The sequence below is a fragment of the Loxodonta africana genome, chromosome 16 (genome assembly GCF_030014295.1).
Source record: "Loxodonta africana isolate mLoxAfr1 chromosome 16, mLoxAfr1.hap2, whole genome shotgun sequence".
In the NCBI taxonomy this organism is placed as follows: domain Eukaryota; kingdom Metazoa; phylum Chordata; class Mammalia; order Proboscidea; family Elephantidae; genus Loxodonta; species Loxodonta africana.
The window spans coordinates 37,865,723-38,110,631 of record NC_087357.1 but is presented as its reverse complement, the minus strand read 5'-3'; the positions used below and the strand labels follow the sequence as shown (position 1 = coordinate 38,110,631).

The window sequence follows — 244,909 nt, the reverse complement described above, 5'->3', positions numbered from 1 at the left end:
TCATTTTAATGTGTCAGTCAGGGTCCCTTTAAGAAGCAGATGGTACACTAAAACTGGGTGAGTTTAATAAAGTGACTAAACGTAAAATATTTCAGCATGTAATCAATATAAAAACCATTGAAATGTTTGTTTTTCATACTGCTTTGAAATCTTTTGAGTATATTACTCTTACAGCACACCTAATTGGGCCTAGCCACATTTCACGTGCTCAGTAGTCATATGTGGCCGATGGCTACATGCTGGCAGCACATGTCTGAGAAATACATTTAGGACTGAAAAAAAGACAGAGGGAATAATCCCCTCGTCTTTCCCACTGGAGTCCTGGTGGTGCAGTGGTTAAGAGATGTGGCTGCTAACCCTAACCGAAAGGTCAGCAGGTCTAACCCACCAGCCACTCCTTGGAAACCGTGTGGGGCAGTTCTACTCTGTCCTACAGGGTGCTTATGAGTTGGATTCCACTGATGGCAAGGGGCTTGGTTTTTTGGCTTTGTCTTTCCCAGGGGTAGGGAAGGGAGATTATTTTTTAAAAACAACTATAAATGCCATAACATTCTTATTACTATTATACGTGAAATTTAATATTATTCTTAAGCAAGCTTTTACGATCCCAGCTTAAAATTTCACTTTTTTCCTCAGGTTTTGTCTGTTAACAGAGATGCCTGTTATTCAGAAATGATGATCAGAGACCTTGGGAAAATTTAACTTAGTTTCAAAGATAATACAAGAGAATTCTTGATGCTTATGTTCCATAAAGTGTAAATTTGAATATTAAAATAAAGATTAGTCTTTTAATAGCTTACAGAGCAAGGTTTATAAAAATAAAATTACTATTAAAATATATTCCCATTTATTGTCAGTTTAAAAAACAAGTAGTACTTCACCCAAATTGGTCTGGTCCCTCTGATTCATATTCCAAAAGTTCCTTTGTTTCAGTTTGTATTAGGTTTTTTTGTTTATGCTGTTTTTTGGTAACAACCTCATAGTCTCAGTGGCTTATGATAAACATTTTCATGTTCATGAGTATGCAAGTTAGCTGGGCAGCTCTACTTCAAGAGGAATGTCTGATTCAGGCTTGTTCCACGTACCTCTCCTTTTCCTTGGACCAGTGGACATGTTCTGAAGACCAGTGGACATGATGAAGACCAGGGAGGCCCAAAAGACTAAGAGGAAGCATAGGATACCCCTAGGCTGTGGCTTCTTAGGCTGTGGCCTCTCAGGCCTTGTCATTTCCACCTATATTCCATCGAGCAAACCAAGCCCAACATCAGCAAATTGAAGAAACGTTGAGAGGAACAGCAAAATTTTATGGCAGAAGGCGTGGATGATTAATTTGAACATAGGGAAGGAGTAAAAAGAACAATGGTTCAATCTAACAGTGTCTCTTGAAACGTAAATGTGTTTTCTGTAAATGACAATCTACTTATCTTGCCAAGGAACACTCTCTTCAAAAATGTCCCAGAGCATTAATCATCATGCCCGGGCAGTTACCAAATTGCTGCACACCCTAAGAGGTCATGCATACATTTATTTTTCTTATTATATATATAGGACAATGTATAGTTCATTGCCTACCTTTTTATTTGCACATGAATCTAATACACCAATAGTTTTATCACAGGTATAATGCATTTTTCAATAATGAGGAGCGTCTCCAAGAGCCTTCTCTTTAGAAAAGTGGCATTTAAGACTTATATTTGATGAAGGCATTGCTATACCTTTTGCATTTCTCTGTTTTAAATAAATCTTTACATTGAGGATACAATGAGGGCATTGCCCACATTAGCATCTGAGTTGCCTTTTTTTTTTTTTTTTTAATATCCTTTTGCATGTATGTTGAATACCAAAGCTCACCACAGAATGACGAATGATATGTACTCACGTAAGAAATAACATCAGCCCTAACAATACAGTTATGAGATGGTAAGGGAAGAAAGCCTTATGATCTAGACAGGGAATAATGTGCATCTGAAATAAACTCTATCCTTTTAAACCTGATCCTCCTCTTGATTTTTGTTATGATTAACGAATGGGACTACTGCCTCAACCTAGATCAGAATCCACTCCATCAGTGGGACCTGTCCTGCCTTTGCAACATTTTCCATTTTGATTCCCACTTCCAATCTTACTGTTATTACCCCAGTGAATCCTGAATATCTTTATCATGGACTGATAACAGGAATGGTGCTTCTGCCTCCATCCATTGCTGCCAAATTAATCTTTATAAAAGCAGCCTTAATCACATTGTTCCCCTTCCAAAACCAATGGTGGCTTTCTATTGCCTACAAATTAAGGTTCAGATTCCCCAGCACAACATTCAAGGCTTTCCACGATGCATGCCTTGTAAGCTGTCCCTAGGCTTACACTCTGGTGTTTCCTACACTCCAGCCATGGCGGAATGAGTCTTCACCTGACGCTGTTCAGGCTGTTTGCTCAACCTGGAATACCCTGGCCCCACTCTACCTTCAAAGCTCAGCTCAAATGTCACTTCTTCCATGAAGGCTTCTAAATCTCCAAGTGAGAATAATTCTTCCTTGTGCAACCACAGCCTTTGCCTGGGCTTCTATTATAGCACTCAGACCACTCTGTTCAGTGTTTGAGCTAAGCTCCTTGGGGACAAATCTGTGGCTTATTTCTTTGTGAAAAGTTGCTGACTTCAAAGACCCTTGGGAAAGAGTTGGTAGGTGGGTGCAGACTTGCTCTGCGGCTGAAGCTCCTCAGGATTCTAATTTGCTATGCCACCCCACATTAAATCTTTAACAATTCTTTAAAAGTTCAACTGGTTTACTGCTCCTGTCTATGGTAGAGTTTTCCTTCTTTTCTCACTGTAACACAGATAAAAGAACTAGTCACTTTCAGGAATTTAGTTCAGATGAGTTCTAAAAAACTATGATTTTATAGTTTAACTGGGTGGAAACTACAGTTCATGCCATATACACACAATAATTATTTGAAGAATGGATAAATGAATGGTAAGGAAATTGTTTTTTTATTATAGGGTTTGCAACCAGAAATGCTATTCTTAGCATATACAACTACAAATAGAGCCTCAAGTCAAAACAGATATCCAGTTTTAAAAAAGCAACAACTACTTGTACCCTCAATGTCAATTTCCTTAGGCATATTTATAAATATTTTTACAAAAATTGAAAGAACACACAATGTGAATGGCTAAGTTTATAATAATGTGTTGTCTTTTGACATACGACTTTTTTTTTCTCACTTTGAAATGATTTCTGGCCCATCAACAATGAATAAGGGGGCAAACAGATAAAACGATTGGTAATTTTTAAAGTGAACTACTCGGCACCAGTTGTAGTTGTTTTCTGGATGGTAAAATCATAATGAATAATGATCTCTTTTTCTTCAGCTCTGTAATCTACAGGCATACCATAATTGTAACCAGTAGCTTAAAAATATGACCTTTTGTGCTACTCCATACGTCTCAGATTTTTATCTCTATAATAGTCAACTGAACCATCTTCTTGGAGTACATGTGAAGATGGAAGCAGGCGTGAATACAGTGTGAATCTGCTCTGTCTCCTTGGGTTAAATCTGTTTGAAGGATCTATTCTTTGACTATTTTCTGGACAGGCCAGTCTAATACAAAAGAAGAAAGTTATTTTTTTAACTTACTATTTGAATATTCAAACAAAAGCAGAATAATACACATACACGTGCCTATCACACAGATTCATCAATTATAATTTTGTCAATCATATAGAAACATTAATTACAATCACAGATGGAACAGGGTTAAAACTTCATAGAGAACATTGTGCTAAAGGAAGAAAGCAGTAAATGTATTCTCGTACCAACAGTCAAATGGTGAAGGTAGGGAGAATCATTACATGATACAATACAGTAAAAATAAATAGAAGGGTAAGATCCTTAATTGTTTAAAAGGATGCACCTTGCTGACTGATGAGAATTAAAGGAGGTAGTAGACATTTTGTTAGGAGAACCAGTACCACAGTAACTGTTTGCCTATTCCCTTTTTACATTATAGGCAATCTCTTCTAGAACATTTCTTTGACAGTAAAAAGCTGGAGAAGTTGAATAAATCACCTATTTTAGATTAAAATTTTTGCTTTTTACATATTCTTAAACCTAAAATCTCTATTAATAAGCCTCTACTAAAATTTTTACTAAAATATACTAGCAGGTTTTTAATGTAAATATTTGATAGACTCGATGGCACTGGGTTTATGGAGTACACCTATGAAAATATATATATATTTTCTTGCTATAGTCCCTTATCCAAATTGTTAACATGCTGTGTTACAAAAGCTTGTCAGTAGTGGGTAAATTAAAAGGAAGAGAACAAGGTAACTCTGTCTTGCCTATCACTTGCCTTATTTTTTTCTCAAACCAAGGTCTCTTTTGGTCTATCTTAATTTTTCCTTTTGGATCCTCCACTTGATCGGAATACCTTTTTTTTTTTTATAGTAGCTGAAGAAGTTAGGGCAGTAAGAAACTCAGTAATTTAAAACAAAAACTCTAACCTGATTCTATAAGATAGTTTAATACAATCTGATATGGAGTATCCTTTTATACTGAAACTTACATTCTTTCACATAGGATACTTGTAACCCTGAACTCACACTGGGTACTAACAGGAGGAGAAGGAGCCCTGGTGGTGCAGTGGTTAAGCACTCCGCTGCTAACTGAAAGGCTGGCGGTTCAAACCCACCAGCCACTCTGTGGGACAAAGATGGGGCACTGGGCTTGATTACAGCCTTGGAAACCCTATGGGGCAATTTTACCCTGTCTTACAGGATCTATGAGTCTGAATCAACTCAAAGGCAATGGGTTTGTTTTATCAGGAGGTTAAAAAAAAAAAAAAAGGCTAAGAAAATATTTTTTAAAAAATATTTTATTGTGCTTTAGGTGAAGGTTTACAGAATAGTTCCCCATTCAACAATTTGTGCACAGAATGTCCCAAGATATTGGTCACAGTCCCCTCAATGTTCAGCACTCTCCTTATTTTTGCCCTGGATCCCTGTAATATTTCATCCGGTTTTCGTACCCCTTCCTGCCTTCTCGTCTTCACTTTTGGGCAGATTTTACCCTTTTGGTCTCATATAATTAAGTGTTCTAAAGAGCTCGTTCCTCTCAGGTGTTGTTTATTTTGTGGAATCGACTTGACGGCAGCGGGGGTATGGTTTGGTGGAAACCCTGGTGGCATAGTGGTTAAGAGCTACAGCTGCTGACCAAAAGGTCAGCAGCTCGAATCCTCAGGCAATCCTTGGTTCTACTCTGTCCTTTACGGTTGCTATGAGTTGGAATCAACTCAATGGCAACGGCTTTGGTTTCTTATTGTTGGGCTGAAAGGTAGTCTCTAGGAATGGCTTCAGTTCCATGTTAGAAGGGTGTCTTAGGGGTTCCTCCAGTCTCTATCAGATCTGTAAGTCTGGTCTTTTTTATGGATTTGATTTTTGTTCTACATTTTTCTTCCGCTCTGCCAGGGACCCTCTATCATGATCCCAGTCAGAGTGGTTGGTAGTGGTAGCCAGGTACCATCTAGTAGTTCTGCTCTCAGGGTCACGTAGGCTGTGTTTCATGTGGCCCATTAGTCCTTTAGAATAATTGTTCCCCGAGTCTTGGTTTTCTCCATTCTCCTTTGCTCTGGCCAGGATGAGACCAACAGTTGTATAGTTGTATCTTAGATGGCTTCTTGAAAGCTTTTAAGGCCCCAGATGCTATTCACTGAAGTAGGATGTAGAATGTTGTCTTTGGAATTACGTTGTGCCAGCTGACACAGATATCCCCTAGTCTATCGTTCTTCCCCCTACGAGGTGTTCGGTTATGCCCAGGAAGTGTCTATGGCTATACCCCCGTGTGTTTTACTGTCTATATCAATAAACACGCACCATCAACATGTGTATGCAGTAGTGCCTGCAACCCAACCTCTATCTGCTGGTGGGTGTGCTCCCTTGCCCCCTCCCATTCCTCTTTAGCATACCTCTGTGCCTATATATCTGTAGATTATTTGTTAATACTATTGTTGTAGGGTTGTCTATGACTGCCCTTTATTCTTGAGTTCCTCTCAGTGCCTTCTTTGCCTTGGTCCTGTTGTGCCGACTTCTCCATTGTATAATGTTTTTCCCTTCACCAATATTAACACCTTCTTCTATCTAGTTGGTGATTTTTCCTCCCTTCCCCTCCCATCCGTGATAACCTTCAAAGAATTGTGTGTGTGTGTGTGTGTGTAACCCTTTTCTTGATTTTTTATACTAGTGGTCTCACACAGTATGTCTTTTTGTGATTGAGTTATTTCACTCAGCACAATATTCTCCAATTCATCCATGTTGTGAGACGCTTTGCAGATTCGTCGTTCTTTATCACTGCATAATATTCCATTGTGTGTACGTACCACTTTGTTCACTGATCCACTGATGGGCACTGAGGTTGTTTCCATCTTTTCGCTACTGTGAATAGTGCTGCAACGAACATGGGAGTGTGTGTGTCTATTCTTGTCACAGCTCTCATGGCTCTGGGGTACGTACCTAGAGTAGGATTGCTGGATCATCCTGTATTTCTATTTCTAGCTTTTAAAGGAAGCACTACACTCTTTTCCATAGCGGTTGTACCATTTAACATTCCCGCTAGCAGTGTGTAAGAGTTCCAATCTCCTCATAACCTTGCCAGCATTTGTTTTCTTTTTTTGGCTAGTGCATTTTTGTCAGGATGAGATGGTGTATCATTGTAGTTTTGATTTGCATCTCTCTGATGGCTAATGATTGCAAGCATTTTTTCATGTGTCTGCCACCTGAATATCTTCTCTGGTGAAGTGCCTATTCATATTTTTTGTTCATTTTTTAAATGAGTTGCTTTTTTGTTGAGGTGTTGAAATTTTCTATATATTTTAGACATTAGCTCCTTGTCGGACATGTTGTAGCTAAATTTTTTTTCCCAGTCTATAGAGTCTCTTTATACTCTTTTGGAGAAGTCTTTTGTTGAGAAGTGGTGTTTAACTTTCAGGAGGTCCTATTTATCTAATTTATCTTCTGCTATTTCTGCATTTTTAATTATGTTTGGTATGCTATTTATGCCATGTATTAGGGCTCCTGGCATTGTCCCTATTTTTTTCCATGATCTTTATAGTTCTAGGTTTTATATTTAGATCTTTATCCATTCTGAGTTGGTTTTTGTGTATGGGGTGAGGTATGGGTCTTACTTCATTTTTCTATAGATATCCAGTTTTGCCAGCACCATTTGTTAAAGAGACTGTCTCTTCCCCATCGAATGGACTTTGGCCCTTTATTGATGATCACCTGTCCATAGGTGGACGGATTTACTTCTGGGTTCTCAATTCGGCTCCATTGAACTATGTCTGTCATTGTACCACTACCAGACTGTTTTGACTATGGTGGCTGTATAGCAGATTCTGAGATCAGGAAGTGTGTGGCCTCCTACATTTTCTTCTTCTTTAATAATGCTTTACTTATTCAGTGCCCACATAAAGTTAGTGATTAGTTTGTCCATCTTGTTGAAGAATGTTCTTGGGATTTGGATCAGGATTGCATTGTATCTATAAATCGCTTTGGGTACTATTGACATTTTCACAATATTAAGTATTCCTGTCCAAGACCATGTTTTTCCATTTATATAGGTCTACTTTGGTTTCTTGCAGTAGTGGGTTGTAGTTTTCTTTGTATAATCCTTTTATGTCCATGGTTAGATTTATTCTTAACTATTTTATCTTTTTTTTTTATCTTTTGGGGGGCTATTATAAAGGGTATTGTTTTCCTGATTTCCTTTTCAATGTTCTTTATTGATGTAGAGGAATCCAACTGATTTTTGTATGGTGCTCTTGTATGCTGCCACTTTGTTGAATTCTTCTATTAGTTCCAGTAGCTTTCCTGTGGACTCTTTGGGATTTTCTATGTATAGGATCATATCATCTATGAATATGGATAGCTTTACTTCTTCCTTACCAATTTGAATGCCCTTTATTTCCTTTTCTTGCCTTATCACTCTATCTATGACTTCCAATACAATGTTGGATAGGAGTGGTGACAAAGGGCAAATTTGTCTGGTTTCCGTTCCCAAGGGGAATGCTTTCAGTATCTCTCCACTGAGGATAATGCTGACTGTTGGTTTTGTATATCAAAACCAAATCTGTTGCCATCGAGTAGATTTTGACTCACAGCTACCCTGAAGGACTGAGCAGAACTGCCCTACAGGATTTCCAAGGAGAAGCCGGTGGATTTGAACTGCCGACCTTTTGATTTGCAGCCAAGCTCTTACCCACTCTGCCACCAAGGGCTATTTGGTTTTGTATAAATGCCCCTCATTATGTTGAGAAATTGCCTATTTTATTGAGAGTTTTTATCAGGAATGGGTGTTGGACATTATCACATGCCTTTTCTCTGTCAATTGAGATTATCATGTGATTCTTTTCTTTTGTTTTATTTATGCCGTGGATTACACTGATTGATTTTCTAACGTTGAACCACCCTTGCATGTCTATTATGAATTCTACTTGGTCATCATGTACTGTTTTTTTTTTTTTTTTTTTTTGATATGCTGTTGAATTCTATTGGCTAGGACTTTGTTGAGGATTTTTATGTCTCTATTCATAAGGGCGACGGCACTGGGAACTGGGTTATTCATAAGGGGTGTTGGTCTGTAGTTTTCTTTTTGAAAACCAAGTAACAGGAATATATTTATTATAGCTATGTCCAATCAAGATTGGAAGAAGGCTCATTAACAATCTGCAATATGCAGATAATACCACCTTGTTTGCAGGAAGCAAAGAGCACTTGAAGCACTTACTGATAAAGATCAAAGCCTATAGCCTTCAGTATGGATTATATCTCCACATGAAGACAACAAAAATCCTCACAACTGGACCAATTAAGTAACATCACAATAAATGGAGAAAAAACTGAAGTTGTCAAGGATTTCATTTTAATTGGATTCAAAGTCAATGCCCATGGAAGCAGCAGTTAAGAAATCAAATGATGTATTGCATTGGGCAAATGTGCAGCAAGAGACTTCTTTAAAGTGTTAAAAAGCAAAGATGGCACTTTGAGGTTGGGTGGGGTAGGGGTAAGGCGAGAGGCTCATGTTGTGGTCCTTCAGTCAGGGGAGGCAGTCAGGGTATGGGACCTTCCACTGCCTCTAACCAGGAGGATGGGGTGAGGGAAAGTGTCCCTTCTGCTAGAACACACTGATGCCAGGGCACCTTGCATCCACTGCTGCCAGTGAGTGGGACCTGTCCCTGCTTGAGTGCGAGGAGGGGGAGCTGTCCGGCGTCCTGTTGGGTGGGAGACCTCCCACATGATACTCCGTGGATCCATCACCTCATGCGGACCACTCACCCGAGGTCAGGGATGCATCTCCTGAGTATCTCTAGTTCTGGATCCTGACTACCTCCTTGCTTTTGCTTCTCCCTGGGTGTGTCTATAGAGTTTCTCTGTTCCTTCTGGGAAAGCCTTGAAGTTGCTTTCCTGTGTTCTTCACCCAGGGTCACTGCTGACTTTGACTTAAGATGGCCATGCTAGGCCAGGACAGCTGGCTGAGCTCCTTTGTTCTGTGCTACTCCTCGTTCGATGTGTTTGTTCACTTTTTCCTTCCAGCTGGTGTTTGGTTCAGTTCTTAAGACCTTCTTTTTTGATATTCAGGGTTCCCAGATTGTTATCTGCTTCTGTTTTGCTTGTTTTTTTGGGTCTTTGGTGCAGGGGGACATTATGATGCATGTAACTAAGCCACTGTCTTGACTCTTCCAAAGTCTTTTACATGTCCTCTTTTGAATACTATAATGCTCCTAACCCAGCTCACAATCAGTGATAGGTTTTCCCAAGGGATGTGAGGGATTTTTTTTATTGACTGACCTTGTCCAATGGAAGACAGAGGGCTGGGACTGTGGTGCAGACTTGTAATAATGGGATAAAGCTAAGTTATCAAAAGGGAAATGAAATTTAAACTTCTGGATTAACTGGTACCAACTTCTACCCACTGGAAAACCGGGTACAGAAGAACTGGTTAATCAGTTTTGCAACCCCAAGCCATAAGGAATAAGTTCCAGTCATTCCAAGAGGCCATGACCATGCAGGCGTTATAATTCTGAATACATGTGAATTCATTAAATACTTGTTTTCCTATATGTTTACATGTAAATGGTAGGGATTAGGAATAGGCTTGAAAAAGATGGTCATAAAGCTAAATCACTACCTCTGACACCTGCCTCTGCAATTACCAGTTCCAAAATTCCTGTGAAGTGACGAAGGTGAGGGAGAAAGATTAGATTGGTAGATAAGTTCTGACAGAGAAAAAAACAGTTTCTAAAGAAAACCATGATGACCCATACTAGGTTCAGGCAAGAGTTCACATCTATCCAGGCATAAGTAGAATAATGTATAACTGGAGAAAACATTCTAAATCAGAAGGAAAAGCACATAATAACTTTCTCTCCCTACATCTCTTCATTTCCCTTCTCAAACCTCTGTCTCTTCTATGGCTTCATTTTCTATCTTAGTACATCTCTTTTCCTGGTTTCTCTTTTTATTTCTATTTCTTTTTTTATATCCTTTCTTCCTTAGCTTGTTCTTTCCCCTTAGTCTGTCTTGCTTCATCTTTCTCCTCCTTTGTCTTGCCCTTCAATTTGTGAGTCAATCCTCTCCTGATACTTCTACTTGCATGCTGCAGATAAAAAATTACTAGGTGGCAAAAAAGAGGATTCCTGGGTTATAGAGGTTAAAAATGATTTCTGTGACACATCTGTAAGGAATATTAAAAGAACCCTTGTCTAAAAAATTTTGGCATTTCCTTGAGACTCCCATTTTTAATAATCTTTACTCCTAACTTATGGTCAAGAATTAAACCATTTAAGTCTAATTTAAGTTATATTTACTTGCAATCTTGGAATTAAGAGTAAAGCTCCAATTCATAGCAATCAGAAATAAACCTTGGTTGTAAACTTAATCTACAGAATGACAAACCTTACTTTTAGCTTTGGGTGATAATTTATAGTACTTTTGAATGTTTATCCAAATAGCCTAATCTGAAAGAAGTCTGAGTGTTTTGCTGAAATCAAGTACTTTTCTTTACTGTTCCAAACAAAATGACTCACCTGACTGAATACCAATCAGGACATATGTTATCTGGAAGTAAGTGTTCTTGAAAGGATCTTGATCTTTGTAAGGACGTTTCATGCTCAAAGTGCAGGTCTTCCAATGGTATCTGCTCTTGTGGATCACAAGACAGGTGATCACAGTAAGATACATGCCTTGGTCCAGTTTCATTGCTGAAATCAAAATTTCTTAATTGCATTTGCTTCAGAAACTTTTGAAAAGATGGTCTCTGTCCATAATTTTCTCTGAGAAATCATTATTGGAATGGTCATGAAAAGGTCCTAGTGTGTGCTCTAACACTTCATCAGTATATTCTAAATCTGCCAAGTTCATTCCATCATGAGAATAGTGCTTGTGGAGAGGTTTTTGCCTTTGAAAACCACCTCTGTTGAGGTGATTAAATCCTTGTATAGGTACCTGGCCCAGAAGATCACCATGAAGTGAGTACTCACAGTGGTTATGGAAAGGTTGTCGTTTTTGTCCCTGACCTTTGTTAACAAAACCAAAATCTTTCCTTGGAAATGTTTTCTGAAAGTTACTATAGGCCTGACAACTATGAACGGAATGTGTCTTTTGCCCACAAGCTTTGCTAACCAAATCAAAATCATCTCCACGGTCTGATTCATGAGAGCTACTATGAAGCTGGTGATCATGAAATGGTCCTGGTCTTGTTCCATGTATTTTGTTACTGAAATCCATCTCTTCTTGGGAGATACCATAATATCAGTGTTTAGCAAAAACTGAACATCTTGGTCCAGATCCCTTGTTACCCAAATCCCAATCACTCAGGTATCTTTCTTTTGGCATGCTGTCACTACAGTGGTGTTCATAAAAATCCTCATGCTTCTGGGTGGGTCTGTTGTTGACATAATCATAATCCTTTATCTGTACATCATTTAGAGGGTACTGATTATTAAGAAGCCTTGACTTTTTCCCAGATCTGTGAGGAAAAAATACATTGTAAATCCTTTTTATTTTAACAATAAAGAATAAATGCCATGCAGTTAGCAAAATACCCAATTCAACAGGACATAAGGTTACTTTGTTGTGATGTTCCCAAAATTGGGTTGTGCCTCATTTGTGCTTTTCTCGTCTATATTTGCTTAGGAGCCCAAAACCCTCTCCTGTAACTATCAGCTCGTAAATTTCCAAACAAAAGTGTGTCGATATTAAACAGAATACATTTTTTTTGGTAAAAACTGGTGATCAACACATTTCACGGTTTATCTGGTGGATTAAAGGAGTAAATCTTACAAATATGGCTGATGGCATGCTGGATTACGTAATGACTTTATGTCAGAAGAAACAAAATATATATTGATCTATTGCTCATTTACTCTTAATACGAATGGAGCTTAAAAAACATTTACAATCTAAGTAACACATCTGGGATGTTTCCAGTTTTGAGCTATTATGAATAAAGCTGTTCTGAACATTCACGTACAGGTTTGCTCCTCTGTGGGGACGTAAGTTTTCATTTATCTGGGATAAATGCCGAAGAGTGCAATAGCTGGGTCATATGGTAAGTCTATTTGTAGTTTTATAACAAAAAACATACCCACTTGAAATAGAGATAAAAAGAGGGCTACAAAGCATTTAGAATGAAAAAAAATACTACTGTTAAAAATCTAGGATGAGCTACTATAATTGACCATAAAGTTAGCATTGTGCTTCCCAGTAACAAGACCAAAAATGAAGTTTCATCCAAAACAAAAATAAAAGCCTCTAAACAAAAACAGACACCAACATCATCTGAAAAGAAACATACAGTTTCTGATGCCAACTTCTAAGATGGATTTTTCCCAAGGATTTATTCATAAGGACAGGAACATGATTCTTATTTTCAATTTGGAAGATAAACAAATGTTGCTTTAGAATGGAAGAGCAGAGATTATGTGAGGGAAAGAGACTGTCAAGACAGATATGAAGTGCCATGGTCAGCTGAAGAGCTCTGTATACCCTCTTAGACATTTTATGCCTATCTTATGATGCTACTGCCTAATACAGTGCCTTGTACTGCTCAAGCATTCCTTCTCCTAGGAAAAAGGAAATATCAGAACTGTTCAGGTGGAAAAATGCATCATGTTTTTTGGTGCAAATTAAGGCTTGATGAAAAGCAAAGTGAAAGAATAGCTCACTAATGTCCAATTTAATTTGTATTAGTTCACAGTAGAAAATCTCAATTTAATGGAAATAACAGCTACATAATATTTAGTTTAAAAACAAACCAAATACAAACACCAGCTATTCCTCCTCATTTAAAAGAGTACCATGTATTCTGAAATTTACTTATATAGGAAAATGCAAACTTTTTTAGTAAAAGTAGAGAAACAAGATTTCAAGATTTTTTTCCATTGATTTGGGGTTTTATATCAGTTTATTAAAATGTGTATCTATGTAAGTCATAGAGGAGATTTGAGTACCATTTGTTAGCCTTAATTCAGTTTAAGATACATTGGCAGAATAAATACAAATTATTACTTAGACTTATAGCATTTTGGATTTTGAAGGGTTCAGAGAGATTACCTAGTTCAATACTTCCCAAATAGTTTGGAGAACATTAGTGTCCCACATCATGACAATGCATGTTCTGTGGAAAAAAAAAAAAGAGTTCTGTGCTCATATAAGTTGGGGAAATGCTGAGTTAAATAAAATTTAATAAACGTCTTTACAGCAGGATTTCTAAGGGCTGTTAATATGTTAATGTTCATGGTGATAAGAGATTCTTTTTTTCTACATTTCCCAAATTTATTTGACTTAAAAAGAACCACAAAATCTTTTTTCCACTATAAAACTAATAATATCTCATGAAACACTAGTTTCATATGTCCTTAGAATACAGCTTAAGGAAAAGGAACTGGTTTGTTCCAACTGCTTTAGGTTATGAATTAAATAACTGTGGTCTGAAAGGGTTTTATTACTTGCTCTAGATCATGTACATTTAGTAAGTGGCAGAGCTAAGATATGAACCCAAATTTTCTGATTCCCAGTCCCATAGGTTTTTCCCCCTACTATACCAGTATCAGGAAACCCTGGTGGTATAGTGGGGCTGCTAACCAAGAGGTCAGCAGTTTGAATCTCCAGGCCCTCCTTGGAAACTCTATGAGGCACTTCTACTCTGGCCTATAGGGTTACTATGAGTGGGAACTGACTTGGCGGCAGTGGGTTTGGTTTGGTTTTTTGGTATAGCAGTATCAAAGAATATGTTTCATAATTTTCATTAAAAATTCATCTAAAAGCGCATTACTAATATTTACCCATGTAGGTCTTCATCTGGGGGCCAATCTCTGGATTTTTCCATAGAATTGGATGGGAGACCTGCATCTTCATCAGAATCCCAGACATCCATTCCAAGATTGCTAGAAGGAAAATATCAATACACAGAAACTTGAAATTCAATTTAGAAATTTAAGATGAACACAAAATAAGGGACAAAGGCAAAGCTGTGAACCATTTGTATCTTAGAAAAATCACATGGGTAGTATTGTTTAAATAAAATTTGAGTCTCTGAAGTACCTAAGCACAATATTTTAAATCTATATGGGACCTTGCTATCATCAAATCCAAATTCCTTATTTTACAGATAAGAAAAGTAAAGCCTAGAAAGAATAGGTCACTTGTGACTAGACAGTGGGAGAACTGGAGCCATTTCTGATTCCCAACATCAGTGTTACCTCCATTAAACAAACACTTAAATCCCACACTGTTTTCAATTCTATTCAATCTGACAAATATTTACCAAGAAGAAAAATACTATTTCATCTAAAAAAGCCAATTGAAGATGGTTTATATTTGATACATTCAGATATAATTTCTGAAACTGGCTGTGATAGAGCAATAATGGTCTACCAAGGATGTCCATGTCCTAATCCCCGGAATCTGTGAATATGTTACCTTATATGGAAAAAGGGACTTAGCAGATGTGATTAAGTTAAGGACCTTAAGATGGGGAGTTTATCCTGGATTATCCAGATGGGCCAAATAAACCACATGAGTCTTTAAAACTGAAGACTCTTTCCCAGCTGTAGTCAGAGGAAGACATGACTACGGAAGAAAGGCACAGAGAGACGCAATGTTGCTGGCTTTAAAGACGGAGAAAGGGGTCCAGTAGCCAAAGAATGTGTGTAGCTTTTAGAAGCTGAAAAAGGCAAAGAAAACAGATTCTCCCCAGAGACTCCAAAAAGCAATACAATTCTGCCAACACTTGATTTTAGCCCACTGAGACCCACACTGGAGTTCTAACCTTCAGAACTATAAAATAATAAACTTGTATTGTTTTAAGCCACTAAATTTGCACTAATTTGTTACAGTAACAACAGAGAACCAATATGTTGGCACTGATCACAGACTTAATTTCCAACTTCCTCTCTAGTTCAAGCTCAGCTAAAATGTAGGCATGTAAAACAGAACTCTGATTTACCAGCGCAGTGCATCCAGAGGGTTCTCAAACTTGGCTACACAAAATAACCACTTTTGATCTCGATTTGATTGCTCTGGGGTGAGGTCACACATCAGAGTTTGTTGTTTTTTTTTTAATCCCCTTGTGAATTCTAATGTATGATCAGGTTTGAAAATCTCCATTCAAGGGTAAAAGAAAATAAGCATATAAATTACCTATTGGGGGAATAATCTTATAGAAAAAGGTACTCTAATATGCAGCTGGGATTTCTCAGACAACAGATTAACACTCTTTCCTCACCCACAAGCTGGCATAGGTAGAAGTGATATTAACAGCAATTAGCACAGGGCTGCCAAGCTGAAAAAAGCTGTGCTTCACTGAAGTATTAAAGGGCTGTCCCTTAGATTTTAGCCAAGGGGCTACGTATACAACTGCTGTCACCTGTGTCCTGATGCTTTCAATGACTTTAGACAGCTGGTTAGGCTGACTTCCTCCTCTTTCCAAAACTAACTTGGGTGAATAGGACTAAGTCAAAGACCTGGAAATTGGCCCAGATTTTTTCCCCCTTAACCATCCATATCTTTTAATAAGTCTTTTAAAACTCAACTGGGAGGCAAAGCCAACATGGTATTATAGACATGTACCACACTGTCCCTCTATAGCAAAGACCCAAAAAACTAAGTTAAACAGATCTCCTGGAACCCTAAACATCAAATGAAGGAATAAATTACCAAGCCACCACGAACAGTGGACATGGAGTATGAAAAGACAACTTCACGGAGCTCCCAGCACTAGACAGAGCACCTGGTAACTAGGGATATACAGTTTCCCATCCCTCACCCTTCTTCCCTCTACGTGGGCTGTGGTCCCTCAGCTGGGGAGACGCTAGCTCTCTGCTGCTTGGATTCACCTCACGCCCCACTGGTCGGCCCCTTCAGTGCCATTTTTTTGTTGTTGTTTTTTGACATTTTTTTGTTTCTTCTCTCTCATCACCTTCCCTTCCTTTCTCCCAAACACCTGGTGCTGTGTGCCATTTCTGTTCCTCTTGACAGGCTGTACCATGCTGCCTGGCTAGGGAACCACTTCCCCAGTCAATGCTGCCACACTGTTGGGCTCCCTTGGGGCATTTATTTTTTCTCGGTTTCTTGTCTCTCTTGACCTTCCTTCCTTTCCTTTCTCCTGACCACCTAGCCATGTGTGCCATCTCCATCCCTTCTTGATGGGCTGTGCTGTGCTGCTCGGTTGAGGTGCTGTTTCCCTGGTCCATGCTGCTACACTGGTGGGTTCCCTTGGGGCATTTTTTAAATTTTCTTTTTTTTCTAGGTTTCTTGACTCTCTCTATCTTCATTACTTTCCTTTCTCCCTACCACCTGGCCACGTGTACCATCTCCACCACTTTTTGACAGGCTATGCCACACCACTTGGCTGGGGAGCCACCAGCACATGTCTTCCCCAGTCTGTGCTGCCACGCCAGTGGGTTCCCTCTGGGCATTTTTTTTCTCTGTTTCTTGTCTCTCTTTACTTTCCTTTCTCCTGCCCACCTAGCCACACATATCGTCTCCACTCCTTCTTGACAGGCTGTGCCACACCACCTGGCTAGAAAGCCACCGGCACACAGCTTCCCCTAGTCTGTGCTACTCCAACGGCAGTCTCCCTCAGCACTTTTTGTTTGTTTGGCTTTTGTTTCTCTCTTCTTTCCCATACCCACTTAGCTCCACACATCACATTCTCCCCCTACCCTCCTACCTATCTGCACCGTGCACTGAGCACTGCACCCCCAAGTGGCACAGGTGTGGACCACCAGACCCCACCCTGCACTGCCCTTGGCCTTGCCCTGTTGACCCCGGTATGTGATGCAAACAACCCATCCCTGCTCCTCCCCCTCCACTGGACTCGCCATGCTGCACCATTGCTAAGTGATTGACCTTCCCCACCTGGACAAGGTGGTGAGAAGTATCGTGCCCATAGATGAGCAAACACCAAAGAACACTCATCCCACTTGCCCAGACATAACTAAATAAAACAAAAAAGCAGGATGAAACAAACAAATCTACAATCAATAAATGAAGAAAATAATTCCTGAATGTCCCAAGGACAGCAGACAATATCAAAACATATAAAACAAATAGGACAGGATGGCTCCAGAAAGTATCCAAAATAAAATAACAGATAACCTTCCAGTGGAAGAAAAGGTATTGGAACTACCTGATCGGGAACTCAAAACTCTAATATTCAGGGTTCTTCAAGAGATGAAAGAAAATGCAGACAAAAATAAGGAAAAAATAGACAAAAGTATGAAAAAGACAGACAAAACAATGAATAATTCAGGAAAATAATACAGAAACAAAATGTCAAAATAAACAACTAGAAATCATGCAAAAACAGCAATCAGAAATCCAAAATATAAAGCAAGAAGATTTCAGAAATGGATGGTGTTACAGAAGGTTTTAGGAGCAAATTTGAAACAATGGAAAATAGGATCAATGAAATTGAAGACAAATCCTTGGATACCACTTGTATGTGGAAAAACCAGAGAAAACAACAACAACAACAACAAATGAAGAAACCCTGAGAACGGTGTGAGATACAATCGAAAGCAAAAATCTGTGAGAGATTGGAGTTCCAGAACAGGAGAAGAAAATGGAAAACACAGAGATGATCACTGAAGAATTGCTGACAGAAAACTTCCCTACTATCATGAAAGATGAAAAACTGACCATCCAAGAAGCTCAACAAACCCATATAAGATCTCAAAAGAAAATCGCCAAGACATATCATAATCACACTAAAACCAAAGAACCCTGAGAGCAGCTCAAGAAAAACAAAGAGTCACATACAGAGGGTAAGCAATAAGACTAAGTTCTGATTACTCAGAAGAAACCATGTAGGCAAGAAGGCAATGAGATGATATATAAAAAACCTTAAAAGAAAAAAACTGTTAACCGAGAATAATATATCCTGCAAAACCCTCACTCAAATAGGATGTCGAAATTAGGACATTTTCAGATAAAAAGAAGTTAAGGAAATACGTAAAAACCAAACCAAACTTACAAGAATTATTAAAGGGAGTCCTTCAGTTAGAGAACCAACAACATCAGACAACAGCATGAATCTAGGACACAAGACTGTATTAGCCAGGTAGCAACCTAGGTAATGAGCTCTTAAGGATAAGACAAAACTAAAAGACTTACAACAGGAAACCAGAGAGGTCAATCTGTAAATGACAACAACGTCAGAGCAATAAAAGAGGGAATAAATGGTGTAGGTATAGAACTTTCAAATGGAGAGGAAATCAAGGCGATATCAAGTTAATGTAAGACCGGTTCAAACTTAGGAAGATGGGGTAAATTTCAAGGTTACTGCAAAGAAAGTTAACAAACCAACTCATCAAAATAAAGAAAAAATAAAGTCTCAGTAAACACGAAATCTGTAAAAATGAAAGAAACAAACAAAAAATCCACAGACAAAAGGAATTCAGCACAAGAGAGTAAGAGGAACAAAGAAAACATCATTGCCACGAAAACAAAAAGGCACTACAAAATGACAATAATAAAACCACACCTATCAATAATCACACTGAACACAAATGGCTTAAATGCACCCATAAAAAGAGAGTGACAGAATGGATTGAAAAAACAGGACTCACCAATATGCCGTCAACAAAAGACACACCTCAGAAACAAAGACATAAATGTATTAAAAATCAAAGAATGGAAAAAATATATCAAGCAAACAGCTACCAAAAAAGAGCTGGAGTGGCAATACCAATCTCATAAAATAGACTTTAAAACAAAATTCACCATAAAAGAACAAGAAGGGCATTATATAATGATTAAAAGGAAGATATAACCATTTTTTTTTTTTTATAACCATAGTAAGTATGTACACACCCAGTGACAGGGCTCCAAAATACATAAAACAAACTCTAACAGCAGTGAAAAGAGAAATTGACAGTTCCACAATAGTAGGAGACTTCATCACACCACTCTCAGTAAAGGACAGAACATTTAGAAAGAAACTCAACAAAGATGCAGAAGATCTAAAGGTCACAAGTAACCAACTTGACCTTATAGACATATATAGAACACTATAGCCAACAACAGCAAAGTACACATTCTTCTCCAATGCACATAGAACATTTTTCAGAACAGACCACATCTTTGGCCACAAAACAACCCTCAAAAAAATCCCAAACACTGAGATAATACAAAGTATCTTCTCTGATCATAATGCCATAAAAGTAGAAATTAATAACAAGAAGACAAAGGAAAAAAATCAAATACATGGAAATGGAATAACACCTTGCTTAAAAACCACTGGGTAATAGAAAAATCAAAGATGGACTAAAAAAATTCCTAGAATCAAATGAGAAGGAAAACACATCATACCAAAACTTCAGGACACAGCAAAGGCAGTGATAAAAGGTCAATTTATAGTAATAGATGCCCCATCAAAAAAGAAGAAAGGAACAAAATCAAAACATTAGCTACACAACTTGGAGAAATAGAAAGCGAACAGTGAAAGAAGCCCACAGCCACCAGAAGAAAGGAAATAATAAAGACTTTTGGGTTAGAGAATAGAAAAACAATACAAAGAATTAACAAAACCAAAAGTTGGTTGTTTGAAAAGATCAACACAATCAACAAACCACTGGCCAAACTGACAAAAGAAAAAGAGGAGAGGACACAAATAACCCAAACAGGAAATGAAATGGGGGACATTACATTAGACCCAACTGAAATAAAAAGGATCATAACAGAGTACTATGAAAAACTATACTGTGACAAATTTGAAACCCTAGAGGAAATGGACAAATTTCTAGAAACACACTACCTACACAAACTGAAGTTGAAAATCTGAACAGACCCATAACAAGAGAAGAGATTGAAAAGGTAGTAAAATAGTTCTCGACAAAAAAAAAGTCCTGGCCCAGATGGTTTCACTGGAGAATTCTACCCAACATTCAGAGAAGGGCTCACCACAGTACTATTCAAACTATTTCAGGACATAGAATAGGAGGGGATACTTCCGAATTCATTCTATGAAGCCAGCATAACCCTGATACCAAACCCAGAGAAAAACACCACAAAAAGAGAGTATCATAGGCCAATATCTCTCATGAATATAGATGCAAAAATTCTCAACAAAATTCTAGACACTGGAATTCAAAATCATATCAAAAAAAAAAAAAAATACACCACGACCAAGTGGGATTCATCCAGGTATACAAGGATGGTTCAACATTAAAACAATCAACATAATCCACTACATAAATAAAAGAATCACATGATCATCTCAATTGATGCAGAAAAGGCATTCGACAAAGCCCAACACCCATTCCTAATAAAAACTCTCAATACAATAAGCATAGAAGGGAAATTCCTTAACATAATAAAGGGTATCTATACAAAACCAACATCATTCTTAATGGAGAGAGGCTGAAAACATTCCCTTTGAGAACAGGAACACAACAAGGATGCCCTTTATCACCACTCCTATTTAACATTGTGCTAGAAGTCCTAGCTAGAGCAATAAAGCAAGAAAAAGAAATAAAGGTCATCCAAATTGGTAAGGAAGAAGTAAAACTATCCCTATTTGTGGATGATATGATAACGTACATAGAAAACCCAAAATACTCCACGAGAAAACTACTGGAACTGATAGAAAGATTCAGCAGAGTAGCCCGATACAAGATAAACATACAAAAATCAGTTGGCTTCCTATACAACAACAGAAAGAACTTTGAAAAGAAAATCAGGAAAACAATACCTTTTATAATCCCCTAAAAAAATGACATACTTAGGAATAAATCTAATCAGGGAAGTAAAAAATCTATACAAAGAAAACTATAAAATACTACTGCAAGAAACCAAAAGAGACCTACGTAAATGGAAAAAAAATACCATGATCATGGATAGGTAGACTCAGCATTGTGGAAATGTCAGTTCTACTCAAAGCAATCTACAAATACAATGCAATCCTGATCCACATACCAACAGCATTCTTCTGTGTGTATGCGTGCGTTTTAAGTGAAATTTACAATTCCGGTTTCTCATACAAAAACTTATGCACACATTGTTATGTGACCCTAGTTGTTCTCCCTACATGTGACAGCACACTCCTTCTCTCTACCCTGTATTTCCCGCGTCCATTCAACCAGCTCCTGTCCCCCTCTACCATCTCATCGTGCCTCCAGATAGGAACTGTCCATAAAGTCACATGTGTCTACTTGAGCTAAGGAGCACACTCCTTACCAGTATCATTTTATGTCTTATAGTCCAGTCTAATCTTTGTCTGAAGAGTTGGCTTCAAGAATGGTTTTAGTTTTGGGCTAACAGAGTCCAGGGGTCATGACCTCTGGGGTCCCTCCAGTCTCAGTCAGACCATTAAGTCTGGTCTTTTTACTAGAATTTAAGTTCTGCATCCCATTTTTCTCCGGCTCCATCAGGGGTTCTCTCTCGTGTTCCCTGTCAGGGCAGTCATTGGTGGTAGCCAGGCACCATCTAGTTCTTCTGGTCTCAGGCTGATGGAGTCTCTGGTTTACTTAGCCCTTTCTTTCTCTTGGGCTCATATTTTCCTGGTGTCTTTGGTGTTCTTCATTCTCCTTTGCTCCAGGTGGGTTGAGACCAGTTGATGTGTCTTAGATGGCCACTTGCCAGACTTTAAAACCCCAGGCGACACTCGCCAAAGTGGGATGCAGAACGTTTTCTTAATATATTTTGTTATGCCAGTTGAGCTAGATGTCCCCTGAAACCATGGTCCCCAGACTCCTGCCCCTGCTACTCTGTCCCTCAAAGTGTTTGGTTGTATTCAGGAAACTTCTTAGCTTTTGGATTAGTCCAGTTGTGCTGACTTCCCCTGTATTGTGTGCTGTCCTTCTGCTCACCTAAAATAATTCTTGTCTACTATCTAATTAGTGAATACCCCTCTTTCTCCCTTCCTCCCCACCCTCTTAACCATCAAAGAATATTTTCTTCTGTGTTTAGGCCTTTTCTTGAGTTCTTATAATAGTAGTCTCATACAATATTTGTCCTTTTGTGTCCAACTAATTTCACTCACCATAATGCCTTCCAGATTCATCCATGTTATGAGATGTTTCACAGATTCATCATTGTTCTTCATTGTTGCATAGTATTCCACTGTGTGAATATACCATAACTTGTTTGTCCATTCACCCGCAGATGGGCACCTTGGTTGTTTCTATCTTTTTGCTACTGTAAACAGTGCTGCAATAAACATGGGTGGGCATATATCTATTCGTGTGAAGGCTCTTATTTCTCTAGGACATATTCTAAGGAGTGGGACTGCTGGATCATATGGTAGTTCTATTTTAACAGCATTCTTTAAAGAGATGGAAAAACTAATTATTAACTTTATACAGAAAGGGAAGAGGCTCTGGATGAGTAAAGCACTATTGAAGAAGAATAAAGTAGGAGGACTCACTCTGCCTGACCTCAGAAACTACTATACAGCTACGGTAGTCAAAACAGCCTGGTACTGGTATGACAGACACATTGACCAGTGGAATGGAACTGAGAACCCAGATGTAAATCTATCCACCTAAAGTCACCTGATCTTCGACAAAGACTCAAAGTTTATCAAACAGGAAAAGACAGTCTTTTTAACAAATGGTGCTAGCAAAACTGGATGTCCATCTACAAAAAAATTAAACAGAACCCATACCTCACACCATACATAAAAATTAATTTAAAATTATCAAAGACCTAAATCCAAAATGTATAAAGATCATAGAAAAAAATAGGGTCAATGTTAGAGGCCCTAATACATGACATTAACAGGGTACAAATCATAACTAACAATACACAAGCACCAGAAGATAAGCTAGATAACTGGGATCTTCTAAAAATTAAACACTTATGCTCATCAGAAGACTTCACCAAAAGAGAACCTACAGACTGGGAAAACAAATTTTGCTATGACAGATCTGACAAAGGTTTAAATCTCTAAAATCTACAGGAAAATCCAACACCTCTACAACAAAAAGATAAATAATCCAATTAAAAAATGCGTACAATGGATATGAACACACACTTCACCAAATAAGACATTCAGGTGGCTAGAAGACACATGAGGAAATGCTCGCAATCACTAGTCATTAGAGAAATGCATATCAAAATCACAATGAGATACCATCTCACCCAATATTACCAGCACGAATCAAAAAAAAAAAAAAAACAAATAACAAATGTTGCAGAGGCTGCGGGGAGGTTGGAACTCTTATATAATGCTGGTGGGAATGCAAAATGGTACAACCATTTTGGAAAACGATATGACACTTCCTTAAAAAGCTAGAAATAGAAATACCATATGATCCAGCAATTCTACTCCTAGGAATATATCCTAGAGAAATAACAGCCATCACACGAGCAGACATATGCACACCCATGTTCACTGCAACATTATTCACAATAGCAAAAAGATGGAAACAACCTAAATGCCCATCAACAGATGAATGGATAAACTTTGGTGCATGTACAGAATGGAATACTACACAACGATGAATCTTAGAAACATCTCACAACATGGATGATCTGGAAAGCATTATGCTGACTGAAATAAGTCAATCACAAAAGGACAACTATTGTACGAGACCACTACTAGAGAAATTCATGAAAAGGTTGAAACACAAAAAGAAACAATTTTTGATGGTTATGGGGGGAGGGGAGCAGTAGGGAGGGAAAAATACTAACTAGACAACAGATAAGTGGTATCTTTGGGGAAGGGTAAGACAGTACACAATACAGAGGAAGCCAGCAAAACTTGTACAAGGCAAGGTCATGAAAGCTCCATAGACACATCCAAACTCCCTGAGGACCGAATTACCAGGTTGAGAGCTGGGGACCATGGTCTCAGGGAACATTTAGTTCAATTGGCATAACATAGTGTATAAAGAAAATGTTCTACATCCTACTTTCGTGAGTAGCGTCTGGGGTCTTAAAAGTTTATGAGTGGCCATCTAAAATACTCCACTGGTCTCACCCCAACTGCAGCAAGGGAGAATGAAGAAAACTAAAGACATAAGGGAAAGATTAGTCCATAGGACTAATGGATCACAAGTACCACAACCTCCACCAGACTGAGTCCGGCACAACTAGATAGTACCCAGCTACCACCACTGACTACTCTGACAGGGATCACAAAAGAGGGTCCCAGATAGAGCAGCAGAAAATGTAGAACAAAATTCTAACTCGCAAATAAATAAAAGGCCAGACTTACTGGTCTGACAGAGACTGGAGAAATCCTGAGAGTACGGCCCTTGGACTCTCTTTTAACTCAGTTCTGGAGTAACTCCTGAGGTTCATCCTTCAGCCAAAGATTAGACAGGGCCATAAAACAAAATGAGACTAAAAGGGCACACCAGCCCAGGGGCAGGGGTGACAAGGCAGGAAGGGACAGGAAAGCTGGTAATGGGGAACCCAAGGTCAAGAAGGGGAGCGTGTTGACATGTTGTGGGGTTGGCAACCAATATCACAAAACAATATGTGTATCAATTGTTTAACGATAAACTTATTTGTTCTGTAAACCTTCAACTAAAAAAAAGTACAATTAAAAAAAAAATTAACTCTCTTTTCTCCCCATTTCTTCTGCCACTGCCTTCAATTAAAGCCTGATTACCTTTTCCTTTAATTTCTGTAATTGCTTCCTAACTGGTCTCTGTGCTTCTAACCTGGTTCCATTCAAATCCATCTTCCTCTTTGGTGCCAGAGTGATGTAATATACATACCTGATTATAAGAGTTCTCCTATGTAAAATGTTCCAGTGACTTTGTTTCACCTCTAGACTAAGATCCAAATCTTAATAAAGCAAATCGGGCCCTTCATGCTCTGACCCTTGCTTGCCTGCCTGCCTGCCCACCTGCCCCTACATGGGCCTATATTCTAATTATTCTAACTACCTGTGAATCTCCTATGCACCATACTATAATGCCTCTGTCATCTAGCTTAAATTGTTTCCTTTGCCTCTTCAACTCCTTTTAGTTTCAGCTCAGACACCAGACTTCCCTTACTTAACTCCCCCATCTACCTTCTCTGAGTACCCATACTTTCAGTATCTGAAATTACCTTATTTATTACATGCCTTTCTCTAGCACCATCCATCCATTCAGCAAATGTTTGTGGAATGCCCAAAATGTGCTAGACACTGTTTAAACACTACAGATTCAGTAATTAACAAACCAGTTAAAGTCTCTGCTCTCAAAAGAGAGACAGATCCTCAACAAGTAAAATAAAAGATATCACTTCTGATAGTAATGAGTACTTTGAAGAAAATCAGACAAGATAATGTGATAGACAGTGACCGATAGACATTAAATAAGACAGCCGGGGAGGTGGCCCCTGGTGACAGCTGAGCTGAGACCTGGATGATGAGTAGGCTATGCAAGACAGAGAATTCTAGGCAGAGGAAGTCCACATAAAGCTTTACAAAGGAAGGGACCTGGCCTGTCTTGTTCATTGCTAATAACAAAATTCCTTTCCTCTTAATAGATTTGTTTTACTTTTATCTGTTCTCATAATTAGAAGCACAAGCAGACTCACTTAAACAATTGGTAAGAAATGCCTGGCAAAGTAAATGCTTATTTGAGTACTGGGACTACTATGCTCAATTTTACATACAAATCCTTTTATCACATTACCACACTTAGGAACTGTGGCACTAAGAACACCTAAATTGAAAATGGTCTCATCCTCTCTTAAAATTAATATTGTATAAATATTCAGTTTTATAAAACAAAGAAACTTCTTGCCCTTGGTCCTACTTTTAATCTCTGGAGCTACATCTATACTTGTAGAATCAAATACAAATACTTAGTGCTTACATCCCATTTAAGAATTTCCCCATTCCCTTTTTCCATATTGGGAATTTATTTCTATAAAATCAATACCCAGAGTCAATGAAGACTTTGTTCATTTTATTTTGGACCCAAACGGGGACCCAAGAAAATCATCTGTTTCTAATTGCTGTCTTTGTGGTGGTCAAAACCAAAGTCCTGGAAGGACTTAACTGTCCCACTGCCATATTACAGAAGAGATGAAATCCAGTCATCACCCAACTTGCCTTTCCAGTGATTTAAAATGTAATATATAAAATTGAACTCAATACTTGACATACAGCAGAACCACCTATGTGTGCAGTGCAAGGACTATATCCTTTGACTTACATGTGAAACTTTAAAACATCAACCTTTAAAGTACATTATCTTTTAAATCCTTTGTATTATACTGCATCAAATAGAATTCCTTGTTCTTTTTCATACGAACTGCTAAGACAGGTCTCTATATCTTGTCAAAGAAATTTTTAAAAAATGAACAATTATAAGATTACAATTGTATCTCTATAAATTTCATCTTGGTTTTAGCTCAGCATTTTGAAACCTAAGCTTGTTATCACAGTGATTTCCTAATGTGGCTTATTTGCAACAGAATCACCTTGAGTACTTAAAAAACATAAAATTCCTGGGTTGTCTTCAGATTCACCAGGTGTGGGGTGGAGCCTAGGGAGTGTATATTTAAGAAGCCCTCAAGTAATTCCCAAGACACACCAAGATTTGAGAATCACTGTTTTCTCATATTAGTTAATCTTCCTAGACTGTCACTTTTGGTATGCATGCATTTTATGTTGACAGCAAAAGTCACTAATAAAAAGTCTTATCAGCGAAAAAAGAAAAAAGTTCTCAAATCAATAACCTAATTTTACACCTGCAAGAACAAACTAAACCTAAAGCTAGCAGAAGGAAGGAAATATAAAAGATTAGAATAGAGATAAGGGGAATAGAGAATAGAAAAGCAATAGAAAGAATCAACAAAATAAAAAATTAGCTCTTTGAAAATATCAATAAAATTGACAAACTTTTAGCTGGATTGACTAAGAAAAAAGAGAGAAGGCACAAATAACTAAAATCAGAAATGAAAGTGACCCTACAAAAATAAAAAGGATTACAGTACTATAAAAAATTATACACCAAGAGGTGGGTCAAGATGGCGAAGTTAGTGGACGTTCTGATTTACTCCCCCAGCAACTCACTCACTGAACAACGAACGAATAAAAACAAGCACAGACTGACATCTCAGAACTCCGGACAGCAGCTGAGGTACTGGAGAGTAGGCATGAGTCTAGAAGCAGGGGAGAGGAGGAACAGAGTTGGCTCAGATGCCAGGAGATCCTACCCGCTAACATCAGGAGCTCTTGCTCATTGCAGCCATTTTGGGATGGGGTCCGGATAACACCCCACACACGGAACATAGAAAAGGAGCTAATATGAGGAAGCTCTACCCTTATTTTTTATTAAGGTGGTGCAAATTGGCTGTGGGAGTTCGTGGGCCATACAACTGGGAGGGGGCAAAGGGAGACCGTAATGCTGCGTGAGAGTGCTGTTCAATCTTGCTGAGGCCTGTGATGGACAGGTACTAACACTGGGAGAAACTCCAAGGGCAGCAGGATGAGGGGAATACTTCAGACTGACAAGGACTGTGGGAGTGTTTTTGCAGGGGTCCCAGTGAGGGAAACACATAGAGAGCCTCACACCATTGCCACAGGAAAGTCGAGCCCTACCGTTTACAATAGCATCTCTGACAACTAAATCCTCCCCTCCTGCACATGTGTATTGAATTCCAGAGACCAAGCATAAAGAACTCCTAGATCAGCACTGAAAAAAACCTAAGGGTAAGAGTGCCATCTAGTCGTTCTCAGGAAAAAATAACAAGACTACTGCCACTGGGTCATTCTGACTCACAGCAAACCTGTGAGGCTGAGGGGACCTGCCCCATTGGGTTCCTAGGGCTGTGAGTCTTTGCAGAGGTGGTCTGCCACATCTTTCTCCCATGGAGTGGCTAGTGGGTGCAAGCCCCACCCTTTTGGTTGGCAGCCAGGTGTTTGGACAGGCAGCACCAGGGTGCCCAATCAGAGAATTCCCTCACAACAAACAGAAGACAAAATTTGAAGCAAAAAAAAAAAAAAGGTAACAAAAGGCCCAAGTTCAGCAAAAATTATTAAAACACATGAAATCACAAGAGAAGCAGAAACAATCAAAAGCAAAACAAACCTACATCATCCTGAGACCAGAAGAACTAGTTGGTGCCCGGCCACAATCGATGACTACCCTGACAGGGAGCACAGCAGAGGACCCCTGAGGGAGCAGGAGATCAGTGGGATACAGACCCCAAATTCTCATAAAAAGACCAAACTTAATGGTCTGACTGAGACTAGAGGAATCCCGGCGGCCATGCTCCCCAGACCTTCTGTTGGCACAGGACAGGAACCATCCCCGAAGACAACTCATCAGACATGAAAGGGACTGGTCAGTGGGTGGGAGAGAGATGCTGATGAAGAGTGAGCTAATTATATCAGGTGGACACTTGAGATTGTGTTGGCAGCTCTTGTCTGGAGGGGGGATGGGAGGATAGAGAGAGAGAGAAGCCGGCAAAATTGTCACGAAAGGAGAGACTGAAAGGGCTGACTCAAGAAGGGGAGAGCAAGTGGGAGTAGGGAGTGAGATGTATGTGAACTTATATGTGACAGACTGATTGGATTTGTAAACGTTCACTTGAAGCTTAATAAAAGTTAATGAAAAAAAAAAAAGCAAAACAAGAAGAGGAGGCAATCTCTCCCATGGAAGCCAGAATAATGCAAAGACTTGATAATTTTCAGACTATGGTGCTAAATATGTTTAAAGAAAGCAACAAGCACACAGAAAACAAGCTAACAGAGTTCAGGAAACAAATGGAGAAAGAAAATGAGAGACCTAAAAAATTGAAAACATAAAAACAAACAACAACAACAACAAAAGAGAACTATTGGAACTGAAGAATAATTAACATGTGAATTAGAAAAAGCAAGACAAACACTCAACAATAGAGTTGAACAGACAGATGATAGAATATGTGAACTAGAAGACAAAATAACTGAACTTATCAAGTCTCAAGAGAAAAGAATAAAGAAAAACAAACAAACCCAAAAGGAAATGTGGGGTTCAATTAAGAAATCTAACAGAAATGTTGGAATCCTAGAGCACCATGAAAACAATAAAGCCACAGAAATGACTTTCCAAGAGAAAGTTGGAGCGAATTTCTCAGACCTGAAAAGAGAACCACTCCTGCAAATACAAGATGCTACACGAACCTTAATCAGAAGAGACACAAAAAAATCAACTCTGTGACATATCCTAATAAAATTCTTGAAAACTAAAGACAAGGAAAGAATTAGGAAAGCAGCCAGAGAAAAATGCAATATAACAAGGGTCTTCCATAAAAATCAGTGCAGGTTTCCCCCCAGAAACTCTACAGATCAGAAGACAATGCTGAACCTAAACAGTTCCCAACCAAGTATTCTTTACCTAGGAAAGCTGTCATTCAAAAACGAGGGGGAAATGAAAACATTCTGAAACAAACAGAAGCTCTGGGAATTTGCCACACCAAATCAGCTTTGCAAGTATTACTCAAAGGAGTACTCCAAATAGAAAGGCAAGAGCATTAAGATATAAATACAAAGTTAATTTATTGAATATAGGTTGTATATTGAGATGAATGGAGATACACCAACAAAAATGGGGGTGGGATGAGCGTATCAGGAATATATTATGTTAAGGTTGTATGTTAACTGTTGTTCATATGTAAAATGTTGTAAGTTGTGTAATGTAACATATGTGAGAACCACTAAGAAATCACCAAGAAGCATTCAGAAGACAAAAAGATAACAAAAAGGCTCATCACAAGAAATCATGCAAATACAAAAAACAAAAAAAGCATAATAAAAAAACAAGATATGAAACACTCAAAAAACAAATAGCAAAATGAGTGAGGTACACACTTTGTTTTCAGTAATAACCTTAAATGTAAATGGTCTAAATGCCCCATGCAAAAAGGCAGAGAGTGGCAGAATGCAGAATGATCCATTCTTTTGCTGTCTACAAGAAACACAACTTAGACATAAGGGCACAAACAGACTGAAAATAAAAGGATGGAGAAAAAATTTCCATTCAACAAGTAAACAAAAAAAGTGTAGGGGTAGCCATATTGATATAAGATAAAATAGACTTTAAACCAAAATTTATTATAAGATATAAAGAAGGATATTACGTAATAATAAAAGGGTCAATGCAGCAAGAAGACATAACAACTATAAATACATATGCACCTGACAACAATACACCAAAATATATGAAACAAACACTGACCAATACGAAAGCAGAAATAGACAATGCCACAATAAGTGTAGGGGATTTCAACACACCATGTTCCATTATAGACAGAACACCTAAAAAGATGATCACTAAGGACACTGAGAACTTAAACCACAAGCCAACTGGACCTAATGGACATATACAGAACACTCCACCCAGCATAAGAACACTACAATCCTTCTTTAGCACATAGGGATTATTTTCCAGAATAGACCATATACTAGGATACAAAACAAGTCTCAACAATTTGAAAAAGATTAAAATCGTAACAAAGCATCTTCTCTGACCATAATAGTATGAAGCTAGAAATCAACAACAGGATAAATAAGGAAAAAAGAATAAATGCTTGGAAACTAAACAACAATAATAATTTTAAAAAAAAGTTGCTGTCAAGTCGATTCTGACTCATAGCAACCCTATAGGACAGGGTAGAACTGCCCCATACAGTTTCCAAGGAGCACCTGGTGGATTCAAACTGTGGACCTTTTGGTTAGCATCCAATCTCTTAAACACTGCGCCACCAGGGAACCAACTACATAACACACTACTAATAAAAAATTGGGTCATAGAAGAAATCAGAAGTGAAGCCAAAAAATTCCTAGAATGAAACAAAAATGAAAACACAGCCTATCAAAACCTTTGGGACATAGTAACAACAGTACTCTGAGGGAAATTTACAGCAATGAATGCCTACATTAAAAAAAGAAGATACAAATCATTAACTTAAACCGACAACTTGAACAAATAGAAAAGGAAGAGCAAAAGAAGCCAAAGGCTACCAGGAAAATAAATAAATAAATAAATAAAGATCAGGGCAGAATTTAAAGAATTAAAACCAGAAGTTGGTTCTTTGAAAGGATCAATAAAAGACAAACCACTGGCTAGACTGACAAAAGAAAAAAGCCAGAAGAGGCAAATAACCAAATTAAGAAATGAAATTGATGACATTACTATGGATCCAACAGAGATAAAGATCAAAACTGAATACTATGAAAAACTGTACTCCAACAAATTTGAAAACCTGATGAAATGAACAAATTTCTAGAAACACACTACCTACCCAAACTAACACAAACAGAGGTAAAAAATTTAGAGTCCCATTACAAAAGAAGAGAAAGATATCATCAAAAAAATGCCAAAAACAAAAAGCAAAAAAACCAGGACCAGAGAGCTACACTGGAGAGTTCTACCAAGCATTCACAAAAGAGTTGACACCAATCCTACTCCATCTCTTCAAAAACACAGAAGAGGAAGGAACACTACTGAACTCTTTCTATGAAGCCAGCATAACCCTGATACCCAAACCAGGAAAATATACAACAAAAAAAGAAAATTACAGACCAATACCCTCTATGAACACAGCTGCAAAATTTTTCAACAAATTTCCAGCCAACGGACTTCAGCAACATATCAAAAAGATTATACATCATGATCAACTGGGATTCATACCAGGATTACAAGGGTGGTTCAAAATTAGAAAATCAATGTATAAAGGAAAAGGACCATATGATCATTATCAACTGATGCAGAAAAGGCATTCAATAAAATCTAACAGGCTTTCCTGTTAAAAAACTCTCAGCAAAATAGGAATAGAAGGGAAACTTCTCAACATAATTAAGGGCATACATGCAAAACCACAGCAAATTCATACTCAACGGAGAAAGGCTGAGACCATTTCCTTCGAGAATGGGAATGAGACAAGGATGCCCATTGTGGCCACTCTTACTCAACACTGTACTTGAAGTCCTAGATAGAGCAATAAGACAAGAAAGAGAAATAAAATGTATCTGAATTGGAAAGGAAGAAGTAAAACTATCTCTGTGAAAAAGAAGAAAAGGCCCTCAATCTGATGGACTGACGCAGAGGCTGCAGCAATGGGCTCAAACATAGCAACGGTTGTAAGGATAGCACAGGACCCAGCACTGTTTCGTTCTGTTGTACAAAGGGTCACTGAGTCAGAACTGACTCGATGGCACCTAACAATGGCATGAATATATTGAACATATAAATTATTTATGGCCACAACTTCGAGTGTCCTTATGACATACAAATCAGCTTTTTCTTTTGTTTCTACTTCTAACAATGAGGGCTGTAATAAAGGTTTTTATTTAAGAAAGCTACGAAGAAGAAGAGATAAATTTTACAAAAGTCGTAAGGTTCCTGGATAAGATGCGATTCACAACAAAATTTTTAAAAAATTACCTTCTCATGGGTTGAGTTTTGAGATCCTTTAAGTATACACAGCCAACTATTTGATGACCACGGGCCTCGCCAAAAGCTAAAAGTAATCAATGAAAAATTAATAATATAAATCAAATAAAATTAACAAGATAAATTATGTGACAAGATCCATGACTTGATTTCTTTAACCAATTAACAGGTTATGTAATAAAATGATCTTATGGCAGCGGAGATGAGACCCTAAAAATTTACAGAGAAATATTTAATATAAAAATTATTATTTTAATTTTTAAATTTTTTCTCTACTTAAATTTTTTTAATAAAATTTTTTCTATATTTAAAATATATTTCTCCATTTAAAAAAAGTATGAGTAATTGCTATATAAAGTCTAGTTAAGATGTGCTAAGTGGAAAAAGTGCTGATAAAAAAGCAAAATATCTTAGAATCAAAAAGAAAAAAGCAATATTGTCCATTCTGCTCCATATTAATTTAGCACTAGATAGTGTCATAATATTGGACTCTGATATTAGTTGAACTTTATAAAAAATACTATAGAAAATACCTTGAATTGCTGTATCTGGATCCCAGCCTTCAACGTCAATGAGGTACCTGAAGAAAAATGTCATTTTAATTTTACAGGATAGGTAAGAGGTAATTTTTTAATTTTCTTCTCAAGAAGGCAGACTTGAAAATACAGCACGCATGTCATTCTTACCTACATATAAGGTACCCTGTTCTGTTAATTCCATTAGTACAATGAACTCCGATGAGTTTATCTATAAAATGTAAAAAAAAATTAAAAAGTATGAAAAAAAATATGTCAATGAGAATAGTACAATAAAAGAACACATTTTATACACAATTTATAGCATAATAATTTAACAAAGCTACCACTGGTAGAACTGTTAGTCATAAATTTTAAATCTGCTATGTTAAAGGAGGAGCCCTGGTGGTGCAGTAGTTAAAAGCTCAGCTGCTAGCCAAAAGATCCACGGTTCAAATCCACCAGCTGCTTCTTAGAAATGCTACGGGGCAGTTCTACTCTGTTCTATAGGGTCGTTATTAGTCAGAATTCACAAGACGGCAAGGGGTTTGGTTTTTCTTTTGTTTTGGTTATGTTAAAGGGACACTATTAAAGAATCAGGAAAGACCCAGACTTTCCTTATTGATCTTGCAGTAGTAAAGGTGAATTTTTAAAGTGAGTCAAATGAAAGACAAAGTTGATATTATGTTCATGAACAACATGCCTCAAACATTATTCACATTTTATTATAACTGCATTTACATTCCATAAAATGTATTAATAATACTGGTTGCTAAGAATCTCAATGACACCGCTCCTCCTTTGAGACACATTATCTAATCTCACAATTAAAGAATTAAAAACATGAGCAATCTACTAACCTTTGTGATAGGCCAGAAGTGATCTGTCTTCAAGAGTTTCCCTATCCGTGAAGGTAAAATTTGAATACTTCCTAAGACAAGACTGGTTTGGAAAGAAAAACTTTTCTGAGAAAAGTTTTCAATAAGACTGATGCTCGAGACCTTTTTTCTTCACTTGTAGATAATGTACATTCACCTGTTCTGCCCTCCCAATCCCCTGAGCTCCTTCTCAAAATAATTTACTTGTTACCTCTCTATGAGAAATCACTTATGAAAATTTATAAAACACTTGCTTAGTGTCTGCTAGGAAGCTGTTTCCAACTGATAGCCAAAATAAAAAAAACCCACTGCCGTCGAGTCAATTCCAACTCATAGTGACCCTACAGGACAGAGTAGAGCTGCCCCATATGGTTTCCAAGGAGCACCTGGTGGATATGAACTGCTAATCTTTCAGTTAGCAGCCGTAGCTCTTAACCACTACACCACCAGGGTTTCAACTCATACGAAGTTAAAATCCACATTTTCAGGTTTTTTAATTACTTTCAAATACTATAAATGTTTATGTGAATACGTTTAGAATGGCTTTATAACAAGATATGTTAAACGCTTGTACTGATTTCCTGTTTTGTAGTTTGAATAGAATGGAATTTATTTTTGTAAACAGAACTAATGTGTGGTCTTTTTGTATGTAGAAGATTACTACCAGACTGAGAAACCTTTTTTTTCAAAAAAAAAAAAAAAAAATTTTTTTTTTATTCACATACTTTCCTACCAAATATCTATGATTTTATATATAGAAAAATGAGGGGAATATTTTTTTAAATAATTTTTATTGTGCTTTAAGTGAAAGTTTACAAATCAAGTCAGTCTGTCACATATAAACTTATACACACCTTACGCCATACTCCCACTTACTCTCCCCCTAATGAGTCAGCCCGCTTCCTCCTTCCAGTCTCTCCTTTCGTGACGATTTTGCCAGTTTCTAACCCTCTCTACCCTCCTATCTCCCCTCTAGACAGGAGATGCCAACACAGTCTCAAGTGTCCACCTGATACAAGTAGCTCACTCTTCGTCAGCATCTCTCTCCCACCCATTGTCCAGTCCCTTCCATGTCTGATGAGTTGTCTTCGGGAATGGTTCCTGTCCTGGGCCAACAGAAGATTTGGGGACCATGACCGCTGGGATTCCTCTAGTCTCAGTCAGACCATTAAGTCTGGTCTTTTTATGAGAATTTGGGTTCTGCATCCCACTGTTCTCCTGCTCCCTCAGGGGTTCTCTGTTGTGCTCCCTGTCAGGGCAGTCATGGGTTGTGGCCGGGCACCATCTAGTTCTTCTGGTCTCAGGATGATGTAAGTCTCTGGTTCATGTGGCCCTTTCTGTCTCTTGGGCTCATTGTTATCGTGTGACCTTAGTGTTCTTCATTCTCCTTTGATCCAGGTGGGCTGAGACCAATTGATGCATCTTAGATGGCCGCTTGTTAGCATTTAAGACCCCAGACGCTGCATTTCGAAGTGGGATGCAGAATGTTTTCATAATAGAATTATTTTGCCAATTGACTTAGAAGTCAAGGGGAATATTTTTATCTGAACGATAATATCTGAGATAATTCCATTTGAATCAAGTTGGTACCTCAAGTTCAGAGCTTAGTAGGGCAAGACAGACAAGAAAACAAAGCATTATTGTAAGTCTATATAATAAATGCACACAGAGGTGCGATGAGAGTATATAAAAGAGATCCCTTAATTTTAAACTGGAAGAGAAAAGATTTCAGAGGGAAGGTTTCTAAGAAATAACATTCAGATAATCTTGAAAAATGAGATGGAGTTCACCAGGTAAACAAGATGGGAAAAACATTTCAACAAGATAATGTTGTTGTTTGGTGCCATTGAGTTGGTTCTGACTCATACCAACCCTGTGTACAACAGAACGAAATACTACACGATCCTGCACCATCCTCACAATCGTTGCTAAGCAGATAATTTCAGTGTAAATTCAAAGACTATATCTAGCACATGCCTGGGAAACAGACAGGATACGAGGCTTTTAGAAAGGTTGTCAAGAGCCAGGTCACAAATAATCTTACATGTCACTCTAAGGAATTTGGCAATTATAGGATAGGATGCCATTGAAGGATTTTAAGCAAAGGAATAACTTGATCAGGTTTCTACTTCAGAAAGACAGTAGTATTGTGGTAGTATGGAGATGTGTGGGGAAGAGGGAGCCACCATAATCTATTTAGGAGGCTGGAGAGGATGAAAGCATCAGCTAAGGCAGTGGCTGCAGGAATGAAGAGGACAGGACAGACTGGATAAATAGTAAAAGAGAAAAGACTCAGTGACTATTTAGTAGGTAAAAGACAAAAGACTGAACTGATTATACATGGATGGTGATGGTGAATGAAACTGATGATGCTATTCAAGATTCTGGAAGAGGACAGTGATACCACTACGTGAAACATGAAATTGAAGACAAGCAGATTTGGGGAAGTAGAAGGCAAGAACGGGACTGGGAGAAGGCAAGAAAAGGAAGATTAAGAGTTCAGCTTTTGACAGGTTCAGTTTATCAATGCCAAACGAACCCCTCGATGGAAACACTAGGCAATGTCTAGAAACACTAACATGCAGCTCAAGAGAAAGGTTCTGGGCTAAAAGATACAAATTTGGGAGGCTAAAGGTGATTAGTTGAAGCCACAGGAAAAGATGAGACAAGTGTACAGAGTGAAAAGAGGACAGAATCTTAAGAAACAGCAACCATCAAAGCAAAATTGAACAGAAAAAAACAGTGAAGAAAAGTGAAAAACATTTAAACAGGTAGAAGAAAAATGAGGAAAATAATATAGAAGCCAAGAGAGGAAAATTTTAAGCAAGGAATGAACGAGAGCAGTCAAGCTTGCAGAGAAGTCAAGCAAGATAGGGATGGAAAACTGTCCTTAGAATTTGGCAATCAGAAGGTGATAGAAGTAAGATTATAAGTGATGAGTAAGAATCCTAATGGTGAATGCTGCTGTTGTTAAATGCTGTCGAGTTGGTTCTAAGCCACAGTGACCCTATGCACCATTCTCATAATCTTTGCTATGTTTGAGTTCATGGTTGCAGCCACTGTGTCAATTAATCTGTCTCTCTGAGAGAGTCTTCCTCTTTTTCACTGACCCTCTACTTTACCACCCCCACGTGTCTGTCAGTTTGTCGTACTGTGGGGGCTTGTGTGTTGCTGTGATGCTGGAAGCTATGTCACCAGTATTCAGATACCAGCAGGGTCACCCATGAAGGACAGGTTTCAGCTGAGTCTCCAGACTAAGACAGACTAGGAAGAAGGACCCGGCAGTCTACTTCTGAAAAGCATTAGCCAGTGGAAAACTTATGAATAGCAGTGGAACACTGTCTGATATAGTGCTGGAAGACGAGCCCCCCAGGTTGGAAGGCACTCAAAAGACAGCTGGGGAAGAGCTGCCTCCTCAAAGTAGAGTCGACCTTAATGACAAGGATGGAGTAGAGCTTTCGAGACCTTCATTTGCTGATGTGGCACGACTCAAAATGACAAGAAACAGCTGCAAACATCCATTAATAATCGGAGCCTGGAATGTACGAAGCATGAATCTAGGAAAATTGGAAATCGTGCAAAATGAAATGGAATGCATAAAAATCGATATCCTAGGCATTAGTGAGCTGAAACGGACTGGTATTGGCCATTTTGAATCGGACAATCATATAGTCTACTATGCTCGAAATGATAACTCGAAGAGGAATGATGTTGCATTCATGGTCGAAAAGAATGTTTCAAGATCTATCCTTAAGTACAACGCTGTCAGTAATAGGATAATATCCATATGCCTACAAAGAAGACCAGTTAATACGACTATTATTCAAGTTTATGAACCAACCGCTAGGGCCAAAGATGAAGAAATAGAAGATTTGTATCAGCTGCTGCAGTTTGAAATTGACCGAACATGCAATCAAGATGCATTGATAATTACTGGCGATTGGAATGCAAAAGTTGGAAACAAAGTAAAAGGATCAAGTAGTTGGAAAATATGGCCTTGGTGATAGAAACAATGCCGGAGATCGAATGATTGAATTTTGCAAGACCAAAGACTACTTCATTGCAAATATCTTCTTTCACCAGCATAAACGGCGACTATACACATGGACCTCGCCAGATGGAACACACAGAAATCAAATTGACTACATCTGTGCAAAGAGACGATGGAAAAGCTCAATATCATCAGTCAGAAAAAGGCCAGGGGCCGACTGTGGAAAAGACCATCCACCGCTCATATGCAAGTTCAAGCTGAAACTGAAGAACATCAGAGCAAGTCCACGAGAGCCAAAATAGGACCTTAAGTATATCCCACCTGAATTTAGAGACCATCTCAAGAATAGATTTGACGCATTGAACACTAGTGACCAAAGACCAGGCAAGTTGTGGAATGACATCAAGGACATCATCCATGAAGAAAGCAGGAGGTCACTGAAAAGACAGGAAAGAAAGAAAAGACCAAGGTGGATGTCAGAGGAGACTCTGAAACTTGCTCTTGAGCGTCGAGCAGCTAAAGCAAAAGGAAGAATTGATGAAGTAAAGGAACTGAACAGAAGATTTCAAAGGGCCTCTCGAGAAGACAAAATAAAGTATGATAATGACATGTGCAAAGAGCTGGAGATGGAAAACCAAAAGGGAAGAACACGCTCAGCGGTTCTCAAGCTGAAAGAACTGAAGAAAAAAATCAAGCCTTGAGTTGCAACAGCGAAGGATTCCGTGGGGGAAAATATTAAATGATGCAGGAAGCATCAAAAGAAGATGGAAGGAATACACAGAGTCATTATACCAAAAAGAATTAGTCGATATTCAACCATTTCAAGAGGTGGCATAGGATCAGGAACTGATGGTACTGAAGGAAGAAGTCCAAGCTGCTCTGAAGGCATTGGTGAAAAACAAGGCTCCAGGAATTGGTGGAATATCAATTGAGATGTTTCAACAAACAGATGCAGGGCTGGAGGTGCTCACTTGTCTATGCCAAGAAATACGGAAGACAGCTTCCTGACCAACTGATTGGAAGAGATCCATATTTATGCCTATTCCCAAGAAAGGTGATCCAACCGAATGTGGAAATTATAGAACAATATCATTAATATCACATGCAAACATAATTCTGCTGCAGATCATTCAAAAACAGCTGCAGCAGTATCCATCGACAGGGGACTGCCAGAAATTCAGGCCGCTTTCAGAAGAGGACGTGGAACCAGGGATATCATTGCTGATGTCAGATGGATCCTGGCTGAAAGCAGAGAATACCAGAAGGATGTTGACCTGTGTTTTACTGATTATTCAAAGGCATCTGACTCTGTGGATCATAACAAACTATGGATAACACTGTGAAGAATGGGAATTCCAGAGCACTTAATTGTGCTCATGAGGAACCTTTACATAGATCAAGAGGCAGCTGTTCGGACAGAACGAGGGGATACTGATTGGTTTAAAGTCAGGAAAGGTGTGCGTCAGGGTTGTATTCTTTCACCATACCTATTTAATTTGTATGCTGAACAAATAATATGAGAAGCTGGACTATATGAAGAAGAATGGGGCATCAGGATTGGAGGAAGACTCATTAACAACCTGCATTATGCAGATGACACAAGCTTGCTTCCTGGAACTGAAGAGGACTTGAAGCACTTACTAATGAAGATCAAAGACCACATCCTTCAGCATGGATTACACCTTAACATAAAGAAAACAAAAATCCTCACAACTGGACCAATGAGCGGCATCACGATAAATGGAGAAAAGATTGTAGTTGTCAAGGATTTCATTTTACTTGGACCCACAATCAACAGCCATGGAAGCAGCAGTCAAGAAATCAAAAGACGCATTGCATTGGGCAAATCTGCTGCAAAGGACCTCTTCAAAGTGTTGAAGAGCAAAGACGTCACGCTGAAGACTATGGTGCACCTGACCCAAGCCACGGTATTTTCAATCCCATCATACGCATGTGAAAGCGGACAATGAATAAGGAAGACCAAAGAAGAGTTGATGCCTTTGAATTGTGGTGTTGGCGAAGAATATTGAATATACCACGGACTGCCAAAACAATAAACAAATCTGTCTTAGAACAAGTACAACCAGAATGCTCCTTAGAGGCAAGGATGGCGAGACTGCGTCTTACATACTTTGGACATGTTGCCAGGAGGGATCAGTCCCTGGAGAAGGACATCATGCTTGGCCGAGTACAGGGTCAGTGGAAAAGAGGAAGACCCTCAACGAGGTGGATTGACACAGTGGCTGCAACAATGAGATCAAGCATGACAACGATTGTAAGGATCGCACAGGACCGGCAGTGCTTCGTTCTGTTGTGCATGGGGTCGCTATGTGTCAGAACCGACTCAACGGCATCTAACAACAACAACAACTACTTTACCAAACATGAAGTCCTTCTCCAGGGACTGATCCCTCCTGATAACATGTCCAAAGTACCTGAGATAGTCTCACCATCCTTGCTTTGAAGGAGCATTCTGGCTGTACTTCCAAGGCAGATTCATTCATTCTTTTGACAGTCCATAGTATATTCAATACTCTTCGCCAACAACATAATTCAAAGGTGTCAATTCTTTTTCGGCCTTCCTTATTCATTCTACAGCTTTCACAAGCATATGAGACGACTGAATATACCATGGTCAGGTGTACCTTAGTGCTTAAAGTGACATCTTTGCTTTTTAACACTTTAAAGAGGTCTTTTGCAGATTTTCCCCAAACAATGCATCCTTTGATTTCTTGACTGCTGCTTCCATGGGTGTTGACTGTGGATTACGTAAAATGAAATCCTTGACAATGTCAATCTTTTCTCTGTTTATCACAATTCAAAGGCGTCAATTCTTCTTCGGTCTTCCTTATCCCTTGTTCAGCTTTCACATGCATATGATGGGATTGAAAATACCATGGCTTGGGTCAGGTGCACCTTAGTCTTCAAGGTGACATCTTTGCTCTTCAACACTTTAAAGAGGTCCTTTGCAGCAGATTTACCCAATGCAATGCGTCTTTTGATTTCTTAACTGCTGCTTCCGTGGCTGTTGATTGTGGATCTAAGTAAAATGAAATTCTTGACAACTTCAGTCTTATCTCTGTTTATCACGATGTTGCTCACTGGTCCAGTTGTGAGGATTTTTGTTTTCTTTTTGTTGAGGTGTAATCCATACTGAAGGCTGTAATCTTTACTCTTCATCAGTAAGTGCTTCAAGTCCTCTTCATTTTCAGCAAGCAAGGTTGTGTCACCTGCATGACACAGGTTATGGTGAACAGGAACAGAGAAAATAGAAACAAAGCATGGAGACAACTCTTCTGAAAGCATGACCAGGAAAGGAAGGAAAAAGAGTCAAGGAAATAGACAGGGTTGCAAATAGAGAAGAGGATATTGTTTTAAGAGACAGGCGAGACCGTGTAAGTTTATATGTTTATGCTATAAAGAGGTAAGGAAAAATGAAAAACATCCTAGAGAAGGCAGAGGTAGAGTGTTGGTCTGCTTTTCTCAGGAAAATAGCGGGAAGGCAGAAGACATGAATACAGATAACAGTAAGTGAGACAGGGATCTCATACCTGATGTCTTCTATTTTCAGTGAAAACTAGGAAGTTATGTTACTGCTGAGAGAATGGGAGATCAGCCTGGTGTACCGGCTTCAGAATAGTGAAGATTTGAAATTGTCAGAGTTGGAAGCAAAAGAGTGAGCAGTGCAGGATTAGGATACAACTGCTAAGCAGCATTGAGAACTTTAAATCAGCAGCTCCAGTCCACACTGTGGTGGTATTTTCTCTTAGGGTAAAGTAAAGAGGCTGTTGGATTAAGCCAGAGTTGAGTATTTTCATTGGACCTTAGAGAGTATTTCTTAAAGATCTATTGATGACTAACTTTTGGAGTAGGGATAATAAAAGGGATTCATATTTTTTCAGCCTAAGTATGAATTTTTGTTCTCTTTGCAGATTTTTTTCCTCTCCTTTTTTTTAAAAAAAATAAGAACCTAAGGTTATATCAATGTTCTAAGTTTAGATTATTTTTTAATCCCCGAAGCATCACAAACTTTTTGTTATGACAAACCAAAAAGTAACTTTACACCCCTGAGCAGAACCCAGGTGGAACCATGTTGATTCATTAAACCTGTCTTGAAATAAGGACATGAGAAAACTGAGAGTATAGGCGGTGGTCAGAGAAATTTATACTAGAGCTACGCTGTCCTTAAGCAGCATCTATTAGTTCACTGAGATTAATCTTGGGTACATTCTAGTTTACTAGCTTTGAAGTTTAGTAGCTCTAATGACCCAGATAGAAGATGGAATTACCAAAGTGAAGACTCTGACATGGCCATATGACCTATAAGGCATTTTGGTTTATTATGAAGCCTCTACCAGAGATAAAAGTAAGTCACTGACCATTAAGTGCTGAGGATGCTGAATCTCACTTTATTGTTTTTGAAGCAACGTTTTAAAATTATGAAAGTTATTATATGTTCATTATAATAAAAAAAAACCTGAACCATAAATAAAACAAAAATCACAGATAATCAAATTCCTCTATTAACACTGTGATATACATTATTTTTGGGTATGTTTTGCAAGTGCTATTTCAAAACATAATTATGTGATGATGTTGTCACTTAAAAATATCTCATGAGCATTTTGCCAAGTTACTAAATATTCTTCTTTTGCCTGGTTTTGATGTCTGCCTAGTAGTTTATTATATGTATGTATACATCATTATTTAATTAGTTCCCTATTAATGATCATTTAGGTGCTTTCCAATTTTTTCATGCTACAAACACATCGGTGGTGGTGGTGTTAATAGTTGCTGTCAACTTAGCTCCTGACTTATGGCAACCCCATGTGTTATAGAGTAGAACTTCTCCATAAGGTTTTCTTGGCTGTAATCTTTATAGAAGCAGATCACCAGGCCTTTCTTCCATGGAGCTGCTGAATGAATTTGAACTGCCAACCTTTAGGTTAGCAGCAGCTGATCGAAAACCACTTGCACCACCAGATTCCTTACACAACAATGGACATCCTTGTAAATACATATTTACCTTTAACTCTCTTTATTTAGGAAAGATCCCCCAAAATAGATCCATGGGGTTAAAAGGTTTGTATAAGTTCTTAAACTTTTTAATTTATTTTCTATGTGAAGCTAACCACATGCCAAAAAGACTAAGCTGTACCTTACTTTATGCTACATATACTTTCAAGAAAATTTTATTTCTAAATCAATTTTAAAATACTGTTATATTTTTTATGTTTTGAGAGTTTCAGCATTTAAAGAATGCTGTAGAAAATTAATTTGTAGAGTAAGTAATCACCCCTCAATTTACCTTTTCTGTATGGTTTGTTTTCCCCAAATCAAGTTTTTTTAAACTGAGGGATATACTCATATTGAAATCTAAGAAGAAATCTTTGATAATGTCCTTTTAACTAGAAGCTTTCAAGCGTAGTATGTGTGTAACATCATGTTTAAGTGGCCTACAATGACTTCTACTAAAATAATCTTTATCAGTTAAGGAAAAAAGTTTGTTATGTTAAATATTAATTACCATTTTCTGCATTTTCCCAGAGGAACTTTCTAACCCACTTTTTGAACTGCAGAATAGTAGCATTATCAGGGACTTCAAGTCCAACAGTGTAAAGTTTTTTATAATGAATACTTTTAGGTAAATCCTAGAAACAAAGGAAAATACAATGCAACAATTTTAAGTTATTAAAAGGAAATTCTTCAACTCAATAATAAAATTCAGTATTTGAAAAACAGGATAAAATGATTATACTAAAGCCATATTTTAGATTAATTTATAGAACTCTTTTGCAGTCTACATAAACCAAAACAACCAAACCAAATCATTGCCGTCGAGTCAATTCCGACTCTTAGTGGCCCTACAGAACACAGTAGAACTACCCCATAGAGTTCCCAAGAAGCACCTGGTGGATCTGAACTGCCAACCTTCTGGTTAGCAGCTGTAGCATTTAACCACTACATCATCAGGGTTTCTGTCAGTCTACATAAAAGAGGCCATAAAATAAGCCCAATTCCTAGTGGGCAGTGACAGTCGTGAGTTAAGAATTCAAGTGATTAAGCAGACATAAGATCGACCTAATATACAGGCTTTTATATATATATATATAAAATTATAAATATATAATATATATATTTATATATATTACATATACAGCTCCACAGTTGCTGTTAGGATTCTGCATGTCAGCTTAGGCTAGTTTAGTAAGCCTGTTTTAAAGTGGTTACATGTTTCTCTGACTGTCCCTAAAGTTTGCAAGAGAGTCTAAAGTGGAAAATCTAAAATTAAAAATCAGACTGGACTAATGCTATCATTTCAGTAAAATAAATTAACATTCAATTAAAAAATGCTAAGGTTGGTGATGAGTGTAGATGCATGAGATTAGATCCACAGAGCATATAATTGTAAAAGTAAAGCTTCAGACCCTTTAGCAGTTAGATGCAGAATAAAACAATTGATTATATGTTCAATAGTTCAGTAATAGTTCAGTAGTAGCTGTAAATACCAGAGCTTGAAAGGCAGGCAGGTTTTTCAACACGATGGAGATAAAAAATGCCAACTTCATGAACAGTTTGATGCACAGAATCCAGAGTAAGCACTGCATGTTCATGGACACTGAAGAGATCTACCTGACTACAGGCGATGGTATACTGTACAGCAGAGAGTAGCTGGATAAGAAGGGGTCAGGTTAAACTGGGCCTTGAAAGACAAAGAGAGGAGTTCAGATGTGATACATTAAAAGGGGGATAGGACAGAGATAAAGGACAGGAACTGAAATTTGCATAAGATTATATTCAAGGACAACTAGTCAAAGAAGAAGGAAAAAGATCACTGCTGAATAACCAAGTGAAGGGCCTGAACAATTTGAGGCACGTTTCATAAACAAAAATGTATACACGTTAGTGCTTGCTTTGATGTAGGTGTCAGAAAGACTGAGGAATCAAGGGATTTGAACATGACTGACAGACTGAATGGGGGTGCTTTCAACAGAAACAAGGAAGTTGGAGAGACTGGTAATTATTTTGGGGAAGGAGTGGAGCAGAAGTAAAAAAAAAAAAAAAAAAAGGATGGTTTGTTTAGTTTTATGTATGTTGAAATATGAGATGGCATCTAGGCATCCAAGACAAAATGTCACCTAGTCAGAGCAGTGACACCAGATGACATCTTTGATGACACCAATCTAATCGAACAGCAAAGTCAAAGAGTTGTTTACCTCTTGAGCAAGGTTTTAAAACTCTTGCTCTGCAAAGTCCTACTGCCCCCAAGATTGGGGGTGCAGAGGAGAGGAAAGAAGAATGATGAAAAGCTGGGCCTGGATTCTCAATCCCCTGCTTCAAACATTACAACCCTCCATTAATCTGCTTTTTAAGCTAGGTTTCAGTGCAAGATTTAATGGAAAGGATTTTGCTGATAAAGAAAGCTCAAAACCACTATTCTACAGTAATACCAATCTCAAAACCTTTCTTCACCTTTTTCTCTTTTGCTTTCTTTTCCATCATACCGCTCTTTCCCTCCTTTTGTTTCCCTGCCCTCTTTTTGCTTTTTCTATTTCCATTTACATTTTTTCATTCTAATTGTTTTTCTCTCCTAAAAAAAAAAAACAAAACTGTTTTTTCTCCCTGCACAATCCATGATTTTTAGAAAATGACACTGTATGATTATGTGAAGGACTAAGAATATTGCCAAGAGAACAGGAGAACAGTGGGATGCAGACCCCAAATTCTCATAAAAAGACCCCAGTGGTCATGGTCCCCAGACCTTCTGTTGGCCTGGACAGGAACCATTCCTGAAGCCAACTCAGCAGACATGGATTGGACTGGACAATGGGTTGGAGAGAGATGCTGATGAGGAGTGAGCTTCTTGGATCAGGTGGACACTTGAGACTATGCTGGCATCTCCTGCCTGGAGGGCAAAATGGTCGTGAAAAGAGAGACTGGAAGGTGGGAGTGGGCTGACTCATTAGGGGGAGAGTAATTGGGAGTATACAGTGAGGTGTATGTAAGTTTACATGTGAGAGGCTGACTTGATTTGTAAACTTTCACTTAAAGCACAATAAAAATTATTAAAAAAAAAAAGAATACTCCCAAGAGAGTACACATGAGGAATTCTGAAATTTATATTAAAATAACCAAGAGAACACAATTGTCTTTTGGTATCGGGGGGAACTGGTTCCAGGACCGCTGCAGATACCAAAATCTGAGGATGCTCAAGTCCCTTATGTAAATGGCCTAGTATTTGTATATAATCTACACATATCCTCCCATATACTTTAAATCATCTCTAGAGTACCTATAATACCTAACACAATGTGAATGCTATGTAAATAGTTGTTACACTGTATTGTTTACAGAATAACGGCAAGAAAAAAGTCTGTATGTGTTCACTGCACACACCACCATCATAGGCCTAACTACACAGTACATGTTAGCTAACAACGTAACTTTTTTTTTTCCCGAATATTTTCGATCCGAGGTTGAATCCAAGGATGCAGAACCTGTGGATATAGAGGGCCAACTGTATCTCAATTAACTTTCCAAGTGATGTATTAAAAAATCTTTTCTATTTAAAGGCCTACAAATGATAACAAAACACATTTGCAATTTTACCTTAACTTTCTAATATCTTGTGGTGTATGTTAAATCAATAATTAATCCAAGTTCCACATTTTCTGCTTTTATTGCACTAATCAAGTCTTTTGGTGTAAATTTCTGGGTTGGAGTAAGTCTCTGATTAACAGCCTATAATGAAAAATGAATAAGAAGGTTACAAAATACAGATAAAATATAAACACTTAACATAAAATAAGAAAAAGTACCACAAGAAGGTAAGAAGAATCAGTGAAAAATTTCATAGTTGTACAAATACTGACACAGCTTTTCACTAATTAGAACTGTGTGAGGAGTCTAAACATATTTATATCCCTGGCCTCAGTAACTTTACATCTAGCAAATTGTCCTGAAGGGACTGATTATCAGCTATGTGGGGGCAAAAAGAATTTGAGCACAAGAATATTCATGCACCATTATTTTTAATAGTTGTTGTTCTTAGGTGCCATTGAGTCAATTCCAACTCACAGCAACCCCCTGCGACAGGGTACAACTGCCCTGTAGGGTTTTCTTGGCTGTAAAATTTATAGAAGCAGATCACCAGGTCTTTCTCCCGCAGAGCTGCTGGTTGGCTCCCACTGCCAACCTTTTGGTTAAAGGCTGGGTGCTTAACTGCTGTGCAAGCAGGGCTCCATTATTATAGTAAAAACATAAAAATGACATACAACCACTAAAAATCATGTTTTTAAAGACTAATCATACAAAAAATGTTTAAAATATAAAATTAAATGAAGATCAGGCTATAAAACTTTTAAATACAGTATGATCCCCCAAAAATGCTTTTGAGAAAATATACAACAATATTAACAGTGGAAGTTAAGTTGTATTTTCTTGTGTACTCTTACTTTTCTACAGTTGCCATTTTTCTCTAGAATAATCATTTACTATCGATTTTAAAATAATGAAGTTTGTCATTCCTGGGTGTTATGTGCTCTAAATTCAAATTCATCTAAAAAATTAATTTCAAAATTTGCCACCTGTAATATAGTAATAATATAATATGATAATACAGTAACATAATATAAAATAATAACATAATAATCATTAAGAGTCAGAATCGACTCGACAGGACTGGGTTTTTTTGTAAGCTACACTGATCACCACTTGTCTATTAGTTTGTCATACTATGGTGGCTTTCGTGTTGCTGTGATACTGGAAGCTATGCCACCAGTATTTCAAATATCAGCAGGGACACCCACAGTGGACAGGTTTCAGTAGAGCTCCTAGAGTAAGACAAACTAGGAAGAAGGTCAAAGGGCATCTAGAGAAGACAAAGTGAAGTATCATAATGAAATGTACAAAGACCTAAAGTTAGAATACCAAAACTGAAGAACATGCTCAGCATTTCTCAAGCTGAAAGAACTGAAGAAAATATTCAAGCCTCGAGTTGCAATATTGAGGGATTCTATGGGCAAAATACTGAACAATGCAGGAAGCATCAAAAGAAGACGTAAGGAATACGAAGAGTAACTGTACCAAAAAAGAACTGGTCGATGTTCAACCATTTCAGGAGGTAGCATGTGATCAAGAGCAAATGGTATTAAAAGAATAAGTCCATGCTGCACTGAAGCCTCCAGGAATTGACAGAATACCAACGGAGATGTTTCAACAAACACGTGCAGCGCTGGAAGCACTCACGTGTCTATGCCAAGGAATTTGGAAGACAGCTACTTAGGCAACCGACTGGAAGAGATCAATATTTGTGTCCATTCCAAAGAAGCGTAATGGGACAGAATGTAGAAATTACTGAACAATATCATTAATATCACACACAAGTAAAATTTTGCTGAAGATTATTCAAAACTGGTTGTAGCAGTACGTTGACAAGGAACTGTCAGAAATTCATGCTGGATTCAGAAGAATATGAAACGAGGGATATCATTGCTGATGTCAGATGGATTTTGGCTGGAAGTAGAGAATACTGTTTTTCTGACTGTGCAAAGGCATTTGACTGTGTGGATCATAACAAATTACGGATAACACTGCAAAAAACGGGAATTCCGGAATACTTAAAATGTGCTCATGGGGAACCTGTACATAGACCAAAAGGCAGTCATTCAAATAGAGCATGGTTGTATCCTTTTTACCATACTTATTCAATCTCTATGCTGAGCAAATAATATGCGAAGCTGAACTATATGAAGAAGAATGCAGCATCAGGATCAGAGTAAGACTCATTAACAACTTGGGATATGCAGATGACACAACCTTGCTTATGGAAAGCGAACTTGAAGCATTTACTGATAAAGATCAAACACCACAGCCTTCAGTATGGATTACACCTCAACATAACTAAAAAAAAAAAAATCCTCACGTGGACCAATAAGCAACATCATGATAAATATTTAATATTCTTCACCAACTCCATAATTCAAAGGCTTCAATTCTTCTTCAGTCTTCCTTACTAATTGTCCAGCTTTCACATGCATCTGAGAGGATTAAAAACACCATGGCTTCAGGCAGGCGCACCTTAGTCTTCAAAGTGACACCTTTGTATTTTAACACTTTAAAGAGGTCTTTTGCAGCAGATTTGCCCAACGCAATGTGCTGTCTGGTTTCTTGGCTGCTGCTTCCATGGGTATTGATTGCGGATCCAAGTAAAATGAAATCCTTGACAACCTCAGTCTTTTCTCCGTTTATCATGATGTTGCTTATTGGTCCAGCTGTGAGGATTTCTGTTTTCTTTATGTTGAGATGTAATCCATACTGAAGGCTGTAGGCTTTGATCTTCATCAGTAAGTGCTTCAAGTCTTCTTCACTTTCCATAACCAAGAACGACTTTTTCATTGCAAATACCTTTTTTCAACAACATAAACAGTGATTATACACACGGACCTCATCGGATGGAACACACAGGAATCAAACTGACTACATCTGTGGAAAAAGGTGGTGGAAAAGCTCAATACCATCAGTCAGAACAAGGCCAGGGGCCCACTGTGGAACAGACCATTGATTACTCATACTCAAGTTCAAGCTGAAGCTGAAGAAAATTAGAACAAGTCCCTGAGAGCCAAAGTATGACCTTGAGTGTATCTCACCTGAATTTAGAGACCATCTCAAGAATAGATTTGATGCATTTAACACTAATGACCAAAGAGAGATGAGTTGTGGAAGGACATCACACATGAAAAAAGGAAGAGGTTATTAAAAAAGACAAGAAATACAGAAAAGGCCAAAATGGATGTCTGAAACTTGCTCTTAAACATTGAATAGATACAGCAAACAGAAGAAATGATGAAGTAAAAGAGCTAAACAGAAGATTTCAAAGGCTGGCTCAAGAAGACAAAGGAAAGTATTATAATGACATGTGCAAAGACCTGGAGTTAGAAAACCAAAAGGGAAGAACACGCTTGGCATTTCTCAAACTGAAAGAACTGAAGAAAAAAAACATTCAAGCCTTGAGCTGCAATATTGAAGGATAAGCCACATAGGTAATTTATAAATTTTTCTAGTAGTTACATCAAAAAAGTAGAAATGAAACAGATGAAATTTTAATATTTTATTTAAATCAACACATCTAAAATATTACTTCAACACGAAATCAATAAAAATTGTTGAGAACTGTACATTCTTTTTTTGTTTTCCACTAAGTCTTCAACATATGGTGTGTATTTTACAAGTATCAAGGAAATACTACAAGGTTTAAAGTCAGCAAAGGTGTGCAATCAGGTTGTATCCTTTCACCATACCTATTCAATCTGTATGCTGAGTAAATAATCTGAAAAGCTGCACTATATGAAGAAGAATCAGCATCAGGATTGGAGGAAGACTCATTAACAACCTGCGTTATGCAGATGACACAACCTTGCTTGCTGAAAGTGAAGAGGAGTTGAAGCATCTACTGATGAAGATCGAAGATTATAACCTTCAGTATGGATTACATCGCAACATAAAGAAACAAAAATCCTCACAACTGGACCAATAAGCAACATCGTCATAAACAGAGAAGATACTAAAGTTGTCAAGGATTTCATTTTACTTGGATCCACAATCAACACCCATGGAAGCAGGAGTCAACAAATCAACAGACGCACTGCATTGAGCAAACCTGCTGCAAAAGACCTCTTTCAAGTATTGAGAAACAAAGATGTCAACTTGAAGACTAAGGTGCGTCTGACTGAAGCTGCCCTAGTGTTTTCAATTGCCTCATATGCACGTGAAAGCTGGACAATGAATAAGGAAGACTGAAGAATTGATGCCTTTGAATTGTGGCACTGGCGAAGAGTACTGAATGTACCACAGACTACCAAAAGAACGAACAAATCTGTCTTGGAAAAAATACCACCAGAAAGCTCCTTAGAAGGACAGTGAGATTACATTTCACATACTTTGGACATGTTATCAGGAGGGATCAGTCCCTTGAGAAAGATATCATGCTTGGTAAAGTAGAGCGTCAGTGAAAAACAGGAAGACCCTCAAAGAAACAGATTAACACAGTGACTGCCACAGTGGGCTCAAGCATAACAATGATTGTGAGGATAGCACAGGACCGGGCAGTGTTTCTTTCTGTTGTACATTGGGTCATTAGGAGTGGGAACTCGACAGCACCTAACAACAACAAATAACTAACATTTTACACTTACAACAATAAGGACTAGCCACAATTCAAGCATTCAATAGCCACAACTGGCTAGTGGGTACTATATTGACCACAGTGCAGTCTTAGAGGATTCCACATCTCTTCCAAACAGTCATATAGACTCTGGTTCTGAAACTACATCAAAGAGCTAATTAAATTATCTACATTAGCTACAGTTTGTTTTAGGATCTATGGGAAGACTTTCCCAAGGCTTTGTTGATCTTCAGAAAGTGCCTAGTTCAACTAATATTGATGAATTTTGTTCTTCCTGATTAGCAAAAATCAAACTTGTTCTAGTTACTTCCTTAACTTTCTATACTGGGACATTATTTCATTCTTAATTAAAAAAAAGTTTAAATATGTTTGATGTCTTGCAGCAGCTCTCCTTCCTCTCGTCTCCCTAAATTTCCAACAGGAGAGGCAGCTGTGATATTGTGGGAAGAACTCTGGACAGTTTTAAGAAGTTGGTACAAGTCTCAGTTCTGTTGCTACCTTGTTGTATGACCTTAGAGAAGTCAATAAATCCACATGGCCCCTGGCTTTATACAACTTCACAATAACGGGGACTTACTTGATCAGTGATTCTCAAACCCAGCTGTCCATCATAATCACCTGAAGAAATTAAGAAAAAACAAAAAGGATTCTAGACCTCACTCTGAGCTACTGAAACAGTTTGGGGGGTGGGAGGGGAGGAATGGAATAGAGAGGCAGGGTCTTGGAATCTTATTTTTAAACATACCTGGTGATTCAGAGGCAGTCAGAAAACGCAGTGTCAGACTAGCATTTGGAAACTCCAGTACTACACTAATTCACCCCTATATCCATTGTAGCTTTGAAAACATCTATATGTCCTAATCTGATGTTTTAAGGATGAATTAGCCAGAGATTATCGTATCCAACTTCTCATTGTTTGAGCCATTTAGAACAGGCATATAAATGAAGCTAGGTTTATTCTTACTCTCTCTGTATATTGGCCTCATTCTGCTTCCAAAGACTGCCTGATGATATGAAAATTAAATATAAGAAACTAGTGGCAAATAAATGTTGCTGCACATAAATGTATAAAGCAGATAATTCACTCAGGAATTATCAAGAGCTAAGTTTTTTTTTTTTTTTTTAAGTATGTACTACTTCAAAACATTCTCCAAGCCCTTCGTGCACCTTTCCTCTTTGTAATGTCTTCCTCCTTCCCAAATTAGCTGGAAATTTACTTTCCTCATAAAACAGAGTTAACCAAATCAGCTTATTTGCAATTTGAACTTCTTTATTCCAAAGAAAGAGAAAAAAGTCTATCTGCTCAAAGCTGATCAATCTCCCATTTCCCCCAAATGTCCACAGCTTACAGGGACATAGCAAAGTATAGTTCTATGACTATAAATCTGAATGTACATGAAGGTAGGTACCATTTATAAGAAGTTTAACAGTCTAATCCCAAAATAATCCCACAGTGATATAACCAGGATCACTAACCATGCTAAACAGGAATAGAAAAAAACTCAGAAATAAGTCAAAGTCTGGAATACTATTGCTATAGCTGACCCATCAGTGCCCTGCCCATTCCATTTTAGCACTCACTGTTGTAGGGCACTTTTCAGCATCCTCCTAAAAGCATCTGTGACTATCGAGGACTTCTGAACTATGTGCACAGGATAGGACGAAGGGATCTTAGTGTCCCCCCAAAAAGCCCTCAGTCAGACAGATGGGAGCCTGAGGATAAATATCCTAACTGCTTCACCCCTTGAGTGGGATAACTCTGAGGCATGTTCTACACTGTCTGAGTCCCCCTAGAGGGATTGTCCTTACCCAGTGATAACCTGAGATAACACATCCTTTATCAGTTTCCTTCCCTTTCCTGCTTCACTTCCCCATTCCCTCACTAGTGTCTCCTGAGATCACTTCCTTAATTAATAAACTACTTGAAATTAAGTCCTTCTTTCAGGGTCTGCTTCTGGGGGAACCCATATTAAGACCATTTATAAAAATCAGAGTCCAAAATCCAGGTAGTTTTATGACAGTTACAGGTAAAAAAAAACACACACTCTCCCGTAAGGAAAGTCATAGAATGCAAAATATTGGGATAACAACAAAGATCTTTGTGGTTAAGAGCAGAGGCTTAGAAGTCAGACCGACATGGGGTTGAGTCCCAGTTCTGTCATTATTAGCTATGTAATTTGGACCAATTACTTTCCTCTCTAAGCCTTAGCTTCATCATCTGTAAAACAGTATTTATGTTAAAGGACTGTTGTTAGGATTAAATGGGATAATACAAAAACTTTAACACAGGGCCCAGCACATATTAACCCAAGTTCATTATACTACTTCAGTACTACTGGTACTGAAGTTAGAGGTTCAAACCGTACTAAAGGCATTGGCGAAAAACAAGGCTCCAGGAACTGACAGAATACCAATTGAGATGTTTCAACAAATGGATGCAGCACTGGAAGGACTCACTCTACTAAACCAAGAAATTTGAAAGACAGCTATCTGGCCGACTGGCTGGAAGAGGTCCGTATTTGTACCCATTCCAAAGAAAGGAGATAAAACAGAATGTGGAGATTATCGAACAATGTCATTAATATCACATGCAAGTAAAACTTTGCTAAAGATCATTTAAAAGCTGTTATAGCAGTACATCGACAGGGAAACTACCAGAAAATTCAAGCTGGATTCAGAAGAGGATGTGGAATGAGAGACATCACTGCTGATGTCAGATGGATAATAGCTGAAAGTAGAGAACACCAGAAAGATGTTCATCTGTGTTTTACTGAGTATGGAAGGGCACTTGACTATGCGGATCATAACAAATTATGTATAACATTGCAAAGAATGGGAATTCCAGAACACTTAATTGTGCTCACGAGGAACCTGTACAGAGGCCAAGAGGCAGTCATTCGAACAGAACAAGGGGATACTGCATGGATTAAAATCAGGAAAGGTGTGCATTAAGGTTGTGGCCTTTCACCATACTTATTCAATCTGTATGCTGAGCAAATAATCCAAGAAACTGGACTGTATGAAGAAGAACAGGGCATCACGATTGGAGGAAGACTCATTAACAACCTGGGATATGCAGAAGACACAATCTTCTTGCTGAAAGCAGACGACTTGAAGCACTTATTGATGAGGATCAAAGACCACAACCTTCAGTATGGATTACACCTCAACAAAAACAAAACAAAAATCCTCACAATTGGACCAATAAGCAACATCATGATAAACAGAGAAAAGACTGAAGTTGTCAAGAATTTCATTTTACTTGGATTTACAATCAACATGAATGGAAGCAGCAGTGAAGAAATCAAATGACACATTGCATTGGGCAAATCTGCTGCAAATATCTCTTAAAAGTGTTAAAAAGCAAGGATGCCATCTTAAGGACTAAGGTGCACCTGACCCAAGCCATGGTATTTTCAGTTGCCTCATATGCTTGTAAAAGCTGGACAATGAATAAGACTGAAGAAGAATTGGTGCTTTTGAATTATGGTGTTGGCAAAGAATACTGAATATACTATGGACTGCCAGAAAAACAAACAAATCTGTCTTGGAAGAAGTACAGACAGAATGCTCCTTAGAAGCAAGAATGGTGAGACTTTGTCTCACATACTTTGGACATGTTATTAGGAGGGATCAGTTCCTGGAAAAGGACATCTGCCGGTAAAGTAATGGGTCAGTGGAAAAGAACAAGGCCCTCAACAAGATGGATGGACACAGTGGCTGCAACAATGGGCTCAAACATAGCAATGATTGTGAGGATGGTGCAGGACTGGGCAGTGTTTCGTTCTGTTGTACGTAGGGTCGGAACTGACTCGACAGCACCTAACGACGTTTTACTAAGTCAAAGAAGTGAGTCACAATAGATCACATATTTTTGTTTCCATTTACACGTACTCCTTATTTACTATCTTGTCACTGACATTTCGCATTTATGACTGTCTTAGGCTGAGTTCTCTAGATAAGCAAAATGTGTGTGTATATACATATATATATGATATAACGTACATTGAGAGAGACACATCTCAAGTAAACGTCTCACACTATTGTAGAGGCTGGCAAGTCCCAAGTCTGTGGGTCAGGTGTCAGGCTGGAGGCTTCTGATCACGTAACTGCAGGGGCTGATAAACCCAAAATCCACGGGTCAGACTGGCAGGCTGCTGGCTCATGGCTGCAAAGGCTGATGAATCCAAGATCAGCAGGTAAAATGGCAGGCTGCTGGCCCAAGTCTGAAGAACTGGAGGTCAAATGCTGAAGAGCCAAATGCAGGATCCAGCAAAAGCCAGCAAGCTTTGCCAAAAAGTCCACATATTCTGGATGCAGGCCACACTCTCAAGGAAATTCCCTTTCAACTGATAGCAGATCTCAACATGGAAGTGAGTACATCATTATAAAAAAAAAAAAAACCCAGTGCCACCGAGTCGATTCCGACTCATAGTGACGCTACAGAACAGAGTAGAACTGCCCCGTAGAGTTTCCAAGGAGTGCCTGGTGGATTCGAACTGCCAACCCTTTGGTTAGCAGCCCTAGGACTTAACCACTATGCCACCAGGGTTTCCTACATCATTATAAAAAAAAAAAAAATTTATGACTGCCAAATTACACTTAGCTGTCAAATGGCTGAGAATCACGACCAGCCAAGCTGACACAAACCTTAATAATCACGACAATAGTAAAAAAAAAAAAACTTACAATCCACCTACTTTGCTCATTGACGATGTACGTCTGGCAGTGAACATATGTCGAGGTGCAAGGCACGAGTAACGCTGGCTGTGACAGTTAAGGCTATGTGTTAACTTAGCTGGGCCATGATTCTCAGTTGTTTGGAAGTTATGTAATGACGTAATTTGGTAGTTATATAATGTAGTCATCCTCTATTTTGTGATCTGATGGAGTGATCTTCCATTTTCACATAAAATTGATTTTCACGTAAGAACCTGGTCTTTGGAACCTAACTAAGGCGATAAGTGAGGAGCAGGTATATATGAAATGCCCAGAAGAGGCACATCTATGAAGAAGAAAGAAGATTGGTAGTTACATAAGGGTGGAGAGTTAGACTGGGGGGAAAGGCAGGGTACTATCTACTGGGTATAGATTTTGTTTTTTTAATTGTGCTTCAAGTGAAAGTTTACAAATCAAGTCACGCTCACATCAAAATATATATATACCTTACTATATACTCCTAGTTGCTCTCTCCCTGATGAGTCAGCACACTCCTTCTCTCCACCCTGTATTCCCATGTTCATTCAGCCAGCTTCTGTCCCCCTCTGCCTTCTTGTTTTCCCTCCAGACAGAGGTACCCACATAGTCTCATGTGTCTACATGAGCCAAGGAGCTCACTCTTCACCAGTATCATTTTCTATCTTAAAGTCCAGTCCAATCCCAGGCTGAAGAGTTAGCTTTGGGAATGGTTCTAGTCTGGGACTAACATTAGGTCTGGGGACCATGACTTCTGGGGTCCTTGTAGTCTCAGTCAGACCATTAAGTCCGGTCTTTTTACGAGAATTTGAGGTTTGCATCCCACTGCTCTCCTGCTCCGTCAGGGATTCTCTGTTATATTCTCTGTCAGGGCAGTCATTGGTTGTAGCTGGGCACCATCTGGTTCTTCTGGTCTCAGACTGATGCAGTCTCTGATGTATGTGGCCCTTTCTGTCTCTTGGGCTCATAATTACTTTGTGTCTTTGGAATTCTTCACTGGGTATAGATTTTTTGAGGGTGGTGATAAAAAGGCTCTAAAATTGATTGTGGTAAAGGCTGCACACCTCTGTGAATACACCAATTTATAGAACTGTACTCTATAAATAGGTAAATTTTATGGTATAAAAATTACATCTCAATAGAGCTATTATAAAAAATTCATGCTACTACTCCCCTCCACTAGTATGAAAAATTAATTATTATTTGCATGAAAAAGTTTATAGTTAATAATGTCAAAAATTTGCTGGAGACTTACATATTTTCACAAAGAAAAGCATGACATTAATCAAACATGAATCATGTTAGCCTCTCCTTATGAGAGATATAAGAAAACCTACATACCCCCTTGAAAGGAACTTTAAAAGCAATAAATCGGGTTCCAGGTAGAGGATGTCCAATTGGTGTCACAGTCCTCCACCTGCAATGAAAATAAACAACTACAATTGTAACAAAAACATTTTAATGGCTTAAGATGGTAAACGAGCCATTTTTAAATAAAAGCCTAATGTTGCTCAGTTGCTTTTTTTTTGAAATTTTTTTTATTAACTTTTATTGAGCTTCAAGTGAACATTTACAAATCAAGTCAGTCTGTCACATATAAGTTTATATACATCTTACTCCATATTTCCACTTGTTCTCCCCCTAATGAGTCAGCCCTTCCAGCATCTCCTTTCATGACAATTTTGCCAGCTTCCCACTCTCTTTATCCTCCCATCCCCCCTCCAGACAGGAGATGCCAACACAGTCTCAAGTGTCCGCCTGATATAATTAGCTCACTCTTCATCAGCATCTCTCTCCTACCCACTGTCCAGTCCCTTCCATGTCTGATGAGTTGTCTTCGGGAATGGTTCCTGTCCTGTGCCAAGAGAAGGTTTGGGGACCATGACTGCCGGGATTCCTCTAGTCACAGTCAGACCATTAAGTATGGTCTTTTTATGAGAATTTGGGGTCTGCATCCCACTGATCTCCTGCTCCCTCAGGGGTTCTCTATTGTGCTCCCTGTCAGGGCAGTCATTGATTGTGGACGGGCACCAACTAGTTCTTCTGGTCTCAGGATGATGTAGGTCTCTGGTTCATGTGGCCCTTTCTGTCTCTTGGGCTCTTAGTTGTCGTGTGACCTTGGTGTTCTTCATTCTCCTTTGCTCCAGGTGGGTTGAGACCAATTGATGCATCTTAGATGGCCGCTTGTTAGCAATTAAGACCCCAGACGCCACATTTCGAAGTGGGATGCAGAATGTTTTCATAATAGAATTATTTTGCCAATTGACTTAGAAGTCCCCTTAAACCATGGTTCCCAAAACCCCCGCCCTTGCTCCGCTGACCTTTGAAGCATTCATTTTATCCTGGAAACCTCTTTGCTTTTGGTCCAGTCCAATTGAGCTGACCTTCCATGTATTGAGTGTTGTCCTTCCCTTCACCTAAAGCAGTTCTTATCTACTAATTAATCAGTAAAAAAGCCTCTCCCTCCCTCCCTCCCCTCCTCGTAACCACAAAAGTATGTGTTCTTCTCCATTTATACTACTTCTCAAGATCTTATAATAGTGGTCTAATACAATATTTGTCCTTTTGCCTCTGACTGATTTCGCTCAGCATAATGCCTTCCAGGTTCCTCCATGTTATGAAATGTTTCACAGATTCGTCACTGTTCTTTATCGATGCGTAGTATTCCATTGTGTGAATATACCACAATTTATTTAACCATTCATCCGTTGATGGACACCTTGGTTGCTTTCAGCTTTTTGCTATTGTAAACAGAGCTGCAATAAACATGGGTGTGCATATATCTGTTTGTGTGAAGGCTCTTGTTTCTCTAGGGTATATTCCGAGGAGTGGGATTTCTGGGTTGTATGGTAGTTCTATTTCTAACTGTTTAAGATAACGCCAGATAGATTTCCAAAGTGGTTGTACCATTTTACATTCCCACCAGCAGTGTATAAGAGTTCCAATCTCTCCGCAGCCTCTCCAACATTTATTATTTTGTGTTTTTTGGATTAATGCCAGCCATGTTGGAGTGAGATGGAATCTCGTCGTAGTTTTAATTTGCATTTCTCTAATGGCTAATGATCGAGAGCATTTTCTCATGTATCTGTTAGCTGCCTGAATATCTTCTTTAGTCAAGTGTGTGTTCATATCCTTTGCCCACTTCTTGATTGGGTTGTTTGTCTTTTTGTGGTTGAGTTTTGACAGAATCATATAGATTTTAGAGATCAGGCACTGGTCGGAGATGTCATAGCTGAAAATTCTTTCCCAGTCTGTAGGTGGTCTTTTTACACTTTTGGTGAAGTCTTTAGATGAGCATAGGTGTTTGATTTTTTAGGAGCTCCCAGTTATTTGGTTTCTCTTCGTCATTTTTGGTAATGTTTTGTATTCTGTTTATGCCTTGTATTAGGGCTCCTAAGGTTGTCCCTATTTTTTCTTCCATGATCTTTATCGTTTTAGTCTTTATGTTTAGGTCTTTGATCCACTTGGAGTTAGTTTCTGTGCTTGGTGTGAGGTATGGGTCCTGTTTTCATTTTTTTGCAAATGGACATCCAGTTATGCCAGCAACATTTGTCAAAAAGACTATCTTTTCCCCAAATTACTGACACTGGGCCTTTGTCAAATATCAGCTGCTCATATGTGGATGGATTTATATCTGGGTTCTCAATTCTGTTCCACTGCTCTATGTGCCTGTTGTTGTACCAATACCAGGCTGTTTTGACTACTGTGGCTGTATAATAAGTTCTGAAATGAGGTAGAGTGAGGCCTCTCACTTTCTTCTTCTTTTTCAGTAATGCTTTGCTTATCCAAGGCTTCTTCCCCTTCCATATGAAGTTGGTGATTTGTTTCTCTATCACCTTAAAAAATGACACTGGAATTTGGATCGGAAGTGCATTGTATGTATAGATGGCTTTTGGTAGAATAGACATTTTTACTATGTTAAGTCTTCCTATCCATGAGCAAGGTATGTTTTTCCACTTAAGTATGTCCTTTTGAATTTCTTGTAGTAGAGCTTTGTAGTCTTCTTTGTATAGGTCTTCTACATCCTTGGTAAGATTTATTCCTAAATATTTTATCTTATTGGGGGCTACTGTGAATGGTATTGATTTGGTTATTTCCTCTTCGATGTTCTTTTTGTTGATGTAGAGGAATCCAAGTGATTTTTGTATGTTTATCTTATAACCTGAGACTCTGCCAAACTCTTCTATTAGGTTCAGTAGTTTTCTGGAGGATTCCTTAGGGTTTTCTGTGTATAAGATCATGTCATCTGCAAATAGAGATAATTTTACCTCCTCCTTGCCAATCCGGATGCCCTTTATTTCTTTGTCTAGCCTAATTGCTCTGGCTAGGACTTCTAGCACAATGTTGAATAAGAGCGGTGAAAAAGGGCATCCTTGTCTGGTTCCCGTTCTCAAGGGAAATGCTTTCAGGTTCCCTCCATTTAGAGTGATGTTGGCTATTGGCTTTGCATAGATGCCCTTTATTATGTTGAGGAATTTTCATTCAATTCCTATTTTGGTGAGAGTTTTTATCATAAAAGGGTGTTGGACTTTGTCAAATGCCTTTTCTGCATCTATTGATAAAATCATGTGGTTTTTGTCTTTTATTTATGTGGTGGATTACATTAATGGTTTTTCTGATATTAAACCAGCCTTGCATACCTGGTATAAATCCCACTTGATCGTGGTCAATTATTTTTTTGATATGTTATTGAATTCTATTGGCTAGAATTTTGTTAAGGATGTTTGCATCTATGTTCATGAGGGATATAGGTCTGTAATTTTCTTTTTTTGTAATGTCTTTACCTGGTTTTGGTATCAGGGATATAGTGGCTTCATAGAATGAGTTTGGCAGTATTCCGTCCTTTTCTATGCTCTGAAATACCTTTATTAGTAGTGGTGTTAACTCTTCTCTGAAAATTTGGTAGAACTCTGCAGTGAAGCCGTCTCGGCCAGGGCTTTTTTTTGTTGGGAGTTTTTTGATTACCGTTTCAATCTCTTTTTTTGTTATGGGTCTATTTAGTTGTTCTACTTCTGAATGTGTTAGTTTAGGTAGGTAGTGTTTTTCCAGGAATTCATCCATTTCTTCTAGGTTTGCAAATTTGTTAGAGTACAATCTTTCATAATAATCTGATATGATTCTTTTAATTTCAGTTGGGTCTGTTGTGATGTGGCCCTTCTCGTTTCTTATTCGGGTTATTTGTTTCCTTTCCTGTATTTCTTCAGTCAGTCTAGCCAATGGTTTATCAATTTTGTTAATTTTTTCAAAGAACCAGCTTTTGGCTTTGTTAATTCTTTCAATTGTTTTTCTATTCTCTAATTCATTTTTAGTTCAGCTCTAATTTTTATTATTTGTTTTCTTCTGGTGCCTGATGGATTCTTTTGTTGCTCACTTTCTATTTGTTCAAGTTGTAGGGACAGTTCTCTGATTTTGGCTCTTTCTTCTTTTTGTATGTGTGCATTTATCGATATAAATTGGCCTCTGAGCACTGCTTTTGCTGTGTCCCAGAGGTTTCGATAAGAGGTATTTTCGTTCTCGTTGCATTCAATGAATTTCCTTATTCCCTCCTTGATATCTTCTATGACCCAGTCTTTTTTCAGGAGGGTACTGTTCATTTTCCAAGTATTTGATTTCTTTTCCCTAGTTTTTCTGTTATTGATTTCTAGTTTTATTGCCTTGTGGTCTGAGAAGATGCTTTGTAATATTTCGATGTTTTGGATTCTGCAAAGGTTTGTTTTATGACCTAATATGTGGTCTATTCTAGAGAATGTTCCATGTGCGCTAGAAAAAAAAGTATACTTTGCGGCAGTTGGGTGGAGAGTTCTGTATAACTCAATGAGGTCAAGTTGGTTAATTGTTGTAACTAGGTCTTCCGTGTCTCTATTGAGCTTCTTACTGGATGTCCTGTCCATCTCCAAAAGTGGTGTGTTGAAGTCTCCTACTATAATTGTGGAGGTGTCTATCTCACTTTTCAGTTCTGTTAAAATTTGATTTATGTATCTTGCAGCCCTGTTATTGGGTGCATAAATATTTAATATGGTTATGTCTTCCTGATCAGTTGTCCCTTTTATCATTATGTAGTGTCCTTCTTTATCCTTTGTGGTGGATTTAAGTCTAAAGTCTATTTTGTCAGAAATTAATATTGCTACTCCTCTTCTTTTTTGCTTATTGTTTGCTTGATATATTTTTTTCCATCCTTTGAGTTTTAGTTTGTTTGTGTCTCTAAGTCTAAGGTGTGTCTCTTGTAGGCAGCATATAGACGGATTGTGTTTCTTTATCCAGTCCGAGACTCTCTGTCTCTTTATTGGTGCATTTAGTCCATTTACATTCAGCGTAATTATAGATAAATATGTGTTTAGTGTCATTTTGATGCCTTTTTACGTGTATTGTTGACAATTTCATTTTTCCACATACTTTTTTGTGCTGAGACGTTTTTCTTAGTAAATTCTGAGATCCTCATTTTCGTAGTGTTTGACTTTATGTTTGTTGAGTCGTTACGTTTTTCTTGGCTTTTATGTTGAGTTATGGAGTTGTTATACCTCTTTGTGGTTACCTTAATATTTACCCCTATTTTTCTAAGTAAAAATCTAACTTGTATTGTTCTATATCGCCTTGTATCACTCTCCATATGGCAGTTCTATGCCACCTGTATTTAGTCCCTCTTTTTGATTATTGTGATCTTTTACATATTGACTTCAGTGATTCCCTGTTATGAGCATTTTTTTTTTTTAATTAATCTTAATTTGTTTTCGTGATTTCCCTATTTGAGTTGATATCAGGATGTTCTGTTTTGTGACCTTGTGTTGTGCTGGTATCTGATATTATTGGTTTTCTGACCAAACAATACTCTTTAGTATTTCTTGTAGCTTTGGTTTGGTTTTTGCAAATTCTCTAAACTTGTGTTTATCTGTAAATATCTTAATTTCGCCTTCATATTTCAGAGAGAGTTTTGCTGGATATATGATCTTTGGCTGGCCGTTTTTCTCCTTCAGTGCTCTGTATATGTCGTCCCATTCCCTTCTTGCCTGCATGGTTTCTGCTGAGTAGTCTGAACTTACTCTTATTGATTCTCCCTTGAAGGAGACCTTTCTTTTCTCCCTGGCTGCTTTTAAAATTTTCTCTTTATCTTTGGTTTTGGCAAGTTTGATGATAATATGTCTTGGTATTTTTCTTTTTGGATCAATCTTAAATGGGGTTCAATGACCATCTTGGATAGATATGCTTTCATCTTTCATGATGTCAGGGAAGTTTTCTGTCAGCAGATCTTCAACTATTTTCTCTGTGTTTTCTGTCCTCCCTCCCTGTTCTGGGACTCCAGTCACACGCAAGTTATCCTTCTTGATAGAGTCCCACATGATTCTTAGGGTTTCTTCATTTTTTTTAATTCTTTTATCTGATTTTTTTTTCAGCTATGTTGGTGTTAATTCCCTGGTCCTCCAGATTTCCCAATCTGCATTCTAATTGCTCGAGTCTGCTCCTCTGACTTCCTATTGCGTTGTCTAATTCTGTAATTTTACTGTTAATCTTTTGGATTTCTACATGCTGTCTCTCTATGGATTCTTGCAACTTATTAATTTTTCCACTATGTTCTTGAATAATCTTTTTGAGTTCTTCAACTGTTTTATCAGTGTGTTCCTTGGCTTTTTCTGCAGTTTGCCTTATTTCGTTTCTGATGTCTTGAAGCATTCTGTAAATTAGTTTTTTATATTCTGTATCTGATAATTCCAGGATTTTATCTTCATTTTGGAAAGATTTTGATTCTTTTGTTCAGGGGGTTGGAGAAGCTGTCATGGTCTGCTTCTTCATGTGGTTTGATATCAACTGCTGTCTCCGAGCCATCACTGGGAAACTTGTTTTTCCAGAAAATCTGACTGGGACGCTGGCTCCAGGCTCCGAAAACAGTCACTGCTTCCCCGTATTTGTTCGTTTTCCGTCTCTAAATCTGTGTTTGTTGTTCAGGTTCGTAGATTGTCATGTATGTGATCGATTCACTTGTTCTTCCGAGTCTTTGTTGCAAGAGGGATCCGAGGTAGCATCTACCTAGTCCGCCATCTTGGCCCCACCTCCTCAGTTGCTTTTTTAGTGCTATCATGCATGAAAATTTTAATTTACTGACTGCTTCTTTCCTCAAATACCAAAACAAAAACTCAAGATTTTAAATATAAATATATATATGTACATATATAGCACTTCTACAGTAAATAAGGTAGTGCCCACTCTTGATAAACACTTTCATTACGCAAAAGGGTATTTTTGGTGGTGTTTTATTGTGCAACAGTAAGAGGAAGAAAATAGTTTATGAATTTTAGATAATCTTCACTATTTAGATATTAAATACAGAGTGGCAATAGGCATTAAATGTGTGAATAATAAAAGCAAAATATGAAAACCTACAGTGTTTCAATAAATGGTTAGGAAACAAAATAATATTTTTCTTAAAGTGATTATTTTTAGAGATGTTTTAATTTCTGATTAATCTTGAATCAGTAACTGTAGGACATTAACTTCAAAAAATTTTTTTTCTTTACCAGTGATTACTTTTTGTAAATAACAGTGTCAAGAAATTTGGTATTAAAGATAATTCTTTTGTCATATGAATAATTATTCTCTAAGTTTTGCTTAGAGTAGAGAGTCAGAGAAAAAGCAGAAGACTCCCAACAAGATGGATTGACACATTGGCTGCAACAATGGGCTCAGGCCTAACAACGATTGTGAGGATGGTACAGGACTTGGTAGTGTTTCATTCCATTGTACACAGGGTTGCTGTGAGTTAGAACTGACTCAGTGGCTCTTAATAACAGCAACAAATTTTGCTTGATAAATTTCAATTATAAAACATAAAGATTTTAAAGAACAAGCATGTTTTAATTCCTGGCCTACTTCTCCAGCTTCGTATTTGCACTATGCTTCCCTTCTCTGGGCTCTGGCTACATTCTACTTTTCACTCAAGTTTTTTTCACGCTCTATGCTGCTCCCTCTGCCCAACTCTCCTCCTCTGTTGCGCCCTCAGATTTCATTTCAAACATTAGTTCTCAGGAAAGACTTGACATACACCCACCCACTCCAACTAGACATGGTACCTTTCGCCTTCCTTCATGGCACTTAACAGAGTATAATTACACCTATAATCATGTGGGTTTTTGTTTTTTTGTTTTTTTTTTTTAACAAATGGTGGCTTCTCTCTCTACCATAATCTCTACCAAAGTGACAATGTCTCTTTCCTCATAGTAGTGAATACTACACAATAAATGATCAACAAATAATGAATACATGTTGAATAAATACTTTATAAAATCACTAATGTACCAAAGTCCTTACTTCATATGAAAAAAAATGCCATTTATGTATCATTTATATATACGTATATAGGGTCGCTATGAGTCGGAATCGACTCCATGGCACTGGGTTTGATTTTTTTTTTTTTTGCTATATAGACATGTATATATTTTTCTTTTCAGGTAAATTATCTAAGCCAAGATTTAAGACTCTCAGAGTCCAATGTCACCTAGGTGCTGTCATTAAGCAAGGTCACTGATTCACTTTTTTTGTCCTCCTCTAAACTTTTATGAAACTTAGCTCTGCAAAAACGAGTTGGACTGACACAGTGGCTGCCAACAACGGGCTCAGGCATAGCAACGATTGTGAGGATGACACAGGCCCAGGCAGTGTTTCACTCGGTTGTATGTAGAGTTGCTATGAGTCAGAACTGACTCAATGGCACCTAACAACAAGTTCTATATCATTCATTTAACAATCAATCATTATGCTGGATTGGAATTTTATACTTAAATGTTATCACATCATTCCTCTGCTTAAAATCTTTCAATAGCTTTGCCTATGCAAGGTACCCAAGGCTTCCAACAATCGGGCTTTTCTGACTCACCTCAGGCCATTTCCCCACAATGAACAAGTTGTCCTATTCTAAATATGCCATATTTTTTTCTTGTTTCTGAACCACTGCATACATCCTTCCCCCAGAATACTGAATTAACCATCTCTGGAAATGTAGTACCCATTTATATTCCTGGGCTTTCTTTTTTTTTTCAGAAAATTTCATGAACATCGTCTCATCATTCCTCATATGATTCTATGAAATAGATATTTTTTAGGACAGGTATTATCTATCGCCATTTGACAGACGATAAAAACGAGGCCAAAAGTTGACTGGAGTTGCCCAATGTCACAGAGAGCCAATGGCGAAAGCAAGGTCTTGTAACTCCACCTCTAAAGCACATTCTGTATCTAGGGTAAAAGAGGCAGCAAAGAATAGGAAACTGCTTAGGAAGGAAAAGTGGGGGTTCACCCTTGAGTTTTTAGCTTCTGTAAGAGAAGATGTACTCATAGGCACTGAAAAGGTTCTAAAAAGGTTGAAGCCTTCACCCCGTGGTAGAAAATCAAGTTTAAGAATTTCTTTCTGATTCCTGTGCTCTTTTCTTAGGACAAGATGTCCTGGTGGCACAGTCATTAAAGTGCTCTGCTGCTAACTGAAAGCTCAATGGTTAGAATCCACCAGCTGCTCTGCAGGAGAAAGATAGGGCAGTCTGCTTCCGTAAAGATCACAGCCTTGGAAACCCTATGGTGCAGTTCTACTCTGTCCTATAGGGTCGTTATGAGTCGGAATTGACTCTACAGCAGTGGGTTTGGGTTTTTTAGGACACTGAGCTTGATTCTATTTTTAAAATGTCCCCCACACCACAACCTTATTTCAGACTACTTCTAGGAAAATGAAATTTGGTCACAATAACTTGCATTTATAAAGGGCATATATTTTAAATAAGCTTCTATCAACCTCACTTACCCAGTGCCGTCGAGTCAATTCCAACTCAACCTCACTAGCTCCTTATATATTCCTATCATTAAATAAGCACCTATTTGTTCCCATTCTCATTTCCCAAGCAAAGAAACTAAATTATTATGAAATTATTTGCCAAAGTTATACAGCTTAGTAACTGGAAGAGGCAGGGCTAGAATAGATTCCAAAATACTATCATTTCAATGGTTTCCAACCTTCTGAACCTTCTTAAATGCAAAAAAAAAAAAAAAAAAAAGACGTTATAGCCCTTTTATATGATCGAAGTAGCTACACTTTTACAAAAGGATTAGGACCACTAGGATTTTTTTTCTTTTGTATTTTATCCAAATTACTCACAATTTAGAGTATAAATAGACTAATTTACTATCTAAGCACAAACAGGGTAGCAAGAAATGTTTTCTAAGAAAGCAGATGATTATTAAGAAAATAAAAGCCAGTCTTAAAATAAAGACGTCACCTGCGAAGACAAAAACTGTAAAGTGTCTTAAATCCCCCTTTAAACCGTTTACATTTTTACTCTGTACTGCATCCATGGCTAAATTGTTCCATAAGCTATTTATGCAATTGTTAGACAGGCAGGTGGGACAAAGAGAAGGCTAACTCAAAGAACAAGAACGGTAGCTGCAATGATGAAAATTACCAAAGAGTTGGCACATTAGGGAAGGGAATGAATAGTGAAATTCAGCGTGACTGAAGCACAGGACAGTGGTTCAAGATTAAAAAAAAAAAAAAGGCACTTAGGACCCTTCACTTTTCTTAAATCCTCAGATCTCATTGCTAACCTTAGTTGTTGGAACAACTTTTTATTCATCTTTTCCTTTTTGCTTTTACCACTTTGCTCTGACCTCATCACCTCACCCCTGGATAACTGCAATGGTCTCTCATAATGAGTCTCCTTTGCCTTTCAGGTTCTCCCCCACTTATCCCATCCTATATTTCACTGTCATAAAAACTTTTCATAAGTATGCTATCATTATCAGAATAAAACTTCTTCAGACTGTTTCACAGCCCTATACCATACAGCTTGATCCCATAGATTGAATGTTACCTTTCACCACAGATCTCACCAGAAAATTGTCTCTACAGTCCAGCATGTACCCTACAATCCCACAAATGTATCATGCTCATTCCTCTTTCTGTGTCTTGTGCCTTTCTCTAGGCTCCTTGACCTTCTAAATCAGGGTTTCTAAACCCTGACACTACTAACATTTTGGACCAAGCAGTTCTTTGTTGTGGGGGTCTGTTCTGTGCGATAGTGTAGGATGTTAGCTGCAGTCCTGGCCTCTACCCACTAGATAGATGCCCGCAGTACCACCTCCTAAGTTGTAACAACCAAATATATCTCTAGATATTGTCAAATGTCTCCTGGGGGGCAAAACTGTCCCTAGTTGAGAACTGCTGATCTAAATTCTAGTCTTGCTTCAAGCCCTAACTCAAATCCTACAAGAAACCTCCAATCAACATAGCCCATAGCAATCTCTCCACTTTGTAAACCTATATAATTATTTGTATAACACTTAATTTTTTTCACTGTTTCTTGACTACAGGTTCCACTGAGACTAGACTGCATGTACATTATGTCTTTACAACTGAAATCATCTAGACCTGAAAATACATCATTCAGTAACAATTCGCAGTGGTATCATGTGATCAAATAGCCTCAGAATACAACAATGTGAATTTTTAAAGCTCCTATGAAAGATGAAAATCAACTCATTTGTTAATGTGGTAATTCACGTAACTATTCAAGTGAAAAATTAGACAGAGGCACCGAATATTACTGCATATATTTTTTAATTTGTTCAATGGCATTTCAAACAGAATTGTATTTGATTTTTTACCCCACTCCACAAATCCAGTTATTAAAAGTTTTGCTTAATGCTTCAGTAAACATTTTACATTGAACTGAAATGCCATGAGCATTTAACATAACTTAGTATGTTTTTACCTATTTCACAAAGAATTTTAAGCCACTTAAAATACAAAAAAAGTAGCAAATAAAGAACGTGTAGACATCACAAAATACAGATCATAAAGGCCAGTGTAGATGTTAACTAAATTTCACATTCAGCTCTCAGCTTCCAAGAAGCGAAAGTAAAAAAAGAAAAATCATTTATATAAATTATCAACTCAAAAAGAAGCATGCGATATTAAAAGAAAACGTTTTCTTGCACAGGATCCTAAAAGAAATCATTCATATTACTGGACATGACATTTAACATGATTGGACATGACTCAGTAAAAATAATTCTTGAAGGCATTAAGGTAATAAAGTCCAAGTACATAAGATTCAAGTGGTTCAGCTCCATCCATTGGGAGAAATGGATGGGTTGCACAACTTTCAAGTGAACTGCAATAATACTCCTTTCAGGCAAGCTTTTGAGAAAAAGTGAATAAAGGACACTTCCAGATCCTACTCTCTTCTAAGAATCTGATGTGCTGGTGTTTTATATTGTTTGTTAAGAAGGGATCCTTACATTCAGACGCAGATAAAAAGTGCCAAATCCCCAGTAGCTAGCACATGGTAAGTGCTCACTATTTTTCCTTACATTCAGACAAACAGGCAATGAGGGTGATCGCTTACGAGGTTGACAGCTTACTGTGAAAGTTAAGGAGCTAAAGCTCTTGCCTAGATAGAGGATAAACATACGCAATATAAATGTTTAAATAAGTATTTGACTGAATTCTGTCCCATAAAAGAATGGCTCTAAACCAAAGGTACAGACAAGAATTTCATTCCCAAGGTTAAAAAACAAAAAAAACTAGGTAACTCAGTCCTAATCTATGCATCTAAATCAGAATTTTCAAGGGTGAGGCCTGAACATGTGTATTCAGAAAAAGATTTTGATGGGCATTGCCACAGAACACAGTTAACAGTAGTTTGGGCCCAGAAAATTTTTAGTTTCTAGTCATTCTTTACAGCTATAAAAACTCTTCAATGTAAGAAGCTCAGTGAATTTTTTCAGGGAAAACTTAACTTCAAAATGTACTCCCAGAGTTACCAAACAAACAGACTTGGCTGTAAAAATTATTTGCTATGAAGGAAGTGAATTTGAAGAACATCTGATGATGTTTATTCAATTAATTTTAGAAGAGTTGACGCTAAAACTTTTTTCTGATATAGCTATCAAGCTGAATTGCCTCTTGAGGTTACCCCTAATTTGCAAAAGTAACAGTTAAGTATATCAGAGATAATTACTCAGGGTAATACATACCCAAAACCGTCGAGTCAAATCCGACTCGTAGTGACTACAGGGCAGATTAGAACTGCCCCATAAGGTTTCCAAGGAGCATCTGGTGGATTTGAACTGCCAACCTTTTGGTTAGCAGCCATAGCGCTTAACCACTGTGCCACCAGGGTTTCCAATATATACCCAGTTCATTTAAAAGTTTTACATGGTTAGATTCCCATTAAAAAGATTCAGCATATCATCTTATTTTTCACTTTCCAAAATATGCGTTTGATCTGCCAAGAAATTACTCCCATCAATTTTGATATATTTAGTGTTACTGAAATTCAGGTTTTGTAGGAACATCAATAATCTGACGTTTATATTAAGTTCATGTGACTTATAACCAATTCTGCCCAGTGAAACAAAGGTCAATGTAAACTGCATACAATAAAATGTTACACTTAACAGATCTTCCCACAAAATTAAATAGGTATAGGAATGATCATTGGCACAGCTACAATGAGAATCTCACATGATTCTCATTAAAACGAATTGAGAAGGAAGCTATCACGGAGTTTTACTGGGCAACAGTAATAAACGTTAGGGTCTAAAATTTAACATAAAAAATTCTCCACTGTAATATCTACTTCACAACACAAATATTCAAATTTATTCCAATTACAGATCAACTTAAGAAATTCATATAAAAATTCTATAATGCCACACACTTTAAAAAAATATCAGAAACAGGTATTACCAAGAATGTACAGTTGATAAAATTTGAAAAGGGAGTAAATAAATACTTTGTTCAATTTCAAAACATCAACTCCTTAGGGTACCTCCAATCCTAAGGAGAAATGTCAGCAAATATCTGGGCCTAGTTCTCTTTTAGGGCCTCAGAGTGGTCCCACCCTCAACCATTAAATGTAAAGAAGGTCTACTTATCTGTCCCTCTGAAAAGCATCAGCCTCTTTTGTCTCTTTCTCACAAACACATTTTCAGGAGTGAGGTCTTGCTAAAGAAGGAAGAATGGTAAGTCTAAACTCCAACTTTTTTTGTCCTGACTGCTATAGAATTTGGGGTCCGTTTGCTTTTAATTTTTAAGTAATAAAGATGAAAATAACAAAAGATTTTTTGAAAGCTGTTGATGGTGGCAGTACACTAAAACCTAGATGCAAATATAATTCCTCTCTCATTTGGAATGAGTATTTTTTTTATTCTCTTTCTCTCTGTCTGTTTTACAAGGTGATAGGGAAGGAATTAGAGACAGGTTTCTTAAATTAATAAAGTGAAACTTCAGTTAAATGGTTTTATTAGGTTCCTTTCCAGAGACTGATTTATAAACTCTGTGATGAAGTTCAGGAATCTCTGTTTTAAATAATCACTCTCAGTAATTCTAATGCTGGGGGTCCAAGGACAACACTGAAAAACAAGGCCCAAGGACGAGTAGCACACTGCCAGGTGGAACAGTCCAATTTAGGCCTAGGGATGAACAGAAGCAAAGACATCAACGTCTCTGGTGTGCCAGAGGAAAAGGTACAGGCAGTCCCCGACTTATGGCGTGTTAGAGTTACCATGAACCACGCTTGTGACTGTTTTTTTTTTTTTTTTAATGTACACCTTATCATTATTAATGCGTACTACATTAATGCTGCAGTGTGTTAATTTGCTGATGTTATCATTCTCAGATGTTCACCTGCAGATGTTCAAGATCAGATTTATAAAGAAACTGATAATATGAAAACAAGAAAAAAAAAAAGAGATACTTGACTTCAAGTCAGAATCAACTTCGACTTCGGAGTGGAACCCCGTCCTAAGTTCGGGACTACCTGTACTTAAGTCTCTTAGCCTTACTGGTGATCAGTTTCTGCTTCTGATAAAGAGTTGGACCACACTGTCTCTGAGGTTCTGCCCAAAGTTCACATTTGGTCATCACCCAAAGTATCCGGGAATCATGGTTCACTGTTCCCTGAAGATGCTGTGAAAATTGCTAAACACTTATTCATTCAACACTTACTAAGGACTAATGAATGAAAGGCAGTTTTTAGTCTGTTGGACAGAGAGACAGACAAGTAACTGCCATACAGTACCATAAGAGAGGGGATTATGGATGGCTTCACAGGAAAGTAATACTTGAACAGAAATTTTATAATGCAGAGGGGGTGGCATTCCACCAAGGAATGGCACATGCAAAGACATGCAGTTGTGACAACACATACTATGCCCAGGATACAGTGAACAGTTTGGAATGGTTTTAGCATAGAGTGCATGCTGGAGAGTGGTAGAAAGTTGAAGTTTAGGAAGATAAGAGACAGTTAATATATGCCATGCAAAGAGCTCAGGTTTTATCATATGGAAGAGCTGAAGGTGATCAGGCCAGGAAGACTGTCCTGGTGATAGTATAAAGAATGAATAAGACGGGGCAACCTAGAGACAAGGAAACCAATTAGGAGGCTACTGCCCAGCGATTATGGCTGCTAACGCAGAGCAATGAGGACAAAGGCAGGCTCCAAAGAAAACTGTCTAGAAGGCAGACTCAAATAACTTGCTGACTGTATGTAGAATGTTTAAAAATAAATGGAATTTCCAGAACTGACCCTAGTTTTAACCTGGGTGACTGTAAAGACTCTGACCTCATTATAAAATAGAAAATAAAGAGAATAAGTTTTGTGAGGAGAGGTTGGTTTTGAACTGCATGCATTCTGGGATAAGGGTGCTACAGACAGTCTGGAGCTTAGATAAGAAGTCTGGGTTAAAGATACATTTGGGAGTCATTATCCTTCAGATGGTGGCTGAAGCTATGAGACTACTCACAGAGAACACAGAATAAAAAGAGAAAAGGTTCAAGGGCAAAACCTTAAGAGCAACAGTTAAGGGTGGCCAGAGGAAATTTTATTTCCATTTCTTGCTTTTATTAATATAAACTCAAACATGTTCATAGCCAAAAAGAAGACAGTGACTGAAATCTTAGAGAAAGAGATTAAAGCAAGTTTCCAGAGGAACTGACACAGAAAATTAAGAGACCTAAGAAGATTCCCTGGATTTGGCAATTAGATGGTACTGGTGGCATGACAGGGGAAGAAACCAGGACACTGGGTTGAGAAGTAAACAGGTAAGGAAAAAAAAAAAAAAAGAAAGATTATGCTTTCTAGAAGTTTGGCTGTGAAGGAGAGGACAGAGAAAGAGCAGAGATTAGGGAATAATTCAGATGGAGGGTTTTTGTTTTTCTGTTTTTAGAGGAAAGAAGAGATGAAGCCTACACAGGAAGGTGGGGAAAGAGTATACTGAAAATAACAGATAGGGTTAAATGATGGACTAAGGCCCCAGAAGAGACAATGAGTGGGATCTACGACCACATACAGAAACTGTTGTGGATTTAAAAAAGCATACCTCTTCATCTGATACAGGAGACAAGGAAATCTGCTGATGAAGTTAAGTTGGCCTGGCAGTAGGTGATGCTGTGTTCATGTCTGAGTGCTGCTATTTCCTCTGAAACAGCAAAGTCAGCTGCTGAAAGTACAAGGTCAAAACTGGGGTAGAAGGTTTAAAGAGTGATAAAAGTTACGATAGTAGCTGTGGGAGGGAAGGAAAAAGAATGGTTGAGGCAATTATGGATCATATATTCCCTGCAGCAATAATCTGGTTATGTGATTTTCACTAATAGAATTTTGCTGTTGTTAGCTGCCACGGAGTGTGTCATAGCGAACCCATGCACAACGGAACAAAATGCTGCCTGATCCTGCACAACCCCTATGATTGATTATGGATTGGACTGCTGTGATCCACAGGGTTTCCACTGGCTGATATTCAGAAGCAGATTTCCAGGCCTTTCTTCTTCTTAATCTGGAAGCGCCACTGAAACCTGTTTTAGCATCAAAACAAGCCTCTACTGACAGGCAGGTGGTATCTGCACGTGAGGTGCACTCGCAGGGAATCAAACCCAGGTCTCCCCCACAGAAGGTAAGAATTCTACCACTGAACAACCAATGCCCCTTTAAAACCAGGTACCATTGAGTTAATTCTGATTCACCGCCACCCCATATGTGTCAGAGTAGAACTGCGATCCACAGGGTTTTCAACGGCTGGTTTTTTGGAAGTAGATCACTAGGCATTTCTCCTGAGGTGCTACCTTTATAAATGAGCTTAAAAAGCAAATGCCTGGACTAAACCAGAGATTTTGTTGGACAAAAGTGGAAGGAAGACAAAAAGGAAGGAAATTTTAGATACTGGTGTGAGTAATTGATGAACCAAGTAGTGTGGCTAGGCAAGGAAGAATGTCAACCTAGGTAGAGACTGACAAACTTAAAAAAAAGAAAATGGTAGTCAAGTATAAGGTGTCTTCATGAGGTCAGGAATTTGGTATAGAAAAATAAGGGAAAGAGAGAAATGAAAGAAACAGAAGGATGAGAGGAGAATGCTAGAGTTTAGGATTTTTGAAAGGAAGAGTCTGAGAGGTTAGGCTGAGAAAGGAACAGTCAGTCAGTCATGGCAGTAAGTTACAGGAATTCGGGGTGTTGGACCTATGATGCACAGGACAGCTTTAGTTCCCCCAGGATCTTGTAGGAAAGACTGAGTTGGGTGCTAAATTTCTTAATGAATGTGAGGGAGTGACCAGGAGGCTGCTAAATGACAATGAAGAGGGAAGGTAAAAGGAATAATTGATGAGTGTTTCTGTTATGTTTTACAAAGGTGGAATAGAATGGCCTAGCAATGGCCATGAGGAGATGGAAGAATACAAATGCCATCTCCAGCCTTCACTGAAGTGAGCTGCTAGGAAAGCAGTGTCTTTAGGTTATAGCCAGGTTTCCAATGTCAGGAGAAATCTTCTGTAGACAGGATGAGGGTATAGAGGAACTTACTTATGCCACAAATGCGGAGTCTTGGGAAGGCTGACATCAGGATGATGAACAGATGGAGAAAGTATGGGGATGATGTTATGAAAGAGGCTTAATTATCTTAATTATCTGGGTGGTTATAAAATATGACAGTAACTAGAGGTAGGGTGGGGTTTACTGACTCCAGATCTTACATGAATCTTATAATACCCCTTCAGTGCCAAGCTGCCAGAGACACTGGGACTTTTTCTTGGTTACTAGGGTCAAACAGCAGTATGAGTATTAGTTTTGGTCACTATACTAATAAATTACAAAAACAACTCTAAGAAATTCAGGCAGCTAATGAGTCTCAGAATAAAAACATTAATAATGGTTAATATGTACATTCAGAAAATAAAATGAAGCTTAAAAGCTCAAGAAAGGTTCACAGAAGATGAGTTTAAATTCCAAAAGAGAACTAGGAGGTAACCCCTGAAATACGAAAGAGACAGTTTTAGAACATAAGGCAGCATTCTCTAGATACTATGTTTACAGACTACTCCTTGAAAATATAAACAACTTCCTGATGTTTACATTAGAGAGTGAGGCCCCAGTTTACATTCACCCCATGTTTAGCAAGAATCATATATAATAGTATAGCTGCTCTTCTTATGAAAGACCCTCTGGTTTTGTGACAGAAAAGCTCTGGACACTGGGAAAAAGAGTAGAGTAGAAGAAGGACATAGGAGCATTATGGGATTGAGGGTCCTGATTGTATTGGAATAACTGTAACGAAACGAGGGGAGAAAAACCTCAGTGTGGTTACTTTGTCACACCATATATAACATATACTAAAACATATATATATAACAATGAACAGAATTTTACTTGGAAAAGAGACTGGATCCAAAGTGTAACCACTAGGCATTGTTCTAGGAGGTTAAGAAAATTTTCTCAAAGAAAAAAATATGGTAGAGAACTAAACAAAAGAGTCTACCAAAAGATCAGATAAACTAATGACATCTCTTCAGTACGTTTCTAAAAACTTTAGAAATCCACTGAGAAAATAATTTTTACTTCAAAAGACAAAAGGAAACCATCTGGCTCTGTAAGTCAGGTGACTAGAACATATTTGATGTGTTAAATCTCTTTGTTAACAGCAGGATTTAGCAAAAGTCATCTCACCTTCCCTCTTATACCTCTTCTCCTTCACTACCATCACCTACTTCTCTCCCCCCACCCCCGCCAAAATAATAACTCCAAAAAAACTCATGTCAAAATACTCTGTAACTTTAAAGGAAAATCTGTACATTACACATTCTCTTCTAAACCTACCTCAAACCCTTTTGTCCGTGGGTAAATATATAAATATATATATATTTAACTTTGGGGAGAGGGGACATGGGTAGGAAAAAGTAAATCTATACCTCCAGATAAGAAATTGCTGTTGTAACAACTTGTATAAGGCAAGGATATGGAAGCTCCACAGGGACCAAATTGCTGGGCTGAGGGCTATGGGGACCATGGTCTCAGGAAACATCTAGCTCAATTGGCATAACACAGTTTATAAAGAAAAGGTTTTACATTCCACTTCAGTGAGTAGCATCTGGGGTCTTAAAAGCCTGTGAGCAGCCATCTAAGATATTCCACCAGTCTCACCCCTCCAGGAGCAAGGGGGAATGAAGAAAACTAAAGATACAAGTGAAAGATTAATCTAAAGGACTAATGGACCACATCTACCACAGCCTCCACCAGACTGAGTCCAGTACAACAAGATGGTGCCTGGCTACCACCACTGACTGCTCTGACAGGGATCACAATAGACAGTCCCAGATGGAGCTGAAGAAAAATGTAGAAAAAAATTCTAACTCACAAAAAAGACCAAGCTTACTGGCTGACAGAGACTGGAGAAACACTGAGAGTATGGCCCCTGGAGACCTTTTAAATCAGTAATGAAGTCATTCCCAAGGTTCACCCTTCAGCCAAAGATTAGACAGGCCTATAAAACAAAAGGAGACGAAATAGGCACACCAGCCCAGGGGCAAGGACTAAAAGGCAAGAAGGAACAGGCAAGTTAGTAACAGGGAACCCAAGGTTGAGAAGGGAGAGTACTGACAAGTCGTGGGGTTGCTAACCAACGTCATAAAACAATATGTGTACTGTTCAATGAGAAACTAGTTTGTTCTGTAAACCTTCATCTAAAGTACAATAAAAAATAAATAAAAAGAAATTGCTGCTGTAGAGTTATTAAAACTAATTCGTTTAGTGGTTTTATAGTTTACAAAGCACTTTCACATTTTACCCTAATGCCAGGAGGATTGGGCAGGGAATAATAAGATCATTCAGGCTGTTCAGATGACAAAACTTCAGCCCACCAAGTTTGCGGGGAGCCCTGGTGGTACAGGGGTTAAGTGCTTGGCTGCTAACTGAAAGGTCGGCAGTTTGAACCTACCAGCTGTTCCATGGGAGAAAGATATGGCAGTCTGTTTCTATAAAGATTTACAGCCTGGGAAACCCTATGGGGCAGTTCTTCTCTGTGCTACAGGGTCCCTGTGAGTTGGAATTTGACTTAATGGCAATGGCTGATAGGTTGGAGACGTCTGAGGTGAATTCATCTTCTGAGGCTAAAGTCATGGAAGGTAACCATTTTTTTTTTTTTTTTTAAACAGTCTTTCACAGCATTGTCCAGCTGAATTCAACATGGCATTTTATTCTGGAGTTGCAAACTCAAATGCCAGGCAGGTCAACATAACTAAGCAAAGCATGCCCAGTATAAGGAAAAAAATAAATATATTTTATACACACACACACATATATATGTATGCACATCCCTTAGAAGCAAGGATGGTGAGACTCTAGCTTACGTACTTTAGACATGTTATCGGGAGGTACCAGTCCCTAGAGAGGGACATCATGCTTGGTAAAGTAGAAGGCCAGCAAAAAAGAGGAAGACCCTCAATAAGATGTACTGACACAGTGGCTGCAACGATGGGCTCAAGCATAGCAACAATTGTGAGGACGGCACAGACCTGGGTAGTGTTTTATTCTGTTGTACACAGGGTGGCTATGAGTTGGAACCAACTCCACGGCACCTAACAATAAAAATATATATATATATACACATACATGTGTATATACGTGTGTGTGTGTGTGTGTGTATATATATATTCACATACACGCATGATGATAAAAGGTAACTGACACTAAGCCTCAGTGTTAGAGACACTGGAGGGGGGTAGTGAACTGGAGGGCTGGGGACGAGAAAGGTTTTCCTTATGTAGAGAAGACAGCTGCAAATAAATTACAACTGACTGCTGCCTTGTAAGGCTACCATTTGCAGACCTGGCTTTTGTAAATCTCATTTTTATGTGAAATCTGATCTTGAAATGGCAGCAATTTCTTAAATAAGTGAACTGAAAAACTTCTGCAAGTGAGATTTGGCCTACTAGTTTGAGATACCTGCTGGACTAATATCCCTTCCCTCTACTTTCCAAGAAAACACAAAATGCTCTTTAGAATTGGAAATACTTATGGTTGATTTTTTTTACCTATCTGAACCATAAACTAGTATTAGATGTCAAGTCCTACACAACCTCAATCTAGCCTGTTCATTATTTGGCCTATATACTTCATAACACTTAGGTGTAATTGTAGTAACATATCACAGTAAATATATCCTACATGTATTTTTTAAAAACACAAAGCACTAATTCTTTAAGTTACAGGTATTTAAGGAATACCACAGAATTCCATATTATTTGTACATTCATACATTTTCTATTTAGCCCATAATATTTCCATTTAAAGAAAGCATTTGTTGATTTTTTTTTCTTCTTTCTCTACTACCATTTTTCCTAATTTTCTATACCAGAATAGCCCTATAAAATCAAGGAAGCAATGTAGAATGATGGGACAGTCATTAAGGGTTTTATTCAGAATGACAATTTGGCCAAATGATTCTGATACTTAAAAACCCAAACCAAAGCCATTGGCGTCCAGTCAATTCCCACTCATTGCCACCTTTAGGGCAGAACAGAACTGCCCCATAAGGTTTCCCAGGAGCAGCTGGTGGATTCAAACTGCCGACTTTTCGTTAGCAGCGGGATGCTTAACCACTGCGCCACCAGGACTCCAAGCTTATAACTATTTCTTATAAAGTGAGCAAAACTTCTGAGTTCTGGTTCTACTTAAGCCATAATATGTCTTTAAAGCCTGGAAGATAATTTTTGCAGTTTTTCACTTCTACGCCTTCCCCTTCCCAGATGTACAAGGCTGTTAGAAGTTTAAACACCTTCTAAGTTTCTCTAGAATTCAGGAGTCAGGCGCCACACCTGACACAGAAAGCAGCTAATAATAAGCAGGAGTCGATGTTTGAAATGAATGAAGAAAGTATATATAATATTACTGTCCTGCTGCTTTCCACACTAAGGGGTGTCCTAACTTTATCCACGCCGGAGCTTCCCAAAACAAGTTTCAAATCACGTAACATTTTATTTAACTCGGGGTGAGGCAGTGGAAAAAGGAACAATGAACAAAGGTTAAGCTGTTCTGTTTATTAAGCAATGCTGACATCCTACGACTACGTCTAGCACGCCCTATATTAAGACTAAAAATATATATACGAAACTGGCTACACAGGATAGCGAGCTCTGGAAACGGAAAGCTCCGTTTGCGTATTCAGGGAGCTGTTCTGAATGCCACACCCAAAGCACCCGAAAGCAAAGAACCCCCTCCTGTCCCGGCTAAGGCAGCTGCAGCGGGAAAGCGGGGGCAGGTCCCGCGGGAGCCGTCCCGCGAGGGACTAATCCCGCCCTGCCAGCCCGGAGAGCACGGCCGGCGCCCCGGGGCCTGCGCGCCGCTCTGCGCCCGGGCTCATCGCGCACGCCCGCCAGAGGCCGCTCTTCGCACCCCGGGGCTCTAGAGCATCCTCCCCGAGGGGCGCCCGCTCACGGGCCGACGCGGTCACCGCCGCAGGCCAGCGCTGCCGGGGAGCTCGCCGCCAACACTCACCCACTGGGGATATGGTTTTTCTTCGCCATGACGGAGAGATGCGGTGCTCCCCACGACCCAGGCAACCCCGCTCGCAGGCCTCTTCCACAACACACGCCAGGGACAGCTGCGACCACTCTGGCACACACTCTAGCTGCGAGGGCTCAAATCTGCTGGCTCCCGCCAGGCGCTCCTGACAAAGACAAGGAGAGGAGTACTGACAGGCTCCGGCGCCTCAACTCGACCACAAGCTCAGGGAGCCAGCGACCAGACAGATCGCACAGAAGGTTCCCGAAGGCGCACACTCGGGGCCCAGCCGGCTGAGGAGCCGCATCGCGCATGCGCCTGGGTCGGCTTGCCGCACAGGAGTGAGCCCCAGGTGGGCGCGTTGCGTGTCACGTGCACGTCAGGAGCGATGCGAAGCCGTTGGTGACCTTTCCTAAGTCCGAGGTAAATTGTGCGTCTGCTGTCGCTGCTCAGACAAAAGTGCAGTGTCTATTTGGGGGAATGTTGTACTGTCCTATAAGGTCCCCAATCTTCCCTGTCACATGCCTCGGTACTCTGAAAGAGCCTACCCTGTGGAAAAAAACCAGCAATGAAAGCGGAATGGGCCGCAGGAACATGTAGTCCAACACGTTAGGCATCCCCTTTGGGAATTAATAGGGCTGAAAACCATTTCATTTTACGCCACTGAGAGCAGGGTTTGATTTTCATGATTTCCGGGTGGGCATATATAGGGTCGCTATGCGTCGGAATGGACTCCAGGGCACACACCACCACCACCACATCTATTGAGTGCTTATGTATGCACAAAACCTAAGACTGGTGGAGCACAGTGGAAGTTCATGCTCCAGCTCTTCACTACAGGGTAAGCAGAAAGATGACCGTGCAAGGTAGGATGTAATGAATAAAAATTACCATTCCGAAGTATAAAAGCTATGGGAGGCCGTAGAAGAGTCAGAGTCAGAAAAAGCTCCCTGGAAGATGTAGGGTTCGAATTGAGGCAGGCAGCCTCAGAGGCCAGCCCTTCTGAGAGATACCTGCTCTGGCTTATCCTCCTATGCCAAACAATAAGCAGCACATTCTTCTAGAATTGTCCTTGACAGGATAACCACAGAACAGGCCATAGATGGCCTCAACTCGCTTCTGGTCAGAGACTTAACCTCCCAATGAAAGAAAATCAACCTCTTCCTCCTTCCTGGGAGATCGAAGAACCCTAGTCTAAAGAAAATGCATAGTCATCCCTGAGCTCTGAGTGCCTGCGGAAAGGTCAATCCTGAATATTCATGGTGAATTTGCATTTCCTTGTCTGCTCTCTGTAAAAGCCCACCTCCGCAAGCAGCCTGTGAGCAGTCTTGGAGGCAGCAGCCCCAATTGCTGCTTTCCTTGTACAACAAAGTAAAGGCGTCTTTCTGATCTCCCACCCGGCAATTGAATCAGACGTTAAAACACAGGATGCTCTAGTTTAGGAGGAAGTTGCAAAAAGGAAAGGGTGGAAGTGGCAGGGAGTATAATAAAGAGTTTGATCTGGATCTAGTTCAACGTTCATGGTGAAGAGTGGTGAGCAGAGTTTAGGCAGGGAAGTGGGCATGAGTGACTTTTGCCTTGCCTTGAAATCAGGCCTTCATTTTTGCTTTCTCACCATTTGTGATTGTAAGGCAAAGAGGTAACATCTTCAGATTTGAATAAAAGACTACATAAGGAGACTGAATTTTGTTGAGTTTCTGGACCTCATGGCCTGTGTTATTCAATCAATTAATAAATTTTTATAAATCCTGTAGTTTACCTGTGAGTAGCACAATTACCTTACAGTGTGTGTGTTAAAAGCATTCTTTTGTTAGATGTAAACTTTCAAAATATACCACAATTTTTGTAACATGTTTTGGCATTTGTTCAATGTTTGTGTACAGAAGTCTTAAAAAAGGGAAGTGGCCCCAGATCTTTCTTCACTTCTAGGAGCACGTTATGATGATTTGAGAGTTAGTCCTGAGAGCTGTGAGTGATTTAGTTTTGATGCTTTCAAAGATTTATCATACGTATAAATTCTCAGATCAGAAAACCCCTTGTTGGACCACTTGTTCATAGTTTTTTATTTTGGAAAATAAGACCATAGTTAACTAAAAGGTAATTAATTTTCCAACTTGTCAGGCAATGGAGCACCTGAGAGTCACGATGCTTTTTGTGGAACACTGAAATATCGCCATATCACACTTAACTAAATGTAGATTTTTTGTTGTTGTTAAATTCCACCTTTTCCATGTACTAGTACCAGTTCCAAGAAATCTGGAAGAGCGTAATTTGGGAAACACTGCTATAAAGGAGCTCAGAAAGGGTTCATCGACCTATGTGGCAAAAGATGAACAGAGATTAGGATGAATAAAGTTACAGGAAATTGGGTTTTGGACTGAATTCACTTCTGCTAAGGGAGAAAGTGTTATTGTTGTTAGGTGCCATCAAGTCGGTTCAGACTATTAGCAACCCTGTGTACGACAGAATGAAACACTGCCCAGTCCTGCACCATCCTCACAATTGTTATGCTTGAGCCCATCATTGCAGCCACTGTGTCAATCCATCTTGTTGAGGGTCTTCCATGTTTTCGCTGACTCACTACTTTGCCAAGTATGATGTCTTTCTCTAGGAGCTAGTCCCTCCTGATAACATGTCCAAAGTATGTGAGACAATGTCTTGCCATCCTTGCTCCTAAGAAACATTCTGGCTGTTCTTCTTCCAAGATGGAGTTCTTCGTTCTTCTGGCAGTCTGTGGTGTATTCAGTATTCTTCACCAACACCATAATTCACAGGCATCAGTTCTGTTTTGGTCTTCTTTATTCCTCGTCCAGCTTTCACATGCATATGAGGCGATTGAAAACACCATGGCTTGAGTCAGATGCACCTTAGCCCTTAAAATAACATCTTTGCTCTTTTAACACTTTAACGAGGCCTTTTGCCACAGATTTGCACAATGCAATACGTCGTTTGATTTCTTGACTGCTGTTCCCAAGTAAAATGAAATCCTAGTCTTCAGTCATTTCTCCATTTATCATGATGTTGCCTATTGGTCCAGGTGTGAAGGTTTTTTGTTTTCTTTATGTTAAGGTGTAATCCATGCTGAAGGCAACATGCAATCCACCATAGTACAACTAATTGACAGACGTAGGGAAGGAAGAAAGTAGGCAAATACATTTTAGAAAGATTTCTAACAAGAGCTGGGGAGAAATTAAAGGAAAAACATTTCTAGTTAGCTGACAGCAGAAAAAAAAAATCACTGGATAGCAAAATATGTATTCTGTGACCATTTCAAGCAGTAGAGATTTTTATGTAATTTTATTCTACTAGTACGCATTTTGCTTGGATCCACAATCAACACCCATGGAAGCAGCAGTCAAGAAATCAGAAGACGCATCGCATTGGGCAAATCTGCTGGGAAAGACCTTTTTAAAGTGTTGAAGAGCAAAGATGTCACCTTGAAGACTAAGGTGCGCCTGACCTAAGCCACGGCATTTTCAATTGCATCATATGCATGCAAAAGCTGAGCAATGAATAAGGAAGACCGAAGAAACATTGATGCCTTTGAACTGTGGTGTTGGTGAAGAATATTGGACATACCATGGACTGCCAAAAAGAATAAACAATTTTGTCTTGGAAGAAGTACAACCAGAATGTTCCTTAGAAGCAAGGATGGCGAGACTACATCTTACATACGTTGAACATGTTATCAGCAGGGATCAGTCCCTGGAGAAGGACATCGTGCTTGGTAAGGTAGAGGGTCAGCAGAAAAGAGGAAGACCCTTAAAGACATGGATTGACACTGGCTGCAACAATGGGCTCAGGCATAGCAACGATTGTGGGCATGGCACAGGACTAAGGCAGTGTTTCTTTCTGTAGTACGTAGGGTCACGGTAAGTTGGAATGGACCCGATGGCACCTAACAACAACAATGACAGCACTCCTGGAGCTAAATGGCATGTAACAGAAGTAATTAAGATGATTGATAATTCTGCTGAAGTCTGTGCTGATTCCTTGACATTTCAATGCGATAGTTGGTACTTCACATTCTGTTCCAACTAAAGCAAGTATCAGGGGATCTTCATACTCTTGTACCCCCAGAATTAATTTAGAAACTGGCATGACAAGCTGGGTTCTAGGGAATGGCCTAGGTTTGCATTTAGCCTTTATGTTGAACAGCCTGTCTGTTGCGAGGGTATTTGTGGAGCCAAAAGTGAAAGTGGAAAGAGAAATGAATCTCTTTCCCTTGATCTTATTAACCTCCACTGACCAAAACTATCTGTATTAAATTTAATGTATCCTATAATTCGGAAGGATCCCTGGTGGTGAAACAGTTAAGCACTAAGCTGCTAACTGCAAGGTTGGCTATTTGAACCCACTCAGCAACTCCAAGGGAGAAGGACCTGGCAATCTGTTTCTGTAGGGATTATAGCCAAGAAAACCCTATGGGGAAGTTCTGCTCTGTCACATGGGGTCGCTATGAGTCAGAATTAACTCAGCAGCACCCAACAACAACAATAATTTGGAAATAACAAGCAAGAATTTGAAATTAAACCATCACTTCTTATTTTGTTGTTTTATATTTAACAAGTTGTTCTTTTTTATTTTTCTTATTAAATTGATGTTTTATCAGTTTTGTTGTGAAATTACAGTTGGTTTCCATTCCAAAGAGTCTATGTGTGAGATATTAGGAATTTTTGCCTTTAAAATTATTGTAAAGTAATGCTTTGGTTTCTTCTTTTACTTTAATTCCATTAATTGCAAATCAAGGAGCAATGGTGGCACAATGGTTGAGTGCTCAGCTGTTAACAGAAACTTCAGTGGTTCAAACCCACTAGAGGCTCTGTGGCAGAAAAGACCTGATGATTTGCTCCCTTAAAGATTATAGCCTAGGGAACATGGCCCAGTATGGCGGCTTAGTCACACACACCAAGCTGTTCTCCTACAGCAAGAACCAAGAAACCAACTGAAACAGATACAGATGACAATCTGGGAACCCAGAACAGCAAACAGAAGGATGAAGAATTAGATCAAACACTGAAAGAGAAGGAGAAACCGAATGAAAACAGTGAATGAGGAGACCTACAGACCATAGGCACCCTGCCAGCTGGCCCAGTGCAGCGAGGCAATCTTGAGACAAAGTGAGCAGCCTTCCTGAGTAAGGAGCAAAGGAGGGCAACTTCACGGAATCCCCAATAGGAGAGAGACAGAGATGCTGTGTAGACAAATCCGGAGCGAAACAAAGTGAGCAGAACATGAACTGGATCTAAGAAGGGAAAGCACAGGAAGGCTGGCAAGGGCCTTAGGGATCCAGAAGACCATAGAGCAGGGACAAAGCCAGAAAATATAGAACTACTCACAGCGGTGACACCTGATCATTTGGGCAGGTGGTACTCGCCAAGTGGAGGATCCTTGGAGTGGCAGCTAGAGATCCTCTACCTGACTGGACTCTGGATAGCTGTCCCGTCACATATCATCAGGCCAAGTCCTGATTGCCAGCTGCGCTCTGCAGGGAGTTCCACAGTGCCCACACCAGAGACTGGGGTGCATGTGTCCCTGTCCCTCCCCCACACCCTCCCAGTGACCAGCAGTGTGTGCTCCTACCCGACAGTCTGCAGCCCATGCTCCCACACTGTTGGATTGATGACTGGAAGCTCACATCCACCTTGCCCACTCCTGCACTGCCCCGCGATCAATGGCACACACTCCCACTACCAGACTGGCCCCCTCCCCCACCCCTGCCACTCCACCTACCCCGAGACCAGTGACTTGTGGACCCTGGCTCCAACCACCCAGCAAACAGTGGTGCACAAACACAGCACTCAACCCAGAGACCAGTGAGAACACTCCTTGCATCCATGCCCATTGACCAGCCAGACACATCACCTCATCAGCAATGCCAGTCACATCCTGACAGTTACCATCTGCACTTCTACCAGACAATGAGCAGGAGATTCTCACGACCTCATCCAACATATACTGGGCTGCATTGTCACACTCCCACACCCAAAGACTTCTTTCAGGCCATCTACACTTTCACTGAAACCCCTTATACCCCACCACCTACCGAGAGGCCCTTCGTGCACGCACAGTGGGCCTACCCCATCCATTTGTGTAGCACTCTCAGAGGCCAATTTATATCAATAAAGGCACACATACAAAAAAAAAAGAAAGGGCCAAAATCAAAGAATTATCCCTACAACTTGAACAGAAAGCGACAAAAGAAACCCTCAGGCACCAGAAGAAAACAAACAATAAAAATTAGAGCCGAACTAAATGAAATAGAAAACAGAAAAACAATTGAAAGAATTAGCAAGACCAAAAGTTGGTTCTTTGAAAAAATCAACAAAATTGATAAATCATTGGCCAAACTGACAAAAGTAAAACAGGAGAGTAAGCAAATAACCTGAATAAGAAATGAGATAGGCGATATTACAACAGACCCAACTGAAATTAAAAGAATCAGATTACTGTGAAAAACTATACTCAAACAAATTTGAAAACCTAGAGGAAATGGATGAATTCCTAGAAACACGCTACCTACCTAAACTAACACAAACAGAGGTAGAACAACTAAATAGACCCATAACAAAAAAAGAGATTGAAAAGGTAGTCAAAAAACTCCCAACAAAAAAATGCCCTGGCCTGGACAGCTTCACTGCAAAGTTCTACCAAACTTTCAGAGAAGAGTTAACACGATTACTACTAAAGGTATTTCAGAGCATAGAAAAGGACGGAATACTACCAAACTCCTTCTATGAAGCCACCATATCCCTGATACCAAAACGAGGTAAAGACACCACAAAAAAAGAAAATTACAGACCTATATCCCTCATGAACTTAGATGCAAAAATCCTCAACAAAATTCTAGCCAATAGAATTCAACAACATACCAAAAAAATAATTCACCATGACCAAGTGGGATTCATACCAGGTATGCAGGGAAGGTTCAACATTAGAAAAACAATTAATATAATCCATCACATAAATAAAACAAAAGAATCCCATGATTTTACCAATTGATGCACTTGACAAAGTTCAACACCTATTCATGATAAAAAAAAAAAAAAAAACTCAGCAAAATAGGAATAGAAGGAAAATTCCTCAGCGTAATAAAGGGCATTTGTACTAAGCCAACAGCCAACATCACCCTAAATGGAGAGAGCCTGAAAGCATTCCCCTTGAGATGGGGAACTAGACAAGGATGCCCTTTATCACCACTCTTATTCAACATTGTGCTGGAGGTCCTAGCCAGAGCAATTAGGCTAGATAAAGAAATAAAGAGCATCCAGATTGGTAAGGAAGAAGTAAAATTATCTCTATTTGCAGACGACGTGATCTTATACACAGAAAACCCTAAGGAATCCTCAAGAAAACTACTGAAACTAATGGAAGAGTTCAGCAGAGTATTGGGATACAAGATAAACATACAAAAATCAGTTGGATTCCTCTACACCAACAAAAAGAACATTGAAGAGGAAATCACCAAATCAATGCCATTTACAGTAGCCCCCAAGAAGATAAAATACTTAGGAATAAATCTTACCAGAGATGTAAAAGACTTATACAAACAAAACTACAATACGCTTTTGGAAGAAACCAAAAGGGACCTATATAAGTGGAAAAACATACCTTGCTCATGGACAGGAAGACTTAACATAAAAATGTCTGTTCTACCAAAAGCGATCTATACATTTAATGCAATTCTGATCTAAATTCCAATGACATTCTTTAATGAGATGGAGAAACAAATCGCCAACTTCATATGGAAGGTAAAGAGGCCCCAGATAAGTAAAGCATTACTCAAAAAGGAGAACAAAGTGGGTGGCCTTACTGTACCTGATTTTAGAACCTATTATACTGTCACAGAAGTCAAAACAGCCTGGTACTGCTACAACAACAGATACATAGACCAGTGGAACAGAATTGAGAATCCAGACATAAATCCACCCACACATGAGCAGTTGGTATTTGACAAAGGCCCCAAAACAGTTAGATGGGGAAAGATAGTCTTTTTAACAAATGGTACTGATATACCTGGATATCCGTCTGCAAAAAAAAATGAAAAAAGACCCAAACCTCACTCCATGCACAAAAAGGAGCTTAAAATGGATCAAAGACCTAAACATAAAATCTAAAATGATAAAGATCATGGAAGAAAAAATAGGGACAACATTAGGAGCCCTAATACATGGCATAAACAGTATACAAAACATTACTAACAATGCAGAAGAAAAACTAGATAACCGGGAGCTCCTAAAAATCAAACACCAATGCTCATCCAAAGACTTCACCAAAACAGTAAAAAGATTACCTACATACTGGGAAAATGTTTTTAGCTATGACACTTCCGATCAGTGCCTGATCTCTAAAATCTACATGATACTGCAAAAACTCAACTGAAAAAAGACAAATAACCCAATTAAAAAATAGGCAAAAGATATGAACAGACACTTCACTAAAGAAGACATTCAGGTAGCTAACAGATACATGAGGAAGTGCTCACAATCATTAGCCATTAGAGAAATGCAAATCAAAACTACAGTGAGATTCTATCTCACTCCCACAAGGCTGGCATTAATCCAAAAACAGAAAATAATAAATGTTGGAGAGGCTGTGGAGAGATTGGAACACTTACACACCGCTAGTGGGAATGTAAAATGGTACAACCACTTTAGAAATCGATTTGGCACTTCCTTAAAAAGCTAGAGATAGAACTACCATATGATCCAGCAATCCCACTCCTTGGAATATATCCTAGAGAAATAAGAGCCTTTACATGAACAGATATATGCACACCTATATTCATCACAGCACTGTTTACAATACCAAAAAGATGGAAGCAACCAAGGTGCCCATCAACGGAAGAATGGGTAAATGAATTATGGTACATTCACACAATGGAATACTATGCATTGGTAAAGAACAGTGATGAATCTGTGAAACATTTCATAACATGGAGAAATCTGGAAGGCATTATGCTGAGTGAAATCAGTCAGTTGCAAAAGAGCAAATATTGTATAAGACCACTGTTATAAGAACTCAAGAAATAGTTTAAAGAGAGAAGAAAATATTCTTTGATGGTTACGAGAAAGGGGGAGGAAGGGATGGTGGGAGAGGAGTATTCACTAATTAGATAGTAGATAAGTACTACTGTAGGTGACAAGAAAGACAACACACAATACAGGCGAGGTCAACACAAATGGACTAAACGAAAAGCAAAGTTTCCAGAATAAACTAAATGCTTCGAAGGCCAGTGTAGCAGGGGCGGGGATTTGGGGACCATGGTTTCAGGGAGCATCTAAGTCAACTGGCATAATAAAATCTATTAAGAAAACATTTTGCATCCCACCTTGGAGAGAGGCATCTGGGGTCTTAAACGCTAGCAAGCGGCCGTCTAAGATGATCCATCAATTCGTCTCAACCCACCTGGATCAAAGGAGAATGAAGAACACCAAGGACACAAGGTAATTACAAGCCCAAGAGACAGAAAGGACCACATAAACCAGAAACTACATCAGCCTGAGACCAGAAGAGCTAGATGGTTCCTGGCTACAACCGATGACTGCCCTGACAGGGAACACAACAGAGAACCCCTGAGGGAGTAGGAGAGCAGTGGGATGCAGACCCCCAATTCTCATAAAAAGACCAGACTTAATGGTCTGACTGAGACTAGAAGGACCCTGGTGGTCATAGCCCCCAAACCTTCTGTTGGCCCAGGACAGGAACCATTCCCAAAGCCAACTCTTCAGACAAGGATTGAACTGAACAATGTGTTGGAGAGGGATGCTGGTGAGGAGTGAGCTTCTTGGATCAGGTGGATACTTGAGACTATGTTGGCGTCTCCTCCCTGGACGGGAGATGAGAGGGCAGGGGGGTTAGAAGTTGGCGAAATGGACACAGAGAGAGAGTGGGGGAGGGAGCAGGTTGTCTCATTAGGGAGAGAGCAACTGGGAGTATGTAGCAAGGCGTATATAAGTTTTTGTGTGAGAGACTGGCTTGATTTGTAAACTTTCACTTAAAGCACATAAAAAATTTTAAAAAAAATCAAAGAATGCAACTATATATATCAAGCAAACAGTAACCAAAAGAGAGCAGGAGTGGCAATAATAATCTCTGATAAAATAGACCTTAAGGCAAAATCCATTTTGAGAGAGAAAGAAGGGCATTATGTAATGACTAAAAGGTCAATTCACCCGGAAGACATAACCATAATAAATATTTATGCACCCAATGACAGAGCTCGAAAATACATAAAACAAAGTCTAACAGAATTGAAAAGGGAAATAGTTCTACGATAATAGTTGGAGACTTTAACACACGACTTTCAACGATGGACAGAATAACTAGAAAGAAACCCAACAAAGATACAGAAGATCTGAATAACACAATCAACCTTATAGACATATACAGAACACACCACCCAACTTAACAGCACAGTACACATTCTTCTCCAGTGCACGTGGGCCATTCTCCAGAACAGACCATATTTTAGGCTAAAAATCAAACCCCAATAAATTAAAAAGCATCAAAATAATACAAAGCATCTTCTCTGATCATAACACTATAAAATTAGAAATAAAAAAGGATAAGGCAAAGAATTAAATACATGGAAACTGAATAACACCCTAAAAACTGTTGGGTAATAAAAGAAATTAAGAATGAAATTTAAAAAGTCTTCGAAACAAATAATAATATACAACAGCAAAGGCATTGCTCAGAGAAGAATTTATACCAATAAATGCACAGATCGAAAAAGAAGAAAGGGGAGGTGGGGCCAAGATAAAGGAATAGTTGGATGCTTCCTGTGGTCCCTCTTACTACAAAGACCTGAAAAAACAAGTGAATCAATTATACATGACAATCTAGGAGCCCTGAACATCAAAGACAAAGTTGAGGAGTCAGACTGAGCAGCAGGGAGAAGGAGAGACAGTTCAGAAGCAGCAAAGAAGTGCCATACCTGACCTCACCAGTGCCCTGCAGGTTGAATCTTTTGACACACATGAGCTGAGACAAGCAGTAGCACACGGGACGTGTTTTACCTCCTTGGGAGAAACCAAGTGGCAGAGAGTCTACACAAGTCTCCAGAGCCAGGGAGAAGCAGCACTGGATCTACAACAGTTAAATGCAAGCATCTAACCTTCCATGTGGGATCAAAATAACCCTTCCCCCTCTGGGAAGTGCCTCTCTTCCCCTCACCTGCCCCCTCCCCACTCTGCTCCAGTTCTGGTCCACCAGTATTCAGCACTTGCTGCATCGCCTAGGCCAGAGGAGGAACCCATCACGCCTGAGCCAATCTCCTGGCTATGGGGAGGGAAAAAATAAACAAACTGAACAAACAAAAAAACCCACCAGCTCTCCTAAGCTGAGAGCTCAAGGGTAACTGCACCCAAACCAGTCTTACAGCTTTAAAAAACCGCCCCCCACAACCAAGTCAGGAAGTCAGGGCAGACACTGCCCCATTGCCTAGGCACAGGCATAAGGGGTTCACAGACTTTGAATGCCTTTCACCCCTGCCTAGATCTGTGTGAGCCCCTTTAACAGCATAGGCCCGCATTAGCATAGTACAACAGGATATATACCTGAAGCCTATTTTCAACTACAACAGCTAAGGGGGAGTGGGAGATTCACGACATTTGACACCACCCTGCCCATTAAGCAGGGTCCTCATATCAGGGCCCTGAGGATTGGTGGCTCCATCCACTCCACCTAGCCACCCATGACAGGTGTCTGAGAATAAGTGGTGCATTCCAGTCCTTACAACCAACCCGATTGCAACAGCTGCAAAACCAGGGGACATGCCTTTCACCTAGACCCTCAGGGACAGTCATCAGCTGTAGAGGGCTACAGCACATAACCACCTACTGCACATAACTCCCTACTGCAGCCAGATACCTGTGCCTGCTCCAATCACCCTTTCATAGCCCTGCCCATCTAGCTTGTAGGTGAGAGCCTGCATCACACACTTGGTGATCAATGACCTGAACACCTGAGCTGAATCCACACAAGAAAAGTAAATGGATTCCTGGGCTCACATACCTAGTAGCAGCTCTAACCACCTGGTGACAGGATGTGAGAACTTTGAAGATACCAATAATCAAACTAGCTCACATGCCCGGCCTATTTGGGCATATCAAAACAAAACAAAATGAGAAGTTAGGACACAGTAAACAAACATACAGTAAATATAATAACTTACTGATGACTCAGAGACAACAGCCAATATCAAATCACATAAAGAGGCAGACCATGATGGCTGCAACAAGCAACCATAACAAAGAACCAGGAAACCTCTGGGAGGAGGATAAGGTATTTGAATTACCAGAGGTAGAATTCAAAAGATTAATATACAGAGCTCTTCAAGGGATCAAGCAAAACTCAACCAAGCCAAGGAACACACAGACAAAGCAATAGGGGAATTAGGAAAGCTATACAAGAGCAGAATAACAAATTTAATAGACTGCTAGAATCCAGAGAAAGACACCAAATAGAAATCCAAAAGATTAAAATTTCAGAATCAGACAACTCAATAGAAAGTCATAGGAGCAGAATTGAGGCAGTAGAAGTCAGAATTAGTGAGATTGGAGATAAAGCACTTGACACCAATTTATTTGAGGAAAAATCAGATAAAAGAATTTTAAAAAATGAGGAAACTGTAAGAATTGTGTGGGACTCTATCAAGAGGAATAATCTATGGGTGACTGGAGTGCCAGAACAGCAGAGGGTAACAGAAAATACAAAGAGTATTGTTGAAGATTTGCTGGCAGAAAACTTCCCAGATACCATGAAAGACGAGAATAGATCTATCCAAGAAACTTGTCAAACCCCACACAGGGTAGATCCCAAAAGGAAATCACCAAGACATATTATAAGCAAACTTGCCAAAACCGAAGATAAACAGAGAATTTTAAGAGCAGCTAGGTATAAACAAAAATTCACCTACAAAGGAGAATCAAGAAGATTAAGCTCTGACTATTCAGCAGAAACCTTGTAAGCAAGGAGGCAATGGGATGACATATAACGTCTTGAAAGGAAAAAATTTCCACCCAAGAATTATATATCCAGCTAATCTGTCAAATATGAAGGCAAAGTTAGGGCATTTTCAGATAAACAGAAGTTAAGGGAATTTGTAAAACCAAACCAAAATTACCAGGTATACTAAAGGAAGTCTGCTGGCTAAAGAATCAATAATATCAGATAATAACTCAAAACTAGAACATAGGACAGAACAACCAGATATCAACCCAGATAAATAAGTCAAAGCTAAAACACTGAAAGTAGGGAAACAGAGATGTCAATATGTAAAAAATGAAAACGTTAAAACAAAAAAGAGGGACTAAATAGTGTAGTCATAGAACTTTCATATGGAGAGGAAGTTAAGGTAATATCGAGAAATAAAAGATTGGTTTAAACTTAGAAAAATAGAGGTGAATTTTAAGGTAACCACAAAGAAAACTAACAAATCTACACATCAGAATAAAAATGAAGAAAAACAAAGACTCAGCAAAAACAAAATCAACAACAAATGAAAAGGATGAAAGAAAATACATAAAGAAAAATGATTCCGCACAGAAAATTAAGTGGAGCAAAGAAACTGTCAACACCACAAAAAAAATACATCAAAATGACAGCCTTAAACTCATAGCTATCAATAATTACCCTGAATGTAAATGGACTAAATGCACCAATAAAGAGACAGAGTGGCAGAATGGATGAAAAAAAAATACTATCCATCTATATGCTGCCTACAAGAGACACACCTTAGACCAAAAGACGCAAACAAACTAAAACTCAAAGGATGGATACAAACAAACAACAACCAAAAAAGAGTAGAAGTGACAATATTAATCTCTGACAGAATAGACTTTAAAGCAAAATCCACCACAAAGGACAAGGAAGGACACTATATAATGATTAAAGGGTCAATATACCAGGAGGACATAACTATAATAAATATTTATGCATCCAGCAACAGGGCTCCAAAATACATAACACAAACTCTTGAAAAGAAAGATAGACAGCTCCACAATAGTAGTAGGAAACGTCAACACACCACTTTCGGTGAAGGACAGAACATCTAGAAAGAAGCTCAATAAAGACAGAAGATCTAAATGCCACAGTCAACCAATTTGATCTCATAGACATATATAGGACACTTCACCCAACAGCGGCCAAGTATACTTTCTTTTCCAATGCATGTGAAACTTCTTCCAGAATAGACACCATCTAAAAAAAAAAAAAAGTTTTTTTTTTTTATTAGGCCACAAAGCAAGCCTAAACAGAATCCAAAACATCAAAACATTACAAAACATCTTTTCTGACCATAAATCCCTAAAAGTAGAAATCAATAACAGAAGAAGCAAGGAAAAAAATCAAACGTGGAAACTGAACACAACACCTTGCTCAAAAACTACTGGATTATAGAAGACATTAGGATGGCAGAAGAAATTCACAGAATCAAATGAGAACGAAGACACATCCTACCAGAACCCTTGGGACACAGCAAAAGCAGTGCTCACAGGTCAATTTGTAGCAGTAAATGCACATATCCAAAAAGAAGGGCCAAATTCAAAACATTAACCCTACAACTTGAACAAATAAAGAAAAATAATTTTTTTTTTTTTTTTTAGTAGAGAGCAGTAAAAGAACCCCTTGGGCACCAAAAGAAAGGAAATAATAAAAATTAGAGCAGAAATAAATGAAATAGAGAATAGAAAAAACAGTTGAAAGAGTCCACAAGACGAAATGCTGGCTCTTTAAAAAGATCAACAAAATCGGTAAACCACTGGCCAAAGTGACAAAAGAAAAACAGAAGAGGAAGCAAATAACCTGAATAAGAAATGAGATGGCAATATCACAACAGACCTACTGAAATTAAAACAAACATAACAGAGTACTATGAAAAATTGTACTCCAACAAATTTGAAAACCTAGAGGAAATGGACAAATTTCTGGAAACACACAATCTACCTAAACTAAAACAGAAGTAGAACAACTAAATAAACGTATATCAAAAGAAGAGATTGAAGAGTTAATTTAAAAACTCCCAACAAAAAAAAGCCCTGGCTCTAACAGCCTCACTGGAGAATTCTACCAAACTTTCAAAGAAGAGTTAACACCACTACTACTAAAGGTATTTCAGAGCATAGGAAAGGATGGAATACTCCGAAACTCATTCTATGAAGCCAGCATAACCCTGATACCAAAACCAGAGAAAGACACCACACAAAAAAGAAAATTACAGACAAATATCCTTCATGAACATAAATGCAAAAATCCTCAACAAAATTCTAACCAATAGAATTCAACCACATATCAAAAAAAATAATTCATCATTACCAAGTGAAATGCATACCAGACGTGCAGGGCTGGTTCAACGTTAGAAAAACAATTGATATAATCCATCACATAAATAAAGCAAGAGACAAGAACCACATGATCTTATCAATTGGTGCAGAAAAGGCATTTGACAAAGTTCAACATCCATTAATGACAAAAACTCTCAGCAAAATAGGGAAATTCCTCAACATAATAAAGGGCATTTATACAAAGCCAACAGCCAATGACATCCTAAACAGAGAAAATCTGAAAGCGTTCCCCTTGAGAACGGGAACCAGACAAGGATGCTCTTTATGACCACCCTTAATCCATGTCGTTGAGGGCCTTCCTATTTTTCACTGACCCTCTATTTTTTTTTTTAATTTTTATTGTGCTTTAAGTGAAAGTTTACAAATCAAGTCAGTCTTCCACACAAAAACTTATACACATCTTGCTACATACTCCCAATTGCTCTCCCCCTAATGAGGCAGCGTGCTCCCTGGTCCTGTCCAGGGCCAACAGAAGGTCTGGAGGCCATGACCACCAGGGTCCTTCTAGTCTCAGACCATTAAGTCTGGTCTTTTTATGAGAATTTGGGGTCTGCATCCCACTGCTGTCCTGCTCCCTCAGGGGTTCTCTGTTATGTTCCTTGTCAGGGCAGTCATCGGTTGTAGCGGGGCACCATCTAGCTCTTCTGGTTTCAGGCTGATGTAGTCTGTGGTTTATGTGGCCCTTTCTGTCTCTTGGGCTTGTAATTACATTGTGTCCTTGGTGTTCTTCATTCTCCTTTGGTCCAGGTGGGTTGAGACCAATTGATGGATCATCTTAGATTGCCGCTTGCTAGCATTTAAGACCCCAGATGCCTCTCTCCAAGGTGGGATGCAGAATGTTTTCTTAATAGATTATATCATGCCAATTGACTTAGATGTCCCATGAAACCATGGTCCCCAAACCCACACCCCTGCTACACTGGCCTTCGAAAGAGTTTATTCAGGAAACTTCTTTGCTTTTAGTTTAGTCCATTTGTGCTGACCTTGCCTGTATTGTGTGTTACCTTTCCCTTGACCTAAAGTAGTTCTTATTTACTATGTAATTACTCGCCTCCCTCCCTCCCTCCCCCCTGTCATAACCATCAAAGAATATTTTCTTCTCTGTTTAAACTATTTCTTGAGTTATTATAATAGTGGTCTTATACAATAATTGCCCTTTTGCAACTGAGTAATTTCACTCAACATAATGCCTTCCAGATTCCTCCATGTTATGAAATGTTTCACAGATTCATCACTGTTCTTTATCAATGCATAGTATTCCATTGTGTGAATATACCATAATTTATTTATCCATTCTTCCGTTGATGGGCACCTTGGTTGCTTCCATTTTTTGCTATGGTAAACAGTGCTGCGGTGAACATGTGTGTGCATATATCTGTTCGTGTAAAGACTCTTATTTCTCTAGGATATATTCCAAGGAGTGGGATTGCTGGATCGTATGGTAGTTCTATCTCTAGCTTTTTAAGGAAGCGCCAAATTGATTTCCAAAGTGGTTGTACCATTTTACATTCCCACCAGCAGTGCATAAGTGTTCTACTCTCTCCACAACCTCTCCAACATTTATTATTTTGTGTTTTTTGGATGAATGCCAGCCTTGTTGGAGTGAGATGGAATCTCTTTATGACCACTCTTATTCAATATTGTACTGGAGGTCCTAGTTAGAGCAGTAAGGCAAGAAAAGGAAATAAAGCTATCCGAATTGGAAAAGAAGAGGTAAAGCTATCCATATTTGCAGATGACGTAATTCTATACATCAAAAATCCCAAACACTCCATAAGAAAGTTATTGGAACTAATAGAATTCAGTAAAGATCAACACACAAAAATTAATTGGGTCCCTCTACACTAACAAGGAGGACTCAGAAGAGGATATCATTTACAGTAGCCCCAAAAAAGGATAAAATACCTAGGAATAAACCTAATCAGGGATGTAAAAGACTTATACAAGGAAAGCTGTAAAACACTACTGCGAGAAACTAAAAGAGTTCTTCGTAAATGGAAAAACATTTCATGATCATGGATTGGAAGACTTTTGTGAAAATGTCAGTACTACCCAAAGCGATCTACAGATACTATGCAATCCCAATCCAACCCCAACAACACTCATTAATGAAATGGAAAAACTAATCTCCAACTTTACATGGAAAGGAAGGAGGCCCTGAATAGCTAAAGTAATATTGAAGAAGAGCAAAGTAGTAGGCCTCATGCTTCCTGATCTCAAAACTTCCTATACAGCCACGGTAATCAAAACAGTCTGGTACTAGTTCAATGACAGGCGTGAAGACCAATGGGATAGAATTGAAAACCCAGATGTAAATCCATTCATCTATGGGCTACTGCCCATAGATGAAAGTCCATTCAATGGGGAAGAAACAGTCGCTTTAACAAACAGTGCCAGCAAAACTGGATATCCATATGTACAAAAATGAAACAGGATCTGTACTTCACACTTACACAAAAACTAACTCAAAATGGATCAAAAACCTAAATGCTACAGCTAAAACTATAAAGTTCCTGGAAGATAATATAGGGTCTGAGCTAGGGGACCTAATTTTCAGCATAAATAGCCTATCAAAACTAAAAATTCATTAAGGACAGAAGATAAATTTGATAACTGGTATCTCCTAAAAATTAAATACTTAGGTTCATCAAAAGACTTTACCAAAAAAGTAAAAAGAGAATCTATAGACTGGGAAAAAAAGTTTGGTAATGACATGCTTAAGCGTCTAATCTCTGGAATATATAGAAAACATCAACAGCTCAACAACAAAAACACAAACAATCCAATCAAAAAATGGGCAAAGGATATGTACAGATGCTTCATCAGAGAGGACATTCAGGCAGGCAGCAACTACATGAGAAGATGCAAATCAAAACTACAATGAGATACAATTTCACTCCTGCAAAAATGGCAATGATCTAAAAAACAGATAACAAATGCTGATGAGTTTGTCGGGGGATTGGAACTTTGCTCCAAAGTATGTGAGATGTAGTCTTGCCATCCTTGCTTCTAAGGACCATTCTTGTACTTCCTCCAAGACAGGTTTGTTTGTTCTTTTGGCAGTCAATGGTATATTCAATATTCTTCTCCAATACCACATTTCAAAGGCGTCAATTCTTCAGTCTTCCTTATTCATTGTCCAGCTGTTGCATGCATATGAAGTGATTGAAAACACCATGGCTTGGGTCAGGAGCCCCTTCATGCTCAAGGTGACATCTTTGCTTTTTAACACTTTTTAAAGAGATCTCTTGCGGCAGATTTGCCCAATGCAGTGCATCTTTTGATTTCTTGACTGCTGCTTCTGTGAGTGTTGATTGTGGATTCAAGTCAAATGAAATCCTTGACAACCTCAGTCTTTTCTCCATTTATCATGATGTTGCTTATTGGGCCAGTTGTGAGGATTTTTGTTTCCTTTATGTTGAGGTGCCATCCATACTGAAGGCTATGGATTTTAATCTATCTGTAGGCATATGTATGTACACGTTTGTGTGCTGCATATATATCCACATACACAACAAACCACATAGGCGGCACAGTCACGAAGGCTTCCTAAACATATCCAAACAACTGGTGGGATTGGTTGACAGGGCTAAAAGCCTTGGGACCATAGTCTTGGGAAACACATTACTCAGTTGGCATAACATAGTTCACAAAGGTAGTGTTCTACATCCTAGTCTGCACCTAAAACACAATAAAATATTATTTAAAAAAAAAATCACAGCCTAGGAAACACTATGGGGCAGTTCTGCTCTGTCACATAAGATTGCTATGACTTGGAATTGACTCAACAGCTCACAACAACAATAATTGCAAATATAAATTAAGAAAAAGTAAATTCTATGGTGCTGATATCCCTGTTCATAAGAAAGTAAAATTTTTTATGCATTATCACATCTATTCCCATGGAGACATCATCAATCAAAAGGCAAATGCTTAGAAAACTACAAATTGGACTTGTTTGCACATTTGCTCATATTAAGCCTCTCCAGGAACAGATCTGCTGCGCAACCATGTTTTTTGAACTTTCCAAAAGTCCAAGGTGTACATTCCTGTTTGAGTGTTAAATTTACACACGACATAAAGCAGTCCTTAGGAAACTTCATTTCAGGAAGCACTACAGTGATAGAGAGCCTGCTGGATAAATTTTCAGAGCCCAGAGATTTCTAAATGCTAAACAAAAGGCAAACTTTTATACACATAAAATTGCTTTCTGTTTGCTACAGATAAAAAAAAAAAATGAATAAACTGCTTAGCTCTAATTCTCAGACTTCAACTATGAATGTCAAGTCAAGGTCATTTGATACAAAAATAGTTAATCCTCAATTTCCTTTAACCTTTAGAAAAAGCTCTAACTGCAGGAATTGCGCGTTAGCAATATCTGAAGAGAGACAATTGTGTTTAATTATTAGCGTCAGTTTTCTGCAAACACAGAAAGTTGAATTGCTGTAAGAAGGTAAAAAAAGGCTGTGTCATAATTTTTCCTTATTACTTCATGGGATTTCAAAAGAGCAAATGTAATTTTCATTTAGATCTTTTTAAAAATTTTACCCAATATTTTGTCTATAATTATTCGTTTATTTTGCATCATTTGTGGAATGATAAATGAACAGGTTAGAAAAAATCTCCAGGTCTGCAAAAATAATATGACTAATCACTTCTTCTAAGGTAAGATTTTATTTGGTAACTTGATAATTTATTATAACTTCATTATCTGTAGGATGTGCCACTCTTAATGTTTTCCCTGTAAGTATTAACAGTAAGAACCCTGGGTGGCACCAACAGTTTGCTCTGGACCACTAATGGAAAGGTTGGTGGTTTGAACCCACCCACTAGCACCTCCAAAGAAAGGCCTGGAAATCTGCTCCCATAAATATTACAGCCAAGAAAACCCTATGGAGCTCAGTTCAACTGCGTAACACATGGGGTCACCATGAGTTGGAATCTACTTGATGACCATAGGTTTTATTTGTTTGTTTGTTTCATTAGCTTAGCAGACAAATTTTGCAGGCATAGGTATCAATAAGCTAGGTATTGGTTTGAAATTTATTTTACAAATTCTTGAACAATAGAAAGTAAATTCAAAATTCCCTTTTCTTGTCATCCTATTCCTATTGTGTCTAATTTTGGCATGTTGGTAGGAAGAACCTTGAAAGTGTTGATAATCTTTTAAAGAATCATCAAGTCAATCTCTTAAATGCCCTTTTTACTGATAAATAAAATAATTTAGCTAGCACAGACCTGATTCTCTTCTTGTCCAAGCCTATTCATTATTTTCAGCCACCTTCTGGAGCTCTCCACCTGAATGTCCCATCAAGACTATTTTAAGGGCCTCTTAACCAATCTCCCTTCCTACATGGGATGTATCTTTATTTAATCAAGTATATTTTTTTCTTTTGTTTTGCTCACTGTAATGTTTTATAGTTTGGGGAAAATTTCCACATATTTTAATAAAACTTATTCCTAGGTATTTTGAAATTGTTTTTGTAGCTGTTGTGAAAACTATCTTTTTCAATCAGCACATAAAGAAGCTATTGATTTTTACATATATTCTCTTTTACCATTTCACTAAACTTATGTCCAAACTTTCTTTATTGATTCTCTTGGGTCTTTAATTTATAAAAACCTATCACTTATAAACAATGATAACTGTGTCTTCTCCTTTTCAATAGTTATAGCTCTTCTTTTGCATGTCTGACTGCATTAACCAGAATTTCTAGAACAATATTTAAAACTAAAGGTGATGGTATATTTCCTTGTTTTGTTCTTAGTTAAATTTTTTGAATAATATACTTTTTATGTCAAGTATCTCAATAATTAGTTGTTTTAGTAACATGATGTATTATTCTTAAGAATATTTTTGTAATTATTTAGAAAGTGGAGGCAAAAGAAAGAACCATCGTGAAAAAGATCTCAAAGAGAAGATATTAAAAAAAAGGCTAGATACTAATGGAATTTATAAGAATTTAGATTATATTGAATATCGTAATTATAAATGTAGGGCAATCCTGATAAATTAGATATATTTGGTTCTATATGGAAATCATACAACTCATCTGTTAAAATAAATAATAATGGATCTTAGATGAGCTACACTTTTGTTTTGGTCTGTCAGTCATGGAATAAATAGCATTAGAGGTTATTTATTTTTTTGTTTATTATTTATTTTTTCTCTTCAATATCCATTTATTTACTTATTCTCTCAGCCAGCCAACAATCCATTCCCTGCTTTGCTTTAAAAAAAATTTTTTTTGCCATGAGCGAAACATACATAGGACCAATATCCATATATCTCTTAGAGTAACTTTAAGATTTCCATTTTATCTCTGCCTTTTTGGTGGAGATGGGGAAAGTGACAAGAATCTTGAGAATGGTGGGCAAGATTACTGGGAATGAAAGGGAGGCTTCTATCAGTTATTTGCCAGGGTTGATGTTCCATTATACCTTTGAGGGTTGCTGTTCCTTGGACAAGAGCAGAATTAGGTATTTTTAATTATGTTGAGAAAGACACTAAAGATTGAGTATGAAGTAAGGAACATCTTAATCCATGTTGACTTTAATCAGTAGTTCTTAAGTGTAGTATAGGAACCCCTGGTGGATTTTTGAAGTTCTTTCAGAAAGTCTGTAGAGAGGACTTTTATTATGATACTGCCTTTACTGTGATCATGAATAATCTCCTTTGGTTTTTGACACAAGTGCATGTTTTTGCTATGACTGGAAAGCCAGTGTGCTTGCTCTTTCTACTCCAACTGCACATTAATTTGATTAGCATATACAGTTATTATTTCAGGAGGCTTTTGGTATTCTACTTCTTAAACTTAAAATGAAAAACACACTCATAATGCATATTGCTCTAAGAAGGGATTTAACATTGCTAAAATAGTTTACTTTTAGATATATTGAGGTTTAAAAAAACTATAAAATAACTAAAAATGCTTATTTCAACATATTGAGATTTTGATGATGGTAGGACACCCAATTGAAAATATTAGCAGACAGCTAGAAATGTAGTTCTGATGCTCAGGAAGAGTTATCAAGGCTGGAGACAGATTTGGGAAGCCATGGAAATATACGTGCTTTCTAAAGCCTTGGAATATGCCCATTTTGGGGCTGTGAGAAGAAGTGTGACCACTAAAGGATTCAGGAAATAAGTGGCCAGAGAGGTAAAAGACATGCAAGGGCATAGGAAGTTTTTAGAAAGTAAGGTGCCCAACGTTGTCAGATGCTATAATCAGTCAAATAATAGTTAACACTGGCATAGAGTTGAATTTTCAAAGTATTTTCATGTGTCTGATGTCATTTGACCTTCCTAAAAGATATATATATATGAAGTAGGCAATGTATGAAGACTGAGAACTAATCATTGAATTTTATCATTAAAAGTCCTTTTTTTATATTAAAGAGAGCAGTTTCTTAATTTAAAAAAATCCACTATGTATAAAGAGCTCTTACAAACTGATAAAAAGGTGAAATTGAAGAAAACAGGCAAAGGACATGAATTGGCATTTTTAAAAAGATAACATTCCAAGGGCTGGTAAACATATGAAGAAGTTTAATGCCAAAACAAAGAGATACAAACTAACTCCCCCTCTCTTTTTGCAGATGTCAGAAGAGACAGATAACGTTGCAGTCGAAGAAGTTATAGATGAGCATCTGCAGAAAGGTTGTCAATAACCACAAATTCTCATATCCTTGGTTTTTGTTTTAAAAGTTGTAAATGTCTAATCCTATGCCAGAATTTCAGCTGGGAGTAGAAGTTTCTTAAGAGATGAGTTGGAGTAGACACTAAACTTCTGAAATAATATAAGATGAGCAGGAGGAAACACACAGTAAAATCGATGCATCTAGTAAAGCTAAGTTCCAGTCCCTTTCTCTGCAAATATGGAGAATCCCCTGGTGCTTGAGACTGTTAGACCGTAAAGATGTAAAGATAGAGAACCGGCTTCAGGACGCTTCAAATCTCTGGGGTAAAAATACGTAAATAACTGTTGGACCCTGATTGATTCATCTGGCAAATATTTACTGAGCATGTACTATGTGTCACGTGCCATTCTAAGTTCTGGGAATAGAGTAGCAAACAAACCAACTAGTAATTTTAAATTTTATCCAGGAATGCATTAAGAATGAAGGCTCCCATAATCTATAGTGAGTTAGCTTTAGACTTACTTCTTATTTTCATCATCCCCAATGCAGCTGTTAAGTACTCAACCAAAAAACACAAACCTGTTGCCGTCGAGTTGATTTCAACTCCTAGCAACCTATAGGACAGAGTAGAACTACCCCATAGGGTTTCCAAGGCTGCAGATCTTTATGGAAGTAGACTGCCGCATTTTTCTCCTACAGAGCAGCTGATGAATTCAAACCACCGACCTTCTGGTTCGCAGCCAGGTACTTAACCACTAAACAAAATGACCTATAGGTCTTCCATTTACTGCTGTACCTCATGGCTTGGAGTGTACACAACAGCCAGATCCTTCTTCATACCCTACAAGACTTTTTGATTTGCCCTAAGAGCTGAAAAGAATAGGGGTGGGTGATATTAGACTGATTTTACAGAACTGGCCTAAGTAATTAAAACGGGTACCTAGAGACTTACATGTCTTCCTTTCAGATACTTCTCTCTGCAATTTAATCAAAGTTAAAGTAACCTGATTTTGATATTTGTATATTCCACAGAGCAGTCTGTATATGACTGTTCTCGTGAATTTTTTTCCTAAAATGAATAAAAGTTTGCTTAAATGAGCTTTTTTTTTTTTAGCTGACTACAAAGGAGGACTCTGGCCAATAGCTAAAAAAAAGGTGACAGAGAGTAGGGGAAAAGTTACAAAAAGAAACACAATTCAAGTCTGGCCAAGCATGAAAGCCTTTACTCCAGATGAAGAAGGAGGGAAGGGGCACCCACTGGTCATAGGTTCTAAACTGTCATGGGGCAATGACACAATCTTTGTAATTGTCACAATGTTTAGAAATACATACAATTTACATATTTAATAAGCCTGTTTGCTGCTGTTGCTTTTTAATTATAAGAAAGTGTTGTGGACTCTCTATTATGTTGACTTCCCAATAGCTTTAGCTACAGAAGAAAATCAGAACATAATAGAAACATTGAGAGGCAAAGTAAGAGAAAAGCTGAAAAATGCTAAGGTAATGCTTTCTTTTATCTTTCCTGTTTTCAATTTACTGTTTAAATAAGATATGTAGCATAATAAATATGTCTTTGTTTAAAAAAGAAAAGAGCCAAGATTCAGTCTTAATATAGCTTCTTAATTCCAAAAAGCTTCAAGTTCTTTCCCATTTTTTTTTTTTCCTTTCCTATGATCCAAACTTAAAGCCAAGAAAAGTTAAGTGACTTGGTCACAGTAATTATGCATGTCCTCTGAAAAGTATATAATTATATATATTTACTTCTTAAAATAAAAATGTTCAGAAGTCTTAATTTTTATCCATTTTTTGAGAGAAGACTTATGAGAACAATTTTGTTATTTCTGTGGAGATTAAACTCTCCATACCATTTATTTATGTTGTATTTCAGGTTAATCAAGGTGAAAAGTCTTCAACTGGGCTGCTCATTGATACTAAGATACATCAGTGGTCTAAGGTAAATATCTTTTAAAGTTAACATGACAGCTAAATTATAGATACAAACAAAATATAAGATAAATTTTTATATCTTTGGCTCCTAGTCATGTATTTTTGACTCCAAGTAACTATGAATTCTATTTTTTATTGTAGAGTGGTTTCCTTACCCACATCTTCAAAACAGTTTAATATGTGTGTGAAAAGAAGTGATAAAGTGATTTATATTCTAAAGATTTAGACTTTACAGTATTAACAAATGAAAACTTGTTTATCAGCAGGTTTATGGCTAAAAGTATGCCACTTTTAAGACTCTAAATTACCTCTAACTCCACAAAAAATTATGAGGTGGAGTAGTGTGGTACTTGTGTGTGTGTGTGTGTGTATGTATATGTGTGTGTGCACATGTATGCATATGTGAGAGCATCAAAAAACAGGGAGAGAAATAGTTTGACCCGAGTTCACATTTCAGTCCAACTGAGAGGTAACGCTCTTAATACTCAGACTAGAGTGAGGAGCAAGCTCAGGGAGAGGGAGAAGATTTTGGTTCTACTTTATTCTGGTTTTTACTTCGGTTGCCAGAGCATTCAAACAAACAACAACAATAACAAATAACTGATGAACCAAACAGACTCAAAGTTAAATGTAACTTGATAATGTCTGTCCTGCTGCTCTTTATTCATTAATATAGATAACAGAGTTATTTTACTATATTATGGAAAAGTATTTCTTTAATTTATAAACAGGAAAAGTATAATACTGATTTACCACTGTTCAATCGACAGGCTGAAGTCTCAGTGGATGAAGGTCTTTCGTTTTTCCTTTTAAATGGTGAAGAAAGCTCAGACAGCCAAGCTTTGGAGCAGCCTTTGGAGCAGGTTGGATTTGTTCTTCTCACATCCTCACCCTCAGGAGAAATAACAGTTTAAGGGCAATGAATGAAATACTTGGATGGGAAATGAAGTTGTCATTATTGGGCCTTTTTCTTCTCTTTGAATTTGAGAAGCTGTTCATGAATAATAATAATAACTAACATTTAGTGAGTGCTTATGGATGCCCACCAATGTGTACAGCTTTTAATAGGGATTGAATCATTCAATCCTCCTAATAACTCCACGAGGCAGGTATTATTACCTCTATTTTCTATGTGAAGAAACTCAGGCATAGAGAGTTAAGCATTGATGAAGCAGGGAATTGAACATAGGCTGTTGGCTCCAAAGCCTGTGTATCCTTTTTCTTTTGTTGTTCCTGTCTTTCTCTGCGAGTACTCCACATTGTTCTCTATTATCTCTGTCACTCCCCAAAGATTACCCATTCTTTATCCCTCCTAGTCCAACCCCAGACTTTCTAATTTCTATCAGTTCTTCCCAGACCCCCTCAATCAGCCCCCTCATCTGCTCGTTACTCCCAGGTTGCCCTTTCCTCCAGTACTGGACAGTCTCACTAGTCTTTCCCCATCTCCTCCTGGCTTGTCAGTCTCACTAGTCTCCCCATCTGTTCCTGTTCCTCTACCTTCAGCAACTCTTCTGCACCTTCAAATCTCTCCACAGTTTCCGAGACCATCCTGCCCCCCTCATTCCTCCTATTCCCAGTTGCACTACCTAGTATCTTCTGAAACCTCCTTCCCCTTTCTTTGCATTTCTGCTCCAGTCCTTTCATTCCCTTATTGACACTGTTGTTTTTTCCACAATAAAAAGAACTTTGTTTTTAAATTTTAAACAAATAAAGCGTGCATGTTATACAAGTGTAATGCAAAAAAACATGAGGAAGAAAATAAAAATCACCTGAAATTCTACTGCCCTAAGATAACTACCATTATCATTCTTTTATACCTTTCTCTATGCTTATGCTTGTACACACACACACACACACACACACGCATGCACATGGTTTCATAAACCAAATCATAGTGGTAAGTGGCAACTCCGTTTTTCCAATTGCTCAGCCAATCCTTGGTGTCATCATCGACTCCTATTTTCTCTGATGCCACATATCCAATTCATCACAAATCCTGTTGGCTGTATCTTCAAAGTGCCCCAGAATCTGATCCATTTTTTACCACCTTCAATGGTATTACTGTAGTCTAAGCCACCATAACCTCTCATCTGGATCATTGCCATAGCCTCCCACTGTATCCACTGTTACCCCACTATAGTCAGTTTTCCACACCACACAGTAGTAACAGTGATATTGTTAAAGTCTATCACAGGTCATTCTTTTGCTTAATTCTAATGGTTTCCAAAAATGGTTTCCTGTCTCACTCAAAATGATTGCCTCCCTGAACAACTGCCTCCTTTGTCAGAAGACCAGAACTGGATGGTGCCTGGCTACCATTACTGAACATTTTGATCAAAGATTCTATAGAAGAATCTTTGATCAAAAGAGGGAAAATGCAGAAACAAAATTTTAAATTCTCCTGGACTGCACACTTTCTGGAGCCATGGAGGCTACATGAACCCCTGAAACTATTGCCCTGAGATAATCTTTAAACCTTAAACCAAAAATATTCTCTGAAATCTTCTCAAAACCAAACAGTAGTTTAACGTAACTTGTAAAAATGCCTGCCATGTGCATTATACTTTTTTAAGAACTATCTATATGGAATCAAATTGACAACAACAACTTGAAAGATTAGATAGGAGCCTTAGGGAGCAGTGGGTTTATATTAATGGGGGAAGAACAACTCAGAAAATGAGGGTGAGAATGTTGCACAACTTGAAGAATGTAATCAGTGTCACTGAATTGTACATGTAGAAACTGTTGAAATGGTGTATGTTTTGCTGTGTATATTTTCAACACTAACAACAAGAAAAAAAGCTAAAGTCCTTACAGGGACCTCCAAGGCCTGTATGACCTATTCCCCTTGTTACCTCTCTGACTTTATTTCATTTCTTCTTTTTCCCTCTCTCACCTAGCTGCAGCCACATTGGCCTCCTTTCTCTTCCTCTCAGCATGCTCCTGCCTCAAGGACTTTACGCCTGCTTCCCTGCCTAGAAAACTCTTTCCCTATGCTCGTGCTCTTTGCCTCACTACCTTTGGGTCTCTGTTCAAATGACACATCATTAAACATACTGTGCCCAGCCACCCTATCTAAAATAGTACCCCTCACCTTACCCAGCCCAGCATTTCTGTCTCCTTACCATGCTTTATTTTTCTTTGTAACACGTATTACCACTTAACATGTATTTGTATGTCTATTTGCTTATTTTCTCCTTGGAACATATTAGACAATAAGTATTTAAACAAATGTTGAATGATTATGCTCTTAACTGCCATGTCACCCAACCTCTGGCGTAACCCACGGTAATGGGTTAAGAAATAGATTTTGTTTGGATAACACAAGAAGGCTCTGTCTCTGCTCTTCTCACCTACCAGAGTACGCCAGGGCCAGGTGCTGAGGTTGTGGCTGCTCTTCCTTCTCATAGGGAAAGCATGAGAGTAGTTGGGTCAGCAAGGGATGGGGGAGGCAAATGGACTACTTGGGCATGAAGAAGTCTGAGTTTAGATTTCAGCTGTTTAGAGAGGTTGTTTGGGAAAGCCGTTTGCCCTGCACCTGTTGACCTTGGGGCCCGTAGGAAACTACAGTCTCCATTAGAGGGAGAAAGCCACTGGTCTTGTGGGAAGCTGAGTTTGAGGGTAGCTCCTTTGTACTGGAAGAAGGGGGTATCCTGATTCCAAATATCTCGCCTGGGAAACCCAAAGTGAGGTCAGAAGTCACTTTCAGACACTTCTGCTTGCCACACCACAGTTAACAGGGCACGTTTCTGTGACATGGTGGGAATATTTCTTTGTAGCACACTATACTCAGGTCTAGGTTTATGTCTGGAAAGTTAGATGAATGCCCTCTGACCTCATGACACCCTGTTATACAACACCTGCCAGCACAGATGCTGCTCTGCCATGAGTTGCATAGTGACAACCAAGAAGGCGATCTGGGATACCAGCTGGATTTAGACTAACTAAAAAAAAAAAAAATTTTTTTTTTTTTTAAGGAACACTTGGGCAGGTGGTGTTTATATTGGTCAAGGTCACGGATTGTCTCAGGCTAAAAATATAGGCAAATTAGATAGGACTCATAAAAGAAACCTACAGGGTCATAAATAAGAACCTGGGGTCCAAGATGAGAACCAGGCACACTCAGCCATCAGGGCAGACCTTCGCTCTGGAAGCAGGTTGAAAGCCCTGGCCCATACCAAGGGCTCTGTCAAAGGAAGCTTGGCCATGGGAGCTCCAGCTGCAGAAAAGAGCTCCTTTTTATTTACGATTAGAATCTTCAAAGGGACCCTCTAGATAAGGAGCTCCCAAATCTTACTCTTAGCTGTCAGTGTCATAAACCAAAAAAAAACACCAAACCCATTGCCATCGAGTCGATTCTGACTCATGGCAACCCTACAGGACAGAGTAGAACTGCTCCACAGAGTTTCCAAGGAGCATCTGGTGGATTTGAACTGCCAACTTTTTGGTTAGTAGCGGTAGCACATAACCACTACGCCACCAGGGTTTCCGTCAGTGTCATACCTTGTTTAAATTCTGAAAAAGATGCCACAAAGATTTCTGAACATAAATATTTTCTTGAGTTTATGACAGGGATAGGAGGGAGAGTATGATGGGATAATGATTTGACATAAACCTCGGTGGTCCGTAAACTACATTATTTTGTCAGAGTTAATCAAGGTCATGTCAAGTTCTCCATTCAACAGAACTCTGTGGTCAGTTCTTTTTGTTTTATTATTTACCTACCCCACCCCAACTGCATTTTTTTTTTCTGAAGGATTTTTATTTACATGACTCTCAAATTCTCTGTCTCTCTTTCTTTTAATATATGTAGATTTCAAATTAGGCAGGTAAAGTCATCCAGAATAAATTGATGATTTTATTTTTGTGAACAGACTCATAAAATTTCTGATCGTGATATAAAATATGCATTTTTATATTTAGTGATGTATATGTTTCCACACATATATTCAGATCCTTTGTAACCTGTGTATATCATAGTTCAAAATTTCACTGTAATCACTCTGCCATAAACTTCTGTTTAGTTCTTAGTTGTTTTTTTTTTTTTTTTTTTCCTATTTTATAATGACTCCTCCAGATCACTTTAGGTAATGATGCATTCTGAATGGTTAAAAAACACTGGGTTTAACACCACACGGCCTGATCTCCCTGGACTCTACCATTACACTGTAAATTTTCAGTAATTGAAATGTAATAGTCAAATATCTCAAAACATTTTTCATAGGTGAGGAAGGGCTTTAATTATAGTTCTATTTCAGCAGTCTTTCACTGGAGAATTGCAAAGGAGGGCTATAGCAAAATCATATAATATTAAGCCTTAAATGAACTCCTCTGTGTTCAGTGAAATTCAATTCTAATACAGTTTCAGCTAGAACTTCATCTGGGTGGCATGGATCAGGAAGACAGTTAACCGTAAGGTGCATGTTATTTATCTGCATATTAATCATTGGAGACAAGCATGTGGACTTATTTTTCTTTTTGACATGTAACAGAGATCGATAAATGAAAATTGCCAAAAACACATTTCACCTGGTAATAATTTACAAAATTTTGCTGAGAGCCAAGATGAAAATTTCATGGAAGAAGTCATTTATCCAGACTTACTTGAAATAAAAGCTGCTGAATATGAAGATGATCAAGAACACACGAAAAAGCAGGCAAACATTTTTATGCCAAGTAGTTCTCCAGGTAATGTTTTTTTTCAAACAAAGTATTCAAAGTCATTAATTAATCATATTATAGATTAATAGTTTATATGCTGGATAGATTAAAAAAGAAACTGTTCTAAAATTATAGAAAGTTCTATATTTGTTCTTCATGCTTTTTCTGAGTTAAGGGAATTAAGAGAATTCATTCGTTGTATATATATATTTAGACTTTCTGCTAGACTTTAGAGGTACATGATAGTTCATTTGTACTTCTTGTTTGGTCTATGCCCATTTAATATTTTGGACCTTAAAGTAATATCTAGATTTTGTTATTAAGTGGCCAACCAGTGTAAACTGCCAAAAGACAAGATGCCACGAATTTTAGAAGATGAAGGATTCTATGTTCAGAGAAAACCAAAAATATATATAAAGACCTGCAACAAAATGGAAAATCGTCTGCTTAAACTAGAAGAGGCAAGTGCACCAGATAACAAGAATACTCACAAAGTTAGTATGTGACATTGTTTATGGTAAGATATTTCTTAAGTATGGTAACTATATTTCTTAAGTATTTTTGACAGGGCAAGTGTTGGTTTGAAGAAAGTGGAGAAATAATGTCATTACCTTCACCAATTAGACAGTCATGGAATTTCAGACTGAACATAAGAAAGGAATCTTTAAATCCAGCACTAAAGACCATATACAGGAAGGTAACCAACATCAGTTTATTTGTAAAAATGGTTAGAATTCTTGTAACATTAATATGTTTTCTGGTATTAATTTACCCTTTAAAGATATTATCAAGTCTAGTAATATAATGGCTGAAGTATAATGAAATATTTAATGGAACCCTGGTGGTGCAGTGGTTAAGAGCTCGGTTGCTAGCCAAAAGGTCAGCAGTTTCAATCCACCAGCCACTCTTTGGAAACTCTGTGAGGCAGTAATAGCCAGCCATTAAAATTGTTTTCAAGGAATTCTTAACACTATGGGGAAAGGCTCAAAATAAAATGTGAAATGAAAAAGACAGAATGCACAATTTTATACATAATCATGATTTCAAGTTTATAAAAATATATGTGAATGAATGAATGAACACATACATTGTATATGTGTGTATAGATAAAAAGACTGGAAAATATATCAAAGTTGGTAATTATCTCTGGATAGTGGGACACAGGATAATTTTAATTTTCTTTGTACTTTTCTATATTTTCTAATTTTCAAAAATGAATATACATTATATCTATATCAAAGTAGTTGTTCATTAACTTAATAAAAAGAACTATTTAGGCAGAGAGAGTTATTTAAAAAAAAATTGGCTCAAAAAATTTTTTAATCAGAACTGTGTGCCAAAACTTAATTGCCCATTCACTTTTTTTTCACCTTAAGCAGTAAACATGGCTATAACTAGATGAAGTAAATATGGCTATAACTAGGTGAAAAGTGGACATACTGCCAAGATACTTACAGGACTTTATTCTTTACTCCCTCTACCACTTTAAATTTATGATTTACTTCTGCTCTTCTAGTGATTACATGCCTTCTGTAATTAACAATTTTTTTAAATTGACTTTCTGTGTTTCTTGCATATACCAGTAGGTGAAACATTTTAACAGCAAGGCCACTTAGGCCTTTATGACCCTGAATCTTCTACCCTACAGAGGAAATGAGGTCTCTCCCTACAACAAACAGATTTATAGTTTTGGGAGTTTTCTTTGTATTTCTTTAACATGTGAGGACCTTTTTTCTGTAGGATATGTGATCTCTTTTTCTTCCTTATGATTTCTATTTCTTTCTCAGAGAATCTAGGGAATAATAAAAAAAAATTCTTTCCTATGTCAAAGTATGTTTTTCATATTTTTATGTTGTTGTTGTTGTTAGGTGCCATCGAGGCAATTCCAACTCATAATGACTGTTATGTACAACTGAACCAAATGTTGCCTGGTCCTGCGCCATCCTCGCAATTGTTGCTATGCTTGAGCCCATCATTGCAGCCACTGTGTCAGTTCATCTCATTGAGGGTCTTCCTCTACTTTATCAGGCATGATGCCCTTCCCCAGGGACTGGTTCCTCCTGATAACTTGTCCAAGATATGTAAGGTGAAGTCTCGCCATCCTTGCTTCTAAGGAGCGTTCTAACCCTACTTCCTCCAAGACAGATTTGTTTGTTCTTCTGGCAGTCCATAGTGTATTCAATATTCTTTGCCAGCACCATAATTCAGAGACATCAATTCTTCTTCATTGTCCAGCTTTCACATCCATATGAGATGATTGAAAAAATCATGGCTTGGGTCAGGTGCAGTTAAGTCCTCAGAGTGACATCTTTGCTTTTTAACTTTAAAGAGGTCTTTTTTTTTTTTGGCAGTATCCCTTTGTTCTGTTCAAATGAGTGCCTCTTGGTCTTTGTACAGGTTCCTCATGAGCACAGTTCTGGAATTCCAATTCTTCACAATCTTATCCATAATTTGTTATGATTCACACAGTCAAATGCCTTTGCATAGCCAAGAAAACACAGGCAAACTTCTTTCTGGTATTCTCTGCTTTCAGCCAAGATCTATCTGACATCAGCAAAGATTATCCATCCTTCCACGTCCTCTTCTGAATCTGGCTTGAATTTTTTTGCAGTTTCCTGTCAATATCTTTATACCGCCTATAAATTTCTCCCAGGACCTTCTAAAAATATACCAAAACCTTTTGCCACAAAGAAAATCTTTAATTACTTTCCCATATGAAATGCATTTAAGCTATAATTAATTTTCCCATTTTTATTAAGACATGTACAATTGTCTATCAGAATTTCTGATTATTTGATGAACAGAATTCTACCACCAAAAAAAAAAAAGAAACTTGGAAACTTTAATGTCACTGTATAACTAGGTTCCTGGACTTTTTATTGCCTTTCTCCTCACACTTTTCACCTGTTAGCCACAGCTTCCATTGCTGCAGCTACCATGTGCTTCTGGTGACTTCCAGACATGTATCTCTCCTCGTTCTCTGTCCTGATCCTTAGTTGCATGTATAGAATTGCTTCTACAAAGCACAACCTGGGTGTCCATTAAAAACAGCATGATGGCAGTGTCAGACCTACTCTAACTTCACAAGGAGAACGAAGATCAACAGCCCAAGGCTGATTCCTATGAGGTGGTCAAACACACCTCCTCTCCCCACCATCTTTACCAATTCTGACACCAGCCATCCCTCTCACAGCACTCTGTACTGGGCTCAATAATTCATTGCAGTGGCCACACACAACTCACAGACCATACTCACAATTATGGGGTTTATTAGGGAAGTAATAGTTAGGATTCAGGCTCGGAAACACTCAGGATACAGTTCTTTCATCAGGATAGGCTCTTCCTAGCCGTACTCACAGGCACGCCTCTTCCTGGCTCTAGGCCTCTCCCCAGAGGCACCGAGCTTTCTCTCTCCATCCGTGGGCTGGGAAGCCCACCAAACAGCCTCCTGCTGCTGTGTCTCTGGTGCTGAGTCTCTCCTGCCACCACTTCTCACCATCTTTAGGGTTATATCTTGCTCTCTCTCTCTCTCTCCTGCTTCCAGGAGCTTCTCAGCACAGGGATCCTGAATCCAAAGGATGTGCTCTCTAATCTTGGCTATTCTTCCTTGGCCATGGTACAATCCTCCTCTCTACTCTGGAATTGGCTCTCTTTTAAGGTAAAACTGACCAATCCCCTTGGTAGGCCACAATTACCCTATCACACAGTCCCACCCAATCATTTAATTTTAGAAATTAAGACTAAATTGGAAGAAATACAAAAAAATACCATAAAAATCTGTTTTTAAGGTGAGAAGGGGGAAATCTTTAAATCAAAAGGAAGTGAAGAAAAAGAATTCATTGGCTGAATTTAACCGAAGATTACACCCAGCAGAAAATGAGAAAAGTGAACTGAAAGACAGGTCAAGAAACATAGTACAGACCAAAGCTCAGTGAGAAAAAGGGATGAGAAACAAAGCAAGATTAGAAGAGACACAAGGGACACATAGGTATTTTAAGTCCCAGAACAAAAGGAGAGAATGGGGTAGAAGGAACATTTGATAAGGCTGAGAATTTTCCAAAACTGATGGAAGACATTAAGCCATAGATTCAGGAAGCTCCAATAACCCAGTGAATAATAAATATAAAAAAAGTTACATCTTGGCATATTACGGTAGAATTGCTGGAAACCAGAGACAAAGAGAAAAACTGAAAAACCATAATAAGACTTTAAGCTGACTTTCCTATAAAAACAATGAAATTAAGAAGGCAGTGGAAAGTCATTTGTAAAGTGCTAAAGAAAAATGACTGCTCACCTAGAATTCTAAACCTAGCAAAAATATCCTTCAAAGATGCAGGTGATGAAAATATGTTCAGATAAACCTAACCTGAGATAATTTGTCACTAGTAGTCTTGCACTAAAAGTGATACTAAAAGGAGTTCTTCAAGTAAAAAAAAAAAAAAAAATCCTAGGAAGAAACGTGGAAATTTAGGAAGGAATAAAGAGCAATACATAGATATGGGCACATAAAAATGTATAAATATCAATGAAAATATGAATATATAAAACAGTGCTAATTTTTTCTGATATTAACATATGTAATGATTAAACAAGACAAGAGGACAAATGGAATTAAAGTGTTCTAAGTTCTTGGCATTGCCACGGAAGAGGTCAAAGTAATAAGTTATATTAGATTTTAATGAGTGAAGGTTGTATGTTGTAATCAGTAAAAGAATAACAAAAGAATATATAATTAACAAGCTAAATGAAAAAATAAAATTTTAAGGCAAGAAAGAAGAGGAAAAAAATAATATAGGTGGATCAAATAGTAAAGAAAAAAATAAAGCAGTATATAAATTCGAATATACCAGCATTTACATTAACTATAAAGGAACCAAATGTTATAATTAAAAGATCAAGATTATCAGAGTAAATTTTTAAAATCCCACAATATTCACCTAATTAGAGACTTGACTTAAAGAGAGAGTTTAAAAGTAGATGGAATGATGCAAACACTGACCAAATTTATTTTTTTAATTTTATTTTGTTATTGTTGAGAATATATATATAGCATTGTTTATACACCAATTCAATCATTTCAACATGTACAGTAGTGGCCAAATATTTTAAAAAGCTGATTTAGCACTATCAGACAAAATAAATGTTAAGCCAAAAAGAATTAATAGAGGTTAAAAAAGGGACATTTCATAACAATAAAGGAACATATCTCAGTTCTAAATTCATATGTACATAATAATATAGCTTCAAAAATACATAAAGCTCATGGAATAAGCAAAAAAAACTAGTAAGGCTATAGAAGACATGAGTAACACAATAAAATGAATTAACATATCTAGAATGCTGTCCCCAACAATGACAGAATATACATTCTTTTCTAGTACATATGAAACGTTTACCAAATTGACCATATGCTGGGGTATAAAACAAGGCCCAAAATTTTTAAAGGACTAAAGCCGTTCAGACTATGTCTTCTGACCGTGGTAGAAATAATTGGAAGACACCAGTTTGGAAATTTTCAATATATTCTAAATTATTCATGAAGCCAAAAAAAAAAACAAAAACCGGAAAGCATAGTAAAAAATTATAAAGTACTTAAGGATAATGAAGATATCACATATTAAAACTGGTGGCATGCAGCTAATGCAGTGATTAGAGGAAAATATATAGGCCTTAAGTGAATATATTAGAGAAGAAAAAAGTTGAAAATTAGTCACCTTAATACTCATTTTAATAAATTTTTTTAAAATGGCAAATGAAACCTAGAGAAAGCACAGGAAGGAAATAGAAATAAGAGCATAAATTAATGAAACAGAAACAAATGTACAATAAAAAAATAAAAGCAGAGGAAGGAAATAGAAATAAGAGCATAAATTAATGAAACAGAAACAAATGTACAATAAAAAAAATAAATAAATAAACAAAACCCAAAGTGAATACATTGCTAGAGCCCCTCTCAGAGCCTTGGAAGGGACCTGCGCAAGTTGGGGGCCCTAAAACTTAAATTTCGTTAGCTACACAGAAAAACTGCTTCTGACTAATGTAAAATGAGTTTTCTTTTAGCTTTATCTAGTAAGACACTGCGGCGGGATTAATTAATTTGTGTGTGGCCTTTCCATCCAAGGTCTTATAATTCCCACTCAGATGATTAGGCAGGACTGTGTGGTAGGGTAATTGTGGCCTACCAAGGAGGCTGGTCAGTTTTGTCTTAAAAGAGAGCCAATTCCAGAGTGAAGAGGAAGGTCCTACCACCACCAAGGAAGAGCAGCCAGGAGCAGAGGGTGCACCCTTTGGATCCAGGATCCCTGTGCTGAGAAGCTTCTGGAAGCAGGAGAGAGAGAGAGCAAACTGTAACCCTAAAGATGGTGAGAAGTGGTGGCAGGAGAGACCCGGTGCTAGAGACCCAGCAGCAGGAGACTGCTTGGTGGGCTTCCTTGCCTATGGATGGAGAGAGAAAGCTGAATGGTTCTGGGGAGAGGCCTAGGACCAGGGAGAGGCATGTCTGCAGCATGGCTGGAAAGAAGCTATCCTGATGGAAGAACTGTATCCTGAGTGTTCCTGAGCCTGCATCGTACCTCTTACTTCCCTAATAAACCCCATAATTGTGAGTATCATCTGTGAGTTGTGTGCGGTCATTGCAATGAATTATCAAACCCAGTAGAGAGTGCTGTGGGAGGGACAACTGGTGTCAGAATTGGTAAAGATGATGGAGAGAGGAGGCATTTCTGACCTTCACCTCATAGGAATCAGCCTCGGGCTGTTGATCTTGGCAATTGTACCTTGGGAGTTAACAAGACCATGGCTAGAAAGGCCATACACAAAAGTAGTTAATTCCACCGAAGTGTCTTAGAGATTCAGCACGCCTAAAAGAAAATTCTCATTTTATATCAGTCAGAGGTAGTTTTTCTGTGTAGCTAATGAAGTTTTTTTTTTTTTTTTAATGAAGTTTAAGTTTAAGGGCCCCTAATTTGCACAGCACTGGAAGCTCTCACTCGTCTATGCCAAGAAATTTGGAAGACAGCTACCCGGCCAACTGACTGGAAAAGATCCATATTTATGCCTATTCCCAAGAAAGGTGATCTAACCAAATGTGGAAATTATCAAACAATATCATTAATATCACTTGCAAGCAAAATTTTGCTGATTATAATTCAAAAGTGGCTGCAGCAGTATATCAACAGGGAATTGCCAGAAATTAGAAGAGGACTTTTTTTTTCTTTTAGAAGAGGACATGGAACAAAGGATATCATAGCTGATGTCAGATGGATCCTGGCTGAAAGCAGACAATGCCAGAAAGATGATTGCCTGTGTTTTATTGACTATGCTAAGGCATTCAACTGTGTGGATCATAACAAATTATGGATAACACTTCGGGGAATGGGAATTCCGGAACCCTTAATTGTGCTCATGAGGAATCTACATGGATCAAGAGGCAGTCATTCAAACAGAACAAGGGAATACTGCATGGTTTAAAGCCAGGAAAGGTGTGCGTCAGGGTTGTATCCTTTCACCATACCTATTTAATCTGTATGCTGAGCAGATAATCCAAGAAGTTGGAGTATGTGACAAAGAATGGGGCATCAGGATTGAAGGAAGACTCATTTAACAACCTGTGTCATACAGATGACACAACCTTGCTTGCTCAAAGTGAAGAGGACTTGAAGCACGTACTGAAGAAGAGCAAAAACCACAGCCTTCAGTGGGGATTTTACCTCAACATAGAGAAAACAAAACCCACATGACTGGACCAGTAAGCAACATCATGATAAATGGAGAAAAAATTGAGGTTGCCAAGGATTTCGTTTTACTTGAATCCACAATCAACACCTACAGAAGCAGCAGTCAAGAAATCAAAAGACCCATTGCATTGGGCAGATTGGCTGCAAAAGATCTCTTTAAAGTGTTAAAATGCAAAGATGTCACCCTGAGGACTAAGGTGGGCCTGACCCAAGCCCATGGTGTTTTCAATCACGTCATATGCCTGTGAATGCTCGACTGAATAAGGAAGAAGGAAGAAGAAATGACGCCTTAGAATTGTGGTGTTGGTGAAGAATGTTGAATATACCATGGACTGCCAAAGGAATGAGCAAATCTGTCTTGGAAGAAGTACAACCAGAATGCTTCTTGGAAGCAAGGATGGTGAGACTATGTCTCACATACCTTCGACATGTTATCAGGAGGGATCAGTCCCTGGAGAAGGACATCATGCTTGGTAAAGTAGAGGGTCAGTGAAAAAGAGGAAGACCCTCAACGAGATGGATTGGCACAGCAGCTGCAACAATGGGCTCAAGTGTAACAATGATTGTGAGGATGGCGCAGGCCCTGGGCAGTGTTTCGTTCTGTTGTGCATAGAGTCTCTGTGATTCAGAACCAACTGGCTGCACCTAACAACAACAACAACTTGCACAGGTCCCTTCCAAGGCTCTTAGAGGGGTTCCAGAAATGTATTTACTTAGTCATTTTTACATACAGATAGCTGAACTTTGGGCTTTTTATTATTATTGTCCATTTGTTTCTCTTTCACTCATTTATGCTGTTATTTCTATTTCCTTCCTCTGCTTTGTTTAGGTTTCATTTCTTTTTTATTTAAAATTTTCCCCCTTCTCACCTTAAAAAGGGGATTTTATGGTATTTATTTGTTTTTGTGTTCCTTCCAATTTAGTCTTAATTTCTAAATTATATGTATATATTTAATCCTTTCTGTTCAATTCTGTCACCTCATTTCTGAGTTTTTCTAATTCTGATTTACATTCCTTCATGTCTTACATACTTAATGTCTTTTAGCTAGTTTTGAAAACTACATTTCTACTTTTGTTTGTTTTTGAATGTCTTTCTGGAATGCTTTGATTATCGAAATATTATTTTGCTATTCATTTTTTTTCTTATAGTAACTTTGTATGGGATTTGATCTTGACTATTCTTTTACTGTTCATTTTTATATGTAACTAGTTTTCTGGAATTTTAGGAAAAAGCTTGGTTCAGATAACTTTTTTCACAGAACTGTGTTGTATTTGTGTAGTGTTAGTTTTCCTGCAATGGACACGTTACTTTCATAAGGGAAAGTTATTTGTAATTTCAAAAGAAATGGAATCAATTTAACATTGTGCACATTTTTTCTTTAAAAGGCAGTAAAATATGACCTAGAAAGCTCTATTAGGAACAAAATGGAAGGTCAAAGGGAAATGTACCAGTTAGATCTCAACATTGTGGGTTTGCAGTTCAGCCATCATCCACTCTTCAATCAAGAACAAGTATTATGTGCTAGGCTGCTCCAACTTTATGAGTGTTTTCAGAACAGGCAGCAACAGAATTTACCTCACCTACTTTATGAGAAGGTAAGAAGGGCTCTCATTATGTTTATAGAGCTGAATATTTAATATTAAAAGAGAAAACAAAATTGTTAGTACAAAGCCAGTTCTTGTAGACCATTTTCCGTTAGCGCATTAAGTAACCAAATAGAACAATGGTTCAATTTCAGTTTTTCTGAAAAGAAATTGTAGAAGTTGACTGACTGAGGAGGCAGCCTCAAATATGCCCTGCAGGATATTTAGCATTTATAAATGGTTTGCTAATCAGTGTTATTCTTGGTTCTATGACTCAAGAAAAATATTTAAAATCATTACTAATCTAAAGAGCCACGTGGCTGTTTCAAGTCTTGCAATGAAATATTTTGAAAAAAAATTAGAGATCTTGAATCTCAAATGTGAAAAGACTTGGTCTGTGGTTGACTAATGCAAATAAAAGTTATCCCTCAGTATCCATGGGGGATTGATTCCAGAACCCCCTGCAGATACCAAGATCCAAAGATGCTGAAGTCCCTTATATAATATGGCATAGTATTTGTACATAACCTACGCACATCCTCCTGTATACTTTAAATCATCTCTAGATTACTAATATTGCCTAATAAAATGTAAATGCTATATAAATAGTTGCTATATAGTACAAAAAAAATTTTTTTTTTATATAGTACAGTATTGTTTAGGGAATAATGACATGAAGTGAACAATGCCCAGTGAGTGCTGAAGAGAGACTGAGGATCTGTGAAATGGTGGTGGGAGGCTACATCAGGGTATGCCTACACATCACTTCATTCATGTGGATTCAGCATAGTGTTCAGCACCAGGCAAATTCAAGTTTTGTATTCTAGAACTTTCCCTCCCTATCCCGCCCCCAATATTTTCAAACCGTGGTTGGTAGAATCCGTGGATGCAAAACTGGCAGATAGAGAGGGCTCACCATAGTCATCTTATGACATCATAAGGGATAGGTAAAGTCAGAAGAGGAATCGGAGTACCTACTGGTTATTTTTTTATGCATTTATGCCCCTTATTTAAGCTCAGCTGTGTTTCTGATGAATGAGCATTTTGTTAACTAGTACTCTCTCTGAAAAGATATTTCGATGGGTCTCATTTAGCTAATGAGTACATTTTAAATTAAATACCTAGTGAGGTATTTAATTAAACATTCAAGCCTAATGGACATTCCAATAATAGATTAACTGACCTTACTATATCTGCTTTTTACGATACAAGTGCAAAAACCATAGGACTTAATCCATTTGATTGAATTTTCATGTAGGAGTTGTGTGGAAGAAGTGAATAGATAAAGATCATGCATTAATAAAGTCAGAATATTTCCTAAAATATTGAAAATTCTATTACTTTAGTGCAATTATGGCCACTGTTTTCCTTTAATGAGGGAGCCAACTCTGAAATTATGATTCAGATCATTAGATAGTTATTTTATTTACAGATACATATACTTTATAGATAACTTTCCAACAATACTGTATAACTTTAAAGTCTGATCTAACATTATCAATTTTATTTCATTAGAGTACTGTTAATGTACATGAACTCTAGGTTTGTTTTTCATGTAGGATAACTCTCTGCATAAAATAAAAACATTTTGGGATCAGTATTTACAAAATGCTTCAGTATTGTTACTATTGATTCTTAGGAGCCAAAAATAATTTTAATTGAGTTTTACTTTTTTTATGTGAATATAAACATTTCCTCCCGATAAACTGTTAAAAGAGAAATTTGCTAAACCATGTGCGTGTCCCTGTCTTCTAAAAGAGAAGAACAGAGGTGGGGAGAAAAAAAAAAGCCAGATGTTGCAGAATGTGTCCATTGGCCTTTTACCAAAATTTGGTTTGTTGAAAGAGATAATCTGTGTATCCTTTTAATCCCTTGGTGTGAAATGTGTGCCTCTGCTTGTTCTCAGTCTGTCCAAGCCAGTTTCAGAGTGGTAAAAGACTCACTGGCATTCAGGAATTCTTAAACTGGAATATGCTTCTTTTCAAAGAACAAGGAGGAATATTGCAGATAATATGAGAAAATAGGATGATCTGCTATGCAGAATTCTGTCATTTTTCCTTCTAGCATCTTTTTGTTAGGACTTTTTTTTATTTGTATTTTTTGGTACTTTAGATGAAGGTTTATAGAACAGTTTCTCATTAAACAATTAATACACATATTGTTTTATGACATTGGTTGCCAACCCCACAGCATGTCAACAGTTTCCCCTTCTTGACCTTGGATTCCGTGTTACCAGCTTTCCTGTCCCCTCCTGCCTCTATCCTTGTCCCTGGGCTGGTGTGCCCCTTTAGTCTCATTTTGTTGTATGGGTATGTCTAATCTTTGGCTGAAGGGTGAATCTCAGGAGTGAGTTCATTACCGAGCTATAAGGGTGTCCAGGGGCTACACTGTTATGGTTTCTCCAGTCTCTGTGAGGCCAGTAAGTCTGTTTTTCTTTTGAGTGTGTGTGAGTTAGAATTTTGTTCTACATTTGTCTCCAGCTCTGTCTGGGACCCTCCGTTGTGATCCCTGTAGGAGCAGTCGGTGGTGGTAGCTGTCATCATCTAGCTGTGCTGGACTCAGTCTCATGGAGGCTGTGGTAGTTGTGTCCCTATAGCTTTTAAAAAAAAAAAAGTTATAAAATTAATACATGAATACATGCTCGTTGGAAAGCATTTAATATAGAAGTATCAAAATGTGAAAGCCCCACATCGTTTTTTACCTTATGGTTTGGAGTACAACCTTAAAGTTCTTTTTTCCATGTAGTTCTATAAAAAAAAAAAAAAAATAGATAGGTATATTATGATTCTTTTAACATAAAATGGATTTTACCATATATATTATTTGGCAATGTTTTTCAAATTAATACTGTATCTTCCAGCCTTTGCATATCACTATATCTAGATCCATAATATAGCTGTGTTGTTGTTGTCAGGTGCTGTTGAGTTGGTTCCGATTCATAGTGACGCTGTACACAACAGAAAGAAACACTGCCTGGTCCAGTGCCACTCTTACAACCTTTGTTATGCTTCAGCCCATTGTTGCAGCCACTGTGTCAACCCATCTCATTGAGGGTCTTCCTATTTTTCACTGACCCTCTACTTTACCAGGAATGATGTCCTTCTCCAGGGAATGATCCCTCCGGATAACACATCCAAAGTATATGGGAACAAAGCCTCTCCAGTCTTGCTTCTAAGGAGCATTCTGGTTGTACTTCTTCCAAGACAGATTTGTTCATTCTTTTGGCAGTCCATGGTATATTCAATATTTTTTGCCAATACCGTAATTCAAAAGGCATTGATTCTTCTTTGGTCTTCCTTATTCATTATGGAGCTTTCACACGTGTATGAGGCAATTGAAAACGCCATGGCTTGAGCAGGCGCACTTTAGTCTTCAAAGTGACATCTTTGCTTTTTAACGCTTTAAAGAGATCTTTTGCAGCAGATATGCCCAATGCAGTGTGTCTTTTGATGTCTTGACTGTTGCTTCCATGGGTGTTGATTGTGGATTCAAATAAAGTGAAATCCTTGACAACTTCAATCATTTCTCTGTTTATCACGTTGTTGCTTATTGATCCATTTGTGAGGATTGTTGTTTTCTTTATGTTGAGGTGTAATCCATATTGAAGGCTATAGTCTTTGATCTTCATCAGTAAGTGCTTCAAGCCCTCTTCACTTTCAGCAAGCAAGAATGACTTCCTCATTGCAAATACTTTTTTTCAACAACATAAATCACGACTATACACAGACTCTGAAACTTGCTCTTAAATGTCGAGTAGCTAAAGCAAATGGAGAAAAATGATGAAGTAAAACAGCTGAATGGAGGATTTCACAGGGCAGCTTGAGAAGACAAAAGTAAAGTATTATGATGACATGTGCAATGACCTGGAGATAGAAAACCAAAAGGGAAGAACACACTTAGCGTTTCTCAAGCTGAAAGAACTGAAGAAAAAATTCAAGCCTTGAGTTGCAGTACTGAAGGATTCTATGGGGAAAATATTAAATGACACAGAAAGCATCAAAAGAAAATGGAAGGAATACACACAGTCACTATATCAAAAAGAATTGGTTGACTTTCAACCATTTCAGGAGGTAACATATGATCAGGAACCAATGGTACTGAAGGAAGAAGTCCAAGCTACACTGAAGGCATTGGCAAAAAACAAGGCTCCAGAAATTGACAGAATACCAAGTGATGCAGCGCTGGAAGTGCTCACTTGTCTATGCCAAGAAATTTGGAAGACAGGTACCTGGCCAGCCGACTGGAAGAGATCCATATTTATGCCTATTCCCAAGAAAGATGACCCAATCAAATGCAGAAATTATCAAACAATATCATTAATATCACATGCAAGCAAAATTTTGCTGAAGATCATTCAAAAGTGGCTGCAGCTGTATATCGACAGGGACCTGCCAGAAATTCAAGCTGAATTTAGAAGAGGACATGGTACTAAGGATATCATTGCTGATGTCAGATGGATCCTGGCTGAAAGCAGACAATACCAGAAAGATGTTTACCTGTGTTTTGTTGACTATGCTAAGGCATTTGACTGTGTGGACCATAACAAATTATGGATAACATTGAGGATAATGGGAATTCTGGAACACTTAATTGTGCTCATGAGGAATCAGTACATGGATCAAGAGACAGTCATTCGAACAGAACAAGGGGATACTGTATGGTTTAAAGTCAGGAAATGTATGCATCAGGGTTGTATCCTTTCACTGTACCTATTCAATCTGTATGCTGAGCAAATAATCTGAGAAGCTGGACTATATGGAGAAGACCGAGGCATCAGGATTGAAGGAAGACTTATTAACAGCCTTTGTTATGCAGATGACATAACCTTGCTTGCTGAAAGCGAAGACGACTTGAAGCACTTACTGATGAAGATCAAAGACCACAGCCTTCAGTATGGATTACACCTCAACATAAAGAAAACAAAATCCTCACAACTGGATCAATAAGCAACATCATGATAAATGGAAAAAAGATTGAGGTTGTCAAGGATTTCATTTTACTTGGATCCACAGTCAACAGCCATAGAAGCAGCAGTCAAGAAATCAAAAGTTGTATTGCATTGGGCAAATCTGCTGCAAAAGACCTCGTTAAAGTGTTAAAAAGCAAAGATGTCACCCTGAGGACTAAGGTGAGCCTGACCCAAGCCCTGGTGTTTTCAATCACCTCATATGCATGCGAAAGCTGGACAATGAATAAGGAAGACTGAAGAAGAATTGACACCTTTGACTGGTGGTGTTGGCAAGGAATATTGAATATACCATGGACTGCCAAAAGAACAAATCTGTCTTGGAAAAAGTACAACCAGAATGTTCCTTAGAAACAAGGATAATGAGTCTACTTTCACATACTTTGGACATATTATCAGGAGGGATCAGTCCCTGGAGAAGGACATCATGCTTGGTAAAGTGGAGGGTCAGTGAAAAATAGGAAGGCCCTCAACCAGATGGATTGACACAGCGGCTGCAACAATGGGCTCAAGCATAGCAACAATTGTGAGGATGGCACAGGGCTAAGCAGTGTTTTGTTCTGTTATGCATAGGGTCGTTATGAGTTGGAATTGACCGGACAGCACCTAACAACAACAACAGAGATTTTTGATCTTCCATATGAACCTTAGAATTAGCTTGTCAATTTATGTTTTAAAAATCCTATCATCATTTTGATTGTGATTGCATTAATTTTACGTTAATTTGAAAGATTTTTTTTTTTAATCTTTATAAAATCTGTTTCCTAATCCAGGAATGTAGTATGTCTTCCCATTTTTTCTTATGTCTTCCACTAAAAGTTTATGTCCATCCACTCTAGATTTGGAGTTACCACAAGCTGCTCCTACCTGTACAACAGATTTCTCCTGCACATGTTTTAGGGTATGGTTTCCTCCAGTTTTACTCCTCTACAGACATTACTCTGTTTTAGACCTTCTTTGGTATACTTTATTCTCTTGATTTTATTTTTTTCTTGTTGTCCTAAGTTGTTATGTGTTTATTCTTTTATGGAGAGATATAGATGCAGATATAGGTATAGAAAGGAGTCCCTGGGTGGCACAAACGGTTAAGCACTCCGCTACTAGCTGAAAGGTTGACAGTTTCAAACCCAACCAGAGATGCCTCAGAAGACAGGTTTGGAAGTCTGTTTCTGAAAGGTCATAGCTTTGAAAATCTTATGGAGCAGTTCTACTCTGCACACACAAGGGGTCTCCATGAGTTGGAATCAACTTGACAGCAACTGACAATAACAACTTACGTGTAGATAGGGTGTATAGATGTGATGATGGCTATGAATATGGATTAAAACAGATGGATAGCTATGGGATATTGAGTGGAAGATAAGATAGATGCCTGTGCTCAATCTGCCGCCTTGATCTATTGGCATTTCTTTTTATCAATTGATGAATAGATAGCCTAGTATTTTCAAGGTATGATGTTTATTGCTTAAACAGATATTGATGGCTTTTCTCAGTTCTACCCCAAGGTGCTTATAGGAAATATATTTTGGAAGACAAGGCAGCAATACACACAAAAAAGTTATACACTTGTGCTTCTACTGTATACGCCTATACCTATGGGTGAATTGGAGTGATAAAATAGGTGGATGAAATGGATCAAAAGAGCTCTTTTCTTTGTTATAGCTGAAAGCACTGACAGATGCTACCAAACTAGCAAATGAACATTCAGGTATAAATCAGCTGACCAGAAAATCTTTACAAGATTATTATTGGCAGATAAGGTAGGTTTTGGGACATTTGTGTATTCATTAACAATTTATTAAATAACTTCTTTAGACAGAGTAATACACTTGCTATGGAAGATATAAAATAAGAAAAGGATAAGATCCCTACTCATTAAGTGATTACAGAAATGATTCAAACCTTTCAAAATATTTAAGACCCATTTTGTATAAAAATATTTTACAGAAGTACACATGAAAATAGTTTTAATATCCATTGATTAAAAAAATGTGTTGATGAAAAACTGCTATGAAGTCACTAATAGTTTTAAATTGATTTGTTTTATCCTTGAGAGTTTATATATATTTGAGAATTAGTATACACATATACATACACATATATACAAGGTATATTATTAATTCAGTCTGAACACTTAATGAGCATATGGACTTAAGCACGTTTGTGAAAACCATGATCCTCAAATTGGAAGCCATTGGCTTATAGACTATTGGGAAGAGAAGTTAGAAAAGCATGAAATTACTGGAAAAATAATTCCAGGTCAAAACATAATCATGTGCCAAGGAATCTCCAAAAACAGGAAAGTTCACTGGGAAGTACTTATTGGGTAGAAAGTTCTACTGTGCACAAAGAGTTAGTAATCTATTTATGAGAGTGATTTGATAGGTATAGAAATTCCCTGACTCTCTATGCATTAATCCAACCTGTTTTTACCGACTATCACCACTAGAGCCAACAGTTTATTTAAATTATTGGTTCCCTAGAATAACCTAGTTAAATGCACATGTGTTATTTGAGAAGGTTGACATAGCATGTGTTACATAAGGCCTGGCACATAGTGAATAATGAATAAATATTATTTGAATGAATGAATAGAAGCTATCAGCATTTACCAAACAATAAACTAATGTTATTTATAAGATTGGCTAAAATTGAAGGCAAAGAACAGACATTTGGCATAATGAACACAGAACAAGTAAACTTTGATGTAGGAAAAAGAGAGATGGGGTCCAGTGGTAAGGATGAAGGTCCAGTTATGTGTGTACGTGTGTTGGAGGAGGGGAGGAGGGTATCACCAAAGAGGCAATCGCTTTTACTAAAGCAAAAAAAAAAAAATAGATTTCCATTCAGAAAAACCTTGGAGGTGGTGTTGAAATGCTGCAAAGGGTAGTTCGTGGACATTTGAAAAACAGTGTTTCTATTAAAAAAGATGAGCAGGTAAAGTACAATTAACCAATAACACATTTGCATTTAACCAGCCTTTAATGACTGTCTACTAGGTGCCTGATAGCCACAATCACCTAGTCACCAGGAAAGAAATCAGCGAGTCATTTGCGATCCTTCTCTTTCCATCTCCTCTCATCCTTCACATCCAGGCAGTAATCAAAGCCTTTTATTATTACTATTATTATTTTTAAGTTTTCTCCCATCCTTGCCCTCCCCTCCATTCCCACTGTAAAACTATTTCAAGTGCTTATCTCTTAGCCTGACTACTCAATTAGTCTCCTAAAATGCCTGTCTTTAAACCATGTTCCACACTGAAACCAGAGTGAGTTTTCTAAAATAAAAATTCTTCAGTGGCTCCCTGTTATCTTCAAGTTCAATACCTGTAGCATGATTTATAAGGCTGTGCATAATCTGATTCCTGCTTACGTCTCCAGTCTCATATCAGGGGTCTCTGTTTTTGAATTTTATAATCCAATTCCCTAAATGAGCTATGCCCTCTAACATCTCTATAGCTTTGTTTTAATGAGTTTTGTTTCTGGAATGTTTGTTCATCCATTTTCTGCCTAGCACTTGGTCACCACATAAATTTTATTTTGTGTCATTTCTTCAGGGAGGCTTTTATATACTCACATGACGCTTCATATTTTCCTCTTTGTAACACTCATCATATTCGTAATTAATGCTTCAGTGTTTTTCCCTGCTGGCATGTTAGTTCCTAGCATCTAAAATAGCGCCTGCCACATAATAAAACAAAACAAACCCGTTGCCGTGGAGTCAATTCTGACTCATGATGACCCCAAGTGTTAGAGAGTAGAACTGCTCCATAGGGTTTTCTTGGCTGTAATTTTAACAGAAGCATATCACTAGGCCTTTCCTCCATGATATTGCTGGGTGGGTTGGAACCACCAACCTTTAGATTCTAACCCAACCCACTGCTGTCAGGTCGATTCCAAATCATAGCAGCCCTGTAGGACTGAGTTGAACTGCCCCTACGGTTTCCAAGGCTGTAAATCTTTACAGAAGCAGATTGCCGCATCTTTCTCCAGCACAGGGCTGGTGGGTTCAAACCACCGATCTTTCGGTTAGCAGCCGAGTGCTTTTAACCACTGCACCACTAGGGCTACTTACCTTTAGGTTAGTAGTCTCTATTTGCAGCACCCAAGGACCTCTAAATTGTGTAGTCCTCTATTACAACATAATATCTATAACATTTGTATTGCATTGACTAATTTACATGCTTGTTAAAGAGACCAAATCATGAATTCATTTTATGAGATTATCATATCCTTGAAATTAAAACCCAACAAGAATATAAAAAAAACAATTATAACTCAATTTCATTCATGAGCATAGACACAGACCCACTAAACAGAATTTTATTAAATAACATTTTGTGACAATGTTGGCATCATACCAGGAATGCAAAGATGATTTAATATTAGAAAATCAGTGTAATATCTCATATTAATACAGAGTGTCCGTGCAGCCATGAAACATAGAATAAGCATCTTTTTAAACAGTGTATTATTTTGATTTTCAAATAATATGCTTATTATACCTTCTGGTAAAGTACCTCCAAATTTAAAGCAATAGTTCTAATTGTTCATCTTAAAAAAAGTATAATAAAAACAATAATGTCCAGAAAGTCTAGAAATACATCAAAAATAATGTGTTTATCATATTTTTTCCTAAGTAACAGACCCATTGCTGTAAGTATAAAGGTACTTTACTTAAAAACATGTTTAAAGGCTGAAGAAAAATTGAGCATACAGAGAATTGGGCATACAAAGACTCAGAACATTTAAGCAGTTTGCCTAACGTTACAAATAAGTGGGAGAACCATGATTAAAACCAGGTTTGTCTTTAAGTTTCTTGCTGTTCTTTCCACTGTAGCTCACTTCTAGTATCACTTATTCAAAATGGCTACACCTCTTTGAGTATTTTTGTTCTGAGCTTTAGCTACAAGAGTTATAAAGGGTTCGGACGTTATATAGGGTTACACAAAATCTTGGCAATATTTCCAGGACAAACCCTTTACCCTGCAGGACGCTGAACCTTGAAGTCTAATGGGGAAGCACACATTGAATGTGTTTTTACAAGTGTGATGAGTGTTAAAAGAGGAAACATAAAGGGCTATGGTAGGGATATTTAACTATGTGGTGCGAAGGTATTCAAAGAAGGCCACATTAAGGAAGTGATATAAACTGAGTTTCGAAAGGTATATTTTTTATCTTCATGCACTTTGACTTCATAAGAATCCTTCCCCAAAACTTCCTTAGAGTGATTCAAAAGTCTCAGGTGTGGGGCTGCCACCATCCTTTCCCATCAAGCTCTACTGAAATTTTGGCGTTCTAAATCTGAACCAGACCCAAACTAGTGGCTTTGAAGCTGCCAACTGGAACTTATTAGGTGGTAAAATAGAAGTTGTGGGAGAATCAAACTGCAACAAGGCAAATACAAAAGTATTGGGAGGGGTATGTACTGCCTGATTTGAACTTTTCTGTAAACAGTGAAATACCAACCAGAAATTAAATGCTGATAGATAGCAAGCAAAATATCAAAACGTATGTGTTTCCCCATCCCCTCTCCTTCATTGTTCTCTCCTATATCCCTCTTTCTCTGGTGTCTTTTTACCTCAGGATCTTACAGAGGTGGAGTTAGCATATTTCCTTTCCAGGAGTATTTGCATTTTAGCAGGGCATGTTTTAACAGTGAAAAACCTTTAAGTCAGGAGAGAACAGTCTCTAATGATGAAATTTCAGTCTTTGTGTCAAGATGTGGGTAAAATAGAAAAAATAAATAAGGTGTGGTTTCAGAAGGGTTAGTGTAATACGTTTTTCTGGGGACATTTTTTAATTATTCATTGTTCTAATCCACCAATGTATTTTTTCATTTACCATTATCGCCGTAAATGAAAAAATACATTGGTGGATTTTTTTTTTATTATTATCGCCGTAGTAATACAAAACAGCTGTATGACTTAGAAAGGGAAAAGGACCTCTCACTACTGCATAGTATGTTACGGACTTGGAAACAGATGAAATCCCTTCGAAAACGGCAAGGGTTTACAAGCACCCCAATAAAGTTACAGTTTCAGAGGTGAGTGGCTGCTTTATTTGCTCTTATGGTGTGGCAGGGACATTTGACCTCCCCTTAACTTCACAAAGAGGAGAATCAAGATCAACAGCCCAAGGCTGATTCCTATAAGGTGGAGGTCAGACATGCCTCTTCTCTCCTCCATCTTTACCAATTCTGACGTCAGCGATCCCTCTCACGACACTCTCTACTTCTCTGCCAGGTTCGATAATTCATTGTAATGGCCACACAGAACTCAGAGACCATACACACAGTTACAGAGTTTATTAGGGAAATAACAGGTTACAATTCAGGTTCAGAAACACTCAGGATACAGTGCTTCCGTAAGGACAGCTTCTTATTCATGCCCGCAGGCAAGCCTCTCTCTGGCTCTCGGCCTCTCCCCTGCTTGGGCAGGTGTTACAAAGCTCTTTAACTCTGCCCATAAGTGCCCAGAGGCACCCCACTCCCCCAGTAAGCCTCAGCCTGAAGGCGCTCGGCTCTAGTTCTATAAGTCAGCAAACCTAGTTCTACCAAGTGCCTAGAGGTACTCTACTCCTCCAGCAAGCCTCCTGTCCAAATGCTCTCAGCTTTCTCACTCCGTGGGCTGGGAAGCCCACTGCACTGTCTCCTGCCAGGAGCTTCTCAGTGCAGGGATCCCAGGTCCAAAGGACATGCTCCACTCCTGGCTCTTCTTCCTTGGTGGTAGTGAGATTCTCTCCTCCTGCCTCTGGGATGACTCATTTTAAGTCTAGCAGGATGGCAAAACTGACCAGTGCCTACTTTAGGGTTCCATAGACCTTATTTGCATGGTTCCACCTCCACATGAGTGTTGTGAACTATATTTGCACTGTTGTTGTTAGATGCCACCGTGTTAGTTCTGAGTCATAGCAACTGTAGGTACAACAGAACAGAACAATGCCCAGTCCTGTGACATCCTCACAATTGTTGCTATGTTTGAGCCCATTGTCGCACCCACTGTGTCAATCCATCTCATCAAGGGTCTTCCTCTTTTTCACTGAAAGTGTGCCTAGCATGATGTCCCTCTCCAGGGACTGTTCCATCCTGATAACATGTCAGAAGAATGTGAGGTGTGGTCCCCCCATCCTTGCTTCCAAAGAGCAATCTGGCTCTACTTCTTCCAAGACAGATTTGTTTGTTCTTCTGGCAGTCCATGGTATATTCAATATTCTTCACCATCACCATAATTCAAAGGCATCAGTTCTTCTTCAGTTTTCTTTATTCGTTGTCCAGCTTTCACATGCATATGAGACAATTGAAAATATCATGCCTTAGGTCAGGTGCACTTTAGTCCTCAAAGTGACATCTTTGCTTTTCAACATTTTAAAGAGGCCTTTTGCAGCAAATTTGCCATAATGCAATACATCTTTTGATTTCTTGACTGCTGCTTCTGTGGGCATTGATTGTGGATCCAAGTAAAATGAAATCCATGACTTCAACATTTTTTCCTTTATCATGCTGTTGCTTATTGGTCCAGTTGTGAGGATTTTTGTTTTCTTTATGTTGAGGTGTAATCCATACTGAAGGCTGTGATCTTCGTCGGTAAGTACTTCAAGTCCTCTTCACTTTTGGCAAACAAGGTTGTATCATGTGTATATCACAGGTTGTTAATGAATCTTCCTTCAGGCCTGATGTGGCAGTCTTCTTCATATAGTCCAGCTTCTCAGAATATTTGCTCAGCATAAATATTGAAAAAGTATGGTGAATGGTTACAACCCTGACACACACCTCTTCTGATTTTAAACCATGCAGGTTCCCCTTGTTCTGTTCCAACAACTGCCTCTTGGCCTATGTACAAGTTCCACATGAGTGCAATTAAGTGTTCTGGAATTCCCATTTTTTGCAATGCTATCCATAATTTGTCATGACCCATACAGTCAAATGCCTGTGCGTAGTCAATAAAACACAGGTAAAATCTTTCTGCTGTTATGGGCTTTCAGCTAAGATCCATCTGACGTCAGCAATGGTACCCTTCCTTCCACGTCCTCTTCTGAACCTGGCTTGAATTTCTGGCAGTTTTCTGCCAGTGTACTGCTGCAACTATTTTTGAATTATCTTCAGCAAAATTTTACTTGTGTGTGATTTTAATGATACTCTGATAATTTCTGCATTCTATTGGATTACCTTTCTTTGGAATGGGCATAAATATTGATCTCTTCCAGTCAGTTGGTCAGGTAGCTGTCTTCCAAATTTCTTGACATAGATGAATGAGCACCTCCAGCGCTGCAACCCTTTGCTGAAATATGTCAATTGGTAGTCCGTCAATTCTTGGGGCCTTGTTTTTTGCCAGCGCCTTCAGTGCAGCTTGGACTTCTTCCTTCAGTACCATTGGTTTTTGATTATATACTACCTCTTGAAATTATTTACATTATTAGCAAACTATCCAATCCCCTTGGTGAACCACAATTACCTTATTTGTATAGTCCCACCTAATCACTTGGGTGGGATTTATAAGACCATGGCAAGAAAGGCCATATAAAAGCAGTCCATCGCACCTCAGAGTTTCCTGAGGAGCTGTCTATGATAACCAAGAATTCACAATAACTGAAAGAAAATCCAGAAGCGACACTACTGTATTAGTTTCTTAGGGCTGCCGTAACAAATGACCACAAACTTGATGGCTTAAAATAACAGAAATTTGTTCTGTCGCACTTGTGGGTGCCAGATGTCCAAAATCAAGGTGTCCACGGGCCCACAGTCCCTCCAAAAGCTCTAGGGGAGACTCCTTCCTTGTATCTTCTAGCTTCTAGTAGCCCCATATGTTCCTTGTGGCTTATGGCTACATAACTCCAATCTTTGCTTTCATCTTCACATGGGCTTCTCTTCTTCGTGTATCTCTTATGACACTTGTCATTGGATTTGAGCCTCACTTGAATGATCCAGGATGATCTCATCTTGAGATCCTTAACTTAATTATATCTGCAAAGAACTTTTTTCCAGATAAGATCACATTCACAGGTTCAAGAGATTACAGTGTGAACATACCTTTTTGGGGCCACCATTTTACCTACCACACAATTATTCACGATAGTCAACAGAAGACTTGTATCTTAAATATATAAGCAATTCTTACAACTTAATAAGAAGACAATCCAATTAAAAAATGGGCAAAAGATTTGAATAGATATTTCACCAAAGAAGGTATACGGATGGCAAATGAACACATGAAAAGATGTTCAACATCATGTCATGGAAGTAAGAAAATGCAAATTTAAATCCCAATGAGATACAACTACACACGTATTCCAATGGCTAAAACCCCCCACTTAGAAAAATGAAAAAAATGATAAGAAATGCAAGCAAGGATGTGGAGCAAGAGCAACTCTCATTCTGTGCTCGTGGGAATACAAAATGGTACAGCCAGTTTGGAAACAGTTTGTCGCTTTCTTATAAAGTTAAACATAGACCCAGCAATCATGTTTCTAGGTGGAACATATTTTAAGTAGTTGGATAAAGGCATAAAATATGTCTAGTGAAGGAGATAATTATAATTCAAAATTGTACTTGTTAATCACTTAAGCTGTTTGTGATCCCACAGTGAAATAGCTGGTTTCCTCCCTCCAACCCATGGCCCTGGACCTTTTGTTTTTCAAAACTGTAAAGTTGAATGTAACTTCAGGAAACTTAACAAAAGTATTTACTTCCTTGATTCTTCCTGCTACAGTGGTTTTTAACAAAAATGCTGCTGACATTTTCTAACCCTAAATATAGCATGAAACCCTTTTTTATCCCAGACTCTCAAATCCAAATTTGCTGACTTGCATCTAATCTTTTAAGCCAACCTGATATACATGCAGCATGAACAACAAAGGGGAGCCACAGATGCTGTAAGGCTACTCAGAGCAGTGGTCCTGGACCCATATTACCTGCTCCCACTGGCTCTTTTACTCACTGCTCTCAACTCCAACCCTACCCGAGGCCCTTTGCTTTTGTTCTTGACATTTAATATTCAGCTCTCTCAGTGGACTTTGGCTTAAATTCATCTGCTCAGACTACATTGAGTAGGAGACCTCTGAACTGCATCCTATAGTATCAGAGACCAGGTTGGCACCTCAGCAGGGCTAGCCTCGGCTACCCTAAATTGTGGCATTTAGGTGTTAATGAGCTAAAGTATCAATTTGGTCCATTAGAAAAGCTATATGTTTGAAGATGCTTGTGAGAACCCTGTTTCCTGGCGAAGTTTACCATTAGTGACATCAGAGCAAACCAGATCCTTATGAAACCTAACTGAATAATCTTGTAGCTAGGCCTTCAGGAAGACAATACTTATGATAAGAACACCTAGGACCTAGACATTGGGCTCAGGTTATTCTTTCTTCATATATTTGGTTTCTAGAATATTGAATTTGAGATGCCTTTGAGATAACCTAAGTATTGAGTGGTCGGCTGGATATAGGGTCTGGGCTAGAAATAAAAATGTTGATTTCTTTGGCATAGTAATGGTGATTTGAAGGCCATGGGTGTGCATGAAACTAGGGAGAGTAGAGTGGGATGAGAAGAGGGTCAAGGACTGAGTCTTGAGAAAATACTTTAAGTTGGTTGGTAGAGGAAAAGAAACCAGAGTTAAGACAAACAAACATCACTTGAAGTGTTTCACCACGGAGGCAAAGAGAATATTTTAAATAGTAGGAAGTGGTTAACAGAGTTTAATGCCTCTAAAATACCAGCTAAGTTCAGGACTAAAAATGTTAATTGGATTTTCTGAGATGGAGGTTATTGGTGATCTTAGCCAGAGCAGGTTTCGTGGAGTGATGATAGCGCAAGTGAGCTAGTAAGAGGCTGAGGATATAGCCCTGTATTTTCATTCAGGCAACAAACTCTCCTTGTCAAATGTTAGCAACATTGCTTTAAGCTTAGAGAAGCTGGCTGAGCAGTAGCTACAGACCTTGTTTCCTGCCTGCTGAACCCAAACCATAGTACTGGTAGGTAGCACAGAGAACCCAGATTCTTCCATGCTGTCTTCACTGTGTTCTCTATTAGGCGCCTGCCTTCCTGGAAGGGATTCAGATCACTGTCAAATAGGCTTTTAAAAAGGGAAAGAAAAAAAGTGCAAGCTATACAAACAGTAAAAGCCACAACATTTGGTACAATAATATTAGGACCTTTGTCATTCCTCAGAGCCTTATCATTGGCCGAGAATAGAAAGAGAGAGCTATAGACCCAAGATCGCTGCCATGTCTAGATGAAATAAAAACAAATGCACACAAAATCTTGTACATGAATGTTTTTAGCAGTATTATTCATGATAGCTAATGTCCATCAACTAATGAATGGATAAACAAAACATGGTATATCCAAACAATGAAATATTATTTGGCCACTAAAAGGAATAAAGTTCTGATACATGCTACAACGTGAACGAGCCTTGAAAGCATTATGCTAAATGGAAGAAGCTAGTCACAAAATACATATTTTATGATTCCATTCATTTGAAAATACATTAGTGGTTGCTTAAGGCTGGGAATTGGAGAGATAGTTATAGGAGAGTGATAGCTAAAGAATAAGGAGTTTCTTTTTAAGGTGATGAAAATGTTCTAAGTTTGGCTGAATGATGGTTGCACACACCTATGAATATACTAAAAACCACTGAATTGTACACTTTAAGCGGTAACTTGCATGGTATGTAAATTATATCTCAATAAAGCTGTTAAAAGAAAAAAGAAACCATTAGCAGTTGCTTTGCATTTTCCTTGATGACCACTAATCTACTTTCTGTTTCTATGGACTTGTCTATTCTGGAAATTTCTAATAAATGGAATCATGTAATACATGGCCTTTTGTGTCCTTCTATTTTTTTTTTTATCACTTAGCATCATGCTTTCAAAGTTCATCCATGTTGTAGTATGAGTTAGATCTAACACATTCCATTCTTTGGGTATACCACATAAAGTAGAGGGTCAGAGAAAGAGAGGAAGGCCCTCAGTGAGATGGATTTGATAGTGGCTGCAACAGTGGACTCAAGCATAACAACAATTTTGAGGATGACACAGGACCAGACAGTATTTCATTCTGTTGTACATAGGATCAGTATGAATCAGAACAAATTCGACAGCACCTAACAACAACGACCACATTTTATTTATTCATTCATCAGTTGATGGACATATGGATTGTTTCCACTTTCGGCTGTCGTGAGTAAGTCTACTGTAAACATTCATGTAAAGTATTTTTGTAGACATATGTTTTCATTTCTCTTAGATATATAGCCAGGAGTGGAATTGCTAGGTCATATGGTAACTCTATGCTTAACATTTGGAGGAACTATCAGACTGTTTTCCAAAGCAGCTGCAGCATTTAACATTCCCACCAGAGCAAAAAATATCTTATCAAAGAATTCCTTCTTGAAGGATTAAATTTTAAAAAAGCAAAACAAACTTTGCACTGAAAATAATAAACCCTTAAGCTATGGGAAAACTCAGCACCCAGACCAATTATTTTCTGAAAGGGTTCCAGATAACTAGGTTTTGTTGTACTACTGATAGAAGAGGAATGATAATAGCACCGACTTCATAGCCTCATTGTGAATATTAAATAAGTTAATATGAGTAATCATGGCAACTCCATGTGTACACAGTAGAACTGCATTCCATATAGTCTTAAGGGTGTGACCTTTCAGGAAACAGATGGACAGGACAAGCCTTTCCTGCTAACCTTTCAGTTAGCAGTCAAGCACCACCCAGGGACATAAATTAGAATTGATTTGACTCCATCTGACTACTGGTTAAATATGTGTAAAGTACTTAGGGCATTGCCTGTCAGTGTACTTAGTAAGTACTTTACAAGAGTAGGATATCGTTATTAGCATAACTTATGTTGTGAACTGCTTATTAGGTGTACATAAATGCCAAGTAGTAAAACCAGCTTGCCACTTAACATCACCATGGTCACCTTCCGTTTTACATGATCATGTCCTCACAGCTTTAAAAGTATGAGGCAGAAAAATGACAGGAAACATGGTGTGTGTTTATATCTCCCTATCCCGGGTTTACCTCTTCTCACCAGAGAAAAGGTTTCTTGATGCCTGTAGACAGAGCTGTAAATCCTGGTGTTAAATTGCGAGGTAGAGAGAAATCTGCAAAAACTGAGAGTGAGCAAATAGTTTCCCTTTTTGTGTAAGTTTATCATATTGATCATTTCCTTAGGATATGAAATTGTTTTTGGTAAGAGATTGGTTGTGTTTATGTATGTGTGTGTGTTGGCAAGACCTCTAACACCTTTAAAGTACCTGCATTATTTCTGCTTTAAATAAGTCTGTTTATTATTAGGATTAAAATGAATAAGTATGATGAACAAAAGCAAGAAGAACTGTCAGAAATGTCTGAGACTGAGAGGAAAACTGAAGGCAAAGGATACAAGAATGGGGAAAAAGAGGAGGTATTTATATAGGAAAATAACATTCAACTTAACTAGTTATAATATTTCATTATCTGGTAGAATAGTCTTTTTTTTTTTTTTTTTTTGTACTTTAGATGAAGATTTACAGAACAGCCTAGCTTCTCATTAAACAGTTAGTACACATATTGTTTTATGATGTTGGTTAACAACCCCATGACTTGTCAACACTCTCCCTTCTTGACCTTGGGTTCCCTGTTACCAGCTTTCCTGTCCCCTTTTGCCTTCTAGTCTTTGCCCCTGGGCTGGTGTGCCCCTTTAGTCTCATTTTGTTTTATGGGCCTGTCTAATCTTTGAATGAAGGGTGAACTTCAGGAGTGACTTCATTACGGAGCTGAAAGGGTATCTGGGGGCCATACTCTCAGGGTTTAGAAAATAGGAAGTCTTGATATTTGTAAAAGTTATCAAAAAAATGACAAATACAAGAGATAAAAATTTAATTTTAATAATAATTGTCCTAATTAATAAATGCACATTTTAAATTATATTTACTTATTTGTTTCTAGAGCCTCTCATATTTAGCTTCAGAACTTGAAGAAACAGAAATTCAAGGGATAAAGCCAGTTACCTTGATGCCGCAACTTTCTTTCACTGCAGAATTAACAAACTTATACAAATGTTTACCGTAAGCATTTTTTAAGAATTATTGCTTCATTACATATTGTCCATTAATTTTATGGGACTACCTGGGTGGCACAAGTGGTTAAGCACTTGGCTACTAGCCAAAAGGTTGGTGGTTCAAACCCGTCCAGAAGCGTCTCAGAAGGTCACAGCCTTGAAAACCCTATGAAAGCCACCATAAAAAATGAGGTTATATGGCCGTTCTTGCTTGCTAAAAAACCTCTGACTCTCATAAAAAGTATTCCCTCTCAAGAGGGCCCTCTGGACAATTTACTTCTTTGACTGTACAAACTTTATTCTTTCCCAGTTGTGAATTACTCCTAGGACATTCATGTAAAAACAAGCATTACACATATCTCCATGTCTTCATCTACTAGGCCCATGGTCTCTATCTCCCTTATGATATGGCAACTGAGTGCACTGAATTAGGTCCAACTTTTCAACATCTCTATCCCGTTAGACACTTCGTACCAATCCATCTTTGAATATTTTGAATGTATATCATTTAGCATAGTGTTGGAACATAATGGATGCCCAATAAATAGTCGTTAAATAAATGAATGGGTGGTTACATTAAAAAATTAATACAAAAGTGTAGCAGACATAGAGACACAACCATCACCATCCTTTCTCTGACCAGAGAAGTACGGCAGTGGAGCAATCTTTTATTATTTGTTCCACACCTACTTCCAAAAAGAGCCTGAGGTAATTTATTATGTATTTCAAATGTCCACATCACTATGAGAAGATATTCAATAAATGTTGGTTGAGTGAATAAATGAATGAATGGAAGACTGTCTTTAGGAGATTCGTTATACTCAACAAATCAATTTATTTCCCAAAAAAATGGTTTCCATAGAAGTTCCAGGGAAGTAACCTGGCTTGCCTTTCTGATCTTTGGGTTCAGAGAAGGAAAGGATTCCCCACTCTCCTGGAGAAAGGAGGTGCACAGTACATAAGGGGATATACAAAGCATAAGGGGATATACAAAGACCTTTAAGAGGATACAGCAAGTCTATTGTCTTAGAACGACCCACTTGAGGAAAACCTGTGTGCGCATGCATGTGTGTGTGTCTGCAAATGATTTCTGACACCAACTACCCAGAGTTAGGCCAGACTTCAGATTAAGGACACAGTCCTCCAGATTGCCAAATCTGCCCAAGACTTCATACACCAACTGCAAGTTTGAGGTCACCAGGCCACTTTCACTTTGGACCAGCTATGTACAGATTTGGGGGTGTCCGCTACCCCCTCAGTCTTGATAATTTGCTGGAATGATTGTCAGAACTCACTGAAAGTGCTATTACAGTTAAAGTTTTGTTACAGTAAAGGTTACGAATCATAAGTCGCCAAAGAGAGATATTCATAAGGTGATGTCTGGGAAGGTCCCAGATGTGAAGCTTCCATTACCTTCTCCCCATGGAGTCAGGACACATCATTCTCCGGGCACATCAACATGTGGCCATACAGAATATGGCCAATCAGGGACGTTCCCCGGAGCTTCAGTGTCCAGAATTTTTACTGAAGCTTCATTACATAGGCATGATTGATTGAGTCATTGGCCATGTGCTTGAACTCAATCTCCAATCCTTCTCCTCACTCCTCTAGTCGTTGTGAATGGCCAGCCCCTATCCTAAGCTATCTCATTAGTATTAACTAGTAGGTTTGTGGTCCTGAGGAGCTCACCATTAATAATAAAGACATGCCAATCACATGGAAAATTTCAAGGACTTAGAGGCTGTCTCCCAGGAACGGGGGATAAAGGCCCTCCCTCTCTTTGGATTAAGTTAATTCTTCACTATGCAGTGTCTTTTAAAAGTTAGAAAAGGTTTGTAAACTTTCACTTAAAGCACAATAAAAATTATAGAAAAAAAGTTAGAAAACATTTTTTAATTCTTGATTCAAACTTCTGTACTCCCATTCTTAAGTCCCTCAATTCTCTCATTATGCATCTGGAGGGTAAATGCTATAATCTTTTAAAATTATAATTCAGTCAGATAAATGTCTGAATAATTCACTGTGCTCTAATTTTAATTCTTTTTGTATTTTTGAGTAAACGTCTTTTTTAAAAAACAGAGTAGGAGAAACTTTATCTACTAGGCAAGTGTTATTTGGTTTAAAGCTACCATTTTTGCCCTCTAAAGTGATCATCTTCATTTTTAATATGCTAAATTACATTTTGCAAAGAACAATTTTACTTTTCAAGGGTCACTTAAAGGTTTATTTAATTTTTAGGCATGAACAAAAGAGGAGAGCCAAAATTCAGAAGCTTAAATATTTTATTAAAATATTTTACAATGATAAACAGGTTTCCTGTACTTCCGTATCTCCCCTACAGCTTGATTTTAAAGTCATGTTTCAGCAAATTTTCAATATTCAACTAATCTACTGGCCTGAAACAATTTGCCTGGAGGTATGCCATTGTCATTTATTTTGTATCTTATTTTATATCATATGTGGTTTTAAATTTCTTTTTTAGCTACTGTTGTATAACTAATTTCTTTTATATTAAAAGGTTGGTAGGCGAGATATTTATAATTAATATATTTATAATTAATCAATAGTCTTTTATACTGTTAAGTACAAAATTATTTGATTTGCGGGTGTACCAAGCATTCTGTTCTCTACTACAATTTTAAAATTCCTGTGAACCCTGTATGTGCAGCCTTATGGTAACTAACCAGTGAGGCAAAAGTATGTTGTTTAAAGTATAGTGAGTAGCAGTTTTTGTAACTGTTGAATGCTTTCTCCAAGTTGCCCCCAGCCCTGACTTGCTGGTTAGAGTCTCCGCTGTATTTGTTTTTCACCTTTTCTTCTTCTTTTTTTTTTTTTTTTCATCACTTTAAGAATCTGATGAAGGGACATACTCACAAGAGACCCCCTAGTTCTTGTCCAAGGACCCTACAATAAGACCCCCGCACTCAAGGAAAAGGAAAATAGGATGATGGAGAAAATTAAAAAAAAAAAATCAAACCCATTGCCATCAAGTCAATTCTGACTCATAGTGACCCTGTAGGACAGAACTGCCTCATAGGGTTTCCAAGGCTGTAATCTTTACGGAAGCAGACTGCCATATCTTTCTCCCGCAGAGTGACTAGTGGGTTTGAACTGCCAACCTTTCATTAGCAGCCAAACACTTAACCATTGTGCCACCAGAGCTCCTAGAAAAAAGTGTTGAAACCTGTTGTCGTCCAGTCGATTCTGACTCATAGGGACCCTACAGGACACAGTAGAACTGCCCCATAGGGTTTCCAAGGAGAAGCTGATGAATTCAAACTGCGGACCTGTTGGTTAGCAGCCAAACGTTTAACCACTGCGAGAAGTATTAGTGGTTAATATAGGGGTTAAACTTGAAGCTAGACATGAAAGAAAAGTTAGAAAGGAATCAAGATTTGTAGAGTGGGGGATGGGCAGTGGTGAGAGGATTATCGTTACAAACCTTTAATCAAAATTACTTTTGTGATGCCTAAAATAATTTTGTTCTATCCCTAATCAGATGCTGTGTTCATTAATGCTATCAACTTACTATTATCTTAGAATATGCCTCTGTTGACATTCCTACTTTAAAAATATGCTGATAATACTTTCCTACTATTGTATCTAAAATAGCTTATGACATAATAGGCCGACCATTTAACATTTAAAATCTGCCCATCCCAAATATGTAAATGTGTATTTTGAGTCCTTCCTCATCCCATCACTTAGCAGGTGATCCTAACAAAGTAAAAGATGAAGAGGTGAAGCAATCTAGCTAAGGATATATTATACATTAGTAGCTGCAAAAAAAAAAAAAAAAAAGTGAAATAAATCTACATACACTAGCCTAACAGTGGTTAAGAGTTTGATTGCTAACCAAAAGGTCAGCAGTTCAAATCCTTAGAAACTCTAGGGGCAGCTCTGCTCTGTCCTATTGGGTTGCTTTGAGTTGGAATCAGAATCAACTGGACGGCAACAGGTTTGGTTTGGTTTTTGGAACAAACTCTTTATATTTCTAATTTATTTCTTATCACTCCTCTTCACTCATTCTTCCCGTCATACAAATAGAACTGCTAGTCTTTTTCCATATATCCTTGCAATTTCCAACCTTGAGCTTTTCTACATTCCAATTCCTCCACGTGTGACACCCACTTTCATTCTCCATCTCAGCTACCCAGTAGTGTTGATAGCTGCCATCAGAGCAGCGTCCTGGGACACTTCATCAGGTGTAATTTTCTGCCTCACTACATTTACCATTGTCAGGATCTTGCCCCCAGCCCTGCAGTCTCAGAAATTGGATTTGACAGGCCACTGAAGATTCATCTGTATACTCAAAGCAAACTCACAAGGCTGATATATAAAATCAGAATTCTAGTTTAACATTTGAATATATTCATCCATTTATTTTCTCTTTTTAGTTAGTCAGCTTACTGATTTATAATTAGAAATTTCTCCCACAAACCTGAGTACTTGAATTTGATTAGCCACAACCCCTACAAACATTTCCACGTTAGGAATCCCTTCGTCAATGGGACCTGTGTGTTAGCTTAAATTCACTCTGACCAAGAAAGTATTGAAATAGCCAGAAAAAGCATTTGCCTCTTTGACTTACCTTTTTTTTTTTTTTTTAAATACTTTCTTGACTACTTAACTATCCTTTTGGTTGGCACATTATTTCTTATCTTTCAGGGCAATTCCCTCCCCTCTTTATTTTCCTTGTTCTTAGAGTACATATCACTGTTTTTTCCAAGCATTGATGACACACTATAGGTCAAAATAAGACTTTTCTCTTGAAAAAAATTTAGGCTTGTAGTTATGGCAAGGAACTTACATGGAATTGCAGTGGAAAGCGCAGCATATAGAGTCAGAAGACTTGGGTTTAATACCTAGTGGACATCTACAATACTGTCTACCCAGTACCTCCCTTCCCCCTTCTCCTGGGAACTTTTTCTGCCTCCCCCTAAACCCACGGATTAGTTATTCAACTTGTCTTTGGATTCCGTGAGCCAAGGAATCCCCTTTTCCAAAGTTGTTAAACCTGGGTTTCATCACTTGTGATAAAAACTAATATAGTTTCTTAACGAGCCTCACTTCCTCATTTTTAAATGGGCAGAATAATATCTCCTTCCTATAAGTTTTATTAGGTCTAAATGAGATAAAGAACTTTAAAAGTGCTACATAAAAATTAAGTTATTAGGGCATTGTGTTATATGTACCTATATTCTCACAACTCCGTTTTTAATCCTTGTATTCATTTTCTTTGAAACCAGTGAAAGGCATTATACTTTTAAGGACATGTGATTATCTACGTTCCTCTTAAACGTGGTTGAAATGCTGTAGAGCAATATCTATTTCTATATTCTAGTATCTCAAAAATGAATAAAAATGTTATTGAGGGTCCTTATTTTGTCTTTTCTTATTTTGTATTTTTTTGTGTGTGAACTATTCACCATTTCTTTTATATTTAGGTTTACGAAATAAGTAAAAGGACAACCTTATTGGCAAAACTCTATTTACCTTTACCCAGCAACGCAGAGCTGAAAAGCAAAACTGTTTTGGAGTATGTAGAATTTAGCTGTGATAAGCTGGTCATACCTGCATATGGAGAAGTAGGAAGCAGTGAGTTTATTAAATATGTTTACTTCAGCCTATTGTCTTCCTGAGTACCATGTTCTAAATTACCCTGGATCATTTACATGAGTATGGAATCTTATATTTACACTACTAGGCTAAAAATGAACATAAATCTCCTTTCAGATTTTAAACCTATAGAGTTTAAAACTTTGTCTCAAACCAGATCTTTGGGAAGCTTAAAATTTGAAGTTGGCTCCTGTGCTTTCCTAGGTTGTCCAAGGTAAGAGCAGTGTGCTCTCTGGAACCTGTGCTTCACTCCTGAGAGGGGACTTGTCTGCCTCTGCCTCTGCCTCTCCTTTAGTGAAGCTTAAATGTGCTCCAAGAGGTGTTGACGTGTCTAAACTGGACAGGGAAGGGAAGAAGAAAGGAAGGGAGGGAAAGAGGAAAGAAGGGACATTTCTGTTGTTTCTCAGTTAATTTTACCCTTCTTATGCAGTTAAATTTAAGTTAGTACCTCTGTGAGAACACTATCTTTTCTCTCCTTCTCCCCTGGATTCCTTCCCTTTCACCTTCCTAGGGCTTTTGCATCTGCTTGTGCCCACTGGGTAAAAAGGAAGGGAGTATGAATGAGTGAGCAAGGAGGAGAGAAGAAAATAGCAGGCAAAAGAGTCTTGAAAGGACAATGAAGGAAAAGTGTAGTCTGCTTAGAGTCTAGGTGAAGCAGAAAAATAGGGTTGTGGAGACCTAGGGAAAAGACTAGGGGTTCAAAAAAATTTAGGGAGCATTAGGAACTGACAACAGGTTCAAGGGGTATTGTTAAGCTCTGTGGGGATTGAGAAAGAAAATGGGGAGAGGGAGAAGATGCAGAGGAATCTAGGGAAACCGGAGCATGAGTAGCTCGTCTGCGTTTTTTTCTGCTGCCAATGGTCCCCTTCTTGCTGGAAGCCACTCCCAGAAAGAATGATTAAGAAACTTTCAGACATAAAAAGAGGACAATAGAGGTGTACATCTCTATGCGTTTAGCTCAATATTTTCCTCTTCCTTTTGTAGTCTGTTTGAAGCAGACTGCCTTGAGGTGTCTTAGAGGGGAGACCAGGAAAGCTGTAGGATGAGAGCCTGGGATCTCAGGAACAGCTGTAATCCACAAGTAGAAGTCAGGGGAATATCTACAATGTGCTCAAACTGCACACTTTCTAAAAAGTTCATATGTTTTCAATCCTTTTATAAACAGATGTGCCCTTTCTTCTTGAGGGAAATGGAACTGAAGAACTTTGTCTGCTGACATCAGGAAAACTAAGCTATTCTCTGTCGTGGGCCTTAGATGAAAATGGTGTTCCTCTGACACCTATGTCACAGTCATTAAGATCTGCCTACTGCAGGTAGTAAACCTTTATGCTTGAAAAAGAGTGCCAGTCCTCAACATAACGTATCACAAAACCTGTGTCTGTGAAAGGGAAAACCCAGATAGCAGCAGGAAAGGTTTAGTTTATTGGGAAGTTGATTTCTTTTTCATTCAAATCACTCTACTAAAGCAATAAATGTATTTATGTATAAGAGAACATATCTCTTCAGTGCTTAGAATTATAGCCACACGGTTAATGAGAGAGGCATTTACTTGTAGGCAAAGACCAAGTGTCCTAAGGATTTTATTTCTGGAGCTTATTTATATCTCCCATCATAGAAGTGTGTAGACCCAGTGTCTCAATCTGGGATATCTCTCATAACATCCCATGACAAGTGTCCCCCAAAGACATTATAATGATCCCAAGAGATGCTGATGTTCACTTGGCAATTAGTTGTGGAGAGGGCGCAGATGACAGAGAGGCTGCCATAGTCCATAGCTGAACGCCTATAGAAGCAGCTAGAGGAATCATTGTAGCAAGGGCAAGTGGTGTTCTGGCATATTTGTTACTTTCCCTGAGATAGAATCATGGGGACTATGTCTTATGGCATAGCCATCAAGACAGTTCAAATATGAAGACAGAAATAGAAAGTAAAAGAAAGGAAGAATACTCAAACTTCACCTATTCTTAATCTTACCACGCGTTAGCTTTGTCAGCAATAGCTGTAGAAGACTTCACCATAGGAATAGGAGAAGATGCGATGGAAAGAAGACAATGTAAAATTTGTATCTACTTTTGGGCTAATAACGGTATTGAATTTGTGTCAGAACTGTATTCCTGGAATCACAATTTATGGACTGGAACTCTTCTTGAGTACTTTGTAGAAAGGATATTAGAAATCTAGTCCAAACTCTTCTAATTAGACATGAAGAGACAAATTCTCTGTGAAGAGAGAGATTAAATAACTTGGGTAATTGATGGCTCTAAAGAAGTCCTTACTCTTTAAGGTTGAATTCCTTCGGCACTTAGCCTACAGGTTAAGTCACTAAGGACACATTATCAGTCTAGCCCATCCTTTATAACTCTCCAGCTTCTGAGGACAGCCTCATATGATCAAAAAAAGATATTTCTCTGGCGTGTACTCCCCAGTTAATTGTATTAATCTGTATTATGTTTCAACTAAAAAGATAGAGCCTAAAAGGTTTTTTTTAATTATTGAGTAGTTTCTTAATTTTCCTTAAGAGAACATTTTGGTTAAATTACCAGTATTGCACATCTTACAAAAAAAAATATCTAATTTACTACGTTTAGTGTTTACAGAATACTTTAATCCAGTAAGCACTGTTAAGCACCTGCTACACTTTAGCTACTACGCAGAGTGGAGATGGCAAAGATACGTATTTACAGACTTGACCCTTATGAAGCTTATTGTCTCTTAAGGGAGGGTAGACATTTGTCAGAAAGCCACGATACAGGTTAGAATACAAAAAGAACCAAGAGAATAACACATCAGACCCTCTATTTTATCCTTAAATACTTTACCATCTAAGAAATGTATAACCTGCATGTTGCACGCAAACTCACAAAGCATTTTCTTTATGTTAGTGTCTTAAGAAATGTAGATGCTAGAGGTGTTCCTGGAATTCCATGGCTCATTAATACACAGAAGCTTTTTGAATGGGCAAATGAAGTCAGAATTGATCCAAATAATCCAGAATATTCGGATTTAATGGAGTTTATTATGGTAGGTTATAGCAAATATCAATATTGTAAATATATTTCATGAGCCCTATCCTCTCATACTCTACCATAGTTTGCTGTGTATTTTTTCTAGGCAGTAGGGGGAGTATAAAGGTAAATCTGAGGACAGAGAGTTTTCAGCATCCTTTTTTAAAGGCAATTATAAATTTAGCAGCGAAAATGCCTTCAAGTTAACATTTATTGTACATCTACTGAGTGCCAGCCATCGTCTGATCACTTCTCGTACTCTTCCGTATAGCCAACTGAATCGCTCTGCGTGCTCTGAATGTACTTCTTCATACCTTTATTCGCGTCATTCCCTCTGCCTATAGGTGCTCTCCTAGTGGCTGTCTTAGCTCATCCTGTATGACTGATAAATGCTTCCCTGGTAATTTTGGCTAGACAAAGGGTCTCAGTTCCTTGCCGTCCTGTCAATTTTGTTTGTTTGTTTGAATAAGCTCTTATGGCTGTAATCTCATTCTTCTATTTATTGTAGTTATTCATTTATGTGTTTTATCTTTCCTTGTTGGAGCTACAGCTAATAAATCCCTATTTCTCTGATGGTAACTAGCACTATTGCTTACACATAGCAAGCACTCACATTTGCATTTGTTGAATAAAGGCAATGCATAAATAGATTACTGGAATTACACTTTCCTATATAAAAAAAAAAATTTTTTTTTTTTATATCAGAGCTTCCCAACTGATACGTTGAATTGGTTCCAGGCGTGCAGAAATATTGGCCTTCTCTCAGCCATCAGGGCAACTAGCTAGGAACAGTTTCATCTTTTAATCCACTGTGCAATACAAATATTAGAATTTTTTTTTGTTTTTAATGTAAGCCTTGACTGGGAAAAGGTTGGGAAGCCATATAGGCTAGATCCTGTATTTTTTGCAGGTTCTATCTCTTGACTGATTCAGTTGCTCCATATCCTACTTGTAGCAGCTCTTACATCTCAAACTTGAGGGGAAAAAACAGTGCTTTGAAATAATTCTTGACTTAAAAAAAATAACATTTCAAGGAAAGACTTCACATTATTTATGTTTTACAGTACATGAAACATAAGGGCCAAGACATTCCAAAGTATTTCCGTCTTGAACAGTTGCAAGATGAATTTAATTTTGTTTCTGAGGAGGAAATGAAAAAGAGTAAACGTTTCCAGCTATTGCAACTTAGAAATGCCGGTCAATTAGATGTTTTCCTTCTTCAGCACATGCCCCTTTATGATCGAGAGATTCCAGATTTAGTCTTCCAGGTACTCGGCTTTTACTTTAATATGATTTATTGTGTGACAAAGTTAATATTTTGCTGCTTTAAACACATCTTCACTTAAACTTCTTTCCTCCTCTTTTTTTTTCGAACTAATAACCTGTAGACAGATTTTTTTCTTCCCTTCTCTTTAGGCATTAAAATGTTTAGATCTTCCAAATTTCAGAAAGTCTTTATCTTGACTTTCCAACTTAGGTTGTCCAGTCTCTTTCACGTCACAATCCTTTAGATATACTCCAAATTTATGTAAATACCGTATTTTTGCTATTGTAATGCATCACCAATTTAAAAGCAGCTTTTGAGGATAAGGGGCAGAAACACTACCACATTAAACTTACGTGTTGATTACAAGACATATCTCAATTTCAGAAACTTTAATATGTGAGGAAAAAAGAGTCAATCTTATTCAGTGGTGTGATGGAGTCGGCTGGCACCAGCTGGTGAGAATCTATTGTGGGCATCTCTTCTCAATACCACATTCAGTGATTTCACATTCTTTGCTTGAAATTGGTTGCTGGGGAGTATTTACACCACAAATCAGCAAATGCCATAGATCGGGGCTCCCCCTCTCACTCCCAGAGAACCAGTTGTTAAATGTTTATCAGCAAATCAACGTACCACACTAACCAGTGTGGCAGTCTTAGCCCTAGAGTTGTTAAAGATAGCGCAAGAAAGGAATTATTTTTCCGTCTCTGAAGAAAATGCATATGCCGTAAAATTAACACTTCAGGGTGATGCCAGCCAACTTAGAAAAGATACCAGATTCTGCTGGAAAATCTTGTGGTTTATACATCTTACAAGTCAGAAAGAGTAAATGCCTTCTGCTAAAATCAGTTTAAATTGCTTTATTAATTTAACTTTGGTTAGTTATTATTAATTGATAAGGAAAAAAGTGATAAACTCTTTGATTTTTTTTCCGAGTGAAGGGAGATTGCAATAAGCTACTTCCAAAAACCAAAAAAAAAACCCACTGCCATCAAGTTGATTCCGACTCATAGCGACCCCCTAGAGTTTTTGCAGCTGGAAATCTCTACAGAAGCAGACTGCCACATCTTTCACTCATGGAGCCACTGGTGGTTTTGAACCACTGACCTTTCAGTTAGCAGTCAGTCACTTTAACCACTTTGCCACCAGGGCTCCTTAATAAGCCACTTAATATTTTAAAATAGTAAAGACTGTTTTTTTCCAAAGTGAAAGAGAATAACGTGTGTTTATTTTTGTTGCTACTCAGCCATCCCTTAGCTTTCATACCCAATTCAGAGGATACACAATCAAAACTGTATACAGAACTCATAACACGTAAAATTCAAGTTGTAGTGGGAGGACACTCATGATCTGCATCACATAGGATTGTCTGAGAAACTCCTTTGGTGTAGTTCAGAGGCAAAAGGGGAAATGCAAATAAACAGTTTTTCTGTAATAATGTCATTGCACTACCAGTAAGTGCATGTAACTATTACGTCTATAAGGATTTACAGATAATTCATCATTATTTTCACTAACATAAGTGAATAGGAATATGTGTATTCACAGATAGGTATTAACAGACCAAGATTTTCCACTTTTAATAACTGTGATTAATCTCCTTTTTGGGGACCTCAAAAACTTCAGCTAGTAAGCTGCGTTGTGAAGGCCTGACTTAGAATAGCTGGAAAGCTATCTCGTTTCCTCTTGCTGCTTCTCTCAAGGATTGAATTCAATTCTACAGTTCCATAAGCTACTGCAGGCAAAGCGTAATGCTCAGTGTAATTGAGGATATGACATCATAGAAAAGGAACGGCCCCTGCCTTTCCAAACCAGGGGCTCTGCTAACCTTCTTTATTATATACAAACCGTCCAGAGGACAGAAAAGGAGAGAAAGCAACCCAACTCATTTTCTGAGGCAGACATGACCTATGTACCAAAATTGGGCAAGGAATTTAAAAAAAGTTAACTTTAAATCAATTTCACTTATAATCATAGGTATAAAAATATTAATAAAATGTTAACAAATTGAATAGCAATGTATTATATGTACATCATAATTCAGTAGGGTTTATTTCCAGACCACAGAGCTGATTTCATTAGAAAATCTATTAACATAATTTACAAAATTAACAGAAGATTAAGAAAGGAAAAAAATATGATTGCTTAATAAATGCCAAAAAGGCATTTAATAAAATTCAGTGCTCATTCATGATGGAAACTTTTATCCTATTAGAATCAGGAGGGAACTCCTATAACTTGATAAACAGTGTTTCAACATTTTGGATTTTCTGCTAATGCAAACTGCACTGAACAGGTTTGTTTCAGGTGAATTGTAGAATTGAGAGTGGGGAAGGGGGGACGAGAAGGCACCACCTGTATAGTCACTGGATGATTAGATTTCACATTTAATTAGCCAGGGATATAGAAACATACAGAAGGACATACAGGACAACTGCAACAAATTTCTATGTGCCTTCTTTCTGGGCCCAGATACCCTGGTGGGGAGTAAGCTTCTAGTGACAGTGTCCACACAGAGTAGGACAAAAAACAGCCTGATTCTTCCTATACCAACCCAGAAGAACTTATATTGTAAATACACTTCCATTTAAGGGAATGTTTACGAATATTGGACAATTCTGGCTCTTGAACCCAAGTCAGGGTCACCAAGATCATGTCATGCTCCAAGAGAAGAAATAGACCCAGTGTCCTTGAGCAAATTCTCTGTGTCCTGCTTTTCAGTGTTCTGGAAAACCTGTTTCATTATAATCTATCCCTTAACTGTGATTCAGTACCTTATTAGCTGTGTGACTGTGAAAATGAGTATAGTATAAGGATCAGGAGTACAAATTCATTGTCTCATAAACTCCTACACAAATGTTATACGTAATGGTTAAATATTAAAAGGCTTCCCAGTAATGCCAACAACGTAAGGATGTCCACTAAACAAAAACCAGGACCGAGTGCCGACTCTAGCGACCCTATAGGACAGAGCAGAACTGCCCCACAGAGTTTCCAAGGAGTGCCTGGCGGATTCGAACTGCCGACCCTTTGGTTAGCAGCCGTAGCACTTAACCACTATGCCACCAGGGTTTCCGGATGTCCACTATCTACTGTTTATCAGTAAGAACTAATTAAATGGAAGGGAGGAAAGAAGGAAGTTAGAATTGGGAACGAGATAAAACTGTCCCTGTTTGCAGAAAATGTTAGTCTATGGGAAGAAAAAACACGACAGTCTATGCAAACTAGTAAATTTGTTGAATATAATACCCATATTTAAAAACAAATAACTGCAAAAGAAAGAACTGTACCCTTGCAATGGAGACATCTGGTTGTTGCTGTCTTGATCCAGTGATCAAACTTAATCTCATTAATTGTGGTAGACAGAATAATGGCTTCTAAAAGATGTTCACATCCTAATCCCCAGAATCTGTGAATAATATTTCTTTACATCCCTTAAAATAGAGAGATTATCCTGGATTATCTGAATGAGCCCAATCTAATCACATAAGCCTTTAAAAGCAGAGAACTTTCTCCAGCTGGGAGCAGAAAAAAGATGCAGCAGGAGGGGAGGTCAGAGAAATTCCAACCTAGACAAGGATTTAGGATGCCTTCATTGGCTCTGAGATTTGGAGACCCGCATACAAAGACTGGAGAGAGGCCTCTAGGAACTAAAGGTGGCCCCAGCTGACAGCCAATAAGGAAGTAGATTCTGCCAACAACCTGAATGAGCTTGGAAACAGATTCTTCCCAGATCCTCTCCATGAGAGCCCAGCTGACCAGTGCCTTGCTTCAATCCTGTGAAACCTGAAGGAGAGAAACCGGCTGAGCCAGCCTGGACTTCTGACCTTCAGAGCTGTGAGATAATAAATTGGTGGTGTTTTAAACTGTTAAATTTGTGGTAATTTGTTATGGCAGCAAAAGAAAACTAATACACTAATAAGGCACAGCCAGACCTTATTGCCCCCTAATAAAGATGCAATATGAAATCCACAGCATTATCTATGAAGAAGTATCCTTGCCAAAAATGTGTAACCTGAATCTAATTAAGACTTTTAGATTGATTTCTAGTTTACAAGAAATGCAAGGGATAGAGAAACAACTTAAATGGCACCATAAGGAAACAATTTGGAACGTGGGACAACTGACTTGTAAGAACAACTGTTTTGATTGCTTCAAAAAGTCATTTTTTTTTTTTTAAAGGTGGCAGATTATTCCAGATTAAAGGAGACTAAAGGCAACATGTGATTCTTCATTAGATTCTGGTTTGGAAAAAAAAACTATAAAAGATATTATTGAGATAATTGGAGAAATTTGGACGTGGATTAAATATTAGATAATATTGGGAAATTGCTAACTGTGATCTGTGACTGTGGCATTGTGATTGTGTAGAAGCATGTTCTTAGCTTTCAGAGTTCTGCGTAAGCATTTATGTAGAGATGAAGTGTCATGTCTATAATTTACTTTGAAATGTTGAGCCAAAAAGAAAAAAGAGATGGACAGATGAAGCATCCTCTATGCCAGTAAAAACCCACTCAAAAATGTAGGTTAAAAAATATACCATTTACAATAACAATAAAAGCTGTAAGATCTATAGGATGTATTTTGTAAAAAGTTGTGCAAAAACTTAATGGAGAAGATTATAAAACATGCTTCAAATTATGTAAAAAAAAAAAAAACCTGAGTAAATTTTCACTGATAGGAAGACTGAACATTGTAAAATGCTAATTTTCCCCAAATTAATCTATAAGTATAGTAATGCAGCTCCAAACGAATGAAATAGAATAGAGGGTCTCAAAGCAGACTTATGCATATGTGGAAGTTTTAGATTTGACAGAGATGTCATTATAAATCAGTGAGAAAAGAATGGACAATCCATTAAATGGTTCTGGCAGAATTGATCATCTATGTGAAAAGAAATAAAATTAGATTCACATCTCACAAAAGAAAGAAATACCATGTGTGACGAAGATAACATGTTAAAAACAAAGAATAAAATTAATCAGATACCTTAATCTCGGAGTAGGAAAGTTATTTCTTAAACAAGACACAAAGTATAGACTATAAAGATTAATAAATTTGATAACATTAAAACTAAAAACCCATGAACTAGGAAAAGATATTTACAATACATAAAATAAGTATATTAATATCCAGAATATTTAACTAACTCCTACAAATTAATATTTTAGAAAGTAAATGAAGTGATATAAAATATCGATGTCATATGTCCTTAAGTAAAAGTTGTTACTTGTCAACAGAATTAATACCAAGATTGCTCTTGGATAATTAGAAGAACAAATAATTGACCCTCAGATTAAAGAGCAGTCAATGTAACATGGCTAGAGATTCTAAAGTATCCACTTCATAATTATTGTGTATTCTCGAGTGATATCTGTAATATAAAAGGATTTTCGTGTCTTGAGGATATATTCCAAAGTGCATACATGACAGATGCAAACTTATTCTAAACTATATAGATGAAGAATCCTAACAAATAATCTTATGCCAACAATTTTACATGTAAAGTTAAAGTTATTAATCACCAGGAAAAAAACAAAACAAAACTAACCCGCTGCAGTTGAGCCGATTCTGACTCATAGCGACACATTGACTTATTTAGTGTGTGCCAGGCATTTTGCAGATATTGCGTCAGCTAAGTCTCACCACAACCCTGTGATGTAGTTACTATTATTGTTATTACTGCAGAAGAGGAAACCAAGGTCTGGCGTAGTTGATCAACTTTTCTCAAAACACACAGGAAATGTCAGGGCCAACTTGACTCCAGGATTGCCTGCCTCAAAAAGGCATGCTTTTAACCAAGATACTAAACTACTTCCCATTTATTTTGTATTTTAGTGATTGCTAGGTAAAACTATACATGAAGAACTTTTTCTCATTTTCTCATCGTTTACTCAATCACGGTTTTCTTTTTTTCTTAATCATTACACTATTTTAAAAGATGAATGGACCTCAGTCTAGAAGCAAACAGAATATAGTGATAAACTGTTTTTAGCTAATTCTCAGTGGAAGAATCTGTAAGGAATGTTTTTGTCCCTCAGTGCCAGAGTGCTGCCAATGCCCTCCTACACATGAGCTGAAATGAACAGTTAATATTTTATTGTAGTATGTGGTATCTGAAGTCTTTGCTACACTCAGGAAGTGAAAACTAACTTAATTCTCTGTTTAGGAATATGAAAGTCAGATAGAGAAGGATGTATCCATTTCAGATGTGAATTCTATTACTGCACAAAGGATTCATTCTGCCAATTTTCTGAAAAAGGTAACGACAAAGCAGCATCAGTATGTTTTTATTTACTTTTGCAAAAACCGGTCTGCTGGATGCGTGAATTTCTACTCTTCCCAGAGAGTCAGATGGGCAAATCCACTTACTCATCACCTCTTTCTGATAACCAAGAGTTTTTCTAGTCTCCTTGGACTTCCTTTTCAGAGTTAGTTACTTAACTTCTATAAATGTTGATGTACGTTGTTGATTCAAAGATATTTCAATTGTCAGCAAACTCATTAAAGCACGTGCCAGCTTTTTTTTTTTTTTTACAACATGACTTTGAACATTAAAGAGTTCCCGTCTCTCCTTCGACCTTAAAAGTTCACTTTGAGGTATATACCAGTATTTTTCCAGAATCCTTACTTTTACTACCAGTTGAACCAATTGCCATAGAGTGAACTCTGATTCATGGCCATCCTGTGCGTGTCAGAGTAGAACTGTGTGCCAGAGTTTTCAGTAGGAACTTTTTGGGAAGTAGATTGTTAGGCCTTTTTTCCAAGGCGCCTCTGGGTGGATTCAAATCTCCAGCCTTTTGTTTAGCAGCCACGCACATTAACCATTTGTACCACCCAGAGACTTCCTACTTTTACTGGTCTCATAAAAAAAAAAGTACCATAAAAAAAAAAAATAGACCACAGCAATTCCAGGGCTGAAGGATCTACCAGAAGTAGACAGAAATGATTAGAGAGATAGATATGCTTCAATATAAAGTCAAATATTAAACATTTACAGAACACTCTAGCAAAGCCTCATCCAAATTCAAAGTGGAATCCCTCACTGAATTTCATTCCTGATTTCTTTCCACCAACCCCTCATAGCTCCACTTTAAACTTCAGGAGTTCAGGGACTTTATCTTGTAGATCTGCAGTGCCCAGAACAGTGGTCTTCACTCAGAAAATGCTGATAAATGTTTGAGAAATTAATGAAGTGAGGGATAGAAACACAAGGTTGAGGTGGTTTCCAAGACTCCTGAAAAAGTAGAATCTCACACAAGAGCATAGCTTTTGCTATAGACGACCAGAGAAGCCTTCTAAGGTAATTTGAAAAGAAGCAAGGAGAGACATGGAAAGATCTAAAGGCGCATTCTAGACTTTCATGGGGACAGATGAAAAGCAATCATTTTGTAGCTAAAAGAGCCCCAAGAAGGTGTCCAAAGACCTGTTCTGACTATGCTGTGTATCATGGGGCAAGTACACTATTCTCTGAGTCCTACTTTCTTCCTTTGTAAAACAGACAATAGTAATGCCTGCTTTGCTTTACTTCAGATATGAGTGGCAAATGATACAAAGCCTCAAGTCCTGTGCTAGTTCTTTCTCCGTTACTGTAAGATGGTGGTGGGAATGCCGACCACTGTAGATGTCCTGGGTGTGAAAAGGCCCCCTTTATCACTGACAGGTGTTTTTCCCCCACTCACTCCTGCCCTTCCTCCCCTTCTTTACTAGCTTTTGGGAAATAAAGAGCTGTCCTTGCCCATAAGAAAAGAAAACACGTCCTTCTTAACCCTGTTCTTCTATTTTATGTATGGGGGAGCCCAAAAGGCAGGGTAGCAGAGGATCAGGAAGGGGGTCTGAGGATGCTGTGAACTTTAAGAAAGGAGCTTTAAGAAAATTGCATGGTTATATTTCAACTCCTTGCGAAGACTTCTTTGCTTTCTGAGGATAGTTTAAAACTACAAGTTTTCACTGAATTACAGATGTAGAAATTTGGGGGAGGAAAAAAAATTCTACAGTTTGGTAGGTTCAAAGGAGAATTACTGTAATTACAGACACTGGGAAGGTTTGACCCTGGAGGCCTATCAGGGCCATAGGTGCTGAAATCCTTCTGTGGGAGAACCCCTGGGACAGTGAGTGATATGCATTGAACTTTCTGCTGTGCTGTTGGACTCAGTGGCTGAGGCCAAGGTTGCAGCAGTAAAGATTGGAGTCCCTGCCGTCTCAAGGATTGCTAAACAAAGTTTACTGAAATGTTTGGATCTAAGAGGCTCGTGTATCTATCTATTTATTTCATTTATCTATTCAACAAATAGTTATTGAGCACCTGTTATGAATCAGACATTCTACTAGGCATCGGGAATACAGCGATAAACAGGCTAAAATCCTACCGTCATAGAGTTTATATTCTAGTGGGATAAGTCAGATAATGGACAAAACATTATTAGTATATTAGAGAGTGATACGTGCTATGAAAACATGAGCTAGGAAAAGAGGACAGAAGTTCTGCATGTGCACGCGCGTGTGTGTGTGTGTGTGAGGGAGGTGCAATTTTAAATAAGGTGGTCAAGGAAAGCAAAAAAGTGACAATTCAAAAAAAAAGAGGTAAAGAAGCAAGCCATGGAATTTTCTAGGGGAAGAACGGTCCAGGCTAATGGGACTGTAGGTGAAGACACTAAGGCAGGAGCATACCGGGCCTGTAGGAGGAGCAGGAAGGAGCCCAGTCTGCATGATGCCAAGGGAGGGAGGTGGAAAGAGAAGGAGAGAGAGAGGGAATGAATAAGCAGTAATGGGGACCAAGGGCCTGGTTCACTTTCATGGAAAACAATTTGTTGTCTGTGTGGCAGGATAATTTTTACAAGTTACATTTTTCCTGTTCTGACCTCCACCCTTGTCCCTGTTTTCCTACCCGAATCAAGCAGAAGAGTAGGCTCTAGATTATTCTGTCTCTGGGATGATTTGTGGCAGGGCTTGCCTGTTGACACATCCCTTCCTGGTTTCCTGTCTGAAAGCCCAAAGAAGGATGGGAATGGAGAAGAAAGGAAGTGAATCCCTGAGATTAAAAAGGAGATTTTCGAAGTCCTTGAAGGAACCAAGGCCTGTCGGTTCTGCAAGCAGCAAGGGCTTAGGGAAAGGACCAAATTTCATGTAAAGCTGAAAGGCTTAAAGACAGAATAGGTTTGGCTTAAAGGAAATGTGATGATATTTCTTTGAGCTTGTGGATCAAGATTCATGTCAATTATAAATGTGCCCATTACAAGTGGCTGTTGTAAAAACGGATTCACAGGGCAACCATCTCCTTTGGTGGAAACTAATTCTGTCTCTGTATTCTGTGGATTAGATAGGGAAAAAGATGAGAGCAAAGAGTTGGGTTAAGACGAAATGGATATGGAAGGGCATGGAACTTGCATCAGTGTGTCATTAATGTGAGAGTTGGGAATGGTTTTAATAATGGCAGCAAACAGAACCATATTTGCACTCATCTAATACTCCTTTTAATACCCCTTTCCATTCATTGCTTGCAAAAACTAAGAATAAAAAATAGTGGCACCTATAGTATTGCAAATACTTGACCTTAATATATAAACTATGCATTTCTCTAAATTCTAAAAATGTGTTTTGTTTTGTTTGGTAGATGAGAAGGTTGATAATGAAAAGAATTGTCAAAGTCAGCAGATTTAACTTATCAGATATTGTGACTGATTATGAAGAAATTATGTCTGCAAGGTACATATAAAACTGTTTTAAATATGAAATATATTGCTAATATTTTCAAAGCCCTCTAGTAATTTCTCCATTTTTTATATTAAGTCACATGTCAAAAGGTGCAGTTTCAGAGCGTAAAGCGAGATTTGTTGTTGTTGTGTGCTGTCAAGTTGATTCTGACTCATAGTGACCCTCTATGACAAAGCAGAACTGCCTCATAAGTTTTCCAAGGAGTGGCTGGTGGATTCGAACTGCCAACCATTTTTTTGGTTAACAGCCTGAGCTCTTAACCACTTCACCACCAGGGCTCCAAAGTGAGATATAGTAACTTAAAATGTATTTGGTCATTTTAAAATTGCTTTTTGGATATATCTACATGACATATGTTTTCAATTATACAGTCTTTTAGGGTAGTTTTTTCCCTCTCCTTATTAATCATTTTTAGAACAAGAAAGAAAAATAGAAGAAACACCATTATCCCAAATTAGTTTTGCTCTAAGATTTTTCCTGTCCTGGGACTACTGGAAATGCCATTGCTGATAGCACCACTCACTAAACCTGTAAGCTCCCTTTTCACACCTGAGCATCCGCAGCCATATAAAGGTGCTGTGACCCACAGACAGCAGCTGGGGGAGCCCTTGGCTGAAGTAACTCAATTCCCATATTGTCCTATTTGTGAAACTTAGGAGTAGAAACAAGGGGAGGACTGCTATGTCTCTAGGAAACCTCCTTGGGAAACCTCCCTGGGGACCACTTTCTGGTTCTTAGTATTAGCAATAAGGTTTTAGTTGTTTTAGGATGCTGAAATCTATTGTTTTATTTTTAGTCCTTGAGGGGAAAATGAGTGTGACCATAAAGCTATAATTGTATGGGTTTGTGTTACCAGGGTTGGCAGCATGTATAACTAATAACTCCTGTTTCAGAGCCATGTAGAAAATTTGAGCACCCAATATCTTTCAACTATTGGGTACTCACTTATTCATAATAATTCCTGAAAAATGAATAATCTTCCGAAAGAGCATCATGTTTCATGGCTTTACCTCTCTGTCCCCTTGTCTCCTCTTGGACCATGTATTGAAAAGGCATGGCGCAGTCACACTGTCTCTCGGCATTAGTGAACATAGCATTTCCTCCTTTCTATCCTCAGAAAGATGCCTTTCATTTTCCCCTCCATAACAGAGAGAATATGGTTCAGAATAATGCCCTCATTTACAAAAATTAATTAAAAAATCAATACCTTTTAAAACTAGATTTTTTGCATATATAGAGATGATTGTTCTTTACTCTTTAGCCAGTTGACACATGCAATTTGTAAACTTGTTGAACGACGAAGAAAGTTAAAGCCTCGAAGGAAAGAAAGGAAAAAGCTTGCAGCACAGACTGTCTCTCATGGAGACATTAAGATTCTTGTCAGAATACTGAGGGCTTATAATATTCCTACCAGAAAAACAACAGTCAATAGGTAAGGCAATATACACGTTTTTAAGAGTTTCAGAAGGTCTGTCTTAAGTGTGATAAATCTCCATACTGCCCTCTTTGTGCACCTTTTGCACTTTATTAATACTTCAAATACTTAAACTGGATGAAAGTCGAAACCTTCGCTGGAATAGTCAAACTTAACTTTCATTGCCATGTATAAAGAGTTTTCAGAAGTTTGGGATTCCCAAGGTAACTTTAACACGTGTATTTTGGGGTATTTGCCACCTGCTCACCTTTTCATGTTATACCAAATAGATGGCTTTTGTCCTTATTTCCTCTTGTGAAAACTTCTGAAGTTGCTGATGCCAACTGCAGTATTCCTCACCATCTCCCCTCTCTGTATTGGAAGCAGAAAGCTGGGAAGAGTAGGAGGAACATTAGTTCTGTACTAGGAAACATCCAGGAAAGCTATGAACCGAACTTGAAATGCTTCATGAAATCAGAATTGCTTCATGAAATCAGAAACCTGCTCTTCATGTTTTGGTCTTGTCATTTTAGGTGACCTTTCAAAAATCAAATCTCATCCATCCCTTCTGTAGGTACTCAGTAGGTTTTGTGTTTCTTGAGCAGAGCCTACGTGGGTCAGAATGGGTATACCAATGAACAGCCAAATTAAGGCCTCATAAATATTAAGTGCTCATGTATATTTAGAGCACACTGAATTTAGTGCCTCTTACATATTTAGTCTCACGTGTGGTTAGTATATTATGGACATGAGTATGTTAATATCCACGTGCCTCAGGAATATTAGCTATTGCTCTGTATGTTTAGCACACATATTCTCTACTTGCTTAGCTTACGGTTATCACAATCCCTGAATTCTACCTAGGTAAAAACAAACTTTTTGCTTACTAGCTACTGATCTATAGTTAAAACAACCAGTTGCCATCGAGCCAACTCCAATTTATGGCCTCTCCATGTGTATCAGAGAGCTGGGCTCCATATGGTTTTCAATGGCTGATTTTTTTTAATCTATCACCAGGCCTTTCTTCCCAGGAATCTATAGTTAAACTACAACCTATTCATCAAATAGAATTGAATATTCACAAAACAAATGCACATTTCAGAGGCTAACATTCTTATGAAGTAGATAAAAAAAACACCATTTTCTACAAATCATCGTTTTGTAAAAGAAAAATATTGTAACAACAAAAACGTAGGAAGGATATAAACCTCAAAATATCACTTTCTTTATTTTTCTCATTTTGCTGAGGACCAGGGAAAACTTTATCATAAATTGGATCCAGTCCATAACTCAGCCTTTAGAGTCACTCTTCTGGAGTAGTGGTTATTAAATGTTTAGTTCTAATCACCTACACTATGAGGATCCAAAGTAAAAAGACCAGGGTCACTGAATTATATATTTCAATAAGCATATAGGCAAAACATCTACCAAAACTAATATTAAATTAATTAAAGTATATGTCTCTATTTTGTTTTCCTGCAGAGCTTTGGATATGCCTACTTATTGGATGTCATCCATATCTCATCTCAGACATAAAGAAACAATCAAATCAGTAGCTTCAGGAGAGCTTTTAAATGAGATAAGTATTTAACACTTTTATAAAGTGCAGTATTCATTATGTACGCCCTGAATTGCAACTGGCTTCTAATTGGTCTCTTCAGCTATCCTCTCTTGGGCTTCTAGTTTACTTTCCATAAGACAGTGAACATTTTCTTTATATAATTCTAACCATTTCATCCCCTGCTCTCATGGTCTTTAGAATAAGGTACAGGCTCCTTAGAATGGCCACAAAAATCTTTAATGATTTGGCCGTTGCCTGACAATCAGCCTCATCTCTCTCTACCCCACAGCAGTATCACATTACTCCTTGTCCTAGAAGGCCTCTCTACATGCCCTGCACATGATCTGTACTTTGCCTAGAATGGCCTCCACATAGTCCCAAATTGTTGGTCAAATGACTACTACTTAATGCTTCAAAACCTAAGCTCAGAACCAGACTTAATGGTCTGACTGAGACTGGAAGGACCCCAGTGTTCATGGCCCCCAGACCTTCTGTTGGCCCAGAACAGGAACCATTCCTGAAGCCAACTCTTCAGACATGGATTGGACTGGACAGTGGGTTGGAGAGGGATGCTGATGAGGAGTGAGCTTCTTGGATCAGGTGGACACTTGAGACTATGTTGGCATCTCCTGCCTGGAGGGGAGATGAGAGGGTGGAGGGGGTTAGAAGCTGGCAAAATGGACACGAAAAGAGAGAGTGGAGGGAGAGATTGGGCCGTCTTATTGGGGGGGAGTAATTGGGAGTATGTAGCAAGGTGTGTATAAGTTTTTATGTGAGAGACTGACTTGATTTGTAAACTTTCACTTAAAGCACAATAAAAATTAAAAAAAAAACCTAAGCTCAGGCAATGTTTTTTCCGTGAATCCCTTCTTATCCTCACCCCAGAATGTTAATCATTCCCTCTTCTGAGTAACTATTACACCTTGAATATATTCCTATTACTTTATTTCTCACATTTCATTGCAATTACTTGTTGGTCTGTTTTTTCCCCCATTTATTATAAAATCCTTAGAAGTTCCATTTATCTTTGAATCCTAGAAAAACCCAAAAACCTGTTGCCGTTGAGTGGATTCTGACTCATAGCAACCCTATAACGCAGAGTAGAACTGCCCCATAGGGTTTCCAAGGAGCGGCTGGTGGATTTGAACCGCTGACCTTTTGGTTAGCAGCCAAGCTCTTATCCACGGCACCACCAGGGATCCTAGAAAATCAGCTGGTATATAATAGGACCAATAAATGTTTATTAAGTGAATGAATGAATAAATAATAGTTATTTGAAACACTAGAAAAAGGAAGCCATTCATTTGCCATCCACTAACCAAGTAATTTCATAGTCTTCTACCTTTATCAACTATCTAAAGATACTACAAAATTCTAGTCAATATTTATTATGTGTTTCAGGATACTGTACACCCTTTTGTGGAAGTTTCTTTTCAACACACTGTATACCAAACCAATACATCATGTGGATCTCACCCATGCTGGAATGAAGAAATTGGAGTAGACTTTGTGTAAGTTGGAGTCCATTTTTCCTCCACACGAAAAAAATAGCAATAACAAAATTATTTTCTTCAGTCATTATTGAAATTAATGATCTAGGCTTTATTTTTCAAGGTTTTTAATTTTGAAATACATATACACATATATATGTAAATATGTATGTATAAAATATGTGTATATATGTGTATAAAATAATGTACGTAAGCTCTGAAGAAAAATATTAAAAATAATTTTAAAAAATAATAAAATGAACTGCCCCATACGGATTTCCAAGGAGCAGCTGGTAGATTCGAACTACCAGCCTTTTGGTTAGCAGCTGAACTCTTAACCACTGGGCCGCCAGGGCTCCTATGGGGCAGTTCTGTAGGGTCACTATGAGTCGGAATCAGCTCGACAGCAAGGGGTTATATATCTACTATCCAGTTTAAGAAATGTGGTATTACTGAAATAGCTTCCTAGGGCTATCAACAAAGCATAAATAAATTATGGCATTTTGTGCAATGAAATACTACATAGAAGTAAAAATAAGACAAGCTATTTAAAACAGTGGACTTCCTTTACTTCAAAACATGTCAGTTTGCTTTAAATTTTTAGGCTGTTTGTACTTTAAAAGAGAGAGTGATAGAGTCCTTTCCTACAGTATCCCCGTATATTAAAGGTGCTTTTCATTGAAATAGTTACAAAATTAGTATTATAAGTCTAAACAAAATAGACATCTGTGTTCCTGCTTGGTACTCAAGTAAAGAAACAGATGTGGACTAGAACAATCCTGTAATTAAATATGTGTGCTTAGGAATACACTCACACACACACACACAATAGACCTAGTATAAATCGATCTATTCCATATTTACTTCCTCTATCATTGTTGTGCTTTACCACTGGTTAAAAATTTCCCTTATCATGATATTGTGCCTATCAAAAATCCAAACTATTTTCCAAGTAATATGACTCTGTTTTTATATTGAGAGAGGAAAATTGGCTTTTTATCTAATTTGTAAGCAGAATTACATAGGATTTACCCCTCATTTTATATGGTAAATTTGTCCAATGCCCATGTTAACTTCTTCTCCCACGAGTGAATACTAAGAGAGCTCAGAAGTACTGGATAATCACTTACATATATGTGATGGCATCTTCTAGTAGGCAGGAAGGCCACATCATACCTTGCAGGTGCTGACTCTTTTATGTGTCCAATATCTCCCTGACTAGTCCTCAAAAGAGTGTCCTCAAAAGAGAGCCCTAAAATGAACTGATTGTAACAGAGTTGACAAATGTAATAATTACATTAGGCTGCACTGTCTTAGAGATACATTGCTAGATTCAAATGGGTGTAGTGAGAATAACATGTGGAGAGAATGGCAATGCCTACAGGAAGTTTTAGATTTGTTAGGGACTAAGAAATAGGGTCGCTATGAGTTGGAATTGACTCGACGGCAACAGGTTTGGTTTCTGGTTTTAAGAAATCTCTTGGGATTCTCATAAAAAGACCAGACTTAATGGTCTGACTGAGACTAGAAGAATCCCGGCGGTCATGGTCCCCAAACCTACTGTTGGCCCAGGACAGGAACCATTCCTGAAGACGACTCATCAGACATGGATTGGACTGGACAATGTGTTGGTGAGAGATGCTGATGAGGAGTGAGCTACTTGTATCAGGCGGACACTTGAGACTGTGTTGGCATCGCCTGTCTAGAGGGGAGATGGGAGGGTAGAGGGGGTTAGAAACTGGCAAAACCATCACGAAAGGAGAGACTGGAAGGAGGGAGCGGGCTGACTCATTAGGGGGAGAGTATGTGGGAGCATGGAGTAAGGTGTATATAAGCTTGTATGTGACAGACTGACGTGACTTGTAAACTTTCACTTAAAGCACAATAAAAATTATTTAAAAAAAGAAAGAATCTCTTGGGAGAGGTAGAATCGGTACAGATAGGAGAAACTTCATCTAAACTAAAATGTCATCACTGCTATCATTCACAATTTAAAAAGTTATAGAAAATTTTTAGAAAAATGTGGAAAGGTTGTAAGCTATAAGCAGAAGGTTTAGAGACTAAATATCAAAGTCCTAGTAAGAATGACTTAAAGAAATTTCCAACATAAATAAGAACAGACTCTCAGATATCTTCAAATGGGACAACTGACATTTACGAAAAATAGTAGAAACCCAAAGACAGAATACACAATGTTTTTCAAAAAATATTTGATATTTACAAATTACGGAGAGAATTGTGACTGTTACACAATAAGATTTGTATTTGGCATGAATAGTGCATTCACTAAAATATAAGCTCCCTGTGGACAGGAACCATGTCTCCCTTGTTCACTAGTATGAAGAAAATAAATAGTTTGAATGAATGAACATCATGTAATCACCTTAATTGTACTGGAAGTAAAATGCAGAAATTCAAACTTGGAATCATATTGATGGGCTAAAGGAATTTAGGTAGTTTTTTTTTTTTTTTTTCTTTTGGATGCACTTTGTTTTTTAGAGCAGTTTTGGTTTTACATAAAAATTGCACAGAACATACAGAGAGTTCCCATATACTCCCTAGCCCCACTACACGCAGTTACTCCAATTACTAGCATCTTTCGTTAGTGTGGTACTTTTGTTACAATGGATGAACTAGTATTGATATATTATTGTTAATTGAAGTCCAGAGTTTACATTAGGATTCACTCTTTGTGTTGTACAAATATAAATGGTTTTTAATTGTGACTGGAAATAAAGTGCATTGATAAAGAGAAATTTGAAATAAAATCATTCCCACAGGGAACTTCAAATTTTTCTCTATATTCAACTAGCAATTTTCAGTTGTCACTGCCTATAGATCTTTGACTCTTACTGGAGTGAAAGAATTATAAGGAACCATCAACTGTATTCATTATCAGACTCCTTTTCTGGTTCTCTTTCCCCCTTCTCCTGCCCACCTTGTCCCGCCCCTTCAGTTTCTGCATATCATGTGGTTCCTATCTGCATGGTTTTTTGACAGCTTTGCTCTGACTTTTCTACTCCTGAAATTTCCAGGTTCCTGAATGCTTCCTAGTCTCCTGATCTTCTTGTGTTGCTTTTCCCTCCCGCATTGTGTTCTTTACTTTGTCTCTGTGGGTAGGTCCTGATTCTCAGGATTGAAGAAGATTCCCTTCAATCTCCAACCAATCTTTCCTGCACCAGAAAAAAAAAAAAGTATAAATGAGGCCTTGGCTATCGGCCTAACTAGGAAGCTCCATTGTCACTCAGGCTTTCTGTTACGGCTACCTGCAAGGCAGATGGACCCTCCCCCCTACCCAAAGTTTGGTTCCTATGTTGAGACTGATGAAGCCACACGTAAACCAAGAGGATATGAAAAGTTTTATTATGGCCTGAGAAAGCAAGGAAAGGAGACGGGCCTGAATTTCTATTGTGGTTAGGAGGTGGGTCCAGGGCAAGAGTTCCCACAGGAAGGGACTTACCTAGTTTCAATCCCCTGCTGTGCCAAAGGAGGGAGCATTCAGACTTTCTTATCAGCTTGTCCAGATGTGGGGCAGGAGGGGAAGAGCTCCGGGTGAGGTTTAAAAGCCATCAGTAGTAAGACATCAAAAAAAATGAAGTCAGACTCCTCATTATACTTTCCTAGCAAACTACCAGCATTGAGGGCCTAGATGCAAGCTGTGGGAGCCTGGCACCACCAGTCACCCCTATATCTTCCCAAGTCCTTCTCAGATTCCACTTCTGGAAGTGAAACCCTGCAGACCCTTACCAGCATTTGCAAGGAGCAAGACTTTGTTTATGCCATTATTTCAACTAAAGGAGAAAAAACCTAATGGGTCAGCAAACCTAGGAATTTTGTTGGCTTAGATGCTGTGGATGCAGATATCAAGTTTGTTCTTCAGATTCAGCATAGGCTCAGTTGTATTTTCCAAGCGTCTGGCCAGAGTTCCTAAGCAGATATCCTTGTTATTTGGCTACCTGGCTGGACTTTTTTTTTTTTTTTTTTTTTACCTCTTTCTTTGCCTTGCTCTCTGATATTTGCTTACCTGATCTTTTAACTCTTTGTGTGTGATAGGGAGTGTTGATAGAAAGGAAAATCTATTCTACAGTATTGTATGATATGAAGTAATGAGTATATAAAATGTATTTGGTTAAAAGGTTTGTAAAGGCAAAATATGTGATCATGTGTGTTGGGAAATATTTGGTATATTAATATAGAAGTTAGAATTAGAAGAAATATGTTGCTTTAAATTACTTGACTTAGGAAAACAAAAAACTGTCAATAAGATACATGAACTTAGGCTGTTTACTTTCTTGCAATTAAGGAAGTGAGATAAGCTGTATTTGGGGTACAACCAACTGGATAAAAGGGTTCAGCTAAGGTAAAACTGTCCAGCTATCACTTTTCATTGCTTTGGATATAATGCCTCTATTCCCATCTCCCCATAACATTTTAGTGAATAAAAACCACATGCAAACAGAATAAACAGTAATTAACCAGTGAGCTTTACTTTGGCAGAGGAATTGTGGTGAAGTTTGAGGAAAGTTTGCATAGAATACAAAATGCAAGATGATGCACAAGGGGTTGAATGATTTAAAGGGTGTGCTAAGTCAACATGCTTGAAACTGTCTTGAGGACAAGTTATCTGTTGTTTTTCCTGCTGACATAATGTTTGTAAATGCTCCTTGCCCTCCCTATCCTACCTCCCCTGTCCCCTTTCATTGCAGCGTGAAAAGAAACCCTCAAAGGAGCAGGTTGGGGGAGTCAGCTGGGTATCATTTAGATATATGAGGAAACTTCAACTTAAAATTGTTCTCTAAGCTCAAGTACCATTTTTTGGTTGTCATTGCTTGTAGGTCTCAGAAAGTTATAGGAGTTTTTGGGGATCCTCTGAAATAGTAGTTGCTTCTGTAAGCACCAAGCTTAAACAAGTAATGTCAGTAGCACCTGGTATGGTGAAAAGAGCCTAGTATTTGGAGTCAGTCAGAATTGGATTCAGATCAGGGATCTGTCCCTGACTGGCAGCATTACCATGAGCAAGTTATTAAACATCTCTGAACTTCAGTTTACCCACGCAAAATAACCTACTGCATGAGATTGTGATTTTTATCACTGTTACAAATTTGATCAAGATGCAATACACAAGCTGGAGCTGAAAATGGAAGTTCATTGCTCATGAGATACTACACTACTGTCCTTTCAGCTGTCTCCAAAAATGTACACAATCAAGTGACCCATCAGCAGACAGCTTCCAAAATTAAATGCACTCCACTGTCCCAGTTTCAGATTGGAGAAAATAAATATGGAAAAGAGAATAAGCTCCATGATTAAAGAGTCCTATCCATTAGCTGAGAGCAAAAGAGCATTTTAACTACATAGGCGAATTAGCAGAAACTAGCAGCATTTGAGGTCGTTGGAAAATCTTATACTGCAGATAATTTGTTTGCGATGAATGGTTATAGTGAAACTCTTCCTGCTTGACATTTAACCGTTTTTATTTTTCATGCAAATCACCTTAAGAGAGGTATAAGATAAATTACAAAGCACAACTGGCTTTAATTAAAGGTGGCATCTACTCTTCAAGCCACGTAGCTTCTTCTTAGTTTATACTTTCTAAAAGAAAAGAACACAGGTAATTTTATAGTCTTCTGTGAGTATTGCGTTTATGAAATAAATGAATATTGAAAAAAGTAAGCATTTAAATATGCTTTTCTTATTTGCAGCTCACCAGGGCATGATTACAGCTTCTCAAGCTTATCTAAAATAAAAGATAATATATATATCAACATTTTTGATGAAATGATGATTGAAAACCATGAGGTAAAGTAGGATAATTATAGTAATCAATGTTGAAGTCTAAGAAGGTCAAACTGAATGAAGGCTAGTAACAGATTTGTATATTTGCTTTCAGAAGCAATATCTATATCCAACATTTTCTGACAAACATGCTAGGCAATGTGCAGTAAAATCAGACATATGACACGTTATTTCAAAAGCAGCAGAGATCCTACATCGCATAAGCTGCGACTGGTTGGCTTATTAGCTATACCTTTGTTTCATTTTTAATTGTTGCTCTAGGGTTTAAAATATATTCTTTAGTTTATCACAGTCTACCTTTATATAATATTATACTACTTCACATATAGTGTAAGAGCAGTATATTACAATGGTATACCTCCCTTTTCCTCTCCTATACTTTGTTACTTTGTGCTGATGTTATCATACATTATATATATGTCAAAAAAAAAAAAACCGCTTAACAGGTCATTATTTTTGCTTTAAATAGTCAATTGTTTTTTAAAAAGATTAAAATGTGAGAAAAATATGATTTTCTATTCACTATTTTCTTTTTAAATGAAAGAGAATGATTTTCTATATGTGAAACTACTTGTCACGTATTAAATAATAGAAAAACCGTTTATTTTAATAGGATCACTGTCTCAAGAGCTGCAGTGGCCACACATATGTGAGAAAGAATTGGCTTGGGTCCGTTGTCTTCCCTTTCTCTGCTCTTCTGCAACAATCTGAGGTAATCAGTAATGGTTCTTTGCTAAATATTTTAAGTTTTGACCTCTGGCAAATAGAAACACTGTTATCTTCAAATACTGTGATTGGCAGGTGGGTAGGTCAGTTAAAATGATCCTGTATTTGAGTGCCCGTTGAATTTTGGAGTGTTTGAAGGTTCTGGGTATCTCTAGAACAAAAGACACCCACAAATTTATTTCTTCTATCTTTAGAGTGATTACTGAAGAATAGGATAGCTGGCCTTAGTCCTTAAGGCAATATTCATATTTTCATATAATAGTTCGACAGGACCAGATTAAGGCAACGTTCTGATTACTGGTGTTCCTTTGTAATTGTGGATCCCAGGAGTTTCAGCTTGTCAGCAACGTTTATTGATAATGGTGAGATTGCTGATTAGCATCTGTTCTCTGTGAGACCCTCCCCCAAGAGGTCTCTGCTGTTGGGTTAGATAGCAGGAACATGCCTCTGCGACCAACAAAATATTAAAAACCTCCAGGTGACGCTCCATTTTGGGTTCTGTTACCTGTTTCCTTAGGCAAGGTACTTGACATCTCTGTGCCTGTGCTCATAGTATATTTAATGTTTATTTTCATCATGCATAAGCCATCACATTGATATATTCTTTCAGATTAGTGGGATATTTCTACCAATTTTGCTTGGAGTAGACTTAATATGTCTCCTAAAGAGAATTACAATGGGCACTGAAGATTCAGAAATTCATTTCTTGTTCTCAAGGAGTTCACTGTCTATTAAAGAAAACTAACATTAGTAAAACATCATAATGTTGTAGTGCTTTAATGAGACAGGTACTATGAGACCATGTAGTAGGGAGTACCTAACTTCTTGGGTTGGGGGATGAGGGCGAGGAGATGCGGGGGAAGGGGGTAAGGGGAGAGGTGGTAACAGGGCAGTGAGTAGGAGAATGAAGGGTCAAGGAAGACTTCACAAAATAGATAACTCTTGAACAAAGTCCTTAAAGATGAGTAGAGGAGTTTGTCAAGCAAATGAGGGCATTTGAGTCAGAAGGAATCATGTGTGTATCAGGACTGCTTTCAGCTCTAAGCAACAGAAAACCAGACTAAGGGTGGTTAATATAGGTAGGTAAGGCATCTATTTATAATTTCACCCAGAAAGAAGTCCAGATGCCAGTGCAGCAGCTCAAGGATATCATCAAGGGTCCAAGCTCCTTTTGTCTTTCTGTTCCCACTGCCCTTGTCAGGTAGCTTTCATCCTCATGGTTGCAAAATATTCATTGCACCTCCAGCCTCATATCCATATTGTAAGTGGGAGAAAGAGAGAAAACAAGAAACGGCAGTAGAACCTGAATCAGGAAAACAGACACTTCCCCGGAAAACACCAGCAGACTTCTGCTTACATTTTTTTTTTTTTTATTATTATTAACTTTTATTGAGCTTCAAGTGAACGTTTACAAATCAAGTCAGTCTGTCACATATAAGTTAATATACATCTTACTCCTTACTCCCACTTGCTTTCCCCCTAATGAGTCAGCCCTTCCAGTCTCTCCTTTCGTGAAAACTTTGGCAGCCTCCAGCTCTCTCTATCCTCCCATCCCCCCTCCAGACAGGAGATGCCAACACAGTCTCAAGTGTCCACCTGATATTATTAGCTCACTCTTCATCAGCATCTCTCTCCCACCCACTGTCCAGTCCCTTTCATGTCTGATGAATTGTCTTTGGGGATGGTTCCCGTCCTGTGCCAACAGAAGGTTTGGGGCCCATGACCGCCGGGATTCCTCTAGTCTCAGTCAGACCACTAAGTATGGTCTTTTTATGAGAATTTGGGGTCTGCATCCCACTGATCTCCTGCTCCCTCAGGGGTTCTCTATTGTGCTCCCTGTCAGGGCAGTCATTGATTGTGGACGGGCACCAACTAGTTCTTCTGGTCTCAGGATGATGTAGGTCTCTGGTTCATGTGGCCCTTTCTGTCTCTTGGGCTCTTAGTTGTCGTGTGACCTTGGTGTTCTTCATTCTCCTTTGCTCCAAGTGGGTTGAGACCAGTTGATGCATCTTAGAAGGCCGCTTGTTAGCTTTTAAGACCCCAGACGCCACATTTCAAAGTGGGATGCAGAATGTTTTCATAATAGAATTATTTTGCCAATTGACTTAGAAGTCCCCTTAAACCATGGTTCCCAAACCCCCGCCCTTGCTCCCCTGACCTTTGAAGCATTCATTTTATCCCGGAAACTTCTTTGCTTTTGGTCCAGTCCAATTGAGCTGACCTTCCATGTATTGAGTATTGTCCTTCCCTTCACCTAAAGTAGTTCTTATCTACTAATCAATCAGTAAAAAACCCTCTCCCTCCCTCCCTCCCTCCCTCCTTCCCCGCCTCGTAACCACAAAAGTATGTGTTCTTCTCCATTTATACTATTTCTCAAGATCTTATAATAGTGGTCTTATACAATATTTGTCCTTTTGCCTCTGACTGATTTCGCTCAGCATAATGCCTTCCAGGTTCCTCCATGTTATGAAATGTTTCACAGATTCGTCACTGTTCTTTATCGATGCGTAGTATTCCATTGTGTGAATATACCACAATTTATTTACCCATTCATCCGTTGATGGACACCTTGGTTGCTTCCAACTTTTTGCTATTGTAAACAGAGCTGCAATAAACATGGGTGTGCATATATCTGTTTGTGTGAAGGCTCTTGTTTCTCTAGGGTATATTCCGAGGAGTGGGATTTCTGGGTTGTATGGTAGTTCTATTTCTAACTGTTTAAGATAACTCCAGATAGATTTCCAAAGTGGTTGTACCATTTTACATTCCCACCAGCAGTGTATATTCTGCTTACATTTTATTTGTGTGACGTGGCCACTCCACGGCTGTTATATTGCCACCTAAAATTGTTGTTAAGGAAAAAAAGGAGAGAATGGATATTAGGTAGGAGAGTGGAAGTGTCCGTATAATGTGCAATCACACGAAGTCATGAGGGACCATGTTGCAAGTACAAGTACTGCAAATAAAGAGCAATAGGGATCTACATTGTTGGGGGTAGAGGGCTTCTAACATTTGTTAATCCCTGGGGATATTTCTTAGCCTCAGACCACAATGTAGGATAGAGGGGTAGTTAAGAATGTGGGCTTCAGAGGTGGATAAACCTGAGTTGTAATTCTGGGTCCCCTACTCATTAGTTGTGTAATCTTGCACAAATTATTTAAACTGTGAGCCTCAATTTCCTTATCCGTAAAATGGAGAAAAGGGCAGTACCTACCTCATTAAACTATATAATCTATATTAGCACTTGGCACAGTGCTTTGCTCATAGTAAGTATGCAATATTAAACTATATAATTTATATTAGCACTTGGCACAGTGCTTTGCTTATAGTAAGTATGCAATAACTATGTTATATTATTAGTCATTATTATTGTAATTTACCTCCTCCCCTCAAACTTTCTCTCTCTCTCTCTGTCCCTCCTCCTGTGGGCCTCAGGGTTGTTCCTCCTGCTGTTACATTTTTTTTTTTCTTTCTAGACCCAGTGCAAAAATGTAAAAAAAAAAAAGCCCTTCCTAAGACCTTTTATTGCTCTGGTATGGTAATTTGTCTCCTCATTTCACTGCTTTCTTACATGGTACACATTAGTCAGGGACCCAAGGTGTTGAGGTGCCTGTAAACAGATCCATGGAGAACCTGATCTTCCTTGTGTAGTAAAGCACATATAAGTAGAACCAGTGTGTACCCATGAAAACCTGTTCGCATCTGTAGAGAAGACTGAGCTGGGCTCATAGTATATTTGACTGATGTTTATTTTTATCATGGCTAATCTATTACATTGATATGTTCTTTCAGATTAATGGAACATTTCAAGTAAATATTCCACCAATTTTGCTGGGGTATACTTGGAGTAAGACTTATGTGTCCCCTAAAGAGGATTACAATGGGCAAAATTTGAAAGAATGTACCTTTTTAAATATTTTTGCTACCATCGAACCTCAAATAGCATATATCACCTCTAATCCAGAACCAGATAAGGTAGGTTTTACATTGAATTACTTTTATATATATCCTCAAAGAAGTGTAAGCTATTTTAAAACCAGTAATCATGATTTCTAAGCTGATAAAAATAAACATTGGTTCTTGATATTTTCCTGTGGGAACCATATGGTACAATGCTGAAATACCTTAAATTTGATTCTAGTTTTCAGATCAAATAGATGTTCTGCAGAGAGCACAGATTTTTAAAAAAAATTGTAAGGCAGTGTTTCCCAACCGAAGAATCACAACTACTGTTTTTAATAGTGAAGGGATACAGATCTTAGTGACAAGATATATCAAGGCCTTAAATCCACCTCGACAACTTCTGGATATATTTCTTCATGATTCTAATGCAACACTTGTAAGTTATGTTTATTTTTAAATAGCTTCATTGATATATAATTCCCATACTACATAATTCATTCATCTAAATGGTTTTAAATATATTCAGAGTTGTATAACCATCACTCTCATCACTCTAAATTTATATTTAATTTTTTACTAACCTTGAGTGTAACATTGTTGCTAAAATTGCTTTGCCTTCAAAGAGATTTTCCTGAGAGAGAGACCATCCAGTGTGTCCTCCTGAGCCCCACAGAGGAGAAAATGTTTCTTCCTGATCCCCTTTACTTCTGCCCACTTGGAGTAGAGAATTACCTTTGCTTGTAAGGATTTTTTTTTTTTTTTTTTGGTAAGGATTATGAACCATGTTTAATTAATTGCATGAAGTTAGAAAGTAAAACCTGCGTAGACAACAGAGAACCCCTGAGGAAGCAGGAGAGCAGTGGGATGCAGACCCCCAATTCTCATAAGACCAGACTTAATGGTCTGACTGAGACTGGAAGGACCCCAGTGGTCATGGCCCCCAGACCTTCTGTTGGCCCAGGACAGGAACCATTCCCAAAGCCAACTCTCCAGACAGGGAATGGACTTGGACAGTGGGTTGGAGAGGGATGCTGGTGAGGAGTGGGCTTCTTGGATCAGGTAGGCACTTGAGACTATGTTGGCATCTTCTGCCTGGAGGGGAGATGAGAGGGTGGAGGGGGTTAGAAGCTGGTGAAATGGACACGAAAAGAGAGAGTGGAGGGAGAGAACGGGCTGTCTCATTAGGGGGAGAGCAACTGGGAGTGTGTAGCAAGGTATATATGGGTTTTTATGTGAGAGACTGACTTGATTTGTAAACTTTGACTTAAAGCATAATAAAAATTATATAAAAAAAAAAACCTGTGTAGAAAGTATAATAGTGTATATAATTGGAGCTATTGTAAATCAGTGAAGATGTTAATGACCAAGGGTTCTGTAGAAAAACAGAACCATGTACAGGTAGACCCCAACTAACGACAGGGTTCCATTTTGATGACTTTGTCATATGTTGATTCCGACGTAAGTCGAATAGCTCTTTCTTTTTTTTAAGTTTTCATTATTATTGCCTTTTATTATCAGTATCTTTATAAATATGACCTTTGTCTTTGGGGGTTGGCATGAGAATGATAACGTCACCAAATTATGTTCTGCAACATCGTATGTTTTTTGTACAAAAAATTGTACAAAAAAAAAAAAGATGGTCATAAGTGCTGTTTGTCATAACTGAAATACGTCCTAAGTCAGGGACTACCTGTATATATGAGAGAGACAGATCTATTTTGAGAAATTGGCTCATGCAATTCTTGGGGGCTCGCAAGTCCAAAATCCGTAGATCAGGCAACGGCCTGGAGATTCCTGCAGCTTTATGTCCCAAAATTCACAGGTCAGATGACAGGAAGAGTGAAGACTTTTGGCAATATGTCTCTTTACAGTCTGGAGGCACACTATACCCTAGGGAAAACTCTGTTTTTGCCCTTAAGGCCTTCAACTGTTTGGTTAGGCCCCACCCACATTATGAAAGGCAATCTGCTTTACTTAAGATCAACCAATTTGATCACATGTAACTACTTCATAAAAGCAGCGAGACTAGTGTTTGACCAAACAACTGGGCACCCCAGCCTAGCCAAGTTGACACATAAAATTAACCATCACAGTGAACTTTCTGTGTTAACTCATTGTTTATTTGTATCCGTTTCTCATTTCCTACCTTAGTCTTGAGTCTTTCCTATCCAGCCCTATGAGGGAAAAATCCACAGTGTAACTTCCACTGTGTGAGAAGACATTCGGTACCATCATCTCCCTGCTGTACCAGTTAATAACAAGCTTATATTAATAAAAATAATTTTGATAGATTTGGAACCTAAAGCAAATCAAACCCTTGTTATTCTTCACCATCTTTTTTTTTCTTTTTTTAACAATTATACTTTAAAGTTTTTGTGTACATTTTAATAATTTATTACAGTAAAATATAATGATTAACTTGCACACTCTGTAGTTAGGCCAACTTGGGCTCAGTCCCAGAGACTCTACTTATTGTATTAGCCATATGACCCTGGGCAAGTTATTTTAGCAATGTAAGCTTGTGTCATCTTCTGTAAAATAAGAATAACAATAGTGTATACTTCATAGTCTTGTAGGATGGACTAAATGAGATAATGCGTATAAAACACTGTGCTTCGTGACAGGCATATGGACACACTCAATAAATGTTAGTTAATGTTATTCTAGGACCTCATTGCTCGATTTGTATCTTTGATTCCTTTTATGCCTGATACACTGGATGAAAATGATGGTTCTGATATATGGATGACCTCAGAGGTAACAAACTACATTTTATTATAGTATTTTTATTTGCATTCCTCTTAAAAATGCCTTTTTTAAAAAATCATATGCACTTATGTTGTGCTTTGCCTTGTGAAGTTTTAAAGCATTTTAGAGTTTTATACATCATTTTCAGTTCCATGACAATCTATTGAAATACTTTTTAAGGACCAAAAATCTTTTCAACATTTATAAGTAGTAGTGGATGAATATTTTATTCAACAGGAATTCCAGAAGAACAATATTATGACATTCTCCAGAGAGCACAACGGCTTGTCATTGTAGAGCTGGTTAGACCCTGTAGGGCACATTCTACCACTCCCCAGAAGCTTTCCCCCAGCCAGCGCTCCCCGTCTGAGTGAAGAGCTCATAGAGCAGTACTCTTCAGCACTTGGATTCAAATACTCTTTATAGGATCGCTAAGAGTCGGAATCAACTCGACAGCAATGGGTTTGGTTTGGTTGGTTTTAGACAGGTTACCAATTAAATACAGGCCCCGTGTAATATATGGGACATAATTATACTAAATTTACTCATTGTTTATTTAAAATTCAAATTTAAGTGGGAATCCTATGTTGTCGTTCTTTTTTCTAAATCCGACAACCCTAACTAGAGTACTTGTTCCATTCCACATTTAATTATATTTAGTTGCTTATATATCTGTTACCATACCCACAGCCCCCACACATACATCCTAATTGTAATCTCCCTAAAAGCAGAGGCAGACCTGGTTTTTATTTATTTTCATATTCATCACTATACACTGCTTTGCATTTAGTAAGCATTCAATACATATTTTTTAGTTGGAAAATACTAAGACTGAGAGAGGAACATTTCCCATATGGAACCGAAAGTCCTGGCATTTGTTAACATGCTTTAGGGTGCCTAGGTTTGAGCCGAAATAGATTTAGGGGGCATTGCACTGGGTTGTTTTATTGGGGATAGGGAAGCCTTGGTGGCATAGTGGTTAAGAATTAGGGCTGTAAACGAAAAGGTCCACCATTGAAATCCGCCAGGTGCTCCCTGGAAACTCTATGGGGCAGTTCTACTCTGTCCTGTAGGGTCACTATGAGCCGGAATTGACTTGATGGCAATTGGTTTGGCTAACTGAAAGGTTGGCAGCTGGAAACTACCAGCTGCTCTGTGGGAGGAAAGATGTGGCAGTCTTCTTCCACAGAGATTTACAGCCTTGGGAACCCTGTGGGGTCGCTATGAGTCAGAGTCGACACTACAGCAATGGGTTTGGTTTGGGTTTGGGGCTAACTTTAACCGATTAAACTGAACGTAGTAGGTCAGCTACTCTATCTTTTGCGAACTGGAACTAAGGGAGACAAAAGAATGTGACTTGGTTCCAGAATCAAGTGATTCAAATCTGGTAGAACTCAAAAAGGTGTCATTCACTCTAGACTCTTCTGAGACTTTTTGAACTAATCAGAATGTGTTCAGGGGCATTATGATTCTGCAGAATATTGCAAGAGACTGAGCTAAAAATAACCATTCATATATACACTAGTACCCCACATCCTCACATTCCAATATTCATAATTAATATCCGTAACTAAAAGGTTACTACAGGCTTGGGATTCCTCTTGACTAATGCCTTCCCACTGACATGAGCGTTTTGGTCATGGGCTGCCCATGGATATGTAACTGATTAGATTGTTAGAAAACAAACATTATTTTCTCCCACCGAATAATAGTCACCAGAACTACTCTTCCACCCCACTCTAAAAATCCTCTTGAAGTGCTCATCACCGTAAGTATTTTTCCACCTCTTTGAAATGCCTATCCGTTTCACTGACTTAACTAGCTCGGCATAATCAGCATTTTGAGGGGAAAAAAAAACTGATTCTTTACAAAATCTGAATCTGTAGTTTAGATGAGGTGTCACCAGGAGACTCTAGTGCTTTGGTCACATAGTCTAATAATAATTATGGTTTATTTGAGATTCCGATGTCACTTTCTATCCATGTGTGAGTTTTCCACATATTTTTAAAATGATACTAAAACTGGGGCACTTGAACCACAGTAAAATAAATATTATTTCTTAAAATATATTTTAATATATATTCTCATTTGGTAGCAATTGAAAATATATTTTTAAAATATCTCCTTTCCAATGTTGTTAGCCAATTCCAAGTTTGGGTAATTTCTTGGTAAACTGTCTGCATATTGTCCCCAAAGCAGAGTGAATAGGCAGAGAAAATGATAGAGGCCCTAACCACATTTCCTAATGTTCTGCCCCAAATTCCCACCCTTCTAAACTGTGAAGGGGAGGGGAGCAGTCTAATATATAGTGGAAAGAACATGGCCTTTGAAATCAGACAAATCTGGGTTCAAATCCCAGTTCAAGCAGTTAATAGCTGTGTGATCCTTAGATTTAAGCTCCTTGGACCTCAGTTTCCTCTTCTGTGTCATATAGGGGTTTTGAAGGGAATAAATGAGATAACCATATGCAAAGTATCTGAAACTCAGGAAAAGCTGGTTACCTACTCTCACCCACCTTCCTCCCTCTCTTATGATATCAGATCAGGGGAGCCTCCTTGGTTTGACACTAAACAGTAATGTTCTGCTCTTAGCTCTCCTGTTCTCACTTTTCTTTCAAAAGGGCTCCTTACCATTCTCCTAACCCCCATCCCTCACTATCACATTCAGCCAGTGCATACTTTAATGACCTATCAGTTGTTAAAACACTGAAATGCTTCCATACTGATTGGTAAACAGTCACTCGCAAGGGCTTTCCAGATCCCCACCCCCATCTCCCTGCCTACCACAGCCACTTCTCTGGGCCTAAAATGAACTGTTGAGCACAGGTCCTACAACGATACATTGTTTCCGGGTCAACATTTGAATCCTTCTATGTCGATACATGTTTTGATTTTTCAAATGAAGAGAGAAATCCAGACTTTCAAGTGAAATTTAAAAAAAAATTTTTTTAAACATTCTGGGGCCAAAGAAAATATGCATATAGACCAGAACTAGGTCATAGACCACTAGTCTTGCACTCTGCTGTGCTTTTTCTCTCCTGCTACCACCGCTTTACTGAACCAAAATACTAAACCGGCTCCTGTGGAGTCAGTTCCCACACATGGCGACCCCATGTGTTACAGAGAAAAACGCTGCTTAATAGGGTTTTCTTGACTGTAATCTTTACAGAAGCAGATCGCCAGGCCTTTCTTCCATGGCACTACTGGGTGGGTTCAAACTGCCAACCTTTAGGTTAGTAGCCGAGAGCAAACCATTTGGGTCACACAGCTTTATAAATGCTTTACTGAGCACTCTGTATTTGATCTATTACACTGAGATCTGCTGTTCAGCTCCTTCAACTGATGGTCCAATCTTCCTGATTGGACTCCAACTCATATTTCATCCTCTCTTTGTGTTAAGAGCACTATACTGATACAGGGCAGAGTATAGCTCCACCCACCAAAAATGCCTTTCTCCAAAAACGCTATGTGATTTCCTATCAGACAAAGTTCCTCAAAATACCAGTCCATATGTCGCTGCTTGTCCAGGGTGGTTTAAGATTTGTCCTAAACAAAAATGTCCCGTTTTGGACAATAAATTATCTATCTGGCACTCTACACAATATCCATATTAAGTGTTCCATAATAAAGATAACCCCAGTATTCCAAGCTAATGTTCTCCTCTTCTAATGTGCTAGATTTATCAGGCAAAAGGAACAAGAGTTCTTGGCTTTGCTGTCACCTCAGCAGCCTGGTGAAAACTAGAGTGTTTGAAGCTGGAGGAAGTAGATGGGCTCCAAGTCTGTTGGATGCTTGCTTTATGCAACTTCCCCCTCATCCTTTTTGGTCATTTTTGCCTTTTTTTTTTTTTTTTTTGGTCTTAGAGGTGCATCAGTTTGGCTATTGGAAATAAGGAGGAACATGCCATACTTCTCTGTAATTTCTTTTTGTATTTTGGAAAGAAAGCCTTGGTCCTCCTGGGAACCTCAATGTTGGAAGTAAGTGCTGGAGTTAATATTTAAACAGTGTAAACAAGACTAAATTCAGATATTGGCTTCATGTTTAAAAGACTTCAAACCCAAGTTTCCATCTTTTTACAAGCTAGTTAGGAAATTTTGTGGGCAAAAAATTATTAGCTAACATTAGAAGTATATGGGTTCATCAAAACTCCTGCAGTGTAAAGAATGACTTCTTTTTGTTTTTCTCCTTTGTAAAATAGTACTAGTAATAGTGTTACCTCACTGAGTTACTGGAAATATTAGATTTATATAGTATGTGTAAGGCACTGTGAACATCACCTGGCTTATGGCAGGTACTCAATGGTGGTGGTGGTAGTAGTGGTTACTATACCAAATCTACTGCTGTGGAGTCGATTCTGACTCATAGTGACCCTATAGAACAGAGTAGAACTGCCCCATAGAGTTTCCAAGGAGTGCCTGGCAGATTCAAACTGCTGAACTCTTGGTTAGCAGCCATAGCACTTAACCACTGCACCACCAGGGTAACGCTGTAATGATAGGTGGTGGTTGTAATCATCATCATCATTATATCCTTCTACTACTATATTTTAAGGTCTTTAAAAAACATCTCATCACATTCTCCAGTGAGCCAGTTTTTAATCTTCCAAGGAGTTGGCCAGAAATTCATGTTTACCTATCTGAAATTTTTATGACTGCATTTCTTTACTACACCAGCCTTCATGCCTCCAGAAATCTGTCTTCTTTTGGGCTGTTTCTAGGTCTATCATGAATATCTTGATCAGTGCCAAGATTACTAGTCTTGCCTTATAATTTTTGTCATGGCCATTTATTTACCCATATTTCCTCACCATATCTTATTTTTTCTGTGTCAGTTTTGTTAACTAAAAACCTCGGTTAATGTCCCATATGATATGGCTGTAGTTTTAAATGCCACTGTTGTTATTGTTGTTAGGTGCCATCAAGTCAGTTCTGACTCATAGTGACCCTTTCTACAACAGAACAAAACACTACCCAGTCCTACACCATCCTCATAATCATTGTTATGCTTGAGCCCATTGTTGCAGGCACTGTGTCAATTGTGAGGGTCTTCTTCTTTTTAGCTGATCCTCTGTTCTACCAAGCATGATGTCCTTCTCCAGGGATCGGCCCCTCCTGATAACATGTCCAAAGTATGTGAGACAAAGTCTCGCCATCCTCGCTTCTAATGAGCGTTCTGGCAGTACTTCCTCCAAGGCAGATTTGTTTGTTCTTCCGGCGGTCCGTAGTATATTCAATATTCTTTGCCATAAGTGCCACTAGATGGCAGTAAACAGCCAACAATATTTCAGCAAACATTTGCGTTTGTACGTGTGAGCCAGCACCTTGGGAGGCAGCCCTGCCCGGCTTCACCCCAGTTACATGGTGGATTCTGCTGGATCACCTTTTTTTGGAATGGGGACAAATACGGATCTCTTCCAGTTGGTCGGCCAGGTAGCTCTCTTCCAAATTTCTTAGCATAGATCAGGAGTGCTTCCAGTGTCGCATCCATTTGTCGAAACATCTCTATTGGTATTCTGTTAATTCCTGGAGCCTTGTTTTTCACCAGTGCTGTCAGTGTATCCCGGATTTCTTCCTTCAGTATCATCATTTCTTGATCAAATGCTACCTCCTGAAATGGTTGAACATTGACCAATTCTTTTTGGTACAGTGACTCTGTGTATTCCTTCTATCTTCTTTTGATGCTTTCTGCATCATTCAATATTTTTGCTCATAGAATCCTTCAGCATTGCAACTTGAAGCTTGAATTTTTTTCTTCAGTTCTTTCAGCTTGAGAAATGTCAAGTGTGCTCTTCCCTTTTGGTTTTCTATCTATCCCCAGGTCTTTGCACATTTCATTATAATACTTTGCTTTGTTTTCTCAAGCTTTCCTTTGAAATCTTCTGTAGCTCTTTTACTTTATCATTTCTTTCTTTTTCTTTAGCTGCTCTACATTCAAAAGCTGGAAGAGACCCATATTTGTGCTCATTCCAAAGAAAGGTGATCCAACAGAATGTGGAAATTATCAAACAATGTCATTAATATCACACACAAGTAAAATTTTGCTGAAGATCATTCAAAAATGGTTGCAGCAGTACATTGATAAGAAACTGCCAGAAATTCAAGCCAGATTCAGATGAGGAAGTAGAAGGAAGGATATCATTGCTGATATCGGATGGATCTTGGCTGAAAGCAGACAATACCAGAAAGATGTTTACCTGTGTTTTATTGACTATGTATGCAAAGGCATTTGACTGTGTGGATCATAACAAATTATCAATAATATTGCAAAAAATGGGAATTCCAGAACACTTAATTGTGCTCATGTGCAACCTATACAAAGACCGAGAGGCAGTCATTCGAACAGAACAAGGGGGTGGTGCGTGGTTTAAAATCAGGAAAGGTGTGTGTCGGGGCTGTATCCTTTCACCATACTTATTCAGTCTGTATGCTGAGCAAATAATCCGAGAAGCTGTACTATAGGAAGAAGAACCAGGGCATCAGGATTGGAGAAAGACTCATTAACAGCCTTCAATATGCAGATGACACAACCTTGCTTGCTAAAAGTAAAGAGGAGTTAATGCATTTGCTGATGAAAATCAAACACTACAGCCTTCAGTATGGATTACAGCTCAACATAAAGAAAACAAAAATCCTCACAACTGAGCGCATAGGTAACATCATGATAAATGGAGAAAAGATTGAAGTTGTCAAGGATTTCATTTTACTTGGATCCACAACCAACACCCATGGAAGCAGTAGTCAAGAAATCAAACAACATATTGCATTGGGCAAATTTGCTGCAAAAGTTCTCCTTAAAGTGTTAAAAAGCAAAGTTATCACTTTGAGGACTAAGGTGTACCTGACTCAAACTGTGGTACTTTCAGTCACCTCATATGCATGAGAAAGCTGGACAATGAATAAGGAAGACGGAAGAAGAAATGATGCATTTAAATTATGGTATTGGCGAAGAATGTAGACTATACATGGACTGTCAGAAGAATGAACAAATTTGTCTAGGAAGAAGTACAGCCAGAATGCTCCTTAGAAGCACGGATGGTGAGATATCTTTCACGTACTTTGGACATGTTACCAGGAGGGACCAGTCTTTGGAGAAGGACATCATGCTTGGTGAAGCAGAGGATCAGCGAAAGAGAGGAAGACTCTCAGTGAGATGGATTGACACAGTGGCTGCAAAGATGGACCCAAACATAGCAACGATTGTGAGGACTGCGCAGGACCAGGCACTGTTTCATTCTGTTGTACATACAGTTGCCATGAGTCAGAACCGACTCATTGGCACCTTACACCAACAATATGAGGTGAAGCCCTCTTCTTTACTGTAAAAAGTGACTAACACAATGATAAAGAGCAAGTGTTTTGGAGTTAGATAGACCAGGCTACATAGCACAGTGTTAAGAATATGAGTTTGGGGGTCAGTCAGACAAGGGTTCAAAACCTAGCCCTGCTACTTACTTTGATCTCAGCTATTTATACTTCCCTGAGTGTCAGTTTTCTCCTCGAAAAACAGGAATAACTGTTACCCTGGACAAGCTCCTTAACCTCAGATTCTTCATCTGAAAGATGAGAATAATAATCACCCCTAACTCACAGAATTTGGAGTGAATTAAGTGGGAAAATTAGTGTGACTGTTTGGCATGGTCCCTGGTATAAGTCTACTCAATAAATGTTAATCTTATTATTATTACCTGAACTTTTTATTCTTTACTAAGAAAGGTGTACACTACAAGAGATATGTCTAGAACAAAATAATAACAATACACAGAAATGAGTTAAATCAATCACCGCCACCTTTTTTCATCATACAGGGACATGTGGCTTATGTGTTAACTCAGGAAACTGATGAATATTTGCTTTGGAATCCACTGACTGGGCAATGTCATAAGCAGTTTGACCCATTTTGTCCCTTACAAAGTGTAGACTGTTTGTTTGATGATGGAAATGTAAGTATGTGGAAACAAATCTTATTTTGAGTTATCTCCTCAAGAGTCAAACCAGTGGTCTCTGCCCTGGCTATACATTAGAAGCATGCGGAGTGCTTTGAAGAAAATCAGAATCTCCAAGATGTGGGGTCTGAGCAACCTTTTATCTCTAATGCTCCCCAGGTGGTTCTGTAATGTGTGTAGGGTTGAGAACCAATGAGGCAGTCCAATGTTCATGTAAGCCTGGAATCTCTTTACCTCCTGCCTCAGAGCCTTCCCTGGTTTCTGCCACATCATTGGGTAGTGTTGTTTTGTTGTTGTTAGGTGCTGTTGAGTTGATTTTTTATTCATAGCGACCCAGTGTGACAGAGTAGGACTGCCCCATAGGGTTTTCTAGGCTGTAATCTTTACTTTTTTTTTTTAATCTTTACGGAAGCAGATCGCCAGGTCTTTTCTCCCAAGTAGCCACTGGGTAGGTTTGAACCACCGACCATTTGGTTACCAGCCAAGAGCCTAACCAGGGCTTCTTTGTTGAATAGTAGGACTGTAGAATTTTGCTCCATCCTTACCAGTCATGAGCCTTGTGCTCCCGTGGGCCTATACTGATTTTATGTTAATGTTTTAAACAGGTATGGTTTAATATTCAACAAAATAATACACCAATGGCTGTACATTTTGACTATTCAAAGGAAAGTTTCTGGAAACAGTTGTTTCCAAAAAATTTTCAAGGAATAAAAGCACAAAGCATACAGGTAAATCCTATTTTCTGAAAGTATATCTGAATGAGAGTTGCTATTGCTGCTAGTCTTTGTTAATGTAGACAGCTCTTGTTATGTTTATATAGCTGATTGCTGAATTCTTTGGCAACTATTAATAAAAAAAACTAGTTTTCTCTGCCATCTAGCCCATGTTTGGGCTAATCTAGTCACTTTCCTCTACCTGCAGAAAAGAGGAAATGAGAAGAAGCTGTCATCACAAATGTAAATTTAGATTTTAAAATTGAATTTAAAAAAATTTAATCATAAAACATTAAAAAAAAAAAGTTCAAGATGGTGTAGTAAGTTCTTACTTCGACCTAGCCCTTCTGTTGGCTTATCCATGACAACGATAAAGTATAAAAATTGAAAAACAAAAAGACTTATCTGGGTTCCAAGCCAAGACAGTTATCTCATAGAATAACACTAGCAGTGAGTGGGGCTGACGCAGTGGTGTCAGAAAAGTCTGAAGTCGCTTCATGAAAGGCAGGGAACCACTTTTTGAAGTCAGAACTAGGGGGAAAAAACTGGGGACTCACTGCCTGGAGACTCACTGCTTGGAAGACAGGAGATGAAAGCACAGGTCTGAGACCAGGAACTGATTAAATCACCAGATGGCTGGGCTAGTGGAGCTGTGAGGGACTTGATGCCACCTCATGAAGGTGCCCCAAGTACCATTGCAACCGCTGTTTCTGGACTGAAGGACCTGAGATGCCAGGGTAAAGGCAATTGCAAAACCCATAAATGAAGGAGAGAGACAGGACGTATGAGAGAGAGAGAGAGAAAGAGCAATGAAAAAATAGGCAAAAGACAACTCACAGAAGCAGAAACTCAAACGCTCAACCTCACTTATAAACAGGGAAATACAATTTAAAACAATAAGACACTATTTCGCATGCATAAGATTGGAAAAAAAAAGTGTGCCTCATACAAAGTTTTGGCAGAAAAGAAAATCCATTGCCGTCGAGTCGATCCCAACTCATAACAACCCTATAGTGCTGGCAAAGATGAAGAGAAATGATAGGGAGCATAATTGCTATAAACACTTTGGAAAGCAATATGATAGTATTTGGTAAGGCTGGTGGTGCCCAAACTTTGATCTACCGATTCCACTTGTAAGTATATACCTTAGAGGAACTTATCCACATATGCACAGGGAGGCGAGTACAACAGTGTTCGTTATAGAATTGCTTGAAATAGAAAAACATTGGGAAGAATTCGTCAGTTGTGGAGTACTCATACAATGAAACCCTCCTTACTACAGAAAGAAATGGAACACTCAATTCAAGACGGAAGACGATAAACCATGTTAGAAGAGTTACGATAATAATAATATTTGTTGTTTACTGAGTAGTCACTATGTGACAGACTTTACATGTTTTACTCATCTTCACAAGACCCCAGTAAAGCAGGCACTGTTATTGCCCCTACTATAATATAAGGTAACTGAGACTCAGGTTAAGTAACATCCTAGGTCACACATTTAGCAAGTGGAAGACACTAGTGCTGCTGTCAAGATTATCTGGTGAAATCAATCAGTATAGCAAGTGCTGTTTAACTTAATTAATCAAGGCAGCAAGTCTGTCTTACCCAGAAATATCTTCTTTAATAAATCCATCCCCCCTCCCATGCCCTGGTTAAGGAGTACTGAAGTCAAAGGAAACACCGTAATCTATGTTTTACATATGTGTTGAGTGTTTTTGCCACTTGAGCCTGGTTTGGGTGGGTTTCTTCTCATTATAACTAGCACACCAGGGGTGAATGTGTTGTAAAGATGATCTCCCTAGAATCTTTCCTTAATTTCAGTTTTCTCTATTTCAGCCTAAAGAGATCATTTATTCAGATACCAATAAAAGCATGGTAGAAGACATAAAGAACAGGTATGATCTTTACATATATATCACAGTCACCATAGTATCCCCCAATCTGTCCTCCAGCCTTTAAACATACTTGTTAGATTCAGCAACAGGAGCATGCAAAGGGAGTTATAATAATTAGTTCCAATGAATCATCTGTCTCTTGGTACATACACCAAAAAGTGGCCCCTCAGCCATCCAGGGTTCTCCTCGGAAGGACAGTCTGTAAGTTAAAAAATGGTTGCCTCTGGAAGGCATTGTGGGCCACTGTAGGAAAGTTTTCACTGCATGCCCATTGAACCTGTAGTAATAATAATGATGCAGTAGTTAACATTTTTTGAAGGGATATGACAGTAAATGGCTCATGACTCAGGGTATGGTTAAAAAAAAAAAAGTTGTGTGGTAGAAACATCAATGCTGCTGCTCCTGGTCCACCCCGCCCCAAACACACATACACACAGACGCGCCCTAGTGAGTTGTACAGCTAAGCCCAAAGGGTTACAGCAGGCCTCACCCCGACTACATATATGTCAGGGGTTCCTAGATGTGGCCGTCTCCTGTGACTCACACTTGCACAGCAGGTAGGCATTTAAGCCCCTAACAACTAATCAAAACAGAGCACAACAATCATTTTGCCACTCCCCTTTCTCACGAGCACACAAACCCTCCCCTCGACCCGCCGCAACTTTCATGCCCTCTCCTGCTTCCCCAATTCTTAACAGAAAAGAAAGAAATACGATAGGGAAATGATTCCGAATTTCTTTTTTTCATCACAATTGCTTCTGGAACTTTTTAGAAATGCAAGTACCAGGGCCCTAGACCAGACCTGTTGAATCAATATCTGGAGGTGAAATGTTTGATAAAGCCCTACAGGTAATTCTGATGCGTAACCATTACTGAAACTTTTTGCAAAGTCAAGCCACGTACTTGCACTATAAACTCAGTCAAGAGGATACTCCCGGCGGCTCCTTCTGCAGAACACACTGGAGTTAGAGACTCAGTCACACCCAGACATCCTGTGCAGAGGAGAGGCTTCCCAGGGAGGCCCCATCAACCACCTCACACTGTGGCACCCTTTTCTCCCCCTTCCAGCACAGTTCATCACCAGGCACTCTTCTAGGGGCTGTGTGCACAGGTGAGAATCCCTGTCCTCATGGAGCTTACATTCCACTAGGGGGAGCCTTATCAGTCGGATGCCTCCTTCCCTCCCAACTTTGCTTGCTGAGTTAGCTGACGTAATAAACTCATCTTCTGCTGTAATTATCCTAGGCCAGGTATCTGAATCTTTGTAAAGGCAAGTTCTTGGAAACATATGTCCTATGATAGATGAGGACCTCGAAGAGTAGGAATGTCAACCCAGCATTAAGTCAGTCCACCACCACCACCAGTTGCTGTTGAGTTGATTCTGAATCATGGTGCCACCGTGTGTATCAGAGTAGTACTGTTTTCCACAGGTTTTTCAATAGCTGATTTTTCAGAAGTAGACCATCAGGCCTTTCTTCCAAGTTGCCTCTGGGTGGACTTGAACCTCAAACCCTTTGGTTAGCAGCCTAGTGCATTAACCATTTGCACTACCCAGGGACTCTAATAAGTTAGTAGGTGTTCTCAGATCATACCAAGAAGGCAGCTGCCTGCATACAGATAACTGAGAGCTAACTGGTAGCTACTCAGGGAAGCTTCCTGCCTTCCCAAGTCAAGCAAGAACCTCCTTCTCCCTGACTCAATGAATGCAGATGATGGCAGACTGCCCTAGCTATAGAGTTCTGGTTTCTTCCTAAGTCCAAAAAGTATCATTCTCATGCTTGAATAAAAGTCACAAAGCTCTCATTATATTTTTAAATGAGTTGTAATTTGTCAAAAATAACTTTTGCATTCTTACTCCAGGATTGAAAGGACTTTAAAATGTAAAATGATGGAATGGCGACCTAAACAGCCAACACGTTGGAATCGACAATGCACTTCTATTTTGCGACAAATGCTTCCTAAGCTGGAACTTGGAACAGGAACCTTTGTTTCATCTGAAGAAGAGAGTGAATTTGAAAGACTGCTACAATTTTATTGGGTTTGTATATGATTGGGTTTGCTTTGATGACATTTGTTTTATCTGTATTGTTACCATCTAATAACAATCTTAAATGCCTCTAAAATGCCTTTTATCGGATCCTAGAAGATAGATGTTATGGTATTAAAATGTATTTACTTATAGACCAAGGAATTTTAAATTTAGTGAACAACTGTTTCAAGGACCACATTGCATGGCATTTTCTCGGGACCAATCATATATTTTGTGATGGGCAAACTTTGGAAACAGATGCCCAGAAGGAAACTACCCTGCAACTAAGAAACCAGGAAATGATCTCCAGATGGTAGTAATAGATTGGATTCACTGTCTTTGGTTCTGGGCAAGAGGACCCCAAGCAACCTTTAATATGTTTTCTATGATAATTACTCCTAAATTTATACATCCAGGCTGGACCTCTCTCCTGACCTCCAATCTTATACATTCACCTGCCCATTTGACATCTTCTTGGGTGATTAAAAGACAAGTCAAACTCAAGTCCATAACCACACATGGTGGGCATTTAGTATATTGTTAGGGTCCTCCTTTCCTTCCTCTACCCCAGCCCCAACTCTGGGCATCCTCACCTCTTCTTTCTCCCTCTGAAGCCCCAGCCTTCCAAGAGTAAAAGACTCCTTCCCCCTACCAGCCGATAGACTAGAAGTTGTCTCCTAAGGAAACTTCCTGAGAGAAGGAAGGAAGGACATGCTGGGAGTTGAGGGACTGCAAGTATCAGCCCTTAGGCCCCTAGGGAGGGATCTTCAGGCACTACTCTTCAGGAACAGAGAGAAAGTTATTTTGTTTTTGTTTTAATTTTTAGTAGAATTAGAGGGTAAATAGATAAGCAAAGCATAGTTAAATATAATCCAAGTTTTAAAACTTGTAGCTTCTATGTAAACTTATCTATTTAGTAATACAGTTTAATAATACACAGTTGACACTTGTAAACCTGGACTGAACCTTGCAGTTTGGGTTCAAATCCTGAAAATGCTTACTAGTTTTCACCTAGGGCAAATTACCTAATATCTCTATACCTTCTACCCCATCCGTAAACAAGGATTAAAAATAGTTATCTGTTTTGACACTCTGGTGAGGATTAACTAAGTTAACACTTAGAATAATGTCCAGCACCTAGTAAGTGCTTAATGTTAACTATTATGATTATTGCATTGGGCAAATCTGCTGTTAAAAAGCAAAGATGTCACCTTGAAGACGAAGGTGAGCCTGACCCAAGCCATGGTATTTTCAATCGCCTCATATGCATGTGAAAGCTGGACAATGAATAAAGAAGACTGAAGAAGAATTGATGCCTTCGAATTATGGTGTTGGAGAAGAATACTGAGTATACCATGGACTGCCAAAAGAATGAACAAATCTGTCGTGGAAGAAGTATAGCCAGAATGCCCCTTAGAAGCAAGAATGGTGAGACTATGTCTCACATAATTTGGACATGTTATCAGGAGGGATCAGTCCCTGGAGAAGGACATCATGCTTGGTAAAGTAGAGGAGAGTCAGCGAAAAAGAGGCAGACCCTCAATGAGATGGATTGACACAGTGGCTGCAACAGTGGGCCCAAGCATAACAATAATTGTAAGGATGGCCCAGAATCGAGTGATGTTTTGTTCTGTTGTACATAGGGTTGCTGTGAGTTGGAACTGACTCGATGACACCTAACAACAAGAGTAACTTTATTGTTATTATTACTGTATGTGCTGGGCATTGCACTAGGCACTGGGGTTATTACAGTGAACAAGACAGATATAATCCCTTGCAGTCACAGAGATTATGGGCTATTTAGACAGACCACAAAACAGGTAATTGGAGTATAGTTTGATAAGTAAGTACTTTGCTAGGGGAAGGACAGCATACTATGGAACCACATGGTAAGAGCATGTGAATGTGAACAGATTTAAGGGTCAGGAAAAGCCTTCTGAAATAAGTAATCTAAGGCTTGGAAGAGATTGATTGTCAAGTATGCATTATTAAATAGTCAGAATTTGACACGGGACCGTATTCCACAGTTCTTTAATCCCATCACATAGTAGACCAAAAACAAAAAGCAACCATTGTCATCGAGTTGATTCCAACTCATAGTGACCCTATAGGACAGAGTACAACTGCCCCATAGGGTTTCCAAGGCTATAATCTTTATAGAAGCAGGCCGTCACATCTCTCCCCCAGAGTCACTTAATAAATGTAAGTTGAATCAATATTGAGTAAATTTTTCCAAATTTCTCACTTAAATCCCTCATTTTTAGGAAAAAGTAATTTCTTTGTAGGTGACTTGCTCTTCTAGAAAGAGTACAAGTATATGGAATAGGGGTGCAGGCTCTGGCATTGAATAGACCTGACTATGCTCCTCTCTCTTCAAAGTGGGGATATAATAGAACCTACTTCATGGCGTTGTTTGAGGATTAAATATGTCCATGAAGCATTTAGCACTGTACCTCGGACATAGTAAGCACTCACAAATTGTTAACTATTATTACCTTACAATTACCATTTCTTCGAGGCTGCTGTGATCTTATATGCAGTAATTCCAGGTCACCTTCATGATTGTCACGTGGGTTTGTGTGTTCTGTCTTTGCTCCAGGTTGCAGGATTTCCCATCCAGATGCCATACATTGATGTCCAGTCAGTTATTGATGCTGTTTATCAAACTGGAATTCATTCTTCTGAATTTCCCCGGACAGAATTTGCTCTAGCTGTATACATTCACCCATACCCAAACAACATATTATCTGTATGGGTCTATTTGGCTTCCTTAGCCCGACACCAGTGAAGAAAGAAGGGAAAAGAAAAGGATTGTACTTTGGGTTTTTTTGGGTCCCCAGACCAGAAACAGCCAATACTTTGCTGGTACTTTGGAATTTTGCTGCTTATCCTCCAGTCCAGCCAAGGGCTGAGCCCAGTTGTCAGTCCACTTATACAGCTGTGCACCATGGAGACTCACCCTGATCTTTGAGGATGAGTCTAGTTGACCTCCTCACTGAAGACATGCTCAAGAAGAACCTTAGGGTCCCTGTCTACAGTACATCTTATTCTTGAAAAGAAGCAGTTCTGGCCTCTCCCCCTAAGATGAGTGTTTCTCAGATTGTGGGCCTCACACTGCCCCCATCAGAATCACCTGGACAGCCTCACTGAAAACGCAGATGCCACTCACGACATACTGAATCATAATCACTGAGCTGGAGCTCCAGAACCTGCATTATTTTCAGTAAGCCCATCAGTTAATTCTGACGAGCTGTTAAGATTCTTGCCTTATAGAATATGTCATTATTAAATTGAGGCTGGTGCATTTGATGCTGGTTCTGATGCAGTGCCAGGTAGAAGATACTCACGTGGAAACCAAAGGTCACTGCCTCTCATAAGATAAAATGTTATTTCATGGGGAGAGAAAAAAGAAAAATCTACCATGTTGGGCTGAGGGCTGGGGTGGGCTTTTGGGGACTTTGCAAAAGTTTGTACTTAGGTTGCTATTGACATAAAGTCCTTAAAGCTGCTGCAAGTATTTGAAACAGACCTGAACCAGGAAACTATTGAATCTAGTCTGCTCTCTTGATTCTTTGAGGAAGGGTGGAAATGGTCTCACCAAACCTCATGGCTCCTTCTTTCCGTAGTGAGCAGCTTCCCACTCTGCCTCTGGCACTTTCGTTTCACAATGGTAGACCCAGTGAGGCCCATTTAGATCCTGGAAATCCCTCAAGAAAGGTGGAAAGGGATCTAAGTAGGAACACTGTACTTTCTTGTATTTGACTGTTCAGGGCTTCATTGTGAAAAGTATTTATACATTTATTTAAATATTACATAACACACAATTTACAAAGTAATAAAGGGATAAGTATTTTCAAAAGTTGACCAGAGCGGTTTTATATGAGGTGAAGGAAAGGGAAAGAAAGACCTCCTCTCCCATCGCAGGAGTCCTAGGGCTCCTTGGGTCACTCCCACAGCAAGAGGAGAAAAGAGGAATTCCCCAGTCTTTATCCCCCCACAGAATGCCCCCTGCATGGACTGGCTCTCATTTATTTGCAACAATGGTACTCTCAGACCAGCTTGAGATTACTTTATAATGAGTAGAGATTTATGGGGAGTATTTGGGCTTCTTTCCGTACAGAAGACTTTACAACATGTGTGTTGCAAGATCAAGGAAACTAAAATGTTAAAGTCAAAAGCAATCTCAGTCATCATCTAGTTCGTTTTATAGATAATGAACCTGAGTCCCAGAGGAGGGAAATGACTTGCCAAAAGCCACTCCATTAAGAAGCAACAAAGCAAGAACCAAGAACCAAAGCCTCAGTCTTCTGGCTCCCAGGCCATTGCGTCCAGTGGAATATGATGCAGCCATTGAAAGGAATCCTGGATGTTATAGAATGATCACCGGAATGCATTGTATGACAAAATTAGGTGCAGAATAGAGCATGTAAGGTGCTATCATCTGTGCACAAAACGGTGCAAGGGTTATGTACATGGATAGTTATATATACCTAGATATCTCTGGAAGGGATAGTAAGAGCGTTGCTCTGTAAACAACTGAGGGGTGGGGAAGTCTTGCTAGTTACTGTATTCAGTCTTGTATGAATATTTTACCTTTGCATGCATTCATTTAAAAAAAATAAATATTAAAATCAGTAGCTTTCCATTGCCTAAAGCTCAGTGAGCTACAAAAGCTCTCCAAAGAATCTGGTCCTAGCCTCAACTCTTGCCAAACCCACCTGTGCCTTATGCTGCAGGCATACTGGACTCTGCAATTTCCATTGTTGTTGTTCGGTGCTGTAAAGTAGGTTGTGACTCACAGTGATTGTATGTACAACAGAACAAAACGCTACCCGGTCCTGCGCCATCCTCACAGTGGTTGCTAGGTTTGAGCCTATCGTTGCAGCCACTGTGTCAGTCCATCTTGTTGAGGGTCGTCCTCTTTTTTGCTGACCCTCTACCTTACCAAGTATGGCATCCTTTTGCAGTGTCTGGTTCCTCCTGATAACATGTCCAAAGTACGTGAGATGAAGACTTCCTTCAAAGGAGCACTCTGGCTGTACTTGTTCCAAGACAGATTTGCTCATTCTTCTGGTAAAAGTAGCCCATGGTATATTTGATACTCTTCGCCATCAACATAATTCAGAGGCATCAGTTCTTCAGTCTTCCTTATTCATTGTCCAGCTTTTGCATGCATATGAGGTGACTGAAAAATACAATGGCTTGGGTCAGGCCCACCTTAGTCCTCAAAGTGACATCTTTGCTTTTCAACACTTGAAAGGTGTCTTTTGCAACAGATTTGGCCATGCTCTGCTCAGTACCCAGATTTTCTGCCATTTTTACTTTTATATCTTTGCTAATCACTGCTTCCTTCACTTGGAATGTCTTTCCTATCTTCACTTCAGTCCAGCCATACACTTGCCTTGTTTATTTCAAGCCTTAGAGCCTTTGCATTTGCTGTTGCCTCTGCCAGGAATGCTCAGGCCCCAGATACCTGCATACTCCTTCACTTCCCTCAGGCATTTTAACAACCTCAGCTTATCAGAGAGGCTGTCCCTGACCGTCCTACATAAAACAATGCTCCCCACTGTTACTTTCTATCCCTTTTTCTGTTTTTCTTCATAGCACTTGTCACTACATGACTTGTTCTGTTGTTGCTGTTCATTTATTGTATTTGTGTTCCTCTAGTTGGTTTTTTATTTTAGTTGAGTCAGAATCGACTCGACAGCACTGGGTGCTGGGTTTTTTTAGTTAATACTAACTCGATGAGAGCAGGGACTTAAGTTTTGTTGTTTTTTTTTAAGAATTAAAGATACCTAGATGTGTCCAGCTTGATCTAAGGAATTAATAAATAGTAATGAAGCTGTTAATGCAGCTAAATCTTTATCTAAGACACACCCATAGCAACCCTATAGGACAGAGGGTAGAACTGCCCCATAGGGTTTCCAAGGGTGTAATCTTTATGGAATCAGACTGACACATCTTTCTCCTGCAGTGTAGTTGGTGGGATCAAACTGTCAACCTTTCATTTAGCAGCTGGAGTGCTTAGCCGCTGCGCCACCGGGAAACCTGGTGGCGTAGCGGTTAAGCGCACCAGCTGCTAACCGAAAGGCTGGCAGTTTGAATCCACCAGGCGCTCTTTGGAAGGAAACTCAACGAGGCCATTCTACTGTGTCTCATAGGGTTGCTATGAGTCGAAACTGACTTGACGGTACTTAAGGTGTATACTGTAGGTAAATATATATATATGTCATTGGCGTTCTACTGTGTTCTACAGGGTTGCTATGAGTCGGAATCGACTCGATGGCACTGGGTTTGGTTTTTTTCTTTTTTTGGTCATTGGAGTTTTCCCATCATAAGAGGCAAATCCAAAACGTAATGAGAATGATTTCAGAGTAATCTCCCAGTGAATAAAGTCTTTAAAGTAGAAACCGTGAGAGACAACCCACTTACTACACTGATGATGAGAGTCTGTGCTCCATTTTCCTGAAAAGGGTTCTTAAATAGGCCTTGGACATTTAAGTTACTGGGAAGCTAAGTTATTGTCATAAAGTTGCATAGTGCACATGAATGGGAACCAGAGGATGTAGGTACTATTTAAATGTTATTATAAATGGTACTGAACTTTTAGCCTGATGTGTCCATCTCCTCCCTAGGGTACTCTTGCAACTGAGGGTCTTCCCCCAGATTCGCTTTTCCCTGGACAATGCTGGGCTACACTGGACTCCATCAACTTCTGCCTCTGAGTGCCCCTTTCCCTGTCATTTAGATCCCGTAGCCCTGTACTCAGAGGCATAAACATCGTCTACAGATGAAGTAAGGAGACTTGGTGGCACGGTGGTTAAGCGCTAGGCTGCTATCCAAAAGGTCAACGGTTCAATCCCACCAGCAGCTGGCTGGAAAAAAGATGTAGCAGTTTGCTTCCCGCGAAGATTTACAGCCTTGGGAACCCTATGGGGCAGGTACATGCTGCCCTACAAAGTGGCCGTGAGTCGGAATCGACTCCATGGCAATGGGTTGGGTTGGGTTTGGAATCTTTAGGGAAGCAAATCGTCAAGCCTTTACTTTCCAGCTGCGTTGGGTGCGTTTCAGCCGCCAATCTTTAGGTTAGCAGCAGGATCACAAACCACTTGTGCCACCCAGGGACCTCTGATTTACTACCACAGATGGTTAATTACATCCACTGTGGATTTTTCTGGCTAGATTACTAAAAGTACCTTAATTCCCTTCATTCAGAGCTTTTAGAGATCGCTAAAGCAAAGAAAATAAGGAGGGGGGAGAGATTAATTGGGTTTCTAGAAGGAGGCGTGGGTTTTGAAGTAGAATTGCTAGAAAACGCTCTTCAGGGGCTGCAGAGCTGGATAGGGCCAAAGCACATGTGGAGGAACTGACAATTCCACGGAGCAGCCCAAGGGTGTATGGGACTGTTGCAATGCGAGATAAGGCAGATTAGATTCGTGCTGTGAAGGGTTTTAAACGTCAAGCCGAGGCGCTTGAATTTTCTTCCGCGGGCACCGGGGAGCCATCGAAGGTTTTCAGCAGGTGAGTGGCATGACCGGATTGGCCACCGGAATGATTAACGTTATAATTTCTTCAGGACTCTTCAGATAGCAGCCCGCCCTCCGACCGGCCTCGTGGTAGGTGATGCCCGGGCTCTCGCGCAACGCGAAGCGCTGGCTGGCCCGGAGATGCGGCCCGGGACCAGGCTGAGGCCGCTGAGCCGCCGCCGGGCGCTGCACCTGGACCGAGCCCGACCGCCGATTGGTCGGCTCAGGGTGACCCCGCTGTATCGCGAGACGAGATTGGCAGCGGCCGGGCCGCATGTGCCCCCGCGCTGGCTTTGTACGCGGAGCCGCCTGCCGGTCTTTTAACAATGGGCGGCTCGAGCGCCCGGTCTCTGGGCCCAAGCTGAGGCCGGCTCTTCGCGGCCGACTGTCCGCAGCATGCGCGGGGCCGGCGCTCCCGGCACGCCGGCGGGGCTGGGGCTGTGAGGGCCGCGGTTCCGGGTAAGGGAGGCCGCCGTGAGAACGGGCAGCCGGGCAGGCCGGGGCTGGGCGCGGGTACCGCACCCGCTCGGGGCGAGGCGCGGAGCCTGGCTGGCCCGGCCTTTTGTTCGCCTCTCTCGGGCAGCGCGAGTCCGTGCTTTCCTCTGGACGAGGAGGTGGCGGTCTCGGTGTGCGCTGGGCCCAACCGGGCCACGAGGAGGCTCCCGGGTGGAGCCGGCGCCTGGCCGTCTGCCGCGGGGATCCGGAGCCAGGCGACGTTCGCCGCCGGTTTTCTAAGTGGGGGCTTTTCATCTCAGAGGGGCTGTGACTAGTGTCAAGTCTCCCCCATTCCTCTGGGCCGACGAGGGAGTTCGAACCTAGAACGCAGGATGCCCGAAGCCTTCCAGCTTTCCGAGCATGCACCCAGGTCCGCGCCTTGGGAACTCGGAGCGAGGTGGCCCCCTTTGGCGCAGCACCCCATTCGGTAGTTCTCAAAATAAACCCGCTTCTCGTAAGGGGTAGATCAGGCCTTTCGTGTGGCGTTAGGGAATTGGTTTGCATTGGTGCTGGTCTTCCGACGACCCTGGTGAGGATGAACAAACAGCCCCCAGGGTGGCCTGAAGTCACACCCCTCGGGGAGGGGGCCCGGAGGTCGCGGTGGTAGGAGCTGGCAATGACCTCGTCTGGGTGTGCCTTCCAGACTGAAACAGTCGCGTCTGCTTCGGCGTGCCGCCCGGGCCCATGGAGCTGGAGAGGCAGTGGTGGCGAGGACAGCTGGCCGCCGATATTCATCAAGCGCTTCGGTACAAGGTAACCCCGATGCCCGACCTTTCTATTGGGTGTCTTGTGGCCGTTATTACGAATCCCGGCTGCCTGGGAAGCCAGATCAGGTTCTTTACCCACTAGCTCCCAGGCCAGAAAAAGCGAGTTTATTTGCTCAAGGTTAATTAACTTCTGGGTTTCTTTCCTGGGATTTATCAGAAGAACCTGCAACTAAAACGAGATGGGTGGTGGAGCATGGTAGTTGGCGGAGGGAAGGTGGGATGAGAAATTATGGTGTTTCTAGGTGGAACATGGATTTGATCTTGTATTAAAAAAAATATAAGCAAGATGGCTTTTTATTGGGCAGAGCAGCTCTCCTTTTACTTTTGTTGCTGTTACAGGCAGCTAAGTCGTATTTGTACAAAATAAATTCCCCAGCCTTCCCACTAACTTGCTGTGAGTCTTAGGGCATGTTACTTAATTTTCTGTTTCCCAATTTCCACATTTGTAAAATGAGGGCTAATGATAAGAATAGAACAGACTTTATCGGGGCAATTGTGAGGAGTAAATGAGTTGGTATCATACTTGTAAAGTCCTTAAAACAGTGCTTGGTATATAGGAAGCACTAAGAAAGTGGTAACTGTAATTATTCCATACCCCTGCTCCCCAAGATTTGGGGCTGTTATAAAAAGGCCTTAAGGTGGAAAAAGCCAATTAGCTTTAATTCCTAATTACATAAAACCCTTGCAATCAAGTCAATTCCGACTCATAGCAACCCTATACGACAGTAGAACTGCCCCATAGGGTTTCCAAGGAGCGGCTGGTGGATTCAGACTGCCGACCTTTTTGGTTAGCAGCCCTAGCTCTTAACCACTGCGTCACCAGGGCTCCAGCATACTTCAGGTATTGGGGAAAAAGATTACGCTTTTCTTACACAACTGAAGTCAGTGTAGTGTTGTGCATAAGTAACAGTTTTACTCTGTATGTTACATGACAGCTTGATGGGTCAGTGCTGCCTCTGATAACCAGAAGTGAGACCAAATCCAAAATGATCTGTCTTGACTCAGTTGGAACCCTGGATAGAAAGAGCCATTCCTTAAGTGCAGAAGATGAGAAAGAAGCAAAACAGCTGACTCTTTTTATAAGAGGATGCCGATTCTTGGAGTTGAGAGATCCTGTGATAATAATGAACTTGTATCTTGAGTATCTGACCAGGTTAAGTAGATTGGAAAACCAGATTCTGACTTATTACAATTGTACCCTTTTCTAAAGCTTCAGATTTCTAAAAGCTACTTATCTATTCTGACACTCTATCTCTTAGACACATCTTAGCCCCTTAGAGATTGTGTCATATAAAAGTCACAACTGTGGATTGGCTGCTGGAATGTTAGGAATAGAATTGCAGGTTTTCCACTTTGAAAACTGTCCAGGATACACTTTTAATGCTTTTTGCAGGTGTCATCTTTCAATTTGAAATGTTCTTCTTTTCTAAGTTATCAGCTCTTTATCCCTCTGGTATGTGGTACAACTATTTGATACGAATGATATATTTTTTAAAATTTTTATTGTGCTTTAAGTGAAAGTTTACAAATCAAGTCAGACTCTCATACAAAAATTTATAAACATATACTATATACTCTTAATTGCTCTCCCCCAATGAGACAGCACACTCCTTCCCTCCTCTCCCTCTTTTTGTGTCCATTCGGCCAGCTTCTGGCCCCCTCTACCCTCTCATCTCCCCTTCAGACAGGAGATCCCAACATAGTCTCTTGTGTCTACTTGATCCAAGAAGCTCATTCTTCCCCAGTATCATTGTCTATCCCACAGCCCAGTCCAATCCCTGTCTGAAGAGTTGGCTTTGGGAATGGTTCCTGTCTTGGACTAACAGAAGGTCTGGGGACCATGACGTCCAGGCTGCTTCTAGTCTCAGACCATTAAGTCTGGTCTTTTTATGAGAATTTGGGGTCTGCGTCCCGCTGCTCTCCTGCTCCCTCAGGGGTTCTGTGTTGTCTCCCTGTCAGGGCAGTCATCGGTTGTAGCCAGGCACCATCTACTTCTTCTGGTCTCAGGCTGATGTAGTCTCTGCTTTATGTGCCCTTTCTGCCTCTGGGCTCATAATTACCTGTGTCTTTTGTGTTCTTCATTCTCCTTTGGTCCAGGTGGGTTGAGACCAATTGATGCATCTTAGATGGCTGCTTGCTAGTGTTTAAGACCCTAGATGCCATCTTCCAAAGTGGGATGCAGAATGTTTTCTTAATAGATTTTATTATGCCAATTGACTTAGATATCCCCTGAAACCATGGTCCCCAAACCCTTGCCCCTGTTATGCTGGCCTTTGAAGTGTTCAGTTTATTAAGGAAACTGCTTTTGGTTTAGTCCAATTGTTCTGACCTCTCCTGTATTGTGTGTTGTCTTTCCCTTCACCTAAAATAGTTCTTATCTACTATGTCATTAGTGAAAACCCTCTCTCTCTCTCTCCCTCCCTCCCCCTTCTTGTAACCGTCAAAGAATATTATCTTCTCTGTTTAAACTACTTCTCCAGTTCTTATAATCTGATCTTATACAATATTTGTCCTTTTGCAACTGACTAATTTCACTCAGCATAACGCCTTCCGGATTCCTCCATGTTATGAAATGTTTCACGGATTCATCATCGTTCTTTATCGATGAGTAATATTCCATTGTGTGAACATACCATAATTTATCCATTCATCCATTGATGGGCACCTTGGTTGCTTCCATCTTTTTGCTATTGTAAACAGTGCTGCAATGAACACGGTATGCATATATCTGTTCGTGTAAAGGCTCTTATTTCTCTGGGATATATTCCAAGGAGTGGGATCGCTGGATCGTACGGTAGTTCTATTTCTAGTTTTTAAAGGAAGCGCCAAATTGATTTCCCAAGTGGCTGTACCATTTTACATTCCCACCAGCAGTGTATAAGTGTTCCTGTCTCTCCACAACCTCTCCAACATTTATTATCTTGTGTTTTTTGGATTAATGCCAGCCTTGTTGGAGTGAGATGGAATCTCATTGTAGTTTTGATTTGCACTTCTCTAACGGCTAATGGGAAACCCAGGTGGCATGGTGGTTAAGTGCTACAGCTGCTAACCAAGAGGTCGGCAGTTCAGATCCAGCAGGCGCTCCTTGGAAACTCTGTGGGGTAGTAGTTCTGCGCTGTCCTATACAGTCGCAATGAGTCAGAATTGACTCGACGGCAGTGGGTTAATGGCTAATGATTGTGAGAATTTCCTCATGTATGTGTTAGCTACCTCAGTGACTTCTTTAGTGAAATGTCTATTGATATCCTTTGCCCATTTTTTAATTGGGTTATTTGTCTTTTTGTGGTTGAGGTGATACATATGTTTCTTAATTGACATGAAACTTAAAAGATTTTTCTTGATGGATTTCATGATTTTTGATTCTTAAGTTTTATGTATAGAAATTTTAATTCTGAGTGATTATCTGAATCAGTTTTGTCAGTTGAGTTTGGGGGTAGATTTTTTTTTTTTTCACTCAGCAGATTTGTTGAATGAATGCTTTTATGTATTAGGCTCTGTAGGATCCGAGGAATAAGACAGTCCTACACTCAAGTTGCTTATGAAGTATCAGAGGACAAGATAGCACAGAGTCTGAAGGAATGCCACTAAAAATTGTCCTGGGCCACCTGTAGCATACTGCCTTAGTTTGTCTTTGTTTTATCTCTAAGCACTGTACAGGCCACGTTTCTTATGCTTTGACATGTTGGCCACACTTCATAAAGAGTTTATGTTAATCAGTAAAACTTGAGCCTGTAGAACTAGAGAGACCATTGTCTGCAGTACACCTAAGTCAAGGAGAGTAAAGGCTCTTCAGCCAGGTGATTTAGTTGGATAGTGAGCTGCTTGTTTATTTAGTCAACACACTTGAGTGTCTGCTGTGTACAAAGTGCTATGCCAGGTGTTAAGTGCATTAGCAGTGAATGAGACAGACATGAATCAGAGCATATGAATTTTGGTCTTCCTCTGGGCAGTTGCCATTTGGATACTGTAGAAGGTGTTCTGTGTTTAGACCCAGTGTTTGTAGGGAGATAATTGGTGTGACCAGCATTGTATCTACTAGGGAAGTATAAAAATTACAATGAATAGAAATACTCCTCAACCCAAAATGCTAACTATATTGTTTTTGTAAAATATAATTACCAAACCAAACAAATCTACACAGTAGCTGTATCCTTATACCATTATTTCCTCTTCTTATCCTTTATCATTTTGTAGGATGCTGGAGGGAAGTATTTGGAGAGCCTTTATGATAGACGAGAATAATTCTAGCTTTGTGAGAAACATTGAGAAAATACCCACAGAGTTATGCTTATGAATATTCCTTGCATGCCTTTATTTCCATCCTGTCTGGACATTAACCCATTCTGGGAAACGGATGATATTTGGGGTAGTGACCTGAGAAGTACTTGACACAAGATGAAGGTGACGTTCAGGCCTCTCTGTGTTTTGGTCTTGTGGAATCCTGAGAAGCAGATGGGGAAAAGTGTCAATTCTAGGGATCAGGAATAGACAGCAGAAGAAACTTGTAAACTAAGTGAAGAATAGGTCATTTTCTCATGCTCTTATAACTTCAGTATCTGAACAAAGATAACTGAATCTGATAGCCAGGTGGTAAGTACTTGGTCAGATTGACAATTACTACAACCTTTTGCAGAGTGATTGGAAACCCTGGTGGCATAGTGGTTAAGTGCAACGGCTGCTAACCAAAAGGTGGGCAGTTCAAATCCACCAGGCGCTCCTTGGAAACTCTATGGGCCAGTCCTACTTTGTCCTATAGGGTCGGTATGAGTCAGAATCAACTTGATGGCAGCGGGTTTGGTTTTGTTTTTTTTTTTTTTTGCAGAGCAATTAGGTAATATAGACACTTTACCATTTAAAAAGATAAAAAGAGAATGCATTGGACACACTGTTAAAAATCCCGTGATGGCCCTTGAGGTTCCTGCCTTTATTTTTGCATTTTTTCATTTAGTAAAGTTAACATATTTTAAAATAAAGTCCACTAGTGTTGCAGTTATGTTTCCAATGAGCCTTTAAGACCTTCAGGCTTCTCATCCAGAAAGCCTGCTGTGGCTTTTTTTTCGCTTAACACTCTAACCCCCTGAGCTGGGTTAGATTTCCCTCCTCAGTGTTCCCACAATACCCTGTGATTACTACACTAATATTCTAATAATCTCAGTACTTTGGTCCATCTGCCAGAGAGAGGACTGAGACCAGAAACTGTTTTTACGGCTTTTATCCCTAGAGTTAGCACAATGCCTTCTACGTGGTAGCTGCTCAGTAAATCACTTGATGACAGTGGAGAAAAGTGAAGTTTGAAGTTGCAGCTTACCAACACCGCGGCAAAGGAGAGAAGAAAAATCCCAGGGCTACGTATGAGAAATCAGCATGTTCCCCATGTTTGGAGAAATTTATATATTTTTTCTCTTATCTTCAAAGAGCCTTCTAGTGTTTCACCTCCAAGTGAGATGGTGGCTGTTACATTTGAGATCTTTTTACTTCCTTCTTTTACTCCATTTCCATCGTCAAAGAAGCATTCATCTGTTGTTATTTCTCCCAGGGTTACCTTTTTTGGCATCTGTTGAGATGATTGTGCATATCTATGCATAAATTATTGTGACTTATATTAATAGATTTTCAAATATCAAACCATCCTTACCAAAAAAAAAAAAGGCTGTTTTATTTTTTCAAACAGAGGTTCAAGTTTAAAATTAAGTCCACTGAAAGGATGTATTAACAAGTGAAAACTACCGTCACTTCATAAAATTGTTGTATCCTATTAAAAAATCCTTGCATTCCTAGGATTTAACAACAGTTGATGATGATATATTCTTTGGATACATTACTAAACTACATTAGCTGATATTTTATCTAAAGTTTTGGAGTTTTGTATCTTAGTATTAAGCTAGATTAATATGTAACTTCCTTTTTTTGTGATACCTGTTGGGTCTATTATTAGTATATTATACTGCTCTCAAAAAATGAATTTGGAAGTTTTCCATCTCCGTGCTCTGAAAATTTTTTTATAGTAGACAAATTTTCTACTTTTTAAAAAATTAACCTAATGTAGCTCAAAAATTGAAAAATTATGGGAAAAATTTTAGGTGTATGAAAGGATGATGGCAAAGGAAAGATCATAAAACTTCTGAAAGGGAGAGATGGTTAGAAGATATTAATGGATGAGTACTGGTCTCCGACCTTCCTCATCCTTGCAAGTATAATGTAGTATGCAGTATACCAGGAGCATAGCCACTTATCTCTTACCTTCTAACCAAAAGCTTTGTGCTTCCTAGAGGACATGCGTGATGTGTAGTGTGGTATGGTTGGTGTTTTGGTAAGGACATTTTCTGAAAACACCTAGTAGGGAAAACAATTCCCTTATTAAAAATTTTGCTAGAAAGCATCCATCTATGCCATAGACCAAGAAATATCTACACTTGGTCTTAGGAACCATTTGCAAAGCCAACTCTTCAGACAGGAATTGGACTGGTCTATGGGATAGACAATGATACTGGTGAAGAATGAGCTTTTGGATCGAGTAGACACATAAGACTATGTTGGCATCTCCTGTCTGAAGGGGAGATGAGAGGGTAGAGGGGGTCAGAAACTGGCCGAATGGACACGAAAAGAGAGAGTGGAAGGAAGGACTGTGCTCTTTCATTAGGGGGAGAGCAATTAGGAGTATTTAGCAAGGTGTATATAAATTTTTGTATGAGAGTCTGACTTGATTTGTAAACTTAAAGCATGATAAAAATTTTAGAAAACCTATATTTGGTCTTGTCAGAGGTGGTAAAGAATAAGGAGAAAAGTTAGGTTTTAAAATTAAATGCCATTAATTATCCTTCCACTCAACTTTTAAAAGTGATCCGCTCAACTTTAAAACACATCAGAAAAGTGTTTTAGGCATACGTAGCAGCACGGATATCCTGGAAAAACTGTGTTAAGTCTTTGCATTGTAGTTTTACTTCTACAGATTATGTCAGACTAAACGTTGTTTCTCTTGACCTAGGAGCTGAAGTTGCCCTCCTACAAAGGCCAGTCCCCTCAGCTAAGTCTTAGACGGTATTTTGCTGACCTGATAGCCATTGTGAGCAATCGCTTCACTCTCTGCCCTTCAGCCCGCCATCTTGCTGTCTATTTGCTAGACCTGTTTATGGATCGCTATGACATCTCTATCCAGCAGCTGCATTTAGTTGCGCTTTCCTGTTTGCTTCTAGCAAGTAAGTATGAATCTGATCTACGCTGAGTGGGAATTTTCATTGTTTGTAATAAAATAAGTTTATGTAGAACTTAGTAAAATATCACCAAATCCCGTTCATTCCCGTTCACTAGTATCAGAAGCTTATGTTGAAAGCTTTTCTCGTCACAGTAATTCTTAACTAGCCATTAAAAAGTATCTCTGGACTCTTAAAAACATATGTGCCTAAGCCCTACATCCTGAAGATTCTGATACAAATATCTACGCCCACCCTAGATCAGCTGAATCAGAATCTACATCATGGGGCATGGATATTTTTTTAAGTTTTAAAAAGTTCCAAAGGTGATTCTGATGTACCTTTCCAGTTGAGAACCATTGTCTGAAAGCAGTGGTTCTTAGACAGGGGCAGTTTTTGGAGATATTTTGGTTGTCACAATCTAGGGGGATGCTACTGGCATCTAGTGGGTAGAAGCCAGGGATGTTACTAAGCATCCTACAATGCACAGGACAATAAAGAATTATCTGGTGGCCCAAAATGTCAATGGAGTTAAGGTTGAGAAACTCCATCTTAAAGATACCATACTTTTTTATTGTTAGAATACTTCCAGCATAGTGAGTTGGTATAATGAACTGAAAGTTCATGTGCAACTGCTACAGATGTGAAAACCTTGGCCTCTGTATTAGACACAACTATGTAGTAGGCAGAAAGATAGAATCTGATATAACCATACTTCTTATCCAATACCGAATATATCGTCAAACCTTTTGGTGCCTTTTTCTTAACATCTACATGTAACTCATTTCATTGCTTATTAGCACCCTCACTAAAGAGATAGGGTGAGAAAAGGAATAGAAATTGAGTTTTTCTTCTTTTGGTAATGTGAAAGGATTGTATCTGATATTGAAATGGAATCGATTATGTAATTTTTATATTACAATAGAAATTTAAGCCCCACTTCAGAGACGTATGTAGATATATCCACTGCCTTCACCTTTGACTCTCAGTTGAGGTAAGCATTTGGGATCCATTGTGGCTACTGTCTAAGGAACATTCCCCCTACACTCTGCCACCAGAGTTCTTTCTAAAACACCATTGTGCTTTGGCTGCCAACAAACCTAAAGCCAAATGCCGTCCTGTGTGGTACCATTTCTGGCACTCTCTTCTCAGGCTTTATTTTCCTATCCTTCCTTTGATCTGATGACCTCAACTACTTATTTTTTTCTTTTGAATGTTTCTTTGTAAGTTCCTCCAAATCCTTTGTGAAACCAGCTGAGTATAAATAAGATGCAATCCCAGAGATAACTTCTCACCGTCTATGGGTTAAGGTGTAAAGTCCTTACTGTAGCATTTAGAACCTTTCATCTGGACCCCACCACCTTTCCAGTCTCATCTTCCAACTCTTATCACCATAGCCTGGAGCTGAATTCTTACCAAAACATATCTGTTTCCTGAATATGTATATTTCCTCTTTAATCTGCTGTCCTCTCAGATCCAGACACGTCACCCACCTTCTTCTCTTCCACCCCAGAAGCCAGAGAGGTAATGCTTCTACATTTATTTTAACCTTTAATTAAGGTTTCATCCTCATAAGTGTTTACATATTACCATACTGTATGTGTTTCTGATTGTGAAGCCCTTTGTGGTTTAACAGTTTGCATAGGATAGGAAAAATGTGACAGGTCACATGTGTGAGAGCCTACAGTGGAGTGGTTTTTGTTATCCTATAGAATGTTAGTTTACTCTTGGATCAGTTTGTAGAACTGGAAGTCAAACATGCAAGTAAGGTTATTTTAAAATCTTGGGATGAGAACGTCATTAACAGGATAACCTTTTGCCTTCTGTGGACATCACTGTCATTTTGCCACTACCAAGCCCCACCTACTCTATGCCTACGATTCTAAAGATTAGTGGAAAGGCTCATCTTGGTTGCTAGAAGTAATGAATGATCATAGTTCATAGACTGACTTATATTTGTGACTAAAGTTTACTTACTACCGACTTACTAAAAGAGTTAAGGGTTACTAAACTAGATATTCATAAATTACATGTTACTACAAGTTCTATTTCAGGTTCACTTAGGACTCTAGTTGAATAATCTGATGAGAATTCTACCATGCAGTGGTTGGCATTGATACCAAATTCTTGTAATTTCCACAGTTAGGTAGAAATGTACTTTGTATACCATCTTAGGTTAGTTAGAATGGAATTTTTAATTGCTCTTCTTTTTAAATTAAATAGTTCATAGTTTGTCTGTCATGATCAGTTATTTTCTTGGTTAAATCTATCTAACGTGTAGCTATTACAGTGGTATATTTGGCTCATTTCCAGTAACTAGGCCTTAGGATCTGTATTTGGTGTGGTTGAGATATGAATTGTTTATTACCTAATTACTGAGAGAGGCAGATACTTCCTCCCTTGTTCTATTAACACCCCTGACCTCCCTCTCCCCAAGAAAGAAGAACTGCGTTTATCATCGTTTGTTTTCCACTGGAGAGTGAGAATTGTTGGGATAAGTAGTCTTCAGGGTCTCAGTCCTGTCCAGGTACGCAGAGGTCAGAAGAGTTCAAGCTATCAGCTAGATGTCTTAGCCATCTAGTGCTGCTGTAACAGAAATACCACAAGTGGATGGCTTTAACAAAGAAAAATTTATTTCTTCACAGTAAAGTAGTCCAAATTCAGGGTATTGGCTCCAAGGGAAGGCTTTTTCTCTCTGTCGGCCTTCTCATCAATCTTCGCATGACTAGAAGCTTCTTTGCCCAGGAACCCCAGGTCCAAAGAACATGCTCTGCTCCCGGCACTGCTTTCTTGGTGGTATGAGGCCCCCTCTTTTCTGCTCACTTCCCTTTCCTTTTTCTCTCTTGAGACATAAAAGGTGGTACAGGCCACACCCCGGGGAAACTCCCTTTACGTTGGATCAGGGGTTACAATCCCACCCTAATCCTCTTTAATAGAAAATTACAATCACAAAATGGAGGACAACCATATAACATTGGGAATCGTGGCTCAGCCAAACTGAGCCATGATTTTGGGGGGGACATAATTCAATGCATGACATAGGGACAGGAATCTTAAGAGCCTGGCCCTTCAGTAGCCAGCAGCAATCTCTCCTCTTCCCAGTCTGTAACTGTATAACAGAAGTGATTATTATTAGTTGTTGTTTTTTTTTTTTTAATCAAGTCACTTCTGACTCATGGTGACCTTATGTATAAAAGAATAGAACTTTGCCCAGTCTGCCATCTTCATGATCATTGGTATTGTTGGGACTGTTGTGTCAGTCTATCTCATTGAGGGTTTTCCTCATTTTTGCTGACCTCTATTTTACCAACCATGATATCCTTTTCTAGCGATTGGTCTTTCCTGATGACATGTCCAAAGTAAATGAGCCAAAGTTTTGCCATCCTCACTTCTGAGGAGCTTTCTGGTTGTATGTCTTCTAAGACTGATTTGTTTGTTCATTTGGCAGTCCACAATATATTCAGTACTCTTACAATGCTGATAAGCAGCTTTCAGTATCTGATGTCTCTTTTAACTTTTTGGAGTTTATCCCGGTGTTTCTTACATTCATATACTCTTATTTTACCGTTGGATACCAACTTAGGACTCTAGCTCTCCAGTTGGTTATAATAAGGTTTATTCAAATAGTGTTTATCTCCTCACAGAATGATTGAGCTCTGTGTGTCTCCTTCCCCCAGCTACTCCCTTCTTTGGGATGGGTAGCCTTTTTTTAGAAGTGAAGAGAAGTGTATAGCTGACAGGAGTGGGTGACAGTTGGATTCCAGGTTGGGAGGCTGTATGTAGTTTAGCCAAAGATGGAGCATAGCTTGTAAGTTCAGGTGCTAATGCATATGCAGCTGCCTAGTTGTCTGTACTATTAGAAGTAGGAAGAAAGGGCCTAATACATTATTTCTGATTGGAGAGTGGTGTATGGTATTTAAGGGCACGGACTGTAGTGATGGACTTCCTGGGCTTGAATTTCTTACTGGCAATAGGATGTTGAGTCTCAGGTTACTTCTCTATAATAAAATGTAAATAAACTTACAGAGTCGTTGCGAGGATCAAGTGGGGGTAATACGTTTAAAAGCACATAGCAATTTGAAATATAAATACGGTTGGCGTTGTAATAGTTAATTTCCCTCTATAAACTGCTCTGTTATCTTTACCCTTACCCCCTCTGTCTAAAGATTCTGGATCATTTTAGAATGCGCCCTGCTTTGTCCTGGGAAATTGTCAAATTTCAACTCCTCCACATGCATACTCCAGCTCTGCTGGGCTTCTGAGATCAGCATGGAACTTGTGGAGACCATAGAAGCAGTCTTGGAGATGAGGCTTCTGATAATTTACTCAAGAATTTGTATTACTAAGAAATGATCTTAGAGTCAGGATGAAGCCAAAAGTAAGATTATAGGCTTGTAGTAGTAATAGCTTGTGACAAGTGCTTGTGTTGATTTGATTAACATCTCAATTTTTAATGAACTTAGAATCTTTTTTTTTTTAATTGCCTCTTCCCTTTTTTTTTTACCCATTTTTCTGTTAGATTGATGGTCTTATAGATTTGTGAGGGTTCTTAGTATATATTAAGGATGACATTTTTCACCTGGTAACAGAAGGACAGAATTGGGTAGGCAGAGCTCAAAGTGACATCTGATCCGTGCCTTACTCAGTGTTCATATCTTCTCTACTACGTTTCTGCCATTCACTGCCAGCTTTGGAAATGTGCTGGTTTCCGTGGCTCATCTGCACATTTCCTATAAAGGAGAGAAGACTTGATGGTTGACTTCTGTGGCTTTAATTCTTAATTTTCTGGGAAGCAGACATGAATTTCCTGTTTGGGGCCTTTATCAATATAATCACATGGCTTCTGGTATTTCCTTTCAATTGCAGAAACTGATCTTTCTGACCTGTATGTGGTATTGAGAATAAGTAGGCTTAAAATACACACAGCATTCAGCACAACAAAAACTATAGATACGAATGTGGGTACTCATTGATGCTGTCACAGATTTCGAAATCGTTTAATGTGTCTGAGTATTTATATCACTATACAATGAAAAAAATTCCAAAAAAACTTAAACCTGAATTAAAATCCCAACTATGGTTATGTACACAGTACATGGTTATTTTTAACTTTGCAAATGATGATGTAAAGCTTTTCATGCTTGAAATAGCTAAGTACTTTATAAATATAGAAGCCCCTTAGATGCCTAATGATACAGAAGTCTGACTATTCTGGTAGTTGTTGTCCCCATATAACCTTGTGCAATACTTTGGTCTAGCAGTATAGACTTGGGAATTCAAATTAAGTTTTCTTTTTGGTTTCCAATTTTTGACTTGACTCAACTTATTTGACCTTAAATGAATTAGCCAGCCTTACTACCTTGGATTTGTGAGCTGTGAAATTAGTTATATACAGTTTTATTTGCAATATTAAAAGTTTCAAGGAGATAATATGGAACATTCTTAATCTTTGAATTAAGCAGTGAACTATGGTGTATTAATTTCTTCAAAGAGACTTCAAGCAGGATATCAATAGAACACGTTAATTTTTATAATATTCCTTTGATGTATGTTGCCAGTATTGCTGCTGTTACACAAATGGCCGGGTACTTTGAAAGCCCTAATGATTCATCCAGAATGATTAAACTAAATTCCTGGGACATTGTCTTTCTGAAGAATTCATTTTGTTATACTGAGAACAGTGGTTTCATCTCCTGTATCTTTATGCAAAGATGATGCTGGATAATTATGTTATAAAAACTTTAGGGCTTTCAGATGTAAAAAGTGTATGCTACTGGCTGATTTGTGAAATTCATGTTATGTGTAATTTTAATTGGGAAGGGCTATATGGATCCTTGAAAAGTTTGAATTATGTAAGTTTTGGATCAGTTCCTACCTGTAGCAGTGTTTCCTTAGAGTGGTTTAGATCCAAAGTTCAGAATCTCTCTGGAATGGGAAGAGCCATCATCCATCCTACTTCTTTGGGCTTAGACTCTTCTCAAGTCATGAGCTTAGAATCTCCTGGCATAGGAGACAAAACCTTCAACCCTAGTTTCCCTCCCTAAGCAGAGAACAAGGCAGTCAGCAGTGCCTTTTCCCTAGCTCCAAGGCAGGCCAAAGTGAATACACTCCCACTGGCTTTAGCACCGCTGCCTGCACCCTGAGCTGTACTGAGTGTTCCAGGTCAATACCATTTGTTGGAGCAGCTTCGATGTATAGTGCAAACCCATTCCTATGGAAGAGAAACCTCATGGAGAGACTCAATTTGGTTTTCCCTGCTTGAGCAGTCTTCCTGGCTCTTCCAAAATAGGCTTTTAAATAAGTAAAATGATAAGATTTCCAAGGAAACTAAAACATGTTGTCATTGAGTTGATTCCAACTTACAGTGACCCTATAGAACAAGGTAAACTGCCCTATAGGGTTTCTGAGGCTGTAAATGTTTACGGAAGCAGACTGCGGTATCTTTCTCCTGTGGAGCAGCTGGTAGGTTTGAACTGCTGACCTTTTGGTTAGCAGCTGAGCATTTAACCACTGTACCACCAGGGCTCCTAAGGAAACCAAATAGTTATCAAAATATTAAAACAAATTTTTGATATAGTAATATGTGCTGCTTTAGTAACATACTCTAACAATCATAATCTTGAATTATGATTATAAAAGATACTGTGAGAAATCTACAATTGTAATATGACATGACATATTATAAACCTTAATGTAAGACGGAACACAAAACTAGGAAGTAGATGGCCTTAGTTACAATTCCCTTCTACAGACCACTGTGAACAAAGACATAAAGAGACTTGAAGACAACTCCTTGGTTCTATTGCTGCATCTGGAAAAATCATAGTAGTACTTCCTAGTTCACAGTTTTTCTCCAGCCATAAGTTCCAGAAAACAATGCTTTATATATAGTAAAATGCTTGCTTGGAAATAAAAGCGTAAGATGGAATGTAAACTATAGAAAAAAGTATTCTGGGCCTGGTGAGGGAATTTTATTCCTTAGCTGTGCACAAATCCCTGTAAATAAGTATTTCCTGGAAAGAAGTAAATGCCTTCAAATAATGAAGTTCAGCCATCAGATCATCTCCACTACTCTTCTGCCTTGAGTAAGGAGATATAAAAACCAAAACAGTGAAACCCACTGCTGTCAATTCTGACTCATAGTGATCCTGTAGGACAGAGTAGAGCTGCCCCATAGTGTTTCCAAGGAGCTGCTGGTGGATTCAAACTGCTGACCTTTTGGTTAGTAGCCAAACGCTTAACCACTGTATAGGGAAGATAAAAGAGGATATGAAGTATCCTCCCTTCTTTTTTTTTTTTTTTTTTAAGCAGACTTAACTAGATTTTTGCTCTGGATTCAGAAGAGGAGAGGTGGGTGTTTTGTGTGTGTTAGTCGCCCAGTTTTTTTTTTTTTTTCCTTCCCAAATCTATTCAGCTCTGGAATTGAGATTAAACTGAAAATATGCCAAGGTGAAACACTGGAAGCTTAACTGTTTTTTATTTCAGATAAAGCAATGATGTTAAGTTTTTTAAACTAGCTTCTGTTTTTTAAATTTCTTCTATCACTACCACCAGGCCCCTAAAAAGAAATTTCCTGAAAAGATTCAGCTTGTGGGATTTGAGAGTATTATTTTTTCACTGGCGTAAATGACTGTTTCTATTCTACAATAGGACATAGATCAAACTGTTTACATGTTGCCAGCATATTTTGGGGAGTGAAAGGTGGTGGTGAAAACACGCAAATACGAGAACCCCAGAGAGTTCGGGCACAATGATACCTGCATCAGGCAGGGGAAAAGAAGGTCTTTGGATCTAAATCCTGCCAGTAAGACAGCAAATCCCATTTACCAGCTAGATCTAGAACAATCACTTGCCTAACATTTTCTCTTTTTCCCCTTTTCTTATAAGGCAAATTTGAAGAAAAAGAAGACAGTGTGCCTAAGCTGGAGCAGCTCAACAGCTTGGGTTGTATGACTAATATGAATCTAGTGTTAACAAAACAAAATTTGCTCCATATGGAGCTATTATTACTAGAAACCTTTCAGTGGAATCTCTGCCTTCCGACAGCTGCCCATTTCATTGAATATTATCTGTCCGAAGCAGTACATGAAACAGACCTTCATGATGGCTGGCCAATGATTTGCTTGGAAAAAACTAAACTCTACATGGCCAAATATGCGGATTACTTCCTGGAAGTATCTTTGCAAGGTGAGTTGTGGAAGCCAGTGAGTGATTTTTGAGCTCATGACTTGTGTATTCTGTTGCTTAAGTTCATTTTTGGTGTCTCCACAGATTATGCCTTTCTAAATTATGCACCTTCTTTAGTAGCTGCTGCATGTGTGGCTTCTTCAAGGATTATACTTCGTCTTTCTCCAACGTGGCCTACAAGACTGCATCGTCTTACCGCTTACTCCTGGGATTTCTTAGTTCAGTGCATTGAACGGCTGTTGATGTAAGCCTTTTTGTTCTTGTGTTTGCAGTTTCTCAATATTTTTCTTTGTATGTAAGTTTTCCTAAAAATAACTTCTCAAAGGCACAACTTTTGGTATACTTGCTCTGGCAGCCACTTACTGCTTTGAGTAAGCTGCTGTATGAGCAGCAGTCTGTAGAAAGGGAGCCCTTCTTAGCTGTTAGCTGGCTAGAGGTTGTCATTGCTAGTATGCCACTATTATGTGTCTTTAAGCCTATAACTCTGAGATCAGTCCAGGCAAATCTTGCCGCATTCCCCATTTCCATATCTTTGGATTCTTGGAGCCACCAGGATGTCACCAGAGTGGCAGCTGCACTTATTTGTTCTTGTGGCTGTATCTCCCAAGCTGGAAATAGCCCTCAAAGCTACCAGCAGCCAGTTCCCAAGGTTAGTACAAAAGGAATGTGCCTTAGAAGAATAAGAGTGAGATCTCACTGTGTTGAAATTATAGCACAGTGACTGCTCCCTAGACAGTGGTGACAGTGTGGAGTCAGCTGTTGAGGGTGTGGGAGTAGGGCATGACTTTCTTACAGATTCTTCTCAGGTAACATTATTAACAAATCCTTTTCTTTCTGTGTTGTAGCGCTCATGATAATGATGTGAAAGAAGCAAACAAACAGAGAGGGCAGGCAGGACCTCAGTCAGCACAATTAAGTGTGTTCCAGACAGCCTCCCAGCCCTCACGACCAGTTCATGTTCAGCAACCCCAGTATCTCCATCAGACACATGAGACTTCACTGCAGTATCGCCATCCTGTGTCAGAACAGCCAAGCTGTCAACAGATTGTATCTACCACACACACCTCATCCTACACATTACAGACATGTCCTGCTGGCTTCCAAACTAGTGTTCAGGGCCTTGGGCACGTGCAGACTGGTGTTGGGATGTCACTAGCAATACCAGTAGAAGTTAAGCCCTGTCTGAGCGTTTCTTATAATCGGAGTTATCAGATAAATGAACATTATCCTTGCATTACTCCATGCTTTGAAAGGTGACTATGTGTGAAGATGATACCCGACCCAGACTACTATGGACTTGATGCTCTGGGGCAAAATTTTTTTAAACTTCTTTTCAAAAGGAAGGGAGCGAAATGGCATCAGAACACTTAGATACCAGCTCCAGGAAGACTGCATATCCCTTTGAATGCACCATGAACACCTAGAGGACTCAGCAAACTCTGCAAACACTTTAATACTGTGTATATCAAATTTTGTTACAACAAAATCCCTGTATGACAAAGATTTTCAAGCCCTGGCTGATGGTCCAAATATTTCAAAAATATTCAATACAACAAAATTTGGACCAACCTCAATTCGCCATATTGAGATTTGACTTGTGGTGGTCTCTGGGCCTAATGTTGGCTTATATGTCAAAGACTAATGTTTATCTGTGGACTCGCCAAGCAGTCTTTTATGAAGGAAAGTTACAGTATTAATTTTTTAAGAAATTTTTTTTTCCTGCAGTTTTGAGTTATATTTTTTATTTTCGGATGAATTTTTGACCAAGTTTAAAATTGTGATTGCTATGCTACACCAATCTGCACAGTAAAAAAAGAAACTTTTAGATGATTCTATATCACTCCCTATCACAAACAGTATAGGTATTTGAATTCACGTATTAAAGTTAAGGGTGAAGTAGATCTCATATCTTAAAATCATGGTCATAATTTGTTCTTGTTTTTTCCCTAAATGATCAGCCTGAAATCTTTATATAAAAACACATTTAACTCAGGGAATTTATACTACTTGGAAACACTTAACTAATGCAACATGCTTTGGGAATGTTAAGAGTATGAACTACCTTTATAACATGGGCTAAAATACTCATGCTAGGGTGTGTTTTCAGATGAGAACGTACATTGTGGCTCAGAATGAAGTGGTGGTTCCTATGATTCACAATACATATATGGGCTTTGCATTGCTTAGTGCAATCAATGATCTATACCCAGATTTGATAGTACTCTTTAAAAAATGCTTTTTCTAAGGGAAGACATAACTATAAACTGACACTACTAGAAAAAAGTTCTGTAGGTTTATTTTGGAGTGGAGCGTGGCCGGGGTAGTTCTCAGGTTGTCCTAGAGCAGCACTTTGTTCTGTTTTGTGGAAGACAGGTTTTATGAGCAACCTTTGAATCCAGCTTGTTAGTCTAAGCAGGCAAAGGTACTAATTAGTAAATTTCAGTAGCCCATTTTGTTGGACTGGCCCCAGAACTGTCCTGGGACATTTCACTGTACTGATAATGAAACAGCAATAATAGTCATTACAGCAAGGACAATTTGGGAGTAAAGAGTTTGGGGGAATAAATTTAAAAAGTAAAAAAAAAATTATTGTAATAGCTGATAAACTGTATACATTGTGGGAGAAGAGAGATTTGATAGAGGGAAGCTTTTTTAAAAGATAGCACTTGAATAGAAGGGAGTCTGCATGGCAGATATGTGACTGCCACAATATGCATTGAAGACAAACTTATTATAAATAAGTTGTGGGTATGCAGCAGGAGTCTCAGTAATGAAGCCAGTGGCTTTTGTTGGGAAGGGAAGGGGCTCCACACAGCAACAGACTGATCCAGGGGGCTCTGGTGATGAACGTGGGTGAGTGCTTCTCCCAGCATGAATTCTTAGAGGAATGGCCTTTTCTTAAAATGAAGATTATTTTTATGTTTAGAGCACATAGGGTATGATGTGGATTTATTAGTCTGGTAGATTAAAAAAAAAACAAACACTCAGGTAAGAGAAACACTCATGGTAGTTTCCAAGCATGAAAGTTGTTTTCTGAAAGTATCATCACTTTCCCTCTTTACAGAAGGCTGCTAATTGGATTTTGGTAGTTCTAACCTTAAGAAAACCTCTATTATTTGGGGAGAAGTAGGTTCAAAAAATCTATCATTCACATTCAGAACTCAGCAACCTGGATCCAGTTTTCAGTATTTTAACTACCTCAATAATACTATGAATGTAAGATACTGGGATAGAGATCCCAACTTGAAACAACAACTGGTGCCTACAGTAATTTAATGTCTTGTCAAATGCTTTTATTGACTGGTTTAGATGTCATTCTTGTTATAGAAGAATATGCCTTTTAAAAAAAGCTTAACACTTTCCCAGTTTATATTTAAAGATTCTAAAGAACACTGGATTGATTTTTTTTTCGGGGGGGAGGGTGGGTAGAATGAAATAATTGGTTACTATTGCTGCATACCCGGGTGGGGTAGGGTGGGATGGCTGGAGAACCAGAAGTATTTTAAAAACATTAGGTTTCAATAAATACAACTCACAACTGCTAGCTTTTAGGGGTGGGTGGGTGGGTGGGTGGGAGAATTGTGTGGGTTTTGTTTTGTTTAATTTATTGACTAGTCTTTAAGGTAGGTTTTGTTTTTTGTTTGGTTGGGTTTTTTTGTTTTGTTTTGAGATTACTGGACCATCATCAAATGTGTACTGTGAACAAATTAATATGTATAAAGGGCTTTACCAAAGTCCACTAAATAAACACTACTCAAGTACAAACTGCAAACCAAAATGTATCTGTGTTACCACATTAATTGCAAATAGCAAGTATGGTGCTAAAGTCTACACCAATGGAATTAGATGAGTGCTATGCACTTGATTTTAAAATAAAATTAGTTTTCAGTAAAATGGTTTTGATGTTTTGTTTTCAAGATAAACTTGACATATATTTGCAGCTTCATTGAGCCAAGTCATCATGTAAGTCAGACTTGGAATCATAATTGTATGATTCCATACAGTTTTTTCCCATAGAATTTTAAGAACCACCCAGAGGTAGAATATAACTAATATTGGGAAACATTTGCCCATTCATTATGTATTCTATACTGAGCATCAATTCCACAAAAGTATATTGGACACAGCTGTTGCCCTTTGAGCTTAAAATCAGCAACTGCAGATTCCAATTTATTAATAATGCAAGCTTCAGAATAACTGATGTCTGTTTTCAAAAGTAGGGGCACAGTAAAGAATCAAGGATCTGAGAGGAAACAGTCAACGGTGACTGACAATGGTCTGCCTACCTAAATATAAGTATCATTTACTACTTAATTCATCTTTAAAATTTAGCAAATAGAATTTGTCATGCAGAGTAAAATTTAACAGGTTTGTACATGTGGGTTAGGAATTACATCTCAAAAGCATTTCTAAAATTAGTCTGGTGTGTTGTCACTTGCTAGTCACAGTGCCAGGGTTTAGCAACAGACCTCAAGTTAATATGCAGTGTTTTTTAGGGATGAATTTAAGGAAAAGTTAGGAACAAGCATTCCAAACCGGGCCAGATAGCTTTGTGTTGAGGTGATTCTGAATCCCACATAACAAGTTTGTAATCAACAGCAGTGCTTCTCAAGCACTTAGTGAAAAGACTTGCCTTCCCAGCCTCAAGCAGTTTACATCTAGCTTGATAAAAATAACTACCACACTTGAAGCAATTAGAATGACGGAGAATTTGGAGCTGAGTATTGTGTTAGTTTCCTGATCACTCAACAGCTCATTTTAAAAATCCCTTACATTTTTAAAAAGAACATCAAGTACAGTTGGTTTTGCAGCATCAAGACCAGGCTCAGGCTTCCTATGGGAAGGAATACTTGCTGCTACCCTCCCCACCCCTGCTCCACTGTTGCCCTTTATGTTTGCTCCCAAAACACCCTCTGCTTTCCTCTCCTTGTACAGTTAGCATCCCCATCCTAAACTATAGGTGTCCTTAACCTGGAATCCATGAACCCCTGACATGGTTTGTAATTTATATGTAAATATTTTCCTCTGTCCATAAAGTTTTTGTCAAAGGCATCCATGATTTAAAATGGTGAGGGCCATTCTCTTGTATCTGCTACCAGTCAGAACTGAGTCAAAGGCAATGGGTTTGGTTCTTCGTTTAGATAAAGCTTGGAGCCCTGGTGGAGCAGTGGTTAAGAGCTCAGTGGCTTCACCAAAAGTTTGGCAGTTCAAATCCACCAGCCACACCTTGGAAACCCAATGGGGCTGTTCTACTCTGTCCCACAGGGTTGCTATGAGTTGGGATCGACTCCATGGCAACAGGTTTGTTTGTTTTTAGATAGAATTTATCTTTTTTTTAAATAAAGTTTTTAAGATGGATGCTGATACTCATGTGGCCACAAGCTGGTTAATGGGTCTAGAAATCTTGTTACATGTGAAACAACTGAAGGATCTGGTGAGGTTTTCATCTGAGGGAGATTAAGGGAAGGCAAGCTGCGTGTCTTCTCAGATGTGAAAGGATGTCATGTTACTCCAAAGGGCAAAATTAACTCAGTGGTCAGAAGTTTCTCACGTTTCAGTGAACAAGCCAGAATGTTACTAACAGAGCAGTGCTACTTTGAGAGTATGAGTTGCTAGTCACTAACAGACCAGCTGACTTGACCAGGAATGGGACAGAAGTAATCCTTGAGCCTGGGTGTAAATCACACTAGATGACTTCTAAGGTACCTTCCTATTCTCAAAAGTTTCTGAGGCTCTAACAAGTTTCTCAGTCATTTACCAGGTTTCACACATCTGAGACTTGAGACCTGCATGTAGAAAGAAGGGAAATGCTCCAACGAGACCAAAGCAGTCTGCAGGTGGGGATCATCAACTCTAATGATGGCACAAAGCAGACAGCCCTACACTCAGCTCAATTGTTGAACAGTGAGGACAAACTCACTGAGAAGTCATGGAGGAAATAAGGCTGAGTGGATAAAATGAGGTTGGGTTGACCTGAAAGCCAGAAGAGAATGTAGACTTTTAGGAGCTCAGAGATACCTCTGATGATTTGTGATATGATTCAAGTGATTTTAGGAAGAATGATCTAACAGAATGCAAGGCAAGTTGGCAGGAGGGAATGTGAGTCAGGAAGCTTTATACAATAATCGCAAATTAAGTTAATGGAAGTATGTGGATATTTAATAGTACAAAGGTAAACACTAAGAAAAATAGAATTAATAAAAGTGGGTGATGGAATAAAGGGAAGAAAATTACTAATTCTGTATTATACAAGGGAATTATAGACAACGGGATACTGGCTAAATAAAGAGAGACTGGAGAGCACTATACAATCAGGATATTAGAAAGGTTAACTATAGAAACAAATGCAAACCTTTCTAATTATTGGAAGAAATGCACACAGAAAACAAAGCAAATGGCTCACTTAGTGAAATGTTTTTAAAAGGTACAAATACAGAAAGCATTGTAATGTAATAATGTAATACGCAGAACTAAAGCCAAACATCAAATCAATGAAAGTAAATGGGCTAACCTCAAGTATTAAGGGAAAAGAACTTCATACTGCAAAACTAAAATCTGTGCAGTATAAAAGACTTATACATAAGATGATTCTGGAAGGTCAAAAATAGAAGAATGAGTAAAGAGATACCAACAGAATTAAAAAAAAAAAAAAGCCGAAGATCAAGGTGTTAATAACAGAGAAGGCTCAATTCAGGCCAATTAAACAAGACAAAAAAAAAAATTTTATAATACTAAAGGTTACAATTCAGAATAAAGATGAACACTTAGGAATAACTGTGGATCAAATAACCTAGATACAACATTAAGCAAAAACTATAAGGGGTCAAAGGAGAAATAAATACATAGGTAGTAGAAAACTAATTCATCTCTCTCTGTCCATGGCAGAACAGGAATTTTTTTAAAAATAAGGAAGGATATAAAAAAGTCTTACTGACGTATCATTATGGTAGATCAAATTGACGTACACTGAGAAATTCTGAGAAGGGAAATTGTTCTGGCTTGGCATAACTAAGATGGTGATAACAAATGATGCTGAGAGACATACGGAGACAGCCCGTCACACATGCCACAATGAAACTCTCATAGCCTTCCAGCCAGTCCTTCCAAACCAAAACCAAACCCACTGCCACTGAGTCAATTCCAACTCATAACAACCCTACAGGACGAGTAGAACTGCCCCATAGGGTTTTCAAGGCTTTAGAAAGCAGACTGCCACATCTTCTTCCCACAGACCGACTGCTGGGTTCAAACTGTTAACCTTTTGGTTAGCAGCTGAGTGCTTAACCACTGCACCATGAGGACTCCTTGGCAAGTCCTTAGCCAACTGAAATTGTTCTCTTTGTTGATCTATCTAGGTGCTTAAGATCAGAATACCCTAATTGGTCCTTTTGGCCAGCTGCCAGCTAATCTGCAGCTCACCCAAGGAAATCAAAATACATGGTTTCCAAACTGCAAAACGCTCTAATTTTTGCCTTTGTTAGATGAATCAATCTATTACTGGTTTCCCTTGTGCACAATAGTGTGCTAATAATTAACTGTATCTCTCTGAGTTTTTCTTTGATAATATCAAACTAATGTGAACTTCGGCAAAGTTTGACTATATATTAATCCACAAAGAAAATGGCAATAAATTTCAAAAAGTATAATTAATGTAGGAAAACATACACTCATCAAAATGCAATTAAAAATTAGAACACTGGAAACAACACAAAGAAAATGTTGACACATTGTGAAAAATATAATGTCACTGAAAAATTTACAGAAATTGTCAAACTGTGTTTACTGTGTAAACTTTCCCCAGAAAACACAAAATATTAATTTTAAAATACAATTAAAAAGGAATATATAAATCTAACCAGCAACATAAAAGACGTGTACAAAAAAACTACACAATACTAATGCAAGAAACCAAAAGAGACGTAAGTGGAAAAACACACCTTGCTCATGGATAGGAAGACTCAACATTGTAAAAATGTTAATTTTACCCAAGGCCATCTACAGATACAATGCGATCCAAATTCCCATGACACTTTTTAATGAGCTGGAGAAACAAATGGTCAACTTCATTTGGAAAGGGAAAAGGCCCCAGATAAGTAAAGCATTACTGAAGAAGAAAACAAAGTGGGGAGGTCTCACACTACCTGATTTTAGAATGTATTATATCGCCACGGTAGTCAAAACAGCTTGGCACTGGTACAACAACAGATACACAGACCAATGGAACAGAATTGAGAATCCAGGCATAAATTCATCTACCTATGAGCAGCTGATATTTGACAAAGGCCCAAAGTCCATTAATTGGAGAAAAGACAGTCTCCTTAACAAATGGTGCTGGCATAACTGGATATCCATCTGCAGAAAAATGAAACAAGACCCATACCTCACACCATGCACAAAAACTAACTCAAAATGGATCAGAGACCTAAATATAAAATCTAAAACAATAAAGATTGTGAAAGAAAAAATAGAGAAAAAGCTAGGAGCCCTATACATGGTATAAACAGAATAGAAAACACTACTAACAACGCACAAACACCAGAAGAGGAACTAGATAACTGGGAGCTCCTAAAAAATCAAACACTTATGCTCATCGAAAGAATAAAAAGACAACCTACAGACTGGGAAAAAAAATTTTGGTTATGACATATCTGATCAGGATCTAACCTCTAAAATCTATAAGATACTGCAAAACCTCAACAACAAAAAGCCAAATAAACCAATTAAAAAATGGGCAAAGGATATGAACAGGCACTTCACCAAAGAAGACATTCGGGCAGCTAACAGATACATGAGGAAATGCTCATCATCATTAGCCATTAGAGAAATGCAAATCAAAACACAATGAGATACCATCTCACCTCAACAAGGCTAGCATTAATCCAAAAAACAGAAAATAATACATGTAGGGAGGTTGTGGAGAGACTGGAACACTTACACACTGCTGCTGGGAATGTAAAATGGTACAACCACTTTGGAAATGGATTTGGCACTTCCTTAAAAAACTAGAAATAGAAGTACCACACAATGTAGCAATCCCACTCCTTAGGATATATCCTAGAGAAATAAGAGCCATCACATGAATAGATATGTGCACACCATGTTCACTGCAGCACTGTTCACAATAGCAAAAAGGCGGAAACAACCTAGGTGCCCATCAATGGATGAATGGATAAGCAAATTATGGTGTATTCACACAATGGAATACTAAAGAACAATGATGAACTCGTGAAACATCTCACAACATGGATGAATCTGCAAGGCATTATGCTGAGTGAAATTTGTCGCAAAAGGACAATTACTGTATGAGGCCACTATTGTAAGAACTCAAGAAAATGTTTAAACACAGAAGAAAACATTCTTTGATGGTTACAAGGGTGGGAAGGGAGGGAGAGGGGTGCTCATTAATTAGATAGTAAACAAGAATCATCTTAGGTGAAGGGAAGGACGACACACGATACCGGGAAAGTCTGCACAACTGGACTAAACTGAAAGCTAAGAACATCCCTGAATACAACCAAATACCTCAGCGGACAGAGTAGCAGGGGCAGGGGTCTGGAGACCATGGTTTCAGGGGACAGCTAGATCAATTGGCATAACAAAGTGTATTAAGAAAATGTTCTGCATTCCACTTTCGTGAGTGGCATCTGGGGTCTTAAAAGCTACCAAGAGGCCATCTAAGATGCATCAATTGGTCCCAACCCACCTGGAGCAAAGGAGAATGAAGAACATCAAAGACACAAGGAAAATATTACCCAAGAGACAAAAGGGGCCACATAAACCAGAGATTCCATCAGCCTGAGACCAGAAGAACTAGATGCTGCCCAGCTACCACCAATGACTGTCCTGACAGGGAACACAACAGAGAGTCCCTGACAGAGCAGGAAAAAAGTGTGGTGTAGAACTCAAATTCTAGTAAAAAGACCAATCTTGATAATCTGAGACTGGAGGAACCCCAGAAGACATGGCTCCCAATCTCTCTGTTAACCCAGAATTAAAACCATTCCCGAAGCCAACTCTTCAAAGATTAGACTAGATTATAAGACATAAAATGATACTCGTGAAGAGTGTGCTTCTTAGTTCAAGCAGATACATGAGACTAAATGGGCAGCTCCTGTCCGGAGGCAAGATGATAAGGCAGAAAGGGACAAGACCTGGTTGAATGGACATGGGAAATCCAGGGAAGAAAGGAGGAGTGTGCTGACATATTACAGGGATAGCAACTAGGATCACATAACAATGTGTGTATAAATTTTTGAATGAGAAACTAACTTGAGCTATAAACTTTCCACTCAAAGCACAATTTAAAAAAAGAGAGGAAAATAAATATATAAATAAAAAGAAATACATAATAGGACCCCCCAAAAAATTCTCAAACAAACCTTGGGTCAAATATGAAATTCACACTGAAATTTCGAAGTATCTAGAAAATCGTTATAATGAAAATTCTGTACATCGGGAACTCTAAGGTAAAACTAAAAGCTGTGCTCAAGAAAATTAACACTCCACTGAAAAAAGTTAAAGAACAATAAGTAAACCAAACAAAAATAAAAGAAAAGCAGAAAATAATGAATTATAAAAGAAATAATATACATAAGCTGGTTCTTTGAAAAATCAACAAAAATAGGTAGACCATTACCTAAATCAAGGGAAAAAAAGGAAAGATTACAAACTTAAGAAAAGAAAACAACCATTAAAACAGAGGAAATTAAACATCAGAAGGCCTATTTTGAATAACTCTATGCTAACAAAAATTTGAATACCCAGATGAAGTGAATGCATTTCTAGGAAAATATAAATGACCATAATTGCTGTCTCAGCAAGCACCAGGCCCAGACAATTTCACAGAGAAATTTAATTCTACAAAAACTTTAAAGAATAATTCCAATGATATTTAAAATTGGAGACTATAAAAAGTTTCTAAATATTTTTTTATGAAATAAGCTTAACTGTGATATCTAATCCTTAAAGCCTACACAAAAAAAAAAAGGAAAATACAAACCAGTCTCACCCATCAATACACAAAACTATTAAATAAAATAATAGCAAATAAAATCAAGGCAGCACATTGGAAGAATAATAAATTATGGCCAGGTAGGGCTTATTCCAGGAATGCAGACAGCTGAGTAGTTTTAGAAAATATATTAATACATTTGAGCATATTGATAGAACTAAGGAGGGAAAAAAACAATGATCATCCCCCTAGATGCTGAAAGGGGATTTAATAAAATTCAAAATCAATTTTTCATAGGAAAAACTTGGTAATAAAGGAATAGATGGGTGCTTCCTTAACACTGAAAAAATATATGCATATTATAACCATTGTCCATAAGTTGTACACCTGTAGAAAGCTGAATTGGCAAAAATTGTGTGACAGATGTATTTCCAACATTGACAAAAAAAAATAAAAGTTGCTGCTGAGGCTGCATCCCAGTTAATTGGCCTAATAATGTGTCTTTGTTGTGTAGTTCCTGGTGTCGTAAAAGCTTTCAAGTGGCAATCCAAGGCACAACAGTTGGTCTCTATTCATCTGTAGCAACAGAGGAAGGAGAGTCAGGAATAGAAGGAGGAAATGGAATGTGTGGCTAATTGCCTCCATGAACAACTGCCTCCTTTGTCATGAGATCAGAAGAACTGGATGGTGCCCGGCTACTAATACTAAATATTTTAATCAAAGATTCTATAGAATAATCCTGATCAAAAGGAGGAAATGAAAAACAGCATTTTAAATTCTCATGGACTCCAGACCCTGAAACTATTGCCCTGAGATAATCTTTAAATCTTAAACCAAAAATATTCCCTAAAGTCTTCTTAAAACCAAACAATAGTTTAGCTAACTAGTAAAAAAAAGTCTGCCTTCAGCATTATGCTCTTTTAAGAACTATATGGGATCAAAGCGACGACAGCAACTCAAAAGATTAAACAGGAACCTTAGGAGACAGTGAGTTTATGTTAATCTGGGAGAAACAACTCAGAAAAGGAGGGTGAGAATGGTTGCACAACTCGAAGAATGTAATCAGTGTCACTGAAATATACACATAGAAACTGTGAATTGGTGTATGTCTTGCTGTATATATTCTTAACAACAACAAAATGTGTAAAATTAAAAAAAAAAACGTTGCTGTCGAGTTGATTCTGACTCATAGTGACCCTAAAGGACAGAGTAGAACTGCCCCCTAGGGTTTCCAAGGAACGCCTGGTGGATTCGAAGTGCCGACCTTTTGGTTAGCAGCCATAGCTCTTAATCACTACACCACCAGGTTTTTGTTGTTTTTTTTAATTAAAAAAGAAAAATAAATCCATAGCAATCCTAAAGCCAGCATCATGCTTAATGCTGATATACTAGAATAGTGCTGTCTAAAAGTACTTTCCGTGATAAAGGTAGTGTTCTATAATCTGCATTGTCCAATACTGTAGCCATTAGTCACGTGTAACTACTGAGCTCTTAAATGAGTGTTTTAGTCATCTAGTGCTGCTTTAACAGAAATACCTCAAGTGGACAGCTTTAACAAAGAGAAGTTTATTCTCTCACATTCTAATAGGCTAGAAGTCCGAATTCAGCTGCCTGCTCCAGGGGAAGACTTCCTCTCTCTGTCGGATCTGGAGAGGGTCCCTGTCATCAGGCTTCCCCTGGTATGGGAGGATCTCAGTGCAGGAACCTCAGGTTCAAGGGACACGCTCTGCTCCCTGAGCAGCTTTGTTGGTGGTATGAGGTTCCCAACTCTCTGCTTCCTTCCCTTTCCTTTTATCTCTTGAAAGATAAAAGGTGGTATAGGTCACACCCCAGGGAAACTCCCTTTATTTACATTGGATCAGGGATGTGACCTAGTAAGGGTGTTACAATCCCACCCTAATCCTCTTTAACATAAAATTACAATCACAAAATGGTGGACAACCGCAGAATCCTTGGAATCATGGCCTAACCAAGTTGATATACACATCTTTTGGGGGACATAATTCAATCCATGACAATGAGGCTAGTGCAACTGAGAGACAGAAGTTTTAATTATATTTCATTTTAGTTAATTAAATTTCAATTTAAAAGGCACATGTGGCTAGTGGCTGTGATATTGAACTGCACAACACTAGAAACATTCCCATTAAAGCCAAGAACGAGATAAGGATATCACCCCTATTATTTAACACCGTTCTGAAAGTACCAGCAATGCAATTAGGCAAGAGAAAAGAAACTAGAGGTTTAAAAATTGGAAAAGAGGAGATAAAGTTACCATTATTTGCAGATATGATTGCAACCTGTATAATCATTTAAAAACTATTGCAGACAATGAGAATTCAGTAATTAGCTGGGTACACATACTAGCTTTCACACATATAAACAACTGCCATTAGAATTAGTGTAAGATATACCTAACACCTAACAGCAACAACATACCGTTATAATGGTTACCAAAAGAGGATAAAATACCTAGCAATAAACATAAGAAATGTGCAAGATCTATATGAAGAAACTGTAAAATACTCTTGAATGACACAAAAGAACACTTGAACAAATGGAAAGGCACAACATGTTCTTGGACAGGAGTGTCAACATCATAAAGATGTCAATTCTCCTTAATTTATAAATTTAACAAAATCTCCCAAACTGACTTTCAAAAATGAACTAAATAATCCAGAGTAATAAGGAAATTACTGAAAAAGATTAACGAGGGGAGATTAGCCCTGTTACATAATAAAATATATTGTTGTCAGGTGTCATTGAATAGGTTGCAAATCAAAATGACCCTACGTACAACACAATGCCAGAAATTCGGGCCGGTTTCAGAAGAGGACGTGGAACCAGCGATATCATTGCTGATGTCAGATGGATCCTGGCTGAAAGCAGAGAATACCTGAAGGATGTTTACCTGAGTTTTATTGACTATGCAAAGGCATTTGACTGTGTGGATCATAACAAACTATGGATAACGTTGCGAAGAATGGGAATTTCAGAACACTTAATTGTGCTCATGAGGAACCTTTACATAGATCAACAGGTGGTTGTTTGGACAGAACAAGGGGATAATGATTGGTTTAAAGCCAGGAAAGCTGTGCGTCAGGGTTGTATTCTTTCACCATACCTATTCAATCTGTATGCTGAACAAATAATACGCAAAGATGGACTATATGAAGAAGAATGGGGCATCAGGATTGGAGAAAGATTCATTAACAACCTGCCTTATGCACATGACACAACCTTGCTTGCTGAAAGTGAACAGGACTTGAAGCACTTACTAATGAAGACCAAAGACCACAGCCTTCAGTATGGATGGCACCTCAAAATAAAGAAAACAAAAATCCTCACAACCGGACCAATGAGCAACATCATGATAAACGGAGAAAAGACTGAAGTTGTCAAGGATTTCATTCTACTTGGCTGCATGATCAACAGCCATGGAAGCAGCAGTCAAATCAAAAGACGCATTGCATTGGGTAAATCTGCTGCAAAGGACCTCTTCAAAGTGTTGAAGAGCAAAGATGCCACCCCGAAGACTAAGGTGAGCCTGACCCAAGCCGTGGTATTTTCAATCACATCATATGCATGTGAAAGCTGGACAATGAATAAGGAAGACCGAAGAAGAGCTGACACCTTTGAATTGTGGTGTTGGCGAAGAATATTGAATATACCATGGACTGCCAAAAGAACAAACAAATCTGTCTTGGAAGAAGTACAGCCAGAATGCTCCTCAGAGGCAAGGATGGTGAGACTCCGTCTTACATACTTTGGACATGTTGTCAGGAGGGATCAGTCCCTGGAGAAGGACATCATGCTTGGCAGAGTACAGGGTCAACGGAAAAGAGGAAGAGCCTCAACGAGATGACTGACACAGTGGCTGCAACAATGAGCTCAAGCATAACAACAATTGTAAGGCTGGCTCAGGACTGGGCAGTGTTTCATTCTGTTGTGCATAGGGTTGCTATGAGTCGGAACAAACTCTACGGCACCTAACAACAACAACACAACACAATGAAACATTTTCTGGTCCTGCGCCATCCCCAGGATCGTTGTTGTGTCTGAGTCCACTGTTGCAGCCATTATGTCAACCCATCTTGTTGAAGGTCTTCCTCTCTTCTGTTGACCCTCTACCAAGCATGACGTCCTTCTCCAGGGACTGGTCCCTCCTGATAATATATCCAAAGCATGTGAGATGAAGTCTTTCCATCCTTGCTCTTAAGGAGCATTCTGGCTGTACTTTTTCCAAGGTAGATTGTTCTTTTGGCAGTCCGTGATACATTCAATATTCTTTGCCAACACCGTAATTCAAAGGCATCAATTCTTCTTCAGTCTTCCTTATTCATTGTTCAGCTTTCACATGCATATGGGGTGACTGATAATAGCATGGCTTGGATCAGGTGCACCTTAGTCCTCAAAGTGACTTCTTTGCTTTTAACACTTTAAAGAGGTCTTTTACAACAGATTTGCCCAATGTAATACATCTTTTGATTTCCTGGCTGCTGCTTCCATGGACGTTGATTATGGATACAAGTAAAACTAAATTCTTGACAACTTCAAACTTCTCTCCATTATCATGATGCTGCTTATTGGTCCAGCTGTGAGGGTTTTTATTTTCTTTATGTGAAGGTGTATTTCACACTGAAGGCTGTAGTCCTTGATCTTCATCAGTAAGTGTGCTGCAATTCCTCTTTACTTTCAGCAAGCGAGGTTGCATTATCTTCATATCGTAGGTTGTTAATGAGTCTTTCTTCAATCCTGATGCCATGTTCTTCTTCACAAAGTCCAGCTTCTCAGATTATTTGCTCAGCATACAGGTTGAATAGGTATGGTGAAACGATACAACTCTGACACACACCTTTCCTGATTTTAAACCACACAGTACCCCCTTGTTTTGTTCCAACGACTGCCTCTTGGTCTCACTACAGGTTTCACATGAGCACAATTAAGTATTCTAGAATTCTCATTCTTCCCAATGTTATGTATAATTTGTTATGATTCTCACAGTTGAATGCCTTTGCATACTCAATAAAACACAGGTAAACATCTTTCTGGTATTCTCTGCTTTCAGCCAAGATCCATCTGACATCAGCAATGATATCCCTCATTCCATGTTCTCTTCTGAATCCAGCTTGAATTTCTGGTATTTCCCTGTCGATGTACTGCTGCAAATATAAGTGTACAATGAAGTAGGGCATTGACAAATGAGTTGACAGACAACTTAGTGAAACAGAACAGAAATTCCAAAAATAAACCTAAACATATATGAAATTTAACATGTGATAAAGGTGATACCTTAAATCAGTGGGCGAAATGTGGATCATTCAGTAAATTAAGTTGGGTCAATGGGGTAGCCACCTGGAAAAATAAAATAAATTGGATCCACACCTCAAATATTTAAATTTTTATCAAGGAAAAGCCATGGGAGAATTATTTACAACCTCAAAGAGCTGGAAAACGTTCTAAGTACAAGAAATCTAGAAGCAATACAATTTAACTATATAATTTTTTTTTTTTAATTCTGCATGTCAAAACCCACCATAATCAAAGTCAAAAGACAAATACATGGGTAAAGTGGCTGGCAGTTCAAACCTACCCAGTGGCTTTGTGGGAGAAAGACCTGGCGATCTGCTTCCATAAAGATTACAGCCAAGAAAACCCTATGAGGCAGTTCTACTCTGTTGCTATGAATCAAAAATCAACTCTATGGCACCTAAGAACAAATATTTGCAAGCAGTCTCCAGACAAAGGGCTAATTTTCTTAACATATAAAGAGGGAATGATATCAACAGGCAGTTATCAGAAAAAAGATATACACATGTCTCTGAAGAAAAGTGCACAACATCATTTCAAAGTTTGGTAACACAGGTGTTGGTAAGAATTATGACAAACAGGCATTTCCTGTAACTGACAGAGTGTCTGATAGATCCAGTGCTGTGAAGAGCAATTTGGCAATATATGTCAAAATTTAAAATACAAAAAATCCTTCGCCCAGAAATTCCACTACTAGGAATTATCCTACAGGTAGAATTACACATATGTGAAATGATACACGGACAAAGCATTTATTTCACCGACAGTAAGAGCAGAAAACTGCAAACAACTTAAACATCCATCAATAGGGGACCGTGTTTTACTATTACAACGCCATTAAAGGAACAGGCGTTTCTCTATATAAACTGGTAAGAATGATCTAGATAGATCATTAAGAGTGTAGAATATGCTACCTTTTCACCAATGCTTACAAGATCACGTAAGATGTCTTGTTTGCTAATGTTAATGTCATTGGTATTAAATTGCTGAACAGAATATATTTTAAACATTTTCAATGTTTTAAAATGATTTTTAAAATGCTCTAATGAACATGTCCAACAATGGGTATTATTATCAAACTTTTTCATCTTTGTAAATTTAACAAGTGGAAAATGTCTTACTTTTGTTCTGATTGGCAATTCTTAAATTCTGAGCATAGTTGAGCGTCTTCTGGTAAGCTTACTGACCATTTATAATTCTTCTATTAAATGTTTGTTCATTCATTTGCCAATTTTTCTCTGTAGTTGTTATTCTATCTTATTTATTTTAAAAGCTTTCCAAATAGTCAGAAATAATCACTTTGGCTACTTTTTGTTTCAAATCTGTTATTTTTTTTTAACCTTTCTTCTATTGTTGGGGAGACATCTTCCTGTCCAAGAGTCAAAAAAAAGATACACCTTTTCATGTATTCAAATTGGAGCCCTGGTGGCACAGCGGTTAAAAGCTTGGCTGCTAACCAAAAGGTCGACAGTTCAAATCTACCAGCCGTTCCTTGGAAACCCTATGGAGCAGCTCTACTCTGTCCTATAGGGTCATTATGAGTCGGAATCAACTCGACAGCACCGGGTTTTCAGGTCTTCAAATCTTCTCTGATGACCTTCAGTACAATTTTTATGTTTTCTCCGTGTAAGTCCTGCATCTGCATATTTCTTATTAAGTTTACTTCTAGATATCTTACCCTTTTTTTTTAAAATAACAATTATGAATGGAATTTGTTTTTCTACTATATTTATCAGGTTATTATTTGTATATAGGAAAGAGTGATCTATATTTAAATCCATAATTTGTTTTCAATTATACTAATAATACATTAATACATTACTGTATTTAAAATTTAGGTGAATCAAAATTTCTTATAAAAAATAAGCTATTTTAAAATATTAATTATATAACCAGACACCTTATTGAATTCACTTATTGTTTTTCATGAAATTTAGCGGATTTCTTTAGGTTTTTCAGGTATAGTCATATCACTGCCATAATAATGAAAATTTTGCCTCCTTCTTTCCGTAACATTTTCTCATCTCATTTTGGCTACTCCATCCAAAATTAAGTAACATTATGGTGCAATGGTTGACATAGGTATAGTACATAAGCTATTATAAAAAATATGACATAAATGACATACTAAAAATTATAAAAATAATACAACGAATATATTTAATACATATATGCCATTAGTGTCTAATATTTATTTTGTAGGCAATCCAACACTGTTGAAGATTTTTTCATTGGGGGGTAGGAAAAGATAAGGTGATGCCACTTTGTAAGGTTAATCTAATTAGTATCTGGAGGCCTATTTAGTAATTCACAATGGGAACTTTCTCTTTGCAGGCTATGTGGGAATGAAAATCCAAGTAGGGATCAGAGATCTGCTTATTAAGTATAAGGACCATGGAAGGACTAGAGATAGACCTGTTAAAACCTGCGGGGCTAGGCACCACCCAGCTTTTCTTCTGCCAAAGACTTGAGTGCCTTCAGAGACATTAAGTGGCTGGGACTCATCGTTATGAGTCGGAACTGACTCAATGGCAATGGTAATTATCTATGAGACTGTGGAAGGGGTGGATCTGCGTGTGGGTTGTGATAGGGCATTTCTAAGGGTGAGGTTGAATAATAGCTACTACTTTCCTGGAACCAAACAAAGCTCAACTACCTGGCTTCTCAGCAGCCATACCTGCAATGACTGTGTTAGGGCAGTATAGCAGAAAACTACTGAACTACTAGGTCTCAGGTACTGTGATGGGCATTAATGGGAATACAAATATGATTGCCCCAGGAGTCCTCACACTGTGCCTGGCACATGTTAAATGCACAGTAAAGAGTGTCTATTAATATTGATAACAACTGGTATCTCACAGGTTGGGAAGGGGAGCAATTCTGTGCTACTAGCATGAAAACATATTAGTACCATCATGGACGCCATTTCTGTTTGAAGAATGATGAAACATTATATTAGAAATTAATGAAAAAATGTATTTGGATTCATTAGCACCTTTGCTTACTCATCCACCCTTTCAATCATTTATCCTTCATTCAACAAATGTTTTTCTAGTGCCTTTTATGTATATCTCTCAGGCAATCTGTCAGCCACTGGTTAAGTACAAGGATTAAATGTAAGCTAAACACTTGGTTGGCTCATATGCCTAATTTTGACCATGGGAAAAAGATAATCTGGGGTAAAGTTTAAAAGTGGCCCTACTCCTCTATGGGAATGTGAAAACTGTGTAAGTCAGTATTAAACTTACTCACATGCCAGGGCACTCAGAAGTCTTGGTGTTCTTTGTAGAACTCATGAATAACATATTTTGTTACATCACAAGAACAAGATAAACTTTTATTAGCAAGAATCACATACTGTTGTATTTGATATATTAAAGCAGCAAATACAGAGGGAGCATGGGGGAGGGTAGAAAATGAAGTGGCTTAATCAAGCATGATTTGTGATTTTTTAGTTTTTCTATTAAAATTCATTGGATTCTGATTCATATATTTTCTGTGGGAGTGCTTGCTAGTTTGAAGAAGGTATTCCCTTGAGATGAGAGTACTACCCAAGAAGGTTACTTGGCTGACCAAATGGGGCCCCATGGAATGAAAGTGCCTTCTCCCCCTCTTAGCTGGTAAGAATCAGTAAAGACAGCGCTCCTGCAGAATCTGGCAGGTTTTAATGGTCCTGGAGGATTTACACAGAGGTGAAACAAGCTGTCATGTTTCCAAGATAAGAAACACTAAGATAAGCAAAACCAGATGACTGAATTTGCTGTAACTAGAGACTCTATGGCTACAATATGTCCAAAACTGAATTCGCCTTTCCTTCCATTCAAGTCATAGCCAATTTGAATCATGAAAAGTAGGATGGGGAAAAGCATTCTCCTAGATGAATACAACTTTCTTTTACCTGCACTAAATAAGATCCCCAGAAGCTTCTAAAAATATCACACACAACTATTGCATTTACTTTTATAAACAAACAGATTCAAGCTCATAAAGTCATAATTATGATTATGTACTTCCTCCCACCAATTATAAGCCAAGGTACAAATAACATTTGCAGAACCCTACAAAAAGACATTCTCAAGCACCAAAGCTCTGAGCAAAGCACAGTTTCTAAGAGAAGTGGGAAGCAGATCATCTTCCTTCAGCATTACTTTCCAGTCTGTTTTTACTGCTTTATCCGTTTTTTGTTCCCCTCACCATTACATGCCCAGTGTTAGGCACACAGTGGATGCTCAATAAATATTTACTGGATTAAAAAAAACTGACAAACATTTTATCTCCTACACAAAAGCCCCGCAAGAAACTTGATTCTTAACATTTTTTGTTTTTTCCCTGATTGTTTCCAGAGATCACAGGAAGAACAATATGGAATCATTGGCTAGAATATCCTTTTTTAAAAAACATGCTATATCAGGAAGATAGAGCTGGATCTTCTTAGCACCCACCCACTTTGGAAAGGGGGTGGAATATGGATGGCATAAAGGGATAACACTCAGAATGCAATATTCTGGTAGTTGCAACCACAAAATATCAACACTGGGACCCTCTCCTTCTCGTCACCAGAAATAACTTCATCAAGTTGGGAATTACCCTGCCTTTTCTCTGCCCCTCTTCTCGAAAGTTGACATATTCATTTGAACCACAGGAGAAACTAGAGCTGTACTCAAGCTAATCTCAAAGTAAAGATACCAGCTCTATCATTTCATTTTTTCCCTTTACCAGGAAACATCTCTTCCCTGAATTTTATTCTGTGACACCAATCAAGGACAAGGGACGGGGCGGGGGGGGGGGGCCTGGGGAGGGGAACAGAAGCTTTTCCACAAATGTTAGGTTGGGGCAACTGGTTTTGTCTTAACATCTTGCAGAAAGTTTCTAATGATTGCAAAATCTCTCTTCTGGGAAACCTCTCTTCATTTTTACTTTCTACAGGCTTTTTTTTTTGGGGGGGGGTGGCAGTGGTGGTATTACTTTTAATTTGTGATTTAAGTCTCTTGAAGCCATTTTCTAAAGTTTCTGGGAAAGCTTCTCCTAAGTAGGCCAGAGGCCTTGAGGCAAAGCTTTTTAATATGCGTGATAAACAAGTACTTAGGAGTCTGTGGAACCTTTGAAAATATATGTGAAATGCTGAATATGTTTGGAAGTGCATTTTTATGGAGCATATTTGCATCATATTCTCAGTCTGGCATGTAATAAGATGCTTGCTTACTAAATATATGAATAAGAGAATGAATGAATGAGAAGCCCTTGAACATACCGAGAAGAAATGGTCAGAGAAGTTATGTGACACCAGGAAGCAGTGGTATCGGAGAAGTCTAAGGAAAGGAAGATTTCAAGAAAAGAGAGAGTGGTTAAACTGTCATATGTTGAAGAGAGGTCAAGTAAGATAAGGCCCGAAAAGTCCCTAGTGGCTTTAAAAACAAAGTGGTAGCTGGTGATCTTTAAAACTGGTAGTTTCACAGTCGGGGTATAACATTGCAGGTGAAAAATAAATAGGAAGTACAAAGTAAGAAACAGAAGGTAGAGACAATTCTTTAATTATGTCTATGAAGGGGAGGCAGGAAACAGAACGGAAACAGAATTACTCTAAGAAGGTCATTTTTTTTTCTTCTAAGATAGAAAAGACTTGAGAATGCCTAAATGTCAATGGGAAGGAGCCATAGATAATTAAGAAGTAAAGATCCTAAGAAGCAGGAGTAGGAAGGGATCCAGCACCTTGGGACAGAAGAGGGTCAACTTTTCCATTGTGAAAGGAGGGAAGGACAAAGAATGGGTCCCAGTGAAGTACATTTGAAGGTGTGGTGGCACTAATTCGAGAAAGTTTCCTTCTTAAAGTTTCTATTTTCTCTGTAAAAATGGTAGATAAAATAATCTGTAGAGAATGAAAGAGTAGGGGGCTTGACAGGCACAATGGAGAAGGTGTAAGGTAAGTGGAAAAAGTTTAAAATAGCTCCTGTGGAGAATAGGAAAACTAACGAAGGAAACAGAGAAGACTTGCCAGGTAAAGTCACGAACATAAATTTGTATCGTTACTACTTTTCTCCAGTATGTGGTTTTTTCTATGAAATCTTTCAAGCAGAAAGTGTTTCTAAGAAAAATCCCCACAAGCCAAAGGCCACCTTCTCTATTTTTCACATGGAATCTGCAGTCACCTGGCATAACGATGGAATTTGGGGAAGGGAGGGAAACTGAAACTACATGCCAAAGTCTTCAGTGAATGAAAAGGAATGACCAAGAATGATATGGACAGAAAGGGTCAGAAAGTGACAGAGTCAGATTGTGTGAGCACCAAAGAAGCAGGGAATTGTAATAATGTATAAGATCAGGATTAGGGAATGAGGAAGATAATTGCTCCTCCTGGCTCCAAATGAAGCTAGCTGATGGCAAGAGACCACAGGGCCAAGGCTGCTAATCAGCTTATAATGCTTGAGATAAGTTAGCATAGGATGAATTGTCCTGTGAAAAATGTTAATACTGCCCCTGTTGACAAACACAGCCACAAAACTGCTTAGAGTGCCTCCTCAAAGGAACCTGGCTATCCAAGGTACCACAGCTTTTCTAAAGCCCTTGGCACGCTCTCTATCCCTTGGGCAGGATCGCTTATGTCCTCTCCCTACCCTGTACATACTTTCATCACAGCACAGGACTTACTTCATTGCACTGATGTGTTTAAATGTCGTTTTCACATAGATACCTACAGGGCTGGGGGCAAGATGCAGTCATTTTTTTCATGTCTCTCTCTTAACTCTGCAGGCACTTCATAAACGCTATTTGTTAAATGAAAGAGTTCTCACAGTTAGCAAATTAAGGGACGGTACATAAAAAAAGAATAATCTGACTATGAAAATGGGTCATAAAGCATTTAGGCTTTTGACTATAAAGAATGACTTTCTAATAAAGATTAAAAAAGAAATGTAATATTTTTTCACCAACTTGTCAGATAACATTTCTGAATACCCCATATTAAAAGAAATTATGGCCGAGACCTCTTAGGAGAATAAAGTTGTTAGTGAACTTCTAAAATCATCTACCTTCCATATACCATACTAAAAACAACAATGCTGTCTCAAATTAGTAACATTCCATTTGCACTCCTTGTTTTCTAAAATCATTCAAGGATTTATTTGTCCTAGAGTTTAAAATGAAACGTTTATAAATTCATCTTTAATGTTGGTAAATAACGTGATAGTAACAGAGTTTTTAAATTTTGCTTCTGATCCTCCTTTCAAATACATATGCCCTTTCTGATTTTATTGAGTTCCTGACATTCTCTCCAAATGTCAAACTTTTCAATTCATCTATATTTGATAAAAATTCATAAACACAGGGGGAAGGTATGTAAAACAAAGTGAATATATCATACGATTTCAGCTAGGGTAAATCCACACTTTGGGGGTGGGAAGGGAGAAGAGAGTGTACTGAAAGGGAGAAGAAGTTGTGGAAATGGTGAAAGTTTTAAACACAAAAAATTCTGAGGCGGTACAAGGCAATCACTAGGAACTTAAATAATTTTTTAGTTACTGAAATCAAAGAATATATTTGCTCCAAACTCAATGATAAATATCACTCCCCCTTTAGTTCTCCAACCCTTTCAACTAATAGGCCTTTAAATAATAAATTTAAATCTTTGAAAGTCTTATAAAATGAATTATTTTATTTGAACTCATAAAATAATTTCCTGTGGGTCTTTGGTCTTATTTTCCTTTCAGCTTGATGAATTCAGGAAAGTATGCATTTATACAGTCTGTGCAAAGAAGTAACTATTAAAAGAAAGGAACACTATTCTATACTCATGATTGCATAGGCAATAAGTTACGAAGGAATAAAAACAGTGTTTTTGTGAAAAAGTGCTCCAAAGAAAGCAAACTGATAGCAGAAATTCAGATAAATTAGTGGTCAGTGTTCATTCAGTAATGGTGTGCTGTAATGTGGTACACAAAATTTTATTTTAGTAGAGGAAATTTGCGTAGCTATATAAATGACTACTCCTGTAGCAAAAAAATCAAACCTGTTGACGTCAAGTCGACTCCGACTCATAGCGACCCTATAGGACAGAGTAGAACTGCCCTGTTTCCAAAGAGTGCCTGGTGGGTTCGAACTGCCAGCCTTTGAGTTAGCAGCCATAGCTCTTAACCACTACACCACCAGGGTCTCCTATAGTTGGTCTTGAAAAGTTGGGTATACAGGAATATATGCTTTACAGAATTCTGTGAAGAAAATTATAAATATAGTCATATTTACAAATTGAAGGGATTTTGGACATTCTGGATCTACGCATCATGAATATAAAATAGTTTCCTGTATCCTAAAAATTTCCATGTTTAGATAAACCTCTGTGTTGTTTGAGGGTAAGATATTTTTTGTTGATTTTCCCAAACCCCTTCCTTATGATACCTCACATAGTGTTGGCTTTTCTGGCCACGGGAGAACGTAGAACTGGTTATCTCCAGAGAACAGACACAATTCTATAGTAATTTCTGTGCCCCTTTCCTGGTTCTAACTGAAATTATAGACCTCGTCAGACATACTATAAACATGGTTGGGATAATTTCTCTAGTTACATTATCTTGAACTTGCCCATCCCAACACTAGAACACTTTCCTGCCCACTCATACAGCTTCAAAATTTCTTTCAATTATAGTTTATTTTTATCATTTATAACCCAGAAACTTCATAGTATCTGTATATTTAGAAGGATAGTACACTTAATCATCTTCAGAATATTCATAAAATTTAGTAAAAAAAATATCAAATGACATTTTCCAACTTTTCTTAAAATGAAAACTGTATACAAAACCATTTTCCTATACTTCAGCCTGTTTGAAAAATAAAATGTTTGATCTCTTGTTAAAAAGTCTGTCTGCCAGCATTCCAATTTCTATTATACCTCCTCAAAGAAAAAAATGTATCACATACTTGATTACAATCAACAACAATGAGTAATAGAAAAGATATTTGGAGAGACCACTGTTTTATAAGAGTATACTTCAGAATGCAAAAAATTATAGCAAAATACTTTTTGTACTTTTTGATACTATTTTACACTGAATTCAAATCGAACACAATTTTTTCCCATTTTTTATTGTGCTTTAAGTGAAAGTTTACAGATCAAGTCAGTATCTTATACAAAAATTTATATACACCTTGCTATATACTCCTAATTGCTCTCCCCCTAATGAGACAGCACACTCCTTCCCTCTACTCTCTCTTTTGTGTCCATTCGGCCAGCTTCTGACCCCCTCTGCCCTCTCATCTCCCCTATAGACAGGAGATGCCAACACAGTCTCATGTGTCTACTTGATCCAAGAAGCTCATCCTTCACCAGTATCATTTTCTATCCCATTGTCTAGTCTAATCCCTGTCAGAAGAGTTGGCTTTGGGAATGGTTCCTGTCTCGGGCTAAGACATAGTCTGGGATCTTGACCACTGGGGTGTTTCTAGTCTCAGTCAGACCATTAAGTCTGGTCTTTTTACAAGAATTTGGGGTCTGCATCCCACCGCTCTCCTGCTCCCTCAGGGGTTCTCTGTTGTCAAACACAATTGTTTTAAAAGTTGCATTTGTAATATGAAATCAAGACTTGCTTAATTAATTCAATAAACATTTACTCATCACTCACTACATACTCTGGTGACGCAGTGGTTAAAAGAGCTCAGGCTGCTAAACCAAAGGTCGGCAATTCAAATCCACCAGGTGCTCCTTGGAAATCCTATGGGGCAGTTCTACTCTCTTACAGGGTCACTATGAGTCACAAACCACTCGATGACAACAGGGATGCTACATGCCAAGCATTGTTCTGGGTACTGGGGATTCAGAAATAAAAAAGACAGACAAGGTTCCTAATTTTCTACTACCAAAAAGATTTTAAGGTTTAAATTTGGATTAAATCTGAATCAATTACATTAAAAAAAAAAAACATTAAAAGCAAATATATAATCTAGCAATAAAATGTTATGAAGTCACACGTCATAGAATCAGGATTGAAAAGCTCAGAGATCATCTACTATATTTCATCAATTATAAGATGCACATTATTTTACATTTTAACATCTCTGAAATCAGCCACATCTTACAATGTGGTCAGACCAGACAGCAATAGAGATGGGAGTTATCACTGCCCATATCAAGAAATTGGAAGAAACTCTCTGAGATGGGGTGAAGGGACCCTTGTAATGATTCTTGATGATCCCAGAGTCAATAAAAAATATAACAGTTCAAACTGTTCGTGTATTACAGGTGAGGAAAATAAAATTCAAAGAGGTTTAATGAATTGCCCTAAGTCATAAAGCAGGCTAGGTAAGACTAGTCCAGATTAGAGTTCCATTCTCATACTTCTTCTACTTAAGTATTTCAGTTAAATGGAGGGAAAGGGGTGTCATATAAAATAAGTAGGTAAGAACATAGTTTTGTGACTGTGGGCAAAGAGCTTCAAACTCTGTGTCTCAGTTTTTCCCATCTGTAAAACAGGGACTTAACACACGTAACTCAGAGCGTAGTTGTAGGCATTAAGTGAGATAATGTATGCACACTACTCATCACAAGGAGCCCTGGTGACACAATTGTCAAGCGCCAGGCTACTAACCAAAAGGTTGGCGGTTGGAACTTGCCAGCTTCTCTGCAGAAGAAAAGACCTGGCGATCTCCTCCCATAAAGATTTACAGCCTAGGAAGCCCTATGGGGCAGTTCTACTCTATCTTAAAGGTTCACTATGAGTTGGAATCAACTTGACAGCTTACATCAACAACAAGTGCTCCATAAATATTACCCTTTGAGATCAAAGTTTACATTTTGGCAGGAAATAATTTAAAGTTATCATTAATTATCCTATACATATTAATTATCCTATACATATTGAATATATGAAGCCTACCTTCAGTCATCTGACTAAAATACTGGAAAACTAAATAGACTAGTCAAATGTTTGAACTGGTTAATACAATAAAAATTTCCACCTTAACAATGCTTTGTCCATGTTCATGTGGTACTGTGCCAAGAACCCAGTAGAACTACCTGCAAAAAATCATAGAAAAATTAAGAATCAAGGCCATCTATGATGATCAAATTATTAAAAGCTCTGTGTGAAAATGCATCGGTAAGCACAAGCTCAAATAACATAGAAACAAGGAACAAAAGATTGAAAACGTATAAACAGAAAATTATTTTTGTTTCTTTAAAATACTATTCTATGTATTAATGCATGTACAAGAACCACAAGTTTTAGAGGTTAAATGAGCCACAAGTGTACGTGATTTGACCAGAGAGTGAGAATAATAAGTGTTCATGATTTATATATTACTTTTTTCTTTAATTTTTTAAGTGTTTTCTCATCTATTATCAACTCAGTGCTTTGCACATACAGGTAATTGTGAAAACAAATCCAAGGTGCTTTATAATGGCATTTTATTTTTTGTTCAAACACTGGGATATTCACATAGTGGGTAAATATATTTCTTTTTTGTTTTTAAGCCTCTCTGGGTCAGTTCTTCTAATCATTGAGGTTTAATTAAAAGTCCAAATTATAACACATTATATTGTGTAGAGGAGCCCTGGTGGTGCAGTGGTTAAGTGCTGGGCTACAAACTAGGAAGGCTGGTGGTTCAAACCCACCAGCCACTCTGTGGGACAAAGATATGGCAATCTGCTTCCATAAAGATTAAACCAAAACCCAAACCCATTGCTGTCAAGTAGATTCTGACTCACAGCGGCCCTATGGGGCAGTTCTACTCTGTCCCACACGGTTGCTATGAGTTGGAATGGACTTCAAGGAAATGGGTTTTATATTACATAAACCTGCTTTAAATATTTGTTCCCCCATTTTTGTTTCTATGAAAGTAGTTAACATTCTATATATGCATTCATCATTACATATTTCAAGCAAATAAAAGTGGTTTCAACTGAAATTCTGAATCCAGTTCAACTGAGATTTTGAATCCAAAAGACAGGTGGCACTTAAAATTAATTTTAACTACTATCCACCCAGACCTAATTTTAACTACTAGGAATCATTAATGAATCAACTCACATCTGTTCCCGTTTCACCCGATGACAAAGCCTATAGGACACCCTCCACGCAGGAAAAACAATTCAAATTAATATATCTGAATGATTACATTTTCAGAAGCTCTTGGTAGTTAATACCTTGTCTTGAGGTATAACTTTGGTGTCTTCGTGTTTTATTATGACAAGTGACCAGGAGCAAAGTTCAACAACTTTCTTACCATCTTAAATATTAACCTATTTTCTCATACTGGTTATTTAAAATTTTAGATAACAGGTCTAAAGACTGCTTTTGTTAAACTCTCACAAGCACTGACATCCAAATTTAAACCTTAAAACAATGAGATGACAATACGTGAACTTATCCTACTAATTCTGAAACTTAAAACTACCATTAAGTTTATGTTTACGTGTTTTAAAAAAACAATCACCAACTGCACTATACCCACCCTAAATATTTTCAATGATCAAAGTCGATACAGGGCAGGGCCGACTATGATGGAGTGTGGTTGGGTCAGCATGAAAAGACCAACTTTAAGCTCCCCACGGTGAGAGGACAGGCCACAGTGGGGCGCCCGCCGAGTCACGGTGCTACGGCCCCGCGAACTACAGCTCGAGGTTGCTCTCAGCGAGGCGCCCTGGAGTCTTGACCGCTCCCGAGCCATCGGCGCGCCCCACCTCTCTACATCCTAGAGTCCGGTCCGCCCCCTTCCTCCCCAGCTGGGTGCTGCACCGCCCGCCCAGCTACTGGACTGCGGGAAGTGACGGGAATAAAAACCCAGCACACAAAGAAGGCCCGGGTAGGAAACGGGGGCTCGGCCCCCACCACCCCCTTGAGTACATTCCGACAAGACTAAGACTTCTTTACAAAACTTGGCATCAAGTTAACCGGAAGCGCGGAGGCGCAGTTCCTAGGCTGTTTGGGAGACCTTGCCGCCCGAAACACTCATCTTTTGTCCCATAATATCCCACTCTGAAGGCCCAAGCTCTGGCCGCCTTTTGGAATCCTCGACTCGATTTCCACTGCGGGCCCTCACTGATGGACGGACATGACAGTTGCATCCGGGCATTTAAGGAAGCGGCAGTTTCTCCCGGAAGTGACGCAAGCGCGGAGGGATCCGCGTTGGGCTAAAAGAGACTAGGTCTGACAGGATCTCGGAAGCCGGTGCTGTTGCGGAGCCGGTGGCAATGGCGGTGAGGGATTCAGGGTTTTGAAGAACCAGCGCCTTCTGAGACATTTTACGTGCCAGTTTTTGAACTAAACACCAGCATTGGCATACTATTTTATCCTTTCATCAAAACAACCCAGGAGAGAAAGTATTATTAATGTTTAATGCGCATGGTGAAACTAAGGCTGGGAGAAGGCAGGTGATTTGTTCAATATCATACAGCTAGTATTTGGAGGAGCTGGATTGTAACCCAGGCAGTTTGGCTGCATAGCCTGTGCTTTTAACTTCCCTCATAGTGCATCTACTTATAAAAGTGCAAGCCCCTGGCACTTGGCATTCTGGTAACCCACTTACGCAAGTGTTAGGCTAACTTGAGCTCAGCATCCTATTATGCAAAGAATGTGGCCAAGTGACAGCCACTGCCTTTTTACAGTGGACACAGGGCTGAAATTTGTGTCAGGATCACTTTCGCAAACCCGGTGATCCTGGGATTTCACCTGGTGTCGCACCCCTTGCCTCTGGCATTTGCAGGGTTTTCCTTGCCTTTGCAGCGAAGATTAACTGAGGAAACTGCCGTAGGCTGTAAGACTCTGGGAAGAGCCCTGGTGGCGCAATGGTTAAAGCGCTGCTGCCTGCTGCTAACCCAGCCTCTCTGCAGGAGAAAAGACCTGGCAATCTGCTCCCATAAAGATTACAGCCTAGGAAATCCTACGGGGCAGCTCTTGTCTGTCATACAGGGTCGCTGTGAGTCAAAATTGACGTGATGACACACAACAACAGCAGCCAGGTGCTTATTAATTCAGGCCTGTTCAGACAACTGGAGGTCTGTCACCATCATCAAATTGTGGTTCTGGCCTTAACAAAGTTCTGGTGACTATTGTCTTTGACTTTCCACCCAAACAATTGTTTCTTTACATTTCTATTTCTTTGGAATATGACTGAAAACCAATATACTGTTCGATCTTACTTCTACGTTAACTATAATGCTCTGTCAACAAATGAGGTGTAAATAGTCATTAGAAAAAAGAAAGGGGGGAAAAAAACTTGTTGCTATTGAGTCGATTCCAACTCATAGTGACCCTTTAGGACACAGTAGAACTGTCCTACAGGATTTCCAAGGCTGTAGTCTTTATGGAAGCAGGTTGCCACATCTTTTTCCCTCACAGTGACTGGTAGGTTTGACCATCGACCCTCCAGTTAGCAGTTGAGTACTTAACCACTGTGCCAACGGAGCTCCTTGTGAATAGCCATAAGGTCCCATTTTTGTAAAAACAAACTATGCATTAAAAAAACTACTAACAAGAAATACATGAAAGTTAATGATAGTGTTCAAAGAGTGGGTGAATTTATATCTTCTATGATGTTTTTTAAAATAGAAAAAAAAATTAGCGATGGGAAAACATCTTTGTTTGCTATTATAATGGAGATGAAGGCATGTTGCCACATTTTGCCAAAGGATGGACCTTGACACAAATAACATAGAAGAATCCTGTTTGCTTGGAAAGTTTTGGGTTTTTATCAAGGTATTACCCAAGTACAGTTTGGGGTCCATAGTCCTCACAGGAAAAATAAAGCAAATGAGTAAAAATTGATAGGTTTTTTACACACTTGCGCATAAAAATACACTGCGACCAAAAACTTCCCTTCTTAAAAAAATGCTGGAGAACATTCTTTAGGGTGCAGCTTCAAGCAATTTATCTATTTCAGACTCTGCAAAATAAAGTCTTCCTTCTCATTTTCTGCTCTATCCTCATACTCCACTGCCCACTATTGCTTTTTAGTGACCCCTCAAGCAGTGACATAATGAGAACATGAAACAGGATCAGGGGAAGAAGAAAATGTAGAGGGATAAAAGAAGATGCTGGTATTTGAGGTTGAATTTTCTTTGGAATTCCAGGGTAGCATGTAGCAGCTTTCTCACCTGAGTCTTCGCACAAGCCTGGTTGCCCACTAAAAGGTAGATTCAGATATACAATGTTCCCACTTGCATATTCAGAAACAGCAATGATAATTCTTGCCAAAATTCACCTTTATACTCAAAAAAACTGGACATATAAACAGGACTTGGGTGGTTGGACAACAAGAGATGTAAAGTCAAATCCTACAGTCGCCTCTAATGGTCAGCAATGCCGCCTACCACTTCGTTCATCCCATGGTTAGTAGCACAACTGGATATTGAATTGAAAGTTTTGCCAATGAAATAGCAAAGTGAGGTGCTGATGAAATTTCAAAAAAACAAAATATCTTGATGTTAGTTTGGGTCCTCTGAGAAGCAGATGTTAGGAGGTATTTAAATGTACAGGGATTTTACTAAAGAAAACACCTCTGAGAGAGAGAATGGGGAGGGAGCCAGCGGAGGCTGGGAGAGGTGTGGTGCAAGTCTAACTGAATGAAGGATAGAGGGAGAGGAGGCTGAGTGGAAATCTCCTAGACTACTCTGCAGTCTAAGAAGATTCAACAATACCACTAGGGAATCCTCAAGCTAAAATTGCCTGTCAGAGGGGTCCTCCTTCTCCCATGAATTAGCCTGCCATATTATCCATGCTATACTCACTTATTGGCTGGGAGGAGCCCATGGGAAGCTAGGCTCTTGGTACAAATGTAGCAAAGAATTTCAGAGGTTAGC

General features: G+C 38.6%; 3 protein-coding genes and 1 long non-coding RNA gene across 10 annotated transcripts; 2 read left to right on the top strand and 2 right to left on the bottom strand.

Annotated features, from left to right (window-relative positions):
• Positions 1–4,807: 4,807 nt before the first annotated feature.
• LOC111750363 (RNA/RNP complex-1-interacting phosphatase-like) lies at positions 4,808–80,040 on the bottom strand. 2 transcript variants are annotated; one of them, XM_064269543.1, is made up of 9 exons: positions 79,936–80,040; positions 57,488–57,563; positions 34,260–34,341; positions 33,571–33,631; positions 33,418–33,464; positions 32,876–32,951; positions 14,336–14,437; positions 13,605–13,668; positions 11,907–12,018 (listed from the first exon to the last, which is right to left on the bottom strand). In XM_064269543.1, exons 1-8 carry the CDS (start codon positions 79,962–79,964, stop codon positions 13,605–13,607), a joined length of 537 nt encoding a protein of 178 aa, XP_064125613.1. In that variant the 5' UTR covers positions 79,965–80,040; the 3' UTR covers positions 11,907–12,018. The 2 variants fall into 2 exon arrangements, with proteins under 2 accessions (XP_064125612.1, XP_064125613.1); XM_064269542.1 differs by lacking the exon at positions 13,605–13,668 and having other exon boundaries at positions 4,808–12,018.
• A 6-nt stretch (positions 80,041–80,046) lies between these two features.
• Positions 80,047–193,453, top strand: CC2D2B (coiled-coil and C2 domain containing 2B). The gene is given in 34 exon segments (XM_023546893.2): positions 80,047–80,364; positions 102,888–102,948; positions 104,353–104,429; positions 104,818–104,883; positions 105,647–105,739; positions 110,369–110,564; positions 110,862–110,998; positions 111,106–111,234; positions 119,660–119,869; positions 126,486–126,583; positions 130,728–130,868; positions 138,131–138,239; positions 138,764–138,882; positions 141,114–141,291; positions 144,323–144,473; positions 145,660–145,807; positions 147,377–147,515; positions 148,564–148,767; positions 154,936–155,028; positions 158,380–158,471; positions 159,742–159,912; positions 161,377–161,497; positions 162,857–162,966; positions 168,648–168,744; positions 169,355–169,453; positions 173,260–173,442; positions 173,609–173,806; positions 176,038–176,127; positions 179,981–180,094; positions 183,922–184,056; positions 184,665–184,787; positions 186,612–186,670; positions 188,531–188,708; positions 191,299–193,453. Coding segments are annotated over 33 exon segments (4,308 nt in total). The 5' UTR covers positions 80,047–80,364; the 3' UTR covers positions 191,488–193,453.
• A 3,074-nt stretch (positions 193,454–196,527) lies between these two features.
• On the top strand, positions 196,528–216,273 carry CCNJ (cyclin J). Of its 6 annotated transcripts, none has more exons than XM_003409214.4 (6): positions 196,528–196,684; positions 197,364–197,473; positions 204,473–204,683; positions 212,565–212,864; positions 212,949–213,108; positions 213,710–216,273. In XM_003409214.4, the coding sequence occupies exons 2-6, from the start codon at positions 197,405–197,407 to the stop codon at positions 214,119–214,121; spliced, it is 1,152 nt and encodes a 383-aa protein (XP_003409262.1). In that variant the 5' UTR covers positions 196,528–196,684; positions 197,364–197,404; the 3' UTR covers positions 214,122–216,273. The 6 variants fall into 6 exon arrangements, with proteins under 6 accessions (XP_003409262.1, XP_023402658.1, XP_023402657.1 ...); XM_010589090.3 differs by lacking the exon at positions 196,528–196,684 and adding an exon at positions 196,786–197,090; XM_023546890.2 differs by lacking the exon at positions 196,528–196,684 and having other exon boundaries at positions 196,781–197,473; positions 212,985–213,108.
• Positions 205,809–242,730, bottom strand: LOC135227907 (uncharacterized). The gene is made up of 2 exons (XR_010318091.1): positions 240,070–242,730; positions 205,809–209,560 (listed from the first exon to the last, which is right to left on the bottom strand). It is a non-coding gene; the product is annotated as an uncharacterized LOC135227907 (long non-coding RNA).
• Between the last annotated feature and the right edge of the window lie 2,179 nt (positions 242,731–244,909).

Excerpts from the sequence above, each read along its gene's own strand:
- CCNJ (XM_003409214.4), top strand. The coding sequence starts at position 197,405 with ATGGAGCTGGAGAGGCAGTGGTGGCGAGGACAGCTGGCCGCCGATATT. Across the intron at positions 204,684-212,564 it reads TTCCTGTTTGCTTCTAGCAA|GCAAATTTGAAGAAAAAGAA; the intron begins GTAAGTATGAAT and ends TTTTCTTATAAG. Across the intron at positions 213,109-213,709 it reads TGCATTGAACGGCTGTTGAT|CGCTCATGATAATGATGTGA; the intron begins GTAAGCCTTTTT and ends TCTGTGTTGTAG.
- LOC111750363 (XM_064269542.1), bottom strand. The coding sequence starts at position 79,964 with ATGGCGAAGAAAAACCATATCCCCAGTGG. Across the intron at positions 33,465-33,570 it reads ACAGGGTACCTTATATGTAG|GTACCTCATTGACGTTGAAG; the intron begins GTAAGAATGACA and ends ATTTTTCTTCAG. Across the intron at positions 14,438-32,875 it reads AAAACTCAACCCATGAGAAG|CAATCTTGGAATGGATGTCT; the intron begins GTAATTTTTTAA and ends TTTTCCTTCTAG.